The following is a 219,957-nucleotide window of genomic DNA, read 5'->3' as shown; positions in this document are numbered from 1 at the left end:
TTATATTGGTTATATGACGCTGGGCAAATCACTTGACCTGTCTGCCTCAGTTCAAATTAGAAGCCTCTAGGTGTCACGGTATATAGAAATCAGAGCAGAGTTCAAATCTGGCCTCAGGTTCCTCCTCTCTAAATGAGGATAATGCTAGCACCTACTTCCCAGGATTATTATGAGGACAAAATAAGACAAAATTTGTGAAGCATTTTGGAAACTGTAAAATGCTATATAAATGCTAGTTATTTAGTTATTTAAATTAAATGTTGGGACTTCATTCCAAAGCAAAACACAGCAAAAAGGGGGCACGCTTAAAACACCCAGTTTTCCTGATCCAGTCCCATGTCACCTTTGAGACAGCTCCTAACAGATATCTCCCATCCAAGCCCATGTCTTCAAGCACTGAAAATTTAGGGTTAAATATAGCTTTGCTTGGTTTTCCCAGAGGGATGTACCATCTTCCCCAATGAGAGTCTTACAAACTACGGATGGCAGAATGATTATATTTAACACACACATCCTTATTCCTTCTCCTTTCCCTTTAGCTATGTCCGCCCTGTGGGCATGAGCATACGTACACACTCAGTTTCTATTACAGAACATTTTAGAAGAGTTTTACTCTTTTATTTACAAGAATAGAAAGAATGTGAGTTGGAGGAATAGCTAATAGGAGCCAGTTTGGCTGGACTGTCGAGTACTTGAAAGGGAATGATGTAAAATAAATCTGGAAAGGTAGGTCAGAAACCAGAGTGTAGGAAGCTTTCCAAGTTTAGGGATCTTTGGCTCTTCTCCTTCAAGCTACCTTGAATCCAGTGAGATGAAATCAAAAAAGGAAAGGGCTTTATGTCTAACCATGATTTTGTTGCCTTCACCTGAATCAACTGACTTTTTTTAGAAGACTGGTTGGGCGGGATCCTTCATTCTGGAATGTCCTAATAGAATGGTCTTTGGCTTACGTTATCCACTTGAAAGTAGCTGGCATGAAGAATATGGTTGTATTTGAGTGATGCCCAATGGAACTGAAAGACTTGCATTTTTTAAAAAGAGAGCTCTGCCTTTTTCCATGATTTTAAAAATAAATTCCTTATGAGTGAAGCTCTTTGCTAAGAGGGCACAAAGGGGCTCAGTGTTGTGCGATGCCTAGTCTCAGTTTTAGGATGGTTGGTGAGGAAGTGCAGGGGATAGAGGGTGGGGTGGGTCAGGCCTAGGAGACATAGCTCTGTGTAATTTACCCTTGTCAGACCTTGTCATTCTCATGTAAATGTTTTCCCGGTAGAAGTATGATGTGTGTTATTTATATAATATAACAAGTTTAATAAACATTTCTTTTCCTAAAGGACTTCTTGTATTCCTGAAATTTTGCCAAGAACAACAGTTGTAAATTGTACCATTGAAATAGCATCCACCTTTTTCTAAACTTTTCCTCTTCTCCACTGTCTGCTGGGAATTGGTAGAAAAGTAGGAGAGGGAAAGTTCAAATGTGAAGGGCTCATGTCTTTAACCAAACCAACAAATTACCCAATGCATTTTGGGCATCTTCACCAAGTTGTCTTTGTTTTTCTTTTTTTCCTACTTCAAAGTAGAGGCAACAGTTTTGCATCTCCATTATTAATCTCTGTCAGTTGAGCCCTTATTTCAAAAGTCAGAAAAAGAAGATGGGGATGTAAATTATCATGCCCTAGGAAACCTGGAAGTGCTTTGAAATTCAAACTGAGCCAGCCTTTTTTTTTTTTTTTTTTTTAAGGCAGTTGGGGTTAGGTGACTTGCCTAGGATCATGCATCTAGGTATATGATGCTGGATTTGAACTCAGGTCCTCCTGACTCCAGGGCTGGTACTCTATCCACTGCACCACCCTAGCTGTCCCCTCTGGGAACAGACTTTAAAAAGAAGTATCGTTTCTAGAAGTCATGTCATTCCCCATTACTCATCAGTCCAGCAGATGCCTTATACCTCATTTTTTCTCATTTTCAACAAAGTAGACTGGTTTTTTTTTAAACATGCCTTTTCAAAAAGAAGAATCCCTACAAAATAATTCTAGATGTTTCTCACAATGACAGAACTGGACAATAGTATGCTTTTCTTTCCCTTTCAAGATAGTAGTTTTCAGCTTTCAAATGCTTTTCCGTATTACCAAAAAGAAAAAAATCATGGATCTAGAGTTGCAAGAGACTTGGAAGGTCATCTAGTCCAATCCCCTAATTTTACAGATGAGGAAACTGAGGACCACAGGCAAAGTGATTTGTTCAGGGTCACAGAGATAAGTGGCAGATTTGGGATTTGAACTCAGAGCTTGTACCTCCTCTTCAGCACTTTCTCCACTTCACTCCCATGCTCCCCTTAGCAGCACATGCCATATCCAAGATTGTTCAATACTCAACATTAAGTCTACCAGCATTAAGTCTATACTTGAGCCCATAATCCCAGGCTTAACAGGATTCAGACCCAGTTCTCACTTTTCACTGCTAATGAGAAGTGACTTGACAATTCCCAAGAATTGGGTGAATTAAAATTCAATAGTTGCCCCTCCCTGAAGAAAATACCTGAGTGGAAGCAGGGTGCGTCTCACCACCTCTGTAGGTGTAGAGGTCTGTGTAATTCAGTGGCCCTTTTTAGCTTGCATTGTCTCATGATTTATTCAAAGTAGGAAAGTATTCCTTGGCTTGGATTTTGGAGTCAGAAGACCTGGGTTCAAGTCTAGGGTCTGATACTTAGAATTACAGAATTTTAGAATTGACAGGCACCTTAGAAGTCATTGAATCCAAACTTCTCCCCTTGCAAGTTAAGAAACAGAGGTCTAGAGAGGTGACTTGCCCAAGGTCTTGTGGCAAACAATTGGTCGAGTGAGAAAAAAATGCTTTGTCAAGTAGGATGGAAATATGAGCTATCACAGGTTCCATTCATGATATACCATCAATTTTTTCTCTCAAATGCATAACATACGGATCACAGTGGTGAGTGCTGAAGTAAATACAAAGTTTAGATATGATGGGTTATCTGTCCTCATGGACCTTATAAACTAATAGGGGTATAATAATAGCTAACATTTACATATGGGACAGCTAGTGATACCAGACAAGGAGTCCATGAGCTCAAAACCAGCCTCAGACACTTAGTATTTGTGTGACCCTGGGTAAGTCACTTAAGCCTGTTTGCCTCAGTTTCCTCATCTATAAAATGAGCTGGAAAAGGAAATGGCTAACTACTCCAGAATATTTGCCAAGAAAACCCCAAATGAGGTCACAGAGAGAAGGACATGGCTGAAAAATGACAACAACAAAGATTATATATTTATATATAAAGCATACACACACACATGTGCTTTAAAGTTTGCAAAGAGCTTTATGTATATTATCTCCTTTAGTCTTCACAGCAGCCCTCAGATATAGGTGTTATTATTCCCATTTGCAAAGGAAGAAACAGGTTCAGAGAAGTTGTCACCCCAGGTTACACAGCTAGTAGGTGTCTGAGGTAAGATTTGAACTCAGGTCTTCGTGACTCTAAGTCTAGCGTTCTATCCACTACTTCCCTGATGTCTGTATGTAGCTCTCAAGGAATATGTATCATGGTGAAGTACCCTAACAAAAAAGTGTTATTCCAGGTCTGAGGAGAAACTCTGTAAGCACCCAGATGTATCAGGGAAGGCTTCATGAAGGAGGCATTTAAGACGGGCAAGAATTTAGGGAAGAATGGAACAAAGGGTGTTCTAGGCACAATGTAAACAGACACAAAAACTAGAGAACATTCGTCACAGCTGGGAAACAGACTAGATCAGTTTGGCCAAAGCACAGAGGACATCAAGTTTGGCAATGGAGCTGGAAAGGTAAGAATGTTCCAAATAGGGGAGGACCTTGATGTGGGAGAAAGGAATTCCTACTTGGTGGCTGTGCTCGTCAGCTCAGGGTTTCAAGAGACAGAGGTAGCTGTACCCACCATAAGCTAATTGTGGTGTTTATTGAAGGAGTGATAAATCCCATGGGAATATACTCATTTGTTCAGGGAGGGTAGCACAACAAGACAGCCATTCCTTGGTCTACCTTGTTTGAATGCCTCTCTTTGGCCAAGAGAAAAAACATTTATGCTGAGAAGGTCAGCTCTGTCTAGACCAGGACTGGATTTGTTCTGTGAAGTTTGGATTCAGTTAAACGGCTACACTTGAGGACCTAGAGAGCCACATGTGGCCTTAAGGCCCCTGGATAATAACCCAGCCGTGACTCTGACCACAGATTTCAGGGGTGAGAGGTTTTATACTGAGGAAGACAAGAGGATCTGTCTTCTGGAATCACTTGCAAATGCACAAATCTAAACCAGGTGAGAAAGCTAAACACAAGGCTGCAGAATTTCTTTGGAGGCAAGGGTTATACTCATGATTATTTGTTAGTTAATTCTGTTGTCTATCTTAGGGTGTAAGTCTGAATGCAGACTAAAGCATGCTATTTTCACTTTATTTTTTTCTTTTGGTCTGTGTCTTTCACAACATGATTAATGTGGGGAAAAATTGTGTCTATTTACACAGGTCTCTTCCTCTAAGCAAATATGGCACATAGCTTAAGCAGTCTACCTCAAAAGCAGTTGTTGGTCAATCATGTTTGACTTTTCATGACCCTGTGGACCACAATACATCAATACTGTCCATGCGGTTTTCTTGGCAAAGATACTGGATGGGTTTAGCATTTCCTTCTCCAGTGGATTAAGGTAAACAGAGGTTAAATGATGTGCCTAGGGTTACACAGCTATTAAGTGTCTGAGGCCAGATTTGAACTCACATGTTCCTGACTTCAGGACCAGAGCTTTGTCCACTGAGCCATCTAACTGCCTCCAGGGCAGACAGAGATTAAGTGACTTGCTCAGGTTTACATAGCTATTAAATGTCTGAGGCTGGATTTGAACTCAGGTCTTCCTGAGTTCAGGCCTAGAGCTCTATCCACTGAGCCATCTAGCTGCCTCATCAAAAGCAATAGAGAGCCCCTAAAATTTTCTGATAAACGATGTGACATATATATGACACAGGTTGTCCCAAAAGCCTTAGTGCAGCTTTCAACTTACTAAAGCTTAAAACTTAATTGAGACTTTTAGGACAACCTACATTTCAATACTACAAGTATTTGTGATTTTTTCTCGGTACGGACACCCCCCTCCCCAACACGGATTGCAATTCCACCATAACTTAGTAGAGAACATCTTTGGGAATTACTATGGGTCTAAAATCAATCAGCCTACAGTTAACCCAAGGATGAGCCTCCCTGAATTTAGCCAATCCTAGACGACAGACATAGTCACTGAGCTCACACTTGAAGCCTTTCCTTGGTGGATCTTGGTGGCCAAAACTTATATTCTGTTGGCATAACCTTCAAGAACCAGGATCATCTTCATATTCAGGAAGAAGCATGAACATTGACCTTTAAGAGATTGTAGACTAGCTCTCCAGGTAAGAAAGATGATTCAGATGGACAATGCTTTGGAGGTTTCCCTGGAGTAACCTCAGGATGCACCAAAAAAGGCAATGGCTCTTATGAGGGAGGACTCCAGAATGGGACTCCATCCATGGGAGCCCAACATTTTTGGGGTCACAGCAGCATTGACAAGACCATGGACTTAACTTTTAGAGGCGGAAGTTTAGAAAGGATAAATTAGAAGAGAGAAATACTGTAGGAGGCTATTGCTGTAATGATAAAAATAACAATAGTCAGCATTTCTATAACACTTTAAGGTTTTCAGAACACTTTACCTATGTTATGAGGTAGCTAGGTGGCTCAGTGGATAGAGCTCTGGGCCTGGAATCAGGAAGACTGGAACTCAAGTGCAGCCTCAGATACCTACTAACTATACGAACGTGGGCAAGTTACTTACTCTGTCTACATCAGTTTCACCACCTGTAAAATGGGGATAATAATAGCTCCTACCTTGCAGTGTTGTTTTAAGGATCGAATGAGATAACATTTGTTAAACACTTAGCGCGGTAGCGTAGCATGTTTCTGTTGGTTAGTTGTACTTAGTCACATCGGACTCTTCATGACCTCATTTGGAGTTTTCTTGGCAAGGATACTGGAGTGGTTTGCCATTTCCTTCTCCATTTCATTTTACAGATGAGGAAACTGAGGCAAATAGGTTTAAATGACTTGCCCAGGACCACACAGCTACTAAGTGTCTGAGGCTGGATTTTAACTCAGGAAGATGAGTCTTCCTGACTCCAGGCAGGTTATCACCTGTGCCACCTAGCTCCCACTGCCTGGCATATAGGAGATGCTTAATATATGCCTGGTTCCTTACCATTATTTCATTTGATCCTCACAAACATACTGGGAGAAAGGTGCTATTATTTTCCCCATTTCTGGGGAAATTGAGGCAGAGAGAAATTAAGTGACTTGCACAGGATCCCACAGCTAATAAATGCGTAGGACAGAATTTGAACTCCAAATATTTTATTCCAATATTTTATTCATTATACCACTTAGCAGCCCAGTAGTCAGGAAGATAGTAAAGAAGGACTGAACCAAGGTAATGACAGAGGAATAAAAAAGGGACAGATAAGATTGGGAGGAAGTAGAATTGACAATTTCTAGTTATCAATTAGATATGAGAAGGGAAAAGGAAAAACTTTAGGATTATGAACATAATGGGATTAGCAACAGGAGAGGTAAGAGGAGGTTTGGGGAAAAGGTAATGGCAACCATTACTGTAACTTTAAACTTTAATTGAATCTTTCTATCCTAATATACATCTGTGCTGCTCAGATTCTCTCCACTTCACTTCACCAAGTAAAACACTCTTTGGCTCATTGACTGAGGGTAACTCTAGTCTTTGCCACTTCTTAATTGTGCTTCTGCTAATGCCTGGAGTCTGTCTGCTGCCTCTGTCCCACCTACAGGTCCGCAGGAGAGCACGACGGTACTACAGTAATGGGAACACTTGGGAAGGTGGGGGCTTTGTCTATCTTACCTGATGGCAGAATGCCTACTGGGCCTGACTCAGGGCCATTGGGCTCCTAGCCTCCTTCACCTGGAATATGTCAGGAGAATGAGAACTGGCAAGTGTAGCTATTTCTAAGTAATGAGTTTGGTGAAGAATTTCTCCTGCCCTCTCCCTTCAGGAGGGTTAAACAGTCACTGCTCTGGTTGCCGGCAGTTCTGACCCTGGCTGCTCGGATGGACATGGTACTTCAGAACTAAAGGGAATGACTTGGTTATTGATAAATGGACCACACTTCACAAACCTTAGCCTCAAAATATTAACACATGAAACCTTGAGTCAACAGTCATTTTAATGCTGTTATAACCTCAAAGATTAGGGCAGCTAGGTGGATAGAGTACCAGACCAGGAGTCAGGAAGACTCATCTTCCTGAGTTCAGATCTGGCTACAGATATTCACTAGCTATGTGAACCTGGGTAAGTCACTTAACCCTGTTTGCCTCAGTTCCTCATCCCCACTGTTCCTGCAGAAGGAGATGGCAAACTAGGCCAGTAACTCTGCCAACAAAACCCCAAATGGGGTCACAAAGAGTCAGAAATGACTGAAAAATGACTAAACAACAAAAAAACCCAAAGATGCTGGCCTTACATGACCCGGGTCCAATCCTGGGGTCCTTACCCACAAAGACCAATTTCTCTTTTTGCACATTATGTTCCCACCCTGAGATTACTCTAGGGAAACCTCCAAAATAAAGCTTAGGCATAACATTTGTAGGCTTTCTCATATGTGAGTAACTGAGTCTTCAGTGCCTATATATAAACATGCAAAGTAATCAGTGAGTGTCATGGATGACAGCCTTTATTTCAGCCCAGAGAAAATGCAGAAGAGGAAAGAACTCACAAGAATTCATAAACAGATACAGTGAATATAAACAGATACAGCAAACATGCAGTAAATAGTAGTTCCCACATTTCAGTGAGTTCCTATTTAATACCACAAAGACCTTCTGAGGTCTTGGACTGCTCTGGAAGGGAAAACAGAATGGAGCTGCCTTTTACCCCCAGGCCTAGACAGGCTACCTCAGAATTCAAAATTCTCCTTCCTCTACACAGGAGGTTGGAATCCAGCAGCATTACCCTCGACTACCCTCGAGGACAATGTGAGTGAGCACCTATCTGCTCCTGCCATGTCTTGTCTCCCAGATGTCTGGGCTGTGATCTGGGAGAATACAAGGAACTCCCATGTATGTGTTCCTGCTCCAAGGAAGCCATATCAGCTCCTGGGGGAGGAGGAAACTGGGAATGCACAGGTATCAATCAATCAATCAATATATATATATTTATTAAGCACCTACTATGTATCAGATACCATGTTAAGCTTTCCCCAACCTTCATCCCCCATGGATGCAAAGTCACTCTGATTAATCTGTCTCTGGAACACAGAAAAAGGCAATAGGTTAGAAAGGGACCAGCCAATCAGCTGGTACATCTTTATAGACCATGGATGGAGATGGCCAGTTCCTCCAACAAAAGCCTGGACTAGATTCCAGATGCAAAATGGCATCCACATCCAGAGAAAGAACTCTGGAGTCTGATGGCGTGTGGAAGCAGGCTATTTTTTCTCTTTTGTTGTTTTCTTTTGTTTCTTCTTTCTCATGGTTCCTCCCATTGGTTCTAATTCTTCTCTACAACATGACTAATGTGAAAATATGTTTAATATGAATGTATATCTAGAGCCTATATCAGATTGCATGCCGTCTTGGGGAGGAGGGAGGGAAGGGGGGGGGAATTTTAATACTCAAAATCTTCTGGAAGTGAATGTTGAAAACTAAAAATAAATAATTTTTTTAAAAGCCTGTACTCCTGAGTCCCAGCTAGCCAACCATCTTGGGTGCCATACTAGTCACTAAAAAATCAATAAGAAGGTATCCAACTCCTCTAAACAAGGTCCCAGTATCCATGTCTATGTAATCCTTGTGGGAACACCCCAACACTGTCTCTCAATGAATGGCAGTACAGTGGATAGAGTGCTGGACCTGAACTCAGGAAGACTTGAGTTGAAATCTAGCTTCAGAAACTTATGAGCTGTTTGACTCTGGACAAATCACTTAATTTCTCTGTGCCCCAGTTTCCTCATCTTTTAAAAGGGAAAATAATAGGACCAGGGTTGTTGGAAGGATAAAATGACGTATTTGTAAAGCCCCTTGCAACTTTAAAGTACTACGAAAATTCTAGCCATTATTATTATCCAGTGGATCTTTTAAGCATCTCAAATCATAGGTCACGAGCCCCCACTGAAATGTTTCCCCCTATCAGTCAGTCAAGGGATATGATTTGTTCAAAGCAGAGGCATTTAATGAAGTACCATAGCAAGAAAAGTTGCAACAAAAACTTCCCCCATAAATGTTGAGTGTACTTTCCCTCAAATAAATATGGCATCAGAGGGCAAGAAGGGGAGGGGGAAGAAAGGGAAGAAAATAAGCATTTGTATAGTGCCAACTATGTGCCAGGCTCTGTGCTAAGTATTTTACAAATATTACCTCCTTTGATCCCCACAATGACACTGTGAGGTGGATGCTGCTATGTAGTATCCTCATTTTACAGTTGAGGAAACTGCGGCAAACAGACTAGACACATTTTAGAAAGCAGCCAGTGTGACCAGGGTATATACTTAGGAGAGCAACTCATGCCCACAACACTGCAGGACTGTCTGATGTCTTCTATTTCCCAGGTCCTGCCAGGCATGCTCCCCATTCTAAACTTATTGATCTTTACTGCATGGTTGTAAGACCCTGCTCCCCCAGACACTGCTGTACTATATTCATAGTCTCTGCTGAACACACAGTCTCTGCCAAACACTGCTTGATCATATGCTGCTCTACTGAGAAAAACCCCTAGAGACTCAGCTTTACCATAAGCACTGGTACAGTGGATAGAATTCTGAGTTTGGAGTTAGGAAGACCTGAGTTCAAATCTGGCCTCAGACACTTACTAGCTGTGTGATCCTGAGCCTGGCACATAGTAGGATGCTTAATAAATGCTTATTACCTTCTCTTCTTATCCTTCCCCCCTCAGTTTCTGACTCAGCTAAAATGCTTGTCTATGCCATCCTTGAGGAAATAGCAGATACTGCCATGATTTCTTCATTTAAAGTCCATAGCCATCTTAACTTCTTTTATGAAAGGCAGAAGCCCTTGTAGAGGAGTCACCCCAAAACCTCTTCTTGGGTTCTAATGTCCTTTTCTCCAAGAACCTTGGTCACTAGGTCCTGTCATCTCCCCAATAAGATCTCAGTCTTGGGTACCAAGCTCTTTGGAACAAAAGATCAGCCCTCTAGCCAGTGCCCTTAGACTTTGTCTTTCCTTTGTACTCCTCTTCCTATAAGCTCCTTGAGGACACGGATTGTCTTTTGCCTCTTTTGTATCCCCACTGCTTAGCAGGGTGCCTGGCACATAGTTGGTGCTTAATAAATGCTTATTGATTGATTGACTAGTCCAAGAGTTTGGGTTTTCAGAGACCTTACCCTCACTTATGATCAGCACTCCATATCCCTCCCAAATTTTCATCTCTTAAAGCTAAACAATAAGCAACTTGGAAACTACCAAATAGTTCTGGAAGTTGAGGTTCACCAGTTTTCAAGCTCTGTATGTCAGAGAGGAAAAGATGGGGGAGGAAAAGAGAGTGAAGCAAAGCCAAGTTCAGCCCAAAGGCAAGGTCACTGTTTCTTCCATGTTCTTAATTACATTCTTGTCCTTTCATATGTGGATAGGCCACCCTCCAATACCTGGAGGTGCTTTGGGGTCCTTACATCAGCAATCATTATATCTATACTCCATAAAGAAAAAGGTATGTTCAAAATGATCACCCTTATAGACTTTCCTTACACAGTCTAAAAATTGTTAGTAGCTGCAAGGAGTGGGATTAGACAGATAAAAAGCACTGCCTGGAATCAGTCAGTTTCTACCCCCAACTGACTAGCCTGAAGCCAACCATTTGCCCTCTCTGATTCTATCTGGCCATCATCAGGTAGTTTTATTTTCCATTGTGCTAATCAACAGTGGGACTATCTATCACTGGGGGCATTGAGAAATGTTCACATTCATCTTGGCAGTGACAGGCCCTCTTTGTGGCTCATTTTCATGACTAATGGAACATTTTGGTTTCCATAGCCTTTCACTGAATTACATCATTTCCTTCGTCACAGTTACGGGTAAGTCATTGTGCTGGTGGTGAGAGAACCCAGCCCTCCTCTGGCTCCAACTTGTCTTCCTCCTGTAGCATACAGTGGATTGCCACATCATAAAACGGGATAGAGGGCTCATTTTTACTTGATTCCTTCATATGGTACTTAAGGGATACCACCCCAGCTTTGGAAGACAATCATTATACTCAGAAAGCTACTAAGTACCCTCTGATACACAGTGTATGCTAAGCACTATAATAACACTGTGGAGCTAAAATAAGAAAATCTTCTGCCTACCACCCAACCTTTAGGATCTTAGGTTCTAAACAGGCAATATATTCAGGGGGATTTTCCTCATGCATGACTGTCTTCCAGCAAAATCTTCTTCTGATGCCTTAACATGATTTGGGGATGACTCTGTGTTGTCAAAGGATATTTTAGTAAATCAGGAGCTACTTCCTCTCCTCTTACACTTCTAAACCTTCTGCAGTCTGCCTTGGGACCTCACCAATCAACTGAAACTTTTTTCAAAGTTACTGATAATCTCTTAAATTGATAAATCTAATGACCTTTTCTCCATCCTCACCCTTCTTGACCTCTCTGAAGTATATGACAATATTAACCACCTCCTCTGAGACTCTCTTCTCCTTAGGTTTTTGTGACACCTCTCTCTCTCTCTTTCTCTCTCTCTCTCTTTCTCTCTCTCTCTTTCTCTCTCTCTCTCCTCCTCCTCCTTCTCCTCCGCTTCCTCCTCATCTGACTGCTCTTCCTCAGTCTCCTTTGCTAGGTCTTCATTCATGTCACAGGTCCCCCAAAACTCTATCAGTTCAATTTTCCCTCTATGTTATCTCATTTGAGATCTCATCAGCTCCCAAGGATTCAATGATCATGTCTACATAGATGACTTCAAGATCTATCTCCAGCCCTAGTCTCTCTCCTGAGTTTGTCCTCCATCATGAATTGCCTATTGAACAACGCAAACTAGATGCTTTGTGAGCATCTCACATTCAACACATTCCAAACAAAATGTATTATCTTTCCCTCTAAACCTCCCTTTCCTTTGGATTTTCCTATTTTTGCTAGGGGTGTTAAGAGTGGGCCTAACACCAGTACTGTGTTAGTTCAAGTTCAATTTTGGGATGAAATGAGGCTCTCTTACAGTTTTAAACATCTAACAAGAGGAGGTTGAATTCACCCTAACTCAGTAAGGACATGCAACAAGGATACAGCGGCACCCTATTTCTATAGACACATTCCCCACCCCAGCCTACAACTCTTCTCTCTATGAAAAAAAGTCTAGTCAGGATGGCAGGATAGGGTGACTAGTTTAGACATCCACCAAGTTGAAGAGGCCCTGATGCCACTTTTTATGCCCTCAAGTGACATGGGACTTTTTATACCCCTAGGTGACCAGAAAGCTGCATGGAGGGAGCCAGAGGTCAATCACCAAGCTGCAGATTGGGAAAGCTGAAGGAACCTTGGCCCTCTCACAAAGGGCACCACCCTCCTCCAACTCACCCAGGCTCACAACTTCAGTGGCATCCCTCATTCCTTACTTGCTCTCATTACATGTGTTCAATCAGTTGCTGAATCTTGTCATTTCTACTTTCATATCTCTCATAGAATCCCCCTTTTCTCCACTCACAGCCACCACCCCAACTCAGGCATTTGTCATCTCTCACCTGGACTATTGCAATAGATTTCTAACTGGTATCCCTACCTCAAGTCTCTCTCCACTCCAGTCTATTCTCCACAGAGCTGCCAAAATGATTTTCCTAAAGCATAGGTGTAACCATATCTTCTCCTTATTCAGTAAATTCCAGTAAATAAAATATTAACTCAGGATCAAAAATGAAGTTCTTTGCTTGGCATTCAAGGCTCTTCACAACTTTCCACTCTTTTTTTTAGTAGTATTTTATTTTTTCCCCAATTTTATGTCGACTATTTTTGGCACTCATTTTTACAAGATTTTGAGTTCCTTCCCCTCTTCTCTTCCTGAAATGGTAAGAAATTTGCTATAGGTTATATATGGGCAATTATGCAAAACATATTTCCATATTAATAACATTTGTGAAAGAAGAAACAGATCAAAAGAAAAAACTGTAAAAAATATGAAGTAAGTGAAAAAAAGTGTGCTTCGATCTGCATTCATTCAGAGTTCATCAGTTCTTTATCGGCATATGGATAGCATTTTCCATCTTGAGTTCTTTGTAGTTTTCTTGGATCTTTGTCTTGCTGGGTCATTCATGGTTGATCATCACACAATGCTGCAGATACTGTGTACAATGTTTTCCTGGTTCTGCTCATTTCACTTTGCATCAGTATATACAAGTCTTTCCAGGTTTTTCTGAAATCTGCCTGTTCATCATTTCTTATTGCACAGTTGTATTCCATTATATTCATATTCCACAGCTTGTTCAGACATTTCCCAATTGATGGGCATCCCCTCAATTTCCAGTATTTTACTACCACAAAAAGGGCTACTATAAATATTTTTGCACATGTAAGTCCTTTCCCCTTTTTAATGATCTCTTTGGGATACAGACCTAGTGGTAGTATTGCTGGATCAAAAGGCATGCACAATTTGGTTGCCCTTTGGACATAGTTCCAAATTACTCTCCAGAATGGTTGGATCAGTTCACAACTCTACCAACAATACATTAATGTCCCAATTTTCCCACATCCTCTCCAACATTTATCCCTTTCCTTTTTTTATCTTATTAGTCAATCTGATAAGTATGAAATGGCACCTCAGACTTATTTTCATTTGTATTTCTCTAATCCAAAGTGATTTAGAGCATTTCTTCATATGCCTATTGATAACTTTGATTTCTTCCTCTGAAAATTGCCTGTTCATATGCTTTGACCACTTATCAATTGAGGAATGGCTTGTATTCTTTAAAAATTGACTCATTTCTCCATATATTTGAGAAATGAGGTCTTTATCAGAAAAACTTGCTGTAAAAAATTGTTTCTCAGCTTTCTGCTTTTCTTTTAATCTTGGTTGAGTAGGTTTTGTTTGTGCAAAAGCTTTTTAACATAATCAAAATTACCTGCTTTACATTTTGTAATGCTCTCTATCTCGTTTGGTCATGAATTCTTCCCTTCTCCATAGATCTGACAGGTAGATCATTCCTTGCTTTATGTCTGAATCATGCACCCATTTTGACCTTATCTTAGTATATGGTGTAAGATGTTGGTCTATACCTAGTTTGTGCCCTACTGATTTCTAGTTCTCCCAGCAGATTTTGTCAAATAATTGAGTTCTTATCCCAAAGACTGTGGTCTTTGCATTTATCAAACCCTAGGTTATTATGAACATTGATTACTGGGTCTTGTGTACCTAATCTATTTCACTGATCCACTCTGTTTCTTAACCAGTGCCAGATAGTTTTGATGATTACTGCTTTATAATAGACTTTGAGATCTGGTATTGCTAGACCATGTTCTTTTGCATTTTTTTTTCATTAATTGCCTGGATATTCTCAACCTTTTGTTCTTTCAGAAGAATTTTGTTGTTATTTTTTCTAGCTCTATCAAATAATTTTTTGGTAGTTTTCTTGGTATTGCACTGAATAAGTAAATTAGTTTAGGCAGAATTGTCATTTTTTATTATATTGGCTCAGCCTACCCATGATATTTTTCCAGTTGTTTAGCTCTGACTATTTGTGTGAAAAATGTTTTGTAATTGTTTTCGTATAGTTCCTGGGTTTGTCTTGGCAGGTAGACTCCCAAATGTTTTATATTATTTATACTTATTTTAAATATAATTTTTCTAAATCTTGCTGCTGGGCTTTGTGGATTATATATAATAAGAAATAATGATTTACATGGGTTTAATTTATGTTCTGCAACTTGGCTAAAGTTGTTAATTATTTCAAGTAGTTTATTAGTTAATTCTCTAGGGCTCTCTAAGTATAACATCATATCATCTGCAAAGAGTGATAGTTTTGTTTCCTCATTGTCTATTCTAATTCCTTCAATTTCTTTTTATTCTCTTATTGCTATAGCTAACATTTCTAGTACTATATTGAATAATAGTAGTGATAATAGGCATCCTTGCTTCACCCCGATCTCATTGGGAAGGCTTCTAGTTCATCCCCATTGCATATAATGCTTACTTATTGTTTTAGATACTGCTTATTATTTTAAGGAATATTCCTTTTATTCCTGTGTGTCCTAGTGTTTTTCATAGGAATAGGTGCTGTATTTTGTCAAAAACTTTTTCAGCATCTACTGAGATAATCATGATTTCTTTTGATTTTGTTACTGATATGATCAATTACATTGATAGTTTTCCTAATACTCAACCAATCTTCCATTCCTAGTATAAATCCCAGTTGGTCATAGTGTATAGTTCTTGTGATGTATCACTATAATTGCCTTGCTAGTATTTTGTTCAATTTTTTTGCATCAATATTCATTAGGGAAATTGTTCTATAATTTTTTTCCTCTGTTTTAGCTCTTCCTTGTTTAGGTATTAGTAACATATTCACGTCACAAAAGGAGTTTTCTTCACTTATTTTTCCAAATAGTTTATATAGTACTGGAATTAATTGTTCTTTAAATGTTTGTTAGAATTCACTTGTGAACCTATCCAGCCCTGGGGATTTTTTCCTAGGGAGTTCATTAATGGTTCATTCAATTTCTTGTTCTAAGATGGGTTAGACAATCTATTTCCTGACCTGTTAATCTGGATAATTTATGTGTTCACAAATATTCATCACTTTTGCTCAGACTGTCAGATTTATTGACATATAATTGGGCAAAGTATTTCCTAATGATTATTTTAATTTCTTTTTCATTAGTAGTGTTTTCACCCTTTTCATTTTTGATAGTTGTTATTTGGTTTTCTACTTTCTTTTTTCAAATTAAATTAACCTTATCTATCTTATTTTTTTTTTCATAAAACCAGCTCCCAGTTTCATTTGTTAACTCAATAGTTTCTTTACTTTCAATTTTATTTATCTCTCCTTTGATTTTCAGGATTTCCAATTTGTTGCTCAATTAGGGATTTTTAATTTGTTCTTTTTCTAATTTTTTTTAGTTACATGTCCAATTCATTCATCTGTTCTTTCTCTATTTTGTTCGTGTAAGCATTTAGAGAAATAGATTTTCCCTTAAGTACTGCTTTGGCTGTATCTCATATATTTTGGTATGTTGTCTCATTGTTATCATTCTCTCTAATGAAATTATTGATTGTTTCTATGACTTGTTCTTTGACCCACTTACTCTTTAGAATTAGATTATTTAGTTCCAATTAATTTTTAATCTATTTTTCCACTGCCCTTTGTTGAAAGTAATTTTTATTGAATTATGATCTGAAAAGAATACATTTAATATTTCTGCATTTCTTTATTTTATTTTGAGGGGTTTATGCTCTAATACTTGGTCAATTTTTGTGCAGGTGCCATGTGTGGTGAGAAAAAGGTATATTCCTTTCTACTCCCATTCAATTGTCTCCAGAGCTCTACCATATCTAACTTTTCTAAAATTCTATTCACCTCCTTGACTTCTTTCTTACTTATTTTTGGATGGATTTATCTAGTGCTGAAAGGAGGAGATTGAAGTTCCCCACTAGTATAATTTTGCTGTCTCTTTCTATAACTCACTTCTCCTTTAAGAATTTGGTCTATATCATTTGGTACATGTATGTTTAGTATTGATACTGCTTCACTGTCTGGACTCAAATGGCTCTGGAGGAGAAAGTGAGGCTGGTGACCTTGCACAGCCCTCCCTCACTCAAATCAAAGTCAACTGCAAGTCATGTCATCATCTTGATGTCATGGTCCTCTTCGAGAAGGAAGGACAAAAACAACAAGCAACAAGCTTCATTGTCTATGGCACCTTTTAGCATGAAATAGTTTCCTTCCTTATCTCTTTTAATTAGGTCTATTTTTGCTTCTACTTTGTCTGAGATCAGGATTGCTACTCCTGCTCTTTTTTTTACTTCAGATGAAACTTAATAGATTCCACTCCAGCCCCTTACCTTTACTCTGTGTGTTTTTCTGTTTCAAGTGTGTTTCTTGTAAGCTACATATTGTAGGATTATGTTTTTAATCCACTCTGCTATCTGCTTCTGTTTTATGGGAGAGTTCATCCTATTCACAGTTAGGAAAACTGTTTATTTCCTGTCCTGGACTGAGCTCTCCCTTTACCCTAGTGAGACAGACCTTCCCTGATCTTCCAGGTTTCTTGGGCTAAAAGATTATTTCACACCATCTTTTTGCTGGTTCTACTGTTTCAGAATTTGTTTAGAAGTGCTATTTTATGGTTGTTTGAAGGTGAATATGGGAGGGTTATGGTGATTTCCAGTTTACTCTATCATCCTGGCTCCTAGAAGTCCTTCCCTTTCCAACTTTTACATACTACTTCCCTCTACTCAATGACCCCATTACACTGGCCTATTTGTTGTTCTTCACTCAAGGTACTCCATCCTCAGTCTCTGGGTCTTTGTACTGACTGTCCCCCACACCTGGAATACTCTTCCCTTCTCTCCTCCACTTCTGGCTGTACTTGGCTTCCCTTAACACTCAAGCTTAAGTGCCACCTTATTTAGGAGGCTTTTTCTTGTCCCCTCAAGTTATTCAAGCCTTTCCTCAAGGGCTTTCCTTCCCTCTGCCTCTGTTCTATCTCTGTCTCATATGTACCTATTTATATACATTATGTCTCTCAATGGAATGTAAGTTTCTTGAGGGCAAGGATTCTTTTTTTGCCTTTCTTTGTTATTCCCAGCCCTTAGCACAACACCTGGTATATAAGAAATGTTTGCTTAATAAGTCTTTGTTGATTGATTGATTGATTGATTCTGATCATGTCAAGCTGAAATGGGCTTGGGCATGGGCCTGATAAAGCCTATAATCCAAGGACATATCTAAGTAAGGCTCTTTACCAGACAGTAGGTAACAAGGTAACTTTTTCGTCCTTTTTTTCTTTCTTTTTCTTCCTTCCTTTCTTCTTTTTTTTCTGCCACAGAACTTCATGAAAACATTTATTAAGGCAAGGAGGGGTTATGATCTTAGTAAGCATGGAGGCATGCCTTCACTGATGAAAGCATAGATTTTTTGAAGTATTAACGATCTCCATGGAAGGTCCTTTCTGCTGTGGCCTTTTATTTTTTAGTATAACTGAAAAAAATCAGTTTTTCAGTTGGGAAACAATTTTTACAACCAGTATCTCTGATAAAGGTCTCATTTCTAAAATATATAGAGAACTGAATCAAATTTATAAGAAAACAAGTCATTCCCCAATAGAAAAATGGTCAAAAGATATGAATAGGCAGTTTTCAGATGAAGAAAATAAAACTATCTATAGGCACATAAAAATGCTCTAAATCACTATTGATTAGAGAAATGCAAATCAAAACAACTCTGAGGTACCTTATCACACCTATCAGATTGGTTAACATAACAAAACAGGAAGATGATAAATGTTGGAGAAGACGTGAGAAAATTGGAACACTAATGTATTGTTGGCAGAGTTGTGAACGGATTCAACCATTTTGGAGAACAATTTGGAACTATGCCCAGAGGGCTATAAAAATGTGCATACCCTTTGACCCAGTAATGCCACTTCTTTATCCCAAAGAGATCATAAAAATGGGGAAAGGACCTAAATGCACAAAAATATTTATAGTAGCTCTTTTTCAGTGGCCAAGAACTGGAAATTGAGGGGATCCTCATCAATTGGCTGAACAAGTTGTGGTATATGAATGTGATGGAATATTATTCTTCCATAAGAAATGGTGAGCAGGGGGACTTCAGAAAAGCTTGAAAAGACTTACATGAACTGATGATGAGTGAAGAGAGCAGAACCAGGAGAACATTGTACACAGTAACAGCAACACTGCAAGATGACTAACTTTGCAATGCAAAGATCTAAGACAATGATAAAAGACTCATGATGGAAAATGTATTTACATCCACAAAAAGAACGATGGAGTCTGGATGTAGATCAAAGCATACTATTTGCTCTCTTTTTTTTTGTTGTTTCTTCTTTCTTCATGGTTCCTCACATTGGTTCTAATTCTTCTTTACAACATGACTAACGTGAAAATATATTTAATATGATTGTATATGTAGAGTTATATCAGATTGCATGTTGTCTTGAAGTGGGGTGAGGGGAGGGAGTAAAAACAAAGAAATATGAAAGAAGAATTTAAAAATCAGTTTTTCAAAACATAAAAGATTAGAAAGTATAAAAGCTTGTTAAAGTTTTGATTTTTTTTTCTTCTTTGATATAATTGGTATTTGAGAAAAGGGCCAGGCAATATTGGGCTAAGTACATTGACAATCTTAGTTGCATTCAGTCAGTCAACATGCATTTATTAAGCTTGCCAGACATAGTGCTATATATGAGAGTATATAAACAAAGAAGGGAGAGAGTCTTGACCTTATAGCATCAAAGTTTTCTTGGCCTAAATGGCATTCATGATGCTGGTGAGGTAAGAGGAAGGAGTGTTTAAAAACAGGAGAATAGTTGTTTAGCATGGCCAACACTTTATGCTGTCACTTTTGGGGTCCAGTTGATTCCTGCAAACCTACTACCTCTTACACAAAAAAAAGCCTTTCCTAATCATCTTCCTCCTCAGGCCTAATAGGGCACTTTCTTTTGCACCTTTCTATTGGACTTCCTTATTTTGTGTTAATTATCTGTATATGTCTTATTCCTTTATTAGGGTTCGAATTCCATGAGAGCAAAGGCCATATCTTATTTAAATGTTTTATCTCTTCCAGCACCAGGACAACAGTAAATGCTTAATAAATATACATTGAATTCAACTGGGTTGCAACCAGGGCTAGAGGGATTCAGACTGCACCTATCACCTACTGGGGAAAAGGACAAGCATTTATATTGTGCCTAAAATGTGCCAGGCACGATCAAACACTTGATAAATATTATCTCATTTGTTTCTCCTAACAACCTTGCAATGCAGGTTCTGATATTACCCCTACTTTATGACTGGAGAAACTCTGGCAAATAGAGATTATTAGTGACTTGACCAGGGTCATACTGCTAGTCAGTGTCAAAGGTCAAATATGAATCAAGTCTTCCTGACTCCAGGCTCAGTCTTCTCTGTGCTACTCATCCAACTGCCTGCCTACTGCAGGCTGGAGAAGCCCTCTCTTCTCCTTCGATGGCATCTGAGGGGCAACAATAGTATTTACATAGGACTTTAAGTTTTACAAAGTACTTCACATATGTTAACTCACAATAACTCTATGAACTGGGTGCTTTCATATATGTGTGACCATGTATATATACGAGTGTGTGTGTGTATATGTGTGCGTGTGTGCATGTGCGTGTGCATGTGCATGTGCGTGTGCGTGTGCATGTGTGTGTGTGTGGCTGAGAGAAGTTAAATGACTTGCTCGGAGTCCTACAGTAAGTAGGTGAGTGTCTGAGGCAGGACTCTAACTCAGGTCTTCCTGACTCTAAGTCAGCACTCTATCACTGTGCCAACTAGCTGCCCATGAAGACAAAGGGACTGTGGCATCCAGTGTAAGCATGCCACATCTGGGCAGTATAGAGTATGGTTAAAAATGGGGAGGGTTGTGGTTTAGTATTGCTAGCACATTATCCGCTTTGTCACTTCTGGAGTCTAGCTACAGTTTTGTACCATAAGGATGGGGTCCAGGGAGGATAATAAAAGATGGATCACTTGGCCTTTCCTCTCCCCTTCCTTTAGACTTGTAGTTTGAGATTCAAAAATTGTCCATTCTTAATTCACAGCATCCCTACAGTAGATCTCCCATACATCTTAAATGTTTGAAAGAAAACTGCCCATTAGGTTTCCTAGCTGTCTTCCTGAAATCATGCTTATTTCTGAAAAGCCAACCAGGACCTAATGGAAAGTACACGACCCTGGATAAAACTGAGTAGTAGTGTTTGAGAAGAGATATACCAAGACTCAGAGCAGTCACATCCTCTGCTTTCCTAAGCAAATTTCAGCCTATGGAAGCTTGTGCTCTTGGAGCTAAGTACCAGGACAATGTCTTGTTGGGTTAAGAGAGCTAGGAGTAAGGTCCCAGGAAGATAATACAGAAATATAAGAGATGTGATTTTGACATCCCTGGAATACACAAATCTTTTTGTGTTGTCATGCATTTTTGTTACGATGAATGAGTCAAAACTCTGTGATTCCATTGGTGCAGGAATGCTGTCCAGATACACAGATGGACAACTTGGGGAACATCTTAAGGAGTAACTTGAGAAGATAAAGAACTTGTGTGTAGTTCTAGCTTGCAAGGGGAGGAGATGGGATATGAAGCCTGGTCTTCCTGAATCTATCCAGTACTGGGATGTGTCCAAACTGGGATAATATGATGAGATCCACAACATAGAACACAACCCATCCATGCCTGGTGATACTGTGCAACTCACTTAGTTCCATCCAAAACAAAAAGGAGAGTGGGTTTTTGTTCACTGGTCACTAACCCTGAGTACAGAGGCAGCCCTCAGAGTGCCAAAGAGCCTCCTGGAAGTAAGGCAATGTGGGCATCAAGGGATGGGTGTGAGTCTTCCCAGTGGTACCTACACAGCTGCTGTTGTGGATCCCTGGGAGAAGCTAGATTGTAATTGCCCTGAAGCCCAGAGGGAGCCTCAGAGTAGAGAAAGTGGGAAACTTGAACAAGGAAGGAAATATCAGATTGGGAGAGTGCTGGGGGATGTATGGTTTTGTGAGAGACAAATCCTTCAATTGGCTATGGAAGGGAGAATAGGACAGGACCCATCTTCCTACTCTGTCTTCCTGTTCTCCAGGTGGCTTATCATATACGGCTTGCAGATAGGCCATAGTCCCAATCTGGAGACTGATACATTATGCCATGCTGCCTCTCCTTTAGCAACAAGACTATGAATATGTTGCAAAAACTACATTTTCTGGCTTGCTACCTTTCTATAGTATTATTATTATAATAAAAATGATGGCTACCATTGATGTAAAGCTCATTTGATACTACAATCCAGTGAGGTAGGTGCTAATATTCCATTTTATGGATGAGGAAACTGAGTTTGAGAAAATATAAATAACTTGTGCAGGTCAAACTTTAGTAAATGTTTAAGACAAGATTTGAACTCAAGTCTTCCTGATTGTAAGACCAATATCCTGTCCACTGCACCAGCTGGCTGCCTCTATAGCAAGCTATCAGGTCACAGTAGCTATGTTGTGTAGAAACCTCCTTTATAATGAGATTTTTACCTGTAATAACCTTTATGGTTAACTATATGATCGTGGTCACAGGCATACTTAAGACAACCCTCCCAACAGTCACTCGTGCAGGGAGTGCATTGGCTGGCTACTATGTGCCTAGCACCAGCTGGCAGTCTTCCTTTGAGTACAGGGAATAACTAGGGCTGATGACTTTGAGAGAAAGGGAATATGGGAAAAGATGGCTTGCTAGCTAGTGCTAAAAAAGAAAATGACATAGGTCTATGTCTAAGAAAACACAGATACACACACATAAGGGAATAAGATAAGGAACAAGGGAAGAGATGGGCTGTGCACAGAGTTTGGCTCCTTTCCCAATCTCAACACCCCCTCTGGACAGCCATGTTTTGGTGCCATGATGCATATAAAGCAAATAATCGATGCTATTTCAATAACATGCATATGTTTTAGTAACCAATATTTATTTTGTAATAAAAATAATGCTGGAATAGCCTAGCACATGATTTAAGGGTGTAACATTTCACCATCACCCTCCGTATATTTTTTTTCCTTTTTTATTGTGTATGTAATCAAGTTTACACTAGTAAACTACATCAAAAGAACAATAAAGTTTCTGTGGCCTCCCTTACTTCTTATAACTTTATACATGTACTTTTTCCATAGTTACCATCAGCATTTACATATCATTTGTCATTCTACTTTTCTCCCAAACTTTGCATTATAGGTTAGCCCCACATAATGCCACTGGGACCAATCACTGCTAATAAATGGTAGCTCTTCCTTTAGGAATATTCTCCCAACCCCCATTCACACTGGTAGTTTGGTCCACAGAGGACCGTGAACCACTTCTCCCCTCGGGGTTCTCCTGCTGAGTAACCCTAAGGGGCTAGCGTTTCTATTACTGTTGCTTATATCTGGTATACTCCCCCAGTATCAATTAGCCAGCTAACTTCTCCCCAATATCCATCAAACAGCTGATATCAAAGTACTCTTTTACAAAAGGGTATTTACTGAGAAGGTATAGCAAGAACAGTGGTTATAAAACAATCCCCAAACCAGGAGACAACATTCTCCTCTTGTCTATGCACAAGTTCTCTGGGAAGAATGAACTAAAATTGAAAGTACAAACATAACTTAGAGAAGACATGGTGCCAAGGAGTACCTCTCAACTCCTGCCCCTGGGAGTCCTTTTCTCTCTTCTAGGAATCCCCACCAAGTTTTCTTTGGGGTGAGGTATCACCAATGGACAAGTCACTCCATTGCGTAGCTGGAATAGCTTCTGTTATGACTCAGTGTCTTGGCTGATAGGTCAATCCACTTCTGGGCTGGGTCAAGCAGGTCATTTGGCTGCTTTGAGGGCTCCTCACTGGACTCATCTAGTGCTGCTGTTGGCCTCTGGTGATCTCTGTTACCGACTCTGGTTGCTGAGGGGACCTTTTGTAGCTCTTCCAGCCTTGTGAAGCTCTTGTAACCTGGTCCATTCTGACTTTGGATAATCATTCACCTAAGATCAAGAAGGAAGAAACACAATAGAATGGAAGTGCCAAGTAGTCAAGGACACATGGTGACTGGGTAGGAGGTAAGGTCTGCTGCCCCATTCCTATCTGGGAGCTCATGGCAGTCCTCTCACTTGAAAAAAAGGAAGGAAGGAAGGAAGGAAGGAAGGAAGGAAGGAAGGAAGGAAGGAAGGAAGGAAGGAAGGAAGGAAGGAAGGAAGGAAGGGAAGAAGGAAAGGAGGGAAGGAGGGAGGAAGGGAGGGAGGAAGGGAGGGAGGGAGGAAGGGAGGAAGGAAGGAAGGAAGGAGGGAGATTGTTCAAACCTTTTTTATGCACATGCATTTCTAGCTCAGCCTCTACTGAATTAGTGCTTCCAGCTTCTTATCCAACCCAAAGACTTGTCACTATATAGCATTAGTTCTTCAATCACACTAATGGCTGGAAACTGTTGTATTATTCTGTCCATTTGTTCAAGATCATTCAACTATTTAGCTGCACATAGCTCACAAATGGTCTTCTCTCCCCTTTTCTGCTTTCAAACCAACAAAGACTGTTTCCTTTCTGTGAGATCCTTATGGATTGCCAGCCCAAAGGATAAGGATAAGGATTATCTCATAACCTTTACTGAATTAACAGTAGGCAAAGAATATTGCATATGCTCTGTATAATCCACATGTAAGGGTTAATCTAAGTATGTTCTAAGAACTGGGACATCACCCATTACACTCTTTCTCCCAATCCCCTCACCAACCCCCCAAAATTGCTTTCAACAAATTAGCTGCAGTACATTTTAAACCCATTTTCTATAACTCCAATCCAGAATAGTTCTATGGGGTCCTAGAAAGGCTTAAGCATTTTCTTTTGATTGTTTCCCTTACTGCCACATATAGACAAAAAGCGTCAAAAGAGTCAACTTGATATAGATTTTATGTAGCACCTTATACATAGATAAAAATTGTAATTGCTCCCCAAATCTAGATTTATGCAGATTCAAGAAGCAGAAAGCATTTTGCAATTTTTATCAGAGGTTGCCGACTAAGTTAGAAATCTCTGAACTTCAGGGTTACCCGATCAAAGAGCCCTGATGAGAGAAGTAGATTGAATTTCAGAGTAGAAACTGGAGAAGTAGCCCAGATGAGGTGCTACATGTGGAGGGTTCATCTCAGATAAGTTTTGGGCCCTTTGTATTTATGAGGAACCTGTGGAGAAACTCCACATCTGGGACTTTCATTATTGCATACCCTAGTTTTCAGCACACCTTAGAGAAAATAAGCATTTTTCCTCTTAAAAAAAAATATATATATGTATTGAATGAACTATTATATAGCTACTGTTATATATACTCCTATATATACATAGTATATATATATATGTACACTGTTATATAGCACATATGTACTATATAAAACTAATATATATGCATATGTAAATCAGTTATACAGTAGTTCATTTTCTGATGTGTTTCCTTACACGTCAGATCAGTTTCTTTGTTTAACATTTGTATGTTTGAGTGCTCACACTAATATCTATTGTATTATTCTGCCCATTTGTTCAAGATCTTTCAACTATTTAGTTGCACATGGCTCTTAAGTGTTCTTTTCTTCCCCTTTTTGCTTTCAAACCAACATAGACTGTTTCCTCTCTGTGAGATCCTTATGGACTGCCAGCCCATAGGATAAGGATCAGGACTGTCTCATTACCTTTATGCTTTAAGTCTGAGGCTACTCAACTCAGGGGCCAAGTGTATGTAGAGGGCACAGTGATCTCCCCTTCTGGAATGTTTTATGACTTCTGTTCTGTACCTTCTCAGTAAATTCCTTTTTATAAAAGTTCATTAACTGATTAAAAACTATTGGGGGAGCACATCGGATGGGGTCTCATGAGAGATAACATTACAAGTTGCAAACTTTCAGGGTTATTCCTAGATCCTTAAGGGAAGAGTATTCACCCACCCTCTAGAGACTTTGGAATTGGGAGAATGAGCCCAGAAGAAATACTACAATATCATGATGAAAGCTTCCTATGATGTTCCTCCAAAATACACCATCATGAAAGCATCCATTTAATACTTATAACACTGACTCTACGGAACCAGCTGTCTATGATTACATTGTTTTGTCTGAGTGCTTTATCTAAACCATTTAATGGCATTACTTAGGGTTGGCCTGTACGTCAATAATGTCCAAGAATTTTTATTACTCACTTCTTAAGAACAAGACAATTTATTAGCCATGAGATAATGAAATGGCAAAGTCCCTGCCCTTGATTTTATAGATCAACAAATGGGATAGAGTATATAAACAAAAAGGTATGATACAAGAACAAATGTAATAAAGGCAAAGGAGAGATACAGATAAAATGCTGGAGAATTTGAATAGGGAGAAATTATTTTCTAATGACAGCAGGAAAGAGGTAGCACCTGAATTGGGCCTTGGTACCATGGAAAGAGTCTTAGAGAATGTAGATTCAAATTCTACCTTGGACAATAGCTAATTTGTTACCTTCAGCAAATTACTAAAACTAGTTTCCTAACCCATATTATGTTGGACTAGATGATCTGTGGTGTCTGTTGTAGCTCTATTTATTATTTTCCTCTTTTTGGATGCTTTACCCTCTTAATGAAGCCTAAAATCAAATGACCTTTTTTCTTTTTTGCTTCCATAATAATAAATTGTGGATTCACACTTCATTTATAGTCTGCTAAAACGCCTAGATAATTTTCAGGTAAACTATTATCAGCCAAGCCTGTTTCATCATGTACTATAAAGCTGATTGGTTTTTTATCCCAAGCATGAGACTTTATATTTACTGATATTAAATTTTACTTATTTTGTCCTACATTCTTGTCTGATGAGATCTTTTTGAATCCTGATTTAGTGATCTAGTGTGTTAACTCTCACTTCTAGTTTTGCGTCATCTGCAGATTTGATGAGGGTGCCCTAGACCTTTATTGAAGTCAATGACCCATATAAAAAGCATTTCTGTTGTTCAATTGTTTCACTCATGTCCAACTCTTCAAGACTCCATTTGGCAAAAATAATAGGGTGGTTTGCCATTTATTTCTCCAACTCATTTCACAGATGAGGAAACTGAGGTAAATAAAGTGACTTGCCCAAGGTCACACAGCTAGTCTAACACTGGATTTGAACTTAGGAAGATGAGTCTTCCTGACTCCAGGCCTGGCACTCGATCCACTGTGCTACCTAACTGTCCCTATTAAAGCAAAGAGGGTGAGATTTTATGATCCTAGGATCAAAGATAGAGAATTACAAGGGATATCAGAAGCTACCTACATGATCCTTTTCATTTTACAGTCAAAGAAACTGAGACTCAAAAGAAATTATACAGTGTTGAAGTTGTCAACATCTTCCTAGTCTCCCAGGCTTGGATCTTCAGTGTCATCCTCAACTCCTCTCTTGCCTTCATCCCACATTTCTGATCTGCTGCCAAGTCTTGATGTTTCTCCCTTCCCTATATCTGCCCTTTTCTTTCTGCTCTTCTCTACCCCCTAGCCACCATGCTGGTCCATGCCCTCATCACCTTACACCTGGGCTCCTGCAATAATGTCCTAGCCAGTCTAACTTCCTCAAGCGTCTCCTCACTCCAATCTCTTCTGATCAACTGCCAAAGTGATTTAAACTGCCTAAAGGCAATCTTGTTACCTCCCTCCCCAGTCAAAGCTACTTCATAAACCCCAACGGTTCCCTGTGATCTCTAGGATCAAATATAAAATCCATGATTTGGCATGTACAGCCTTGGCCTCTTCCCATCTTCTAGGCTTCTCGAACATTCCTCTATACACTCTAGGTGGCATTGTGGATAAAGCAGGTGAGGAGAGGTGCCTAGAGTCAGGAACACCTGAGTTCCAATTCTTCCTCAAACACATACTGACTGTGTGACCCTGGGCAAGTAAAGGAGGATAATAACAGCACCTACTTCCAGGGCTGTTGTGAGGATCAAATAAGATAATCATTGTGAAACCCTTAGCATAAGGTCTGGTGCACAGTAGGCTCTTTATAAATTTTTCATTATTGTTATTATTATTATGCAAGTCCATGGTCCTACTTGCTATTTATTCTTCATACATGACAGCCTATCTTTAGTCCTCCATACTCACAATATTTTCCTTCCTCACCTCTCCCTCTTAGCCTCCTTGGATTGCATCAAGGTTCAACTCAATTCCACCTCTCCTTCCTTCCCCGACTGCTAGCACCTTCTCTTTGAGGTTATTTCCCACTTGCTATGTAGAACCAGTTAGGTAGCACCAAGGATACAATGGTTTTGAAATAAGGAAGACCCAAGTTCAAATTTGACCTCAGACACTAGTTAAACCTTTGTCTGCCTCAGTTTCCTAAACAGTAAAATGAGGACAATAACAGCACCCACCTCCCAGGGTTGTTACGAGGATTGAAATATGTTGACATTTGAAAAATGCTTAGCTATGTACCTGGCTGTAATAGTAATTTAAATGGGAAGATCTTTTCCATCCATTAATAGGACCATGTGACCTGCATGAGTCACATGGAGCCTGTGGTGGGAGGAATTTCCTGAGCAGGTGGAGGAGGAAGGGGTAGAGCAGCAAGGGAGTCAGAGTAGTCAGAGCTAGGGAAGAGAAAGAGCAGGCAGCAACAAGTATGAATGGGAGAGCTTGTTTGTGATTTGTTGAAGGGAGCTGGTTTGTGGGAAGCCTAACAGAGGGAAGCCTTGGGAATGGCAGTGCCCTCTGCATTGTTATTGTGTATAGATTTCTTTGTTGCTATGATGGATTTGGTTTTCTGGCATTTGAATAAATGTTTTGGTTCTGTCTTCCATGTAGAGAGTCTGTTATATTTTGTGATTCAGAACTGTGCTGGCATATTCATAGCCACCATAGACACTGTGAACATCAATCACACTGGTGCTACATTTAGCAACAAGGATGGGATCGCGAAATATCAGGCCTTTATTTGGAGGCAGAAGGATTTTAGAGTGAGAAATGAATATCCCAGGGTAGCAAGAGAATGGGCTAAAAGCACCGGGCTCTGTGAAAACTGCGAATCAAGGCTACAGAAAGGAGAACCTAGAGATCTGGAAAGATGTTTGCAAGGAATACCAATAGAACTGGGGAAAGAACTGGTGGGAGTATGTAGGAAAGTTATCGCCTATGTGCAAAAGCAGAGACAAGCTGCTGGAAGAGAAAGCTCAAATGGAAAGGGAGTTGGTTGGTTTGTGTGGGAATCTTTCTGTGCCACAGTGTTCAGGCTCACCTTTAGAAGAGCAAGCTGGGGGGTCTCAGGTAGTAGAAGAACACACTGCTATTAACTTAGCTTTCAAAAAGAAGAAAAAAAACTAACAAAAGGAATGTGTGTGCAGCCTTGCACAGTCTGGACCCAGTTGCCCGTTCTCCCAAGAGAATGCATGGAAGATTGAAACAAAGTTAGATGAGGAGACTGACGTTTGTCCAGTACTAAGAAGAAAGCAGGAGAATTGGGGGTCACACAGTGTTTGGGGAAATAATTGAGGATCTTACTCAGCAGGAGGTCACAGATGTTTTGAGTTGGTTCACCGAAAGGGTGGGAGAATTGTTGGTATCTTGGAATGGTGAGAATCAGTGAAAAAGATAAATTTCCTCAAGAAGGAAGAGTAAATAGCCAGCAGATTCAAAGTCAGAATAGACTGACAAGAACAGAATTTGTTTACTGCTCTACTGAGAGCAGGGGTAGATTTTGGAAGAATAGAAGGCATTCCTACTAATGAACTACACAAAATATATTAAGAAAAGGAGCTTTATATTAGACTGACTAGGGAAATAAGAACTGCCCCTACAGATCCTCCTGAAACATCATATTCAAGTTTGTCACACCTGCAGGGAGAATAGGAAATAGGCTAGGCCCCAGCTCAGATTAAAGAAAGTACCCATCTAGCCAGAATGATGACCCCAAATCTGCAAATTAGAAAACAGTAAACAAAACATGAATAAGTCTGTGACAGTGGGTTCATGGACTCCAGAAGCATGGCTGTCCCTATATCTATCCTGTTTCTGGTTACTGTCTTCTTTTTTCTTTTTGGTTTTTTGTATGTTCACCTTGTTTGTCAGATTTGTTTTCTGCAGGTTACCCTCTACTTGTAGATGCTTGATTACTTAAGTCAAATGTCACCCCCTGTCCAATGTGCTATGTTACTCCTGGCATTCACCAGGTTCCAGATGCCAGCTGAGGAACTGACCCCTTGAATGGGATCTCTTGGGGCAGGGGCAGCTTTACGTCCAATTTCAGCAGAAAGGTATTTGGGGTCCCATTTGTTCAAGGGGGATAGTGATGGGGTGCTTCTGCTCAAGACCCACCCTAAGATATTGTTTTATATGCTTATTTTGTTATCCCTGTTAAAGTTCTGTTGGTACCTGTTGCCCCACCAACCTACGTAATGAATATGAAAGATCTTGGGGCTGAATGTAATGGTAGTTTAAATAGGAAGATCTTTCCCATTCATTTATAGACCCATGTGACCTGCATGGGTCACATGGAAGTCTGAGTCACATGAACCCTGTGGTAAGAGGAGTTTGCTGAACAGGTGGAGGAGGAAGGGGTGAAGCAGGAAGGGAATCAAAGCAATCAGAGCTGGGAAAGAGAGAGCAGGCAGCAACTAGCATGAGTGGGAGAGCTTGTTTGTGATTTTGTTTAAAGGAGTCTATTTGTGATTTGTTTAAGCGAGGTTGTTTGTGGGAAGTCTAATAGAGGGACACCTTGGGGATAGTGGTGCCCTCTGCATTGTTATTGTGTATAGATTTCTTTGTTGCTAGGATGGATTTGGTTTTTCGGTGTTTGAATAAATGTCTTGGTTCTGCCTTCCACGTAGAGAATCCGTTATATTTTGTGATTCAGAATTGCACTGGCATATTCATAGCTGCCATAGGCACTGTGAATATTGAATTGGTGCTATACTGGCACATAGAAAGTGTCATATTTTTGTTGTTCAGGCATTTCAGTCATACTCAACTCTTCATGACTCCATCTGGGGTTTTCTTGGTGAAGATACTGAAGTGATTTTTCATTTACTTCTCCAGCTCATTTTATATATGAAAAACTAAGGCAAACAGAGTTAAATGATTGCCCAATATCACATAGCTAGTAAACGTCTGAGGCCAGATTTGAACTAAGGAAGATGAGTCTTCTAGACTCCAAGGCTGGCACTCCATCCACTGTGCAACCTAGCCATCCTAACTACTATGTAAATTTGAGGTATTATTATTATTTGCACTGTATATACCTTGTATGGTTCTAATTATTTACATGTTGTCTCCTCCATTAGAAAGTGAGCATCTTGAGGGCAAGAACCATGTTTTTGTCTTTTTTTTCAATCTCCATCCCTTAGCACACTGCCTGGCTTATTGTAAGAGCTTAATAAATGCTTATTGATTGACTGGTTTACCTTTTGCTAGAGGCCTTTCCTGGTCTGCTTACTATCTAGTATTTTGTCTTTGATCTCTTTTGGGTTTGTGCCTAGTAGTGTTATCACTTGGTCAAAGAGTTTGTATAGTTATAGTTACAAATTGATTTCCTGAATGGTTGGGTCAGTTCTCAGCCATACCGATTGTGCATTCATGTGCCGGTTGTCCCAAAGCCCCACCAAAAATTGCTGTTTTCCTTTTCTTGTCGTTGTTGTAAATCTGGTAGGTGTGATGTAGAACCTGAGTTGTTTTAGTTTGCATTTCTCTTACTATAAATGAAGTATTTTTTCATTTGACTGCTGATACCTTACATTTTTTTTATTTGAAAATCATCTGTTCGTATCCTTTGAAGATCTATCTACTGGGGAATGGCTCTTGTTCTTATGTATTTAAATCAGTTCTCCACATAGGTTGGATCTCAGAACTTTATCAGATACACTTGCTGCAAAGATTTTTCCCCCAGTTAAGTTTATCTCTTTGAATTCTAACTGCATGGATAGTCAGGGTTCTCTCCACTATATCACTGCCTCCTCTATCATATGCTTTCCATGGTTTTACAAAACATTCATATTTGTCATATTTGTTCATATACTACATATGGCAATATAATGGCAGTCCTGAATTCTTTTGCATTAACGTATGCTGTTTTGAGAACAGCAAAAATAGATATACATAGATGCACATATTTTTGTGCATCTTTATACTAAACTTTTCTAGGAAAAAAGTATCTAGATAACTCAGACATCACAAAATCTAGAAATGTTGACAGATGTCATTGTTTCCATTTTAACTGCATGTCTCTGTATCTCTAGCATCTCTGAAATGTTTGTATTATTTTCCAAAAATGCCTCACAACTTACAATGCTGAAATTTTAGAATCTATTCTGCCATTTTCAATCATTGCAATAGATGCAAATAATCACTTGTATGGGTGTCCCCCTGGGCTCCATCCTGGGTTCTCTTTTTCTTCTATTCTTTCTCTTTTGGTGATATTATCAACTCCCATGGGCTCAGGCATCACCTCTATACAGATAATGCTATAGATATAGCTATAGATATGGCTACAGATGCAGATATAGATTCAAGTACAGATGTAGCCATACAGTTGTGATCTATAGCCCCACTCTCTTCCTGAATACTAGTTCCACATTACTAAGGTTCTACTCTTTGTCTCCAAGTGGATGTCCTACTATCATCTCAGACTTTACACATCCAAAAACAGAACTCATTATCTTTCTCTCATCACACTTCCTTCCTCCAAGCTTCCCTCTTTCTCTTGAGGATACCATCATACTTCTAAGTTATCTAGCTTCATATCCTCAAAATCCTCTTCCACTCTTCCCTGTCTCTCCGTTGCTGACCAACCAACTTGCCTAGCCTTGTTGATTTTACATTCATGATATACCTTACATCCTTCCACTTCTTTCCCGTTCACTACCACCCTAAGTCAGGCCTTCATCACCTCTTGATTAACCTTTGACAAAATCTTCCCAACTGGTTTTCTTGCCTCTAACTATCCCCTTCCCCGCTTCATCCTCTACACAACTGCCAAAGTGATATTTCTAAAGAAACATCTGATCAGTTTCCGGGCTCAAGAAACTCCCGACCCTCTTTCTTGTTTGTCTCTTGGATACAATACAAAATCCTCCATTAAGCTTTTTTAATTTTTTAATTAAATGTTCTTTTTTACTTTAAACTTAACAATCATCAGCACACATATTTCAATATAAAAAAGAAGAGCAAAAGAAACTATGAACTTCTACTGCCTACAGTTTAACTTAACCTGATATTTCACTGGTGTAGGAAAGTCCCAGATGAGGAAAAACACCTTTACCAGTACATGTCAGCATCTTCTCTACAACCTACATGCTTAAAAATTCATCCAGAACAGCGGTATCAAATTGCATAGAAAGATCTCAGCAGATTGCACACTGACTTGGAAAACCACAAATTAACATCATCTGTTTTATTTATTTTTTTAATATTTCCCAGGTACATTTTAACTTGGTTCAGGTCATACTTGAGAGTGTCTTTGGCAGTGTGTTTGACACCTTGGCAGTGCTTCTTAAGACCCAAAGTTTAAGAAGTGTGGAAAGGGTCTCAAGTGGAAAAAGTTTAAAAAAGCCCTGGAGCATTAATACGTTAAGTGACTTAACCTGGGGTCACAAAATTAATGTATCATTATGAATCTTCCCAGTAGCATTCCCAGTACTGAGGCTGGTTCTCTATTCACTTTAATACATTGCTTTCTGTATCTATACATATACATATGTATACAAGTGTATGTATATTCACATACACACATATATTTGAATAAGTGTGACATATACATAATATACATATATATTTTTATATATACACACATATACAGCATTATCTATTACCAACAAGGTAACAACAAAATTAATTCATTTGTTTGGCTCTTAAAGTTCTTCACAATCTGATTCCAACCTAATTTTGCAGGCTTATTGCATATCCTCCTTAATTTTTTCCACATTTCCCACAAATTATACTGCTTCTGCTTGCTGTTCCCCATAAATGACATTTCCATCTTCATGTTTTTATATCGGCTGTCCTCTCTGCTGGGAATGGGCTCCCTTCTCACCTTTGCCCTACAGAATCCCAAGCTTCCTTCAAGAGTCAGCTCAGGTGTTACCTCCTATAGAAAGCTTATCCTGTAAGGAACCTAAGTCAAATTTGTAAGAACAAGAGCCATTTCCCCAAGAGATAAATGGTCAAAGAATATGAACAGGTAGTTTTCAAAGGAAGAAATCCAAGTCATCAGCAGAAATAAAAAAACAAGGTCTAAATCATTATTAATTTGAGCAAAGATTCTCAAACTGTGTCCTGGGTATCCCTGAAGGTTTCCAAGATCCTCTCAGGGAGTTCTTGTAAACTATTTTCACAGAAATAGCAAGATGTTTTCATTTCTAATATGACACATATCAGTACACATAACTGACATAAATAAAGTTCATTTGGGGCATATTGAATAATTTTAAGAACGTAAGGGGTCCCGAGACCAAAAAGTTTGAAAACCAATGAATCAGAGAAATGCAAAATAAACTCCATAGTTCTACCTCACATTTATCAGACTGGCAAAGATGAAAAAGTAAAATGACAAATATTGGACAACCAATTGGACCAATATTGAGCTATAAACTGGTCCAACCATTCTGGATTGCAATTTGGAACTTTGCCCCACAAAGTTACTAAAGTGTGCATATTCTTTGACCCAGAAATAACACTATTAAGTACATTTATACACATATTATACACACACACACACACACACACAAACACACATACAATGAATAGGTCAAAGAAAGAGGAAAGGATCTATTTGTACAAAAATAATTATAGCATCTTGTTAATTCAAAAATAATAAAATTAAATAAAAAAGAAAGCCTGTCCTGTTTCCCTCAGTTATTAAGTCATTTTCTCGAGAAAAATCTGGTATCCTGCATTAAGGATCTATGGAGGTTTCAGTAGGAATTCACCAATCAGAGGAGGGGCTGTAGGGATGGAAGGATGTTCACCTGCCCATGATCCATTAGACTAGTAGGAGAATGGGGTGGGGGGAAGATGAGAGAACCAATTATGTGCTAGGCACTGTACTAAGAGCTTTACCCATATTATCTCATGCGGCAAGTCTATGAATCAAATCAGCCCCTTTCCACTAGTGTCCAGATTATGGGATAATTCCTGGGGTCAAGGAGGGGAGACTGGGGTTATTTCTGCCCCAACCAACAGGCATCCATCTCTAGCATCTTGATCTCCTTAGCAACTCAAATAAAGAGATATATACACATATGTATATATATCAACTTTGATACTTAAGAGCTAATACACACATACACATATAGGTAAAGATGTAAATGTCACATACACATATAGGTATAGATGCAAATATGGATACGGAAAATGCACTTTTTTTTTCTTATGTATAGGGTGGTTTCCTTACTGAATGTCCAAAATGTGAAAGATCAATGCAAAACTGAACTCATACTTTTTCATTTCTTCTTCCCTTTCCACAGGGGATTCCCAAAGCTTTTCTCAGAACTGGGCTTTCCCTCCTGCCTCAGGGTGACACCTCCCAGATTAGGAAGTACCTGCCCTAAACAGCCTCAGGAAAGGCTCCCAGCCCTACCGGGACTTGATTGTCCACAATCCTCCTCTTGGCAGCAATGGGGGATCAGGAGGAAGTGGTTATTTTGGGTTAATGGCTTGATGGTCACACTCCAAAACTCAGATTTTTCATTGAATCCAGCTTGCTCTCCTTGTGTTTTACCTTTGAGGAGCAAGATACAGGAAAATTTGTTCATCCTGCCCATGTGAGGCAATCTTGACTGGATACTCTGATTCCATCCAAAAACTAAAATCTGCCTTGTAACTTAAACTAGCATTGGAAGAAACTAGGTGGTACAGTAGATAGAGCGCTGGAGTTAGAGTGAGGAGAATTTAAGTCCCAATCCTTATCTCAGACACTTACTAGCTATGTGACTCTGGGAAAGTCATTTGGCCTCTGTGCCTCAGTTTTCTCATCTGTGAAATAGGGATAATAATAGCACCTAATTCACAGGGCTGTTGTGAGGATCAAATGAGACAATATGTTGACTGTTCTACAAACATTAAAGTGATGTATAAATGGGGCTATTAGAGGCCCTGCACAATTTGGCACTAGTCTACCTTTCTAGTTTGATTTCCTACTCCATTCTTAGAGCAACCATCTGATCTAGTCGCACTGGTCCACCCTCCCTCACTGCTCCTATACTTTGCTTACTATTTCACCTCCTACCTGGAGTGACTTTCTTCTTGGCTGCCTCTCCACCTATACAAATATAGCTGTGGGTTTATTATCCCAGGGTTAGGTTGTGACATTTCCCTGTCAGTGCTCTAAATGCACCCCTGAGAGGTTGGAATATCTCTTCTCTAATACTACTGGCTTGAGCCCCCATTCCAGATATTCTCCCCAACTGTCAGTTACCAGTGACTAGCTAGCACCTCAGCTCCATTCAACCAAATAACAGCAATTAGCTTTTTACAAAGGGATAATAACTTCAAAGATATAACAAGAACAAAAGTATCAACATGTGCCCCCAACACACTGAGGGCACACACTCTCTTTTAAACTCCTACAGAATGGTGTAGTATCTGCATAGCTAGCTATGTCACCTATGTCCAATCAGCTCTGGAACCTCAAGGATCTGGGTATAAATCATGGGGAATTTTCAATGGTACATCACTCTCTGTTTTGTCACCCCTCACCTACCCCAACCAGTCATTAAACTGGACATTTTTGAAACAACTCAATTCCAGGTATTTAGCTGTATATTGAGCAAACAGACCCAAAGAAGCAAAAACATAAAAATGGTCAAACATTCATTTCAGATAATACGAGCACCAAAGAAGTTCTCCAAAAAGCATCTTCAAGGAAGTCAACAAATTAATCCAGAAGCATTTGTTAAACTCTGACTAGGTACCGGGCCTGTGCTATATGCTAGGCACACAAAGAAATGCAAAATATGATCCCTGCTCTCCAGGAAGCCATCTATCCCACTCCCACCCCCAGCCTCCTCACTGCAATTTTCTACACAAAGTAAAGTCTCAACAAGTGCTCAGAGTTCCCTATTCTTATATGCTATAGTTTTGCACAGAAATGGGCATATATTTTAAATAACAAAGAGCACCCAACCTGGCCTATGACATAAATAAACAGAAAAAACTGGTTTTGGCACAAACTTGGTAGGCCTGCCTTTGGTGTATCAAGGGGATGTCATGAAGATCTTCTATCCCTCACCCTCAGAAATCAAGCCTAGAATTTCTGATGTACTTATCATATTATATCGTAAATCATAGGTAACTGTGTCCTTTTTATTAGAATGTAAGCTTCTTGCTGTGAACTGATACAACCATTCTGGAGACCAATTTGGAACTACCACTTCTAGATCTACATTCCAAAGACATGCAAAAAAAAGGGGGAGGAAGGACCTACTTGTACAAAATAGCTATAGCAGCTCTTTTTGTGGTGACTAAGAGTTGGAAATCAAAGGGATGCCCATCTATTGGGGAATGGTTAAACAAGCTGTGGTATATGATTGTAATGGAATATTATTGTGCCACAAGAAATGACAAGCAGGAGGATTTCAGAAAAACCTAGAAAGACTTATATGAACTGATACAAAGTGAAGTGAACAGAACCATGAGAATGCTGTAAACAGTAACAGTAATATCATAGGATCAAGAATTGTGAATGACCTAGCCATTCTCAGCAATAAAATGACCCCAGACAACTCTAAAGGACTAATGATGAAGCATTCCATCCACCTCCAGAGAAAGAACTGATATTATCTGAATACAGACTGAAACATGCTATTTTTCACTTTGTTTCATTCTTTTTCTTTTATTCAAGTCTTCTTGTACAAAATGACTAATATGGAAATGTTTTACATGGTGGAATATGTACAACCTATATCTGATTGCTTAGTGTCTCAGAGGAGGAGAAGTCAAGAGAGAGAGATAAAATCAAAACTTAAAAAAATGTTTAAAAATTGTTTCAACACATAATTGAGGGAAAAATAAAATATGCTAAATTAAAGATAAAAATAGAATGTAAGTTCCTTGAGGGCAAAGACTGTCTCTACTTTTTTATTTGCATGTTTAGTGCTTTACAAAGTGCTTGGCAAACAGTAAGTAAACGCTTGTTCACTCATTCATTTTATTCTACCAAATTCCCCTCTTGTACCTTCCTGTAGGCAGGGACCATGTCTTAATTAGACCTGGTATCTTCCCTATGCTCTAACCCTGTGCTTGCACACAGTAGGTGCTTAATAAAATTTTGATGAATGTTGGGAGAACTTTAGAGGAAAAGTTTATGAACAAAACAGCATGGGATTCCATTTAGTGTGAGGAATGAAGGCGGGGACCAGGAAGCTAAAGACTGTTGATATCACCTGGTGACTTAAGTGTTAGAAATGTCTACACTCACCTTCTCCCTTCCCCCCACCCTTCATGTTATCCTTGGAATCCATAACCCTGATTTTAATATAGTCAACAGCTCACTGTGAAATTAAAAAAAGAAGGAAATCTTGGCAGATACTTGTGGTGAAAGCACCTAAGTTGGAGCTAAGAAGACAGCAAATGAGCAGGATTTAACTAGCACAGGGGTGGGGAATCTGCGGCTTCAAGGCCCCATGTGGCCCTCTAGGTCCTCAAGTGGGGCCCTTTGTCCGACTCCAAACTTCGCAGAACAAATCCCTTCATAAAAGGATTTGTACTATAAAACTTGAACTCCATCAGAAGGCTGCACCCAAGGACCTAGAAGGGCACATGTGGCCTGGAGGCCGCAGGTTCCCCACTCCGAGCTAGAATATGGTATGATGGGAAAAGCATTAGGTGAAGAAGCAGAAGACCTGGGTCTGAGCCTTGCCTCTGCCACTTACTTATTCACTGTGATGCTGGCAAGTCATTTCACTTGGGTCTTGGATTCCTCATCTGTAAAACAAGTAGGCTGGACTAGATGCCTCTTCGGGGCTCTTCTCCCTCTAACATGGCAAAAGTGACTGTATTATCTTTTACTCTAATAGTAACTCCCCAGACTCAGGTGCAGTGTCACTCACAGTGAAAGTGTAAGGAGAGTCCCAAGTCCTTGTTCTTACCTTTCCAGGGGACAGAGACCCTAGAATTGCACTGGGAGCAGCGGATCCTTGGGCTGCCACTCCAAGGTTGGGTACAGAAAATTCTAAGGGAGGTAATCATTGCCAGGGTGGGGGAGAGGTGAATACAAGGGAAAACTATGTGGAGCACTCATTCAAGCTAATGACAGTTAATGGGAGAGCAGAGTAATAGATACCTAGCTTTGCTGGTCTGCTGCTCTCTTAATGAAAGGCCACAGAGATGTTTTGAATGGGTGTGTCTCAAGATGGCCTTTGGAAGGGTGGTAGTGGAGAATAGCCACAGTTCCAAATTAAGTACTTAAAAAAAAAACCAGGCCTTCTCAGATTCAGATTTGACTTTAGATTCAACAAGGGAGAGGCTGAGAGGGAAGGAAATCCAGGATGAATAATGAAATCTAGGAGAGTGGGCAGCCTGGTATCTTTGAAGGGGAGTGCTGGGCTACATGTGCCATCTTGTTGGTCTGAAGCTGGGGGTGGAGAGAGAGATACAAAGACAGACAACATAGAGAGGGAAGGAGGGAGGAAGAAGAAGAGGATGAGGGGGGGAAGAGAGGAGGGGGAGGAGGGAGGGAGGGAGAGAGAGAGAGAGAGAGAAAGAGACAGAGAGAGAGAGAGAGAAAGGGGGGAAGAAACGGGGGGAGAAGAATGGGGAAAAGGAGGAAGTAACAGAGGGGGAGAGAAAAGCAAGGATAAAAAGAGAAACAAGAATTTACTATGTCAGGCACTGTACTATATACTAAGCACTTTACAATTATTATTTCATTTGATCCTCTTAACAATCCTGGGAAGATGTATTATCGTCCCCATTTTATAGCTGAAGAAACTGAGTCAGAGGTTAAAAGAGAGAGAAAATTTCCCAAAATATGAATTTTAAGCCTGACAAGACATACAAAAGAATATCTCCCTTGGGAAAAGCAAGGTCCAAAGAAAGAAGATGTTAGAAGCCCTCACATCTTGGGTATGATGGAACACAAACCTGCTAAAAATCTTGAAATCATGAAAGTAAAAAAAATTTTCAGAGCTCCCTCTAGTCCAAAAGGATATTGACGGGCTAGATTACTGGACTGAATCTAATTAAGTGAAATTCAATTGGAAATAAAATGAAATTCAATTTGCACTTGGATAGAAAAAAATCAACTCTACAAACATAAGATGGGAGCAGCATGGATAGAAAACAGTTGTTCTGAAAAGGATCTACGCGTCCCAGAGGACTCCACGCAACTGCAGTGTGATGTAGCACCCAAAAAGCTGAAGCCATCTTGGCTATGAATGCAATAGAGGACGCCTAGGTTCCAGAAGTGATAATCCCTATGTCCCTGTGCCTCTTCAGGGGCAGTTTGCAAGAAATAAAATTAGAATCAAAGTCAGGAATAGCCCTAAGACATAGAACTGTCCTAAAATGAAATGGCTTAATTGGAGGGTTGCTGAATTCCTCATTTCTGGGAGATACTCAAGCACAGGCAGGACAATCACTACTGGGTATATTTTAGGGAGGATTCCTTCAGGTATATATTGAATTCTATGGTTTGCTAAGGTCCTTTCTGACTCTCCAAATCTGTGATTCTACTCAGGGAAGGTAAGTGACTTTTCCAAGGTCATTCGAGCAATAAATGACAGAGCATTAGGATGTGGATGCAAGTCTCCTAACCCCAAAGCCACTCTTCCCTCCACTCTACCCCACTATCTCCTCTGCCCCTTTCATTGCCTTTCTGATGACCAGGATTAGAAGTAGCCTTTCTTCATTCAGAAAAAATCCTGAAAACTTCTCCCCTCCTGATTGGGGCAGGGGCAGGCCGGGAAGGATAGGTTTGCTTTTTAGGAGTTGTTGGGTTGACTCTTTAGTCTTCCTAAGCATTCCCACACTGAGACCTTAGGTTCCCATGACTTCAGGTCAGAAAACAAGATTAACTCTAGGTCAGCCAATCAATGAAGTTACAAGCATGTGTTAAGGACCTTCTACGTGTCCCATACTGCACCAGGCTGTGGGAATAAAACAAGGAATGCAACAATGTCTATTCATAAGGAGCATAGTAAGTTCTAGAGGGGAGACAAGATAAATACCTAAAGAGAATAAATACAGATGAGTAGAAAGTTGCTAAACACATGACACTCAGACACTTGCTGGCAGTGTGACCCTGGGCAAGTCACTTAACTTCTGTTTGCCTTAGTCCACTGGAGGGAGAAATGGCAAACCATTCCAAGTATCTTTGCCAGGAAAACTCATGGACAGTACTGGCATGATATGGCCCACAGGGTCAGGAAGATGCAGACATGACTCAACAACAGAAAATAGTTTGAGAGGGAAGGGACCAGGAAAGGACTTTTTGTAGAAGGTGATACACAAACCACATCTTTAAGGAAGAGAGGGATTCTGTCCAGCAGGGGTAAGGAGAGAGTGCAGTCTAGGCGTGAGGGACAACTGGTGTATCAGTGAAAAGAGAGACTGAACAGCATGAGAGAGGAACAGAGAAGAAACTGTCGAACAGGTAGGCAATAGTATTAAGCACTTACTATGTCAAGAGCTGGGGGGGTACAAATACAAGCAAAAAGAAGGACCCTGTCCTCAAGGGGCTTACATTCTAATGGGGGAAAACAACCCATAAAAAGGAGCTGACTACTGGGAGAGGGAAAGACGTTCCTTCATCCCACTAAGGAGCATGGTGGCAAAGCCCAAAGTCAGAAGCACAACCAGGAGAAGAAGGAAACATGGCTGGCCCAGAGCTATCCCCAAAATGGAGCCCCCCTGGAGGAAACCACCAACGGGAGAAGGGGTCAGCATGACAGGAGAAGGGGCCGGCATGACAGAACAATGTTGTAGGATGAGGAAGGCCCCAGGTGAGGAGGAGAAAGGCCAATTTGACTAGATTGCAGAGTATGGGAAGGGGAGAAATAGCCAATAAGGATAGAAAATAGGTTAAGATATGGTTCTGATGGACTTTAAAAGCTACTCGGAAGAACTGATATTTTATTCTGAAGACAGGTATCCACAGGAGTTTACTGAGTTGCAATAATCTAAGCAAGACGTGATGAGAGCCTGAATGAAGGCTCCAATGTGAGATATGTTGTGCAAGATTTGGTAGCTGGTTGGGTATGAGAGGTGATGAAGAGTGCAGATTTAGGGATAATGCCAAACGTGTGAGACTGGAAAGGTGGTGATGCATTTGACTGAAATAGGGAAGCTTAGGAAATAGGGATATTGAAGTAGGGAGAAGTCTGAGATCTCACCAAGACAATGAATTTGAAATGTCCCACAGGCGACTGGTAATGCACATATGGAGTTTAGGGGAGAGATGGAGGCTAGGTTTATGGATCTGGGAGACATCTGAGGAGATATGTAGAGGAACAAAGATTCAGAGCTGGAAGTAACCTCAGAGACTCTGTAGGAGCTGTAGAGCCCCTCCCTTGTAGGCTGGCCTGAGATTTCCTTAAAAGAGAACGAAACTATCCCCGCAACTTAATTGGCCCAGGGAACTATAAGTTAGACCACTGATATAGCTTCTCCTTGGCTTAAGTACAAAATCCATTGCAGGAGAAATAAAGACCCCTCTTTATTATTTATTACTTACACTGTCGGACTAGCACGGCAGATGCTGTATCCTTCCTAAGTATTCTTTCTGCGCAATGGCTAAATTAACTTTTAGATGGCATTCAAATGGCTCCTTTTGTTCCCTTCCCAAACCTGAACTACCAAACTGGCCAGAGGCAGACCAGCGGCCATCTAACCCAAGTCTGTCATTTTGCAGATGAGGAAACTGAAGCCCAAGGAGGGTTACATGAACTCGTCCAAGGCCACACAGTGTCAGAGCCAGTGTTCCTTCCAGTACCAGTCTGCTTCTGTCTAAAGTTCGCTTCAGCTCTAGAATTCAAGGATAACACACCAGCTCTAGAGCTGAAAAGGAGACAAAAACCATCCTAGTCCAACCTCCTCATGTTCTAGACAAAGAAAACTGAGACACAGAAGTTAAGTGACTTGACCACGGTCCTACAGGTTATATTATATGTATATGACATGTGTGTGCATACACATGTATGTAAATGCGACTGTACATACAAACACATGTATACATAACAACAATGATAACAGCGCTCACTGATACAGCACTTGCTATGTTTCAGGCACTGTGCTAAGTGCTTTAGAATAACTATCTTACTTAATCTTCACAACAACCCTGGAGGTAGATGCTATCATTATCCCCATTTTAGAAATGAGGGAATCGAGGCAAACAGAGATGAAGTGATTTGCCCAGGCTCACACTGTTAGGAAATATCTAAGGCTGCATTTGAACCTATGACTTCCTGACTCCTGACCTAGTGCTCTATCCATTGCACAATCTAGCTGCCCCTGATATATGTGTGTACCACATACATACATACATATATGTTATATAAGTGTGTGTTTGGCTGAGTCTTTTCTATTCAATAGGAAAGAGAAACAATATTCCCAAAAGGGAAACTGTGAGAATATGAAAGGAAATCCAAAAATAGTTCCTCATCACCCTCCCTCACTCAGTGCTAGCATGGTCTGGAGTCCGTGAAGCTGTGGGTGGGATTCCAAGAGGGAGACTTAGGAAAGGAGTGTCCCTGCATGATTCAGCCTGGGAGGCTCTGAGCACTGGCAGCACAGTCTCTGTGAAAGTCTGAAGAGCCCCAGAGAGAAGTGAAACACTTTCAGGCCAGACCCAAAGTTAGAGAATTGTTATCGCTGAACACAACCAGGGTCACAGATCAGGCCCAGACATGGTCGTGATGGGAAAGGGAGGAGGAACACAGAAGGAAATGCAGAATCAATTTCTTTCTTGGCTGTGGAAAAGGGTGACTCACCCAAAGAGTCTAAGAGACTAAGGGAGAAAGGGGCAGGGAGAGCATTAGCCCCTGGGAAGATGGAAATGACCCTTTAAGGCAGTCACATCCTCTATGGCTACCTCCTATTGTCAGAATCCATCCCTGTCACCGCCTGAGATACTTTCTACATATCAGCCAACTATCAGAAAATCTCAGATCTTGAAAAGATTTCAGAAGGCCATTGAGTGTCATCACCAGCCTGTAACCACGCACAGTTTTCTTATCTTCTGTTTGTAGACACTAGCTTTCTTGCTAGTGTTCCAGTATCACACTCCATCTCTCCACTTCTTTGCTGAGATGTCATGGGTTCTCTTCAAGAACAAAGGTCAAACAGCCACAGCCATAGCCACAGCAGCAGCAACAACCTAGTGCCTGGAAGGTTCCTCTCCCCTGGTGCCTTCTCTTTGACACTGTTATGGCTCAGTCATTTTTCAATCATATCTTTAGGGGTTTTTGGCAAAGATGTTGGAGTGGTTTGCCATTTCCCTCTCCAATTCGTTCTACAGAGAGACAAACAGGGTTAAGTGACTTGCCCAGGGTCACACAGCTAGTAAGTGTCTGAGGCTGGATTTGAACTTAGTTCTTCCTGACTCCAGGCCCAGCACTCTATCCACTGCACCACAGAGCTGCCCTTCCTTTGAGATTGTTTCCACTATAAATATCCTACATGTGTAATTTTTCAGCATGATGTCACCTCCATCAGAATGTGAGATCTTTGAGGTCAGGGACTGTGTTTTTGACTTTTTTTTCATCCCCAAAGTTCAGCACACAGTAAGTGTTGAATATGTGCTTGTTGAGTGACTGACTGACAGATGAGTTACTTATGGTCATAGAACTAAAAAGGATGAACAAGATGAGGGAAGTAGATCCCAGATCTCAGCCCCCCAGTGCATGGATATTTCACCATTCTATCATGATTACACAGCTCAGACAGACAAGCACTTACCAAGTCTTCTACTTATGAGCTCTGTGCTGCTCTAAGCCACCCCTGAGGGTCATGAAGAAGTCAGTCAGTCACACCTGAGATCAGTGGATCAGGGCCACCACCTTGCCGGGTCATTTTCTCTACCCTTTGCTTCTGGACAGGATCATGTCTGACAGATGGGGCACTGTCCTACTTTTAAAGATTTTCAGGCTTGGAAATAATCCAGACTCCTCTCACTCACCAATCCCTTCTAAGCCCCAAACAGTCTTCAGTGACCACCATTCTTCATGTGCTCCCTTGAGGACAAAGATTGTCCTAACTTTTGCATGTATGTATATGTAATCTATACATGCATCACACATACACATGATATATACATACACATCACATGTCTATATCACAAACATATACACACATACATATGGTCCCAGTACTTACATAGTAAGCAATAAGGGCTTTTTCCATTTATTCATCAAATATAAATGACAGGGCAGATCAGCTACTAAGGTCCTATGCATTCAGCTAATAGTTTGCCTTTCTAGGATGCCAAGTAAAAATAACTTCTTTTCCTCCAACTTTAACAAATTTAAGTACAAACTTATTCTAGGAGCACACTGGACTTGAGCTAGACCCCAGGAAATCTCTAAAGAAGAGTCCCAGACTCTCACAGTGACCTCTTCTAGCTTTTTAATAGCTCTTTCTCTCTCCTTTTCTCTCTCTCTCCCTTTCTCTCTTTTTCTCTCTCTCACTCACTCCCTTTCCTCTCACTTTCTCTCTCTCACTCTCTTTCTCTCTCTCTTCTTCTTCTTCTCCTTCTTCTTCTTCTTCTTCTTCTCCTTCTCCTTCTCCTTCTCCTTATCCTCCTCCTCCTTCTCCTTCTCCTCCTCCTCCTCCTCCTCCTCCTCCTCCTCCTCCTCCTCCTCCTCCTCCTCCTCCTCCTCCTTCTTCTTCTTCTTCTTCTTCTTCTTCTTCTTCTTCTTCTTCTTCTTCTTCTTCTTCTTCTTCTTCTTCTTCTTCTCTCTCTCTCTCTCTCTCTCTCTCTCTCTCTCTCTCTCTCTCTCTCTCTCTCTCTCTCATCAATTTCTCCCTCAAATCTCTTGGTCTGTCATCTGTTGAACTGGTTAAGTTGCAAATATCCTTTGTAATAACCCTTCATTTACTTCCCAGTAGGGTGGGTGACATGAGAGGTGGGATGACTTCTGCAAGGTACTGGAGGTTCCTTCTGCAAAGGCTACCTTTTAAAAGCTAATAAAGTCTCCAAAGTTGTCCTCAAAGGCAGCAGTCTGAAAGCAAGAGCCCTGGGGGTTACTGCCAGAGGTAGGGGAAAAACAAAAATCACTTCCTGCCTACATGTATACTGCTTGCAGCAGATACCCAAGAACAGCTTTAAGACTGGCAGCTCCTCAGGTGTGGAGTTGAGGAACAAGTCTGATTTTTCTTTTTATATGATTTTCAATTCCACCTACTTAGGACATCCTTATGGACCAATTGGAACAACAACTGAACTCACTTGGAACAACAACTGAACTCACTTGAAGGTTTACAAAGGACTTTTCCCTCATCTACCCTGTGAATAAGAAGCGTAAGTATCATTATCCCTATTTTGCAGATGGGGAAACTGACACTTAGAGAAGTTAAATCATTTGCCTTTGGTTATACAGTTAGTAAATATCAAAGCTGAATTTCAGTCTTATGTCTCCTGATGCCAAGTTAAAGAGGCATAGAATCATAAATCTGGAGCCAGAAAGGACCTTAGAGACCATCTAATCCAACTCCCTCAATTTTACAAATGGGGAAACTGAGACTGTGTGCCCAGCTAGTAAGTGTCAGAAGCAGGATTAGAATCCCAGTCCAGCACTCTCTTTGTCTTTCCACTGTACCTTGCTGCTATTAGCTATCTGAGTAATTCTGTCTCAGACCTATAGCTCTTAGCTTCTCCATCTTTATAGTAAGGAAACCAATCACTTTCTATTTCCTTAGACAACTGCTTGTCTCAGCCTTGCTGGGATCACCATTTTAATAATAATAACAATTCACATTTATATAGTACCCACTATGAGTACCATGTTAAACACTTTAAAATATTATCTCAATTGATGTTCACAACTACCCTGGCAGACCAGTGCTACTATTCCCATTTTACAGTTGAGGGAATTGAGGTAAATAGAGGTTGCCCAAGGTCACACTGCTAGTAGGTATCTAAAGCCACATTTGAACTCAGGTCTTCCTAAATCCAGGCTTGGAGCTCAATCTGCACATTTTAAAATGACGCTCTCCTTTGTTGAGTCAGAAAATTCCTTGTCTATTTGCCTCACCTCAGGACTTCTCTCCTCAACTCCACTGTCCTCCCTTTTCCATTCTTCTCCCGTGTGAGCTTTGATGAACTGCAGCAAGACCAGAGCAGTGGTCACATCCAAACCCTGTCTCCTTTCCTTCTCACCTGGGAGAAGATATTCCATAGCATGAGTCACTTGTAGGTCTAATTGTTTTCTTTGCAGGTTTACTCTCTGCTCTCCCCAAGTGGTGGTGAGTATATCACCGGCAGAATTAGCTTTATGGAGAGGAGGGAAGAGTAAAAGGTGCAAAGGGCTGTGGTTATAACACTGTGCTGTGACCTCAGGGGATACAAGGAATGCTCCCCAAAACACTTCCCACGCCAGCTGGCTCACAGAGAAAGCTTATGTCTGTATAGAGCTGGAGCATGTCTGTCACCAACACAGGTGTAATTTTTGAGGTATCAGCCATTTATACCCTGATGGGGAAAATTATTTCAGATGCTATTCTGGAAATACATATTAATGTGGGGAAGGAAGAGGATACAGGTTGTCCTGGGCATCTGAAATTAAGGAAGAGATTGTCAGTAAGGGAAGACGAGAAAGGATAGCCAGTGTGGGGATAGGGAAGACAAAATTAGCCACAGAGTGTGATAACTGACTTTGATAGACTTGGACCTTCTCAGCAATGCAAGGACCTAAAACATTTCCAAAGGACTCATGATGGAAAATGTCATCCACATCCAGAGTAAGAATTATGAAGTCGGAATGCAGAGTGAAGCAGACTATTTTCTTTTTTGTTTTATTTTGTTTGGTTTTGTTTTTTTCTTTCTCATGGTTTCTACACTTTGTTATAATTCTTCTATGCAACATGACTAATGTAAAAACGTGTTTGATAGGAATGTACGCGTAGAGCCTATCAGACTACATGCTGTCTTGGGGAGGGAGGGGGAGAAAATTTAAAATCTATGGAAGATGTTGAAAACTGAAAATAAACTGGGAGATAAAAGAAAGACTATGCAATAAATACTCCACATTGTGTTTAAAAAAAAAAAGAAGCAAGGATGAAGTTTCACCTACTACACAGTTTTGTCTATGGCCAACCATGCCCTATAAACCAGTTATTTATTCAGTCACACAACAAGTATTTGTTATGCCCATATGTTCTATGCCCTGCTTCCATGTGCTGCCCAGAGCACTGGGCCCAGAAAGAAGTCCCATCTGATGCTCAGCAGTGAAGCCTGCCCAGCCTGGGGCTCTTGCTGCTGTCTGTACCACTGTAATAACTACTCTAGGCAACCCTGGGCTCTTTTAATGTTGTATCTACTGATCTTCAAATCCCTGTCATTAGGCAACTGGCTAACCAGCCTGGTGTTATCATTCTACAATTAGAGAAGTGTCTCAGAGAAGCAGGGGAACCTGTCTAACTCTAGGGATGAGTCCTAAGGCAATCAGCTTGGGAGCCCTGGCTCTGTTCTCTTGTCACCTTCCCCCACTAACTTTTTGCTTTATTCCGAGGACCCAAAAAGGTAGCTAGGTAGCACAGCAGATAGAGTGCCAGGGAGTCAGGAAGACTCATCTTACTGAGTTAAAATCTGGTATGACACACCTACTAGCTGTGTGACCCTGAGCAAGTCACTTAACCCTGTTTGCCTCAGTTTCCTCATCTTAAAATGAGCTAGAGAAAGAGATGGCAAGTCACTCCAATATCTTTGTCAAGGAAACCCCAAATGGGGTCATAAAGAGTCAGGCACAACTGAAACAACTGGACAACAACAACAAATCTAGCACAGAACATGATACCTAGTAGATATTTACTAAAAGCTTACTGAATTAATTGAATTGACCAGCTCCTAGGAAACTATGATCCATATCAAGTCACACACTGGGGAAAGTTATTCATTTGATCTTCCCATTGCATATAATTGTTCTATGTCCTGAGCTCTTAAATTCCCCCCTGCAGTCATCACTTCCTATCTCTCATCTCTCCCTTTCCCCAGTCCTCAGACTCTCCCTTGTGCTCACAATTACTTCCAGGAACTCCACCCCTCCCAATACTCCCAGTCCATCATCCATACTCTGGCCTCACTTTCTTCTTGTCACAAACGTGACTCTCAGGTTAAAAACTTTAATAATAACCTGTCCTCTACCTTTTAATCTCTTCTCTTGCCAATCTTCTGTTTATAGTCAACCATGGTTGAGAGTTCATCTAACTGAATGCTGTTCCGTGGCACCAGAGGAAGTCACACAGCAGCACAAAGTGGGTCTACTAATTTATGTTCGTTAGCCTCAATTCAGCCCTCATTGCTACATGGCAATTGTTTTATTAATTCCTAATTGACTCTAAGGAAAATTCTCTGCCACCCTTGACAGCCACATAATCTCACACAGATACAGTGGAAATGAGGGAGAAGAAGACACATTGGGCAGTTGAGCATTTCTAGTCAGTGTAAATTCTATAATATGCCTCCACTCTCGATTATTTGGATGCCAATCATCCAAACAAAGCATTTTTGGGGCCCTGGTTTTTTCTTCCCTCCCAATCAGGATCCAAATACAAGCCAGAGAGAAAATGAGCAAAATTTTAATCAGTCAATTTTGTTACTTATCAGCAGCTCTGGCCTAGAATCTCAGATCACAAATTCAGGAGTAGAAGGAACCTCAGAGACCATCATCTAACTCCTCATTTTACAAATAAAGAAAATGAGACTGTGGTAGGACAATACCTTAACATCTCCCCCTGCCGAGTTAGATTAGTTTTTTCCTTAAAGGACATTGAGACATTCCATACTGGGTTTGTTTAGGGTTACTTCCTCATTGTTCCAGTACAAAACAGAGGATCTGGGGAAGCTCTTGGTACTGGTGGAACATGATGAACAGGCAGGGACACTCTAATCAGCTGAAGCAATTTAAGGTATCCCCAAGGCCTATCCTTATTGAATCTCCTCCTCCTATGGCTAAGTAAATCTCCTTTTGTTAACTGTTGAAAGGCTTAAAAATTTCTTTTTTTTTTTTCTTTTTTATTAAACACAAACTACTGGAGTCCTGGGCCTGAGTCAGACTCAGGCTAGAACAGAGGCCCAGGTAGTAAGTGTCAGAGATGGGATTGAAACCCAGGTCTACTGACTCCAGAACCTTTCCGGTACCTTTTTCCACCTCATAAGTTGGGGTATGGAAGTAGGTTAAAGCAACTGAATCTGATGAAGTTTGTCATGCGCTTTCAGTCACAACTGTCTGTGAATTCTCTAATGAGTGTGGAAGAGCTGGGGTTTGTTGAAAAAGAGAAAAATTTCTGGGTCTGGGGCAGTTTCTGGAGAACTCTACTAATGGAAAGCCACTAGTTGCTAGGATTCCAAAGGCCTCACTCTCTCAGAGGCAGTCTCAGAGTAGAGAGAGGACTGACAGACCCCTGGCACAGAACCAGCTTATTAAATACTGAACTTGGAACTTCGCCTTACCTGCCAGTTCTCCAGCAGCCCCACCCACTTCTACTTCAGAACCTGACCTTGTTTCCCAAATCTATGCAGACAAATCTACAAATATAAACAGAAAAAGCACTTTATCTTCATTACTTGATCATGGTACACAACCCTTGACATTCCCTTATTTCCTGATCTTTCTGGTCCCCAGATTACCCCAACAAAAACAATCCCCCCCTCCCCACCAAGATAGAGTAGCTACGCCAAGGTATGTACTACAAGATTTTCAGGCAGCTATTTCCTCCTAGCCAGACTTCCGGAATCACAAGATATTCAGTACAATAATTTCCTAACTACCATCATCGTAAGCCTAGAAGGATTTTAAAGAAGTCACTGCAAGGAAGGAAGTTACAAGAAGGCTCAACATAAATAACTGTTCAGTAATTAGAACTGTCTGAAAATGGAATGGGCTACTTTGGGCATGTGCTCTGAAATTGTTGTCAAAAGCAAAAAAAAAATTAGAACTTGATATTCAAAGATTTTCATAGCAGCATTATTTGCATAAATTACAAAAAATTTGGAAAGCAACCTAGATATCTGACAGTATAGTATTGGCCTGAATGAATGAGTGAAAAATTATATAAAAATCATTTACTATATGCCAGTGGGGCAGCTAATATGGCACTAGGCTTGGAATTGGGAAGACTCATTTTCATTAGTTCAAATCTGGCCTCAGATACTTACTAGCTGTGTGACCCTGGGCAAGTCACTTAACCCTGTGTGCCTCAGTTCTACCTCTATAAAATGAGCTGGAGAAGAAAACAGCAAACCACTTCAGCATCTCCGCCAAGAATACTTCAAATGGGGTTACAAAGAGTTGGATACAATTGAAATGACTCAACAACATGTGCCAAGCACTGTGCTAAACACTGGGAATTCAAATACAATCAAGCAACAGAGTCCCTACCCTCAAGGAACTTACATTCTACTGTTGGAGACAACATATACAGAGGAGTGACGGCCAGGGAAGGATATTTTGGCTTGGAAAGTAAAGGGGATAATGAGTGGAAGCATAGGAGAGTAGACTGACACAGACTTTCCAGTAGCCATAGCAGTATTAACTTCATTATGATTTCAAAGCCAGATGAGGGGAAGTGGATAGGGGAGAGATAAGTAAAGGCAAGGTATGTCTGGAGCTGACCTAAATATGGTGGACATATGAGACATTCACCAGTTAGGACAGTTGAGGATGAAGGAGAGAGGTAATCGAGCTGAAATGGTTATATACTCCAGGGCATGATCTCTGTTCCCTACTAAATACAGTTAAAATAAGAATAACACAAAGAAATATGGAAAAGATTTTATCAAATACTGCAAAGTATTTGATAATACTGCAATAATACTGCAAAAAAATCAGATCTAAAAGAACAGAGTATACTTTGTTATAAGAACAAAATTGAACAAAAATGAATAAACCAAAAAACCTGATGGAGAGGGAGGGGGAGTCACTGAAAATTTGTGGTTTTATTCATTGAAATTAATTTATATATAGTTACAAATCAAATTAAATTATTTCTATTGATATTTAATATTTAAATTAATTTCTGCCTCTGGTTGGTATAGGAAGCTTAGTATAAAACTCCTTTTACCAGTAAAGATTGGCAGCTGCCCTGAAACTTCATATTTTTAGACAAGAATGGTTAAGTGATTTGCCTAGAATCACAAAGTCAGTATTTGGTGGTGACAAGACTTGAACCCAGGCCTTCTTCACTCTAAGGCCTGCTCTCAATCCACTCTAAACTATATGCTGACTCCCAAATTTACAAAAAATCATTTGATTATTTTAAAATACTTTTTTAATTGTTGTTGTTCAGTTGTGTCCAACTCTTTGAGACTCCATTTGGGATTTTCTTGGCAGAGATACTGGAGTGCTTTGACAATTCCTTCATTTTACAGATGAGGAAAAATGAGGCAAACAGGTGTGATTTGTCCAGGGTCACACAGCTAGTCAGTATCTAAGGCCAGATGCGAACTCAGAAAGATGAGTTTTCCTTACTCCAGGCTGGCACTCTTTCCACTACACCACCAAGCCACCCCAAAACATGGTTTGGGTTGTCTTATTAGGCAGTGAATTTCCACCACTGGTGGCCCAGCAGAGGATACATAGAACCGATGTGGATAAGATTCATATTTTGGATAAGAGGATCACACTAAATGATGTCAGGCCCCTTCTAGATTAGGGATTCTACAAAATGTCTAGTAAGTGGAATAATGATAGCTAAGCCTCTCTTCCATCCACCACAAGGGGTAATAATAAGAAAGGAAGGCAGATGAGAGAAGATGATAGTTCCCTTTTACTCAATATTGCCCAGACCACATCTGGAGTATTAGAGAAAATCTGAAGTATGTAGTCATACCCTGTCTACAGGATGCTGAAAAATTAAAGGGTATTCAAAAGAATATAACCATAGTGATGGGGGAGAGGAGCATAAAACCATATTACTTTGAGCATTGGTTACAACTAAAGATGTTTAACCTGAAGAAGAGAAAATTCTGACTTCTGTTCCCATCATTATATGGAACATTCTGTTTTAAAGATAACCACTGAAATCATCAGATTCAACAGACTTTTCTCAGTCTTTGTCCTCCTTGAATCTTTCTTAATAATTTCTCCTTGACTACTTCCTTTCTTCTAAAATAAGACAAAACAAAAAACCTCTCCTCTTTTGGATTCAGCACTATGGTAGCAATCTTCCTACTTCTCTGACCCTTAGACTCCACTGGCTTCTCTTCATCTTCCTGTCCCTCTAGGACCTGGCATTGTTAATGGTTCTATCTGCCATCTTTCCTTTCCTCAATCTAGCAATAAGCATTTATTAAGTGTGAACTCTGTGCCAAATACCGTGTTAGGGGCTGTAAATACAAAAAGTAAAAGCAGTCCCTGCTCCCAAGGACCTTAAACTCCAATGGAGAGGACCGTATGAACAATAGAAATCTTGGAGGCAAAGGTACACCAATCTCTGGGAGGACTGGGAAAGGGCTCCCAAGTTTTGAGCTGAGGGAGTGCTAGAGCTGAATCATGAAGAAAGCCAAGGGCTGTAAGAAGAGGAGTGGAGAAGAAGAACATTGCAGAAATGAGGGACAGCTAGTATAAAGACACAGAGATGGGGAGAGAGGTTGTATTAGGAACGGCATGTTGGGTTAGAAAATAAAGTCTGTGACCGTGAAATGCAGTAAGCCTGGGAGGAAAGGCTGGAGCCTGTCTGAGAGGGGCCTTAAATGCCAAACAGAGGAATTTGGTTTTCATCCTAGTGGAAATAGGAAACCACTAGAATTTATTGAGAAGAGAAGTAACACAGTCAAACTTTAGGAAAAAGCTTTAGGGAAATCACTTTGGTAGCTGTGTGAAGGATGGGGAGAGACTTCAGGCAGACAGAACAATTAGAAGACTAATGAACAAATTCAGGCAAGAGGTGAAGAGAATCCTAACGCAGGCAGAGGCTGGGTAAGTGTGAAGAAGGGCGCACATACTAGGGAGGTTGTGGAGATAGGAATGACAAGATCTGGCAGTGATTTGGATAGGAGAAGAACCTGGTGAACCAGAAGGATGGCAAGGTCCTCCACAGTATCAGGGAAGCTTAGAAGGGGGAAGGATTTGGGGGGAAATAATGAGCTCTGCTGAGGCAGCTAGGTGACCAAGCTGGTAAAAGAATTGGACTTATCAAATCCTGCCTCAGATTTTTACTAGCTGTGTGACCCTAGGCATGTCACTTAACCACTTACCTCAATTTCCTCTTCTGTAAAACAGGGATCATAGAGCACCTACCTCACAGGGTTATCATGAGGATAAAATGAGACTACATATATGCAGTACTTTGCAAACCTTGAAATGCTATATAAGTGCCAGCTATAATCATTATTATTATGTTGGACATGTTGCATTGGAGATGCTTTTACAACATCCAGTTCAGAACATCTAATTAACAGGTCATGACACTGAACTGGAGTTCAGGAAAGAAAGTAGATATGGAAGCCAACTTTGTAGAGATGAAAATTGCATCTGAAATCACCAACTGAAACAAGAGAGAGAGAAAAGAAAAGAGGGACCAGGACAGAGTCTTGGATATACTCTCAATTATTGGGCAAGAAATGAGTAAAGATCTAGCAAAGGAAGCTGGGAAGGAACAGATAGTTATACATAGAGGACGAAACCCAAGAAAGAGTATTCTCCCAAGGGCAATCTTCAAAGGGCAAAGTAACCAGAAGATGATCAATAGTGTTAAGTGTAACGGAATGGTCACATGGATAGATTTACATGAAATAATGAAGAGCGAAATGAGCAAAATGGCAACATTGTACCTAGTAACAGCGATATTGTTTTAAAGGACAACTTTGAGTGACCAAGTCATTTTACAAATACCCAAATTAGCTACAAAGGACGTATGAAAGAAGATGGTATCAGAACCAGAGACAGAACTGATAAATAGAAGTGTGTAGAGAATGATTTTACACACTCATACTCACACATATACTCATATTTGTGTCTAATGACAGCCATGTATAGGGAGGATGGGAGGGAAGGAAAAAGATTACATGATAACTTTATTGTATATTTAAAAGGAATACCAAGTTGTATATAATAGATGTGTAGTTTCATGCGAAATCATATTTTTTTACTCTATTATGGAAATGCTTATTTATTTAATTTTAAAATAAATAAAATTTAAAAAATTCCAGTGGCTCCCTATTGTCTCTAGGACAGAAGTTCTTAAGCTAGGGTCTTTGAACTTTTTTTATATATATTTTGGTAACTGTATTTCAATATAATTGGTTTCTTTTGTTAAAAAAAGAATAAGGATTGATAAAAAGGCTATTAGGTTTAGCAATTAAGAGATCATTGCTAATAGCTGGAGAGCATTTTTTTGTTGTTGAATGATGAGGTTAGAAGACAGAAATCAGAGTTGAGAGGAGAGAGTAAAGGAAGTGAAGGCACTGATTATAGATGGCTTTTTCAAGGAGATTAGTTGAGAAGAAGAGAAGAAATATGGGACAATAACTAGCAGGGACAACAGGTTTTAATTAGGATTTTTTAAGGATGCAGGAGATTAGGATACATTTGTAGGCAGCAGGGAAGGAATTAGTGTATGGGAAGAAACTAAGGATTAGAGGGAGGATGATAAGTGGGTGCAGTTTTTCAGAGAAGATGGGAGGGGAGGGGACTGAGAGTACATGAAGAGGGAATGACCTTGCTAAGAAGGACTACATCTTCATCAGAGCCCATATGATATAGTAAAAGACAGCAATGGATTTGTAGTCCAAAAAGTTGGGTTACAGTCCCAGCTCTGTCCCTCTTAGAGTGGCCTTGGGGCTATTTAACATCTCTGGATCTCAGTTTCTTTGCAAAATGAAGGCACTAGAGATAACCTTTAAAACTCCTTTAATCTAAATCTTATAAACCAACGCAGCATCTGTGTTAGAAGTCAAAGGTCAAAGTTCTACCAACAAGTCTCTATATCTAGCTTCCATCTCTTGACAGGTGTTTCCAGCTAAAGTTCTGCTATGTGCAAAAGGGGTATAATGTTATTTCAACCAACTACTTTCTAGGGTTGCTGTGAGGAAAACCTTTTGCAAAACTTCAATGACAATATCCATGTGCTCTATTATTCAAATATCAAATCAATTGCCAAGTTACCTTCCTTGCATTTCTTCCACCCACCTTCTCCTTTCCCTTCCTAATTTCTCTGTGCATTTGCACACACTGTATCTCCTGCCTGGAATGTGCAACTCCTTACCTCTGCATCTTAAGATCTCTAGTTTCTTTCAAGTTTCAGCTCAGCAGCGGCCTCCTATATAAAACCTCTCCTAATTTCCCAGTTGGTGCTCTCTCCCTCTTCCAATGACCCTGTTTACGTATATCTGTGCCAATGTCTTAGCCTTTTGGTAAAAGCTCAGAAAGTTCTTTGAGGACAGGGATTGTTTCTTTTTTTTCTGTAAGTGTATACCTAATAGAATGCCTTGTACATAGTAGGTTCGTAATATTAAATGTTTGTTAAGTTGAATTCCAACCTAAACCAGCACCCTGTGGAACAGACCTCCAGAATTTATGCTCCCAGGTGTGAAGGAATTAATCCACTTAGCTTTGGAACTCTTGTCCTAGGGCTGAGTCATTGTGAGTGGATGTAAGCTTGCTTGGCCCACTCAGCAGAGCTGATTCCAGGCCGGACCAGGCCACATTTCACATTCTATCCAGCTGTCCATTCTGGCCAACTTGCAATCTACTCTGCTACTAAGAATGGAGCTCCCTCACTCCACATCTCCACCCTATTTTCCATCTCCCGATCCAGTCACAGTATTCAAATCAGCAGCATCATTACTTTTGGAAATGGCATACCTCTTGACTTCTTTACAGCTTCACTCTTCATTCCCATGATTCCCAAGACCAAAACACCCTTCCCAGAAACAACATCCATATGCGTCTTGTCTCCCCCATTAGATTGTAGGAAGTGTCTTTGTATTTGTATCCCCAGAACTAAGCACAGTGCCTAGCACATAGTCATTGCTCAATAACTCAATGCACAATGCATTCTCACTTATTCATTCATTGAGTGAATTTCTACATTCCAAATTAAACCTTCACTCTATGTTTTGCTAGCACTGTGCCCACCTGAAGTATGGACTGTACACATTTGCACATTGTCACGAGCTTCTTTTGCAAATGCTGTCCAGTCTTTTTTGTGAGTGTGACTTCTTTTTCTCCTTACATTGTAAACTCAGAAGGAAGGGATATTTCTTCTAGGTCCTCACCTCTTCCTCCTCAACAACCCACAGTGCCCTGTACGCAATGTATTGATGAATTATTTTTTAAGTGGCTGGCTTTTTAGGAACTCAAGAATGACAACATCTCCTCCTAGGGCCCTCAAAATAGTCTGCCACCAACCGACTGTGTGCCTCAAGCAGATCACTATTTCCCTGGGTCTTGGTTTCCTCACTTTTAAAATCTGAGGCTTAAACTAGATGATCTCTAAGATCACTTCCAACTATGATTCTATACTTTTATTCTAATGCTATGTCCCAACAGACTTACATTTTTTTAATTCCCAAATCTCCCTTCCAGTATTTCTTTGTTCTTGATTATAATCTCCAGATCCTTGTTTCTTTTTGCTTTCTCCTCCTCAATAACTGCTGTCCTTAAATATTTTTCTTTTAGAAAACAGATCTGCCACACTTGAAGAGTGAGAAGAAAGAGGCTGCTGTGAGGTAGGGATTGGAGTCTTGATCTTGCCTCCAGTTAGGTAAGTGAACTTGGGCACTGAAATTCACTGAATTTTAAGTCCTTCATCTTTAAAATGGTGATGATAATATCTGCAATACCCACCTGTAAGGTCATTAAGAGGATCAAATGGGATAATATAGGTAGAGCAACTTGTAACCCTAAAACCTCTATAAATGCCAGCTCTGAGGCTTTAATCACAATTACTTATGTTTTCCTTCACACCAAGGAATTCTCCCTCTTTACTGTGGCTCTCTTAAGTATTAAACTCCCCTGGGATATTTTAAAATAGGCCATGATTAATCCAGAACTTTTCAAAAAGGCATCTCTTGTATTCTTGCCTACCTGGAGGCATCTTAGCACAGCAAAAAAGGGATTCACCTAGGAAACATGGGAACTCAAGTCTAGTCCTGGCTCTGTTACTGATCAGCTGTATGGCTTTAGACAAATCACTGAAGCCTCAGTTTCCTCATCTATAAAAGAGAGATAATAATAACAATAGCTCACACATTTATCAGTAACAACAGCTCATCTACACAGTACTTTAAGGTATACAAATCACCTTCCTCATCTGCAATCCTGTAAGGCAAGTAGTAAACTATCATCTTCCCCATTTTAAAACTGGGTAAACTGAGGTTCAGAAAGGGCAAGGGATATAACTATCATCACAAAGTTCAGAAATCTAAGAGAGGGAATTTGAATCTAGCCTTCTCCTGTCTCTAAGACAGGGAGTCTTTCCATTTTTCCACTTTCCAGTTTCACAGAAGAGCTATGTGAAACCTGGAACCCCTTGAAAGCACTACAGAAAATTGTCATATACTACATGTATACTATATGGGGCAGCAAATAGAGCACTGGGCCTGCAGTCAGGAAGACTCATCTTCCTGAGTTCAAATCTGACCTCAGACATCTATCAGCTGTGTGACCTTGGGCAAGTCATTTAACCCTGTTTGCCTCAGTTTCCTCATCTGTAAAATAAGCTGGAGAAGGAAATGGCAAACCACTCCAGTGTCTTTGCCAAGAAAACCCCAAAAGTGGTCATGAAGAAGTAGACACAACTGAAATGAGTGAATGGCATACAAAACATTGCTCCGTATATAACATATGCAACATGGATCCCTATCTCAGGGAGTATGCATGAAGACAGGCTTACACCTTGGCCACGTCTAACCAGGTATGTTCTTTGTCCTCTTGATAAAAGGCATACACAACCAGAGGCTTCTTTTGGCCCCATGTACTACTATCCCACCCTTCCATGATGAAAGGGAAGGACTGCATCAAAAAGAACTGGCCATTCAGCAGCTATAAAGCTGCTTATACGGTACTTTAAAAGAATAACTCCACTATCTTCAATAGCTTCTTTTTCTCTTTTAAATACATAACTTAGCATTGCAATAGCTCTCCTTCGAATCCCCTGTGAAATGGAGAGAGGGCGCTTCTATCCTCCTTACTCACATCATCTATGGCATGAACCATTAATGCTAGGCTATTAAAAAGATATGACTCTTCAGGGAATTACCTGGATGGTAGATCCAAGGTGAAAGTAAAATGCCTTTTTGAGCTTTAAGTATCTGTCAGTGTGCATTTACAATTTTTTTTCTATGTTCAAATATTTCTTTTGTCTTGAAGAAAATAGTATCTTCTATTTGATCTGCTTTGTACACTGAATGCCTTTCATGAAAGATTCTTATTAATCCCTTTGAGGGATGTCTAACACATGAACCAAGATCCCTGGGAAGAATAAGTTCAAATTTACAGTACATGGGTAGTAAGAAATAAATGGGGCCAAAGTGAGTCCTTTCCAAGTCCTGACCCTGGAACAGAGTCATTGTAAAGTTCTCCATAGGTAGAGAGATCTACTAGACAAGTCATCTACTGCTTCTGGGTGTGGCTGCTTCTCTGCAGCAGGCACTCTCCTCCTTCTGCTCAGCTGGGGTACAGTGATCAGGCTACAGGGCAGGCTTCTTGTTAAACTGGGTTACTACTAGCTGAAACCGCTTGGCCACAGACCTACAGTTTCTTCAGACCTCCTTTCAATGTCCTACAAGGCTAATTCTCAGTCACCCTCTGCTCTTTTGGCTTCTGTCACCACCTCCAGTAGATTCTACTACTGACTCTGGTTTCCAGTGGGACCCCCGATGGAACAGAGGTAACTCCCAAATTCACCAAGTTGCTGCCTAGACACATCCACTTCCAGGTATTCATTCACTTAATTTCAAGGAAAATCTAGTAAGAAACTTCCCCTCCCAGACTGATATTTTTGTGATAGTAAATTAGGCTATCTTTTGTCTCAATTCTTAGCTAGCCTAGTATTGAAAGAGTGTTGCCTCAGAAAATTGGAGGCCTGGGAAAGACCTTAACTTCGAAAGGTCAGGGTCACCCATTTCATCCCAAGCCATCACCAGTCATCTTGATTTATGTTTTGCCACTGGACTTCTATGACTCTGGAGCAGAGAGTGAGGCTGAGGACTTTGTACATCTCTGTTCCACTTAAATACCATTCATTCACAAGTCAAGACATCACTCTAGTGGATGTCATTGGTCCTCTCTAAGAACAACAAATAAAAAACAGACAAGCATCACATGCTCACTGACACATGGCTGCCATGTCAGGGAATGTGGTCAGCCCTTCTCCCACTTGGCAGTTCAAAGATCATCAAAAGTCACTCAGAGGCACCAGGGAAAGAGAGATGAACAAGTGACATCTTTTGTATGCACATTCAGTTAAAGCGCAGGACTTTTTGAGTCATAGATTCTTCAAGCTTCACAGCCAATCCGAATACTTTTCATCATCACACACCAACAACTCCTCAGCCATTAATGACCAGAAGGAGGCTAACCAGAGTTACTAAGTGGTTAGACTGGAAGCAGGCAGCTTCCAGGATAGTTACACATGATATAAGAAGTGGGCCCTCACCAGTTAGTCATCCCTCCATGCCCCTTACACAGACAAATGCCATACTGCACAAAGTAAAGCACATTCTGTATTCCTATTCCAGTCTTCCTTTCTCCTTTCTCCAATACATTTTTGTGAATTTGATAACACTAGCTTTTACATTTATCAACCTAAGTACAGTTACTACCCAGAACTTCTATTACTCCAAGAGCCAAAAGGAAAGGAGAGATTCCCACCCCTATCCAGAGCCTCTCACCTGGGAGATGGATATGGAAGAATCTTAGTATTCTGAGTGGCAGATGCAACCCACTGGTATGATGCTATTAATAAGTTAACAGGAGTCAGCAGGTAGCTCTGGCCTGGATAAACAGAAAGCCTGGTAGAAAGCAGAAGGCCTAAACAAGAGACAATTGCCTTACCAAAATGAAGGTCCCTTAGCATGCTTCCTACAATCAGTTAAGAAGTTGGCAGTACTATCTTGACTTCAGCAGGGTTCTACTTCCCCAGAAGGAAAGAGAGAAGGGAAAAAAATACTTTCTGAATGTGTAGAAGGAGTAAGGGAGAGTCCAGTAGCAGCCAATCTACCCTTAGGAATTCTGTGCAGTAGCCTATTCTCCTAGGAATCTCTCTGGCCTCCAACAAAGCCCTACTTCAATGCCGCATTGTGGCATGGAGAAAACACTTGGGTTTTGAAGGCTGTGCCAGAAAGCTACAAGCTGTTAGATCCAACCTAGGTGGAAAGATGCTGAGTGCAGGTCCAGAGGACTATGTCCTTGGTATATGTCTTCTGCTCAAGGGTCAATTTAAGGTGGAGGGAATATCAGCAAAAAGTTGGACAACAGGACTCTACCCCAACTCCCAAGGTTCTAATGGGTAAGCTTTTGCTTTATCTTGCCCAGGTCCAGGGCTCCATGATACTTTTCTGTCATCTTGTCTCCTCACCATGCAGCTAGGAGAATCCCCCTCTCCTTTCCAACATCCCTTTATGGGTAGTCTTCCCTCATTAGAATGTAAACTCTTTAAGGGTAAGGACTATAAAGCTTGTTTCAATTTGTATCCTCAAAATTTAGCACAGTGCCTGGTACATTGTGTTTAATAAGTATTTCATCTATCAATCTATCTTTATACAAATATAAATAAGAATCATAGGTCTAGAGCTGGAAGGGACTCTCTCATTTTACAGATGGAGAAACTGAGGCCTAGAGGCGGAATAGCTTGCTTGGCACCAGTCTAGTGGCAGCTCAGTCATCTGGCATTGTCTGGAAGCCGCTGCCCAGCTCGATAGAAACCCAGTCTGGTGGAGAGCCAACTCAGCCACCAAGTGAACTATGTAGCCCAGAGCAGCATCATATTGGCCCATACAGTCATTGTCACTACCATAAGAATGTTGTAAGGTCTCTCTGGAGAGAAAGAAAAATCATTGCAATTCTGCAGTTGTGGAGTTGCGAATTGCCTTAGCCACATGTGTTCCATACATATACATATAAACATACATATATTCCATACACATATGCATACACATACATACACATATACATACATATGTATGTCTGTATGTATATGTATTTGCATGTATATATGCATATGTATGTATTGTGCCTCACTACCACTGTATATTAAGTTTATTCCCATTCTTCTTCCCCCATTTCTGGGTATATCTGTGATAAACTGTACATCTGGCACTGGGAAGCTACTGTTTTTATGCCATGTGAGTAAATGCCTTTGCTAATGATCTAAATCTGCTGACTGATTATTAAGGGGCAGCACGCTGATGGGGGTTCTTGAGCTAGCATTAGACAGCTACCCACATGATTACCCCTAGAAATTTGAAGGCACTAGTAGCCAGCCTTCTGTGGAATCAAACTCCCAGTATGGGGAGGGGTGAGGGAGGGAGCATTATACTTCTTTAGTCACAACCAGAACAGAGCAGCTGGAACTATGCTCTAAGTGCTGACATGAGAAGGATATACACTTCTTCTCAGGGGAGAAGAAGTCCACATGTCCATATTCCACATATCCATCCAGTTGCCAAGTTGTCTCTTCTGTTTACTCACAAAACCAACCTAATTCAGGCCCTCATTACCTCCCTCACGGATTATTGCAATAGTCCCCTAATTAGCATACCCATCTCCTTTCTCCCCTTTCCAACTGATCCTCTACACAGCAGCCAAAGAGATATTTCCAAAGTACAGTTATGACTATATTCCTCCCCTGTTCATTTAAGCTTTTGTGGCTCCCAATTCACTCAGGAGCAAAGCTAAACTCTTCTACTGGACGTTTAAAACTCTTTACAAGCTGACTTTGCCTCCTTTCCAGGCTTATTACAAAGTATTCCCCTTCATGAACTCAGTGGTCCTTCTTTGGTTCCTCACACATGACAATTTCCCATCCCCATGATTCTGGATAGATTGTCCCCTGGCACACCCCCCTCACTTTCGCCTCTTAGAATGCCCATCTTTCTTCAAATCTCAGCTCATTTCACTTGTTCTGTAGGCACTTTCATATCTCTCGTTGCTGCTCATGCCTTTCCCTCCTGAAAATTACATTGCCTTTATTTTCTCTATAAGACAATGTATATACATTGTTTCCCCTGATAGAATGTAAACCCCTTGAAGGCAGGGACAGTTTTATTTTTATCTCTGTATGGCTGGTGCTTAGCATGGTGCCAGGCACACAGGAGGCACTTAATAAGTACAGACTGAAGGGATGGTACCCTAGGTAAAGGAGTGGGGAAGAATATATTCAGAAATGCAGGTGATTTAAAAAAAAAATCTCAATAAAATAAAGTTTAAAGAATAACTGTTACTTGATTGGTTTGGATGGGAATTTAGGAGACCAACATCTCCCTACCTTGAAGTCCACTTTAAGTTCCTATCCTTTAAAAAAAAAAATTATTTATTTTTAGTTTACAACATTCAGTTCCGCAAGTTTTTGACAAAAGTTCCAAATTTTCTTCCCCTTCTTCCCTTCCCCCTGTTCCTATCCTTTTATGGGGAGGGAAAAAGACTCCAGAAAAGGATGAGAGAGAGAAATCGTGCCAACAAAGGTCAGAGAGGGCATGTATTTCAACGTGATGGTCTCAACTTGGGCCCATTCACTGCCACCCTCAACTCAACTTATACCAGGTTCCTGGATTCCAAATTCTAGTTCTAATATTCTGGTAGGATCTTGAGATTCCTAATTCCTGACTTTCTAGCTACCTCTTGAGGATTGGTGATGGAGTATCTACTGATAACCAAAACCCTACAATTATAGGACATTGTTAGGTTGTTTTGTATTCTAACAATTTTTCTACAACCATCGTAGCAATCTTACAATGATTGTTGTAAACATTTTTTTTAAATCAATGAAAGAAACAGTGACATAGTGCTGTACTGGGAAGCAGAAAGATTTGTATTCAGATCCTGCCTTTTACACCAGCTCTGTGTACCTCTGAGCACTTAATGTATATTTGCCTCAGCTAACAACTCCCTAGGACTTACCACTTATGAGTGTTTATGCATAAATAATGATAAATATTTAGGAGTGTTTTAATTTAACCATTCATTCAACAAACACATATTAAACACATACACTGGTATCCTCGGAGGTCCCTTTCTAGATGTGACATTCAATGAATTACAGGCAACAGCTGAAACCCTTGGAGAAAATGAAATCACTAAGGGAAAGCATATGGAGAAAGAGAAAACTGGGTTAAAGACACAACTTTTAGGAACATCCACACATTGAGGGTAATAAGACGAAGATAAAGCAAGTTACAGAGACAGGAAATGGAAGAGTTGGAGAAGTAGAACTAGGATGGTGTATTGTTCTGGAACATTCAGAGGGAGTTTTAAGAGTCAATGGAGGATCAAGTGCTAGAGAGAAATCAAGAAGATTAAGACTAAGGCTTGAACAGTGAGCCAGTACTCTGGAAACCTAGATTCAATTTTAATTCTACAAAGATACTGAGGCTGAAAGAAGTTAAATGACTTGCTCAGGGTCACATACCTAGTGAGGATCTGAGGCAAGATTCAAATTCAGATCTGTCCTCACTCCAAATTTGAAATTTGAGGTGATAACGGAACATCTGAATGGAGGTAACTAGAAGGTAACTGATAGTGTGTTATTGGCATTGAAAAGAAAGATATTTAGATTCAGGAATTATCTGTGTAGAAATGGTACTTGAGCCTTAGAAAGCCCTAGGAGGATAAGGACTCAGAAAAGGCCATTGGATTTAATAGCTAAGGTAAACTTGGAGAGAACAATTTCAATATAATAGTAGAGTCTGAAGAAGGTGAGACTTAACACGGCATAAAAAATCAGTGGGTATCGAGGAAGTTGAGTCAACAAGGTAAATTCTAGCAGTGTGGCTATGAAAGGGAAGAGAGATATAAGATGATAACTTAAGGAAATGACAAGTGAAGAGTTTTGGTTTTATTTTTAATCATGGGGAGACCTAGGTGTGATTTTAGGCAGCAAGATAAGAACCAGGAGAGAGAGACTACAGGTAAAGAAAGAAGTGACAATCAAAGGGGCAAGCTCTTGAAAGGAGAGGAGGGGGTGAGATAAGGATTAAAATTAGAAGTGTTAACCTTGACAAGAGGGTCTTCTCCTAGAGCAAAGGAGAAGGGGATGAGTGAAAGGTTTTGAAATATGGAGAAGAAAGAACGAAGGAGCTCAAGACAGAGGGCCTCAATTTTCTTAGTAAAATTAGATTTTTTTGAGAAAGAAACCATTTGGGATAGCCACTATGGTGAGCATGAAAGACAATCAGGTAAGAATAAATGGATTGTCCTGCTTCAGTGCCTACTCAGTTAGAATGAAATAACATGAGTTGTAGTGGATCAAGCTGCACAGAGTTGTGTAACTTCCCTCCAGTTGTGGTGATCAGCATAAGCACCAGAATAGAGAGGGCAATAACTGAGGGTCAGTCAGGTGTCAGTAATGGAATGACAAAGGGACAAAGGATTCAAAGGTGGAGGGCAGTATATGGTTCAGTTGGTAAAAAGGGGAAAATGAGGCCAAAGCAGGAGTGATCAACTGGGAGAACACAGAATAAAGGAGATAAAGTAAAGGTGAGAATGGGTAATAGGTTTAGGGGAAGTAAGGCCAAGGGAGAGATAGGGTAGAGGATCATGATTGGTGAGGGGAATTTCAGAGTTCAAGACCATGGAAATATCAGTTATGGATGACGGTAATAGCATCGTAAAAATCTAAGCATGGGACTTGAGAGAACTGGCAAACTGGGAGATGGGGAAGTTCAAGGGGATATCAGTGAATATTGAGGTCCTCCCCCAAGTAGTAGGAGTAGAGAACAAGACTGTGAGCCAAATTCTAATCTCCTTGAGAATGGAACATGTGAGTGACCTTGAGGCAGGTGGATGACAGCACCAAGGACCTGGTCTGAGTGATATAGACAGATGCAGTGAAGCTTAAAAGACAAGAATTTTCAGAGTGATGGCATCAACAAGTAAAGAGTATGTCAGAGGGCACAAGAGAAAGCTGACCCTAAGATGGGGAAGGTAACCTGGCATACAGTGTTTTCTAGAGATAGCAGTTTCTTCAAGCTCAGAAGATGGAAATAATGTGTAAACAATGAGCTCTGAGATGGAGAAAAGTTTGTTAATGATAGTAACAAGTTCTAGGGGGCACAGCATATACCCCCTTCTTTCCTTTGACACCATCATCCCTTTTGTGTAGGCCCTTATCACCTCATGCCTCGACTAGATGCTGGTTGATGTCCCTGCTTCAAGTCTCTTGTATTCCAGTTCATCCTTCACTCAGCTGGCCAATTAATCTTCCAAAAACACAAGTTTGACTATGTCATCTCTCTTGCCTTCCTTCCTTTTTTTTTTTTTTGTAATCGGGTCTCAGTGACTTGCCCAGGGCAGACAGTAAGTGTCTGAGGCCAGATCTGAACCCTACTTACTTTGGACCACTGCTCTATCCACTTCATCTCTCTTTTCAATAAACTCCAGCAGCTACTCATTGCCTCCAGGATCAAACATTAAATCCTATTTGGCTTTTAAAGTTCTACATAACTTGGCCCCCTTCCCTTTCCAGTCTTCATTATTTCCATGCACATAATCTATGATCCAGCAGCTGGCCTCCTAGATGTTCCTGTCTCAAGGTCCATATCTCCCACTTCCACATTTTCACTGATCTCTCCAATGCCTAGAACTCTCTCCTTCCTCATCTCATACTCCTGACATCCTTGGCTTCCTTCAAGTCTCAACTAAAGTTCTACCTTCTACAAGAAGCCTAGGGGCAGCTAAGTAGCACAGTGGATAGACCACTGGCCCTGGAGTCAGAAGGACCTGAGCTCAAACCCAACCTGAGACACTTACTAGCTGTATGACTCTGGGCAAGTCATTTAATCCCAATTGCCTCAAAAAAAAAAAAGCCTTTCTTTACCCCCCTAATTCTACTGTCTTCCACCTACAATTATCTCCAATTTGTCCTGTGTGTATCTTTTTTCCACATAATTGTTTGCATGTTTTTTTCATTAGACTGTACATTCTTTGAGAGGAGGGATTACTTTTTGCCTTTATTTGTATCCCCAGAACTTAGCACAATGTTGCTCAGCACACAGTTGGCCTATAATAGGTGCTTGTTGTCTCAACTAGACAGTGGAAGAAGATAGGATAAAGCTAGAGGATAGAGCTCTGATGGATATAGATGAGAGTTTGAGGAGACAGAGAAAGGAAAAAAGATTTTCCCCTTGGTAGCCAATGACTCTGAATCACAAAGATTAAAGAATCAGGAAGTAAGAATTGCTTAGCCATAAGATGGAGAAAGAACCAATTCACTGGAGTCTCCCCCCTGAGTCCTATGATAACCAAGGGCAGTCCATACAAGGGTAGTAGTACTGCCTTCCACAGCTTCTAGCTCCAAAGTGGGGATCTAGGTATGGAAGTTGCTGGGGAAAATAGTTTCTGAGTTGGCTCAAGAGTTCTGTTGATTCTAGACTCAGTCTCAGTTTTGCCCCTTACTAGTCACATGATCTTAATTTCTATGAAGTTCAATTTCCTAATTTGTTAAATGAGGTCAGAGTTAGCATCCTATTTCCATAGAAAGACCACATTTAGAATATTTCATTCAATTTTGAGCCCTCAAAGTTTAGGAAGAATATTAACAAGCCAAATCACCTGTAGAGGAAGGTGCCTAGGATGTTGAAGCCCCTCAAGTCATGTCATATCACAGTGGGCTGGATTACTACTTTTCAAGGATGCTATTGAGAGGATCTTTGTTTAAGTCTGGGTGGAATTAGATGCCCTCTCATGTCCCTTTAAGTCTGAGAGCCTGTGATTCTGTAGTAGAGGATTCCTCAGGTATTCTCCAGCTGTGACATTCTTTGGTTTGTTGATTCATGATGAGGATGTCATGGAGAGACAATGGTGATTTTAATGGTGGCAGAAATCAGATTGCAAGGAGTAAAGAAGTATTTTGTTAGCTCTCATATTTGCATATACATATAAATGCAGGGTGTTCTAAAAATCTGTGCAATTTCAAATTCTATATATGTAATATATATGTGTATGTATACACTCACAAAGTTTTGTTTCCAGCAGCCCTGGAGAACAAGGTGTCCTTCTTGTAGTGGCTGAATGCATGTAAACAGCAGCAAACTGGAGGAGGCTAGGGGGCATGCTATTTTTCCAGGTGGAGATATACCAACGTATGAAGCACTTGAATTCCTGATGCAGATCATTCCACAAGTAGCCATGGTAATAGGCATACAATGTATGGGCACACTTTATCACCTTGCTTGACTCTAGAGAATGCTGGGGAGTTTGCCTCTAAGAGAATAAGGATGAAGTATCAGGGATATGCATTGGAGAGACTTTAGACCACTTGGAGACACTCTATAACAGGTTCAGGTCAACTAAATTACATGGTGAAGGGGAGTCCCTTTGATTTTGAGGCATTCATCAACTTCATTCATTGAACTTCATCCAGTGAGAGAACATGCTATTAAGAGGAAAGGCCTTAGGGTCATCTCTCCTCTGAGGTTATATGGCCTCCCAAGAAATAAGCCGTGGTACTTGGCCTCTGAATTTATTATTTTCCTTTCTAGGTGAAGGAAGTAAAACTACACCTTTTCGTCAGCTGCCCAGCCTCCCAGTCTGGGTTTTTCAGTTGGCCCTGATTGATGCCCTGAGGACCAAGGAATAGCCTTCTGAACTTGAGCCAGAAAAAAAAAGCTGAAATAAGGACTCATCTGGTAACAATACCTCCTTTGGACTTGATCTCAGTGGGACCAATGATATATAGGAAGTAATCTAAATTTTGAGCCTACTCTCCAGAAACCCACGGGGGCACAGGAGAAATTACACCCTACAGATACTGGAAGAAATGCCTGTACATTCGTTCTTGCTATATCCTTGGAGTAAATATACCTTTGCAAAGTGAATTGATGTTAAGTGGTTAAATGGAACTGGGGTTCTAGTTATTGGCTCCTATCAATGTAGGAATAGCTGGGGGATGGGGGAAGGTGGTATCTAGCTATAACACTGGAGGAAAGAGTTACCCCTGGAATGCTGAAGGGTAGATATAGCCTTCCTGGCCCTGGGAAAGAGCCAGAATACATTTGCCACTAAAGGATTATAAGATCATAGATGAAGGGATCTTTAAGTCAGATAGTACAACCCCATCATTTAGTATATAATGAAGAACTGTCCAACAGGGACCCCGTTCTTTGAGCATTTAATCTGCTCTGCCTGGGACCAGCCCAAGAGGACTTCTGAAGAGACTACTAAAGGACTAAACACCTATTGATCAATCCCACCATTATACTCAGAAGAGGAAACCTTGACCCAGAGAGGTCCATGACTTGCCCAAGGTCTCACAGACAGGAAGCAGCAGTCTAGATTTGAAGTTTAAGTCTCTGACACTACAGCCAGGGCTCTTAGTTCTTCACTGACATCTGACAACATGGAGTATTGATAAGAGTCTTGGGGCCTGGAGACTTGAATTCCCATGCTCCTTACCAGATGTATGCTTGGGCCGATTACTTCATAGGACTGTGTTGTAGATGTTGAGTTAGAAGGCCCAGACTGATCAAATGATTTGTCTAAGATCACGTAGGTAGCATCATAAATGGGATTTGAACCCTTATCTTCTGAATCCAGAGCTTTCCCCCACTGTACTATGTTCTAAACCTGTTTCTTCTTTAAAAGGAGGAGTATGCTTGGATTACATAATCTCTGTGATCTCCGCACCAGCAGACTGGGAAATAATTACAGGTAGCTTGATCTTTCATTCTTTCATTCAGGAAGACAACTTCTCAGGTGCAACATACTAGAGGGAGCTATTAGTTCCAAAGGAACAATGTTCTATGTACATGATTCTCCATGATGTTAGCATATTAATTAGCATAGTGCTGGGCACATATTAGGTACTGAATAAATGATGGTAGGGTCTGATCATAATATATCAACAATGTAATTTTGAAATTACATTGATTGGGATAAACAAGCATTGTATTCCAGTCCCTCAAAATCGTTTCTCATTTTCTTAAAATTAGCTTCTTTTATCACTCCCTGTTGAGCGTACACTGGGTGACTATCCTCAAATACTCCAAGTACTATTAAGACATAGGCCAGGTCTGGCCTAAAGAGACATCTAGCCCCCTCATCTCTTTAGGTGATAGATCAAGTGCAGGAGAGAAGGTGCAAGAGAAATCTGATAAAAGGAGCTTTCCTTCTTAGAGGCCTTTGAACCCCAACCTTCCCTCCCTCTATGACCCAATCTAACTCACACCTAGCAAGCCAGATCCACTGAATGCTTCCTCTCTCTTCCCTCCCATCCCAACTCTTTCTATCATTGTCTTTCTCTTGGGGATACAGCTTACAGGCACTTGAAGGGCCCTGATGGAAAGACCAATAAAGCCTAAGAAGCAAGACTGGAGAATAAGTAGCTTTGTGTAGCAACTTTCTTCAACAAGCATTTATTAAATGCCTACTATGTACAAGGTGTGGAATGAACCCTTCACTTAGTATCAGGGCACGTCAGCTACAATCCTGGTTTACTACTATGGAACCTAGGGAACTCAAAGGCCTCAGTTTCCTCTCTTTAAGGATGTATGATTCCTCTATGAGAAGGGATAGGGGCTCAGCCTAGGTCTTTTCCACAATTTTTTTCCCCTGGTCCTTTGACAGTCTCTCCTTCTATCTCTCTCTCCCTCTCCCCCTGGCCCACCCCCATGGTTTCTTCCTCACTCCCCACCCAGTCTCTCTCCGTCCAATAACCCTCCTTCTCACTCTCCTACCATATTTTCTCTGTCCTTCCCACTCTCTCTCAAGTTTTCTCCTTCCAACCCCACCCTCCAGTCTCTCCCATTTCTTCTCCCCCTCCCTCAAACTTGCTGCCATGGATTGAGTCATTTCCTCCCTTTCCCACACCCCTAGAAAAATCTTCGTTTGTTTTTCTGCCTCTAGCAAGTGCCAAACCCCCACCCCACACCCATAACCTGAATGTCCAGTTGGAGCCCAGGGCTGTGGGTGTTTTCTCATTCAAGGATAACGTTTCTCCCACAGGGGATTGATTTAGGAAGGGTGGGGTGGGGCAGGTGTGTGAAATTTTGCCATTTGAGGTTTTTGCTTTGTTTTGTTTTGTTTTTAAAGACCACGAGAAAGCAGGAATGAAGTTAGGGAATGAAGTTCAGGGTAGATCTGACTTGGAGGGGAAAGAATGAAGGGCAGGGGACACCCAACAAAGCAGAGTGGAGGTGAAAAAAAGTTTAAAAAAATAACAGCTAGCTGGCCTCAGGAAAGGATACTGCAGAATCGGATGTGATGAATAACACATGAGCACCCATCCCTGGGTGTGCAGAACGAGAAGCTGAATTAGAGAAAAAGTCGGTGAGACCAAGAAGCTAGAAAAGGTTATAGGATACAAAGGAAAATCAGCACACTATGATGAATGAATGAGGATGGGCTGAGGCTGGGAGGGGATGCTGGGGTGCAGGGAAATAGACACTTGGCCAGAGGCTCTGACATCAGAAAACCCTGATCTCAAATCGTACTTTTGCTACTTACTACAACTCTTAGTACTACTTACTAACTTTGGTCAAGTTAATTAACCCCCCTGGGCCTTTCTGTAAATAAGGATTAGACTAGATGGCCTCGAGGTTCCTTTTGGTCTTGGATCTAAGATCTTACAATGCTAGGAAAGGAGAGGAGTGAGTGCAGGCAAGGGCTGGGAGACCAAGGATACAAGAAAAATGCTCCTTTGACCTCCTCTAAGGATTCTTCTTTCCTTCCTTCCTTGACCCCTCAGGGGACCATCCAAAGATGAGAAGGGAGATTATTAATCTCTGCTGGTAAATCATTAGCTGCAGTGCTATTTGGCAATGTGCACAAGGATGGAGATGAAGGGTTTCCCCTCCAGTGACTCAGTTCCTTTTCTTTCCTTTGCTCTGTGATTAAGGGAGGCTCATCTGCCTGTTCAGGAAGGGGTTCTTGGTCTCAGGAGCTCAACGAGGGAATAGGCAAAAAAGAGCCAGAATTCATCAATTTCTGCTCCCATTAATTCTAGGATTCTCTCCAACTAGCTCTCGAGCCTTCCCCTCAGATTGGAACAGTTTTGAAGGATATTGCATGACAGGCAAGAAGACCAGATGAAGAAAGGACAGAGCAAGAGAAAAGATAGGAAGATGGTGAGAGAGAGACAGAGAGAAAAATAGAAAGGCAAAGAGAGAGGGAGAGGCAAGAGACAAGTAAGAGAGTCAAAGAGAGAGAGATAAGGAGAAAGAGAGAACTAGGAAGAGAGAGCTGGGGAAAAGAGAGAAAAAACAGAGAGAAAGAGAGAGAGGGAAAAGATAGGGAAAGAGAAAGGTAGGAAGAAACAGAGAGGGAGAGATAAAGACAGGAGAGAGAAAGAGAGAGAGGAGAGGGATTGGAAGAAAGACACAGACAGAAAGAGAGAAGAGAGAGAAGGAGGGAGAGAGAAGAAGGGGAAAGATAGTAGAAAAGACAGAAAGAAGAGGAAGTTGTGGAAAGGGCAGAAAGAGATGACTTGTGCACCAGGTAAGAATTCAGATGGTGAATGCTTGGGAGAGCAGTTCAATAGCAGCTGACTGGGCCAGAGAACTGCAAGACTTCAAGTGAGGTCACTAGGAAGGTAAACAAAATATTTGCTGTTTGGATTCTTGCCCATCCAGCTCTGAGATATGCAATTAGATCACTAGCTATTCTTGATCTGTGTCACTTTTGTTAATCATCCACCAGGCCTTTTAATCAGTATAAGTCCTACCAGTGGAGTCAAATTAAAAAGAAAAGAAAATCCTGGACCCACAGAAAAGAAGACAGTGGAGAGGGTGTTAGACACTGGGTTCAGAGGGAACCCAGTCACACTTGCTACCTGTGTGACTCTGAGCAAGTCATTTCCCTTCTCTGGGTCTACTTCTTCCTCTGTAAAATGAGGAGGTTGGACTAGGTGACCTTTGAGAGTGCTTTCAGATTTCCATCTTTGATCCTATGAACTTAGTTGGTCTGTCTTTCCATTTGGCTCTGCCTGCAAGGCCACATAGCCAGCCACTGATACTTACTTAGCTTTAGCTTTTTCCAGGTCACAAACTTAATCCTCAATCCCAGACACTCCAATCAATCAATAGACTAGAATGTAATAAGTTTGGGGACCTAAAAAGAGGCAAGAAATAGTCCCTACCCTCAAGGAACTCACAAGCTGATGAGCTCATTCGAAAAGCTAATTTGGGGTGAACCTAAGCCTTGTGACTACCCCAAAGGGTGAATTAGCTTTGACAACTAAACAGTTTAACATCAATTCTGAAGTTCTGAAACGTAGGTCACTGATACCCATGTATGCTTTCCTGTGTCCACTTAATCCCTGATTTCTCACCAAAAACTTTTAATGACATCCATTTTTGGCAAACACAATCTTTATCAGCAATGCTACAAAATTTTTGAAAGAAGTTATTTTCAGAAATATCTCAGAAAGGGTAAGATAGTAAAGAAAAAAAATGGAAGGAAAACAAACCATAGATAATAATAGCCCAAAAGAAGTGATCTAAAGATATCAATTACAAACTACATGTTCACCTCTTCATTTCAGTAAAATCTTTTGAGAATTACCTACATAACACAAAGTATCTTTGATAAAAATATGAGAAAGGAATAGGCAGGTTTTCACAAATGTTCTCTCACAAAGTCAGGACTTGCAATCATGCAACTGACTGAAAGGTAGAGAATCATGTTTATTGTTTGGTGATTATGTTTTTGATTCATAAAGCACACTACAGCCTTAAAGGCTCTCATCCAAAGAGGAGCCTCTTCCATAGCGAGATCACAGAGATGATTCTGATTTTTAACATTAAAGAAGGCATAAAATGGAGAACCATGTTTGCCAATGGTATCCACCACTGCCATAAAGGATGTCCTGGCCAGGGTTAAGAGAGATGCCCAATAAATTACTGAGAACCTTCAGAGGTTCCTGTTAATGAATAATATTATGCTGACTGCATTAAATCCTAGAACATTACAAAGGTTTCCCAATGACATTACAGAATCATGGTATCTCAGAGCTGAAAGGTATCTCATGGAATCTTTGGGGCTGTCATAAACTGGACCTGACTCAGTCCCTTGGTATTTAGGTTTGATATTGGAATGAAATGAAACACTAGTAGGTCATTCAATAATTAACAAAAAGCAGCTTACTTGATGCTCAAAGGAGAAAGATATCCAACAAGGATATTCAGTGATTGAGAAAAGTACAGATGTCCAGCATCAGTCATCCTATTGAGCCATAGTCTCCTAGAGAGCATTAGAGTTCCTTGTAACTTTTTGAATTCAGGCAACCAGGAAGTCACATCAACAATCTGAACCAATCAAGTCTCAAGGACAGCTTCAATAGCTCTTAAATAATTAGCCTAACCTGAAGGAAATATAGCTTGAGAAAAAGCTGGCCTACCCTATATGGCAAGGACCTAGGAAATATTATTCCCACCATAGGGGTTATTTATTCCAACCCATACAGGAGGAGGAATGTCTTCTACAAAATATCACCAAAGTGGTCATTCAGCTTTTGACTGACAATCTCCCATAAGGGGAAAGCACTATATCCCAAGGCAGCCTGTTCCATCTTTGGACAGTTCTTACTATTAAGAAGCTTTTCCTTAAATCAAGTCTATCTTTACCACTTTACAATTTTTTACCCATTGCTCTTGTCTTCTGGAGCCAAGGTGAATAAGCCAATTTTCCTTTCGTGTGACAGCCCTTCAAATACCTGAAGACATGTTCTTTAACCAATCTTTGTATGTTATGATTGCACTTTACCACTTTGATTGCCTTTTCAGCTTACAAATGTCCTTCCTAAAATGTAGTGTCTAGAACTGAAGGCATTTCCCCAGATGTGGAACAGAATCCAATACATTTTTTGCTTGACTATAAAGGTTACAAGGGAGGGTTCATATTTGGGTGGGGAGGCAGTGGAGTGAGCTGATGGTGGCATCAAAAAAAAAAAAGTGTCAATGAAACATTTTTTAAAATACACAAAAGAGAGTAGAAGGAAATTCAGAAGGGAACACAGACAAGCAGGGTAGTATTGGTAGTACCACATTATTTTTTAACAGATATTAAGAAAAAACAAGCCATCCATAATAGGTTCACAGTTTCATGTACAACTTTTTTTCGGTACATTGTATATGGCAGTATTCATGTTTGTTGATGATTACTGAGTTTATAATTTTTTTTAAAAAAAGAATAAAACAAGACTATCACTTTGCTGGTCTTTGACACTATTCCTTGTTTAATGATGCCTAAGAATACACTTGGTTTTTGGTTGCCACAGCACACCGTGATTCATGAGAGGTAGGATTCCTCAAAAGAGAATGGCCTAACAATCTAACAATAAGAAATACGTGCATAAAAATGGCCTTCTTCCTGTATCATGACATGCTGTTGAAGGGTCAGTCAGCTGAGTTAGAGCATCAGTACAGATAATGTGGAACAAGCACTACAGATCAATCAATCAATCAACAGCATTTATTAAGCATCTACTATGTGCAGGCACTGTTTCCCCATGAGGGGGAACCCACTGCATCCCAATACCGACCATTCCACCTTTGGAGAATTCTAAATGTTAGCAAGTTTTCCCTTAGATCAGGCCTTTACAACCACCTATTGCTCCTGTCCTCTGGGGCCAAGGAGAATAAGTATAATTCCTCTTCCATGAGATCCTCCAGGTAGGGGTTGGACTGTGCTACGTGTCTGGGATACAAATGCAAAGAATGAAACAATCATCAGGCCCCAAAAGAGTAGAAAGAAGAAAAGCTAGGACTGCATTTGGGAAATGGCAAAGGTTTTTAATGTCCCTGGCTATTCCCTGACATAAAAACACTGCTTTGTGATAGAAACAGATTTCTCCCAAGGCTGTGTGGTTGTGATTCTTGGAAAACCACAGAGTTCTGGGTGACACAAAGTACAGAGCCATAACAAGAGCAAAACAATGAGGGCTTTGCCCCAGGGCACTGACATATGAGGATCAGAGATGCATTTGTTCTCCTTAGACCACTTCAGTCTCCACATGGTCCTCTGCCAGGATGACTTCCCCTGAGGTCTGGATGTTCTAGTCCCATCTCTGAGGGCTTGCCTAAGATTCCTGACACTGCCATCCCCTAATATAATTACACCCAGGGTTTCATTGTCCTCTCTGTCATTTCCCACTCTCCTCCTCCATCTCTCCTCCCACACCAATTCAACTGATTTTGCCCTAGATACAAGAATTCAATATTATGGCTCTACCAAAGGAAGGAAATGGAGAAAGACAAATGGTGTGTGCAAGTAGGCTGCTGCATATTTCCAGGGATGACCTACATGCAGGAAGTAGCATAAGGGATTCAGGAAATGTATGATTAGAAAGGAGGGTTGGCCATGAGGCAAGAGCAAGACATGAAAAAGAGATGACAATTCTGTAAATATGAAAGAGTGACAGGGGAAGAACACCAGCACAGGGGCAGATCTTCTATGGAAGATCTCTGGGAGAACCTGGATAAGAATCACACAGGATAGAGAAGAGTTAGTAGGTTATGACTGGGGCCACTAAAGTACTAAAGAATTTTCAAATAACATGCTATGAATAAAATTAGTGAAGAAGGAATTAGAAATGAAATGGTAGAAGAGGTCAATTTGTGTGAGGTTCAGTTGAAGGAACTAGAGATGTTTATAAAAGCTTGAAAAGGGACAACTTGGGGGACATGCTAGCTATTTTCAAAATATTTGAAGGGCTGTCGTGTAGAGGATGGAAGACATATGTTCCCTTTGGCTTCAGAAGGCAGAATAATGGATAGAAGTTGTAATGAAGCTAATTTAGGTCTGATGTCAGGAAAACTTCCTAATAATTAGAGCTATCTCAAAGTGGAATGGGCTACATTGAGAAGTGATGGGTTCTCCCTTCTTGGAGGTCTTCAAACTGAGGCTGATGACCACTTGTCTGGTATGTTATAGTGGGGATTCCTTCCCGGTATGGGTTGGACTAGATGACTGCTGAGGTCCCTTCCAACTCTCATATTCTGTGATTCTGTGGTAGAGTGGGAAAAAATATTTGCGTCAAATACCAATAAAAATATGATATACAAAAATATACAAGGGATTGACACAAATATATAACATTGAGCCATTTCCCAATAGTAGTCAACAGATATGAATAAATATTTTTCTAAGGACTTACAAACTATAAATGTCCACATGAAAACATGCTCCAAATAACTAAGAGAAACAGAAATGCGAATTAAAACAATTCAGTCCATGCAAATTGGCAAAGATGAAAATAGAGGAGAATTGGAAGAGCTGTAGGAAGGTAGGCACACTGATGTACTGTTAGTAGAGCTGGGAAGTGATTTAATTATTCTAGATTTTAATTCTGAACAATGAAAAAAAGTAACTACACCCTTTGACCCAACAATCCCACTACTGAACACATACCCCAAGGAAGTTGATGTCAGACACAAAAGTCCAATAAATATAAACTCCTCTTAGCAGCACACTTTTTGGTAGCAAGGAACTTGAAATAAAGTAGGTACTTATTGTCTGAAGAATGAAGAAATAATGGTATATGAATGTAACAGAATATAATTGTGCTATGATAAATAATAAATATACGCAGAATTCAGAGAAACATGGGAAGATTTGTTCAAAATAATTCAGAACAAAATAAGCAGAACCAAATGCACAATATATACAGTGGTGATAATGTTGTAAATGAAAAGATCACTAAAAGGAAATGGAACTCTAAGAAGAGAAAAAGCAATGAAGGTTCTGGAGAAGCAATAATGAAACTTATCTCTTCCCTTGCGGGAGAGAGGCAGTTGTATAATGTGTTAGAATAAGGTTTCAGTATTATATTTTTTAACTTAATTGTCATGAACTACCATGTTCAGTTTAGAAGGGGTTGGGATATAAAGACAAAAAGCATCAATAAAACATAGTTTTAGAAAATAAATGAATGAATATCATCTCTGAGTTAAAAAAAAAAAAAGACAAATAACATTATGCTACAGAACAAATCAGGGACTTAGTCCTTGACTTTCAGGGGCTTTTTTTTGGTAGTGGTGGGGGGAGGGGCGTTTTTCACACCTGTGACTTCACTGGTACAAGGGAATTCCCAGGGTGGAAACTCTCTCCAAAAATACAAAATAGTAACCTATCTGTACCTTATACATAGAGAGTTGCAAGGGGGCTCTGAAAAATTAAGAGATTTGCTGATGGTCATGAGGTAGGATTTTAACTCAGGTTTTCCTGCTTTCCAAGGACAGCCATCTATCCTCTATATCAAAATGCCTCTTGTTAGAGACTTATGACAAAAACAACCATAATTTAGCCTGCTTTTATATAGTACTTGACAGTTTATCAAGCCCTTTACATATATTACGTTATTTGATCTTGATAATAACTCTGGGAGATACACAGAGTAGGCACTATTATCTCTATTTTATTTTTAAATTTATTTTTAGCTTTCAACATTCACTTCCATAAGATTTTGAGTTCCAAATTTTCTCGTTCTCTCCCCCCACTGTAAGACAGCACACAATCTGCATTATCTCTATTTTTATAGACATGAATCTCTTCACCCTACAAGATCAATTTAGCCCTAGACTTTAACATCTTCTCAGCACTCTCTGGCCTTAGGGTCCCTCACTGTGTGACTAATTAGAGAATGGAGACCTCTCTTCCCAGAACTTCCATTAAAGAGGGAATTCAGGTCAGCTATCTCTATATTTCCCACTCAGCAGCACTGCTCTGACCTTCTCCATCATGCTCCCTTCACTAGGGTACCTTCTACTCCACTCCCTTTGTCTGAGACATTAAGCGACCTACCAAGATGTCAGCATTAGGAAGTGGTCAAATTGGGGACATGTGAATAATCACTATTTCTGAATAAAATTCATAAGAATCTAAGGCAAAAAATTTATTCAGAAGTAGAGGGTATAAGACAGTTGGCCATCTGAATGGAAGGCAAGTCACTCAGTTCACACCAGACCAAAAAACCAATAAGAAACTACAGCAAGTGATATCTTCCACCTCAGAATGAAATAAAAAGTCAGCCTATGAGCAATTGAAAAGGGTCTTCTTCTTCCCTGTAAAGCCAGTATCCCAGTGCAACTAGTGATAGAACACATGTAATCCGCAAGGATCTGTGTCTGGAGGCAGTAAGAGGAGAGGGATACCCCAAGAAAGTCCCAGAGTGCTCAGAAAGTACCACTGTGGGGACCTTGGAAGCTCTTGGAAGAAATATGAGGTAGGGATCAGAGGAGTACCAAGCAGTGACTACTGGAATGCTTCAGAACTCAGCCCAGAGTGTCCCAGACCCAGGGGTTCTGAGATCTCTATAACTTTGTCCTGAGATGCAGAGGGCTCTAGAGATCGAGAGCTCTGAAACTCATTTGGTTGGGGAGAGCTAACACTGGGAAGCAGGGAAAGATCAGGCAGGGATGACCACAGCAGGGTGTGTGTCCCTGTCCCTGGCACAAAACACCAATTCAGCTAGAGAGATGAATAAAAAAGAAGATCTGACCAGTATAAAAAATTACTGCAAATACAAACTTCCTAACAACTATAAGCAGAGACTCAAAGGAAAATAAATAAATTTTCCAAAAGGATTATAGGAACAGCTTGAAGAAAAGCAAATGATTTTTTTAAATTACATAAAAACTCTGGAGGAAAGAACTGGAAGCAGAATAAATAACTGATAGAGGAAAAGTGGTAAACCATCCCTAGGAAATGGGCTCCTTAAAAACTACAATAGATTAGAAATCATTGACTCCAAGAGACAGCAAGAAATATTAAAACAAAGTCAAAGGATTGGAAAACCTGTAGAAAATTTAATTGACCTAGAAAATAGGTCAAAGAAAAATAATTTAAGAATCACTAGGGGCAACCAGGTGGCACAGTAGATAGAACTTGGAGTCAGGAGGACCTCAGTTCAAATCCAGCCTCAGACAACTGACACTAGCTGTGACCTTAGGCAAGTCACAACTCCAATTGACTTGCGTAAAAAAAAAAATCACTGTACTTCCCCAAAATTATGACTTAAAAAAAAAAAAACTTAAACACTATATTTCAAGAAATCACGAATAAAAACTGCCCAGAGCTCCTAGAACCAGAAGGCAAAGTCAAGTTGGGAAGAATTTACTGATCACTTCTCCAAAGAACCCCCAAAGAGAAAGTTCCATAACCAAAATCCAAAACTCCCACATCAAATTAAAAATACTTCAAGGATTCAGAAAAAAATTGCAATTCAAGCACCAAGGAATCACTGTCAGGACCATATAAGACCTAGCAATTTCTACAAAAAAATTAGTGGAGATTTTAGAATACAACATTCCAAAAGACAAAAGAAATAGGCTTTTGACTATAAATAATATTAATACTTTGCAAAGCTGAGTATAATCCTCCATAAGAAAAAATGGATTAGAAAAATTTCAAGCATTCTTGATGGGAAAAAAAAAAAGATGGCTAGAAAATCTGAAATACAAACAAGAATACAGAGAAACCTAGAAAGGAAAATTTATTCAAGCAAATTGGAAGCTTTAGATCGTAATAGCTCACGATAAATAACAATAACAACTCACAAGATTTTGGACAGATGTGCTAGTTTACAGTCTAAAATTTGGTGAATCTGGACTTACTATATTATATTAAGCAAAGACAAATAATGGGGAAGACTGAGTCGATAATGTTCTATCATTTATTGAAAGAGAATCCTCAAGTTCCCTTCTAGGATCAGGCAGTATAATTGGAGAAGTGGTGTGCCAAAAGAGACACCAAAAAGCCCTCTCTAACTTTCAGGGCTCAAATAAGAGACCTCAAATGGTCTTTTCCTGGTCCAAATAATTCAAAGACAAAGAGTTTCCAAGGCTCCTTGGTTTATTAGTCTAGATGCCTCTTAGGAATGTCTTAAGGATGATATGACCTAAGCAGCATCCCTAAAGAGAATGCTTAATAAGTCTTTAAGGGAGAAAAACTGCCTAGTAGCCTAAAGGTCTGAAGGGAAAGAAAAAAAGCATTTTGGCCAGACCCACCAAAAGCATCCTTCTTTCCAATTCCACTGAAGGATGAAGGAAGAAAGGGCAGAAGGGGGGCCCAGGTGGACCTGGCATTGGAATGATCCTTGAGGATAACAATTTTATGTTATGATACCTATGGAATGGCATTTAGGACTATGAACCCTAATATTATATGGTCAGAAAAGGATGACTCCTGAGAAACCATTTTCAAGTCAAGATCAAATGATATAAATATTCTCCTAGGTGTGAGAGGGATAAGACTAGGTATTATACTTTATCTTTTGTTAGTGGGAAGAATTCTGCTCATTCCAAGTATAAACCCATCTCCGTGAGACCAAAGGTCCATGGCAATGCATGAGGAACCATGTCCAAAGGACAGGCTGGAAGGAAAGAAACATTTGTTAAGCATCTACTGTGTGCAAGGCACTGTGCTAAATACTTTCTAAATATTATCTCATGTGATCCTCACAACAACCCTGGGAGACAGGTGCTGTTATTATCACCATTTTAGAGGTGAGGAAAGTGAGGCAAGCAGAGGTTAAATGACTTGCCCAGGGTCACACAGCTAGTAAATATCTGAGGCTAGATTTGAAGTCAGGCATTCCTGACTCCATGCTCAGTTCTCTTCCTACTGTACCATTCTGTAGCCTCTGTTGCCTAGTACCAACAACACTACTACTTCAGAGAGCTTCAAGTCAGACTAATATATATATATACCATAAAAGAAAGAGAATCTCTCAGTCATATGAAAATATTTTGGAGATTCGAGTGCCCTCGAATAAGGCTGAGAAGAAAGCAAGACTTTGAATTGCCCCCTTAAAAAACCTTATTTTATTTAATCATATTTAAAATGGTCATTTTATCAACCCATGGATCCTTAGGTTTGTAATATGAATGAAGTTTCTAAGCAAGGCAGAAATATTCTATAGAAGCTGAAGTCTCTACTCAAAGGAGAATATAATAAAATTTAAAGCTAGATGGGATGATAGGGTAAGAATCTTTTTAAACAAGCATTTTGCCTCAAAAATAAAATAAGTGAAGACATTCCAATTTAATCACAACCTTGAAATGCAAATGGACTTAGGTATTAGACAATGTGATATCCAAAGAGCAAAGTAACATAAGGGAAAACACAATGGACAGAAATAGAAATTGAAGAAATACCTGCTTGCATGGCCAACTGTGCAAATCCTATCTTTCATTGCCAACAGGCTTATATTTACAGCAGATGGGACCAGACTGACCAAAGCTACCTTTGGAGAAGGAAAGCAGAGAGCTAAAATTTGCACTCAGGGGGAGAAAGTTCTATCCAAATACATTTCTACTGCCTGGTTTAGGGCTTGGAAAGAAACCATCTGGTGTTATCGTCTTTGAAGCTGAAAGAATCAAATTCTCAACACCCATGGAAACAGAGAAACACATTTTTGCACTTTATTCTCCTCCCCCCCCTTCCTTTCCTTGTTGATAGGGTAGGGAGAGCCAGGAATAATGAGTACTCTTAACTAGAAGGAAGTATTAATTTTAAAATCAGGGCCAGTCCATTCAATTGCAATAGTAAGATAACTCTGCTAGATGCATCCTTGTATATTGTATATGAAAACATGGCTGGAGATTCTCCAACCAGAGGTACTAATGTCAAGATGGCAAAATCATCTCCTTGTAAGTTAACAATCGCAGATTCTCCCATTTGGAAGGGACTCAGAACATTAGCAATTCATTCATTCTCATTGGTGGTTATTATGTGCAAAGCACTGTGTTAAGTGGGGGACATACCCTGCTCTCAGAAACTCATACTCTAACTAGGGAACACAATAAATAAAAAAGAATTCAGTTGCAGGTCAGAAAGGAAGGCCTAGAAGTCCTAAGGCACAGCTATGGTGGGCATGGCAAAGCCCAGAAGTCCTTAGGTTATGTAAGTAGGTCAGATGACAATGCCAGGAGACTGCAGGGCATATGGGCAAGGCAGATGGCAAGGCCTCAGAAGACAGTGAATATCAAGAAAGATGACAAAAGACAAATAATCAACATTAGAAGGGCTGCAGGAAAACAGGCACATTAATATACTGTTGGAACACAATTTGGAATCTGTGAGAAAAGTGATAAACAATCCAAAGATGCCACTGTTGGGCACATACCCCAAGGAGGTCAAAGATCAAGTTAGAAAGTCAAAGACAGCAAGGTCTCCTGTGTACTAAAATATTTATAGTATTCATGCCACTTTTTTTGTGAGGGCAAAAAACTGGAAACAAAATGGATGTTTATCAACTGGGATAACTATGGCATAAGAATGAAATGAAATATTGTTGTCCTGTAAGAAATGACAAATAGGAGGAATTCAGAGGAATCTAGTTTATTTCACTGATGAATGATCTTATCAATGCGGGCACACCCTTTAGCAGTACAGATTGCAATCTACCCGTGATGCCTCATCCTACGGGATTCTGGTCTAAGTCCTCCCATAAATCCTGTATAAAAAGTACACTTAACTCGACAGATGTTGTGATAGGGCCAGCATCTACCAGGGTTTTTCCTTCTCTTACACCTAGATTTCCCTTAAAAGACCATGAAACTGGACCAGGTAGCTGAATGGCCCCCCCAGATTCCCTATTGTAGTTTCCTAGTAGCCTCAGGCCATAGCAATGTGGCTTTCTGATCACCTAAGGGCATAAAAAGGTCCATTTACATAATGTCCTGCCTCTTCAGACTTGGTATACGTTCCAAGACCAAATGAGACCCTACCTTCTACCCTGCTGATCAGACTCGTTTCCACAAGGAAGAAAGGGGGGTCATGTCTACCTGAGCTAAGTGCTACTATATCCTTGTTGGATATTCTTTCTATGCTATAGTTAAGTAATCTTTCTTTTGTTACCTGTGTACAACTGCCTTACTTCCTTCCTCCCAGCATCAAACCTGAATTAATATGTTACTGGCCTGAATAAGTGCCACCGCTAAGAGATGCCTTCCCCTGGGTCTTCTAACAAGGTATGGGTAGCAGTACAGCACTGCTATCGATTGCTCTCGCTACACCTTTCAGCTTCCTTGTCCTCAGTGTTTTTGGTGATACTTTTCACATCATTCATTCCAAGTTACAGCAGTAAAAGTTATAGTTGACAAATTGCTACAACCTATTGTCACCCACCGTGCGAATCTCTTTTCACCCTTTCAGCCACCTGAAATTTTGATTCTTCAGACATGACTATGTTCCATGATTCATAGCATGACCAAAATATTGTTGCTAGAAATCAGCTTGAGTGCATTTTCTCACATCCAATACATTCTATTCTCTTCCCTTGTCCAGTTCTGGAGACAGCTCATTATCCATCTGCACAGTCTGTCTAGTAGACAATCCTCCAAAGCAGACTCATGCAAATGCATAATGTCATTATGGAAAGATAAAGTCTTCACCCAATTCCCCCCCCCATATGGATTTTTTTTTTTTTGTCAAGGGTCTATTCATTTAACGATGCGGCCTTGTAGTATTTCTTGGCCTTGGTGACTGATATACTCTTCCAAAATGTAGTCAATACAATGTCATCTGCCAACAGGAGCATCTTTAGGCTCCCTCTTCAATTTGGAGGCTGTAGGACATCTTTGGTGACAGTATGGTGAGCTATCTCACCCAAATCCATGGCCACAAGTATCTATAATAAATGCCCCACATTTAGCCAACAAGAGGAATTGGAGGTCCTAACATCTAACATAAGAGGGCAAATCTGATCTCACTGGTATCACTGAGACTTGGTGGGATGAAACTCATCACTGGGTAGGTTCTAGTTGGACAGGGAAAGGGGGCGTGGGGACCGGACCAGACAGTGTTAAGAAGGTATTGTCGTGAGGAAATCTAGGAATCAAAGGGGAGAAATATGATGTAGAGTATTTGGATAAAAGTTAAAAAAGGGAGAAACAAAAGTAATCTTGTAGGGAATGTACTATAGACCAGTGGTCTTAGGACTCCTTTACACTTATAGAGGAACCCAAAGACCTTTTGTTTATGTGGTTTATATTTATCAGTATTTACTATATTAAAAATGAAAACTGATAAATTTTTAAAATATTCATTTATTCATTCATTTAAAAATAACAATTATAAATCCATTACATGTTAACATAAATAACATTTTTTTATGAAAAATAACTAGATTTTCCAAAACTAAAAAAAATTAGTGAGAATCATGGCATCATTTTACATATTTGTGCAAATCTTTTTAAAGTCTGGCTTAATAGAAGACAAACTGAATTCTCATACCTGCTTTTGCAATTCAATTTGTTGAAATATGTTTCTTTTGTTTGAAGTATATGAAGAAATCCAGCTTTATACAGACATGTAGTTGGAAAGACGGGAGTATTTTAATAGGCAAATAACATCTTAACATTATTATAAAAATAATTTTGACTTCATGGACCCCTGAAAGAATCTTAGGGCCCCAGGTACCCATGGAACATATTTTGAGAAATGCTGCTACAGGTCACCTTGGCAGAAGGGGGAAATAAATGAGGAGTTTGGGAAATGGATCACAAGCCTCTCACAGAGCCATGATATATATATTAGTGATGGTGGACTTCAATACCCAGTTGAATCAATCTCTTTCTCTTCCCCTCCTTCCTCTCTCTGTTTCTATTTTCCTGTTTCTGTTTTTGTCTCTGTCCCTTTTTCCGCTCCCTACAGCCAGAGCAGTTAATGACACCTTGGTTTGCCTTAGTAATAATTTCACCTTTCAAAAGGTGATGGAACCTACAAAGGGAAATTTCATTTTATATCTCACTCTCACTAACAAGGAAGAACTGGTTTCTGGCGTGGAAATGATGGGAACCCAGGAGAAGAAGTGACTACTCCATTCTAGAATTTGGGATAGAGGAAAGAAAATATGTGATTTTAAGGGATTCAGAGAAGAAATAGATAGAATCCCACAGATTAAAATCCTTCAATGGGAAATGCTCTAGAATGAAATCCTAAAGACACAAAGGGAAATTATCTTAGTGAGGAAGAAAAATGGAATTTGTCCAAAAAGACCAACATGGATGCAGCAGGGACTTGCCAATCAATTTAAATGCCAAGTAATGTAAGATTGCTTTACGAGCTTGGCATGGCCCTGTGAGATAAGGCTGGGCATGCAAAAGCTCAGAATGAGCTGAGGCTGGTGAGAGAAGTCAAGGATAACAGAAAGAGTTTGCTTGTTGGCTTGTTTTAACAATATTGGGAGATCAAAGAGATCAAAGAAAGGATAAGTTTTATAGTTGGGATAGATGGGCAATGATAACTGACAAGAGGGAAGTTGCTCAGTTAGGTGCTCAATTCTCATTGTTTCTGTTTTCTCTGGAAAGATGATGGTCACACTAGAAATGGTCACAAACAAAATGACTATCAAGGAGTTGATACCCAATAAAAGAACAACTAATTAAGGCACACTTGCATTCACATTTTGCCCTAGATATGCAATAGCTGTGTGATCCTGCACAAATCATTTGAACTCTGGGTCTCACTTTCCTTATCTATAAAATGAGGGTGTTAGACTAGATAAATTCCTTCCCAGATCTAAATCTAGGATCCTAAGAAATAAAGGAAAAATTCAAGTCACCGGGTATGTCAATAAGCTTAACTTTAATTCCTGGGAAAATTCCAGAATGGATTGTCATAGATGGTTGGTAGATATCTAGAAAGGGAAAAGGTTATTTTAATACAAAGAGCTAGCATGGCTTCATGAAAAACAGGTCATGACAGACTAACCTTATTTCCTTTTTTGACCCAATTACTATACTAGTAGATGAGGGAAAATGTCAGGAATATATTTTAAACTTTAACAAAGCTTCTGATTAAATAGCTTGTACTCTTCCTATGAATAAATTGGATGTTGATGATAAATTGGATTGAGGCAGTACTCAAAGCATAGTTAGCGATTCAATGATAACATGGCAGGAGGTTTCCACTGATGTACTCCAGGTGTCTGTGCTTGGCCCTGTGCTATATGGAGGGACCTAGCTGGTGACAGCTAGGATGGTGCAGTGGATAGAATACTAGACCTAGAGTCAGGAAGATATGAGTTCAAATCCAGTCTCAGACACTTACTGTGACCTACGTCAAGTCACTTCATCTCAGCCTGACTCACTTTCCTCCTATGTAAAATAGGGAAAATTATCTCCCAGGTTTATTGCAAAGATCAAATGAAATAATTGTGAAGTGCTATGTAAACCTTCAAGTGTTATATAACTGTTATCTATTATGATTATAACTTTCTCATTGACTTGAATAAAGGCATATATGGTACGCTCATTAAATCTGGGGAGATGATACAAAGCTGGGTGGACTAGCTAACACACTAAAACAGAGTCGGGACCAGAAAGATCAAGACAGGATAGAACAATGAGCTAAATTCATATGACTAAATGCAGTAGGAATGAATGCAAAGTCCTGAACTTGGGTATAAGAAATCAGTACTACGGTATTAGATGAGGGAAGCATGAATAGACAACAGTTGTTCTGAAAAGGATCTAGGGGTTTTAGTGGACTGCGAACTCTGAGTCAGGAGTATGATATAGTAGCCAAAAGTGTCAATGTATGACCCTGGGCTTCACAGAATAGGGAGTTGATGCAATCCCCCTCTACCTTGCCATCATCAGATCTCATCAAGAGGACTGTGCTCATTTCTGGGCACTACAGTCCGAAAAAGGATATTGGTGGATAACTCAGTAAGTGGCCAGAGGAAGGTTTGGTTGAAAGCACTAGGCATGTTTAGCATAGAGAAAAGATGACTCAAGGGGAACATGACTAGGTATCTTCAAGTACATGAAGGGGTGTCATGAAGCTGAGGGGAAAAGTAGGAGCAATGGGTGGAAGAAAAAAGAGGTAAACTGAAGCTTGAAGTTAGGAAATATTTCTTAGTAATTAGACCTGTCCAAAAATGAAAAAGGGTTCTCCCTCCATGGAGGTCTCTGAGCAGAGATGGGGTGAGCATTTGTCAAGTCTGTCTCTGGTGTATGGGTCGGACCAGGTGGCTGCGGAGGTCCCTTACAACTGCCAAACTCTGTGATTCTTTTATTCTGTTTTATGCTTCCCTTAGTATTCATAATAAGAAGATCTTTGAAAAAAGTTGCTTATGTGGCTCTACCAAAGAACTGTGTGAGAGACACAATTTCAGGTTAAGTTTTGCTCTATCAAGGCAAACTTTTTCTTAATAATCAACAAACAAAAACAATCAACAAACACAATGCGATCTTGTATTTTCTACATCTTTCAATTCAATCCAGTAAGATATTGGTAAATACCTACTACTATACCCAGTATTGCAGTGGGCATTGGAAATAAAAAACAAAATGAAAAATCATCCCTCTCCTACATGGCATTCTACTGAGAGGATAAATACAATAAATATTTAAGTGTACAAATGATAATCTGCAAAGCTAGAAGAGAGTATGAAAAAATAAGGGGACTGAGACAGGCTTCTCTCCAAAATTCTTTCCATCAAATGTCACTGTACAAGTCTGACATCTAAGCTACAGAGGAAACTGACACAAATAAATGACCAAAAGCTATTTCCCAATGGTTAGAAATCAAAGTGTTCTAAATAAAAATGGCAAAATGTCAATGATTCTATGAAATCCTGTTCCAAATCACTAATAAATAATACAATATATATTCATACATGATAAACAGCAATAAATGGATGCAAATTAAAACAATTATGAGGTTTCACTTCACATCCAACAAATTAGCAAACTTAACAATGGCAGTTCCTCTGAAAGATGCAGTGGATTTCATACTCCATATGTGTAATACATAATAATAAAATCATAATATTGGTGAAAGAAATCATTTCCACAATCCCTTGTGGCTTACAAAGCACTCTACATGTTAGAGCTGTTATTAATATCCCCATTTTATAGATGAAGAAACTGAAAATGAAAGAAGCTACATGACTTGTCCAGGATGGATTACATGTGAAGGCAGGATTCTGAACTAAGCTCTTCCTGACTCCAAGGGTAATCCTCTATCCACTGTCTGCATGATATTAATAATAACTAGCATTTATGTGGTGCCGTAAGGTTTACAACATTTTACATACATTTTCATTTGAGACAACAATCCTGCAAGACACTTATCATTATTACTATTGGGTCGTTTTTTTTTTTTAAACCAATTTTACAGATAAGGAACTGAGAGCCTCAGAATTGTTAAGTAACATATTAAGGGTCACAAAGAAATTAAGGCTTATGACAGGATTTGAATCTTCATTTTTCCAACCCTAGTGCTCAAGATGCTTCATTTCAGCATTAAATAAATGCCTGCTCTGTGCCAAGCACTGTGCTGGGTACAGTAGACAAAAAAGACAAAAAGTCCCTGCCCCTAAAAAAAGACCAAAACTACCTCAAAATGGCAGCCAAAAATTGTGATCTTGGGTTGCCTTCAGAGTCACGGCATCCAGAATGAGGAAGATGATGGCTTATCTGTACTTTGCCCCCCTCCCCCACCATGGACAAGCCGGAGATCATACAGAGAAAGTCATAGGATGGTAGGGTCTCAATACCATACCATATGAGGACTAAGAAAAGCAGACTTGGTGGGAGGGAGAAGAAGGGAAGGGGAATTGGTAACAGCCATCAATTATTTAAAGAGCTGTCACATGGAAGCCCTAAAATCAGCTCTGCTTGGCTCCAGGATGAGGAATTTACAATGATAGAAGGTACAGAGACACAGAATTTGGCTTAACATAGGGAATAACCTTCTAACAATTAAAGTTATTATTAAATAATTCTTAATAAAAATTATTAAATTATTATTAATTATGAAAGTTAAAAATAAAGTGAACTTCCTTGGATAGTGATAGGCTACCCCTTTTTTGAAGTCTTCAGATGAAGGCTTGATGACCATTTGTTGGTGACAAATTAGAGAGGATTTTTAGGAAGATACTAGATGAACTCTGAGTTCCTTCCCAACTTTAAGATTCAATTATTTTTTTCAATACATACAAAGGTCATTCTCCTAAGGATTTTATAAAGACCACTGGGTCATATATTGTCAGAGTTGGAAGAAATTCCAGAGGTCCTCTAGTCCAACTTGTCCCTAAGCAAAAATCCCCTCTACAACTTACCCAAGTGGTCATCCCACCTTTGCATGAAGATCTTCAGTGAAGTAGGAAACCATAACCTGACAAATAATGCACATAAGTACGTATTTGCTAATACATTCTCCACTGTGTGTGTTTGGGATGAGTTGGGTGTTAGTAATAATATCATAAATAGTATCAGAGTAGCAGCATGATCTGATGACAGAGAGATGGCCCTAGAAGTCTTTTTGGTTTTGATTCTTTATTATCACAAATAATGCTGATATTATTATTTCTATAAATTGGAATCTTCCTTGCTGACATTCATAGTGGTTTTGACCATGATCATCATAAGCAGTAAAAATACGTATTACCAAGTCTCATATTTTTCTTTGCCTTTTGTTGCATGATGAAATGAACTTTGCCAACTTCTTTGTTTCCTCAACAAGAATCTGTGAGCCGTACTTATCTTTCACTTTTGTGTCACATGGTTTCATTTATGAGAATGTCAATATTTACATGATCGAGTTCCTTGAATAGTATGTATTGTGAGTTACTCACTGGACAAGTAACTCACATTTCAGACACTGACAATGTGTAGAACAGATCTAAAAACTGTACAATTAGTACTTTCTTCTTTTCTGCTATGTTGACACAGTCACTGCAAAAGTGAAAGGAAACCACTTACTTTTTGAATATTTTTGGTCTTTTTCTCTGTTTCATGAATTATCATGAACAAAAAAATTCACAAGAATAGGCATTGGTGATGCATCTCTCCCCACATAACTGGGCTGGTTCTCATTTAGCAGAATTAATCTGTTACTAAGACCATATATGAATATTTTCTAGCATGGAAGAATCTACCGGAGCTTCTGTTCTATTAGCACAATCTTTAACACTCTAGGATCATCCCCTAGGTACAAGGATTCAAGAATTAGATGCTCCAATACAGACTGGAGTATTTGGAGTTAAGAGGTCCTGGGGGTTAAATCCTCCGCTATGCCACTTACTTGGACAAGTCATTTTATCCTCTCTTGAGTGTCCTCAGTTTCCTCATTAGTGAAATGAGGAGGCTGGACTTGGTAACTTCTAAGGTCCCTTCTAGCACTAAATCTGATCCTGTGAACCACTGTCACTTTGAAATTTTCACCTTAAATTCAAGTCTATTAAAAAAAATACCAGCATTGTGACTTCAAAGTTCATTTATCCAGACCTTGAATTTTTAATCTTATTGATATTTTTAGCTTTATTATACAATTATTTCTCAGTTCTGCCTTCCTTCCTAGAACTCTCCCTTTACAACAAGTAAAACGAATCCACACAATTGCAGAATCCTACACCCACAGCTCACATCTTTCTGCCAAGAGGAAGTATTTCATTACTGTGCCTCTGAACCCAACATCTGGCATTGTATTCAATGTTGATTCCCATGTCTTTTAGAGCTGCTTTCATTTAAGCTTTGGTAGTTAGTATTCTTCCCCTCAATCAAGTCATTTCATGTTCCTCTAAATTTCTCATATTCGTCATTTCTTAAACAATATTAATGTTCCATTACATTCATATGCCAAAATTTATTCAGCCATTCCCCAATTAATAGGAAACCATTGTTGCTACCAAAAAAACCCCCAAAACCTAACACTCCCCCAAAATCTATTGTGAATGTTGCATTCATAGAACCTTTCTTTCTGAATTTAATTTCCTTTGGGCATATGCTCACCCGTGGAATCTCTGGGTCAGAGTTTGAACTGAAAAGTTTAGTAATCTTTATTTCATAATTCCAAGTTTTTTCCAGGAGACAGATCAACTCACAGCTCCCCTTAATTGTATATTACTATTTGTACCTGTCTTTTTTCATAGATTCAATGTTAAATAATTTTGTCTTTTATCCTTTGTCAACCTGATGGGTGAAACGAAACCTCAGTTGTTTTAATGTATGTTTCTCTTATCATTAGTGATTGACAGGAGGTGTATTCTATGATTGTTGATAGTTTTCATTTCTACTGAATTCTTATATATGCGTACACTTCAACCACTTACATTCATGGCCCACATGTATACTTTTAAACACACATATAAATGATCTTACTATTTATTATGAATTAATAGATACATATATATATTAGATATCTGCTATAATTCATAAGATCTTAGATTGAGAGCTGCAAGATACCTTGGAAGTCCTCCAGAATAAGCTAATCACTTAACAAATGAGGAGTCTGAGGCGCAGAGAGGTTGCAATTTGCCTAGGGTCACACAGCTAATAAATAACAGCTATGATTTGAAACCAAGTCCACTAATCCTTAATCCAAGGTCCTTTCCACTATACCATCATGTTTCTCCGAAATCGCAGATATTGAGCTTTCATCAGTAGATACTAAATTTAATGCAAAACAAAAAAGCTTCTCCTTACTTGGCAGCTTCACTTATTCTAGATGCATTTTGTTCACGCATATTGATTTTATATAATCAAGTAAGTGGCACAGTGGGGATTAACCCCAGGGTCTCTTGACTCCCAAATATTGTCCATTTTATCTTTTGGGATCATCTGTATCCCTTGTTTGGTTATGAACTCTTCTCCCTAGCCATAGCTATGCAAGGTACCTCCTCCTCTATTATTTAATAACATTATCACAAAAAGTAGCCTGGTGTAACAGAAAAATGATTGAATTTAGATTCAGGGACATGGGTTCCAATCCTGCCTTTGCCAGTTATTTGACCAGTGTGACCCAGGGCAAATTATTTACTTGTACTAGGCCCATTTCCTCAATTTAAAATGAAGAGTTTGTACTAGATGCCCTTCAAGGTCCTTTCTAAGTCTATAACCCTATAGGATCTTTACATTTGAGTTATTTATCTACTTTAGAATGTATTGTGGTACTGGTCTAAAATGATAGTTTGTGAAATTGCACTCAAATTTTTCTAATTCTTATCAAATAATCCTTCCTTCTCTAGTTTGTATTCTTGCTAACCCCTAAATCTAAATGATTATGTCAAGAAAATTAATGCCACCATGAAGCAGCAACTGATGGAGGGCCCATCTGGGTGTGGTTTTCTGCTGGATTCTAAGATATGGAAGAAAACCAGAAACCAGTGTGAGACAAGAACTATTTGAAATCTTTGGGCTACAGAAGGTGACAACTAACTATAATAAACAATTTACAGGGAAGTAGAAAATCAGTTGGGAAAGGCTATTAGTGAATCTTTTGATTCACTAATCAAAAAAGTGAGAGAGGACTTTAGATCAGAAGCCTGAAACCCATTTCACAAAGCAAACACCTGTTACCTCTACGTCTATTTTTTAAAAAATCTCATCCTCATCCCTTGGGAATCAAAAAGATAAGTAGACTTCCCATATGAAGGCCTGTCCCATTCAGAAATCAAAATTTTTCATATTTAATCACAGGAAGAATGTTGTGCTTACATGCATTACATACTTCCCTGTTTGCTTCTACTGAATGTAACTGAACCTTTTCTCAGTGACTCATTGTCTCCATTATGAACATCCATTATTACACTACTATAAATCACAGAGGACTTAAAAAATTATCGCTAAAGTGTGTAAAAGCTGTTTGTTACTATGCCAAATGATTTGAAACTGTGGTACTTTTAAAGTTTTTTGGCATGGTTTTTTATTTCCTTTCTAGTCAACTGCCACTTTAAACTAGTTTCAATAATACCTGCCTGGGGCGATTTGTTCACCCTGATTTTCTACAGTGAGTTTAGGTTTAGAAAACAGATAACCTAGTTTGTTAGAACTGTGTGTGTAAAATACCATCCGAGTGAAGGCCTGAAGTGGTTAAATACCTATTTTGGTTGGGTGCGACTTCATTCTTCCTGGTTCTTAACTGGTTCTATAGGTGAGGTGTTACCATACTACAAATATGCAGGAGCATACACACAGGCACATGCATAAAGAGCCTCTTTAGTGTGAGGGCTTAAAGGGTTCTTTCATTAGTAAAATGACTGAATTTGGGAAAGGGAGCCAAAACCTTTTTTGCTAAGTTATGGAAAACCAATATTTCATTCATTAGGCTTACAAAAGGGCAACCCTAAAACTGAAGGATGAAATAACTACAAATGACATTTTCTTAATAGGTGATGTACAACATGTCCTATAAATCATTATGCATTCTCTTGCCTTTACTTTACTTGTTTTGTTATTTGTTTCTCAAAGAAAGTATGTACATAACGGCATTATACTAGGCCTCTGAAGACCTGCGTTCTGGTCCTAGCTCTCTTACTTACTATGGTCCCTGAACAAATCACAACACTCATGGACCTTGGTTTTCATATCTGTAAAAGGGGGAATATTACCATCTTCCAGACCAAACCACACAAACCTATCAAATCAAATGAAAAAATACTTGATGTGAAAACATTTGAAAGATTATGATAAGGTCTATCCAAATGTAAGAGTATTATTTGTGGTTAATGAAAGCTTATTTCACACCTCCTTAAGTCTTTTCTTCATTAGCTCCCTATTATTCTAATCAAACGGAACAAAGTATTAACACACTATAGGACCTTATTTTACATATTTATTATGGGCCTCAGGCTACTTGCCTACAAAAATCTTAAATTCTTTCTTTTAGGATAGCAGCTATTTAACAAAGCCAATTAATATAAACCATGCTTTGTGTATCATTTGAGGAGGAAATTGAAGTCAAGAAATCACAATTTTCTAACTGAAATAGGGATCACCAAAACTAAAATTCAATTGAGTTCAATAAACATTTATTAAATTACCACTAAAAGCTAGGCACTAAGGATACAAATAAAAAAAGTCCCTGCCCACAACCTTACATTCTATTGGGAAGACACATACACATATATAAGTAAATACACATGAAATTAAGGAGATTGCAATAACAAACAGAAGAGACAAGGAAAAGTTTTATTAGGAGGTATTACCCAAGCTGAGGCTAGAAGGAAAGGAAGAGGTGGGAGGTGAGGACAGACTCTATTCCAGATATACCATGGAGGAGATGTTACCTGTGCAAATGCTCAGAGGTTCAAAATAAAATAAGTTAAGTTTGGAGAAAAGCAAATAGACCAGTTTAGTTGGAATGCAGAACAAGAAAAGGCAGTTATGTGAAACGTCTGACAAGGTAGTCTGCTACTATCCTGAGTAAGGGCTTTAAATGTGAGACCGAGTTCATATTTTATTCTAGACGTAATGAATAGCCACTGAAGATATCTGAGGAATGACAGAGTCAGAACAGCGCTCTAGGAATATCACTTTGGTAGGAACATGGAAGATGAACTGAAGGGAGAGCCTGGAAGCTAACAAAACAAACTAGGAGACTATTTGGATAGTCCAGGCCAAAGGTGGTAGGGGCTCCAATCTAAAGTGGGGAGGAGAAGATGATGGATCCAAAAGACGTGGAGGCAGAATCACTAAAAGTTGGCAATGGATTAATGTGAGGTAAAAGTAAGAGTCACTGTCCTAAAAGATTGTGAAGTTGGATATGACTGGAAGGCCAGTGGCATCTTCAATAGAAATGGGGTATTTTAGAAGACAGTTGGAATAATAAATGAGTTCTATTATGAATATCTTGAGATGTTGATGGGATATTCAGGTAGAGATGTCCTGTTGGTAGTTGTCAAATGTGAGTCTAGAGTTCAGGAGAATTTAGGATTGGACATATATATTAAGCATTTCTGTAGAGACAATTACACCTGTGGGATCTAAAGAGATTACAAAGAAAGAGGGTGAAGAGAAAGAAGATGCCCAGGGATACAGCCTTAGTAGGAGACATCCGGTATTAGGTGGGCAAGGGATGGATGATTATTAATTAAAGGAGAGGTCCAACAGGAAGTAGAAGAACCAGAAGAGAGATGACAGAGAAAGAAAAATGCATCCAGGGGTTGACAACATAAAAAGCTGCAGAATAAGGACTGAGAACAGACCATTTAGCAGTTAAAGAGAACACAAGTAACCTTAGAAAGTGCAATTTCTAAACAAGGGTGGGCTGAGAAGACAGATAACAAAGAGTTGAGAAATGAATAGGTTATAAAAAAGTTAAGATACTGAAAAAAGATAGAAAACTTTCTAGTAGTTTAGTGGTGAAAGGGAGGAGAGATATAGGACAATAGCTTGAAGGTATAAGCAAGATCAAGCTAAGCAATACAAAAATAGTATATGCCTCAACTTCTCAAAATAATTCAGTAGAAATATATAAAGAGTTCAGCACTGAGGAAGTTGTAACACACTAGACAATTACCTTACAAAGACAGAGATGTTGCATATCCGAGCCTAAATTCTATTTTCAGACATATATTTGGAAAAGAGGGAAAGCTGATTCCTTTCATATTCTGAAAGTCTGTTTTCATATCTTTTGAAATGAATAGAACTTGTAAAATGTTAATGACAGTAATGCCATTAATTTCTTTGGAGTTATCTAATTTAGACTTTGGGACCAGCCTAACAGAAGGAAATTGATCAAGAGTATACATTTCACTGTCTTTCTTCTAAGTCACCCACCTCAAATGGGTCATCTTTACTTTCATTGTTCATGCATAGCTAAAACTTGCAGGTGATCATCATAGCCTAGTTTTCACTTGGATAAAGGTGGTATACTCAAAACCCTAATTTAGGCACTTAAGAAAACATATATGGCCATATCTGAGGAAGTGAAATGAGGTATATATCCCCAAGGAAGAGGGTATACACCTCACAAAGCACAAAGTTGGTCCCAGCAGATAATGATTTTATCATTTATTGGGTTTATTTAAAAAAAAAAAAAAAAAAGAAATACACGGCAAATCTAAATTACAACACTTTATTGCAGCATCGGCAAAGGTCAGATTTTTGAAGCTGGTGAAGATCGGGCAGCATTTCCATGTGAAATGTTACAACTTTACAAGTTTTGTTTCTTATTTAATTCTACATGCAGAAACTGAAACAGTGGTAAAAGAAAAAAAAGAAAATGTCTAGAAAAAAAGATTTAATCAAGTAGTAGCATACAGATGTACTCTTTAACTAAATGTACTATGCCTACTAGAAAGCAAACAAAAGACACAACTATCCTAATAAACAACAGATTGTCAGAAATGGACCAAGAAATCTCCTTTCTACTTGGGGGGGGGAAGGGGGAAGCAAAATAAAAGCTCTACTTGTTTCCATATTTTGTTTAGAGACAGAGGCTGTAAACCCATGAAGGCCAACAAAATTTTCTGATCCATTTCTTGTTGCCCTTTGGTCATTTTCTATGACATACTGACTGGCACATTTTGGTTTTCAATGATACTTACAATGGGCTTGACTTTATCCCTGTTCTTAAGCTGGTATCAGACTTTTTCTAAGTGATCTGGATCAACATTCTCTGTATAGTAATAGTCTTTTTTTTCTTTTATCTTAATAGACAATTTTATCTCACTGGCTCTGACGGATAAAATTGATTTCTCTCTCCCATCCTTTGCTCCTTCAAATTCTAAAATGAAAGCCTTCCTGGTGGAGTATCTGGTGTTTGGATATCTTTCATCATTTTGTTGTCCTGCATGTAAGGTTTGACTAGAAGATTTTACTGCTTGCTCTATACTTTTCTACTGTAGTCTTGGAGCCCCCAAATGTATCTTCTTCCAACACAGGATGTTCAATTCAGAGACAATGTAACTCACATCAAGTTTAAAACTTAAGTTCTTTATCCCCCATACTGTTACCATCAAAACCTTTTCTGCTCCGGCACAATCCATCTCATTGACAGTTGTTCTTGGTGTAACTGCTCAGTAGTAAAGTTAACCATCTCATTTCTTTACCTCCATTCTCATGAGAAGATTAACCCTCGCGTGGTTCCCATAACAAAAGGCCTTTTATGCCATAACTGGAAGCTTCAGCTTGTTGCGGTGTTAGTGGAGGCTGGTGTTTCTGCCTCATGGCCCCAGCCTGCCCCAGGTTTAGATTCGCAACTCTCTAGCCCGACATGCTGAGATGTGTCCACTGCTCTCATTCAACTGCTGGAGGACTCCACTATCCACAACATCAGAGATACAGGACCTAATGAAATGACACTTGCTGCTGGATCAACGTCTCCTAAAGGTATAAAGAAGGCAATTTTAAATATTGAATCATTGTAGAACTAGAACTATTGCCAAAGAGAGAAACAGTGCTCTCGCTACAGTGATTATGTAATAGATGTAGCTTCTCCAAATAGATCAATCTATTACAAAGTATACAACCTCTCTGCCACACTAAAGTAAAATAACAGGTAGCAAGTAGTACATTGGAAAGATCAATTTTGTGGACAACAGGTAGAATGGATGACTTTCTGGATCTTTTCATTTGCTGACTAATTTTTAAGATGCTTTGAATGCAGTGTCTGCTTCTTGAACAGGAAGTTACATTAGCAAGGAACTAAAGAATAAGATGTAAACATATAAATGCATTTATTCAAATCCTAATTCCTCTAGCAGAGTCTAAGTAGAAAGAATGTCTCCCACTTATTCCTACCGGCGAAAAAAAGCAAAACAACCTTTTCCCCTGCAGATCATTCAAAATAATTGTTAAAATCTGAATAAACAGAATAAATGCTCAAGGAATATTTGAGAATCTAGAGAATACTTTCAAGCTTGGCAGTCACTGAAGGTGATAAAAACAGGAAGTGGCACTTGAGCTTTTAAGGAAGATGACGACTAGTGAGTGCATTCCAGTCTATGCAAATTCATGGAAGTGAAAGACCATATGCTGAATTAGGAGGGTCTAGTTTGGCTGGCATGTCTTGTGAATAAGGCTAAAAAATTAAGCTGAAGCCAGATTGCATATGGGCTTCAATACAAGACTGATGTGTATAGATTTTATCCTAAAGGAAAACATGAAGCTATTCAGAAGTTTTTGAGTGGAGCAGTGAAATGTTCATATTTGTGCCGTAAAATTATTGCTTTGATAGCTATGTGAAAGAGAAAATGGAGGCAAAGTCCAATTAAGAGACTATTACAACAGTTAAGAGGAAGAGGGAAGAAGCCTTTAGGGTAATGGTCATGTAAGTAGAGAAGAAGAGATATTATACAGGTAGACCTGACAGGACTTGGATTATACTGGGAAAAGGTACCAATTACAAAAATAAGGAAATATGAAGAGAGAACACATTTTGGAGAAGATGAAGATGAAGATGTCAAATTTCAATTTGGAAATGTTGAATTTGAGGTTCTAGGAGAATATTCAGCTGGAGAAGTCCAGCAGGTATTTGGGAGATGGAAAAGAGGAAGAAGTGGGGGAGAAATTAGGGATGGATACTTTTGGATGTCTTTGACATAGAGCACCCATGGAAGCAGATTAGATCACCAAAGGGGAAAAGGAAGGAGAGAGGGAGGGCAGGAGGAGAGAAAGAGAACAAGAGAAAAAGGGAGAGAAAGAGAGAAATAGAGGGAGAGAAAGAGAGAGAAAGAAAGAGAAAGAGAATGTATGTGTAAACTCAGGACTTCAGAGAAATATGTGTCTCAGAAGGATGAAATAGCTATGTCAGTTCAAGCTGCAGATAAATTAGCCCCAGCTCAATACATCCATCATACGAAATCTCAACAAGAAGTAAGCTTTCAGCTCTGGAGCTGCGTGTAAAGAGTTAGCTGGATGATAGAAATGCAAAAATATCCAATGGAGTTGACAGGATTAAAAATTATTAAAAAATGGGAAGATCAGGGATCAAGAAATGAACAGTGAGTGCTACGAACAAGAGATCTAGTCCCACTGTATATTACTGTAACTAAATACTCCACACTTGTTATAGCCTAAATGCTCAATGACAAAGTCAATGCCTTAATTTACACACACAAACTTTGAAGATCCTTAATTAGTGACCCTGAAAATCAATGAAAATCTATAGTCAAGAAAACTTAAAAATATTATCTTGTTACATAATACTAACATAATTTGTTTCTAAGTATATTTCTCCCTATTTGTATTTATATATTACCAACATTAAAATCTCTTTTGATGCTCGAAAACTATAAAACCAAACTGAGAACTGCAATTTCTCAGTCTCTCCTCTCAAGTATGTCCCCAAACTCCTGGCACATGTAAGTGACAGACCAAAATATAGATATATTTGCAAAAATCACAGAACAACAACAACAACAACAACAAAACCATCAAGAGAAACATTCCATAGGGCTTTGTTCTTTCAGGTTATTAGATTTAACACAAAATAAAATATTTATCACTCAAAAAAATCTCAAGATTCATGCTTAACATTATTCTCTGTCTTTGCCCACTTTCACCTACTCCTCTACGTAGGAAACACCTATTTTTCACAGTCCCACTAATTCATTTGTAGAAAAGTTTTGCATTCTTAAAGCAACTAAAAAAGAGGAATTAGCTTTCACAACAAACAAGTAAGGATGACAGTGTTGAGACTAGATTAACAAGTCATATACTTATAGAAATATAGTAACAGGACATATTCTCTAGACTATTTCATTTAAACATTTTTATACATTCTTTACAGTATGCTGAGATGACTATCAATCTTGATCACTATCTTATGGCTCTCTACTATTACAATGAATAAGAGGACGGCAAGAAAAGTTTAATTTACTTCTTCCAGTGGTAAGAACACTGAGATTTTTAGTGGAATTTATCTGACAAATGTATTGTCAGCAAATTTGAAATGTCCTTTAGAAATTCTCTTAATACTTTGTCTTTTATGAAATTAATAAATTTATGGGATATAAATTAAATACCAAAGTTGTAAACCTCTTTTGCAACATGGAAATTCTGACAGAAAGGTCTATCATTACAGAATACCATAAATACTTTCCAGAGTGCTATAAGTAAGTATGAAAAAGTAAGTTTTTTAAGAAGAGATTTACGAGAGGAAGTTGCAATTGCTCAGACAGGTCACTTTTTCCACTTGTGCTCCCCCAAAATATAGAGAGGCAAAATAAGAGGCTTAAACTTGCAAGATTAGAAGGAGCCATGGGGAGAATGTCAAAGATTAGGAACTGATAAAAATAAGTTAAAAAGAGTTTTGGAAAATAATCAGGAAAGTGTTAATAAGCTAAGGAAAGCTATAAGAGGAAGAAAATGACTTGAAAAGAATTTGTGATTTGATATACATATACACATACATAAATTTCTATTAGATAGATGAATCTTTGCTCCCCTATTAGTTTATAAACATAAAGGTCAACAAACTTAACAATCTTTATCAATACACATTTATTAAGTATCTACTACAGTTCAGGTACTAAGTTAGGTGCCAGAGATAAAAAGATCAAAATTAAAGTCCTGGCCTTTGAGGAACTTTAATTTTCTCAGGGAAAACAGCCCTGGAGGGAGGTACTAGTGACTGAAGAAGGATCAGAAAAGGAGTACATTCCAGGCCTGGGAGGACAAGGGTTGTGTCAGGATAATGCATACCAAAGGCACTGAAGTGGGAGATATATTACCATGCGTAAAGTAAGAAAGCATAAGTAGGCCAGCTTGGCTGGACCACAGAGTAGATGAAGGATAATAATGTGTAATAAGCCTGACTTTATAAATACCAAATACAGGAATCAAAGACACGGTAGCCCTTTGTTCAGAGAATCGGATTTGTGCTTTAGAAATATCACTTTGACATCATTGTGAAGTTTGGGTTGGAGAAAGAAGACATGAATTAGGCCAATTTAGAGACTGCTGCAATAATCTAGGTGAAAGGTGATGAAGACCTGAACTAGGGTAGTATTGTGTGATGAGAGAGAAGGTGACAGATGCGAGAGAGATGCAGGAAAAAAATCAATAAGACTTAGTAACTGATGAGGGAGAAGGGAAAGATGAGGGAAGAGGAGGAATGAGGGAAGAGTTAAAAGTTAAGGATAACTCTGAGGCTGCTAACCTGGGTGAATTTAAGGATGGTGGTACCGAAAACCAATAAGAAATTTTAGGAAGACAGATGGGTTTGGGAGTAAAGACAAAGAAGTGCATTTTGAATATGCTGAGTTTATAATGTTTATGAGATATTCAGTTAGAAATGCCTTAGTGATGTGGGGACTGTAGCTCAGCAGATAGAGCAGAGCTGGATACATATCTCTTGGAATCGTCTATATAAAGGTCACAGAATTCATGGGAGCTAAGAAGATCACCAAGAAAGAGTGTAGAAAGAGAAGTGGGTCAAAGACAGAGACCTGTGATACATACACAGTTAGGTGGATGATCCAACTAAGGAGAATGAAAAAAGAACCAAGAGAGCAATGAAACGAAAACCAGAGAAAGAACACCTAGGATACTCATACAAAACCTAGGACAGTGCTCAACACATGATAAGCTCTTAAAAATTTGTTTAAAGAATAAATTCTACTGTAGAAAGTAAATTTGCAGTGTAATTTCTTCAGAATTTTTTATTTCAAAGATCATGACACCTTAAAGTTTTATGAATGGGAAAAGGCAAATGCTACAATAAGAGATAAGAAACTATTAAGTCTAAACATAAACTTAAGTGAAACAGAAATTTTAACACTGTTCAAAATTTTAGAGAGACTCCTAAACAAAGGTTAAATGAGTGGACAACATCCTCAGGATAAAAAAAAGGCCAGAGTTTTAGAAGTGACAAGAAGAAAATAGTTATTACCAAGATTATTTGTATTTAAAACTACTTCTTAAAATACTGCAAAAATAGCTACAGTAATGTTAAGGAATTGGCATTTTTCACTGCTTAACCTAGTCAGACTCAACATATATCAAAGAACAGAAACTCAAACTGTCATGACAAACCAATTTTCGTAAAAGCACTTTGGTGAGGATTGCCTGCAAGTATGCAATTCAAAGAAATATTTTTTCTTAAAGAAGCAAACTAATATTCTCAGGAGTAACTGCTACTCCTTAAGTACTTACTGATCCCTATCTCCACCTATCATTATTTCTTTAATGTTGTGAAAGATTTATTTATGGGACTATGATCATAAATTGGTAAAAATATAAGTATATAAAAAAAGCGTCATGAGCTTCAATTTCACACACCACAAAAGATGGATCCAACACAATGAATATAAATTATGTACCTCTGGTACACTGAGCACCAGGCTAAATATTGGGGAAGTAAAAATTTTGGTAAGACATGGTCCCTGCCCTCATGGTATCTACAGTTTAAGAGAAAAAGGTACAGTAAAAGTAGCAGAGAAAGTACATAATTTTAGTATCAATTTGTTAAGATGAGAAAACCAAAGTTACTTTACTTTCTAGAATACTTTAAAACAACTTGGATATTTAAATAAAATACCAGGGAGCTATAACAATAACCTGAAGTATTGAGGAATGGCTTAATCTGAGGTTCTTAATAGAAATTTAATTATCAACACTCAGTTTTAAGTAACTTTGGCATGGATTCCACTACAAAACTTCAGAACGAAAACACACATTCTAAAACAAATTGCAACCACATATTTAAAAAATAAACACATTACTGTTTTTTTAAGTAACATTAAAGTCATTTCAGACTGTCCTGGCATATCAGAAAACAAAAAGCACAATCAATTCTACCTGTAAATAAAATCTTACAGAAAATGCAAAAATGAAAATAAAAATAAAAATGTTCACCCATGATGATGTGAAACCAAAATGTGTGCTGTTAAAAATCAATTTTTAAAGAAAGCACCATTATTTTAAAAAAATACTCTTTTCCCTAAAATATTTACAAAATTAAAATTACTTTAACTAAATAAAATAAGAATATATTGATTAAGCATGTCTTTAATTAAATAATCAGCACCTAGCAAAGTGCTCTTCAGATGCAGATGCTTAGTATTTTTATAGTTGTAATCCCAGAACTATTTATTTATTTGAACATAACGAAAAATGGATTAATGAACTGTCAATAAATGCCCGAGGTAGCTCCCTAGCACTTTAAGTTACAGAACAAGTGCTAATCTGCTGTGGTCAAAGGAATTTCTTGAATGGGAGTTCCCTATAGCAAAGAAATCATTGGTCCATTTTTTTTTTAAGGTGAATGAATAAAAGACGGTCTTACCTCCCACCAGTCTTAAAGATTAGATCTGCATTAGGTGCTCCCTTTGGATGCTGGTAACGAGGTCGTCGCTCACGATTGGTGTTTGCTGGAGCTGGACGTTGTGCAAGAGACTGCAACATCTCTGGAATTATGTGCATTAAAAAAACAAACAAGAATTAACTTCAGCAAGATGTTCTTACATCTTGGGGTGATCAACTTTTAACCATTTTGCATTTTAACCATTTTTCCTCTCTGGAGGGAGGTATGCTAACTCCTATTCCTAATATCCTAATTCTACTTAAAATGAGTTAAAGATTCTGTAAGAGTATTTGAGGGCATAAGATAATTCCAATACCCAAAGGTCACTGTAATGTAAATGTAAATACTACTGTGAGCCAAATATTCACATCCCTTGACAAGAATGATCCTGGAAAAAGAACAAAATAACTTATCACATTACTATGGAAGTCTGGGTACACTCTGTTAAGCAAAAACTGGGTGCTCCAATAAAAGTTTACTGATTTAAATCTGGGTGCCATGCTCACTAAGCATGAACATCAAAGGGTATAGTGATGACAAAATGTTCCTGTGCTATACCTTCAAAGTGCCAATTTACTTCAAAATACAGAAGATATATCCTAGGTTAAGAAAGAATCACTATCTTTCTTTGAGACTGTTAGAATTTATGGGGACAGAGGGGGAAAAAAAGCTAATTCATGTACTATGGAATCCTTTCAACTATGACAAACGTAAGTGAATATCATACCAACTAGGATGGCTAAGTCAGAGCTGGTCCTCTGTACCCTGGGAAAGATCAAAGTTGAACATGTGCCTCAACCAGTGAATATGCGCAATGGCCCAAGGCATTTTGGAACAAATTTAGTGAACAATATTTCCAGGCTTGTGCTGTTGTGTGTGTAAGACTGTCATGAAGTCTAGAATAATTTAAATTAAACCACATTTGGCAGAAATAAATATAATCACATTTTAAGTATACACTAATAGTGTACTAATCTATATATGCAGTCATGGGGGGATAAAATATATACAAACATACACTTTTGTTGTTCATACCAATTCTAGGTCCTGTAAAGATACCTCAGACTCCTGGGCAAATTATCACTGCCACTTCTTCCTACTGTTCCAGATACACTATGGTAACAGAGTGGGAATACAATATGTAAAAAGACAGTTGAGCTTGGTCATTGGGAGAAGTGAAGAGGACAGAGCATTCTCTACGCAAAACTTCAAAGCAGGCACTGCCTCTGCTAACAACTGTCCTTCTACATCTTAACAACACCTCTTCCTTATCCCAGAAGAATTTCACCTTCATGTTGTCCTTCTATCCAAATCCCTCTACATAGTGACCCATCCAGGCACAACCATCCAAATCCCTGCTACTCAACACATCCCCATCAAAATATCTAGAAAACAATTCGATCAAACCTATTCTCACTAACACATAAGGGAACAATATTCTGCCTAGGTGTGTTTACTTGGCAGGAAGAAAGGGAGTGGGGAAGACCACAGCACAAATCCCTTAAATCATCCCACTAAGCTTCTATATATGAGAGGACCTGGCAAAAGAGGGCTGGCCTCTATCTACTAAGTGACTCAGGAAGTCTCCTCTGAGGTTCCTGTGAAAATTCCAAGATCCAGGGAGCACACAAGTAGCTGAGACTACTTATAGAAACATCCTTGGTCCATTTATTCAAGTAGTCCTTGGCCAACAGACATACCTCTGCTCGAAGTTTTGGGAGATAGGACAGGGTAAGCAATGTAGTCCCAGATATGGCTTAGCTGTAGAAGAAGCAGTCCTCTCCATTTCCCTAGAGGCTATTTCTACTATCATGGAAAGGAAAGCATTAGACTAGGACATCATGGACATCAGGCTCCAGACAGGAACATTGAGGAAAAACTTTCTGAGTTATAGGAAAAGGTGGGAAACTGGGGTTGGCAGCAAGATATTGATGAGAGAATGAAGAAGGTGAAATGGCCTGACTCTGTGATACTAGAATACTGAAACAAAGAGACTGCCTGGATAGGCTTTCTTGAGTTACAAATCCAATAATCTTCACAGGAGATATTTTCTTCAGATTATTTCCTATTTTATCAAATTCCTTACTTATTTCACCAGAGATGAATCCAGCAACATTTGATGCAGCAAAAAACCCCCCACAATTATAATAGTTTACATTAATTACTCACCACTGCCATATAATTATCACTTAGTATACTGATGATTATGCAAAAATTAAGTTTCATCTACTTATAAGGTAATCCTCCGAAATATTTACACCATAATTAGAAAATGAAATCAATTATTATTATATTATTTACCTCTCTGCATGGGAGTCCAGCTAAGTATGGAATTGGCAGAGTGCTACTCTCAATAAAGTAATGAAAGGCGAAAGAATAAGGCGTGTGGAAGTTTTAATGCTTTCAAAGGAACTTCCTTTGTTTAAAAAAAAGTTATCTGATATAAGATAAGATTAAGTAAGCAATAACACGGTGACTTTGATATCTAATCAATTCTATTTTTTTAAAAAAGCATGAGTTTCCACTCATCAACTTGTTTAGTTTTGATAATTTTTAACAGAAGAATATGCACTTTTCTTCTCTAAGAGATTCCAAACCTTGATAATCTTCTTGTTCCTGACGTTCGTTGATATCCAGGGTGAGTTTTTTCATTCTCATTCTCTCCTCTTGCTCTGCCTGTTGTTGGTTCCAATGATTTGCAGCAAGTTGGGAAGACATTGGTACATTAAGGATCTTAAACTAAAAGAAAACAGAAGTATCATAACCAACTTGAGGAAAAGATGTGAGAAATAAAAATCACAAAAATAGATAATATAGTAGTATTAACAGATATTAGGCAAGACAGGGTTGGAAGAAAGGAGTGCCAGGAAATCAGTTATTTCTTTTCACAAAGAAATTTAAATATTAACATTATTAGGTAGCAAATAATACTAAAATGGAATGGATGAATCTTAAGAATTAAAATAAAAAGTCATTTAGTTCAACAACTCATCCAAAATAGAAATTATAAAAACCTGAAGTAGAGGTCACCCAACAATTTCAGTGATAGGGAGCTTATTCTTTGCCAATCCCATCTGGTTTGGAGACTGTTCTAATTACTTTCTAATTACTGTATGCCTGAACTGTACACTAGACATCCTATAATCAATCAGTTGCACCTAACCATTGGCTTCTATTAAGCTTGCTGTGTTTAATCCCCAAAGGCTAGCTTATGCAAACATCTGATCAAAAAATCAAATTCTCTATGTTTAAAAAAAAAAATGCCTTAACCTTAAATACAGACTTTCACATTTGCATCTGTTAAATTCCAACCAGCAAGTTTTGTTAAGAATTTTCTGATTTTCAATTATGAGAAAGAACATTATCAACCCATCTCAATCTGATGCCAGATGCAAATCTGTCAAGTATGCCTTCTCTAAATTCATCTATGTCACTGGATCTGTTTTCTCAAATAAATCTAGCGCTCATGTTTGACTACCTTTCTTCACTACTAGGAACCTTAAAATAACATGATTTCTCTCTTTTCCTGTCACTTCTTTATCATCAATTAGTTCTCTCATGTGGATCAGGATTAAGTCCATAAATTACTTTTCTACTGCTGAGATAAATGGTTAACACTGGGTTGCAAGCTCCTATGAGGGTAGGGAACATACTTTACTTAATTTTTTGTATTTTTCGCAGTACCCAGCACAAGATTCCACATATAAGAAGCATGTTGAATTAAACTGATATGAAATTATCAGTAAGTTAAAAACTAATTTTTTGCAGAAAGAGACATCTAAGAGATATCTAGATAGCTAAAGTCTCTCATTATTTTAACATATGGAAAGAGGAGACATGCAAAAATCTATTATTAGAAAATCATCATCCATAAATTGGTTCATTTCAGTGAACATTTTCCCCCTTCCCTATTTCTTTATTATAAGGGATGGTTTTCTAAGAGGGGGTAGAGGGCAGTGAAAAATATAAGTGATTAATATGTGTGTGTGCAAACATACACACAAATGCAAAATAAAAATTCATTTAAAAAAAAAATCATCATCCATATCCTTTTAGAATATATCCCAACTGTCATTTCTTTTCATGGAAAAAATCAGATCATGGAACTATAAATGAGTAAGAAAGACAATCATTCGCTTTTCTATACTACATTGAAAATCCAATGCCCATTTCACTGAAGCAATTTCCACACCAAAGAAACACAAAGACAAATTAAAATCTGAATTTAAAGTGATTTGACTACCAGGACTAATATTTACCTGGTGAATAAAAATTCTCAAAATAAATTCCCTGTTTTCATATGTCAACTTCATTATTTTCCTATCTGCTCAATTTAGGGTGTCCATATTCCCATATCACTTGGGGAGAAAAGATTCATTACTCATTGTAATTATTAAGTCAAGAGATCAATATATCACCATCTTTGAGAATCAAACTACTTCAATTAAGAAAGGTTCACGGAACTTATGAGTGGGATTGTAGGGGTGGAGAAGGAAAGAAGAGGGAAGGTAGAGGAAGGTAATTACACTGTTCTCCCTTAATATCCCCAAAGAACCATAAAAAGCAGCCTTCAGAGATGACATAAAGTAGATCATAACAACTGATGTTTAGTATTCCAGCACTTTATACACACCCTCTAATCTGAGGCTTACAATAGCTCTGTGAAGTATATACTATGGGTTTTATCCTAGTTTTACTGATAAACAGTTTTACAAAAGTCAAATGTCTTACTGATGACCATATAACTACTTAAGTGGTAGAGGCAAAATCTGAACCCAGGTCCTCCTGATTCTATCCAGTATACCACACTGCTTCTTAATGGCATACGGTGTTTGATAAATGCTTACTGCTCTTGAAACATTAAATTTCTCGTCATGGGCAGGAGTTGGGGAATGGAGAGATAAAAAGGTTAAATGCTTAAATGTTATCATACTTCTTATTAGACAGAACCTTTAATTTTACTATACAATTACATGGCATTCTTCACAGTGCTCTTATTGACTGACATTCATTTTCATTTCAGTAAGAAAAAGGAACTGTATTACATGAAATCTGGATGTCATAAAGCTAGTCTCTGGATCACAGATTTAGAACTTGAAGTGATCTTAGCCTCCTAATTGGTCTCTCTGCCAAATCTTTCTCTACTCCAATTCCCCTTCACAAAGATGCCAAAGTAATCTCAAGTGTAGGTCTACTGACCATATCACTGTCCTTTTTCAACTCCAGAGCTTCCTATTCTTGCTACTATTAACAATACAAATTCTTGTGTTTGACTTCCAAGGTTCATTACAACTTGACAGTAACCTACCTTTCCAGCCCCTTCTTCCTCCTCTCTCTAAGTATGTGTGTGTGAATATATGAATGTGCACGTATATACATATGTACTTAGGCACATACATGTGTGTATGTGTATGTGTGTATGTATGTATGTCTAGCCTTGTAGCTGTTCCTTAATCGTAGCACTTCCATCTTCTTTCTCATCACCGTTCCTCTGCACTGGCTTTCTCCCAGTGCTTAAAATATACTCTCTCCTCCTTCCCCATCTCATCAATGCCCACTCTCTCTCCCTCAGTTTCACAGATTTCATTAGTTTGCTGCCCAACTCACTTCAAGGATTTCCTTCTAGATGAAGCCTTTTCTGATGCCCCTAGCTGTCCAAGCCCTCCCTCCCCAAACTACCTTGCATTTATTCCATATATAATTTTAGAATGCATGCTAGTTGTGGGGATGGGACTTATCTTTGTCTCTGTGACCACAGTGTCTGACACATGGCTGGTGACTAATAAACATTTGTTGGCCAATCTAACCCAACTCCTTCATTTCACAGATGAGGCATTGAGATCCACCATTAGGTTAAGTGCCTGGCCTAACAGTCACTCAGGCAATATTAAATAACAGAGCCAATTCTGGAATGTAGGTCTTCTGATTGAAAATTCAGAACCATTTTGCTTTCTCAGATGCTTTCTTCTAATATGTTACAACATTTGTGGTCATACAATAGTGTCTGATTCTTCATGACCCCATCTGAGCTCTTCTTGTCAAAGATACTGGGGTTGTTTGTCATTTCCTTCTCCAGCTCATTTTACAGGTGAGGAAAGTGAGGTGAACAGGACTTGGCCAGGGTCACACAGGTACTAAGCGTCTGTGGTCTGATTTGAAGTGAGGTCCTCCTGATTTTAGGGCCAGCATTCTAACTACTGCGTCACATAGCTGATCCATTACCACATTAAAGAATTCAAAAGGAGAAGCAAGGGAAGTTTCTTTTTCTTATTAGGATCTGTTCTTAGTAGTAGGACATTCCTGTAACTCTCTTCCTTCTGAGGTTTTTTTCAGAATGTGATCAATAAAATCTATTTTCACTTTGTTATCTAGTCCTAATAGATCTGGGAAGTTATTTGTACTTTCTTAAACAGTGCCCAGGTTTTCACTCTGCTCAGTTTTCAGAGAGTTCCATGATTGTTAAATTCTCTCTCCTTGACCTGTTTTTCCAGGTCAGTTGTTTTTTGTTTTGCTTTTTTTTTAAAATTCATTTTGAACTTAAATACAAAAAGACCAAAAAAAAAAGGAAGAGAAAAAGAAAAAAGAACATTTTCACGTACACAGAACATAAAAGGATTCAATACAAAAGCATGAATTTCCATTTCACTTTGCATACTTAAAAAAGCTGTAATAAATGCAATGTATAATGCTGTAATGCATAATACAATATAATACTATAACAATAAATACTACACATCATTTTCAAAACTACCCTGCTTCTCTCATGTTCCTTGCTCTGGTACTTTTTTCTCCTTCCCTCCCTCCATACTTTGCTTCAGAGAAGGCTACTATTACATATAAATGTGTGTGTATGTACACAATACACACACACACACACACACATATATATATACATACAAATGTATACATATATAAAAAAACATGTTCCACATACTTCTATCTTTCAGTTCTTTCTCTAGAGGTACATAGCATCTCCCTTTACAGGTCCTTTGTAGTTGGTCTGAGTATTTATGACAGAGTTGTTCAAAGCTATCCTTGGAATAACACCGCTATTACCGTGTACGGTGTTTATCTTGGTTCTGCTCATTTCACGCCAATCTTTCCATGTTTCTCTAAAATCACTGAGCTCATCATGTCTGACAGCACAGTAGTATTATATCCCAATCATACACCACAACTTGTTTAACCCTTCCCCAGCTAACAGGCACCCTTGCAATGTCTAGTTCTTTCCCCCTATAATGAGAGCAGCTGTGTTTTAGAACATGTTAAGTTCTTTTCCTTTTTCCCTAACTACCTTGAGTAATAAACCTAAAAGTGGCATTGATGGTTCAAAGGGTAGACTGTTTTAAAGCTCTTCAGGGATAATTCCAGATTGCTCTGCAATAGTGAATTAGTGTCCCAATTTTTCCATATTCCCCTCCAGCATTTGTTGCTTTCCCCTTCTATCATTTAAGCCAATCTGATAGATGTGAGATGATATCTCAAAGTTGTTTTAATTTGAAATTCTCTAAGCAATAATGATTTTGAGCATTTTTCCATATGACTACAAATATAATTTTGATTTCTTTGCTGAAAAACTGTTCATATCTTTTGGCTATTTATCAATTGAAGACTAACTTGTATTCTTTTAAATTTGACAAAACTTTATATCTTTGAAATATGATCTTTATCTGAGAAACTGTCTAAAAATTTTCTCCTACTCATTTTCTTTTTTCCTACTAATCTTGGTTACACTGATTTTATTTGTACATTAAATTACAATTTAATGTAATTGAAAATATCCATTTTATACCTTAAAATGCTCTCTATTGTCTGTTCATAAACTGTTATCCTTCCTAAGTCTGATAGTAATTTGTTCCATGTTGTTCTAATTTTCTTCTGATACCTCTCTTTATGTCTCCATTTACATCCAGATCATGTATCCATTTTGACCATGTCTAGGTAAATGGTGTAAGGTCTATGGTCTATGGTCTATGTTTATTTCTGCCAGGCTGAAATTAGCTTTCCTAACAATTTTACCAAATAATGAATGCTTATCCCAAAAACTTAAATCTTTACATTTGTCAAACACAAGGTTATTATAATTGTGTGCTACTGTGTATTATATGTCTACTCTGTTCTACTGATCTACCTTTCTATTTCTTAGCTAATACCAGATAATTTGGCTAATTACTGTCTTTTAATAGTATAGTTTAAGATCTCATACTGCTAAACTTCCTTCCTTTACATGTTTTTCATTAATTCTTTTGATATTTTGACCTTCTGTTCTTCCAAATGAATTGTTATTGTTTTTTTTCTGGCGCAGTAAAATAATTTTTTTGGTAATTTAACTAGGATGGCATTGAATAGATCATGTTAGGAAAAGTTCCATTTTTATTATATTGGCTCTGCCTATCCACAATTAATATTTCTCCAATTATTTAAATCTGACTTTATTTGTATAAAAATACTTTATAATTATGTTCATGTAAATCCTGTGTTTGTTTTGTAGGTATACTCTTAAATATTATACACTGTCCATTATTTTAAATGAAGTATCTCTTACTATCTTTATCTACAGGATTTTTTGATAATATATAGAACTGCTGATGATTTATGCAGGTTTATTTTAGATCCTGCTACTTTGCTAAAATTATTCTTTCCACTAACTTTTTAGCTGAATCTTTAAAATTTTCCAAGTATATAATCATATCATCTGCAAAAACAGATAGTTTATTAATTTATTGCCCATTCTGATTCTTCAATTTCTTTTTTTTCTCTTATTGCTAGTATTTCTAATATAATATTGGTGTCAATGAGCATCTTTGTTTCATTCCTGATCTTATGAGAAAGGCTTTCAGCTTATCCCCATTACAAATAATGTTTGCTAATGGTTGTAGGTAGATGCTTCCTATCATTTTAATGAAAAATTCATTTATACTTTTGCTTACAAGTGTTTTTAACAGTGTTGCATTTTATCAAAAACCTTTTCTGCTTGTATTGATATAACCTGATATAACCATATGATTTCTGTTACTTTTCTTATTGATGTCTATTATGTTAATAGTTTTCCTTATATTAAACTGCATTCTTGGTATAAATCCCACTTGGTTCCAAGTTATAATCTTTGTAATATGTTGTTGTAGTTTTCAGCTGGTATATTGTTAAGGATTTTTGCATCAATATTCATGAATGAAATTCATGTATAATTTTCTTTCTCTATTTTTTGCTCTTTCTGGTTTATGTATTATTACCATATTTGTTTCATAAATGGGGTTTGGTAAGACTTCTCTTTTGGCTGTTATTCCAAATAATTTACATCATATTGGCATTAGTTGATTTTTAAATGTTTGGTAGAATTCACTTGTAAATCTATCTGGTCCTGATGATCTTTTCTTAGGAAGCTCATTTATGACTCGCTCCATTTCTTTTTCTAAGATATGTTTATTTAGATTTTTTATTTTCTCTCCTGTTAAGCTAGGCAGTTTATATTTTTATAAATATTCTTTTATTTCACTTAAACTGTTAAATTTACTGGCATATACTCAAGTATATAACAACTCCTTAAACTTGCTTTGATTTGATCTTCATTAGTGGTATATTCATTTTTAATACCACTGGTTTGGCTTTCTTCTCTTTTAAATTCATAGTAACCAATAGTTAATCTTTTTTTTCTCACAAAAATAACTCCTGGGGGGTGGAGCCAAGGTGATGGAGTAGAAGCAGACTTGCCACAGCTTTCCTCATAAGTCCAGCCAAATACCTTTAAAAAATGACTAAACAAATTCTGGAGCTGCAGAACCCCTAAAATGACAGAATGAACCATATGTCCAGTCCAACACTGCCTGGAAGGTCGACGGGAAGCATCTATCGTGATGTGCTGATGGGACCTGAGGAGGTCTCAGGAAGTCTGAATTTCTGGCACCTATAGTGGTTTTCAGACTTCACAACCCCAAAATGCCAAGGATAAATTGGAAGGTTAGTGGAAAAAACCTGTGTGACCTGTGTCAGAGAGCAGAGTGGTTCAGGCCCTGCCCCAGGGCTGCAGAGGGAGTGGAGGAGATCACAGCAGCCTGAGCAGCAGCAGAGGCAGTGGCAGCAGCTGTTTCTGGCTCTAGCTTGAGGCCCACAGATTGTGGGGGGATCCAGTAGCTGACAGTACACCCCCTCCCTCACTGGAAGCAGAGAAGTGCCTTGACAAAGAGCTCAAAAGTGAAGTAAATGGCTAGAGAAATGAGTAAAAACTGGAAAAAAGAATCACACTATAGAATCTTACTTTGGTGACCAGAAAAACCAAAATATACAAACAGAAGAAGACAAGAAAGTCAAAGTTCCTACATCCAAAGCCTCCAAGAAAATATGAATTGGTCTCAGGCCATGGCTCAAAAAGGATTTTGAAAATCAAGTAAGAGAAGTAGAGCAAAAATTGGTAAGAGAAATGAGAGGCAAGAAAGTCATGAAAAACAAGTCAACTGTTTGCTAAAGGGGACCCCAAAAATGCTGAAGAAAATAACACTTTAAAAAACAGACTAACCCAAATGGCAAAAGAGATCCAAAAGTCAATGAGAAGAAGAATGCGTCAAAAAGCAGAACTGGTCAGATGGAAAAGGAGGTCCAAAAGCTCAATGAAGAAAATAATTCCTTAAAGATTAGAATGGAGCAGATGAAAGCTAATGACTTTATGAAAAATCAAGAAATTGTAAAATAAAGCCAAAGGAATACAAAAATAGCAGACAATGTGAAATATCTCACTGGAAAAACAACTGACCTGGAAAACAGATCCAGGAGAGACAATTTAAAAATTATGGGACTACCTGAAAGGCATTATCAAAGAAGAGTCTAGACATCATCTTTCGAAAAATTATCAAGGAAAAACTGCCCTGATATTCTAGAACCAGAGGGTAAAACAGATATTGAAAGAACTACAGATCACCTCCTGAAAGAGATCCCAGAAGGAAAACTCCTAGGAAAATTGTAGCCAAATTCCAGAGCTCCCAGGTCAAGGAAAAAATATTGCAAGCAGTCAGAAAGAAACAATTCAAGTATTGTGGAAACACACTCAGGATAACACATAATGTAGCAGCTTCTACATGAAAGGATTGGAAGGCTTGGAATATGCTATTCCAGAGGTCAAAGGAACTAGGATTAAAACCAAGAATCACCTACCCAGCAAAACTGAGTATAATATTTCAGGGAAAAAAATATTCTATTCAATGAAATAGAGGACTTTCAAGCATTCTAGATAAAAAGACCAGAGCTGAATAGAAATTTCACTTTCAAACACAAGAATCAAGAGAAGCGTGAAAAGGTAAACCTAAGAGAAAGAGAAATCATAAGGGACTTACCAAAGTTGAACTGTTGGCATTCCTACATGGAAAGATAATATTTGTAACTCTTGAGATTTTTCTCAGTATTAGGGTAGTTGGAGGGATTATATACATACAGACAGAGGGCACAGGGTGAGTTGAATATGAAGGGATGATATCTAAAAAAATAAAATTAAGGGATGAGAGATGAATATATTGGGAGGAAAAAGGGAGAAATAGAATAGGGTAAAAATTATCTTTCACATAAAAAAAGCAAGAAAAAGCTTTTTCAATGGAGGGGATGAGGGGGTTGGTGAGAGAGAAAGAGTGAACCTTACTCTTACCAGATTTGGCTTAAGGAGGAAATGACATGCACACTCAATTTAGTATGAAAATCTATCTTACACTACAGGAAAGTAGGGGGGAAACGGATAAGTGGGGAGTGAAGGGAATGACAGAAGGGAAGGCAAATGGGAGGAGGGGGTAATCAGAAGCAAATACTTTTGAGGAGGGACAGGGTCAAAAGAGAGAATAGAATAAATGGAGGGGCAGGATAGGATGGAGGGAAATATAGTTAGTCTTATGGAAGTGTTTTGCATGACTACACATGTATAATCTGTATTGAATTTCTTGCCTTCTCAATGGGTATGGGAGAGCAGGGAGGGAGAGAAGTTGGAACTCAAAGTTTTAAAAATGAATGTTAAAAATTGTTTTTACATGTAACTGGGAAATAAGACAAACCAGCAATAATACAAAGTTTAGAAATCTATCTTGCCCTACAAGAAAATAGAGGGAAAGGGTATGAGACAAGGGAAAAGTGTGATAGAAGGGAGGGCAGATTGGAGGAAGGGGTAATCAGAATACACCACGTACTGCGGTGGATGGAGGGGAGAGATGGGGAAAAAATTTGGAACTCAAAAGCTTGTGGAAGTGAATACTGAAAATGAAAATAAATTAATTAAAAAGAACAAAAAGCAACTCCTAGTTTTATGTATTAATTCAGTGGTTTTCCTATACTCATTTTTATTAATATCACCTTTAATTTTTAAGATTTCCAATTTGGTATTTAATTGGGGATTTTAAATTTTTTCTTTTTCTAGTTTTTGCATACTCAATTCACTGCTCTGCTCTCTAGTTTAATGACATAAGCAATTTAGAGATATAAATTTTTCTCTGATTCTTTCTTTTGTAGCATTACCCAAGTTTTGATGCCATCCCATATACTGTCATTTTCCTTAATGAAATTATTATTCCTGTGATTTGTTCTTTAACCCACTCATTCTTTAAGATTAGACTGTTTAGTCTCCAATAAGTTTTTAATCTGTTTCCATGGTCCCTTATTGAACATAACTTTTATTGCACTGTGACCTGAAAAGGATGCATTTAATATTTCTGCTTTTCTGAATTTTACTATAAAGTTTTTGTGCCCTAATATATGGTCAATTTTTATAAGGTACCATGAGAAAATGGTGTATTCCTCTATTGTGCTGTAAGAAATGACAAACAGGCAGACTTCAGAAAAACCTGAAAAGATTCATATGAACTGATGCTGAATGAATTGAGCAGAGCCAGGACAACATTATACACAGTCACAGCCACAGTGTGTGACAACTATTTTTGATGGACTTAGCCTTCACAGTAATGCAAGGACCAAAAACGTTTCCAAACGACTCATGATGCAAAACGCATCATTCAGAGGAAGAATTATGGAGTCAGAATGTAGAATGAAGGAGACTAATTTCTCTTTTGTTATGTTTTGTTTTTCTCATGGTTTCTCCCATTTGTTTTAATTCTTCTATGCAACATGACTAAAGTGAAAATGTGTTTAATAGGAATGTATGTACAGAAATCATATACGGTTGCATGCCATCTTCGGAAGCTGGGGGGTGGGGGGAGACAGAAAGAAAATTTGGAACTTAAAGAAGTGACTACTGAAAATAAAAACAAATAAATTAATAGATTTAAGGAAAAATAAGAAAATGGTGTATTCCTTTCTAATTCCATTCAAGTCTCTCCAGATAGTTATCTTATCTAGCATCTCTAACATTCTATTTACCTCTTCAACTTCTTTCTTATTTCTCTTTCTCATTTATTTTTTGGCTAGATTTATGTAATTCTGAGAGTTCAAGCCCCCCCGTATTATAATATTACTAATCTATTTCCACTTGTAATTCATTTAACTGTTCCTTTAAAAATTTAGACGCATTTGGTGCATCGAGGTCTAGTATTGATTGATATCGTTCCATTTTCTATGCTACCTTTCATCATAATGTAGTTTCCCTGGGGTGGAAGAAATCACTTATGATAGTTCTCTATAGGTCACTTGATCACTATTTGGTCTGGCACAATTTTTAAGTTTTTGTTGGCAAACAAGTATGGAAGCTAAACAGAGAGACAAATAGTCACACTGGATAGACCTTGTCCAGTCATTATCTAAAAAGGGATGACCCACTATAAAGTTGACCTAAAATGATAAATATACTATGCATCTTTTTGAGATAAAAATGAATAAATTTACTAAAAAGTAAATTTCTTAGATATTCAACATTACAACATTATGTTTCTGTTCAAGAACATAATATTTTTTCTTCATTTCATAATTTAGTGTCCAACCTGGATACAGGTATATGAAAAATATAAAAAGCAATTATTTTATTTTCAACACCATCTCTCCCTCAGTGTTTATTTTCCTTTTACAAATGACCAGAAGAAAGTTATTTCTGAACACAAATTGCAGACAAAGGAGCCTTTCACTAACTCAAGAATCAAAGATTCCTATAAGGCAACACATTTCACATTTCTAGAAAAACCAAAGAATCTTTGCCAGAAGAACCAACTCCCAAAAGCAAATAAAGTATTTTTAAAAAATCCGAACAAGATACACTTTATTTTTCAGACCACAAAATGCTGGTCATTTTTCTTCACATAATACTCTTACAACTCAATATTTTCCAAAATCTCCAAGAAAACTGTAAGGTTAAAAACATTTTATATTCCAGTTATCTTAATGAATTCTCATTTACAGGTGAATAACAATTGCTCTGGATAATCTTGGATATATTTTCATGTTTTAATTTATAGAAATAAATCCCTTAAACATATATATACACTACAATCTATTCCTTCTGAATCAAAAATAACATGTATAATAAGCCTACTAACAAGAATAAAACAAATTCAGAATTTAGGATTAATAATCTGGAACAGTTTTAAAACCCATAATTTTTTCCAAGTAGGTATGTTTTCCATTTACTCCACTACCAAAATGTTTTTTCAACTACCACCTGAGTACACATGAGCAGATGTGTCAAATATTACATTTTTGCAGCAACAGGGCCATCCACAATAGGTGCTGCCACCTCTTTCCCCCTCATTCTCCCTTTACCTCTCTATATAGTCTGGCTTCCAAACTCACTACTCAACTGAAACTGATCTCTCTAAAATTACTAGGACTCTTAATTGCTAAATCTAATGGCCTCTTCTCAACTGTCATCCTTCCCTGACCACTCTGCAGCACTTTTAATAGCCATCTTCTCCTTGATATTATTTTCTCTAGGATTTATGATGATATACTCTCTCCTGGCTCTCCTTCAACATAACTAACTGCTCCGTCTCTCAGTCTCCTTCACTAATCTTCATCCAAGTCATGCCTACTAACTATGGGTGTTCCATAGGGCTCTGTCCTAGAACCTTTTCTCCTTTCATTCTCTAATAATTCTGTTTAGTCATCTCATCAACTTCTTACAGATTTAATTGTCATCTCTAGGCTAGAGATTCTCATATCTACTTATCCAACCCTAACTTCTTTGCTGATTTCCAATCTTGCATCTCTAACTGCTTATTGGACATCTCAAACTGGAAGTTCTGTAGAAATCCTTAAACTCAACATTTTCAAAAGTGAACTCATGCAAAAAGTGATCAGTATTCTTAATTAATACTGATGAAAAAAATTTAAATAAAATATTAGCAAAGAAACTACAGCAACATATAAAATTATACACTATGACTAAGCTGAATTTATACTGGAAACACATGACTGGTTGGATAGTATTAGGAAAACTATAAGTACAACTGACCGTATCCAAAACAAAAACAAAAACTATATGACTATATCAATAGATTCAGAGAAGACTTTTGGCAAAATATGACACCCATTCTGGTTAAAAAAATTACAAAGCATATTAAGTTTCCTTAATATGACCATTAGAATCTATCTAAAACCAAAAGCTATTATTATCTAATGAGATAAAGTAATAAGATTCAAATAAGATTAGAGATAAAGCAAAGATGTTCACCACCATTATTATTATTATTCAGTAAAGTGTTAGTAACGCTAGCCAGAGCATAAGATAAGAAAAAGAAACTCAAATAATAAAACTAGGCAAAGAAGGAAAAAAAAATCATACTTTTGTAGATGACATGATGGCTTACTTACAGAACTAAAAAAACTAATCAGAACAACAACTTCAGAAAAGTTGCAAGAAATAAAATAAACTCACAAATCATCAGCATTTCTATATATTACCAACAAAAGTCAACAAAAAGAGATTTAAAACAATTATAGGCAACATTAAATACTTGCACCTGCCAGGACACATGCATACAGGAACTACGTGAACACCATCACAAAATATTCTTTACCCACATTAAGATATCTAAATGATTAGGGAAACATTAAGTGTTGACAGGTAAGACAAGACAAGCCAAAAAAACCCAAAAACCAAAAAACAACAATACTATCCAAATTAGTTTACTTATTCAGTGAAATACCAATCAAACTACCAAAGGACTACTTTGTAAAGCTAGAAAAAATGATAAAGGTTATCCAGAGGAACAAAAAGTCAATTATCAAGGGAATTAAAAAAAAAAAAGTGAGAAGAAAGGGACATTGCAATGCCAGATTTCAAACTATACCACAGTGTCATAATTATCAAAACAATTTGTAACAAGTAGATCTTGATCAACAAAATAGATTAAGAACAAGAAAAAAAGCAAATGAGCACAGTAACCTAGTAGTTAATAAACCCGAAGATACCAGCTATTGGGGCAAGAACTCACAATCTGACAAAAATGGAAAGTAGACTAGCCAAAACAAGGCATAGATCAACATTTCACACATTTCACACTTGTCATGCCAAGACAAGCTCCAAATGGTTTCATGATTGAGACATAAAGGGTGACATCAAAGACAAACTAGAAGAGGATGGAAGAAATTACCTGCAATATCTATGGATAAGGGAAGAGATCATGACCAAAAATGGAGAGAGGTTCACAGAAGGCAAAATGGACAATTCTAGTAACATAAAATTTAAAAAGGTTGTGTATAAACAAAATCAATGCAGCTAAAATTAGGAGAAGCAGGAAACCGGGGGTGAGGGGGGAATTCTTTCTCCAGGTTTCTCTGATAAAGGTCTCATTTCTAAGATACATAGGAAACATTCAAATTTAGAATAACTGCCACTTCTCAATAGATAAATGGTCAAAGGAGATCAAAAGGCAGTTTCCAGAGGAAGAAGTCCACACTATCAAGTCATACCCTCCCCCCAAAATTGCTCAAAATCATTATTAACTAAAGAAATGCAAATCAAAACAACTCAAGAGGTAGCACCACCACATCTGTCATCAGATTGGCAAAGATGACAAACAAGGAAAATGCAAATACTGAAAGGGTTATAGGAAAACATACATTTAACATGCTGTTGGTGGAGCTGTGAACTGATCCAGTCATGTTGGAAAGCAACTTACACCTATGCTCGAAGTTATTAAACTTGCCAATACCACTGATAGATTTATACCCCAGAGACAAAAAAAAAGACTAAAATACATAAAAATATTTACAGAAGCCCCTTTTATGGTGGCAAAGAATTGGAAGCTGAGGGGGTGCCCATAAGCTGGAGGAAGAAGGAACAAGTTATCATATACGAGTGCGATGGAATACTATTGTGTAATAAAAAAAAATAAAGGGGATCCTTTCAGAGAAACCTAGGAAGACATGAATTGATGTAAAGTGAAGTGACTAGACTCAGGAGAACAATGTATATAAAAATTACAATACTGAAAAGGCAAACAACTTTGCAAGACTTAGGAACTCTGATCAATACAAGGTCCAACAGCAATTCCAGAGAACTTATGATGAAACAAGCTAGTCAACATCTAGACAGAGAGATAATGGATTCGGAGTAGAAACTGAGGAGTAGAAACATACTTTTTTAACATAACTAATGCAGGCAATGGCAAAGTAGTAAAAGGAGAAGGTAGGAAAAGTTGGATTTTTACTGTTTTTCAATGGGGGCTAAGGTGGGAAGGTAGGCAGATAGTAAGGAAAAAGTTCAAGCTGAAAATAAAAAATGTAAAAAGAAAATACGAAATGTACATATTTTTAAATATACATTCCTAGACATTCCCCTGCTGAATAAATAAAAATGGAATTACAGCAATAATTTAGACCTCCTAAGTAAGGCAGCAAAGCATGGCCTGTACACAGCGTTAACCAGTTGATATTCCCGAGCTCTCACCTGCTGCTTGTTGCCTTTTCTAGTTAACATGACAAATGGCATCGTGTCACCAGCCTCGGTCTCTCCTTCTCCACCACCCAGCGGGGGGCCCTTTCTCAGCTGGCTTTTGAGGTGCAGTGGAATAGCGACATCCAACTGGTGCACTTTAACAGACTCACCACTTCGTTGCTTAGGGAAAGAAAGTGAAACGAAGGGGAAATACTTAAGATGCTTAAATTCATAAAGTAAGTTTGGGCAGTTTTACTTTGTAAAACACAAAATAATTCAGTAAGTATTTAGACAAGAAGGGAATAGAGATGAATGAAACCTCTGAAGCAAAGATTAATTATCAAATGGGTGAAAGACAGAATGACATAGTGGGTAGGGTTGGAATTAGAGCAGGAAGACCCAAGTTTAATTCTTGTCTGATGATAAGCAAGCCACTTAAATGAGCAGTTGAAACCTCAGGTTACTCACTAAGACTATCTAGTCAATTGCTGATAGGTTGTGAAATGCACTGCTAGAAAAAGTAACAACAACAATGAAACAAAAAATCCTTGATAGAGAGTGATTATCATTATTTTTGCATTTTTCCTGTACATTAAAAAAAAACTATTCTGAGGGCAGCTAGGTAGTGTAATGGATAGGGTGCTGGGCCTGGAGTCAGGAAGACCCAAATTTGAATCTAGTCTCAAGCAACAGCCATATGACTGGACATGCCATTTAACCTGTTTTTCTCAGTTTCCTCAACTGTAAAATAAGGATAGCAACAACACCTACCTCCCAGCGTTGATGTAAGGATCAAATAAGATATAACTGCAAAACAGCAAAGCACTGGCACATAATAAGCACTATATAAATACTGGCTATTATTGATGTTCTTGTATAATTTCAGACAGGCAATCACCTAAGGTAGGTCACAAACTCCAATTTTTAAACATTGTTTTATTATAATTTAGGAAAGCAATCCCTTAAAATGTCACAAACTCCAAAAGGCATTAAAATTCAGCAATTTAGCTAATAGTTATTTCCCTCATTAGTTCTCAAAAAGTTTTCTCCATTTTGAGTTCAAGTTATTATAATTTTAAGTCAAGATTTTAAAATTGAGAGTTAATTAGAAATAACAAATGGGAAGGAAGTACAAAGGAAGGATAACTAATTTAAAAGATGAAATTATTTTTCAAGACTTTTAAACATATTTAATAATGTTTTAAACTAAACTCATCATGTTAAAGTCGTAGCTAAAGTTAAAGTTTTAAGTAAAAGTCATAGTCAACTACTGAAAATAAAAGCCAATTAAAATTGTTTATTCTAGATAAAAAGCATTCAAGAACACCAGGGAAATATTCTTTAAGATTTTAAATACGCAGAATAAAAATAAAATTTAATAAGGGCCAATTTTACACCCAAGAAAAAGCATATAAACGGCAAAGTTTGAACAAGAATTTAGGAAAAAGGCTTTGTTCATAAAAAGAATGATAGCCTCTTTACAATGGGTCTGATTCTGTATAATCAGCCGGAGTAGAGAAGGGTGTGTATATAGGCACATCATTGCAGGTACTCTTTCCACAAAGTGAGTACAGAGTAAATTTTTTTTCCAATACAGTAAATGGCATCTTAGTCACATGAAGCAACAAATGCATTTTAAAAAAGAAAATTGCACTCCTTCCTTAGCAAGATCAAAACCATTATGTCTTCACTGAACTAACTTACAGTTTGACAGAATGCATTAATTTGTCATGTATTTGAGACTTTTACTTCATGAATGCAATGCCTTAGAAAGGAGGAGTCCTATTTTAACAAAGGAATATGCAGTTTGCATTAAAAGTATTTGATGTTAGGTAATATTTAACTGCAGGCTTCAAGGAAACTGACCTTAGCAGCAATGAAGAAGGGGAAATCATTTCATGAATATGTACAACTATGTATTTTGATTATATCACAATGGGACTTAGAGACAAGTTATCATTAATTATTAGTATCACTATTTCAGTGCAAAATTCTCACTGTCTATCTAGAAATCAACTGTCTTCTGTAAAACCTAAAAAGATTCTTGATGAAGTACTATCTGGTACACTGAAGATATACTGCTCAACCACACCCTTAATTTGCTGAAAAATGGATGACTGGATTGGGACCGGGGCAACAGTGTTACATAAATAACACCAGAATAGAACATAAAGTCTGCTACCGATGAAGATAGGTGGGCACTGACATTCTTATGTTTAACTACATGCTACTATCCATTCTCCAATGATATGAATATGTTTTCAAGGTATTTAGGTATAAGATAATTTTATTTGTACTAGAATTCTTTAGAACAACAAAGTAAAAATTAATACCTGAAGATTTTCCAGCACCATTTTATCCAGAGCCTGAATGAAGTCTTCATCCTCTGCACATGGGACATGCTTAAGTCCACCTCCTTTAATCATTACCTCCTTAGAGAAAACATAAAATTATAAATTTCAAATGTAAACTGCTAGATAACAGAGGATCATTTCAATTTGTCTTGTACAGTGTCTAGAATAAGGTAATGAATAACTGGGTATTTTATAATATATTTCAATAAAGTTACAGGAAAAAGAACTGCATTATAAAGAAATGCTTAGCTGACTATTACAGTTACAATCGTTCACGTTTTCTGAAACAATCTGAAAGAACACAATTATACATCATAATGCACACAGAACTCCCATGTCTAGCACTGAAATATCATGAAAAGGATGGTGATTTACAAAGGCAAATTTCTCAGCAATACATACAGTGTTCTCTTCATCAGTTTCATTTTCCTTATTGGAATCTGTAAGGTAATCTGTATTCTCCTCCTCTTCTTCCTCTCCATCATCATCATCATTGTCAGAACCCTCCTAAAATTGTTTTTTAAAAATTATTTTTTAAGGTTAATACCATGGCATACCTGAATACAATTGTAAGGAGCCAACAGTGAACACTGATGTTATTCATGCTTTACAAATCTGATTTCCAACAGTTCTGAATAATCAATTATTATCCTTGAGTTTCATTTAGCCTACTATGTAGACTGCTTACAATGGTAATGCAATGTTAGCTGGCAACATTTACTGAATACCAGTAGTTGAAAACTTACTTCATTATCTTCCATTGATCTAAACAGCACAAAGATCCTTTGTAGGGCCTCTTCCTTGTTTTCAATAAAAAACAAGTTCTGTGAACCTCCTACACTTTTTTCTCCTATGAAACTTATCTGAAAATGGGCTGATTTCTACACAGGATTACAAGGGCAAAACATTTTCAAGTCTCCCCAACTTTACTAAAGAAATCAATTGAGTGTTCTAATTTATTATTTCTCAGACTGAAACTATCTAGGTAACTATCTGAAGTCTCAGTCTTTGCTTTTTTTTGTTTTTAAAGGCTTAGAAAAGTCACATTAATGTACCCCTTAAAACAATTACATCAAAGTATGATTTTTTTCTTAGAATTTTTGCCATTAAAGATTCAAAAAGAAATAAAGTAATTTGCAGATATGGATTAGTTTAGATATATGCACAAGTACTGGCCAGGATAAGAACTTCATCAGGGTTATTCAAAGCATACAATGTCACATACACAGTGAAAAAGGGCAGACTAAGCAATTTTACCTAACTCTAACAAATTTGTTATATGTGACTTAATGATTACAGTGCAATATTTTGCTATACGCTTTTGAAAAATGATTCATAAAAAGTCCCCAAAATACTGCACATAATGTCTGATTTAGTCAACATACTACATGAAAGAGGAGGAACATATTTGGAAATATATGTGATATAAAAATATAATGCAGCAGTAAGAACAAATCTGAAAAAAAACACCACAATATTGGTGAGGCAAGAACAAAAATTTTGAAAGTTGCAGCAGGAGAGCTAAAAGCAGAGGTTCACAACCCTTTTTGTGTGTGTCATGGCCCCCTTTAGCAGTCTGACCCTATGGATTCCTAAGAATGTTTTTAAATGCATTAAAAAAATACAAAGGATTACTAAATCAATTATGTTGAAAGGAAGATGCAATATTTGTCCAAAAAGTTCACAGACCTACCCCCAGCACTGTCCCAACATCTATTCACACTCCTCTTAGGAAAGAACTCCTGCCCCAAAAACGAAATCTTATTCAGTGGTCATTTTTATATGGATATTACAAAATAGATATGAGTTCTAAACAATTAATTTTAAAAGTCATACTCAGGACCTAAAGGCAGCATATGATGAAGAAAATTCTTTTTTGGGTGAAGGATTTGTATTTGAGCACACTTCTGAGCAAGTGAAAATTGTTCTAGATTACTATTCATAGTTCTTCCTATTTTACAACTTCCTTCTCCTCTCTTTATATTATCTTCTGTGGTTCATTGGGAAGGTGGTCATAATTGGTTAGTAGATGAGGAAGATCCAGCACTCTTTCTCTGTTTTCCTCTTTAGTGCCAAAGCTCTCACAAATTTATACATATATTTTACTTATCCAGAAAAAAATGTTCTATGTTAGTACAAATTTTTGTGGTAAATATTCAAGTTGCATCCTTAAAATAAAGTAATAGCTAAATACTAAGTAACTCTCAAAATTATGAATTTATGTACATGCATTTTAGAGGGCAGAAGAAATAGTGTAGGAATGCAAAACATCTCTACATAAAAACAAAGCAGCAAGATGCCCATCTATTATGCTACCAATTACAGAAGCATTTTGCACAGCTATAATTTTTTACTGGCTAATTTGCTTTAACTCAAAGTAATACTTAGAGGCATAAAAAGTCAAAAATGAGATAAAGTCCTAAAATGTCATCTACACATGTTACAAATAAAGGTTCATGAAAATCCTATCAGACTGTGCCATTGTATACGCTGTTTTTCTATAATCACTCCTTTTAATTATAAAGCACCACATTAAAGGCATGCTTCAAATCATGCAGAAGTTTTACATTATCTTACACAAGCATAAGCATAGCTGGTAAAGCCTCTATCAATTAACTGCAGAAGAATGTAATGGGTCTTGGGTAGCCAAGTCTGTTTTACTATGATGGACTTGTAATTTGTTTACTACTGACCATTTTCTAGCAAAAGGAAAAAATTTCCTTGCAAAAGAAGAGGTCTATAATTATTAGAGCATAAATGAACTTCAGATTTCAAATGCTATTAGGCCTAAAATAATAGCAAGATAATTAGGATCAGATTCACAGCTGGCATAAATGATACAATATATAAAGGGTATTGTAAAGGGATAGGTTTATAATAAAACAGCATGAAAGATATGAATGCTATTTTTTTCTTTAAAATTGAAAGGGCCTCATCAATAATACTTTTCATCAATTTATCTCTATAAAGGGAATATGGACTAACTTTCAAAGGACAGAAAGTATGGGAGATACAACAAACTGTTGTCATCTTGGAAATAGGCTTGCTTTATATAGACTACACTTCAACAAATGTATCTTTTACAAACTTGGCTATAAATAAAAATGTTATCACCTCTTCCTCAGGTTCATTTACTTCACTTTCATTTCCAGATTGTTCTTCTGTCTCAGCTCCTCCTTCTTCCTCTTCTTCATCTTCTTCAAGGTTCTCTCCTTCTGTCATGGAATCTTTTGAATCTTTGTCATTCATAAGGCCTTAAAATTAAAGCAACAAAACACACATAGAATGAGATCATTTTCACGAAGTACTTTCAACCAAGAATATATATATTAAAAGAATTGTTTAATAAATGTTTTGCTAAAAATGTTACAGAAAATCAGTTGTGAGTCAAGTACAGAAGTCAGGCTTCCTCCAAAGGACAAATAGAGAATTTCATATTATGAAAGGCACACTCTGAAGAATATAGAGGGAAAATTTTTTCATCAATAAGAATACTTCAAAAATTGAAGTTCCTAAGATAAACACAAAATTCTTATGTCTCCTCCAAACTGCCATGGAAAAGGAAATATCCTGTAAGTCTTTACTAAATAGCTTGAAATACTGTGACTAAAATGCTGAATTTCAGTACTGCATGAACAAAGGTATGAAGGCAGAGCAGATTCACAGATTTAGAGCTGGCCTAGGAAAGAGGAAGACATGAATTCTATCCCCACTTCTGTCACACGCTGCCTATGTCATTCTGGACAAGTCATTCAATCTCTCAATGCTGTCTAAAACTTGAGGTTCCAGAAAAGGTGCTGATATGTACTGGAAGGGAGAGTTCCTTACCAAAAGCTCCCATATTAATGAAATCAGAGCTCTCACCAAAGGTTAGAGAAGCAAGGGAGGAGAAAGCTAACATAGGCAGGAAAGCCAGAGAAGCTAAGCTGCAGGTGTGAATCATTTAAGATCATTTCCTAACAAGTGACATTTTTTTTAAGATTCCCAGAAGCCCCAGACACAACATTAGGAATCACTAACAGATCCTGTGGTTAGCTAGTAAATTCAACCTTAAAGTACTATATTAATGTGAATAGTTGGTGGTGGTAAAACTGAGATTCCAGAGAAGAAGAAAGGCCACACGTTTTGCTCATGATACACACACACACACACACACACACACACACACACAGACACACACACACAGACACACACACACACACACACACACACACACACCACACACACGCACACACGCACACACACACACTCTCTCTCTCTCCTTTAATAATTAAAAAAATCCTACCAAAGTCAACATGAGTCCAGTTTTTCCTACATCCAATCCACCTTCTTCTATCTACCACTGCCCAATTAATTTCCTTTAAATTCTTGCTCAAAAACCTTGAATCATTATCTGATTTTTATCTCATTAAATCTTAAATCTTCTACCTGGCTTCCAAAGGCCTTCACGTTACCCTCTCACCCTACCTTTCCAACTGTCTGTATTTGTCAAGCATATTCTCTTCTCATGTCAATCTCTTCCCTGTCCTGTCATCACTGTTCCTAAGGTCCTTGCTGCTTCTGCACCTTCACTTGTACTGATCTTTTTCTTTACTTTCAACACAGTCCTGCCTCATTAATTCTCTGCAACCCACCTCAATTCCATTTTGGCCATAAAGATGTGCCTGACTGCACTAACAACCACTGCTCTTCCTCCCACTGAATTCATGGGTCATGAAGCATGTGCCACAAAATTGACACTTTCTTGTGTATTTCTCTAATTCATGACCATTAAGCTCACTGACTCTAACTAAACTTTAGGCCACTAAACTCATATCCCCTAACAGTAACTTTGGGGCAGAGACCTTGTCTTGTACAATACTTCTGTATCCCTAGAGAGTATCTTGCATAGTACTGAACCCTAATACTAGATAATATTTATTAATAGAAGCAATCTTAGGGATTATATAATTCAGTCTTCTGAATGAAGGAAATTAAAGTCTAAAGAGGCTCAAAGGTCCAATGAGAATCAGTGAGAACAATTCAACATCAGACTTCTGGCCCATTATTCTCTCCCACCTACCATTCCTCATTTAAGCTCAATACTGTTTGTAGAAATTACTGCAACAAATACTGTATAAGGCAAAATTATTTCCATCATTATCTAGAATCTACTGAAAAATTTTTTTACTACCTCAAATTCATTATGACTTTTCTCTAAACATTATTTTCACAGGAAAATTTAACAATTTATTAAATTACATATTTAAAATTGACAATTTAAAACAGAAAATGTTTAAAGATGAAAGAAAACAGTGATAAGACTATAATCATAGTTCTATGACTTTTAAAAGTCTTCATATACACTATTTCAATTTGAGTATTAAAATATCCTAACAAGATAACTGAAGAATTGTTATACCCATTTTAAAGACAGAATCTTAATTTACTTGTCATAAGTCATACAGTAACTAGAAAAAAGTCTCTGATGCTCTTAACACACTAAACACCTCGGGAGATAACACTGAAAGCTGGATAAGAAAAACAAGGATACCACATGTTAAGAATTGGGCATATTTGGGCATGTAGAAGCAAGGACAAGTTAACAGAGTGGGTATAAGGCTGCTGGTTCTTTTGACCTTTAGCAAGTTTTGTAATTTCTCCATGCTTCAACTTTCTACCTTTCAAAGACGGTTGTCTTGTCTAGAGCAATCAAAAAGGACTATTCCATAGCTAATATTATACTAAATATTAATCAGGAAGTACTTTGAGGCAGCCAAACTCTGATGGAACACATCTTTCATTTCAGTAAGAGTTTAAATGTTGTGTATGCTGTGTTAAATGGTACATGTATGAGTTGATCCTGTATATTAGTTTGTTTGTTTTTTTCAAATAAAGGCTCAATAAAGGGAAGATTGGACGGAAATGACTATGGTCATTTTAAGTATCAAAACTTCTAAAAAACTGCTTTTAAAGTAAAAGAAGGAAAGAAATGCCAGCAAAGCACTTATCCTAAGTCTACTTTCCACTGGGGAAAAAAATGTTATCTTTACTCACAAAAACTGATACATTATTAAAACATAAGTGATAAAGGGAAAAAATATATTCAATTAGGTTTTGGTTTGCATTCAGTCCCATTTTCATAAAAATCCTAAACAAATCCTAGGCAATATCAAGCAGAAATGCTCCCTTTTGGGCTTTAAGTTAATCATTTACCTTTAAGTTAATCATTTACAAAGTCTTCATGGGCCTCTATGAAACAGATAGTTACATAAGATGCATCATATGCACAGGGCTCTTCTTTAAGGTTTCCATTATCATAAATAGGTAACAGAAAAGAAAAGGATATCTTTTCACAACTAGGGAGAAGGGGAAGAATTCCTGACCAAACAAGGGATAAAGCTGATCATAAAAAGTATAAAACAATTTTCATCAGATAAAATAGAAAAAACATAAACAAGAAGGAAAATAAGTAATTGGGAGGTAGGGGGGAAAATCTTTGCAAGCAATCTCTCTGATGAAGTTTAAGATTTATAGATTAAGATTTACCAAGAGGTAAATGTAAAAAACAGACATAAGCAGGCAGTATTTAAAAGAATAAACGCAAACTATTAACAACCAAAAAAATGCTACAAATCACAAGTAAGAGTAATGCAAATTAAAACAACCCTAAGGTTCCACTTCATTCTCATCAAACTGGTAAAGATGAAAAAGGAAAATGACAAGGGGAGAACAGGAAAATTAATACACTTGGTGGAACTGTCAAGTGGTCTAACCACTGCAGAAAGTTATTAGGAACTATATCCCCCCTCCCTAAAAATTGATAAACTGGGCATATCCTTTGAGTCGTGATACCACTATTAGACACACATTCTCAAAAAATTCAGAGAGGGAAAAGGATCTATATCTACAAATACATTTTATGGAAGCACTTGTTATTGCAGCAAAGAACTGGAAACAAAGTGAGTACCCATCAACTGGGGAATGGCTAAACAGATATGTGTGTATATGTATGAGTGAATAAGAGTGTGAGTGTGTGTGTGTGTGTGTGTGTGTGTGTGTGTGTGATGAACTAGAAGGATTCAGAGAAACATGAGAAAACAAAAACAAGAACAATTTCTATAAGATATTAATGCAGTTTCAACCTGTTAAAATTTTAAACTGAACTATAATTTTTGGGACACTGGTCATGACTACAACATAAAGGGAAACAACTACAAAAGATTTAAGAACACTGATCAATGCAAATCACACTTCCTGACAATTGGAACAAAAATGATGAACTTTTTCTTCAGTCGCTCAGTCATTTCCAACTCTTCATGATTATCCATGAACCATGGGGTTTTCTTGACAAAGGTAATGGCATAGTTTACCATTTCCTTCTCCAGTGGATTAAGACAAACAGAGGTTAAGTGACTTAGCCAAGGTCACACAGTTATTAAGTGTCTGAGGCCAAATTTGAACTCTTCTGATTCCAGGACTATGGCTCCCTCTATCGAGCCATACAGCTGCCTCAAGCCTACAGTATCTGGTATTTCTAGGTCTCCTATCCAAGTATTAACCTGACCCTGCTTAGGTTCTAAAACCAGATGAGATGGGGCATGTGCAGGGTGGGATGGATGTAGAGGTGCATGCAAAATATATTTTTCAGACAAAGACATTGCAAGAATTTATTTTCCTTCACTGTACTTATCTGTTACAAGGGAGGGCTTTTTTTTAGGGGGGAGGGGAGTGGAAAGCTAAGGGGAGGTCTTCATAAACAGTGATAGTGATATTAAAAAAAAGTCAATGAAATATTTTAAAAGCACAAACAAGATGGCAGGAGAGGATGTACAAACAAAGAAGGTTTAGTGCTACCCTATTTTATTTAATATACTACTCTCCTCTCATACTGCCACCACCCTAGTTCAGGCCCTTATTACCTGTTGCCTGGACTATTGCAACATCATCCTAACTGCTCTTCCTGCCTCCAGTCTCTCCCTTCTCCAACCCATCCTTCACACAGATGCCATAATAATCTTCCTAATACACAGTGTCTGAACATACTACTCCCCCAGATCAAAAACCTTCAGTCTCTCCCCCTTGCCTACAGGATGAAATACAAACTCCTTAGCTTGAAATTTTAGGCCCTTCATGACTGGGCTTCAACCTACCTTTTCATCCTCATTTCACTCTACAACCCTTTATAATGTCAGATGTTCCAGCAAATACTAGTCCTCAACCTAATGCTACAATTTTTGGCCTCTGCATACATATACATACTACACATATATCTATATGTATGTGTGTATATATGTGTATGTATGAGTATATAAAATCTTTCTGGACCAACTTTGTAAAAGAGAGATAAAGAAAAAAAGTTTAAAAGAATTGCTTTTATCTTTCTTCTTCGTATTAATATTTGCATATATACATATATATATACACACACACACACACACACACATATACACTCCCTCTTTAGTCCACCCGAAGTAACTATAAATCTTGAGTTCATGGACTTTTATCTTCATTTCTGCATTCCCAGGCACCTAGCCTGGTGGACAGTAGGTGCTTAATACTTATTGAAATTGTATAGAGATGAAAAGTAAACAATGTGGTACACAATAAATACTTGTCATTAAGAGGAATAAAGGCAAATTTTTTCACCCTAAGCAAATTGAGTGAAAAAAGAATTAACTTCTCTATCTGTATAAAAAATTATGCATAAACATTTATCTACTGTAAATCATATAAGCGTGAATTTTAAGAACAGTATTATTACTGCAATTGTTTGGTTTAAGAATTCTTTTTAGAACTTATAAAAATAAGCATTTGACAACTTATCAAAGAAAAGGAAATAGACAACTGGAAAGTGACTTTAAAAAGAATAGAATTATCATATAGAAGTCTTTGTGAACTTGTAAACAGAAAGAAATTTAATACTTGCCCAGTCAGTAGTACCTTGAAAAAGAAATATTTTTGCTCAATACCAGACACAATGGAATCAGGACTTCTCTATAAGGAAATAGGGCTTACTATAACAAGGACATGCAAGAGCAGCTTCAGAGAATAAAAATTAGTGTCTTCACCATGAAAAGCAAATTTTAAGGGACTTCTCCCTAAGCAATAAAGAATACCAAATGACTTAGAGGATGAATCTCTCAGCAAGGTGTCCTTTCCACTACCAAAACAAAAAGATTCTGACACTGGGCAGGGACTGAAACTCAGTAGGCCTGTGTCAGAATTTGAGCAATATCAACCTATATTCTGATACTCAATGGTTCTAATCCAGCAGGTTTAAGCGGCCACCATACTATGACCTAGGTCTTTTTCCATAGGGAATGATAACAAGAAATAAAACACTGTTAAATGATGGAAATGGAATAGGTTTCATTCTCTCTGAGAATTTTAACATTCCAGGGCCTATATTTAATTTCTCTTTATCCAAAAAACTAAACAACACATATAAATTAATTTTACTACTTCTAGATGAACCAGTCTTGTAGAATTCACAAACAAGTTGCTCAGCCACAATCCTAGAAAACAGATCTATCTAATAAATGCATCACAAAACAAAAGCAGTTCACATCTCCTATATTCCTATTGGTAATACAAAAATTCCACAATAAATGGATAGCAAGGAACATTCTGCCAAAGTATGCGAACTGTTCAAAAGAATACTTAGCTCTCCGAGGAATGATACTAATAACATGTATAGTATTGGGGAATATGGGAGGAGAAAACAGCATAGCACCTGTGCTTTCACTGAGGAGATGAAGAACAAATTCTCTCTACCAAGGTTGACTGGTAAATACTTTTCAACTTGCATTCTTAAAAGACTGTCTAGGGGCACTGACAAGTTATTTGCCCAGGGTAACAGCTGGTATGTCTCAGAGGTGGGATAAAAACCTAGGTTACCTTGATGATCTCAAGGCCAACTCTCTATCCAATATGCTACAGTGTTGCTAATAAATAAAATTTTGTTTTAAGACTTAGGAAAGACATTTAACATGACTGCCAATAAAATTAAATAATATACATATGCATCTGAAATACAAAGAAAAGACTTAAATCTTAAATTAACAGCCAAAAACATGCAATGTTTACAATTTTAAAATGTTTTTCCTTTACCAACATTTTGTATGAATCCCTCAAGGCTACGTTCTTCTAAACTGGTATTAAGTGAAATGAGTGGTATGCCAAGAAGGTAGACCTAATACTATTATATAACTCAGGACCAGGTATATAAAACACAATGAATGTAAAACTATAATTGATACTATTAAACAAAACAGGCAACTGCCAAGAATCACTTTCCCCCCAACTTGCTTACCTAGTTTTATTAAGAATTCTCGTTCCAAGTCTTGTACTTGCCTGATGGACTCTTCCAGAGAATTACAAAGTTTGATCTTTGGTCTTAACAGTTCCAATGTATCACTGATCATATAGTCTATGTCAATAGGAAAAGGATGGTCTTTTGTCCAAACCTCTAAATTTTTCTTCCACCAAACATATCGCTGATAATAAATAAGAATATTTGACTATGAGAAATTGGTAGCAAAATTTAAGTATAAATACAATACATGATAACAACTAAAAGTAAAAAAAAACAAAATGTATACCACGAGTCTCTAGTCTATTTTTCAATACTATGAAACAAAAAAAATGTCTAGTTTAAAGTATTTTTAAAAATTTAGTACAGTAATCAGATTAAAAATTACAGCCTATGTAATAGAAGCTTTTTTTGCATATGATGTTCTGATTTTGAAAAATTCAATTAAAAGATATAACATTTGAAATGTGGATGAAGGATCAGAATTTTTAAATATTCAAACATTTCCAAAAAAGCAAAGAAAAGTCTGAGAGCACAGCAATATCACAGGCACTCAAAAGGTCAAAATTCTCTGAGATGTCCACTCCCTTTCATCAACCAGATCACAATCCTACAGCCTGATTTTCAAGGAATGCACAAAGAGCTGTCATCTCTGGTCTAGCTCTCCAAAGTTATTCATTTATTTCACTTCTCCTGGATCCTTCTCTCTCTGCTACTGATTCTGTCTTTAATTTCAGCAACTTTTAAAGATTTATCTGTCTTTCTTGCTCAGAAGAGAGATTATCTTCTCTTTCCTAGGCCTGAAGTATCAATTTCTGAATACAAATGTGAATTACATTGCTAAAAGATTTTTTCTCCATTATATTAGTAGTTGAAGTAGTTTATTGTTCCAGAACTGAAATCTACATTGTAACACAGAAGTATTTTAACTTTCTAATAATAAAATTGGTCCTGACATACAAATAAAGTATTGAAGAAGTTCCCATTTGATACCCATCAATTGTAGAATGGCTAACCAAGTTGTGTTATACGACTGTGATGGAAAACTACTGTGCTATAAGAAATCGCGAGTAGGATGATTTTAGGAAGACCTGGGAAGATGTATATAAATTGATACAAAGAGAAGTGAGAAGAACCAAGAAATACACTGTATACAGTAACAGCAATATTGTAACAATGACCAACTATGAAAGACTTAGCTACTCTAATCAAGACAATGATTCATAACAATTTCAAAGGACCCAAGGAAAAAAAAAACTATCAACCTCCAGAGAGAGAACTGATGAACTCTGAGTACAAAGTGAAGCATACTTTTTTCACTTTTTAAAAAGTTTTTCTTGTCTTTTTTCCTTTTTTTTTTTTTGCAACATGGCTAATAGACAAATGTTTTGCATGACTTCACATGCATAACTGATATTGTATTACTTGCTTTCTCTATGGATGAGGGAGGTAAAGGAGGGATGGAAAGAATTTGGAACTCAAAATTTTTAAAAATTAATCCTGAAAATAAATATATAAGTAAAAAAAAGATAAAGTCTCATCCCCCAAATGTGCTTTCTTCATAAAACTTAGGTAGTGAATGACCTAGAAATATCCTCTTTTACACAGAGTAAATTAATTACCAGTACCAAAAATACCTTCATGTTCTTGCTTTGGGGCTAGAGATATATATTCTTGTCATCCTCAACTAGAACATACTCACCAAATGAATGAATGGAATAGTGGATAGATATAGTACTAAACATTAGTCATATATTATGGGTTAAATGAACTTATGAACTGGCCTGGGCTCCTAACACTTATAACATTCATTTCTAAGTAACTGTCAAAAAAGCCAAAGCACCCTTTGAAACACCAACTATTTCTAAGTTGGGGACTACATACATACAAATATAAAAATTGAAAGCATTTAACCTTTCTGCCTGCTCATTTACAATTTATTTGCTCTAGTCCACAAGCTTATATTGTGAAGACAAAAAGTTTTGAGTTACAACCAATTACTTCTAAAAATAACCACATTTATATTTTTAGAATAACTATCTTGTCAAAGATAATTCTAGATCTATTCTAAAATAAAATTGGAATTACAGCAACTATCAATACACATCATAAAAAATGTCTGTAGAAACCAAAGGAAAAATTTCATCACTTAAGTGATATTATAATGGAAATTCTAATAAATTATAGATAAGGCTACAAATAAACTATTTGCATATATTTGTATATCCATACAGATTGTGAAGATAACAGCAAAAATGGAGGAAAAATCAAGATGCTTTTCTGCATTGGACAATATAACTGAGTTTAAAATAACAAAAGTTATTGTGAATACTAAAAAGTCAATCATTTAACACAAGCTGAAGAGTAGCAATATATTCAATGATATATAAAATCAGTATTTTATCTAATGTCTACCTGAAAATAAACGAGGAAACAATCAAGCTTTCGTTTGCTGGAGCCTCTGTCAAAGTACTGACCACAGGTATCCAGAATAGTGCATACTAGCCTAATTCTGAAGAGATGTTCAGGAGGGTCTAGTGGACTTGGAGTACCATCAGGATTAACACCAAATGATGTAAAAGAATAGAGAGTTCTAAAAATAACTGCTGATTCCACCATTCGATAATTATAAAGCTCCCCCAAGAACTTGGCACTGCTGATCCGTCTCTGGTTAAACTTAGGTTGGTTTACCTTAAAAAACAAAAGCAGAAAACTTTTTAATATCTAAGATATATAGTATGTGTTTGTAAACAGGTGGAATTTCATATATCCATTCAAAAAGCTGAATTACTGGCAGAGACCAAAAAAGGGAAAAGATTTTCTTATTCCACCCACACTTGAGTTTGTTCACTTTGGGGCATAAATTATTTTCGAGGAAACTGCAATTACAATTATCTGGCACTGTTTAAATTAGTACAAGTATAAGAGCACAAAATAGGTTTTAGCATCCAAGCACCATTAAATTTATTCGTAATTTCTAGAAATTTTAAAATGCATCCTTTCTCCTAATTACTCTATAAAGCTTTTCTGTAATCCAAAGGAACTTGGATTGTAAGGAAAATGTTAAAAAAAAAATTCCTGAAAACATTCAGCAATACTGTAAACCTTTAAGTGGAAAACCTAAAAGTTAAGAGAATGTTTTTATGCTGTGAACCTTTGATTTTCTTCTTCCACTAATGCAGTTCCTAACCTCTTTATAAAACATAATTTCTTAAAAGAACGGCCTGAGACTCAGAGCAAGTAAGTAAATACAGAGCTATACTGTCAAAGTCTGGAGATGACCCTAAGTCTTCCTCATTTCAAGCCTATTACACTGTGTTGCCTCACAATGGTATTAGTAAGCTTAAACTGATAAAAGACATAAACACCGAACCTGGAAAAAAAGAATAATTCTACATCAGAGATCAAGACTAAGGAATCCATACAGCAGAAACATGCTAATGAAAACAGCAATGACAAAGAGAAAGCAGTTGATACAAAAGTTCACCTATTATTTAAAAGCTTGGTCAAAGTTATATTTTTAAATTATGTAACTAAAAGATTTTTATTTTAATTTTTCCACCTGAACAAATTTTGGAGGCTTTCCAAAAAATGCTTTTACCTCCATTCCTAGTCGAATATCTTCTAGTACTCCATCCACAACGTGAATTCCAACATCCTCCTGGTAAAGCACTAATCCTGCCAAGAGGTTGGCTACACAATGAATACTATTATATTTCACATTCCAGATGTTTATCATACAACAAATAACATAGTCTTTCACTTCTGGATCTTGCCAGGGCAGCTTTCGCATCTGTCTTAGTACCTAAATAAAAAATATTTGTTTCAAGTTAATTGCAAAACTTAATAGGCAGTGTTATTTATTAGAAAATCAAGTAGGATAATTATCTCGTTTTGATTAATGCAAAATAATTTTAATTTTGCATTATGTATCAATGTCACTCTGAAGAATTACTGTACTTTTAAAAACATTCCTTCTTCTACTCAATCATTCTTCTTCCTGGCAAACACACAGGCATCAGCTTATAAAGTGGAAGGATGGGGGTGAGGGGAGAGAACTGGAAAGAGACTGTGTAGTAAGCAGAATGAGTTTCTTTAACATCTCCAGGATTATCTGTTTAAGAGATGACTTACAACAAAGTAATGACCACTTCCAGACTACAGCTATATAGCACCTCTTAAAAATAATTCTACCATTAGAAACTCCATGGGCACAGTTAGCTACAGCTGTGCTCTTTACTACTTTTTCTGGAAATAAAATAAAAGTGCTATTAATCTTGACAACAGTCAAAGATAACCTCTCAATCTCAATACTCACCTCCACTAACCTATTCTCACACATATCAACATCATCATAATAATGTTAACAGTTATCATTTATACAGTGCTCAGTATGTTCCAGGCAATGTGCTAAGCGTTTTACAAATATCATCTCACGGGATCCAACACCTGTGGGAGGCAGGTACTATCAGCATTCCCACTTTTCAGATGAGGAAATTGAGGCAAAGGTTAAGTGATTTGCCCAGGGTCACAAAGGTAGTATCTCAGTTCATATTTGAACTCAGGACTTCCTGACACTGGGCCAGGTCTCCATTCAATGTACTTGCCACTCAGATGCCCTAAATTGAATCTAAACTGCTAAGTTCCTCTCTTCAATCACAGTATTTACTGATTCAGTGGTCTCCTTTCAACAAGATCATTTATTTACTTGCAATTTCCTTTAATCTTTAATGTCTTAACAATATGAAATGTATCTTAACAACATGAATTCTAAAACAGCTTGCAATATCCTACAAGTGAAGTACTACCACTACCTCCAACCACTCACATTCTCTTTCTTTTTTGTTTTGAACATTAAAAATACTAACTTTCAAAAGCTTTGCAACATTCCCACACCAGTATTTTCCCAGACAATTAAATATGACTGCTTCACCTCCTTTCCCTTCATAAGATGGCTGAGGAATTACTATTATGGATAATAATCCATACCTATATGTAACTGAATATAGTTGATGTGTTAGTTTTGCTAAATTTTTTTTTCCATTTTTTTCTTTTTAAAAAAATCTGTCTTACAAAGCATGGGTCGCTGAGAAGTGATATGAGGAGGGACATATTCAGAAATGAATGATGTGAAAACAAAAGCTATATAAACACTTCCCTATTTCTGTCAAAGGCAATGCCATCCTTCAAGTGTTTCAGGTTCATAACCTGACTCCAGCCGATCTTTCCAGCTTCACTGGACATTATCCACTTCCTACGCTCTGCAATCCAGCTAAACTGGCTTTCTCTCTGTTCCCCACATATATCAGTTCCATCTTTGTGCCTGTGTACTGCTGTCCCACATGCGTGGAATCCACTCCCTACTGACATCTGTTTTGGAGAGTATGTATCTTCCTCTAAAATGTAGCTCAAACATCACCTACATGAAGCCTGTGCTTAACTCCAAGTGTCCACACTCTCAGACCACTTTGTATACATTTATATTTCTTGTACATATTTATAGATCTATTTATTTCCCCATTAGAACACAAGCTCCCTGAGAGTAGGAATTGTTTCTATTTTTGTCTGGCCAGCACAATGACTGGCCACTGGAAGTTTAATAAATGGTGATTGATTTTTCTTAGTTATTATTTATTATCTGAGCTACCTTTTATCCCTCAAAGTTAATTTTCTTTCCTTCCCTTAAATATTCCAAAACTTCCCCAAAATTTTCAAAAATATTTTTAAAAAATAGTATTGGCAAGTACTTCTCCCCAAAAAACTCTACTAGTAAAGTTTTAATTTTTAAGTATTAGTGAGACAAGGTTTTTATAGATGCCTGCATATCAGTAATAATAATAGCATCAAGACAAAAAAAATTACTAGAAAATATCTTAAAATACTGGCAAACTGGAAGTTAGATTTTTAAAAGTTAAATTTTTTCATTATGTCAAGAAACTATTATCCTAGAAACAAAATAACAACCTAAAGCATAAAAATATCCTCAATTTTTAGTACCACTGTGTAATGCTCTTCACGTTCAACTAGAAGACACATGGTACAGCAGAAATAGCAATGAATGAATGGACTAGGAGTTAAGAGATAAACTAAAGGATTTTAGCTCTAATTCTACCAGTTTTGCCACTACTTAGGAATGTGATTGGTCAGTCAGCTTAACCTTAGTAGGCCAATGTCCTTATTGTTATAGCTTAAGGAGTTGGACCAGAGAGTCTTTAAAGGCCCTTTAAAATTTGAACTTCTATATACTCTTAATACATAGAACAAATCATAAAAGAAACGAAGTGTTTAGTCCTATATCTCACCTATCTTACTTTGAATAAACTTCAAACTATATCCTTTACCTCAGGCTCCCAATTTAAATAATGGATAGAATATCAGCTGCAAAGAATTTACATCCCTGCTACATGGGCTATGAATACAATAATCCCAAGTGCTCTATGGAATCACATGCTACTCTGCTCATTGTGTCAATTAAAAAAAAAAATTTAAAAAACCATCAAATTGAGCCCTAGACAAACATTATACTGTCATAGAGAAGGGAGCAGGACTTGCAGCAATGATTTACCTTCTCAGTAGTAACCTTAGAGAGGTCCTTGTAAAGGAGCTTACGGATGTATTCCTGGAGAGGAGGGCGCTTCTTCTTCACAGTTTTTTCTGCTGGAGGGGGGTTGCAATAATAATATGCATTCTCAACCATTGTGACATATCTCGCATCAAGATGCATTGCTTGCTTCTTTCTCATCATTTGTTCCTTTAAAAAGAAAGTCAAGCCTAATTTCAAAATCTTTCACTCTTCATATTTTATAGAAACAGATCATAATCTCAGAATGGGAGCTAGAAATCATTCAATTCATAACTGAACCCGTAACTGAACAAGAATTTCCTCTACAATATCTTCAAGTAGTCATGTAGACTCTGCTTAAAGACCTCAAGTGATGAGAAATTCAATACCTTCTGTTTAGAAGTCTATTCTAATTTTCCACATAACTGTACTAAGGTGATTCTTATAGAGAGCTGAAAGTTTTTTAAAAATTCACCCCCTGCATCTACTCTGCCCTCTAGTGTCAAGAAAAATATCTGTGTCCTTTCAATGACAATTCTTCAAATACCTGAAGTTACCTATCATCTTCTAACCAAGCCCACTACTCTTTTCTCCAGACCCAAAAATCCCAAATCCTTCTACAGACCTTCATGTGGCATACCGTTTATTCTTTTTGTCCTATCTTGAATGAGGATACTTGGATATCTGTGTGCCCTGTATCTGTGTGTCACTCCTAAAATACTGGACCCAGAAACAAATGCAGTCTCAATAGGTCAGAATTCCCTAGAACTACTAAATTTCACAGCCTAACTGTCACAGATTTCATAACAACTTTTTTCGGCAAAAAAAAAAAAAAGGGATGTGTGTGACCATTCTGTGAATCTTTTTTTTTTTTTAATTTGTGCTAGTATTACTTTTCTTTCAGTTTCTGTCAGTCTCACACCAACTTATCACTCACTGAAAACTATCCTTCCACAGTTCTGTTTCCATGGTGGTCAGTGAATTTTACAATCACTTTCAGCTTGAGGTCCACAGAATAGTTTTTATATTTACCCATAATCACAAAGAAATGCTTTACCCTTTAATGTATCACTGGCAGACAAACTGTACAGCTTAACTAAGTGCAGGAAGATGCAAGTCTTACCATATGGCAGCTTCTCCTGCCTACCCACTCCCCTCACGCCTACACAGCTCTTCATTGAGTTGAGTGACAATACCATTAGTAAAACAGAACTTTTGGAAATATACTGACAATGTGCATACACTGAGAATTCTAGGCTCACAGTATGCAATGCACGTGCACAAGATAAATGCATATCCATATGCCACTGGTGAATACATTGCTGTTCTGTTTACCTTTTAAGTGGCCTGATGAAAAGAATTATACCATGCAAGAATTACACAATCAAAGTTATAAACCAATTCTGGACTGGAAAAAAACCATGGTGCAACAATTATGCAGTGAAATGCAGTAGTATTACCTCGATCATTCTACAGATTTATATTAATGCCATTCAGTATCACATTAGATCTTTTATTTCCATATCATAATACTGATTTATAAATATCACAGGTTACTAAAACCCCATATCTTTATTATAAGAATTTGTATAAGCACCTTTTCTCCCCTACCTTGTACTTCTGCAGTTCAATCTTTAAACTAAGGGTAGTTTTTTACATTACTCTTGATTCACTCCACTGTTCTAGTCTGCTGATAATCTTTTTTTTTGCAGAATAAGATCATAAATGCTCTAAATTAAATAACCCATTCCTCAACACTGTACTAGTAGAAAATAAGAACTTAAGTTGCGTCTCAAGTTAACATGTCTTTTATGAAATCAGGCTAATGTTCTAGTGATTAAATTGACAGAAGCAAAATTTTAAAATACTATCACAAAAATCAAGAAAAACTAAATTATATGCACAGTTATATGAAAAGCCTAATGTTCTCTAACTAAAAAAGAGAGAGAGAAATGTGGCCAGAGATGGACTCAAATATTTGCATGTAAAGGCAGAAAAAAACTAATTTTCATCATATTGGATTACCTCAACTAGATATACTGAAAGGCAAAATACTTTACAACTGTAAAGGGCAGCATTTCTCAAACAGGGATAAAAATAAAGTATAGTCAACAAGGAATGGCTAGCTTGTGATAAAAGAACAAGAAGTCTTAGACTAATCCTGGTAATTATTTTTACTTTTTAAAAATAAAGAAAGATTTCTTCCTCTTACCAAAAGAACACTGGTTCTCAAGTGAGACTCAGGAGATCTGAAAAGAAACCTTCCACAAGTTTCCAACAGGGTACATGCCATTTCAATATGGTGGTGGGAAAAGTCTGACAGAAGCATCTGTGAAAACACATCCATATTTTTAACCTTTTCCAATAAACTGAATAACTAGAATTCCATACATTCTTTTTTAAAAGACCCACTGCAGCCATTTAAGAAGTTTCAAAATTTTACTTTTGTTTTTAAACTTAAAAATTAAACATTTCTTAAATTTTCTCCTTAAATAATTCTAATTCTTGAAAAGAACAGATAAAAGAAATAATAACATTTCCTTTTTAATGGGTTACAATATAATGTTACTATTCACTGCTATATCTATTCTGAGATTACGCACCAACGAACACCAGCATCTTATAGTATTATCACCAACTTGCATTTACATCACACTTTAAGGTTTTTATTTCCATATAAATCCATCAACAAAAGGAATGATCCCAACACTAACCTTTAAACAATGTAATGTATCATTTTTAGTAAACATTTTAAACTTTGTTAGCTCTCCAATAAATCGAACAGTTTTATTCTTTGTTTCAATATTGATCTGGTCCTTTTTTCGTACCTAAAGAGAAAAAAAAAAAGACAAGTGTAGGTACATAACAGTTTGAAATATGCTAATTTCTTCTGATGGAAAAAAAAAAAATCAGTACCTGTTGTGCTCACTCCAATTTTTAAAAGTTATAAATTCTTGTTTTCCAATTTATCTTCCAGACAGCTTATTTATAGAGTTACTTGCATGTTGTCTCCTCCATTAGAAAGTGAATTCTTGACAGCAAAGATTATCTTTTGCCTTTTTTTGAATCCACAGCTCTAGCACAATGCCTGCTACATAGTAAGTGATGTTTGTAGACTGACAGACATTTATCATGCTCCTACTACGTGTCAGGCACTGTGCTACGTACTTTGGATACAAGTGAAAATCCCTACTCTCAAGGAGCTTACATTCTATCAAAACAAACAAGGTAATTAAGGAGACAAAAGTCTCCTTAAGAGAAAGAAGAATCAGGAGCAGCTTTGTGAAGAACAAGACACTTTATCTGTATGTTAAAGTGAGAGGTTGTGAAGCAAAGGTAAGGAGCACATGCATTCCAAGCATAAAGGACAATCATGGAGGCAGGGAGATAGAAACCTGAGAACCAGGCATGTGGAATTGAGAAAAGACCAGTTTGTCTGGGTCACAGAGTCGGGGAAAATAATGCACAAATAGTCTGATAAAGCAGCTTGGGGCCAGACTGTGAATGGCTGTAAAAGCCAGGAGTTTTTTATGTTTTATCCTAGAAGTAAAAAAAAGTCTGTACTGAGGAAGGCACTGACATGGTCAGTAAAGTAGGGAAGTTAACATAGTCAGACCTATTTTTGACCAAATTGTTAAAGATGGATTGAAACAGAGATCTGATCATATGTACCAGCTGTGTTTAAGAGAGCCGTCCAAACGTGAAGTGGAGTGTCCTGCCTTGGGAGCTGGTGAGAGCCCCTTACACACATACACATACACAGACACAGACAGACACACACACAGACACAGACAGACACAGACAGACAGACAGACAGACAGACACACACACACACACACACACACACACATCCCCAAAGTATTAGAGCTAGGTGGCCACTAATATCTGGGGAAATGCCAAATTGCGTGATTATACATGGCCCTGAAGAAATCCTTCTCACTCCCTGAGAGCCTCAGCCTCCTATTCTGTGAAATGGGAATGATAATGCCCATGGCACCCGAGTCTCAGGGTTATACAAGCTCTAAGGAAATCATGTAAATAACTTCTTCGAAAAGTTAAATGACATGAAGACTTATTGGTTTTCTCCCTGACCCTGGCTAGAGAGACCATAGCATGCATTTCTCCAGATCTTCCAGGCTTTTGCAAAGCACATTGTAGACGTTGTCTCCTTAGAACCTCCTGACAATGCTGCCATTTAATCAACTAGCATGTAAGCATTGCCTGTGTGCCAGGAATTTGCTAAGTGCTCAGGATAAAAAGAAATGCAAAAAATACCTCTAGGATAAGTTCTGGTTTGTTTTGTTTGTTTTGCTTTGTTTTAATGGGGAAACAGAGATTCTTGGAGGTAAGAACAATTATGCAGCCAACTGCAACAGCAGAGCTGAAAGGTAGTAAGGATCCAAATGAGAAGCAGCAAGGTAATACAGACAGAGCATTGCATCTGGAGTTGGGGAAACCTAAATTCAAATTCAGATTACTAAATGTGTGATTATGGGCAAATCAGTTAACTGTTTCTGCCTCAGTTTCCTCATAATGGTGTGCCTCTCTGTCTCAAAGGGTTCTGGTGAGTTGCAAATGAGATCTTTACAAAACAATTAGCACAATGCCTAGCACATAGTAGGTACTTAACTATTTATTCCCCTCCCTTCTCCAACTCCCCCAAATTTAGGTGGAAGCTGTGTGAACAGAGAAAAGACATTAGTTGTAACACAGGGTGGAGGAGGAAACAGCAAGATCTGGCAACTGGCTAGATATCTGACAGGAAAGGAAGCTAAGGAATCAAATATAACTAGGTTATATGAAAAAGATACACTGCAACAAAAACTTTATAACGATACAAATCAAGGGATCAGAGTAGAAACATTAAACTATATTTTTTAATAATGAAGTCCACTCCTATGAAACAGTCTATGTAAATGAATAATTTCCTATGGATAAAAATACATAAATCAGCCTGTCATTTGCCATTACTCAAACCCTGGTCCAATCAAAAATTCTGTTAAATATTTATTCACAAATCCTGCTTCAAACACATAATGTCTGACAAGATAAAATGTTTACAATAGAGGAATGTGAATAGTCCTTTATAGAGAACTTAAAAGTATTTAACCTTTTTAAGAAAAAGTAATCTAACATCAGACTGTTGTTATGATTGAGGAATTCAGTTTTTCTAGGGTCTGTTACTATCCTGTTCCTCCTTCTCATAATTGCTCATTTCATCCCTCTCTTTATCTGGCCACTTCTCTGACTACTGTCGGGCAGTTTCATTAAGCAGTCACCTTTTCAGAGATGCATAATTACTGAATCTCAGGGTTTGAAGTTGGAAATGACCTTAAAGATCATCTAATCCAAGCCCATTATATTATAGATGAGAAAACTAAAGCCTAGCAACTTAAAATGATTTGTCCAAGGTCACAAAAGCATAAAAGGGATGAAAACCAGGCCTTCTTTCTCTTTCTTCTGCACTGGTTCTACCAGTTAGCATAGCAGTTCATCTGAGAGCACAAAGGAGCCTAGAAAGCAAAGAACAGAGTTCCCAAAACCCACCAAGTATAGTATCAGCTCCTGGTTTTCTATTATTCAGATATGACTGTTACACTTAGAAATCTCCCGTAAAAATTGACCTTGAAATTTTTAAAGAGAAATATCTTAACTACATGGTAAAAGCATGAATGGAAAATAAGATAGTGACAGACTCATTATAATTTGTGGGTCTATGGAGTTTCTTATGCCCTCAAAAACTGAGTACTGGGAATACTGGGTCTCCAGATACCTAAGCAACTTGTTGACATAAACATATAATAGAGCCAGGGTAAATTCTGAGGCTTAAATAATAATGATGATGATAATGATGATGATGACGATAATGAAGTCTGTCTTCAACCAGAAAAAAACTTAACAATGAAGCAGCCCAAGATCTTGGAGGTGGCAGAGAATTCACTAACTGCCATAACTTCAGAAGATCCCTCCATTATTTATCATACACCAATTTAAGAATTTCTCATTTTCTGAGTTGTTAAGCAAATTTGTACAATCTGAAAGATAACACTATATCAAAAAGATCAGCAGGTATTTTTTAACTAAACCTGTAGACATTATGAAAAAAAGTAGCAAAAATACATACATGAAATCTGAAATCTCCCTTCAACATCGAACAAAGATCCTCTGCAACATCTGACATGCAAGGATGTAATGTAGCAACCAATCTTGCATAAAATGGTAATAAATCCAATCTGTAAAAATTACATAGAGCATACAATAAAGGATATATCAGAGTTAATTCCTTTAAACATAAGTTTCCTTAAGTGTTCACACAATTATGACGAATGTAATAAGGCATATGCTGACTACATATTAGCAGATACCACAATAAACTACAACAAAAGTAAATAATTTATAGAAAATTTTAAAACATTGATCCCTTTTACATTTAAACACTCAAAGTTCTTTTCTGAAAGGTATAATGCTATGGTGTATATTTACAACTTTATTGAAGACATATATTCAAAATTATTAATGACTGTAATGGAAAAATACATAAAACCTTGAAACAATCTAAACCAGAGATAGGGAACTTACAACCTCGAGGTCACATGTGGTTCTCTTGACTGTCAGGTGCGGCCCTTTGACTTAAGTGAAATTAATAAAATCTCTTAGTAAAAGGATTTGTTCTGTATATCAACCTCAGTCAAAAGGCTGCACTCAAGGACCTAAGCCACATGTGGCCTTGAGGCCACAGATTCCCCACCCCTTGTCTAAACATTTGCCTTATAACCACCAAATGACAATGTAGCAACAAGAAGTTCACAGATAATCAAGCACTGCAGTGGAGTATAGAATAAAAAAGCTTATCAATAACAACACTTAAAGCTATCCAAGTTACTTATCTCACAAGCTCAATTATCCGGAACATGATTGAAAAACAGAAAGAAACAAACGACCTCTGAGGCATGTATTTCCAAACCACCAATGCAGTGATTTGTTTTGCTTGTCTGTACTTGCTAGTGACAAGGGAGGGTTCTATTGGGGCTGTTAAGGGAAGTGAAAGATGTATCACTTGGGAAGACAGCAATATTGAAAAAATAAAAACTTTCCCCTTCCACCCTCCTCAGAAAGGTATCTGAGCAGACAAAATATATTCATTCACTAAAGCTTATTTGCTAATTTAGAGAAAAATTCTCATTTACAGCCTATTTTTCTTGCTTTACATATAGTTCTAACAAGCTTCCTAGCTGGCTGCCTGGCTCACAGCTGATCAGAACAAACATACGAGATGGAGTTAAGCTGCACTCTAACAGCCAAAAATGACTGATAACAAAGTGGTTAAAAAAGAATGAAAATTATAAAAAAACAATATTTTTTAAAAGCATAACAGGTGGAAGCTTATGTAAGAACAAAATTGTAAGCCAATTACTGAAAATTACAGTAAACTATGATCGCAGTGCAAGCCTTGAGTCATCAAAATGTTTACTTTTATCGACTCTCCCTCTCAGCTCCATTCTGTTTAGTCAATCGTAACTACTTGCACTTTGTTCCTCATTGACTTCCCTGGGCTTTGTATGCCTGATTCGGCTCACTGTCTTCGCTACTTTGGATGTCCTACCCATTGCTACTGCTCTCCCTAGCTACTACAGACCTGGCTCAAATACAACTTACTCCAAGAAGACTTTCTGGAGGCTGGTCCAGCACTATGACTCTGACAACAGTTAAGTGCTTTCAGCTTTGAAGAAAGGCTTGGAGAGGTCTCCAGGTTTCACACTTGAGCCTAGCTCACTCTCTTCAAGGGGCTGCCATGTATTATATACCTCCTACATAGCTGATTTTGAAAGGCAGCATGATGTAGTGAAAAAAGGCTAGAGTTAAAAATAGAGGCCTAGATTCGAATTTGTTGTTATACAGTCGCTTTTCAGTTGTTTCTGGCTCTTTGTGACCCATTAAGGGTTTTCTTGGCAAAGATACTTGCCATTTCTTTCTCCAGCTCATTTTATACGTGAGGAAATTGAGGCAAACAGGGTCAAGTGACTTGGACAAGGTCACACAGTTCTTGAGTGTCTGAGCTTGGGTTTAAATACAGGAAAACGAGTCTTCCTGACTTCAGGCCTGATATTCTACCCACTGAGCCACCTAACTGCCTTAGATTCAAATAATCAGCCAATACTTCCTATGTAAGGGAACCTGAACAAATCAAGAAACCTATAATCTGTGAAACAAAGATATTTTTGTTATCCACACGTAGGAGTAATTGGATTTAGAATTGGATTTAGAGTCAAAGACCTGAATTCTAATGTGACTGATGTTATTTACTACCCATAAACTCACTGGGACTTAAGTTTCATCACCTATAAAATTAAGGGACTGGACTGAATGACCTCCAAGGTCTCTTTCAATTTTAAACTGATGGTCCTAAAATCTGGATTACTTTTGTGGAGGATGGCTATTCTCTACCTACATTGATCTACTTGATAGAACTGTTACATCAAACAATCAAAAAAAAAAAGCATGTATTAAAACCATACTATGTGCCCAACCCCAATGGGTGTTAGTGATATTAAGATAAAAGAATAAAACCATCCTTTCTTTCTTGAAGCTTACATTCTTTTGAGGAGACAACATATACAAATACATACAAAATAAATTCAAGGTGGTAAGGTGGTTATTAAGGCAGGGTACATGTACAGAAGTGTAAATTTTTAAAGTAATGATGTATGAAGCACAGTGAAATGGGTGCTGGATTTGGAGTAAAGGGGACAGGGTTCAAAACTTAGTTCTGACATTTAATAGCTTGGTAACCGTGGGCAAGCTCATTAATTTGTCTGGGTCTCAGGTTTCTCATCTGTAAAACGAGGACCATGAATTAGACGGCTTCTAAGGTCTTGCTCTGAGCTACATAACAACTAGGCTAAGACCACCATCTTTCTGTTGCAACACTATTTCTAGTAATTTCACCAATTTGTCTCCAAGCAAGTAGTTCCTCTCTAAATCTGAAATTCAGGACTATTTTCGCTCAGGAAAAAAGAGGGAGGGAGGGAGGGAGGGAAGAAGGAAGGAAGGAAGGAAGGAAGGAAGGAAGGAAGGAAGGAAGGAAGGAAGGAAGGAAGGAAGGACGGACGGACGGACTCCGTTAAAACAAATTAATGGTACATTATTGTACATTTAAAGCATTCAGTATCCGTACAAGCTTCATGCATATTTTATCTGCTTTACACTGCAAGTTTATGAAAAGCAGAAATCTTGTTGACTTTACCTATAATACATAATATGAATTATTGTAAATTTATTCTGTTATTGTAAATTAATACATTATTATAAATATACTGTTATAAATATAATCTTATGGTTTCTTATTCTTGGGAAATCTATGATAAATCAGAAATCAGAAAAGGTAAACTCAAACCAGCTTTAAAAGATTAATTTCATAATCTTATAGGACAAAGTGGATATTTTAAAAAACAAGACATTTCTATTAAATTGTCAGAGATGTTTAGTTATTCCAATCAACTTTCTAATGGATTTTTCCTTAGTTAATTAATAACAAAATGCTATATTTTTCAAGGTCTGAAGGAGTATATGTTCAAAGTAAACTAGTTGTAGTTAATGATTATCAAGTTAGTAAACACATACCCCCCCCCCCCCATACCCATTAACTACAGAAAAATAATATCAAGCAACAGATTTCAGGATGTTAAGAGTTATGTTTTTGGGAGTTTATAAGTAAGAAGAAAAGAGGACATATATTTATAGTTATCTTCCACTCAATCATCTCCCTAAAAGTATGTTGAGTTTCCTTTGGAAAAAGACATCTAACTATAGAAAGCTACTAATTTTTTCTCCATTCAAAACACCTAACAAAAATTAAATGTGAAAGTACATCGTGACAGTTCAATTAAAGAATGCAAAAGTTTCCTTAAAAAAAAAAAAAGCAAGGATGATGCTAAATAAGTGAAGTATAATAAAGAAAAGGCTGCAATCAATAATTGTCAAATTGGAATTCAGAAGGCTCTCCTGGTTAACTTTTCATAGAAATGTAAACATTTCTAATGCACTAGCACCATCAAGTGGCAAGTGTCTAGTATAAAAATGTCACTTTAGGTATTACTATCAGATGGCCAAGGTTTTCTGTTGTCATTTTAAACTAGGTGTTACTAGATGTCACAATGGATAAAGGATGGGCCTGGCAGGAAGACCTAAATTTAAGTGCCATCTTAGACACCAGCCATATGACCCTGCCCAAGTCACTTAACCCTGTTTGCCTCAATGTCCTCGTCTATAAAATGAAGTGGAAAAGGAAATGGCAAACCACTCTAGCATCTTTTCCAAGAAAAGCCCAAATGAGTTCACAAAGAGTAGAAAATGACTGAAATGACTGAACAAAAACAACTTTAATATTTCCAAAATAAAAATATTCAAGTAGAATAACTTGCCAACATAAGAAATGCAGGGGACTACCCTGGAATCTGGCAAGTAAAGTTGTTTAAGTACAAAAAAAGGAAACTTTCTGGTTCTACTTTTGAAGGGGACATGATATATATTGGAAAAATTCTTGAAATAAGCTGCTAAACTTGAATCTCCTGGCTATAAAGTAACCAAACACAAATAACAGGCAAAAGTCGGATTTGAAGCAAGGTTATTTCCCAATTCTGTCACTGTCTTAATAACTTCATAGGGTACAAATTTGCTGTTTAAATATATCTATAAAACAATTTTTTAAAATCTCAACGAATTTGGTTTTTTTATCTATTTCATTAAATATTTCCCAATTACATGCAAATTTTTTCAACTTTAAAAAACTTGAGTTTCAAATTCTCTTCTTCCCTCCCTGAGAATGCAAGCAATTTGATACTGATTATACATGTGAAGCCATGCAAAACTTTTCCATATAAGTAATGTTGCAAAATAAAACAGGCAAAAAAAAAAAACCCATAAGAAAAATAAAGTTCAAAAAGTACACTTTAATCTTCATCCAGAGTTCATCAAGTCTTTTTCTGAAGGGGGATACCATTTTTCATCATAAGTCCTTTGTAACAGCTCTGTATCATTGTCTTGAACAGGGTAGCTAAGTCTTTCACAGTTGATCATTCTTTCAATATTGCTGTTACGATGTACAGTGTTCTCCTGATTTTGTTCATCTCACTTTGCATCAATTCACATACGTCTTCCCAGGTTTTTCTGAAACCATCTCTCTCATCACTTTTTTATAGCACAATACTATTCCATCACAATCACATATCACAACCTATTTAGTCATTCCCCAATTAATGGGTATCGCCTTGATTTCCAACTCTTTGCCACTTCAAAAAAGAGCTGCTATATTTTTGTTCAAATACATTCTTTTTCCTTTTTTTTTTTTTTAAACCTTTAGGATATGGACCTAGCAGTCTTACTGCTGGGTCAAAGGATAATTTAAGCACAGTTTTAGAGCTCCTTGGGCATATTTCTAAATTATTCTCCAGAACAGTTGGATTAGTTCACAACTCCACAATGCATTAGCATCTCAATTTTTCCACATCCCCTGCAGCATTTTCCTTTTCTGTCATGTTAGCTGAACTGAGGTAGTATCTCAGAGTGGTTGTAATTTGCATTACTCTCATCAGTAGAGATTTGGAGCATTTTTTTCATGTAACTATAAATAGCTTTGATTTCTTCTGAAAATTATCTATTTATATCCTCTGACCATTTATCAATTGGGGAATGACTCATTTTTATAAATTTGGCTCATTCCCTGTATATTTGAGAAATGAGGTCTTTATCCCAGAGAAATTTGTGCAATTTCCCCCAGATTCCTGTTCTTCTCCTAATTTTTGTTTATAAGTTTTGTCTGTGCCATTTCATATAATCAAAATTATCACTTTACTTCCTGTGTTCCTTTCTGTCTTGTTTGGTCATAAACTTTCTCTTATCCATAGCTCTGACAAGTACATTTTCTTCATGCTTTACTAATTTACTTATGACACCACCTTTCATGTCTAAATAATGTATCCATTTTTACCTTATCTTGGTATAAGATGTGAGATGATGGCCCATGCTTAGTTTCTGCCTAACTACTTTCCAGTTTTCAGAGTAATTTCTATCAAATGCCAAGTTCTTACCCTAAAAGTTTGAATCTTTGGGTTTATCAAACACTACTTGCAATCATTTACTATAATGTATTGTTTACCTATATGTACCTCACAGATCCACTCTATTTTTTAGCCAGTACAGTAATCACTTGCACAACATGCCCCCATGATCTAGAAAATCACAGTAAAATTGTTGGGCCTTCTCTTCATGTCAGAGAAGTTTATATATATATATATATATATATATATATATATATATATATATACATACACACATATGTTTATATATGTATATATATACACACACATATATATGTATGTATATATATATATATATATATATATGCATTTCTGAGTTTCTAAACTTTTGTGTCATCTGAGGCTTCTGCAAAACTCCACAAAAATAACCATTTAGTTTTTTATGCCAACCTGCACTCTATCAAAACCACAATGGGCTAAGTTTTGATGTAGAAGGCATAACTACTACATTGTTTTGATTATTCTTTGCAATGTAGTTTGAAATTTGGTACTTCTAGCCCAACTTCATTAATTTTTTCCTTGATTCCCTTGATATTCTTGACCTTTTTTTCTTCAGGATGAATTTTGTTATTATTTTTCTAGCTCTATAAAATAATTCTTTGGTCACTGAATTAGTATGGAATTAAATAAGTAAATTAACTTAGGAAGAATTGTCATTTTTCTTATATAGGCTTGACCTACTCATGAGGAATGAATATGTTTAGAATTGCCTTTATTTGTGTGAAAAGTGTTTTATACTTGTGTTTGTAGAGTCCTTGACTTTGTCTTGGCAGGTAGAGTCCCAAGTATTTTGTACTATATGCAGTTATTTTAAATGGAATTTCTCTATCTCTTCATGATGGACTTCATAGGCAGCATACAGAAAAGCAAGTAATTTAAATAGATTTATTTTATATTCTGCAACTGTGCTAAGGTTGGTAATTGTTTCAATTAATTTTCAGTTGATTTTCCAGGATTTTCTAAGTATACCATCATATCATCTGCAAAGGGTGACAGTTTTGTTTCAACATTGCCTATTTTTATTCCTTCAATTTCTTTTGTTGTTGCTCTTGCTTCAGCTAGCACTTCTAGTACAACACTGAATAGTAGTGATAACAGACATTCATCCCTAATCTTGCTGGGAAGGCTTCAAGTTTTTTACTGTTAGAGATAATGCTTGCACTTGGTTTTAGACAGACATTTCTTATCACCTTAAGAAAGGCCCCACTGTTTCCAATTCTATGGTACTGTATGTGTCAGAGGCTTTTTCTGTATCTAGTAATATAATGTATTCTGTATCTAGTAATATAATGATTTTTGTTTTTATTATTGTCATGGTGAATCATATTGATAGGTTTTCCTAATACTGAACCAGGTGTGCATTCCTGGCATAACTCTCACCAGGTCATAAGATATGATCTTTATGACATTGCTGTAACTGCCATACTAGTATTTTATTTAACATTTTACAACAATATTCATTGGGTAAATTGGTCTATAGTTTTCTTTCTTCATTTTTACTCCCTCTGTCTCAGATATTAAAACCAAAGAGTGTGTGCCTAGGCTCAGGAAAACTCAAGGTCACGAGTTCAAATCTGGCCTAAGACACTTTCTTAGAAAGGCAAAAACATTGTCCCTGCCCTCAAGAAGCTAACACTTTAATGGAGGAGGTAATCAGGCCAAAAATTACACAATGTAAATGGAAGGTAATCTCAAAGGGAGGGCAGCTAGATGGTGCAGTGTATAGATTGCTAGGCCTGAAGTAAGGAAGACTTGAATTCAAATCTGGCTCTCAAGACACTTACTAGTTGTGTAATTGTGGACAAGTCACTTAATAACTGTTTGCTTCAGTTTCTTCATCTGTAAAATGAGTTGGAGAAGGAAATGGCAAACCAGTCCAGTATCTTTGCCAAGAAAATTCCAAAAAGGGGTCACGAAGAGTCAGAAACACAACTGAAAAACTGAACATTATTAAGAAAACTCTGCTTTAGATAGCAAAACCATATTTGTATCATAAAAAAAATTTGGTAAGATTCCTTCTTTGCCTATTTTTTCCAAATAATTTATACAGTATTGGGACTAAATGTTACTTAAATATCTGGTAGAATTTACTTTTATCTGATCCTGGTGATTTTTTCTTATGAAGATCATTTATGGCTTATTCAATTTCTTCTTCTAAGACAGTATTATTTGAATATTCTGTCTCCTCTTCTGTGAATGTGGGCAGTATATGTTTTTGTAAATATTCATGCATTTCACTTAGATTGCCAGTTTTACTGGCATATAATTGGGCAAAATAATTCCTAACAATTGCTTTAATTTTATCTTCACTGGTAGTAAAGGAACCCTTTCTTTATTTTTGATACTGGTAGTTTGATCTTCCTTTTTTAAAATCAAATTAACCTATAGTTAATCTATTTTCTTGGTTTTTTCCCCCCCCTGTAAAATCAGCTAATAGTTCTGTTTATTAATTCAGGGTTTGTTTTTTGTTTCTTTTACTTTCAATTTTGTTAAGCTTTCCTTTGATTTTCAGGATTTTCATTTTGGTGTTTAACTGGGGATTTGTTCTTTTTCTAGGTTTTTTATTTGCATCTCCAATTCACTAACCTGTTCTTTCTCTTTTTTAGTGATGTAGGTGTTTAAAGATATACATTTTCCCCTAAGTACTGCTTTAGTTGCATCCCATAAATTTGTGGATTGTCTCATTGTTTTCATTCTCTTTAATGAAATTATTTATTGTTTTATGATTTATTCTTTAACCCACCCATTCTTCAGGATTAGATTATTCTTTTTCTAATTTTTAATTGCTCTTTCCATAGCGCTTTATTGAATGTAATTTTTATTGCATTATAGTCTCAAAAGCATGCATTTCATATTTCTGTTTTTCTGTCTTTGGCTGTGAGATTTTTATGCCATAATATCTAACCAATTTCTTGTGAAGGTACCATGCACAACTAATACACACAGACACACACACATGCTTGCTATAGGGGAAGGCTGGAGTCCTCCACTAGTATAGTTTTACTGTCTATTTTCTCCTGTAACCCACTTAATTTTTCCTTTAAGAATATGAATGTTACACCATTTGGTGCATATGTTTAGTACGGCTATCATTTCACTGTCCGTGGTGCCTTTTAGCAAGATGTATTTTCCTGCTTATCTCTCATGAGGCTAATTTTTGCTTTTGCTTTATCTGAGATCCTGATGGCTACCCCTGCCTTTTTTACTTCAACTAAAGCACAGTAGATTCAGCTCCAGGTCTATAACTCTGTTTCAAGTATGTTTCTTATAAACATAGTGCTGGATTCTACTTTCTAATCCATTTAGCTACCTGCTTCCATTTTATGGCTCAGTTCTTCCCATTCCCATTCACGGTTATGAGCATTTCCCTCCCTTTCTATAATCTATTTATCCTCTTTCTTTTTATCCTGTCCCTTCTCTAAAGTCTGTTTTGCTTCTGACCACTGCTTTCACTTATCTGCCCTCTTTTTGATCAATGCCCCCTTTCCAGCACCTTCTCTTATTCCCTTCCCCTGTTGGTTAAGATAGGTTTCTATTACCAACTGAGAATGCATACAGATAGTTCTTGCTTTACTTAAGTGGACCGTTTGACAGACCTCTATATGAAGTAATTTTTATGTAGTGTGAATTTGCCTGCATGGCAAATGGGGAAGAGAGCTTGTTCACCCTTGGAAGTAAGGGACCAGCACACAATTCAAGGGCACAGAGAGGCTGGGGTCAAAGAAGCAAGAGTAGTAGAAGAAACACATGGGGATCTACTACAGTCAAGCACGTGGAAGCCTGGCCATAACCAAGAGCAAGAATATGCAGGGGGCAGACATATAAGGACTAGACATAGACAAAAGGAGAGAAAATACACAGGGCCAGACACAGATATACAGTAGTCAAGCATGGACAAAAGACAAAAGACATGCCAAGCCTGCCATGCAGGCAGGGTGAAAAAGAACAAAGCTCTGATCTCTTAGTGCCAAAAGATTCAAGCCAAGCCCTTGATCCAGTGATGGCAGCAGTCTCTTCTGCTTTCACAGGAAGGGGATTTTTTTTTAAAGGTTATTTTTGGGGGGAAGGAGAGCAGGAAAGGCTGGAGGCTGTGGAGCACCTAGCCAAGAAGCAGGCGAAAAGACAGACAGCATTATAAAGTTAATATAGGCATATATACATATACATATATATAATATAGTGGAAAAGATTTTCAGAATTCCTTACATAAAGCTGAACTTTCATAATACCAATTTTCATAAAGCAAGTACCGTCTGTATATATTTTTCCCTTTCTGAACCAATTTAGACGTGAGGTTCAAGCACTGTCTAACCCTACCATCATTTTTTCCTCCACTATAAAAGCTCTTCTTTGCATGCCTCTTTTATGTGTGAGAATTTCCCTATTCTTCTTCTCCCTTCCCCTTTCTTCCAGGGCATTCCTCTTTCTCATCCCTTCATTTATTTTTTAAAATCATTCCAACATAATCAACTCACACCCACATCCTCTGTGTCTTTTAACTTTTAACTGTCTTAATAATGATAAAGCTCTTCAGAGTTACATGTAGCATCTTCCCATACAGGAACATAAACAATTTAACCACTGAGTCCCTTAAGATTTCTCTTTTACATTTACCTTTTTATGCTTCTCATGTCTTGTATTTGAATGACAAGCTTTCTTTTCAGCTCTGGTCTTTTCATCAGGAATGCTTGACAATCCTCTATTTCGTTAAATATCCATTTTCCCCCCCCGAAGGATATTTGGTTTTGATGGTTAGGTTATTCTTTTGGTTATAATCCTAGCTCCTTTGCCTTTGCTCCTTTAATATGGTAACTGATAAATCTTGTATGATCCTTACTCAGGCTCTGCTGTGTTTGAATAGTTTCTTTCTGGCTGCTTTAAGTATTTTATCTTTGGTGCTCTCAAATGTGGCTACACATCCCAGAGAGTTTTCATTTTGAGATGTTTCAGGTGGTGATAAATGGATTCTTCCAATTTCTACCTTATCCTCTGGTTCTAGGGTATCACGGTACTTTTCCTTGACAATTTATTGAAATATAATGTCTAAGCTCATTCTTCTATCCCTCCAGGTAGTTTTCAGGTAGTCCAATGGTTTTTAGGTAGTCCAATAATTCTAATCTCTCCATCAACTATTTTCCAGAGGAGTTGTTTTTTCCAATAAAATATTTCACATTTCATTTTTTAATTTTTTTGACTATGTTTTGTTGTTTCTTGATTCATGGAGTCATCAGCTTTCACTTGACCAATTCTAAATTTTTAAGGAGTTATTATCATCAGTGTAAATTTGTGTGCCTCTTTTTCCCCTGGGTCAATTATTTTTTAAGGTATTTTTAAATAATGTTTTTTGTGCCTCTTTACTTAGCTATTAATTGTCTTTTCATGATTTTCTTCCTCTGCTCTCATTTTTTTTACTTTATTTTTCCTTTACCACTCTAATCTGATTTTGAAAATCAATTTTTTAAGCTCTTCCAGGAATTCTCATTGGTCTTGTAAGTAGCTCTTTTGACTTCACTGTCTTCTTCTGAGTTTACGCCTTGATCTTTCTGTCACTACAGTAACTTATTATGGTAAGGTTCTTTTTTTGTTGTATGCTCATTTCCCCACCCAATTTCTTTTGAACTTTAAAGTAGAGTTCTGTTCCTGGCTTTGGGAGACAGTGGGGAGAGAGAATGAAGGACACTGTTTCAAGCTTTAGGCTTTTTCACGCTGCTAATTTTAGAATTAGTTCTGGGAGTTTGGAAGTTTTCCGTGCTTCCAAGGTAGTGTGGTCTGGGCAGAGGCGTGGTTACCACTCTTCTGAGGTTCCTTTTGGTCCTTACTGTTCTCTTAAGTCTATAATCAATACTACTCCCCAGGGCCTCTACTCCCTTGGGACCAAAACTGATACTGTCTCTCAGGGCTTCCACTCCCCTATGAACTACAATGCTCTTCTCCACCCTTAAACTATGACCCAAAAGTGGGTATGGACAATGCAGTTGTCAAACAACTCCAAAATCTGGTCCTGAGTCCAAAGGTAGTACAGGGGTCCCCTGTAATCTCTTTCTGACCAGTTGCCAGGTCCCCTTACCATCTCTTGCTTGAGAGCTCCCAAAGCTGCTGATAATTCTGTTGCCACCACCAAGTCCTACCACTAGTGTTTTACCCACATGGGTTCCGGGCCAGCCTCCATGACTATTTCACAGATTTCTCTTTCCAACCTCTAAAATTGTCTTGGGCTAAAAGAATGTCTCATTCAGACCTTTTACTGGTTCTGCACTCCAAAATTTTAATTTGAGGCATTATCTTAAAGTTATTCAGAAGGAAATGTTGGGAGAGCTCAACTGAGTGCTTTCTCTACTTCATCATCTTGGCTATGCCCCAAAAGTCTCTCAAACTGAGTGTTATAGATGCATGAATATCTCAGACTTGACACCATTAAATGAAATACACTGTAGTGACCATGTAGGATTCTACACTTACTTATTTAACTCCTAAAAAAGAACATTCTAGAAAAAGAATACCCAAACTTAGAGCAGAGAATTCTAACAATGAAAGACACATTAAAGTCGAACCATTTCAATAATGCATTTGATAGAGGAAGATCTGAGGTTCACTTACCAAGCCTTTTTCCTACATACCATTCATCTTCTCAACCTACCACTCAAGACCAGACCAGAAGTCTTTTCATCAGTTTTAACTCACAGGTCCTGAGGACCCTATATCCTGATGGATGAATAGGTCACCTGCAGCATTTTTCAAGAAGTCCTAAGCATTCTTCACTTCACTTTCTACTTCCCTATTTGAATGTAACCTCTTTCAGGGTAGAGTCCAGGGAAAATTGGAAAGCAGTTTTTGAAAAAATAGGTTTAGGTCAGCATCTTCATCTTATAACATAATAAATTCCAAACAGATTAAAAATCAATATAGAAAGTCTTATAAGAAAATCAGGATGGGCAGTTAGGTGGTGCATTGGATAGCACCAGCCCTGGAGTCAAGAGGACCTGAGTTCAAATTTGGCCTCAAATACTTACTAGCTCTTTGACCCTGGGCAAGTCACTTAACCCTGATTGATTGCCTCTAAAAAAAAAAGAAGAAATGCGGGATGGAAACTCCATTTAAAAAAAAAAGAAAGAAAGAAAATTAGGGTTTTACTCACAATTATGGAAAAGAGGGACCATCTGCCTTTGTATGTGCATCCCATTATTTAACATAGCACTTGGCATAAACTTAGCACTTCATAAATGCTTATTAATTCATTCGTCTAGCTAACGTGAAAACTGGGGCTAGATGAAGTATGGTGTAATGGCAAGAGCAACAGACTTGAAATCAGAAGAGACTTAATAGTTTGAATCTCGCCTTTGACATTTACTCATTAGATAACTGAGGGCAAGTCACTCTCTATGAGCTTCAGTTTCTATAATGGTAAAATGAGGATAATAAAGCCTGAAGTACCTACCTCACAGGGCTCCTTAGAAGAAACAAAATTATTAGTACTAGCAAAAAAAAAAAAAAAAAAAGCATCTATTACTTTCACAGGTACAAATATAAGGGTTTTAGATATAACCAACAGATTGAAAGTTAGTTCAACTATAATGTAATCTAACATGTAAATAAAGTCCCTCACTTCTTTAATTCTTATCAAAGAGTGAACTGAAAGTTTCTCACTGTTTCCAACAAGATTTCAGATGAGAATTTAAAACTGATGAGTAACGAAAATTTTTAAACTCATTTTGTCAAAGGATGGAATGAAAAAGTAGAAAGAGGTTGGTTTTGGAGTCATCAGATCTCAAAATATGCTACAAAGCAGTAATTACCAAAACTATCTGATAATGGGTTAAAGTAAATAAAAAAGTAGGACAACAGAACAGACTAGATAAAGCTTAGAAATAAATACACCTATTAACATGATAGCATTCCATAAGCTTTATACCATCATAAAGTAGGGAAAAGATTCCTTAATTCAACAACAGCTATTAGGAAAACTGGAAAGCAGTTTTTGAAAAAATCCATTTAGATCAGTATCTTCACCTTACATCATAACAAATTTTAAATGGATTAAAAATCATTATTAAAAGTCATAAGAAAATTAGGGCTTCACTCACAATTATGGAAAAGGGAAAAATGTATAATCATACAAAGAACAGAAGAGGTCAGAAGAAACAATATAGATTACATTAAGATTAAAACTTTTGCAAAAATAAAATCAATGTGACTAGAGTCAGGAAGAAAACAGGATGGGGGAAGGGGAGAAATGAAAACTAAATTTTGGGGGATAGCTGTAGTTGTCAAAAAAGTTTTCTCCTATATAACACCTAAATCTCTTTCTCAGTCTTCAACCAGTACTCCCAGTTTAGCCTCCTTGAGCCAAGCAGAACAAGTGTAATCACTCTGTCATGTTACAGCTCAACAGACATTTAAAGACATTTAATCACCCCATCCTGAAGTCTTTTCTTCTTCAAGTTCCTTCAACCAGTTTTCATATAGCATGATCTCAAGGTCCTTCCTCATTCTGGCTACAATATGGGAAAATCTGTTTTGTTTGACCATGCATATTTATTGTAAGGGTTTTGTTTTCCTTTGTCAATTGTGAAGGGAAGGAATAAAGTAAAGATAAAGCAGCAAAAAGAAGGGACATTTCTGACAGAAAACCAAAAGAATCATGTATAATCAGGACATCTGAAAGTTATACGTTGAATTTATTACTGAACCAACATGTTGAATACATAGGATTAGCAAACTATATAAACAAAAATTCACAGCTTCACATACAATTCTCTTTTTCTGTTTACTCTATGTATGAAAATGTCCATTTTATTTGGAGTTTGTTAAATTAAGAACTTTTACATATAAAATTCTAAAAATAAAGACACTGTGGCACCTAGAATTTAAACACAGTATTCCAGGTGTGTTCTGAACTGGGAAATGTAAAATGAAATAGCACTTCAGTCCTGAATATTATACATCTCTAAATGGAAAATAAGAGTGCATAAGCTTTAGTAACTACCATATCACACTGTTGATTTGTCTTGAGCTGACAATCTAGAAACTTCCTTTCTTTCCCCCTAAGCTACCCAGGTTTATAAGCTTAACCACGGATTCTTATTTAAGGTCAATTAACTTGTTTTTTAAAATGTGTTAATAACTATATTTCAATGTAACTGATTTCTTTTGTAATTCTATGTATTTTATGCATTTAAAAACAGTCTGAGAAGGAATCCATAAGTTTCATCAGACTTCAAAAGAGATTTGTGACACAAAAATAAGGTTAACAAACACCTAACTGAAACAGCCATTTTGCCTATATCCCCCTTGGGTTTATGTTATGATTTTGTATTCATATTCCATTACCTGACCTTACTTCTATTTTCTTCTTAGACTTTTTTAAAAATATAAATTTGATTGGCAAGTTCTCTGAGTATACACATCAATCTCCTTAAATAGCTCATGCTTTCCTTCTATCTTAGAACTGCTTCACTTTGTGTTTCCATAATGCACATATTTTCTTGTATACAAGTTGTGTTAATTATTATAATGAAATAAAAGATTATCTTGAAACATCTTAAATAACTATTTTGTATATAAGATATTCCATCTCACAAATCAACAACATCCAATATTTTAATATGTAAAGTTTTTTTAATAATTTCAAATTTATCTTTCACTAAACGTCATTCGTTATAGTTTTTGGTTATTGGATTTTTTAAAAATTCTTAGTGCAATGAAGAAAAGTAACTCTTTTGCTACTACCAATAACAAGTAATACTTTTATCCATACAGAAAAAAAAACTTCTTTCAATTATACTCATAGTTGAGTCAAAAGAGGTCCACTAATATGAATTACCAAAAAGCAAATGTAAGCACAAAAAAAGTCATTATACTTCCATTAATACACATTTTAAGGAGAGGAGTTTTTTTTTGGGGGGGGGGGATCCAATAAACAACAGTATCAAGAGAAAGAAAGTAGACAATAAATTCAAACAGAAATACTTATCCACCAACTGTCTTCATTTTGAAAAATGATTTGCACAGTATGTGTATTGGCAATACCTACTATCCAAAACGTGGTGAAGAATTTAGTCTAGACTCTAGAATAGGCCTGTATGTGGGCTGCCTATAAGCCTGCAGGCGAGCCAAAGGATTTTGGATGGCCTGCGAAAAATGTTGAGGATGTTTTCCTTCAGATTTTTCACGGATCATCCAAAATCCTTTGGTGGGTCATAAGTTGTACAGGCCTGCTCTAGATGGAACACAATGCAAAAAGCTTACAAAATTAACAGAAAAACTCTTAAAATATTGTGCTATTATTGCTCACTACTGCCGGATAAAAGTACAAAGGCAAAAATACAGGTTAAAGTTTTAAATAAATATACATTATTTTCCTCTAACTACTTTATATTAAAATCACAGATAAATCTCAACAGAAACTTCATGACTACTTAAGCAAAAATTAAATGTTGGTGAAAATTCTGAATACTTAAATCAGTCAAATAATAAAAACAGAGTCAAAATGGATGCTTGAGGACTTGATAAATTCAAAACGCAGGAGTAATACTTGGAGGAAAAAAGAATTTGGAGCATAATCACTCTTAAAATTACTGAAGCAACAAAAAAGAACTTATCAAATTACTCTATATTTTTTAATGCCTACCTTTGTCTAGGAACTATGAAGAGTGCTCGCACCAACTTCCTTCTATTTGCTTTTGTGTTCATATTCATGCAAAAATCCATTGCTGCCTACAGGGGAAAAAAATCAAACTTTTTCCTTTTAAAACCTCATTTTACATACACAAAGCAGAAACTCAACCTGCTACAATGCTTCCAATGTTAAATATTTCACAAAATTGACACAAAGTATTATACACATCAAAAATTACAAGCCTAATACAAATGGCTCTCTGGACTGGCTTATGGGGAGGAATATGAGGAAAACTGTAGGTGATAGAAAAAAAATAAGACATCAATAAATACTTTTAAAAATCTTAAGAACACACACAAAAAAATCCCACAGCTCCACTATATTTCCCAAATATAACCCTTCACCATGCAAAGTTAAAAATATATATGTATATAATTTAGAAACTAAGTAGCCAACTCAGGTAAAGAGCGGCTTGTTGGGAATCTTAATTCCTTAATTACTGATTAACCAGGTGTTATGTGAAAAATAAAGCAACAATAAGATGATGTTGGTGTGGCAAGTAATTATAAGAAAAATTACAACAGAAGTATTCATCACATGAGAGTTCTGTAGTTATCAAGAACTATTTGGGAAGCTTAGAATATAACTGGGAAAAACTTATCATGAATCACAAAAAGTATGGAGAACAAATAACAAACCTACTAGAAACTAATCACAGAAACCAAGCTTGCTGAAAGGATTCTAGACAACTAAAACTTAGTAGTTCAAACTACAAGCATAATCCTGCAGTGTCAACTAGGCATCAACTAATCTACCTCTCTATAACATTTCCCCAAATATTTCCTATTATATCTGTTATTATTTCTAATACAGCTTAAAAGTGTGAAAAATTGGAAAAGGCATATTTAACAGAGGTCTTTAAAAAACTGATGGACTACTGTTTTTCCAAAATAATTAGTCACATACATTAAAATAAAATTAATATTAAACGTTTTGGGTAAAGAAGCACTTTCCTTAGAATAACTTATAAGGTATGTTGTTCAAAGACTGTTTACAAATAAGAAAATAGAGGCCCAAAAAGATTAATTTACTTGCCCAAGGTCACATCTAATCACTAAAGTGGAGAAATAAGACTAGAATTCAACTCTTCTGACTCCTTCCTAGTCCAGCAACTCTTTCAGTACAACAGTCAAATTCACCATGGTCTTCAAAAGTTCTCATGATTAATTAACATCATCAGACACAGAAAGTTTAGTGTTTTAGCCTGAGGAAGGGCTCTCAAATTTCCATGGTGTATGACAAATCTCTATTTTCTTCACTGGTTCAATATAAACTTAAGATTCTTCAAAAAGTAGGTCTCTGCTAGAATGGTATAGCTTGTCATACTTTACTGGAAACTGACAATTTCCAATCAAAGTTAAACCACTGTACTCTTAAAACTATTATCTATAAATGTCAATCCTTCAATAAATATTTAAGTACTTATGCTAAACACTGTGCTAGCTACTGGGAACAGAAAGATAAAAATGAAATTGTCCTCCAAGACAGTGAACCTGCATTCACAAAAATGTAGCTTTCAATTACCATTTTCTGTCTCTTTCTCCTACAGGTCATTTCTAGGGTTACTGAACAGAATCAACTGCCCAGGAAGAGGTGGATATAGTGGAACATGCTAATAATGATCATTCACTCTCCATAGAGCCACCCAGAATTTACTGGTGTCCAATAGTGGCAGGAGATTTTAACATCTGAGTCCGAAAAATGTCACATAACTATAATAGTGGGGTTCTGTAAATCATCCAAAACCCTGTTTCTATCATAAAAAAATTATGACAACTCTCCTTTGATATTTGGATATAAGAAAAACTTAGTGAAAATGTAAGAAATAGTTCCAAATACAGAAGATAATTCCTGGTGGAAATGTGACCTGCGAAAGTCACTAAATCTGTTAAGAGAAAAATATTGATATATAATCAAATCATTATTTTCAGTGGCCTTTACAACAATATTATGTATAGAAAGAGGAGAATAGTTCCTCAAGAAATCAAAAACTGTACAGCTGCTGATTTTTAGACTAAGTAGCTCCAAAAGTAGCAGCTGTAATCTCTATGGAGTTTCAAAATCTATTAGATGATAAAAAGTCACTCAAATTGTTTCCAGATTCAGCCAGAAAAGTCAGCTATTTGAAAAACACAATGACAAAGATAAAAAATGAAAAATACACAATTCTACAAATGTGTTCTACTGATAAACTCATTACTTAGACTTCTTAGTGCTACTTAGTGCCTCTTAGTGTAACATATACAGACAATCACGGATTATGATACACAAGACTAGGGCTTATCTCTGTGGGTAGAGGTATACGAAATAAATCATACCTTGTCTATGAGATCTCGATTGACACAGTTCGGCAACTGCTGCAGGAAAGCATCTACTATAAGCTTTAGATGAGACCCAGTACTGGCTTCCTCATCTTCTTGTTCTAATTAAAAATTATTATTATAAAACAGGCTTTAAAAAACACACAATATGAAAAAACACATACAAATATATTTTGTGTGAGAAATACCAAATCTTGGGGTCATTTTCTTAATCACTGAAAAGATTAATTAAGCATTTTCTGAAGTATGACCATAGAAGTTCTGAATATTCCAAAGATTATATAAATACCTCATTTCAGGCTTCAAATTCTAACCTGCCACATAGCATATACATGTATACATGTACACACACACATGTATATACATACACACTCTCCTATATACATACAAGATATTAGAAAAAATGTTTTTAATTAAAAAGTAAAAGCAGACTGATAAAATGCAGTGATAAAGAACTTGATAAAGAAAAACTTAGCAATTACAGGATATATTAATATTTGTTATCATTAAACATAAAGTATCCTACTACAAAAATATTTAGTAAAGTAAGAATCACTGAACTATATATTCTCACGTTGTGGCAGTATAATTTTATTAAATGGTATTTTTCCAAACTTATCATACTTAAAATTAAATTTTCAATTCAAGATTCATACTTTCCACTACCAATCCTTAAATTTTCCAAAGTTCTTATGGTATGTGATTAATTTTTGTGCTTTCTGAATGTTCTGACTTCAATGAAAAGTGAAAGTAGTGAAAATTTTTCAAGAATGTCAATCTTTAAAGCAAGGTCTTCCAAGAAATTAATGTGAGTTAACCTCTTTGCCAAGCCAGAATAGGAAGAATGAGAAAAATGCATAGATAATGAACAATATGCCTTCCACACAAGCAGTAGCAGCTTTTAAACATGCCACCCATCCTGGTTCCAGTATTCAATTAATTTTAAGAATTTCAAATTTGTTTTTAGTTAAGGTTTATAGCTCAGTTTGATTTTTATTAGATTTGTGATAAGCAGAATAAATTTTATCCAGAAATAATATTTTAAAATAATCTATGTTTTACTTCAAATACTCAATCAAAGTAATTGTAACTGGAAATTTTAACCATGCCAAATAATGATTATAAAAAGATGTTTAACAACTTCACAGTTACTCAGCTTCATTCCCATGTTAATACCATCAGAATAAGAAGCAATTAAATTCACTTTCAAATATTCATCAATAAAGCTGCATTAGTTAAATTAGTTTAATTAAAGTAGACAATAACATATTGAAAATACACTCTGTTGTGGTTGACAACAATTCTTTTAAAGTAACAAATAACTTTACCCATGGAGGAGTCAACTGAACTATACACAGGCTGTGTTTAACAACCAACTTTCAAAGTTCTTGAAAATTTAACAATCAGCTCTCTCAAACCAGCTCCAACCTACCACTTGCTATAATTAAGGATATACCTGAAAAAATGTACTACTCATAAGAAGTTTATCATTTGAAACGGGTATGGTTTCATGATGAAGAATAAAGAATGTGTCAATTTATGAATCCTCTACCAAGTCTTGTAAAACAATTGCAGCAACAGGGAAACACTATACGTTAAGTTTTTAAAAATGCAACATAAATCATTACAAGTCAATAAAGTCAATAAATGCAAATTAAATTTCCAGTTAATTTGAACACCACTGTTGTCACTGAACAACAGATGTTTTTGGAAGAACACATAACAACAAAATCCCAAGAAAACTAAAATATTTCACAATGTAGATATGGAGGAGTTCAGAGCCTTTGGTCAAGGTCAAGTCATCAAATCATAGGGGTTAACAACCTTTCATAGGTGGCATGCTATCTTCATTTATTAATTCATTTATGAGACAATTGAGAGTTGAAGTTCTACCCTTTGTGCTAGGACCCATTAGTAGAATTATGGTAAGGAATCTTTATGGGAACACTCCCCCAAGAATGAGAATTGAGGATCTTCTGTACTATTCAATCTCTATAATCCAATCTCAGAAAAAGGCCAGTTCTAAGGACTTTCATTTACATATATACATAAGGTTATCAGGTAATACCTTAGGCATTTGACAAATATGGCTGCTGGAATCAAAGTGACCACCTATTCAGGAGACAAATGGGATGTGGGCTATGTGCCCAAAGGGTAGAAAGACATACCTGGGGAAAATGAGAGCATTAGGAGAAATCAAGGGAGATAATGCCAAAAAAGGATAAGGGCACCCAAGACAAACTTGGCCTATACAACAATTTTGTGGTTATTCAATCATCTTAAAGGTCATAGGTTGCTGATCTCTGCCATTCAGTCAATAAGGTACATACCATGAAAACTTGATTTATTCAAACAAAAACTAAAAGGTTTACCTCTATTCTTCAAGCTTTCAAAAACAAACAAATCCAAGAATATACAAAGTGGTCCTTAAAAATGACTAGGTTCAAAAGTAAATGCAATGCAGTAGAACAGTATTATGATTCTGCCATCTTTCATTGAAGTAACAGTGAAATAACCTAAATCCAATTTTTAAAAAATTAATGAAGTTACACTCAATTCTATTAAACATAGGCTCATGATATAAGCATTCATACATTTACATCTAACAGAATTTTAAAGATTCTTATCAAAATAACTTCTTATCAATTAATATATTATCAATGAGAAATGTATATTATCTTAGTGAGATAGATGTGACAGTCAAAGGAGCACTATATTCCTTATCTATTCTCAGGAACAAAAAAATACTACTTGCCAGGCATTTTTAAATGAAATAGTAATGATATTAATGATAATGGCTAACATTTACATAGTGCTTTGAGGTTTGCCAAGTGATTTGGGCATGTGACTTGATTTTTACAATGCTATGAAGCAGATATTATTATTATTGCCATTTTACAGATGAGGAAATTTGAGCTAGGATAGGTCAAGTGACTAAAGCCAGAGTCACTTAATGACACTAAGTGTCAGAGGTCAGATGTGAATTCCTCACTCCACATCCAAAAGCTTAATCCACTGTACCACCTCACAGCTCCCATAAAGGGGAAAATAAAAAATTAAGCTCCTTATATCTCACTATACAGTATAACAATGATTTCTTCCACCATTCTCTTCTCTAGTCCTCCGAGTATGCTTGTTCACTTCATGGGCACACATTTAACACTACATTCTTAGCACCTAATTCTTGCCAGGCTAGTGTACAACTAGGTTATCACTGTGAATAATTAATCCCCTCAAGTATTGGCATTTTTCAAACTTGCACAACATACTTCCACTGAACTGGAACTAATTACCATATTTTACAAAACTTATTATAACTTCAAATAGCTCAAATTCAAATATATGTGACTATTTCAGGGGATTTATTATTCCCACTAATTAGGACCTTCTTTACATTAGTTGATAACATTAGGAGGGACATTTTTAAAAGTTAGCCAGTTGTGAGGTTATGACATCATGGATATCACAATGACCAAGAGACTTACCCTCAATCTTAATTTACACAATCGCATTAAAAGTATTCCAGAAAAACATATCATAAATATATGTTAGGAAACACAGAAATTGAAGAGGAGACCACAAAGAACCAGTGTAGCTTTATCGTTCAGAAAAGGTCAGCACAGATAAACCTAACTTCCATAAGTGACAAGGTTACTTAGACTAACAGAGAATACAGGAGTCACAGTTGACTTAGATTTTAGCAAAGCGTTTGACAAAATTTTTCAGGCTGTTTTTATGGAAAAGACAGAGTAACTAGAGTATAAAGATTCACGTAGCCGCAGGACAACAGGAAAGATATCCAGGCAGATGAATGTGAAGCACAGTTTGGTAGAGTTTATAAACAGAAAAGCTGTGTACCCCTGAGTGAAGTTTGAAAGCAGAATAGCAGCTTGGGATTCTTCCCTATGACACCCAACATTATTCTCTTTGTTCCAATTGATAAATCATATATGGATTGGAGAAAGCAAGTCCCAGGTAAAACAGGTACCTAAAGTTCTCCAGTATTACATCACTGAACACCTTTTGAATCTTAAAGATCAACTTCCCAAGTACAAAACAGGGGAGACAAAGCAGTAAATTATTCTGAAAAGGATCTGGGAATCTTAGTGGAATCCAAGGTCAATGAGTCAATTAGGCTTATCTAGGTGACCTTAATAGGTAATCTGTCTAGGTTAGGGAGGTGATGGTCTTGCTGTTCTCTGCTTGGTCAGACCACATCTGAAGTACTGTGGTCAGTTCTTAGTACTGTTATAAGAAGAACATTGCTCTCCCCAGATGCTCTGCAGCTTATGAAAAAGGATGATGAAGGACATCAACTGCACGGCATATATAAGGATCAGTGAAGAAACTAGGGATGTTTACCCTGGAGAAGAGAAGACTGCACATACAGGGTGGGTGAGGACAGCCAAGCAAATAGGGGGAATGACTGCTGTCTTAAAGTAATTGATGAGCTACCAAAGAAGAGGAATTAGACTTGTTCCGTTTGGTTCCAAAAGGAAAAAGGTAGAGCAATGGATTTAAAGTTGCAAAGAGGAAAATTTAGGCTTGATACTTCCTAAGAAGTAGAACTATCCAAAAGTAGAACAGCCTGCCTAGGGAGATAGTGGGTTGCCTCTCCCTGTAACTCTTCGTCAAAGGTTGGATGACCACTCTCCCCAGCCTTCACTTGGCTGCCAAGGTGAATTTTCTAAAGTACAAGCCTGCCTATATCAGACCACTGCTCAGTGAACTCCAATGGTTCCTGATAATCTCCAGGATCAAACATAAAAACCCTCTGTTTGGAATTTAAAGCTCTTCATAACCTTGCCCCTTCAAACTTTTCCAGTCTTCTGACATTTTAATTGCCTCCATGTATCCTGTGATGAACCTACACTATCCTACTTGGGGAAAAAAACAAGACTTTGCACTCGCTACCGCCTTCCCACCCTAGTGTCAGGAATGCTCTGCTCCCTAGCCTCCAAATCTCAATTTCTCTGGGTTTTATCAAGATTCAGCTCACATCTTACCTTCTGTAGGAGACATTTCCCAGTCTTTGCAGCTGCTAAAATCTTCTGCTCTCAGAAAGTGAGGTGATTCCCTTTGCTATTCTGTATCTCTTGTATGTACCTAGTTCACACATCTCCCCCAGATTCTTGAAGGCAAGGACTACTTTTGCCTTTCCTTTTATACCTAGCACTTAGCAAATACCTGGTACATAGCGAGCACTTAATAAATACTCGTTGAATGATTCCTGTTCACGTACAAATTGTATTCAGTGGCCTCTTGGGTTCCTTTAAATTCAGGTTCTCTAAGCTAGGTTGACAACACTGACATAATAATGTGTATCTTTGCTATATATCTATCCAACTTAAGAATCATGCTCAAATAAATTTATGGCTAATTTGTAAATACTGGAAGCATGCAATTAAAATAAATTCAGTACTTGGGGGATGCTGTCAAGTGATGAAAAAGTAAAATGTCAATTAAAGTCCTCATTTTCCCATGTACTTCAATGATCAATATCAATAATTTGCATTCATGCAGACATATACAGCATTTTCATTATAAAGATCGGTTCCCCCAAAATAATCACCTAATAACTTTAGAACACAGGGTCAATAGCTGCAAGTTTCTAGTATCTAATATTCTAATAAAAGGGGTTTATGTACAAAATTATCCAAAAATTATATCTAAATTTTTTTACAAAAATTATGCTTTACCTTGTTCATCAAGAAGTTTCTTTGTAAGGTCTTCTGCTTCATCACCACCCTCTAATTCCAAAGTATCATCATTAATTTCCAGGTTCTCCAACTCAAGTTCCAAATCATCTGTATTTGACACATCTTTATTATCCTTAGGTTCCTTTGACTCTATTTCAAGAGACAGCAAAAGGATCTTTGAATTGTGTGTTACTAATTTCATGTGTGCTGTGTAAAACAGGGACAGGGATCAGGACTGGACCTGTGATTTCATTGGTACAGGAAATTCCTTTTTCAGAAAACTCCCTCTACCAATGCAGGTACAATGCATTCTCTGCAACTTAAAGTCTTAGAGAGTTGCCTAGAAAAAAGAGGGATTAAGTGATGTGCTCAGGATCACAGAATGACTAATTATCAGAGGTTGGACTTGAGAGGTCTTCCTGGCTCAAAAGTCAGCTCTCTACCTACTATATCACACTGCCTCTCATATAAATAGACAAGTATTTGATTAAATTATTTCATTTCACTTCTGACACTTAAAAATAACCATGTTCTATAAACTTTAGCTAGCAACAAATCTGAAAGAACATTTAACATGATGATATTATAGTTAGACCATCATAGCACTTCACAAATATATTTCACATTCCAGAAAGGGGGGGATTTATTAAAAAGCTAGCTCTGTCTGAAAAGCAATCAATCAACCAATCAACAAGTATTTTAAGTGCCTATCATGTTCCAGGCACTGGACTAGGTACTAAGGGATAAAAGTGCAAGGAAAAAAATCAGATTGTTATACTGCCTTCCATCATAATTTCAGAGATATTATGGAGTGTGAGTGTGTGTGTACAAAATATATATATATATATATATATATATTAAGTTATCTACTATATACTCTATGTACTATTAGATAACATAAGGGATAAAAATTAAGTAGCTGATCTGAGGGGAGGTTTTATAGGAAAACATTAAATTCTGTTTGGGACATGTTGAATTTAAATGTCTCCAGGACAACTAGTTTGAGATGTTCCTTAGGCAACTGGACACGTGGGACTGTAGGTAAGGGGAGAAGTGTAGACTGGATAAATATAACAGAATCTTTTGCATGGAAGTAACTGAATCCATGGAAGATGATGAGATCACTAAGTGAAATAGTAAAGAAGAATAAGAGTAAAGGGTCTCAGACACCCATGGTTAGCACACTTGGATAAGGATCTAGCAAAGAAATCTGAGGAGAATCAGACAGGAAGGAAATGAAATCAAAGGATAAGAAGAGTGTCATAAAAATTTAGAAGAGTACCAAGATAAGGCAGTGATGGGCAGTGTCTAAGCCTGAAGAAAGACCAAAAAGGATAAGAAAAGGCCATTTGATATGACAAAGAGACCAGTTTCAGCTAAAAGAGGAAACTGAAAGCCAGCCCACAGATTGCTTAGAAAAAAGAAACACTACTCCACACTACTGCATTTTTGGTAGACCTATGATTTAGAAAACAATTTGTAATTATGCAAATAGTGATTAAAAATACCATATCCTCTAATTCAGAGGTGTAATTTGGTTTATACTACAAGGGGACCGCTGATAAAAAGTAGTCACAGAACTCAGAGTGCACAGTGAGAGATTTTTTTTTTGGACATAGTCAATTTGAAAAATCACTTTGACTAAACATGTTCATAACAGGAGTTTTGTTTTTCTTGCTTTCTCATGGCAGAGGTGGAGTGGAAGGTGGAAGGAGTAGAGGTGGCTCTTCATTTGAAAAGAAAATCTAATTACTTAGTTTTTTTTAAATATTACCATATACACCAACATGTCTGTAGCATATATTTATTTGTAGCACTTCTTGCAATAGTAAACAATGGAAAAAAGTAAGTAACCATCAACTAGGGAAATGACTAAACAAACTGTGGTACATAAATGGAATGCAATGTTACTATGTTCCAAAAAATGACAAATATGAATTTACAGATGCAGACACAGATTTGCTTGATCAGATGAAAAGTGAAGTACAGCCAAAAAATACATATACACAGTAATTAACTACCACAACAGAATGGGATAGGAAGAACAACCGTGGAGAGAAAAAAAGTGAATGCTACAAATTACAAAAGAATAATCATGGCCCCAAAGAAGAGAGCTCTGAGAAGAAACTCCCACTCTCTCTTTAGTAGAAGCGAGAGGTATAAGACTGCAAATATCTTCAGACCTTTTTTTTTTGACATATTTTATTGATTGGTTTAACCAATATTTTCCCCTTCTCCTTCCTCTTTCTTTAAGAAATATGCTTTATTGACTATAGTGAAAATGTATTCAATAGGAATGTATATGTAGATCCTATATAGAATTGTATGCCGTCTTGGGGAGGGAGGGGGTTAGTGGGGGATAGGTGAAGGAAAGGGAACCTAAGTTTTATGGCAGTGATTGTAGAACACTAAAAATAAATAAAATTAATATAAAAAAAGAAATATGCTTTATAATATATAAGATAGCTCTCTGGGAAGGGGAAAGAGAGGGATACCATTGAGAAAATTTTGGCACTGAAAAACTGAATAAAAATGTAATTTTTAATTTAAAAAAAGAGAGAAAAGAAAATAAAGGCATCTTAGTACAAATGACTTTCTCAAGATTAGCCACAAAGTTGGGAAGAAATATAAGACTAAGCTGGTGGAAATGGACAGAAAAAGAGGGGTCTTTTTTTCATTTTAAATAGGATTTTATTTTTTTCCAGTTAAATGTGAAGGCAATTTTAACTTTTTTTAAATAAAACTTTGAGTTCCAAATTTTCTCCCTCCTTCCCTCTTCCCTAAGATGGTAAGCAATCTGACATAGGTTATATATGTACAATCATGTAAAACATATTTCCATATTAGATTGTGAAAGAAAAAACAGAAAAGGAAAAAACCACAAAAAAAAATTTAAGTGAAAATAGTATGCTTCAATCTGCATTCAGACTCCATCAGTTCTTTCTCTGCATGTAGACAGCATTTTCCATCATGAGTCTTTTGACATTGTCTTGGATCACTGCACTGCCTGAGGAGAGCTAAGTCAATCACAGTTGATCATCACACAATGCTGCTGTTATTATTAATGGTCTGCTGGCTCTGCTCACTTCACTATGCATCAGTTCATGCCTTTCCAGGTTTTCCTGAAATCCACCTGCTCGTCATCTCTCGTAGCACAATAGTATTCCATTACATACCACATTACATACCACAACTTGTTCAGTCATTCCCCAACAGATGGGAATCCCTTCAATTACCAATTCTTTGCCAAAAGGTGGTGGTGGTTTGTTTTTTCTTTTTAATGGATGGCGGAGACATGATTGTGTTTATAGAAGCTGTCAGTAGAGAGACTGAAGACTATTAGTAAAAATGTGGATGACAGAGGGGGCAATTTGCTGAAGAAGATGAGATGGAATGGGAATGAGGAAGTATGCAAAGGGATTTCCTTTGCCAAGTACCACTTCTTGATCTGAGACAGGGATGAAGAAGGAGGTAACAAGCAAAGGACATCTTACTGTTACGAGATGAAGAGGAGGAGAAAACAGGGAGCTATGAATGGCCTCAATTTTTATTTTGAGTATGAAGTTCTTAACTGAGAGGGTGAGGGGAAGGGGTTCCTTGGGAAGTTTGAGGAAGGGATGGAAAAATTTGAAAAGTCATTGTAGCAAGTAGGATATTGAATCAATAAGGAAGGCATAAAAAGATTGCCTTCGTATAATGAAGGTCCACTTAAGGTTGCGTAACACAAATCTGTCATGGACCCAGTCACAGTAGTTTTATAGTATTCTCCAGATTCATTCATCAGCATGTGAATATCAACAAAGAGAGCAGATGGAGGAAATAATTCAAAGTTAGGGTTTCCTCAAAGACACTATTGATAGGATAATGGCAAGGTATTTAATAGAACAGGATAGTGTACAGCTGAATTGGTTCACCAAGGGATAAAGATAAGGAAAGGAGGAGGATATACACAGTGCAGGGATAATGGTCAGGAGAGAACTGAAGGTGGAAGGAATGAGGATCACAATGAGAAAGAACAGTACTACAGGTAATGAGGGAGAAGGAAAAACAGATCAATCAAAGATTATGATCTGATAAAGGAACATGAGTTCATGAACACTTGTGGGTGACAGTAAGACTGAGCATATCACTATGTGTAGGCTAAGTGGAGCTGGAGAGTACGTCATGGTAAATGAGTAAATCAAGAAACTGGGAAGTTAGGGTTGTTGAGGTACTATTACTATGTATATTGAAGGGTACGTGGGCAGGAGTTGGGGAGGAAAAGAACTTGAGGCAGCTGCTGAACTCACAGAGTAAAGGAGAATGTAGGAGGTCAGAACGTAACACCTACCAGAATTTGGATGGGGTGATAAATATGGACCAAGTGAACCTCACGGAAGAAAGGTTATTTGATAGTGGTAAAAAGAACAGACTGAATAGAACACAGAAAGCAAGAAGTGTTCCTCATCAACCTGGAGGTATGAGTTAAAGAGTACCCTATACTAAAGAGTGTAGGTAGGGACCCCAGTCATCAAGTGCTAGCTAGGGATCCCACATCATCAAGAGCAAGTTAGGTTTCAGTGACTTCCAGAAGTAAGAAAGAAAAATGAAAGCAAATTTATTAACTATGGAGCAGGCAAAGCCGAGGACACAACGGAAAGGAAGGTCTCTACAATAAAAGTCAGGGGTTTAGAATCACTGGAATAGAGTATGATAGGAAAAAAGCATGCTAGTCACTGAGGAGTGAATACAGGCAGATTATAAGTAACTGCCAAACCTGTGGCAGGTGGTAACACTGAATCCTGTGGAGTCAGGCCCAGGAGACCTAACTCCCAAATGGGCAGGAATTCTCCACAGGAGAAAGTACAACCTGAGGGAGTTTGGACAGAAGGCAGAATTTAGACCCAGGGTTGAAACATACCTTGACAGGAAGACTCAGAAGGGAGAGGGCCTGGCCCTAAGACAGCTAGACAGCTAAATTTGGGGTGGTGCAGTATTCCCTGGAAAATCTCAGGGGGAAAAGACAAAGGTCTCAGGCAGGCTGAGGATTCATAAAGCAGTCTGAGAAGTCACAAGAGAAATAGAGGCCACAGGTGAGCTGGCTAGATTCTGGGTAACACAGTGCTCCCAGAGAAGTAGCAGAATGAAAAGAGAAGTAGTAAAAACACATCACTGGAACTGAGGAAGGCATTTGTAAGGGCTAGAAAGGAGAGTGGAACAACATAGACAGAAGACTGAGAGAGTGCATGTATGTGTGCATATGTACATATATATATCTATATATAGATATAGATATATATACATATATAATGGAGTAGGAAGAAATAAAACTAATAAAACATGGAGCCAGATAAGAGAGAACTTTATCCTTTTTTTTTTCACTGATATTATATTACAGGAATGTAAATATAAAGTAGCACCACCACAAAATAACTGAAAATTCATGTTAAGACATCTCCCTCCACTCCATTGAGGGTGGGGGAAATGTCATGGGTATGGAATTCTGCATATAGAGTCAGTTTTTTTTAATATATGGATCACTTTTGTCAATTTTTTTTTCTTTTTTGTAAAAAGGAATTTTTGTTATAATGGAGGAGAGACACAGGGAGAGATACAGCCCATGTAACAATAAAGGATAACAATAAAAATCTATTTTTTTAAAAATACAGTCACAGAATCTTGCATAAGAGTTACATTTTAAGAGCTATTATAGTAAAAAAAAAATTAGTAACAGAGTATAAGATATAAGAAGACCAAGTGGAAGGGTTCTTCAGTAATATAAGGTGATGATACTTGCACTGCCTAAATGGAGGTGAACAAAGAATACATTCCAAGCAAGAGGGCACACAGCCTACCCAAAGGCAAGGAAACAGGAGATGGAATATCATATACAGAAAACAGCAAGAAAACAATTTGGCTAAAATATAGAAGACATGAAGGATAATAATGTGAAATAAGCTGGGGTCAAGATTGCAAAGGACTTTAAAAGCTTAACAAAGTACTTTATATTTTATCCTGGAGACAACAGGGAGCCCCTAAAACTCCTTGAACAGGTAACAAGGTCAGACTACTGCTCAGTTTATCAGTTGTCAATCAGGTCAGTGATGGGTCAACCTGAACCCTTTCTGCTTCAGAAAAGCTGGGGAGCAATAGGAATAAGAATAGAAAGGTTGCTGAAACTAGATTAGGAATGACCTTGCAAACCAAGAAAATTTAGATGGGAAAAAAGTGACCACCTAAAAGTTACTAATAGGTTTCTGCAAGTTCTGATCTTCCCCCTTCTACCTACCATCAATTCAAGGAATAATGCTTTTGCCTATCAGTGAAGACACACTTTGGGTAGTGTCGATAAGAGAAGGCAAGAAGGAGATATATCTATTAAGTTTAATAAAGAATACAACATCACTAAAATAAAGGTGATTGAAAGAGCTAAAGTAAAGTTTTTCAATTACATAACACTTTAAAGAAAGGTACTTTTCTCAATGTCATAATTCATTGCCACATATCTCTCCAACCCCATTGGCCTCAGGAAAAAGTGACAAACAAAACTCAATAAATAAAAGTCATATTTGTATTATTATAGCATAGTAGTACGTAAGTATGGTTGTGGCAACCCAGTTTAGGATGCAAAAAAATTTTCTTAAAGTCTTAAAAATCAGAAAAACTTTTTGGTCAACAAATATTTTAGAATTAATCCCACGCAAAGAAAATACTTTAGAATTACAAACACCAGAAACAGAAACAAATTTAACTTTGTTATCCTACTCTCATTAATTTAGTATATGACTGGTATATCTGAAAGCTGACAACTTAAAGGAGTCTCGTAACATACCACAATGATGGTATTAGTTCAAAGTTCTATATAATCTAATTTTTATACTTGAGAATTTCACAAAAGTACAGTGGTAATTTTCATCCACTATGATCCCTTTGATTAACTCATATTCCAATGGATGAGACAACACGAAATGTTCTCAATATTACTCAAGGAAAGGCAGTCCCATCCCCAAAAAATATATTAATAAAACTAAACTAAAAAAAAAAATCTAAAATTCTAAGCTTTGCTAATAAAATGCTAATAATGAAAAACATTCTATGATACATTCCTCCTAGAAAAGAAATGTAAATAATGACATACTGACATTATAGTACTAAGTACTTTAAGGATATCTGCACAATCACAAAGCAAACAACTCCCAAACATCACACTTCACTGAACCACAAAGTAGCAATTTTTTAAATGTTGCTGAAAGGTCTACCAAGGAAGTTTAAACAATATATTGCAATCTACTGGCAGAATCTCAAACCCTTCACATAGAAATATTCGCATTGTACATACATCACTTTGCAGTTTGCTGCAAGTTCCAGGAGAATCACAGGATTCCCTGAGCTCCCAGAAACAGTAATCCTTACACCCAGACAAATCAAGGATTGTATAACTACATAATCACCCTTCTAAACTCTTGGAATATCATGAAGTTAGCTTCATCACAAAAAAGATCGGTGACTCCTTTGTATAGAAGCATGAAACTAAAGAGAGTCTCTGAATTTTAATCATAACAACATCAGTTTACACACCATTGTCACATTTTGAGGAAATCTTATATGCATTCATTAAGTGTTAATAAATACAATCACCAATTTGAGTATGTTGAAACCAGTATGTAACCAGCACAAATCATAGCACATTATGATCACCTCAACTAAATGATCTACCTAGCAAAATTTATCCCATACTATCATCTCAAAAATCTTATAACAAACTGATCTTAATTTTAAGTAAAATAATAACTTCAGGCAAAATATTTTTTAAAAAGAATTTCTGTATATTTTAAATCTATTTGTATTATTACCTTTGGAATCTTCTTTATTAGAGTCTTTGCTCTGATATGTTCTTTCATTGTCTTTAAATAAAATGGCTGGAACAAAAGCCTTCAAATCAATAAGGTTCTCATAAAAATTTCGAGCATCTTCATCCTCCCATATACCACCTTCTAAGTCATATTCTCCAGGTTTACCAGGTGTAAAGATATCAATTCCAGGGCCATGCTCTACAAACAAAGCACACATAGTTAGTGCCATTGTACACATATTGAACATAATAAAAATAAAAATTTATATTCTACTCAATACATATTTTCATTTTAAAGCTGCCATGTTACAAATCATATGCAAACATGGTAAGAGATATCCAAATTAACATCTGTTGCTTAAGTTTAAAAAAAAAGAACCAAACTTTTATAAAGTCATCTAAAATTTTTAATCACAAAATCTGAGTTTTTAGAGAGTTCAAAAATTTGTTTAAAACACTGGAAAGAAAAATATGGTGTAAAAACGAAATGGGAGATACAAGCAGGATATTTTACCAGTATGTACTCTGAGCTTTAAACTTAGAAAAAAATTAATAGTTATATGATATATTGGGTCTATTTTTATGAATGATAAAGCTAAAATGACTAATAAGAGTATTCACGTCCTTTAAAGGCCCAGCTCAAGTTCCATCTCCTTTAGGGAGCATCTTTTAACATCTTAAGCAATGGATAACTTTTCTTTTGCATTGCTACAATATTTAATAACTATAGAACTAATCTGATAGTTAATAGCCTTTCTATGGCTATTAACTGTTAGTATTATCACCTCAATAAAATTATACGTTTTTTAAATGCTGAAGACTATATTTCCAAAGAGAACACTGGTAATACAATAACATCCGCAGTAAATACAAAATGGATACATGATCTGAATCTTAAATATCACACTATTAAAAAAATTAGAGGTAATTAATATGTCTTTCATAGTTGTAAGTAGAAGACAAATTTTTAATCTAACAAGTGATAGAGGTAATTACAACAATAATAGAAAAAAAGGCCTCTACATTCAACTGAAAAGCTTCTGCACAAATAAAATAAATGCATCTAAGTTAAGAAAGGAAGCAGTTGAACGAGAAGCAGTCTTTATATCAAATCTCTCAGAAAAGGGGGGCTTATCATTTGTGTCTCAGTTGGTTAATGTTAAAAAAAAAATTCGTTTGTGGTCTATATTGTAAATGCTTTAAAAGAATTATCACCTGACCAAAGGAATTGTGTTACGTGATATGAACTGTGTTAAAAATGAAAAGATAAAAAAATAAATAAAACCAGGAAAAAAATTTTTCTCAGAAAAGAATTAAGTACCCAAGATATAAGCAGTTCATTAATGCTCTCCTTTTCTATTTTGTTAACATGTCTTAGAGACACAATTTTTCTTTTGGGGACTTCTATAGCTACATCCTAGAAATGCTGCCATTTTATCACTAACAGGTTCTTTCACACAATTATTTTTATATGATTTCTTCTTTGGCTCATTCACTATTTAGTATCATATTTTTAATTCTCAATTTGGGTCTGTGCCTTTTTTTTCACCCCATGAACAGAATAATAGTTTTATGGCATTACAGTCTACAAAGGATGTGTTTACAATTTCTGCCTTTTTATACTATTTTGCAGTTATCTCTATGCCCTAATTCATCACCTCTTTCTGTAAAACTTTGATGAGGTGCTAAGAAATATGAACATTATTTAGCAAACCCTGTTTAAAAAATGCTACAATTCTTTTAGTTCTACTTTCTCCAGAAATCTGTTCAATTCTACATTTTCAATTTTGTTTTTCTTTCTGTTAGATTGAAAATTAAAAGGGGGAAAAGTCTCAGGCTATTACTGAATTACTACGTCTTTTTGTATTTCAGTTAATTTTTCTTTTATTTTGCTAAGGCATTTGGAGCATATGAGTTTAATATTGATATTGATTTGTTGTCTGTATGATTCCTTTCAGCAAATCCATGTTTATCTCTTTTTTATGTTGCAAATTTTTATTTTTGCCTTTTCCAGTAAAAATAATTACAACTCTTACTTTTTGAATTCACCTGATAAAGAATAAATTTTGTTGAAGCTTCTCATTTTTGTTCTATGTATATCTATAGCTATTTAGGTATGTGTTTTACAAGCAATAGTTTATGCTGTTTTCTTATCTAATCTTCATTCTTTCATTTTATTGGATTGTTTAATCCATTTGAAATTTAAAGGTATAAAAAATTAAGTTTTCCTTTGTTTCTAATACTGTTTTTTCCCCTGAATTGAGATTTTTTGTTCTTTTCTCATTACATATGGCACTCGGCCTTTTTACTTACTTCTGCTTAATGTAAAGAACTAAATAAAACGTTAAAGAAACTACAGAGTTAAAGACATATGGCATCTTGTAAACAAGACTTCTAAAGAATATATGTATTTCTCAACACTATTCAGAACTTAAAAAAACCCTATCTATTACAGCACAGAAATATTTTAAATAAATGTAAAAAAGGCAGGCATAATAAACGCATCCTTTAAAGACCATGACACAATAAAAATAGTAATCAGTTCAGAGCTACACACACACACACACACACAGAGATTCAAAGGAATTTAACAATGAAATCTTCAATAAAAAAATAAATCATGAAAGCAATCATCACATAAAAAATGATAATGACGAATATTTCTGGAATGCAGCTGAAGCAGTCCTCAAGGGAAAAATTACAACCTTAAAAAAATACATTTAAAAAAACTGAAAAGGTCTTTATTTTTTTAAATGGGAAAGCCAACAAATAGACCCAAAATAAGCAGAAAAGAGAGGATATTGAATATTAGATGAGAAATAGATATGTTGGAAACAAAAAGACTGTAGAAATAATAACTGCTACTAAAATCTGGTTCTTAATGGGAAGATTTAAAAATATTGATAACCCTTCAGCCAATTAAAAAGAAAAAGGAGGAAAAAATCAACAAACTAGCAAATGAAGAAAGTGACATCACAATTATATCAGAAGAAATAAAGAAAAATTACTAGAACCAAGCATTATACGCAACAAACTGTGAAGACAAAAGAAATACAGGACCTTCAAAAATATAAAATATTCAAACTAAGGATTTGACTAACTAGAGACTAAAAACTAAATAGAGTTCATAAATAATCCAATCTCTGAAAAGGAAAAAGAACTAGCTACGAAGAAACTACCAAAGAGAAAAAAATTCCTCATCCTGACAGATTTACAGAATTCCATTATATTAAAGTAATTAATACCAATACAATAAAAAGTAGTCCCCCAAATTGGAAAAAAAAAAAAAGCACTTTGGAGACTTTTCTATGATAAAAATGTAATCCTTAAAGGATAAAAGCACAGTAGAATTATAGGTCAATTTCATTAATGAATATCAATTCAAAATTTTTAAATAAAATCCTGTCAAAGAGAATACAGTAATCTATCCAAAAAATCATTCATTATGACCAAGCTGCATTTATACTAGGGACAAAATGATGATTCAACATTAAAACAATCATATTAAAAATAAAATCATCCAAAACTACATGATTCTCAAGATATATAGAAAAAGACTTCAACAAGGCACAACATAAATTTATGATTAAAAAGGGTAGCAGGGTAGTCTTTTTTACATGAAAAGTAGCTATTTAAAACTACAAGTATCATATGTAATGGGGATATACTTATTTCCTAGTAAGTACAGGAGTTAAAGCAAAGTTCTAGAAATGCTATGAACAATGAGAAGTAAATTAAACGCATTAATAAAGATTAAAAACTATCACTATTTGCTAATGACATGATGTTTTACCTAGAAAATCCTAGGGAAGCAGCAAAGATACTGAGACAATAAATAGCTTCGGCAAAGTTGCACTCTTTGAAACAACATCAACAAAATCAATAGCATTTCTATATGGTAAGAACAAAATCCAAGAAGCCATATTGGCAAGGAAAATTCCACTAAAACTAAACATGAAATAGATAAAATATTAGGCATTTAGCTACCAAAATGGCAAAATGCTTGTAATTATTCAATTACAAAGTTCTCCCTAATGAAATAAAGAGCTTAAAGGCTGGAGGCTATGAAAATATAATTTAAAATTATAATATTAAAGTTAATTTACAGCTTAAGTGCTATACCAAACTATCAATGGTATATAATAAAATAATAATTAAATTCATTTTAAGAAACAAAGGATCTAGAGGATCAAAAGAAAATAACAAAAATTAACTGGAATGAAGGGGGAATAGGACTTCCAGATCTCAAACTATATTACAAACCAACATTCATCAAAAACCATTTGATAGTGGTTAAAAAATGAATGAGATCAATGCAAGACATAGAAGAATCAGAAACAACAAAACTCAAAACTCCAGTGTTCACTGGGAACCTGAAAAAACAAATTACTTAGTAAATAAATTCCTATTTGATAGGAAAACTGGAAACCAGTATGGAAGAAATTAGGTTCAGACCAATATCCTACATGATACTTCTACATTAAATTCAAAATGGATACATCACCCTTAATGTTTAAGATCACATTATATATGCAAGTATGTTCTGCATGATTTTGCACATGTATAATCTATATCAAACTACTTATCTTCTCAGGGAAAGGGAAGGGAAAGGAAAAAGGGACAGAATTTGAAACAAATTTTTTTTAAGATGTTAAAAACTGTTTTTACATATAATTGGGAAAAAAATAAAATGCTATTTTAAAAAAAGATCATATCATATAACAGCTATCAAAAGAAAAACTCGAATTAACTTCTACACGAAAGAATGTTCCAAATCACTAATAAGAAAAACACACATCAAAACAACATTGACGTTTCACTTCACACTCAGTAAATTAGCAAAGATGACAAAATGGTAATAGTCAACGTAAGAGGGGTTCTCAAAGATAGGCACATTAGTGCACTGATGATGGAGCTGTGAACTGGTACAATGATTTTGGAAAGTAATTTATAATTTTACAAAAAAAGAGCCTTAAAATGTCCATATACTTGACCTAGAGAGCCTACTACTAGGCTTATGTCCTAGGGAAGCTGTGATAAGAAAATACATGCCCACTAACTGAGGAATGGCTACATAAATGTGGCATGTATGTTGAAAGAAATGATGAATGTGATGAAAATTGAGAATCACAGAGGCAAACTGAAGTAAGCAGAGAAAAGAAAACATTATACATTATGACAACAAAAACCTAAATGGAAAGAACCACCACAAACACACAAAAAAATTAAAGTAAATGCTGAAAAATTATAAAGTATAAGCAGGACTAGAAAGAAGAGATATAAAAGGAAGCACCCAATCTACTCCATTCTTGCAGATGGGTTCACAGGTGTTGCACACTACACATTTTCAATGTACTGACTGGTTGGGCTGATTATTTCCTTTTTTTTGTCTTCAAAAAAATGCTATTTGTTATGTGGAATAGGAAGGGGAATTCTGAGGAAAACTATAATGATATAAAAAACAAAAGTTCAATAAAAACTTTTCTTTAAAAAGATCATATTTTAAAAAACAAGAATAGGATCAGATTACATACCTTTCATAGTTACAGCTATAGCAGGTGATATTCTTTTAAAAACAAGGAATAAAGGCAATTAAAAAGGTAAAATAGTTATTTTATTACATGAAGCTGAAAAACTTCTGGAGAAGCAAAACTAATGCATTTAGAACAAGAAGGAAAGCAATTAAATGGAAAAAAAATCTTTATAACAAATTTCTAAGATAAGAGTTTGGGATTCAAGACCTAACAATCAATGGATATAGATATACATATATGTACATATGTGTGTGTACATAAAGTGAAACCCTAAAAGACAAGTGGTCAAAGGACATGAACAAATATTCTTCAGAAGAACTACAAACTATTAAAAAAATTTTTTGCAAGACTCACCTGTGATAACAAAAAAGCAGAAAAGAAAGATTATGAAAGAATGCTCCAAATTACTAATGCAAATCCAAAGAAGTCTTGTTTTATACCTCACATTCAGCAAATTGGCAGATGACAAAAGATGAAATTGTAGGTCATGTAACCAATAAGGCAGAGAACTGTGCATTTTCTCCAAACCTCACAACCTTTCAAATCTCTCCAAAATAGAAATTATGCACAAGGGAGAAAAACAATTCTAGTTGTCTCTACAGTATATGACACCAAGAACCCTAACAAGGTAAAAATGCAATGAACAAAAGAGAAGTCTAATCCCTAAATTTTTAATATGCTTACTCAGCAAACCATACCCCACTGCCCACCACACTCAAGCAAGGCAGCATATGGCAACTGACAGGGTTGCAAGAGAATTCAACTTTACCCAAATGGCTATACACTATACACTAAAAGAACTGAAAAACAGAGGCATTGGCAGGGGGGGGGAGGGGGGGAGAAAAATACCACATCCAGCTAGGGCCAGTTTCATCCTTCTGTGTAGGATGGCTCAGGTCCCTACATAAATCAATTACTCAGAGGCCTCTCAAAGTGATGACAGAAAAGTGATTTATTCGATTCTCGAGAAGTGGGGCTTACCTGTAGGAGTAGGAAAGCTGAAGACAAAGAAAAGGGCAGTGATTTATATAGACCCTAACGCAGGTCCCTCCTCCCCGCACTGACCATTATCCTCATTAGCTGAGAATATGATCTTACATTCTAGACACGAAATCTAACCAATCCCTTTTGAAATGAAGACATCGAGGAATTATGTGAGTTTTGTCCAATCACTGAGACCCTAATACACTACACAGTTTTATATCCTTATATGAAACTATTCTATTCTAAAAATATTGTAACCTTGAGCCTTTAGGCCTTACCTCACCCCTGGGAGAAGAATTACAATCTGAGAAGTCTTCACTAAACCTATCCCACTCACTTCTAAAAGTCACTAGCCACAGAGACTGAGGATGATGAAATGGAAATTGACCCGCATGGAAAAAAGCTGAGATAGCTTTGAGGTCTAGCCCCTAAGGAAACTACAATCAAAGGGCAAAGTCAAGAAGTGAACAATAGGAAATACAAGGGAAAGGACCGTAATTACTAAAGATCCTCAAGAGGAAGAAAACTTGGCTGAAGACCTCAAACATATGCAAACAAATCAGCAGGGAAGATATTAATAAAGAAAGGAATATGGCTTCCCACATTCCCAGCTATGAATAAATGCTGTAAGAAAAAGAAAACAAAATAAACACCTGGAGAGGACCCTCTGTGGATTTCCAAAAGAGCATGGGACCACAGCAAGAAATTCATGAATGGTTTAAAAGAAAAATAAGAACTGTGAAAAAAGAATTTACAGCCTGCACAGCGAAACTAACCGGCAGAATACAAAAACTTGAATCCACGGTAGCAAATTTCACAGAAGAAACAAAAGAGAATAACTGACTAGTAATGCAAATATATAGCAGTGAAGGACAACCTGAAAGAAGAAATACAAAAAGCATTAAGATTAAAAGAAAAGGGGGCTGCTAGGTGGCACAGTGGAGAAAACACCAGTCCTACAGTCAGGAGGACCAGAGTTCAGATCTGACTTCAGGCACTTGACACTCCACATTTACTAGCTGTGTGAACCTGGTCAAGCCACGTAATCCCAATTGCCTCGCCAAAAATAAAGAACAGATAACAAAAATGATCTCCACACAAGCAAAACATTCATCACTAAGACAGAATTTGAAGAAAAATTTAAGTTTGATTAAAACTTTCCCAGGAGAATGTGACAAGTCGAAAAATCCAAACATCATAATACAGGAAATATTAGAAAGCTGCTCAGGACTTTTAAACATTCAAAACAAAGAACCAATTCAAACCCACAGACTGCCTCCAGAAGAAAGGCCCTGTGCTGCATAGAAAATGTAATGGGTAAACTAAACAATTCCAAAGACAGACAACAAACTTTTCAAGCAATCAGGAGAAAAATCTTCAAACATAAAGGAAATTTGAAACCATAAGGCTGTTTTGCACCCATCAGAAATTTCATAAAGAAATGGAATAATATGTTCCAAGGAACAAAGATGCAACTCAAGATGTTATAACAAACTATTAATAAAAGCTGTACATCCAATACAAGAGGCATCTGAAGCATTTCTAGAAAGAAAAACAGATGTGAACAAATAATTTGCTTTTCAAACCACTAGGCATCAGAAATACAAGTAAAGTAAATAAACATAACCATTAACAAAATAATAATGACAAAGAAGTTATTAAGAGGTTTCTCTCTAAAAAATGATTAAAGATGGGAATAATCAATGTTGGAAAGATCAAGGAAAGATAGTATCCAAGAACACTGTTGAATTTCTTTTTTGCCTTTAAAAAATATTACTTGTTCTATGAGGTGGCTCGCTGGGAGAGGAAGAAGGAAAGGTACTGCGAAAAATGCTGATGATACAAAAAAAGACATCAATTATAATTTATTCTAAAAAAGCAGTAAAGGGAAGAGAAAGTAGTATAGGTAAATTATTAGTGAAGTTTAAAAAGCCACTCAACTCACTGAGGAAAAATTTAGGAAAAAAAATAAGAGTAATCCAAAAAAAATCAAGAAAATTATGAGAACTCAATCAAATAGAAAAAGAAATTAAAGCTATCTATAGTCATATGAAAAAAATGCTCTAAATCACTATTGATTAGTGAGATGCAAATCAAAACAACTCTGAGGTACCACATCACACCTATAAGATTGGCAAACATGACAAAACAGAAAAATGATAAATGTTGGAGAAGATGTGGGAGAGTTGGAACACTAATTCATTGTTGGTGCTGTGAGCTAGTCAATCATTCTGGAGAGCAATTTGGAATTATGTCCAAAGGGCTACAAAAATGTGCATACCCTTTGACTCAGCAATATCATTTCTAGGACTGTATCCCAAAGAGATCATAGAAATGGGAAAGGGTCCCACAGGTACAAAAATATTTATAGTAGCTCTCTTTGTGGTGGCCAAGAACTGGAAATCAAGGGGATGCCCATCAACTGGGGAATGGCCAAATAAAAACAGAATACTATTGTGCTATAAGAAATGATGAAGTCAGACTTCAAAGAGGCCTGGAACGATTTAGATGAACTGATGCTGAGTGAAAGGAGCAGAACCAGGAGAACAACACAGCAACAACCAGAGTGTGTGATGAATTTTTCTGGTAGACTCAGCCCTTCATAGCAATGCAAGGTCCTAAAAAATTCTCAATGCCTTCCACATCAGGAGAAAGAACTACAGAACTGGATTGCAGAATGAAGCAGACAATTTTCTCTTGTGTTATGTTATGTTTTGTTTTGATGGTTTCTCCTATTGATTTTAATTCTTCTATGCAACATAACTAAGGTGAAAATATATATATGTGTAGAACCTATATAAGATTGCATGCCATCTCAGGGAGGGAGTGGGGAAAGAGAGGGAAGGAAGAAGAGTAAGGGAGGGGAAAAAAATGTAATATATATGGAAGTGATTGTAGAAAACTGAAAACAAATTAATTAATTAAAAAAAAAAGAAAAAAAAGATTTTCCAGAATCTGATAATGGACAATTCCTAGTTACTTAGGAAAAGCTGTGTTGGGAAAAACAACCATGGGATATTTAATTAGTGCAATTTTAAAATGTCATTCCATTGTTTTTTAATTTTTACATGATAAGTATGTTTTATTTTAATTTTTAGCATTATCATGTATGCAGAGTTCATCAAAAAAAATTTAACTGCAAAAAAAAAAAAGGAAAATTATGAGAAGTCAATCAAGGAGAAAAAGAAATCCAAAAACTTAGAAAATAACTCCTTAAAAACTAGAACTGGGCAAAGGAAAGTTGACATTATAAAATACCAATAAAGAAAACAAAATCTAAAGAACAAAAAAAAAAAGAGAATGTGAAACATCTCATTAGAAAAACAACTGATCTGGAGAACAACAGATCAAGGAGAGACAATATAAGAACTGTTGGACTACCCAACTGATAAATGGTCAAAGGATATGAACAGGCAGTTTTCAGAGGAAGAAATTAAAGCTATCTATAGTCATATGAAAAAATGCCCCAAATCACTATTGATTAGAGAGATGCAAATCAAAACAACTCTGAGGTACCACATCACACCTATCAGATTGGCTAACATGACAAAACAGGAAGATGATAAATGTTGGAGAAGATGTGGGAGAGCTGGAACACTAATTCATTGTTGGTGGAGCTATGAGCTGATCCAACCATATTGTAGAGCAATTTGGAACTTTACTCAAAGGGCTGTAAAACTGGGCACTCCCTTTGATACAGCAATACCCCTACTAGGTCTATATCCCAAAGAGATCACAAAAAAGGGAAAAAGACCCACATTACAAAAATATTTATAGCAGCTCTTTTTGTGGTGGCTAAGAGTTGGGAATTGAGGGGATATCCATCATTTGGGGAATGGCTGAACAAGTTGTGGTATATCAATGTAATGGAAAACTATTGTTTCATAAGAAATGATGAGTAGGTAGATTTCAGAAAAGGCTGGAAAGACTTATACGAACTGATACTGAACAAACAGAACCAGGAGAACACTGTACACAGCAACAGCAACATTGTTCAGTGACCAACTTTGATAGACTTAGCTCTCCTCAAACAATGCAAGGATCTAAGACAATGTCAAAAGACTCGTGATGGAAAATGCTATCCACATCCAGAGAAAGAACTATGAAGTATGAATGCAGATTGAAGTGTACTATTTTCTTTTTTGTTGTTTTTTTCTCTCATGGTTTTTTCAACCTTTTTGTTCTGATTCTTTTTTCATAACATGACTAAAAATATGTTTAATATGACTGCATATGGATAATCTATATCAGTTTGCATGCCATCATGGGAAGGGGTAAGCAGAGGGAAGGAATAAAAAAATTGAGAACTCAAAATCTTATAAAAGTGAATGCTGTAAATGAAAAATAAATAAACAAATGGATACATGAATCAACCAAATAAAAGAGAATTGTTGGGCTACCTGAAAGTTATGACCAAAAGAGTCTTGATACAATATTACAGGCAATCATTAGGGAAAATTGTCCTAAAGTTCTAGAATGAGAGGGTAAAGTAGAAATAGAAAAAATCTACTGATCACCACCTGAAAGATGCCAGGAATAAAAATTACAGGAATATCATAGATAAGTTTCAAAGCTTCCAGGTTAAGGAGAAAATACTGCAAGCAACAAAATGCACAAAACCTAGCAGCTTCCACATTAAAAGAACATAGATCTTGGAGCATAATATTTCAAAGAGCAAAAGAGCTGGGGTTGCAACCAAAAATAATTTACCAAGCCAAGTTGAGTACAATCCTGAACCCCCTCCCCCCCAAAAAAGAGGGATATTCAATGAACTGAAAGACTTCCACATATTTGTGACAAAAAGGCCAGAATCAATGGAAAATTAAACATTAAAGACCACTTATAAGGGACTTAATAGAGTCAAACTGTTTACTTCTTATATATGAATATATTACCAGTATTCTCTTCTATCAGTACTCTATCTAAAAAAGACTATCATCATTACTTGGGTAGTTTGAAAGAAAGGCTTGGGCTAAGGTAAGATGAGTTAATATTTTTTTAAAAACTGCAAAAAGAGGTAAAAAGGAAAAATTATCTCATACAAATGAGGTATGAAAGGAAGAACCGATACAGAAGAAGTAAGTGGGTCTGAAAGAGCCTGGTAGTGCTGAAACCTTATTCTCGTAAGAACTGGGGAAAAAAGGGAACAACATAAACATCTAGAAGGGTTAAAAAAGTCTTCTGAATTTATAAGAAACAAGAAGGCAAAGAGATAGGATAAGTGAGGGACTTTTAGAAGGGTATGTAGATTAAGAATGGGGGGGAAGTATAAGCAAGGGGCTTTTAGAGGGGGTGGGTAAATTAAGGAACATAAGGGCAAGGTGCTAATTAGAAATAAGTAAGACTTGAAGGGATAGGGTAAATAGGAGAAGAATAAATGGTGAGGAAAAATAGGATGGAGAGAAATACACAACTAGTAATTATAACTTTGAATGCAAATGGGACAAATTTACCCATAAAACAGAAATGGATTAAAAATCAGGAAGTGACAAGATGTCATTTACAAGAAACACAATTAAAAATGAGAATTATACACAAAGCAAATATAAAGGGCTGGAGTAGAATTTATTATGCTCAGCTGATATAAAAAAAAGCAGGGGCAGCAATCATGAAAAGCTAAAACAGATTTAATTAAAAGAGATAACAAACAAGGAAACTACTATATGTCACCAATATTATTCAACATTGTTTAAAAATGCTAATAATAGCAATAAATGAAAAAGAAACTGAAGGAATCAGAATGGGAAATGAGGCAATAAACTTTTTGTAGATGATATGATCATATACTTGGAAAATCCTAAAGACTCAACTATAAATTAGTTGAAACAATTAACAACTTCAGCAAAGTAACAAGATGTAAAATCAACCCACACAAATCATCAGCATTTTTATGTATCACAAACAAAACCTTGCAAGAAGATATAGTAAGAGATACACCACTTAAAATAACTGTAGACAGTATAAAATACCTGAAAGTATGGCTGCCAAAACAGACACAGGAACTAAATGAACATAATTATAAAACAATTTTTATACAAATAAAGTCAGATTTAAATTCCTGGAGAATTATTATTTGTTCATAGGCAAAGCCAATATAACAAAAATGACAATTTTACCTAATATATTTATTCAATGTCATCCCAATTAAATTACTAAAAATAATTTACTGAGTTAGAAAAAATAATAACAAAGTCACTTGGAAGAATAATTTCAACAATTTCAAAAAGAAACTAATTTTGAAAAATTTAAAGAAAGGAGGTTTGGCAGTACCAGACCTCAAGCTACATCATAAGGCAGTAAATATCAAAATTATGTGGTACTGGTGAAGAAACAGAGATGTAGATAAGTGGAACAAAGTAGACATATAACACACAGTGGTAAAGGATTATACTAACCTTGCATCTGACAAATGTAAAGATTTAAGTTTTGGGGACAGGAATTCATTATTTGGTAAAAATTGTTGGGAAAAAAAGAAAGCCATTTGGCAGAAATTGGGCATAGACCAATCTCTTAAACTATGTACCAAGATATAGTCAAAATGCATAAATGACCTAGTTATAAAGAGAGAGACAGAAGAACATGGAACATATTACCTATCAAACTCACGGATAGGTGAATAAACAAGAATAAATAAAGTGAACAAACAAGAGATAAGAGAGCACTGTGAGGTATAAAATGGATAATTTCAATTATATGAAACAGAAAAGAAAATAGAAAAATAAAACCAGTACAGCCAAGACTGGAAGGAAAACAAAAAATTGGGAAAAAATTTTCAAGGACAGTCTCTTAGAAAGGTCTCATTTCTCAAATATACAAAGAATTTTGTTAAATTTATAAGAATGAGTCAGTCATTCTCCAATTGATAAATGGTCAAGGGATACAAACAGGTAGTTTTTTATGAAGAAATTAAAACTATAAAGAGTCCTATGAAAAATGCTCAAATCATTACCGATGAGAGATGCAAATTAAAACAACTTGAGATATTATCATACAACTGTCAGAGTGGTTTAAATGATAAATGCTTTTCAACTGGGAAATAGCTAAAGAAGTTGTAGTGATGAAATACTGTAAGAAACAATGAGCTGGTTCATTTTAGAAAAACATGGAAAAACGTGGAAGATGTTATCCACTGCCAGAGAAAAAAATGGACAATTAGAAATATGTGCATTATGGTTTTATATATCTGCATGTGTGAATATATGTATGTATATAAATGTGTATATAGATACACACATATCAATAAAATTATATGTTCGTATTTAATTGTAGCCTTTGCTAGGGCAAGTGAGGACAGAAGGAAAAAGAATTAAACGTGCAAAAAAGAGAACAAAAGAAAACAGAGGGAAGCAAAGAAAAGCTGTGTGACTGAAAAAAAGCGCAGTATTATATAATTTTTCAGAAAAAAACCAGTCGGAAATGGGAATTTATGGCTTTATTTTGAATCTTCTCTTTATGTTCTGCTGTGTAACTGGAACTATTTTTTCCTTGCTTAGCATTTAAGTTTAAATGAATAAAAAATTAAAATAAGAAAATCAATAACTGGCACAGCTCAGGGAATTACAGTACTAAATTTAGTACATGCTTAAAAAAAAAAATTCCAGATCTGTGCAATGACATTTTTCATGAACAGTACCTTTTCCTGTTATTTGTAAATAGAAATATTCACATTTGTTGATATTTTGTCAAGTTCAAAATAAAATTTAATTTTAAAATAAAAATATTAAAAGTGTATCTGTCATATATTTAATATAGCAACCATCCACTTATCTGAAATGATCAGAGAATGAGCTATTAGGGATGGGTAATTTTCCTAATGGTGGTGGTTGTTGGAATAGAAATCTTTCTAAAGCATTCTATCTGCCTTCTTGACTTAAAATACAGAATATTAAATATGTTAAACATTTCTTGGTCAACTCAAGTTCAATTACTGTACTTACTGCACATATTATTCATTGTTCAGTAATCTTCACTGTCATAAAAGGATGTCTTCTTGAAGGACTAAAGTATACAGAGTTGTTTACGCAGTAGCAAGTAGCATCAGACTACAGTGCTATTCCAGAAGTATGTTACTAGTATTGTGCCAGAAAGTTCTTAGGGACTATCAAGTGATAAAAGACTTAGCTCACTATATTACTAAATGCACCTAAACTACTGTACCATTCAGATTTTATTCTTTTCTCACTTCTTTTTTCATTTCTCACTTTTCTCACCAGTCACAAGCTCTTTTTGCCCCCCCCCCATCCTCATCTCTGTAACTTTTGCAAAAACATTTTTCCTAGTTCTCTCTTCATATGCTTTCCCCCGCCTTTTTTATCATTTATCTCTTCTTTCTTCTCTCCAAATTTCTCTATGCTGCCATTAGTGCAGAGTAGTTTTCAGTCACTGGTAATAAATATGCTCCTTCTGTACAGTAAACCAATCATATTTATGTTGTATCATTTAGATTTTTCACCATGGACAGCATCCAAATTCTCATATTTACTTCTGGGTTTGGGGTCATTCTGTACAAAAACTTAACACTAGAAAGTGCTGCTACTATATCTGAGATAGATCAAATACTGAGTGATAAAATACCAATGACAATTACCATTCAAAGGACCAACTGTACATGTAACAAAGTAAGATTTTTTGTAATAACTGCATATTTAATAATATTAACTTCATGGCAAAATACACATCTCTATTAACAAAGTCATTTGGCAACTATGTGAACTACAGATCTGATTCATCAACAATTTATAGGTTAACAATGGAAAAGAGTTCTACTTATAAAACTGAAAATGTAAATTTTGGTGCTAAAGTAGTAATTTTTAAACCTTCTGGAAGTCTCAATTTGTGATCTCTTACTTTGAATAGCCCCGCTAGAATTCATTTTTTATTTTCTTTTCCACTTAGTCCTCTTAACATCTTACTATATTCACTACAACTTACAACCCCTGTACCTGTGCCAAGTCTTTTGTATGAATTCAGTAAATTTTACTATTAAATAAGGTCATCATTATAGTATATTTTATGATGAATATTCTGTCAGTAGCAATACAATTCTCACATTTGAAACCTGAAATTTTTGACATTTCTCTTTCATTCAACTTTTGTATACTATCAGTTATCACCATTTGTCAATTCTACTTCAATAACATCTCATATTTGTGCCGTTCTCCACTCAAATTACCAAAGACAATATAAATTACAGTAGCACTGACAATATAGTAAAGTCTGAAATAAGATCCAGCTTAAAAAGAATTCAGTTGCCCTAAATTCAATTTTGGACAATGTTAAGCATGAAAAATTGTTGTGAAATTCTTTACACCAAGTGAAATCAACAACTACAAAATGACCAGAAGCATGCTAAAACATTTTTGATAATGCCAAATTAAATACTAAGCCTAATGCAGAACAGAAACATCTTAAAGAGAGCTTCATGGTATTAACTTGGACCTTAATATTGATCTTAACAAGGAGTATTAAGAAAACCACCATGAATACTCAGGTATCTAAGGAATGACATGCATTTTTCACAACTGTCTTCAAAAAGTCACCAAAATGCATTCCTTTAACCTTTCTATTTAAAACTTCTAGCTTCCCTACTCATTTTTAAACTCTCCTTTCCTCACTTACTACTTCTAAACTTTATGAAGTATTGTAGACACAGGGAATTAAAGAAAGAAGGAAGAAGGCAGGCCAGAAATTGGTCTGGGGAAGCTAAAAATCAAAGTTTTAAATAGATTATTCTATACATTCAAATGCAAAGAGAATTCAAGTCTCTTGACGCCACACTAAGTTACTGAACAACATTCTGATATTAAATTACATAATTCTTGTTCAATTCTATAACTGAAAAAAAAAAAACCAAATGCCCAACCTTTCCATCTATTGGTTTTTTCTCTTTTTTCTAATAATATCCTAAATTCTCCCTGCATCTATATCTAATTTTACTCATCAATATCCAACTCTAACACTGTCATCATAGTAATATATAAATTTAACAATAAGTCTAAAAATCACTTTTCAACAACAGCCTCTCTCAGACCTTTAGAAAGACCACGAGAAGATCTTTTGGCATAGATCAGAAACTAATTTTCTCTCTAGTAAAGGACAGTAAATTCAAAATACCATCTTTCCTCAGTGAAGAAAAGAAAAAAAAATAATGAAGTATGGATCACTTAACCTCTGTAGGTCTTAATTTCCTTATTTTTAAAATGATAAATTATATGATCTTTCTGAATCCCAGAAATCCTAGATCTGAAGGATTTAAGAAAGAAGAGAAATAGCCCATTTATGGTTCTGAGTATATGTCTATATTTCTAAACTTTCTGAAACTGTATGGAATAAAGTTAACTTCTCTTACTTACTTACTCTTAATTGTAGGATTTCAAGAAAGATTCTGTCCAAAGAACTAATCCAAGCCCTTTATTTTATAAATATGCGTGTATGTGTTCGTCCTTTGTTGCTGAAGAAGACTGTGCCATCAGAGAAATGATGACATGACTTGCACTTGACTTTGTTTTGAGTGAGGGAGAGCTGTGCAGGTCACCAGCCTCACTTCTCCTCCAGAGCCATCTGAATCCAGTGACCAGATATTCATCAGGATGACTGGAGATGGCCCAGGATGAGGCAATTGGGGTTAAGTGACTTGCCCAAAGTCTCATAGCTAGTGAGTGTCAAGTGTCTGAGGTGAAATTTGAACTCGGGTCCTCCTGACCCCTGCACTGGTGCTTTATCCACTGCACCACCTAGCTGCCCCATATTTTATAAATAAGGAAGATAAGGAAGGACTGAAGAAATTATTCAAGGTTACAAAGCATTGAACCAGAACCAAATCCCTGAATCCCAAGCCAATTTATTATTCCATACTGTCAGTACTCAACTGTTATCAGGTTTTAATACATACAAAAAAACCTGAAAAAGAGAAAACTAGGGGTAATTTTCATTTATAGATAAAAACTTAGCCAATAAACAACTATTAATCCAAAAAAGGTTAACAATACACAGTTTTAAGTGTCAAAATCTGTTTATTATGATAGCTTACCCTCTGGTGTTGGTTTGTCCTGAGGAAGATCAGGCATATTTTCATCCAAAAGGTCTGCTAAAGACTGAGAATTTGCCAGCAATTTCTGGTAAGACATAGCAAATTCCTCATACTGCTTATGTCGATCTTCACTCAGCTCCCCTTTAGAATGTAGGATGCGTCTATGAATAAAGAATAAAATAGTTTAAAAACTTAACCAAACATGTTTGGCCAAGAATTTACATAAAGCTGAAATTTACATATAAATAAATTTTGTGACAATTTAAAACGTAGGCATAAAAATAAGGTAATTCAATCTAAAAATTAAGCTTCATATTCAAATATGACTAAAGCATTTTATCTTTAATGTGATTTCCTTAAAGAATGAAGTAAGCAATTTTATTTTTCCCCACATAATAGTAATTTTCTGTTTTCCAAGTACATGTATAGCTTTTGACATTCATTTTTATAAGATTTTGAGTTCCAAATTTTTCTCCCTCTCTCCCTTCCTTCCCCCCTCCCTAAGACAACAACCTGATACGGGTTATACATGTACAATTATGTTAAACATACTTCCACATTAGTCATACTGTGAAAGAAGAATCAGAACATAGGGGGAAAAAAACATGAGAAATTAAAAAAACACGTGAAAATAGTATGCTTCAATTTGCATTTAGACTCCAAAGTTCTTTCTCTAGATGTGAACAGCATTTTCCTATCATGAGTCGTTTGGTATTGTCTTTGATCATTATATTGCTGAGAAGAGCGAAGTCTATCAAAGTTGGTCATCATACAATATTGCTGTTATTGTGTATAGTGTTCTCCTGGTTCTGCTTGAAGTAAACTATTTTAATAATCATGGAGGATTATTTAGTTAGTCTAAGTGCAACTCCAACAATCAAGTCACAGGAAAATACTTCATTACCAAAAGAACTTAACAGTTTCATCAGAAAATTCATTTCAGAAACACAGGCTTTTAGAGGAAATCCATAGTAATTTAAATCCATAGTATCTTAAAATATTATACATCTTAATTATGCTGTAGTCAACTCTAAATTAAACCATATGTGGATTCATCACAATTGATTTTTAATAATGGTTTCCAAAAGTCATTCCTCAATGGTTAAGTAGTCAAAAGGTAAGAAGAACAAACTTCTCAAAAGAATTCTAAACTATCAACAACCCTATAAATGTTGCAAATCACTAAAAAAAATGCAAATCAAAACAACCATCATGTTTCAGTTCATGCCCAGCAAATGAGAAGAGATGAAAACAATCAATGTTGGAGGGATTATGGAAAGATAGGCATGTTGTGGATGTATGGTTGATGAAACTATGATTTGGTATAGTCACTTTGGAAAATACCTTGGAATTATACAAAGTAACTAAAATACCCATTATGAAATATAAATTCCAAGGAGGTTAATGATAAAAACAAAGTAATCATAAAGGGGGGGGGGGAGAGGAGGGAGGATATAAGTATAAACTATGTTAGAAGGTACTGTCCTATGCACATTATGAATATTATTTCATTTAATCCTCACAACAAGCCTGGGAGGTAGGAGCTGCTATTGTCCCCATTTTACAGTTAAGGAAACTGAGACAACTGACATTAAGTGACTTACCCAAGGTCTGAGTAAGCTAGTAAGTGTCTAGCTAGGAAGTGTTTGAGCCTGGATCAGAATTTAAGTCTTCCTGATTTCAGTTCTAGCACTTTTATCTACCTCAGCACCTTGCTTCCTTTGACAGCAATTTTTGTGGTAGCAAACTAGAAACAACATAGATGTCCACTGACTGGGGAATCCTTGAACAAATTTACGAATATATTTGTGCTGTTAGAAGTGACAAAGGGGATAATTTCAGAAAAAAGACTAGGAAAACTTAAATGAAATGATACAAAGAGAAGTAGGCAGTTAAAAAGTATTTCTAAGCACTTAAAATATGCCAGACACTATACTAATGGCAGATCCAAATGAACAATTTATTCAAAAACTACATGGTAAAAACAACTCTGAAAACCTTAAAAATTCTAATCATTGCAAAGGGCAACCACAATTTCTGAGGACCAATGATGAAACATATGCTACCTACCACCTAGGAGAAGCCTCTAGGTGGTGCAGTGGATAGAGTGCCAGGTACTTAATAAATGTTGATTAATTGATTTAATTGGTGCTAGGAAGACGAGTTCAAATTTGGCCTCAGACACTCTGCAGCTGTGTAACCCTAGGCAAGTCACTTGATTTCTGCCTACTTCAAATTTCCTCAACCATAAAAAGGAGATATTAATAATACCTTTTGCTCAGTTGTTGTAAGATGAGATAACATGAGATAATATTCGTAAAGCATACATGCTTGTTTCCTTCCTTCCTCTTGACTGAAAGGTGGCAAACTCAGAGTACAGATTGAGACTTTTAAAAAATACATATGGTTAATGCAAGAACTTATTTTGCTTGACTGATTGTTATTGCATTTTTTTTTCTTTTTCTCCAACAGGGGAAAAGAGGTAGAAGGGAAAGAAAATAGATCTTTGTTAAATAAAAAATAAAATATTTTTTAAAAAATAAAAACATAAAAAAGAAAGATGTAGCAAAATTGCAAAAAACAAGAATGGCCCCAAAGAAGAGATCTGGGAAGACACTTTTTCCATCCTATATACTTTGCAGAAGTAAGTGTTCCAAAGGTGTGGAAATGTTTCAAATTTTTTTAGATGTATTAATCGTCTTAATGTTTTTTTACTTTTTTTTTTTCAAAAAAAAAATATTATATGGGATAGTTCTCTGGGAAAGGAAGAAAAAGGGATACAGAAGGAAATTTAGACACCATAAAACCAAAAGATATCAATAAAAATCATTTAAAAAAATATTACATGGCTTTCTCATCCTCTAAAGCCCTATTTTCATATTTCATTGTGGCATGAAAGCAACCTTAAATTCTCAAAGAATATGCCAGTAAACACAACTTCTAGCAGCTAGATAGCTCAGTAGAGAGCACTGGGCCTGGAGTCAGGAAAAACTAAATTCAACCCTCAGACACTACCAGCTATGTGATCTTGGGCAAGTGATTTAAGTTCTCTTTGCCTCAGTTTCCACAGCACCTACCTCTCAGAGTTGTTATGAGGATCAAATGAGATAATATTTGTGAAGTGCTTAGCACAGTGAGTACATAATAAGTGCTATATAAACTGTAGCTATTATTATTATCATATACTAAGGTGGTAAGGCTTCAAATAAGGGCTAGGTGACAGATGGACAGTCCTTCAGGACCCTGACTATATTAATTCAGAAAGGCTCATCCCCAAAATGGTCACAATGATAAACAGCTAGGCCACAGCAACTTTAAAAGATCAAGAGACATTCAGAAAGTTTGCAATTTCTACAAGAATATCCACACCAATTAAAATAAAAATCATTTAAATTTCTATCTTCCCAAAGCTACAATCCAGCACAATCCTGAGATACTAATGTAATCATTACTTTGTGTGAGTTCAAGCAATACAAATTTTAATAAGCAATACAAAAGAAAATTCTTCCAAAAGAGTCATATAATACTCTTTATGTCTGCCACATGAGTAAGAGTGGTTAAGACTTGCCTATGACTGAACCTAATTGCAGATATCTAAGGGTGCTATGTGATGTCTGCGACCAAAATGGAAATCTAATCAAGAAAAAAAGTAAATTATGTTTCATAACTGAGCATTTTCAAAAGTAATATGCTTTTAAAGTGTTTAATGATGCTTACTACTGGGAGTTTTCAAAATGGTCTCAATAAAGTTTTCAATTTCCTTTTATTCTCAAACCTAGGTTACTATGGTTAACTATGAATTATAATCTTACCAGATAAAGAGTTTACTCACAGTATGATTTCTGTTATTCAACTATACATATTTACTAACTTGTTACCTTCCTAAGCCACCCAAAATTTTACCCAATACTGTCTGAATATTTAAATAAGAGTCATGACATTTTAACACAAAATACTTGTTTTTTGTTTGTACATAAAATGTGTGACAGAACTCATCTTTTGCCTAGGAGTTAATCCTTAAACCCATAGAAGATCCCACCACTAAGCACATATCCCAAAGCAGTCAATGATAAAAGGGGCATCACATATAGCAAAATATTTACATTACTTTGTAGTGGCAAGCAACCGGGGAAAAAGTCTATTTAATAGAAATGACTAAGTGAACATAACAGAGTATTAATGTACTATAAGAAATGACAAATATAATATACATAAGTATAGGAAGACTCACATGAACAACTACAAAGTCAAACCAGGAAAGCAGGAAAAGTTTACAACAAGGTAAATGGAAAGAACAAAAAAATGGAACTGGATCCGACATGATTATAATGACCAAGCATGGCACCAGAAAAGAGATATGAGAAGGCAGCACCCCCTGCTGTTTTGCATAGGTTAGGGACTATAGGCATAGAACATTAGCCTTTTTCAATGTATTGGTTAAATTCACTGAATTGGGATTTTTTTTATCTTTCTTTTTTAACTCTATAATCAAAGACTGCTCCTTGAGAAGGGGAGTAAATAAGAGATACTTCAGGAAATACAGGTGATATAAAAATAACTTTAAAAAAATCTTCTACCTTCTAATTTGAAAAAAATATATTTTCAGTAATCCCAGAAATTTTTATTTATTGATAAAATTAATATAGTTTATTTTTAATATGCTGATACACAATTGTCCTATAGACTACTTAGAAAATTCCCAATATCTCTTAAATTTCCATTAGAATTTTGGTTGGAACACTACAAGGAGTCAAACAAACCAGGATATAAAACTGTAATGGAATTCTATTTCACCTATGTAGGTGGACTTGTATGAAATTACACAAGACAGAACCAAATTAACAATATACATAATAATTATAGTAACAAAATAAAATACTAGAAAATAGAATTCCAATTAACTGAGATGATCAGTTTTGGTCTTGGAAACATGTTGAAATATATTTTCTTCTCTCGGTAGAAAGAAGGGCTAGAGGTACAGAATACTGCATGCTCAATCAGATGGGTTGTTTTGTTCATTTTGCTTAACTCTTTGTTACAAAGGAGGGAATCAATTAAAGACAGTGACTAAAAAAGCAGTGATCAAAAAAAAGGAATTAGCAAACGTGTCAAATTATAATAACCTGCAAGTTTCATTTTTTCAACAAGTTCTCACATTTGTGTTTTATGAAGGAATATAATAGGCACATTCAGTTTGAAAGGATATACTCTATTTGCTGGGTATTTAGGTATGAACAGAAACAAGATGCCCCCAGATTTATTAAAATAATTAAAATTAACACTTTAGATAAAAATGAAGTTCTTTTAACAGCAGTCTGACTTCTTGTTTTTAATATTTACTCAGCCTTTTGCATTTAATAGATTAAAGCTAGTTTTCTATATATTTAGGTATCTTACACATATTTTCCAGAACTCAGCTCTCCCATGAATTAAAATCCAGAAGCAAACTAAACTTCAAAAGCAACCACTTTAAAGCACCCCCTTACCCATAGTCAGTTAAAATCTAATATGCTCAGTCCTCAGAGTAAGTGGGGTATTTTATTTTTTAAATGCACTTTTAACACTTTACAATGAACATTTGATAAAGTACGCCATAACAGAGAACTTGAGAAGCAAGAAGAATTGGAAAAATTATCTCAAGGAAGCTTTCCCATTTATTTAATAAACATTTTCATGGTGCCCACTAAGTACTTAACACTTTTGTGATGGGGGTGTATAAGTAATAGGTCTTTTATTTTTTATTAATGAAACAGTTAATTAAACTATAAATATTCAATGCCTTTGAATTGCTATGGCCTTAAGTTAAAATTCATTTAATTTTACTAAGCATTTGATTCTAAAATGCATGTGTAAAACTCATTGCCCATCTGAATGATTTGTTACAGAGGAGGAAGAGACAAATTAAATGTAAACAGAGCATACTGACAAAAGGGGCAAGTATGCTCTTTCAGAGGCAACATGAAATCAGGTAAAGAGCACAGGACTTAGGAGTACACACGTTCAAATTCCTGATGTTTCTTGCTACCTATGAGACTTTAGACAAGTCACTTATTCTCTTTGTACCTCGGTTTCCTCACCTGTAAAATAAAGCCTCTCAAAATACCTTTCAGTTATAAATAGAAATTTTTAGAGAATGCCAAGGCAACATGTACTTAAAGTACAATGGAAGTCAATTTCAATCTAAAAACAAATTACATTTTCACTTTAATTACAACCTTTTCAGGACTATATATAATATATAAAGCAATATCATACTGTATTGGTACCATTTCATTTGATGGGTAATAAAAAGCAAAATTAATTGATTATTGTTAAATATATATGTATATGTACATATATATAAAGCACCCTTATGATACAGTATGCTCACTGTTAGATTTCCTTCCAATTCTAAGAGACTATGACTACATTCATTAGTATAATCTCTGCACAGATCACAATCCTTGTATAATATAACCAAGTATTAATGAGTTTACATACCCAAAGAAATGCATCCCCTTACAGATTCTGGTAACTAAACCTCTCCAAACTCAGCTAGCTTGGTTTGCCTGTAACAGCTATCAGCAGATCTGTATATGAAGCCTGTCTAGAGTTACAGGATCTGACAGAGTTTAATCTTCATTGGTACAACCTTCAAGACTGTGGCATTTCCATAACTTAACAAGGCATCAGTTTAGGACTTCATTGAAGCAACTTTTATAATCTGAGGGGGAAAAGAAGGCAGCATGTGTCAGGCAAGCCAAACCACTGCCTAGATCACCAACTCCTCTCAGATTCCAGGAGAGATATCCCAAGACCATGAGCCTAAGAGCACTGAGAATACAGTCTCATTCTCCACTCCCACCTACCAGGCCACATACACAGGAGCAATTCTTGTGGAGAAGGGACCTTCTATTCCTACTACCACTAATATCCTCAACAGGCAGATAAACACAAGAGCCCTGGAAGAAGTTACTTTTCTAAGAGACTGATCAACTTGTCCAGTCACACAGGTATCCAGAATGTGAAACAAGTTTCTCTAAATAGTCTGACTTTTCTAACTGTATACTTAGTACAGTTTTGCACACAGTAAACATTAAATAAATGCTTTTTCATTCAACAGGAAAGACTGGGACCCTATATTTTAAAGGGTTGGAAAATAAGCAATGGCAACATTGAAAAAGAAGTTGTGGAAAACAAGGAAGATAACTAAAAATCTTTAAAACTGCATGATAACTTAAATATAGCAGAGTGATTCTCACCTCTCTCTAGTAGAAAACCTCCTGGCTAAAATAAATAATATAGTCCCTATCTCTTAAATATATATTACAAAGATAATTCTACCCAGAATGACAGCTTTATTTTATTCTTCTATTTGATCTACTTTGGCCTAATAAGGCTTCATATTTATTAAGTAACAGTTTGTAGCAAATCCTTTATGGAACTTTTTAAAAGGTTAAGTAATGACACTGATGGGCTTCATGAATGACCTTTGACTCCATCAGACTAACAGATATAATAACCAATAAAATTTAAAAGTTAAGCTTTAAGAGTGGGTATGGCTGCAAAAATAGTCACCCCATGGCCAGTCTTATGCTAAGTCTCTGTAACTAGAACAGGCCCCAGAAAATACATACACAGAAAATAGATACACAAACACCACCAGGTCAATATTTCAAGCTTTTCCAGCTGCTGGAGCTATAGGACATTGGCATATCCTATAACCCAGAGTCATATCATCACAGTATAAGGCATCAGAGTAGACTTTGGTGAAAATAAAACATGTAAAAAAATAACAGAAAGATTAAAACAGACTTGTTTTAAGAGAAAGCCAATTTGTGGCATAAAGCAAAAAAAAAAGGGGGGTGGAAATTTACAGAATTTAAGAATTTTAGTTCTTAATGAAGCTAAAAATATGAAATGGTAGTCTATGCCAAGATTGCATTATTTTGGTCTTTGATTAGACAAACTTTTATAACAAGAAAACCCTGGCAAGAAAACAGAAAATTCATTTTACTTGTGACCTTGTACAGTCAGACAAATCAGCACAATACAGACCAATATTCTGAAGGAATCAGGCAGTAGATCAAGAAAATCTATTGCTTTTAGTTTTCCCTTTATTCATTTCCCCAGAAATATGTTTTAGAAATATAAGAATATGTTTTATCTCTATTTTAATTTGACTATAGGAATACACAAATGCCTTCCTCTAGCAGCATAGTAGTAAGCAAAGTACAGTACTGATGTTTTGTCTGAACAAAATGAGAAAGTATCATAGCAATGTATTAAAACTGTTCACTTTAAATCTTAATGTATTACAGCAGAAATTATTTCAAAGATTCTCTTTTCAATAACTTCCAAAAAGTTTTTAATATGCTCTCCTGACATCTTCTTAAACACAAATATTTTACAATTATTATTTATGTGAATTAAATGTGTTAACACAACAATATTTCTGTCCATATGGGGATTAAAATCTCCCCATATTCCAACTACTCAAATAACAAAATACATTTAGGCTTACTATATGTGCTGAAGATATGAGATGAAAGAATTATTATCTAGAATTATCTACATAAGAGAACAAAAGTCTTTCTGCTTAGAAATGACATTTTTAAAAAACAGATTTCCAAAAAAGTGAAAATTGTGTCCATGGCCTGACACTATATTCAACTCTTATTACTGCAAATGATAGTTACACCAGCATTCTGACCCAGTCTACAATATAGCCCCAGATCTGAAGTTAACATCAAAGATACGAAGTGGAAGACAGATTCAAGTGTCATTCCAAGGGCTATCTAATCTAATGGTGTTATGATTCTTACCTCTTCCAAACTACCCATGTGAATGAAGTAACCAAAAATATTACACATATGATGAAACATGAACTGGATGACAGTACTATTAGGTGAATATTTACATGGTTCAATAGTCAAGGAACATTAATGTCAATATAAAGTTGTCTCTGGTCAAGTGTCACAAGGATTTGTCCTTGGACCTATCCAGTTTACTACTTTTTATCAATGACTTGGATACAATCATAGAAAGTATAATTACAAAATCTCCAAGTTTCACAGAACTAGAAAGGTGAGTTAATACAGTGGAAAGAAAACAGAGATTTAAAGTTAACTCTACAGGACAATGCATTAAATTAAAATCAACAATATTATATTTAGCAAGGATTTGTGTAGAATACTACACTTAGTTACAAAAAAGTCAATTACACACCAAATTCAAAGTATAAGAGACCTAGATTGGTCACATGAAAAAAAGTTTTTATTTTTGACTCTTTAATGACTTAATGAGTAAAGAGCTTCAGTTCATGCAATCAGATACATTAATCCAGAAACCAGAAGAAAGAGGTACAGGGTAAAATAGCAGTCTGCACCAATCAGCAGACATCTGGAATACTGTATTGAGCTCCAAGCAAATTTTAATGAATGGCACTGTGAAAGGGGGGAAGGGAAGGAAAGAGAGAGAAAGCAACCAGTATGATAAGGGGTCAAAAACCATGTCCTGTGAAAAACGGGAAATATTTGGCCTAAAAGAGAAGACACAAGAAGGCATAAGAGCAGTCTTCAAAAAACTAAAAGGACTGTTAGCCTGACAAAGGATGAAATTTGTTCTGGGACATGCCAGAAAACAAATATCTATGTAGTTATCCAATAATGGACTGGGTTGTTGTGCTATTACATATAGTAAGCTCTATGTCACTGGAGTTATATAAGCAGAAGTTAAATCACTATTTACTTCCAAAATGGGTGGGAATGATGAGGATGACCTCTAGGTTGCTTCTACCCTACATTATATTATACCAGTTGTAGCAATTCTATTTCCCCAAATTAATATCATATGCCAATAGAAAAGGATATTAAAAAATTTAGAAGCAAGCACATCCAACCAGAACAGAGCAATAATTCGTACACGCCTGTTCGATATATGTGGGTAATTTATATACTTATACCATCTTAAAATTTAAGCTCCCAGAAAATAAGAATTTCTTTCAATAATGCTCTAAATGGCAACATAGTATTTTTGAAGCATTCTGTCAGCACTCAAAACCCAACTGTCAGCACTCAAAACCCAATGAGAACCTTTTCCAAAAATAAATATCAGTTCTCATGTGGCATAGGGTCTTTCGTGTGCCTCTATATACAGCTATAACAAATATTATTCAACTGCATTTTAGTGAACTGCAGATATGTAAATGGCATGGTGGATAGTGTTAGACTTAGTTTAAATCTTCCCTCAAAGTCTCTCTAGTTGTGTGACTCTGGGCAAATCACTTAACTTCTCTGGGTGACTCTTGTGTAAAATAGGGATAATAATAGAACATATCTCACAGGGCTTTTGTGAGGATCAAATGAGATCACCTACATAAAGGGCTTTACAGACCTTAAATACTATATAAATGCTAGAACACTTTTTTATTCTTAGGACCAACCACAGTCTCCTGCATATAGAAGACACTTAATAATGTGTCAAATTGAATTTATTCATTATTAAAAATCAATTATGTGGCCCCACTTTTTTTCTACTTTTTAATATGAAAATATGCACTTAGGTTCAAAATAATACAAAATGCAGGCTCTGATTAAAAACTAATGAAATATACCAATTATCTCTGATACGGATTTGATATCCAAAACATATAGGCAATTGACAGAAATATAGAAGACAAAAAGCCATTCTCTGACAGATAAAGGATATTAACAAGCAGTTCTCAGAGATTTGCAAACTATTTTACAACTATATGAAAGAAGACTCCAAATCACTAATAGTATCATAACCAATAAATTAGCAATTATTACAAAGACAGGAATAGTCAATGTTGTCAAGATTGCAGAAAGACAGGCACATTAATGCACTGTTGGCAGACCAGTGAATTAGTCTAACGACTGGGAAAAGCAATTTGGAAAGCAAATAAAGTGACTAAAAATGTCCATAACCTTATATTATACCCAGAAATTCCATTGCTAGATGTTTATCTCAAAGAGTAAGTGATAAAAACAATGTTACCAAATATACCAAAATATTTATAGCATCACTTTTTTTGTAATAGCAAAGAACTGGAAACAAAGTTCATTAATTGGAGAAATGGCTAATTAAGCTGTCATACATGAACATAGTGGAATGTTCTATACTGTATATATATGAATATAATGGAAGATTCCCATAAACTCATGCAAAATGAAGTAGGCAGAACCAGACAAATAAAAGACAATGACTACAACAACATAAATGGAAAGAATAACAACAATCAAAACTCATTGCTGTACAACTATAAATACCACGCTTGACCCCAGAGAGGAAAAGGCACCTTACAAAGGATAAGGTCTACAGCTGAACATGCACATTATGTCATACTTTTTTGAAATCCATTAGTTTGGCTAAACTGTTTTTTCCCTCTTTTTCGTTCTTTGCTATATGAGGTGGCCCTCTGGGAAGGGAGTGAAGGAGACAGAATGGGAAATGTAGGTCATACAAAAACAAAGGATATCAATAAAAATTTTTGAAAACTAGTTAAATCTAAAATATGACAACTATTAAGTCACCCAACAAAAAAGTACTTAGTACTATAAAATCTGTACATGCATTTTTAGATTCTCTTTCAAAATTTACAAAAGCCCTGGATGTTCAAAGGCAATGGCTCACAGGATCATAGATCAAAGCTAGAAGAGACTTTCAGAGGACCACTAAGTCAAACATCTTCTTTTCAGATATGAGACAAATGAGGCCCTAGGAAGTTAAGTGATTTGCTAAAGTCATACAAGTAGTAGAGGTAGGATTTGAACTCTGGTCCTATGCTATTAAATTGGTTGAAGCCTTATTTCTGAAAATACCTTGAATTTCCTCTAGCAAATACAGACAGAGCCCATAATTTTCATTTCTCTCCACTCTCTCCCATTTGCAGTCCTTTTCTCATTAAAAACACTCATTTATATCTCATGTTGGTTCAGTGGCCTCCCCAGTCTATCCAAAGGGCCACTTACAACCACAATTTCTTCTACTATAAACAATGATGAGGACAGGAAAGGGTCCTCTTCCTTCAACAACACCTGACTATAACTGCATGACACTCTCCTGTTCATTGATAACTTCTTTATTGCCTCTCTGCCCTCCCACCAAAAAATTAATTACTGCAGCTACACTGCCCACAGGTTGTTGTTAATTGTTGGCTTGTTAATCTTTTATAATTCTAGGTGTTAATGCAATGTTAAAAATTTGATGTTTGGACCCAAATTGAAGACTTTCCTGTACATATCAGAAGGTTAAATACTATATCCCATCAGTTGTCCAGAATATACTCCCCAGGGATTTGGGAGGGGCTCCTCGAATACATTTTTTTACATAGCTGCCTACAAGTAATTTGCTTAGCAAATTAAAGAATCTTTCAAATCAATGTCAAAGTATTGAGTCCAAAATTCATAAACCCTAACTACCTTTTTCAGTAAACAATTCTTTTCTGATTCTACTCTAGATTCCTTTATATCATGCCCGCATCTGATACTGATATGGATACTCCTAAATAGAAATAATGAAAGTAAATTTACTGTATCAAGTGCAGTTAGAAAAAGGAAAAGGCTATACAAAGAAGAGTAGAGTAAATAAGTAACAGTTAAAGTAACAGTGAACGAAATGCTATTTCCAAATTTAAATGAGATTCAAAACTAAATAGAAATGGAAAAAAATAAGGCATAAATTAAAAACCACAATATTCGTCAGACTCTAAAACAAATGAAATCTCCTACAGTTTTATATTCAAACATGAGTTCTTAAAAATACGACATACTGAAAATTTCCTGGTATTTTAAGGAATCACCTGCAATCAGCCCTTTTCCATAAGTTTTTTTCAGTGGCATCGTGATTTAATATTTAAGTATGTGATCCAATATAAATTCTCAACTCCTGAGAAACATTTGAAAATCACCTGTTTTGTCTCTCAATATTCTGTAGCTCCCTGTGGTCCCTTTTCAGGTGTTTGGTCAAAGACGTAAAGTATTCTTTTAACAGGTTCTGGAAAGGCTGTTGCTTCTCTGGGCTGATTATTTCACTAGGAGGAAAACTTAAGTTAAACTTCTCTGCAGCACCTTTCACTTTTCTTGGTACCAATCCAGCAATATCATCCCCACAATGCCGGCAAAAGCTAATCACCACAGACACATGAGTGTGGGATTCACGGTCAGCATTAATAATGTTTTTCAGCTGTTCATAGATTAAGGACAGACCTTCTTTGTCAGTGAAAATCCCCACTATGGTCAATTCTGCAATGAAACGCAAGTCAGTTCTTAGTTTGGTAATGTTAGGTGTTTTCTCCTCTTTTCTTGCTTCAAAATGTTTTTTCCAAACCTGAAGCAGAGATGGGGCAAAGTCAGCATAGCGCTGATGAAAGAGAGAGCACAAGTGCACGGCACAGTTCACATCAGAAATTTTGAGCTTAGCTTCCACAATAGAAGCAACAGCTTCTGCAATGTATTTGCTTAAATTGAGGCCATTAAAATCATGGGACAAGGAGTCTCTCTGTTGCTCCGTAATAGTTTTCAATTTCTTGACAAAAGCTGTATTTTTCTTCAAACTTGAGTCCAATCTGCTAAAGAAATTCTCCTCTGGTCGGCTGTCTGGTGCATTTTGGTTTTTGCTTCGGAGTTCCTTCCTTGCTTGATGTCGTTCCCATGCTTCCTGATGAAGCTGATGGGATTCTTCTTTCTCTCTACACAAAAACAAAACAAATAATATCTTGTGTTTGAGTGAGTCATTTATAAATCGTACATCATAAAAACAGCACTCGTAATTCAAGCCCAGAAGCTAAAGCAGAAATTACTGAACTAAAATGGTCGTATGAGCTTTATTTAAGGCACTTGCATTAATGCTGGCATTCTTTCCAAAAATGTAAATGTTAACTTTTACTATTTTGAATATTTTGAGAATTGTCTTATGTGATCAAATGAAGAATATATTCATTTTACCTGCTGATAGCACTAATTTTAGGTGATAAGGCACTGTAAAGAACCAAATTAAATTCAAAATGATCTTAAGTTGGGAAAGTAGATAGTTAAAGCCAAATGAAATATAATAGAGACAATTAAAGGATAAAATATCTCTGAAGGAAAATTCTTGGCTTCAAGGGTTGCACTAGATAACCTTCAAGGTTCCTTTAACCTATAATCCTATGACTAGGTTTATTAAAAATAATGGACAAGACCATTTTCCTCCCCAAACTCCTACTTCAATGCCTCCTCATGGCATAGTTAGGTAATCCTCGGTTCCTAAAGGTTATGCAAGCAAAGTACAAGATCTGTCAAATGAGGATTAATAGTGTTTGAAAAAAATCCACACAATCTTCAATAAAATAGATAAAACAAAGGATTCACAAGCTAAATTTAAGCCAACAATATAATACTATAGGCAAAAAGTAACAAACTAAAAAGATGAATCAATAAAAATGTAGAAACTACACATCCTTTATTACACAGTGGTCAAGTGTTTAAAGTAACCTGATTGATTTGAAATGCCCAAAATCTGAAAGCAGACTGAAAATCTGGAAAGGAACCACAGTATGGCAAGAGAAATTATTAAAGGTCCTACCATACTACCACAGGTTAATGAACTACATATAAATGGCCTCTATCAGAAGCAGTACAATGGAAAGAGGAGCATACCTGGGTTGGAAGTCTAAGATCTACTATTTACTACCTGCATGATCTCAAGACTCAGTTTCTTCAATTATAAAATAAGGAGTCTGGACCACAGGACCGCAGTCTTTCCAGATGTAAATCCTATGATCAAGTAATACCCTTAGAAGTGAAACAGCATAAGGCAACATATCCCTTGTTAAATGCATAATTTTTAAAATCTGCTTTTCACATGAGTTGAAGATATTTATATTCCACTCCCAAGGAAGTTTTTGAAAAAGTAGATATGTGCCATTAATGATACAAAGAAAACTGAAATAAAAATTCAGGAAACCCTTGGGACTCAAGGTTTTGAATATTCTTAGACCAACTACTGCTGCTTTGGGTCCAGAAGATATCCTGCTTATTAAAGAAAGGTGCTAAGATATGTTCACAAAAAGTGCTAAGTTTTCTGCTCAAAAAAGGTTCTAAAGGTTTCTATTTGATAGAATTAGAAAAAAATAAAAAAACAGTGGAAAATGAACTGCTTTACAAAGCGTGCAGTTGTCTCCAATAATTTTTCCTAATACTTGTTTATATTCAGAGATCTCTATAACTTGTAACCCGGAAGCTTCTGATACTACTACCTTTCCCTACCAACTAGATAATCTCTCCTCCTTAATCCTTAAAAGATGCCAATTCTCTTAAATCCTCTTGCCCATTTAACTCCTTTATTTCTCTTTCTGGCTATTCATCTCCTCCTCACCATTTATAGTAGGGGCTCCCCCAATTCTGTCTTTGGGCCTATTCTCCATATACTCCCAGTAATCCCACTCATTTCCATGGCTTCAAACATCACCCCTCCAAGTGCCTACTGCACATCTTTACCTAGATGTTTCACTTGTAATTCAAATTCAACAGGTCTAAAGCCATGTTCACCTTTTTCTTTAAACCAGTTCGTCCAGCTGACTTCATGATTTCTGTAGGTGTTGACACTATTCATAGTCTTTCTTTTGGTAACCTCAAAGTAAACTCTTGACTTTTCCCTCCTTCCTTGTCCCTAAAATGCACTGAAATACTGATTCCAACTCCTACTACCAACCTCTCCTTCTCTAATTCCACAGTCATGAATCCAGTTCAGAGTCTTCAATTCTTTTCTATTGGTCTGATTAGAATAGTTTCCTAAATGCTCTTTCTACTTCTATCCACCTTCATACCATTGGTTAAGGTAACATTTGTTAAGCATAGATCTGGTCATCTCATTGACCTGTTCAAGAATCCACAGGGCTCCCTACTGCCTACTAGTTTAATTTCCTTTTCCTGACATGCAATGACCTTTGCAACTTCAACCCACTCTAATTTTCCAGGGTTATCTTACATTACTTCACTTTAGGCATGCTATACTCCAGCCAAATGAGTTAACTCTGCCCCATCAAACACTGACTGTAGTGTTGTGTTTGTGCCCACTTCCCATCTTTGATCTCCCACCTGGTAACAAACTTTTCACTAACAATTCCTATATCAATTCCATTTCAAAACTAATACTCACATGACTATTGGTATCACAACTACCTAGACTCAGACCCCTATTATAAGCTCCTTGAGAGCAGGGACCATTACAGTATATGAACCTGGAACCTAGCAGAAGTTTCCTAGATGTTTGCTTTACTGATTTCACCAATTTTGAAATTATTTATTTTAATCAGAAAAAAAGGTGTCATATCACTTCAATAAACTGTGAGTTTTGCTTTACCTTACTTACTGCCTTATACAAAACACTACTCACTCAATGTATTTTTGGAATATATTAACTAAACAGATTCACGCTTAAGAACAGATTAAGAATTGATGCTTTGCCAAATATGACCCCAACTCAAAAGATTAAGTCAAAACTTAATCTTAAGAAAATATTTTAATTTTAATTTTTTTAAACCTTTCTTATTGCCTCAAAAAGAAAATTAGAAAAATATCTGGGAACACAAGCATTATATTTCTATGGTCCATTGACCTCTATGGTGCCTAGCTGCTCTGAATCTCTGATTCTATGCAGACATTTAACAAGACACTCCTTACTTCAGTTGAGCAGCTGCTTCTTCTTGCTGACGTTTCTCCCGCTCTTCTTGCTTCTTTCTCTCTTCCTCTTCGAGCTTCTTCCTTTCTTCCTCTTCTCGTCTCTTTAATTCTTCCTCAGCTTTTACCTTCTCTTCCTCTTTTTTCTTCCGCTCCTTGTCCTCCTTTTTTCGTTTGTCTTCCTCCAATTTTTTCTTCTTATCTTCAGGCACTTTAACTACATCTCTCTTGGTAGTAAGTTTGACATCATCTTTTGTTTTTTCCCTGCTATTTACTGGTCGCCTTTCACTGCACTCCTTTTCTTTGTTATTTAATAAAGATTCTTTTTCTTCCATACTTGCTGGCTTTTTACGCTCAGCTGGCATTATGTTATCCAGGACAATCTGCAAAAATAAAAGACCATCAGTACTTTAAGTCTGTTATTTTCCTTAGCAATTTGTAGTATGCCTTTATTTCCTAAAAAGGAATTACATCTTGACAGACTGTTAAAATCAAATATTACTCAATTTGTTTAAACCAAAGTACAAGTTACTGTGATAATTTTTAGCCTTTCTATCACTAACATTTTTACATGCCTTTCAAAATTTTAAAATATCTTCCTTCATGCAAATATTTCATAAACCTTTTCAAAGGTACCTTGCACAATATTCCTCAGAAGCATGTTATACCTCCAGGAAAGAAAGTATAGATGGTTTGTCCAGAATTATATGGAAACATGAAAAGACTATAAGATTCCCACCTTTTACTTCACTGATGTAATCAACAGATCATATTAACTAGTACAAGAAAAACTGATCTGAGTAAAATATTAAAACCAAATTTCTCCAAGAATCACAATAAAGAACCATTTCATGAGATAGAATAATTTTTTTCAGTTGATACTCTACACCAATGGGTCTTAACCTATGGTCTATGAACTTGTTTTATGTTTTTTTTTTTTAATTTTGATAACTATTTCAATGTAACTCGTTTTTCTTCGCAATTCAACATTTTTTATGCATTTAAAAACATTATTGAGAAAGTATCCAAAACAACAACAAAAAAATGTTAAGAAGGAAAAAGGTGAGGAGGTTGAAATGACTATAAAGTGAAGGCAAAAAATCTAACCATAAGATATATTTATAACATTGAGAGGCAGCTTGATATAACAGATAAAGAGATTGCCTTAGAGTAAGAAAAAACAAGGAAGACCTCAGGAAACTCTAGGTTTGAGATGTGTCTAGAACAAATAATGGCTATGTGACCACAGGCAACTAAATCTTTCAGTGCCCAGACAACCATTTCTTCAAAGTGAAAACCAAATTCAGGTGCTTTTTTTTTTTTTTTTTTACACACAGGAAAAAAATGCCAAGATGTATTTAAGGAAGAGTAAGATTACAAATTTTCTTAAAATGTGCCTTAAAAGTTGCACATGGAATTTTCAAAGTGTTTTAAAATTCAGATTGAACAAGGAATAATGCAAAATATTTATCAAACAAAATATTTTTAATAAATGTTTATAACATTAATTGCAACTTCATCATGTTCTTCATCAATTACTTCAGCTATTGAGGGCCACAAGGTAAATGTTGATACCATATGCCAGATATATTTGTTTCCCATGCTCCTTTCTGACTCTTTCCTTTTCCTTCCAATTTTCTTGGTCTGTGTAGCCTAGCAGAATTAAGTCCTCTTAGATCTAAATCATAATTTAGCGTCTAGTTTTTTAATTCCTTTAAATACAGATGCACAGAAGTAAATGTAACATTTAAATATCTGCAAATGCAGTTACCAATTCTTATAATTCCAGCAAATAACAGTTTTAACAGGGAATTTTAATAAATGCCTCTAACACACTGCCCTAAAAGCATACAGTAATATTCAGGGTACTAACATCAGACTGAGAGTTAAGTTCTGAACATGGTTCCTAACTTTATAATAAATGTAACTCAATATTGCTTGCTTCAATAAAATGTACTTAGCAAATGACACCTGGGTTTAAGATTGAACTAGAGAATACAACATTTAAGAGTTGCATTTTGTTCACATTAAAGTATTTTTAAAATATCATTATTTCTACCCTATTCAAACAATTTGAAATACTCTCTTCCTTTTGGATAGATCCCTTGTGAAATATTTAGAGAAGGACAAAGCAACAATTGGAGGAGTAAGAAGATATTTGACATTGCACTCACACAATCTACAGATTATAGATCAATTACTACTTTGAAACAAATAGCAATGTCAACACAGAATTTAGTGTTTATTAATTCTAATTTTGCACCCTAACAGATGCTACTTAATTTCTGTTTGGAGATGAGCAAGGGACAGAGATATTAAAAATTTAGCACATTAAGTTACAAAGATTAAATCTAAAGGTTATTTTTCTTCTTAAAAAAATAATAAAGTATATCAATTACAAATCAGTTTCAAAAATAAAATCTATCAGTGACATTTATAAAGACAAATCGTTCATGCTTTAATAGCCTTGCAAACTATATGCACATTTGTACAGTATTAGAAAAAGAAGTAATCTTTAACCTTAAAAACATGGAACCAACCCCATCTATCTACGTCTGAGAAAGACACCACTCCCCATTTGTCTTACCCTATTAGAATACAAGCTACTGAAGGCCAAAGACTAATTTGCTTTTTGTGTGTGTGTGTGTGTGTGTGTGTGTGCGCGCACGCGCATATATACATACGTACACACACATATATCTTCAGGGCTTAGCACAGTGGTTGGCACATAACCATTTAATATATAATAATAATATTTATAATTTAATTAATTTGGTAGCATGATTTAATAATATTTAGTAAACATTTTTTCACTTACTTGTCCTAGTACTAAAAGTTAATATTTAAAATGAGTCATTAGCAAATTTACCTACTACAAAAAGTTCAGATAAAAGCTCAATTATCTATATAAACGAGATGGTGGACAGAAATTTTTAAGCACAATAAAAGTTTAATCAAACTTTTATTTTAACTGGAAGGGATCTTGGAAATCAACTTGTCAAACTCCTTCAATTTTAGCCCAGGAGATAAGAGACCCAGGGAAGTTAAAAGATGACTAAAGCCAGTTAAAGGTGCAGTACCAGAACTAAAACCTAAGTCGCCTGACTTCCCATCCAATGCTCTTCCCACTATACTAATTTATCTCCCATATTTAGAAAGTCAAGTGAAAAAAAACCCACTTGATCCAAACCAAGTGTTGCTTTAACATTTTAGCTTAAAAAAAAAATTCACCCATATACTACATTACTTTCCATATATTGCTGAAATTATTCTAAGATTCTGTAATTCACTACTTAGATCAGGTAAAAATGCTAGAAAAGTTTACAATAAGTATTAAAAATAACTGAAGAAAAATGTTAAATCCTTTTACTGAAGCAGCAGAATGATCATGAAAATAGAACTGCATTGTCTGAGAGCTCTCCATTCACAAAGGCAGTTCAGAACAGTGGAAAGAAATTTGGAGTTGGGACCTGGGTTCAATTTCTGCCTCTGCTTCTAGTACTTGTGAGAATTCATATAGCTCTTGGGGACCCAGTTTCCTTAAAAAGGGTTGAATTAAATGACTGTTCTATCTCTAAATCTATGATACAGGTACCAGTATTATTCAGGTACCACTACTATTATCCATGTCACCCAAAAATGTCTTTGGTACCTGGTTTCTAATAAAGTATTTGAAAAGGCAGGTTTTCCACTTGTGAGAAGACAGCCTAAAGTAATGGAAAAAGCATTGGTCTGAAAAATCAGAGGACCTGGTTCAACTCCCAGCTCAGAGATACTTACTAGCTAGTTATGTGACCCTGGGCAATGTCTTTAACCTTTCTGTGCCTGGGTTTCCTCATCTGTAAAATGGAGATAATAATTCTTACATGAGGAAAGTACTTCAAAACCTTCAAGTGCAGGATCAAAGTGAGCTATTACCAACTGTGGACAGGGAAGTCTTGAAACATACGTATTAATTAACATTTGGAAGTTATTACTTTGCTAGCATTCACTCAATAGCACAAAGCACCTCACTACCTACTTCCCTAGAAGGAACAAAGAAAATATGATAGATATCATTTTCCTTTTGAGAACTGGATTACAGGTTAAAATATAAAATTAGTGCTCTAAGAATACTCTTTAGAAGTCACTGAGAGAATATTGGTTTACCTTTGTTCCCAAGTTTTCACCTTCTTCTAGTCTAAGGGTAGTATTTGTACACAAGCCCAACAAATCTGCTTCCTGCCAATAATTTCTATACGTTAAAGAATAACAGCAGTCACAAGAGTTTATTTAAAAGGGGTTGATTGTGTGTGTGTGTGCGCGTGCAAGTGTCACCCATGCTAGTGCAATGTAAAGGTCTTTAAGTTCCCCCCAAACTTCGACACTTAACAAGACTAGAACAAAGTCCCAGCCGATAAAAAGAAGGGGGAGTCTCTCAGACTCGCTTTCGATTCTCGAGTTATTCCGCAGAGCCCACTTTTCCCTCGTAGGCCAAGGAGGGCGAAGACGCTCCAAGATAAAGGCGGTCCATGGGGAGTCCTGCAGTGACAGACCTTCCTAAGAGCACACGTCTCGCGGAGGCCCTCGGGAGGGCAGGGGGTCTCCCCAGGTCAGCCCAAATGGCACCTGCACGGGCCCCCGCACGCCCCGACGCGGCTGTCCCCCAGCCCGCTCCCGGCTCCCGCGCCTTCTCCCTCGTCCTTGGGCCAGGCTTAGCCCCGGCAAACTTTGTTCTCTTTTCCCACTCTCCTCCAACACCTCGCTTCACTCGTGGCCCAGGACACGGGCACCTCCACCTGCTCACACACCCGCCGCACACCTCATGCCCACCCCGGCACCGAGACGGCTCGAAGCACTCCCGTCCCCCAACAACCCCCCCCAAAGAAAACCGAAAATCGCCCCTCCGCTCTGCCCCTTCCACGCCCCCCAACTCCCTCGGACCTCTCCACCTCCAGCCCTCGGCCCGGCCCAGGCTCCGAGGGGCGCGCACCCCCTCCTTCCCCTCCTCCGGTGGGCGGGGGCCGGCGGAGGGCGAGCCCGTCGCCTCCGTCCCTTCCGCGGTCCCCACAGAGAGCTAAGGTATGGGGGGTGGGGGGAGGCGCCTTCTTCGTGTCCCTCCCCCCCCCCCCCCCCGCCTGCCCGCCCCAGGGAGCTGGGAGGGCAGGTTTCCCTCCCTCTAGCCCCCGCCTCCTGCCTCCAGGGCTGAGGGCGAATGTAGAGAGGGAAAAGGTTCCGTCCCCAGTACTCACCTCTCGCCTGTTGTCAACATCAGCCCCGCGTTTCCCAGCACCAACTCTACCGCTCCGGCTCTCCTCTCTCCCCTCCCCCCCTCACCTATCTCCCCGACGAGGACCCGCCTTCCCCTCGGCTCCCCCTCCCTCCCCCCGCCCGCTGGCCCTCCCGCCCGCCACTCACCAACGCGGACCCGAACTGCGGGTGGGGGCGGGGCGGAGGGAGGTGGCAGGAAGAAGCTGTCCTCGCGATTGCCTGAACGAAAGTCTCCCGGCCCTCCAGCTTGCGGGTGGTTACCCACCACCCGCTCCTTGGTTCCTAGATGGCGACCTTCAGGTTCTCTACGGAAATCCGAACCACCCCATCCTGACAAGTTCAGGTTGCTGCCTGGGAAGGGTCGAGAGAGAGACAAGTGGGATTTTCAGACAGGCGATGTCCAGGACAACCTCCTCCACCTCTCTCCACCCACTACCACCTCCTCAACCCGGGGCCCCAGCAAAGGAAAGGAGGAGCGTTCTGACGGCTGAGAGACAGGAAGTGGGTTGGTCACCAGGAAAGGGAGAGCAGGAAAGACAAGTACGCAGGCGCAGCCTCACCTAAGGAGGGGGTGAGAACTGGGACATGAGGCCCTGGGTGGGAGGAGTCAAAAGCAACTACGGGACAACGTTGGGGACAAAGTTGAAGATAGTTTGATAGGAACTTAAGGGTTAAGGTTTGAAAAGAAAAAAGTTTAGTGACGGTAGGAGGAGAAGAAAGATCTGGGCTTTGGGAAGGGAGTTACTCATTGGAACATAGGAGATATTGTAACAGATTTAGCTCCCTAAGGATTCGAAGGGAAAGGGGCGGCGAAAATAAACAAAGGAATTTTTAAATCTTCGCCCAAAAATCCTCCACTCTCCCAAATAGGAGGAGTGTCAGTACCCACGCCATTCTTGGAAAGAAC

General features: G+C 36.8%; 1 protein-coding gene and 1 long non-coding RNA gene across 10 annotated transcripts; one reads left to right on the top strand and one right to left on the bottom strand.

Annotated features, from left to right (window-relative positions):
- Nucleotides 1-22,694: 22,694 nt before the first annotated feature.
- Nucleotides 22,695-219,593, bottom strand: UPF2 (UPF2 regulator of nonsense mediated mRNA decay). 9 transcript variants are annotated; one of them, XM_072653327.1, is made up of 23 exons: nucleotides 219,198-219,593; nucleotides 217,581-217,639; nucleotides 213,804-214,183; nucleotides 210,050-210,829; nucleotides 197,140-197,300; nucleotides 179,594-179,791; nucleotides 171,762-171,911; nucleotides 166,060-166,163; nucleotides 163,694-163,779; nucleotides 147,096-147,204; nucleotides 143,686-143,799; nucleotides 143,184-143,300; nucleotides 140,975-141,160; nucleotides 138,011-138,214; nucleotides 136,825-137,100; nucleotides 134,410-134,593; nucleotides 127,230-127,369; nucleotides 124,518-124,622; nucleotides 124,095-124,193; nucleotides 121,774-121,941; nucleotides 106,571-106,712; nucleotides 103,956-104,076; nucleotides 96,785-98,050 (listed from the first exon to the last, which is right to left on the bottom strand). In XM_072653327.1, exons 3-23 carry the CDS (start codon nucleotides 214,163-214,165, stop codon nucleotides 98,041-98,043), a joined length of 3,816 nt encoding a protein of 1,271 aa, XP_072509428.1. In that variant the 5' UTR covers nucleotides 214,166-214,183; nucleotides 217,581-217,639; nucleotides 219,198-219,593; the 3' UTR covers nucleotides 96,785-98,040. The 9 variants fall into 9 exon arrangements, with proteins under 9 accessions (XP_072509433.1, XP_072509428.1, XP_072509427.1 ...); XM_072653326.1 differs by having other exon boundaries at nucleotides 219,032-219,511; XM_072653329.1 differs by lacking the exon at nucleotides 219,198-219,593 and adding an exon at nucleotides 218,724-218,863.
- On the top strand, nucleotides 23,695-68,872 carry LOC140533523 (uncharacterized). The gene is made up of 4 exons (XR_011976949.1): nucleotides 23,695-23,833; nucleotides 46,090-46,201; nucleotides 57,519-57,603; nucleotides 68,537-68,872. It is a non-coding gene; the product is annotated as an uncharacterized lncRNA (long non-coding RNA).
- Nucleotides 219,594-219,957: the final 364 nt, after the last annotated feature.

This window comes from Notamacropus eugenii, chromosome 3 (assembly GCF_028372415.1).
Source record: "Notamacropus eugenii isolate mMacEug1 chromosome 3, mMacEug1.pri_v2, whole genome shotgun sequence".
Classification (NCBI taxonomy): domain Eukaryota; kingdom Metazoa; phylum Chordata; class Mammalia; order Diprotodontia; family Macropodidae; genus Notamacropus; species Notamacropus eugenii.
Note: the sequence above shows the minus strand (reverse complement) of the source record. Positions and strands in the feature narration are given on the sequence as shown.

Coding starts and splice junctions, on each gene's coding strand:
- UPF2 (XM_072653327.1), bottom strand. CDS start 214,165: ATGCCAGCTGAGCGTAAAAAGCCAGCAAGTATGGAAGAAAAAGAATCT. Junction 171,912..179,593: donor TAATAAAGAAGATTCCAAAG/GTAATAATACAA, acceptor CTCTTGAAATAG/AGTCAAAGGAACCTAAGGAT. Junction 121,942..124,094: donor TGGTGCTGGAAAATCTTCAG/GTATTAATTTTT, acceptor TCTTTCCCTAAG/CAACGAAGTGGTGAGTCTGT.